This window comes from Xenopus laevis, chromosome 7L, assembly GCF_017654675.1.
Source record: "Xenopus laevis strain J_2021 chromosome 7L, Xenopus_laevis_v10.1, whole genome shotgun sequence".
Lineage (NCBI taxonomy): Eukaryota > Metazoa > Chordata > Amphibia > Anura > Pipidae > Xenopus > Xenopus laevis.
In genome coordinates this window covers 10,331,004-10,619,361 of record NC_054383.1, presented here as the reverse complement: position 1 = coordinate 10,619,361, position 288,358 = coordinate 10,331,004, and the positions used below count along the sequence as shown (strand labels likewise).

The window sequence follows — 288,358 nt, the reverse complement described above, 5'->3', positions numbered from 1 at the left end:
TCTCCACCTATTTTAAACTTATCTGGCCTTCAAGCTTACTCTTCAAACGCCACCTCCAATGGGTGACAACCTTACAATTTGGGAAACAATGATTTAGATACATACATTGCTAATGGAAAGAGTTTTTGACCTAAGCAGTAAATTGGGGTAAGACATTAACAACATTTTTAGATTTGGCTTTAACCTCCATCTTCAAAACTGTCTTGAAGAAGAACTGTTTGAATATTTTAATTGAAATCTGCTCTACTAAATGTCTTCTATACCACCCTCAGGTCCTCCCAGCACCTATTGGGGATGCTGACACTGTTATGTTCCTGGGAGTTAATAGCATGGTGTCCAGGGCACCATTGGAACCTTGTTAGCTATGTGATTTATTTGTGGGGCTCTGATGTACTTTGTTGGGGTGATAACATACTCTTTTGGCACTTCAGTAATTCCCTCTGGAAGACCTTGGGTCAATTTGGAGGCATTGTTGCCTATAAAATGCATGGATTAAAGTATGAAGGCAAGTAGGCGGAATCTCAAAGATATACCCCCCTTGTCTATACCACAGTGGTCCTCTGCTTATCCTGGAAAACATTGAGATGTGAATGATGCCCAAACAACTTGAACAAGTTAAATCATACCTCCCAACTGTCCCTTTTTCGGGGGGACAGTCCCTCTTTTGACAGCTCAACCTGCAGTCCCTCATTTGCACTGGAAAGTCTCGATTTTCTCTGCACTGAACAGCCAGAAAAAGAAACAAAGTTTCTCACTTAATTGGCTTTCAGCAGAGAGCACAGAACAACCAACAGGTGCAAATTAGATACTTTGTAACAATTCTGAGACACAAAAAAACAGTTTAGATAAGGAGAAATATTTTCAAACTTTCATAACCTGCCAAATTTTGTAAAATGAACGTGGTAATTACAGGGTGTGGCCACATAAAGGGGTGTGGTCAAAAAAATTGTCAATCTTTTTACTTACAAAATGTTGGGAGGTATGATAAATATCAAAGATAATGATTCTCTTCCCAACAATGTGCAAGAAACTTCTCTCATTTCAGACTACAAACTCTCTTTAATCATGGATATACTGTATTTTAGGAGAGGACATGAGCATTGTGATGCACTTTTGAAGACATTTATTCACAACTGGGGGACGGGGGTTATGTGCTGTAGTTTAGGGGGACCTTGGTGGTACAAATTCCAAGACAAGATGCCACCAGGGGAACATGCCTGTAACTGTCTATTTCTGCTTAGTGACAAGAACTGTGTTTAATAAATGAAGAAAAGAAAGAAAGGCCATCTCCCATAGACTCCATTGTAATCAAATAATCCTTATTTTCAAAAATGATTTCCTTTTTCTCTGTAATAATAAAACAGTAACTTGTACTTGATCCCAACTAAGATATAATTAATCCTTATTGGACTCCAAACTAGCCTATTGGGTTAAAGGGATACTGTCATGGGAAAAAACATTTTTTTCAAAATTAATCAGTTAATAGTGCTGCCCAGCAGAATTCTGCACTGCAATCCATTTTTCAAAAGAGCAAACAGATTTTTTTATATTCAATTTCGAAATCTGACATGGGGCTAGACATTTTGTCAATTTCCCAGCTGCCCCAAGTCATGTGACTTGTGCTCTGATAAACTTCAATCACTCTTTACTGCTGTACTGCAAGTTGGAGTGATATCACCCCTCCCTTTTCCCCCCCAGCAGCCAAACAAAAGAACAGTGGGAAGGAAACCAGATAACAGCTCCCTAACACAAGATAACAGCTGCCTGGTAGATCTAAGAACAACACTCAATAGTAAAATCCAGGTCCCACTGAGACACATTCAGTTACATTGAGAAGGAAAAACAGCAGCCTGCCAGAAAGCATTTCTCTCCTAAAGTGCAGGCACAAGTCACATGACCAGGGGCAGCTGGGAAATTGACAAAATGTCTAGCCCCATGTCAGATTTCAAAATTGAATATAAAAAATCTGTTTGCTCTTTTGAGAAATGGATTTCAGTGCAGAATTCTGCTGGAGTAGCACTATTAACTGATGTGTTTTGAAAAAAACATGTTTTCCGATGACAGGATCCCTTTAATGTTGACATGATTTTCTAGTATACGTAAAGTATGAAAATTAAAATTAAGGAAAGATACATTATCCAGAAAACTCCAGGTCCCGGGCATTCTGGATAATAGGTCCCATACCTGTATCATTAAAATTGCACTTGATACTCTAACACAACAAACTGAGTGATAATACCTCATTATATGCACTTCTCAATCATCCCACTGAATTAAATTCTCTTTACACAGGGCACTTTATTTAGGAAAGCTAATTAACCTCTGTATTTATGTTAATTGTGGACTCGTTCATTTTTTTTATGAAATCAATTTTATTATTCACGTTCCAGAGTAATGAATAAGTAGGATTTCGTATTAAGCAAGCCTGCAGTAGTAAAAGAGTGCAAAAACAAAAGGCGTTTCTTTTCGGTGAGAATATTGTAAGAAGAGAGGCTCTCAGTCCTTCCTTTAACAAGTCCCACTGACAATACAAATGTTTAATACATTGGACTAGACTGGGCCTGTCTGTATATCAATGGCACCCTGAGGCTCTAGGTTTAAGCCTCTACATGTCTCAGACGGCAACAGCTTGTTATGCACACGAGCCAACACTATACAGTAACGTCAGCAACTACATTCACCTTGGATGACTCCAACCCAAAGTTACATATCTATATAGAAAGCCAGCACCAGATTAGAACTTCATTAGTACTGTGCCAAGAGTAGTGATGGGCAAATTTATTCGCCAGGCATGGATTTGCGGCGAATTTCCGCAATTTCACCACCTGCAAATTTTTTTTGCAAAAATTTACCACTGAAAAAATTTGATGCAACAAAAAAATTATTTACTGCGCATAATAATTGACAAATGCATTTGGACAAAAAAGTTGCAAGTGTAAAAATTGTGGCACGCGTAAAAATCGTGGCACGTCAAAATTATATTGATGCCCATTGGCCTCAAATTTTTCGCTATTTTGCTACATTTTTCTGAGTTTCGCACATTTTTGGGCGGAACGGGACAGATTCTCCCATCACTAACCAAGAGCTTTTAGGTCAATGCTTTTAGGTCAATGCTTTTTTATAAAAAGAGATTGAAATGGGAAGGAACCTTGGTGGGCCCCGGGCCCCAAGTTGTGCCCATAGATGCCATTTAGCTCTATATGAATGAGAGGTGGGCTGGGGGATACAGGGAAATGACTGGGGCAGGGGTGGAGGTCCCCGAGTAGGCAACCCTAGTGGGCCCATGTCAATGCTGTTCCAGAATGTTCTTGAAATGACTGTTCCCTACAGCAAAAGGGTATATAGGCATATATAGATAGATAGATAGATAGATAGATAGATAGATAGATAGATAGATATATTTATAGATATATATATATTTATAGATATGTATAGGCAGGGTCGCCATCAGGGGGCACAGGGGGTGCTCATGTATTGGGCCCGGGCCTAAAGGGGGGCCTGGCTATGCTGCATTTTTCTAAATAGCCAGGCCCCCTTGACATTGCAGAAGCCGTGCCGTCTCTTCCGAAGTCCTTAAACGCAGAAGTCCCAAAGAGCCAAAGGTCCCGAACTGTCGAAGTCCGGAAGCCATGAAAAGACCCAAAGTCACGAAAAGAGCCAAACTTGACGTCCCGAAGCCACGAAAAGACCCGAAGTCACGAAAAGAGCCAAACTTGATGTCCCGAAGCTGCGAAAATACCCAAAGTCACGAAAAGAGCCAAACTTGAAATCCCAAAGCCGCAAAAAGACCCAAAGTCACGAAAAGAGCCAAACTTGACGTCCCGAAGCCACGAAAAGACCCGAAGTCACGAAAAGAGCCAAACTTGATGTCCCGAAGCTGCGAAAATACCCAAAGTCACGAAAAGAGCCGAACTTGAAATCCCAAAGCCGCAAAAAGACCCAAAGTCACGAAAAGAGCCGAACTTGGAAGTCCCGAAGCCACGAAAAGACCCGAAGTCACGAAAAGAGCCAAACTTGTCGTCCCAAAGCTGCGAAAATACCCAAAGTCACGAAAAGAGCTGAACTTGAAAGGAGACAAAGTCCTTCTACTGAACACCAATGTGTGTTTTTTTTATTTTTTTTAAACCCCTAATCACCAATGTATTATTTTAATACTTTATATGCCCATTCCACTAATGTTTTTTTTAAGAAAAATATTCTCTGTGGCCCCAAGGTTTTTTTTAACTTTTATGGTGAGCCCTGGTGCCAATGTTAAAAAAAAAAAAAAACTTGTATGGGGGGCCCTGGCGCCAAATGTTTTTTTTTTTTTTACTTGAAAAGTTTGTTGTACGGGCCCCGTGATTTCTAATGGCGGCCCTGTATATAGGTATATAGGCATGTCCCTATCTCTCCGTGGAAACTGTGGTTAAGAAATTATAGGGGTGTCCTATCTGCGACCTGAGAGTTTCAAGCTGAACCTCCCTGATCTTTACAATAAATGTAACTAACAATTGTCCCTTGGGGCCCAGAGTAAATATATTCTAGCTATCACATTGAGTATATATCCGGCATAAGGAGGTTTTGTAACCTCAATTAATTTTGGTATATTCTGATTTATATGAAACAAGCACCTTGAGCGAAATGTGCTGAGATTAATTAAAGAGAAGGCATTTTATACAGTCGGTGCTGGAGAGTCGGAACAGACAGATGCAGATTTTTTTCCAAGAGGTAAATGAATGAGCTTAATTTATCTTCTCATTTACCATAAAAGCACAGACATAAATCTGGGTTTATTCCAATTGAAACAATCACAATACATCGTTTCTAGTCAACCTGGAGGGGTTTGTGAAAGGCACTGACAAAAGTGACAAAATGATCCGACTTCTGATGCGTCTTCCGTCGGCTCCTTCTCAATCATCGTCACTAATATCAGCCAGGTTATATGAATGTTTCCCAATATTTTTCACGGGATCGGCAGATATAATTCATCTGGAAAGTCAGAGTCCTCGGAGGCATTTTCATTTGCAAATAAAATAAAGAAATGTCACTGTACTGAGATTTATTGATGAGAAAAGATACAATATAGACAGAGGAATCTGCAGGATTCAGAGTACAAAATAAATAGGAATGAAGATGGGGTGCAGGGTTTGAACTTACAATTAAATTGCTATGTGGCTGCACGGGTCACTTTGGGATCATCACTGCAGCTGTAATGACTGGACTGGAGAGTTACCTGCCTGATAACATGGAGTTGGTTGATGTCTCTGTCGCAGGTCTAGGGTTTTTCCCAACCATGGATTTGTGGAGTAATTCTGCAATTCGCCATTGAAATTATTTATTACAAAACTGCGGGAAAAATTTGCCATGACGAAAAAGTCACCTAGGCAAAAGACAAAAGTCGCCATAAGAAAAACACCAATTGACTTTAATGCAATTGGACAAAAAAGTCGCAATAAGAAAAAAAGCCCATTGATTTTAATGCATTAGGACAAAAAAAGTCGCAATAAGCCTTAAAATACTTCAGTTGACTTCAATGTATTTGGACAAAAAAGTCGCAGAGACTAAAGTCGCCATAAGAAAAACATCCCTTGACTTAAATGCAATTGGACAAAAAAGTCGCCATAAGAAAAAACACCCATTGATTTTAATGCATTGGGACAAAAAAAGTCGCCATAAGAAAAAACGGGCATTGACTTTAATGCATTTGGACAAAATAGTCGCCGAGACAAAAGTCGCTTTTAGAAAAACATCCATTGACTTTAATGCATTAGGACAAAAAAAGTTGCAATAAGAAAAAACGCCCGTTGACTTCAATGCATTTCAGTCAAGCGGGACAGATTCTCTCATCAATAATCAGATTTAGGTTTAGGGCAGGACTTGAGGATCTTTGGTTGGGTGCAGGTCGGTTAGTAATGGGTCAAATCTCAATATAAGCAAATGTTACTCCTACACTCATTTCTTCTGTTTTTTGTCACCTCCCCTGCCTTCTGGTGATGTTACTTTGGGGTTTATGGGGGGCACTAGTGATGCACGGATTGATCAAATTGTTCAACAGGTGTCAGTCCTAAACCCGCCGTAACCCAACTCAAGCCCACCATTATGAGTTATATCATAAAATCAATTATGACAATCACTTTCCACCATCAGAAGTGAGATTGGAACTGGTGGTGAATATGGCCCACCATCTGCCTGCAACACGCTGCGGGGGCAATCGATCCCAAACCTGTCCGACAGGTTCTACTATAGGCTCTGAACACTGGTTGCCGGTGGGTAGCAGGTCGGGTCGCGGATAAGACATTTAAAGGGGTGGTTCACCTTTAATTTAACTTTTAGAGTGTTATATATGAATGAAATATTCCTAGCAACTTTGCAATTGGTTTTGCTTTTTTTTATAGCTTTTGATTTATTTCCTTTCTCTTCTGCCTCTTTCCAGCTTTCAAATGGGGGGGGGGGTCACTGACCCCAGCAGCCAGAAACAAATGCTCTGTGAGACTACAATTTTATTATTACTTTTTATTAGGGATGCCCTGACTCGGTTTGAAATTCAGCCAGGATTCGACCTTTTTCATCACGACCGAACCAAATCAGAATCCTAATTTGGATGTGCAAATTAGGGATGGGAAGGGAAATCACATGACTATTCGTAGCAAAAACAAGGGGGTAAAAAAAATTCCCACTTTTTTCTTTCTCGCCCCTAATTTACATATGCAAATTGAGATTCTGATACAGTTCAGTATTCGCCCTAATCTTGCACGAAAAATTCGGTTGAATCCCAAAATGTGGATTCATTGCATCCCTACTTTTTTATTACTTATCTTTCTGTGTAGGCCCCCTTCTATTCTTATTCCCTCTCATTCAAACCACTGCCTGTCTGCTAGGGTAAATAAGACCGTAGCAACCAGATAGCTGCTGAAATAGCCGCTGAGCTGCAAATAAAAAGCGAAATAACTGAAAAACCATTAAAAAATAAAGAAGGAAGTCCTATTGCAAATTGTCTCAGAATATCAATGTCTACATCATACTAAAAGTTTATTTAAAGGTGAACTACCCCTTAAGGGTTTGATTGGGCAGAGGTTCCTAGCTGGTAAAAATGTGGTTTTTGGGTCCAGGTTGTGGTTGTGGGACGGGATCCTGTTTTCCAGAATTGGACCCATGCAGGACTCTACTCTGGAGTATATGGTAATTCATAATATCCAGTGCTCCACCAGTAATTATCTACATACATGACTAGGGCACCGGGATGTTTCTGAATTAAAAAGCTTCATCTCCATCTCACTAAAGGAGAATTAAAGGGATACTGTCATGGAAAAACATGTTTCTTCCAAAACACATCAGTTAATAGCGCTGCTCCAGCAGAATTCTGCACTGAAATCCATTTCTCAAAAGAGCAGATTTTTTAATATTCAATTTTGAAATCTGATATGGGGCTAGAAATATTGTCAGTTTCCCAGCTGCCCCTCGTCATGTGACTTGTGCCTGTACTTTAGGATGGAACTACTTTCTGTTATTTCTCCTACTTAATGTAACTGAATCAGTCTCAGTGGGACTTGGTTTTTACTATTGAGTGCTGTTCTCAGATCTTCCAGGCAGCTGCTATCTTGTGTTAAGGTAGCCATACACGGGCCGATAAAAGCTGCAGACAGACCGAGTCGGCAGCTTATTGGCCCGTGTATGGGATACCCCCCGACGGGCTTCCCCGAGTCGGCCAGATCTCGATCGGATGGGACTAAAAATCCCGTCGGATCGCGGCCGCATCTGTTCGTTGATGCGGTCCCGCGATCCGACCGCCGATTAGGCATTCTTAGGATCCGATCGTTGGGCCCTAGGGCCCACAATCGGATCAGCCCGATATTGCCCACCTCAAGGTGGGCATATCGGAGGGAGATCCGCTCGTTTGGCGACATCGCCAAACGAGCGGATCTCTCCATGTATGGCCACTTTAGGGAGCTGCTATCTCGTTACCTTCCCATTGTTCTGTTGTTAGGCTGCTGGGGGGGGGAAGGGAGGGGGTGATATCACCCCAACTTGCAGTACAGCAGTAAAGAAGTTTGTCAGAGCACAAGTCACATGACTAGGAGCAGCTGGGAAATTGACAATATGTCTAGCACCATATCAGATTTCAAAATTGAATATAACAAAATCTGTTTGCTCTTTTGAGAAATGGATTTCAGTGCAGAATTCTGCTGGAGCAGCACTATTAACTGATGGGTTTTGAAAAAAACATTTTTCCCATGACATATATGGCCATACACTCCTTTGTGCTGTGTCTTTATACTATAGATTCAGTCGAAGTGGAGAAGATAACTTTTTAGCCATAAATCTTACTCCCCTTCTAACAACTCCCCCGATGGGTATTTATGTAGCGAGCCTGAGACTGTACATGCATTTAGGTATTATTCAAAGTTTTACAGAGCACATGTGCAGTCAGCCCCTGCTCCAGTAGAGCTTACAATCTAATTACCCTATCTCTAACAATTTCACTCCAGGGTCAATTAGCCTCATTCCTGGTGAATTGCTTTATTATTAATTATGGTGTCATTTACCAATGGTGTAATAGAAACAACAAGAAGAGGATGCCTACGTGGGACATCTTGGAAACCACAGCCGCCCCGTCCCATTTATTTGGCTACAAATCGTCTAGAAAAGAACAGAACAAATTCGGAATGTTGGGAAGCGGAGACAGCCAAGCCTGATGCGCTAATTCCTTTACTCCTGGCAAAATCAATTTGTTGTGCTTTATAGAATGTTTCCAAGATGCAGTTACTTCATAAGAGGCTCTTGCTGGCAGCGGAAGTGTCTGAGCTCAGCAGCGAGGGTATTATCAGAAACAATATCTACTGCTGCTTCTGTTATAGGTCAGAACATTGGGCTGTGTCTGGACATGAGTGAAACACTAGCTAAGGAACGATTCCCACTAGCAGCAACTGGAGCCCTGCTTGAGGCATCGGCAGCCACACATTCTGATGAGCTTATTTGGGTTTATTTGGGCTCATTTGGGCCACAGGAACCTTCATGGCAGACATTTTTGGACTTGCTGGGCATGTTCTTTTGCCTTTTCCCTTGTGCATGTAAATTAGATTACAATGTTATATTTATTCAGTTGCAAATATTTTTTCAAAACTTTGTTGGCAAGAAGCAATAAGGATAAAATCAGCACAACCGCACCTTAAAAGATCATTTACTGAAATGTGGTCAATATTCTGGGATCAAATTGACACTAGCTCCAAATCACATACTTTGGACTTGCTACAATATAAAGGATAAGTAAACCTTAAAAATAAGTGAATGTAAAATTGATGAGGGGGCTATTCTAAGCACTTTTGCAATGTACATTCATTATTTATTTATTTTTAATTCCAAGATATTAAGGGATACATGAACTGTTACTATGAATTAATTATGTTACAACAGCGCCACCTGCTGGTCATTTTCCCACCAGTCTGACCACCAAGTAGTCAAGGAAGTTGTCAGGAGAAAGAAAAAGGCTGCTCTGATGTTCTTCTGCTTAGGGATACAATTAGAAACTTTTCTCAAATCTTTCCTAAGCAGAAGAACATCAGAGCAGCCTCTTTCTTTCTCCTGACAACTTCCTTGACTACTTGGTGGTCAGACTGGTAGGAAAATGACCAGCAGGTGGCGCTGTTGTAACAAAATTCATTCATATTAACAGTACATGTATCCCTTAATATCTTGGAATTAAAAATAAATACATAATGAATGTAAATGACAAAAGTGCTTAAAATAACACTCTCACCAATTTTACATTCACTTATTTTAAAGGTATACTTATCCTTTAAAGGATAAGTATACCTTTAAAATAAGTGAATGTAAAATTGGTGAGAGTGTTATTTTAAGCACTTTTGTGCATAAAGGTTCAATGAAAATGTCTTTGTATTCTTTATTTTTATTCATTTTATTACAACTGTACTATTTTAGAATTTTGTAATATTCGCTGAGTGTTACTTTAAGGATAGGTAGTTTAGTAGTTTGGTTGTATTATTGGTGTAACCCATGTGTCTTAATCTCTTGAACAATCAAGATGGCTCCATCTACTGTTTTATAACTGAATGAGCTTCACTGTTCAGCTTTTGTCAAAGTTTCTGCTTGTTTAACTTGGAAAAACAATAAAAATCATTTAAGACAAAAAAAAAATATATATTTTTTCAATGTTTTTTTCAGTTCAAGTTTGGGACAAAATAGTGTGATTAAATGTATTTTTCACAAGTGTAGGGGGAGAAGAACCAGGGAGGCCCAGACCGCGGGGTCAGCTTTTAGTAGGGTAAAATGTTAATTGTTTCATGCAAATGTGTAATTAATGGTTAATACAGGTATGTGCCACTAGGGGGAGCTAGAGGATAACTGCTGTTAGGGAAAGTCACCAGTGGGTGGAGAGTAGGAGGTTATAAAAGGGAAGGTTGCAGGCAGGGATTTTGGAGATGAGTCTTGGGAAGAGATGAACAGCCGGCTCTGTAGCAGTAGAGTCATCTCTCTGAAGAGCTACTGAGCCTAGACAGTGAGAGGGTGTAATAAACGACTGAACCTTTATCAATAATAAAACTTGTATTCATTAAAATAAATATATTAATACAAATATATAGGATCAATGATTAAACCTTTTGATATACTGCTTGTGAGCAATAATTTACACACACACAAGGAAAGGTAGAATTTAAAGCTTTGTATGATGGTAATTACAAGAATAGCCAGTTCAGCATCAATCAATCAGCACAATCGGGGAGCCCCACAATCTTTGGTTCATGACCCTCAGGTTCCCGACAATCAAGCGATGATACAAATCCTTCAACCCACTTATGGGTCCGAGGCGAACAGGCCCGGACTGGCAATCTGTGGGTTCTGCCAAAGGCCAGAGGGACTGCTATAAAGTCCCATAGAAAGTCAGTATTTAGTGGGCTGGTGGGGGGTGTTTGGGCCTCTATGTCGGCTGATTGGGCCTCTGTGTACCTGAAATGCCAGGGCCTATTTTAATTCTCAGTCCAGACCTGGAGGCGAAGCTACCGATGTAAAGTGAAGGTGTGCTTTATAATTAACAGCTAAAGAGACATTCAACCCAGAATGCTGAACTAGGCAATATAATTAGCTTAAGGAGGTCTTCAGCCCAAAATGCTGTCCAATGCAATTCTAAAATATCAGCAAGAACTTTATATCTCTTTCACCAAGACTCAGTTTGTTACTCAATCTGAGTCTTGTCTGTCTGCTGTCTGTTTATTCATTCTTAAAGATGTTTGCTGGGCAACAATGTCTATGTTTGCTATAGAAAGTTTGCCCAGCAATATAACTACATCAGGGACATTGGACTCAAATAACTATCCCAAAATCTGCTGAGTTATACTTACTTATAAATCATATATATATTGTAAATCATTAAATCAAATATTCACCATGCTACAGAGGGATAGTTTTAAACTGTTCACCCTAGGAAGTGTAAGATAGTTAGGTAACTAGCATGTGCAGCTGTGGCCCCTGCGAGGAGGTAGTGGGCATAGTGTGCCCAGCGGGAAACCAGCCAGCCAGGGCCTAAGAGGAGAGGCTTATCTGGATAGACATACCTCCCAACATTTAGGAAATAAAAAGAAGGACAAAAAAAGTTGCCTTGCTACGCACGGCCCCACCCCATAATTATCATGTTCATTTTACAAAATTTGGCAGGTTATGAAAATTTGTTGTTTTTTCAGTTATTACAGTTTTGTTCATGAGATAAATTGCCCTTTAAGCTGTGAGTCTAACGCTTCCCAAGCGACCTCCTTATCTAAATTGTTACAATTGCTTATTTGCTTGTCTCAAAATTGATACAGAAGTATCTTAACTGCACCTGTGGCTGTTTTGGGCTCTCTGCCAAAAGCCAATTCATTTAGAAACATTGTTTCTTTTTCTGGCTGTTCAGTGCAGAGAAAGTCGGGCCTTTTCAGTACAAACGCGGGACTGCAGGTTGAGCTGTCAAAAGCGGGACTGTCCCTCTGAAAATGGGACAGTTGGGAGGTATGGAATGGAGCCGGCCAGGACCCAAGAGGGGTGCCTGCGAGAGCGAGTCCCCCTTGGCAGCGTGTAGTTACAAGAAGAGTCAAAGGTGAAAAACCGGGGGGTAGAGCCCTGCTAATGAGCTACTGTTCTGTTGAAGGCCATGAACAATAAAGGAAGAAGTGTTTGACTACAATTCTCTGCAGCGTGTGTCTTTACTGGAGGTTTCCCCGACACTACAGGTCAGTGGTACATTGAGGTTAATACGGTGCAGAAGGTAGTTGCCCCGTTACATGCCTCCTCTATAGCAGTAAAAAAAACAAGGTGGGGAATAGGGGTGGGAGGCAGGGAATGGGAGGGTAGGAGGCGGGGAGTGGGAGGGTAGGAGGCGGGGAGTGGGATTGTAGGAGGCGGGGAATGGGAGGGTAGGAGGCGGGGAGTGGGAGGGTAGGAGGCGGGGAGTGGGATTGTAGGAGGCGGGGAATGGGAGGGTAGGAGGCGGGGAGTGGGAGGGTAGGAGGCGGGGAGTGGGATTGTAGGAGGCGGGGAATGGGAGGGTAGGAGGCAAGGAGTGGGTGGGAGGCAGGGAGTGGGTGGGTAGGGGGTTGAGTAGGGGTCTCTGTGTGATGGGCCCCTCTGAAGATTTAATTGAGGGCACACAGGTTATGTATGTCGCCCCCAGACTTCTGGAGCCCTATGCCTGGGCCTTTTTGGCCTGCCCACAAATCGAAGCCTGAAAGTTGTCAAATAAATATTCAGTTGCACTACACTAACAGTATCACCTGGGAGAGTTCCGATCTATTACTCCAGCATTTCTAACTCAACCTGTCGTCTTTATACTCCTAGAGTGATAGTATAACAGCATATCACCTACCACTATCTACACCTTATTCACTGGGCCCTGTTCCTCTTCACTTCAGTAATGGATAAATGCCAATTCTTTTACTGGGACCTAAATCCCAAGCTCTCCAGTAGGCATCCACCAATATATACATATATACTGCACTGTGGACTCTCCCTGATTAAACTGACCCACTCCAGCCATTATAGGCACTGCTGTGAGAATTGTGCACTTCCCCTTCTGCTCCACAAGTGCCACCTCTCTCTGCCAGTCCCACCACTGACTGCCTATCATACACTCATTTCCATCTCTGGTACAACCACAATCTCACCTCCTCTCCTCATTAATTTATTAAACCATCTTCCTAACCCCCTTACACCGCTCACATACACACTAGCTACTGTTTAACAACTTTCACTACATTATGACCCCCATGTTATGTGATATTCAAGGATTCAGGCAGGTGTTAGTGCTCAGTTCTGTTGCTGAACAGCTCTAAGCACTAACACTCCATAGAACCAAATACTATTTTACTGACCAAAGCAGTAGTATCTGTTCCTGTTTCACCACTTGGCTGGTGGTACAGGTATGAGACCTGTTATCCAGAATGCTCGGGACTTGGAGTTTTCCAGATAATGGATCTTTCTGTAATTTGGATCTTCATAACTTAAGTCTACTAAAAAATCATTAAAACATTAAATAAACCCAATAGGCTGGTTTTGCCTCCAAAAAGGATTAATTATTTCTTAGTTGGGATCAAGTACAAGCTACTGTTTTATTATTACAGAAAAAAGGGAAATAATTTTTAAAAATTTGGATAAAATGGAGTCTATGGGAGATGACCTTTCTGTAACTCGGAGCTTTCTGGATAATGGGTTTCTGGATAACGGATTCCACACTTGTACTATGTTATTATTACAGAGAAAAAGGAAAACAATTGGATCATTTGGATAAACTAGAGGCCTTTCCATAATTTTGAGCTTTTGGGACAATGGATCCCATACACATATATATTTCTTACTGAAGATTATGATTGTTCTTATTCTTTATTTTGTTTAACAACTCTACATACTTCCCCATATAACTTGGCAGAATAACAACCAGACACTGGGATAGAAGCAGAATTTTTTTTTCTATTTTCTTTTAAATTTCTTATTTTTTTCATTTTCTCTAAACAAAAGTATACAGAAACAAAAGGGGAAGGGAATATGGATAATATCTCAGGCACCATTTCACATTAAGCTCCATAGGTTATATCATTATTATTAACATGTATTTATATAGCGTTAACATATTACGTAGCACTGAAAAGTAAATGTGATTATACAACTAAATCACATGAATTCTATACATAGAACATATGGAGTTACATACATCAAAATCAATACAATCGGTACAAAAGGTGAGGAAGGCCCTATGCAAAAGAGCTTGCACTCTAAAGGGAAGGGAGTACTACATAAGGTGTGGGAGTGGGCAAGATTGAATTAAGTGGGTGAGAAATGTGGTATTGTATGTGGTGTTGCGTTTGGTAGTTAAGCAGAGTGAGGGGAGGCTTCTCGAAAGAAGTTCGTTTTAAGAGATTTCTTGAAAGCAGAAAAGTTTGGAGAAAGTCAGACAGACTGTGGGAGAGAATTCCAGAGGAGGGGCACAGCCCTTGCAAAGTCTTGAACGCGAGTGTGTGAGGAGGTAATGAGAGAAGAGTTGAGGAGCAGGTCAGTAGAGGAACGTAGTAAGCGAGTGGGTGAGTATATAGAGATGAATTCAGAGATGTAGGGTGGGGCAGAGTTATGAAGTGCTTTAAATGTCAGGGTCATTAATTTGAATTTGATTCTGAAAGGTAGCGGAAGCCGGTGCAGGGATTGACAGTATATCCTCTTAATACAATCATCATAGCATATATTGCTTGCATTATTACTAGTCTATTTTCTCATTATTCTCTACTCCTTTCTTTACCAATCAACTTATTCATTGTCTAATGATTCAATAAGTCTATACCAGTAAATGACACGTTAATTGTGGTATATATGTGTTTGTTAATTCCTCTAACTACAGTTAGGGATCCATAATTTTGAGCTTTCGGGACAATGGATCCCATACACATATTTATTTCTTACTAAAGATTATGATTGTTCTTATTGTTTAACAACTCTACCTACTTTCCCATATATCTTGGCAGAATAACAACCAGACGCTGGGATAGAAGCAGAACTTTTTTTTCAAGCGGCATCGGAACCGGATCATTCAGCCGAAGGGGACAGACAGTTTTATCATTCCGTGCAGTGCTGGAAAGTCTGGAAGCTTTCTATCTATTCTATTTTTTCTCCCCGTACAAATGATAAAATCTTATCACCACTTTTGCAGAAACTGCTGGAGAGAATCCTGAGACACTTTATTTTGATTTGGGCCTCTTAAAATGATAAAATATTCCGGATGCTGCCGTACCCGAACACAAACGCATATTTGTATCCCTTCCCACCTGTAGTCAGTTATAAATAATATATAACTCGTCCCCTTTGCTTTCAGCCAGTTCAGAAATGTACAGTGATGTTCTCAGGCTGTTGTAACATTATTCATATCATGTACAACAATTGCCTCCCATGCTATATAGCTGCAGGGACCCACAATGCTTTAATCATTTGTGCTGTTTGCTCACATTAGCAAGAAGAGTTGCTTAAAGGATAAGTAGAAGAAGAGTTGCTTAAAGGATAAGTAAACCTTAAAAATAAGTGAATGTAAAATTGATGAGGGGGCTATTATAGGAACTTTTGCAATGTACATTCATTATTTATTTGTTTTTTAATTCCAAGATATTAAGCGATACATGTACTGTTAATATGAATGGATTTTGTTACAACAGCGCCACCTGCTGGTCATTTTCCCACCAGTCTGACCAGCAAGTAGTCAAGGAAGTTGTCAGGAGAAAGAAAGAGGCTGCTCTGATGTTCTCCTGCTTAGGAAAGATTTGAGAAAGGTTTCTAATTATTTTCCTAAGCAGAAGAACATCAGAGCAGCCTCTTTCTTTCTCCTGACAACTTCCTTGACTACTTGGTGGTCAGACTGGTGGGAAAATGACCAGCAGGTGGCGCTGTTGTAACAAAAATCATTCATTTTAACAGTACAGGGCAGATGTATTAAGGGTAGAATAGCGAGGGTTAATTAACCCTCGATATTCGACTGGCGAATTAAAATCCTTCGACTTAGAATATCAAAGTCAAAGGATTTTGCGCAATTCGTTCGATTGAACGATCAAAGGAATAATCGTTCCGACGGATTTTAATCCATCAATCGAAGGATTATCCTTCGATCAGAAAAAAACTTGGAAAGCCTGTGGGGACCTTTCTGTAGCTTTTAGGTGGCGAACTAGGGGGTCGAAGTTTTTTCTTAAAGAGACAGTACTTAGACTATCGAATGGTTGAATAGTCGAACGGTTTTTAGTTCAAATCGTTCGATTCGAAGTCGAAGGTTGTAGTCGAAGGTCAAAGTAGCCAATTCGATGGTTGAAGTAGCCAAAAAAATTTTCCTCTATTCCTTCACTCGAACTTAGTGAATGGGCCCCTACATGTATCCTTTAATATCTTGGAATTAAATTCATTATTTGGCTATTTATTTGGCTATTTCCTATGATTCTATTCAGCTTTCAAAAAGGGGTCACTGACCCCAGCTAAACAACGGCTTCACATTTATTGTTCCTGCTACTTTTTATTACTCATCTTTCTATTCAGGCCTCTCCTATTCATATTCCAGTTTCCTATTCAAATCAATGCATGGTTGCTAGGGTAATTTGGACCCTAGCAACCGGATTGCTGAAACTGCAAACTGGAGAGCTGCTGACTACAAAGTCAAATAACTAAAAAAAAAGCCACAAAAAAATAAAAAATGAAAGCCAATTGCAAATTGTCTCAGAATATCACTCTCTACATCATACTAAAGGTTAATTTAAAGGTGAACGACCCCTTTAATATTATTATATTAAAATGAGCCCGTTAACCATTATTTCTGTTCCAGAGAAGCAGAACATGGGAATTAGTGAAGTTATTTGGCAGTGAGCGTGTGTATCTGTTCTTTGGTATTCTGGGCCACGTTCCCTGTGAGCTAAGTAACCAGCTAAGCAGGACTAAGGCATTTCTGACCTTTGGCTGGGCTCTGCCTTTCGCAGAAAACAGTACAGGCCACACACCAGTAAATTTTATTGCTGAGAAAAGCATTAAAAATAAAAAAAAATGAGGCATCCTTTAAATACAGTGCTCCATTGTTGCCTCACTCCGTGTCTCAAATTAAAAATCTGCCTGGGTTTGTCTTGCTGTGCTGGGTATGATAAATGCAGATTTGACCGGGGATTATCCAATCATTTGTTTTCCCCTTCTTTTGTGTCCTGCCTTTAAATTGGCAACATGTGAGCCAGAAGCTGCAAAGGGCAGAATGAGAAGGGCTAAAGTAACAGTGAGTTATTGATGGTGTGGCTGCCGGGATACGTTGCCAGGCAATAACAATACAACAGAAAAGCCTCTAATACATTTAACAAAGGCTTATTTATCAAGCGCCGTTTCTTGAATCATCAGAATTCAGCTCGTCGTTCCATTATATCAGCCTGAGCCGCACCAATAAGTCATTGTGACTTGGGCAAAATGTTCCGATCCGCCCCAGGCTTGTATCATGTGCAATGTTCCGTGAAGGAAAAACACCTTTATAAGAGCTGGAAGGAAGACAAAGAAGGAAGGGATAGTGCATAGTGTACAGATATTATTATTATTATTATTATATAGTAGGGATGTAATGTTACATTGGGTCTAATCACATCATTGGCGCACAAAAATGTTCTTGTTCTGGGCTTGAAAGGATAAATAACTTTAAAAATAAGCAAATGTAAAATTGATGACGGTGCTATTCATCTACATTCATTATTTTTTTTTCTTTTCATTCCAAGATATTAAAGGATACACGTGCTGTTAATATGAATGAATTTTGTGACAACAGCGCCACCTGCTGGTCAGTTTCCCTGGATAATCTCCAAGTGATTATGGCTGGTTCCTAATGCTGGCTACATAAATAAGAACCACTTATATGCCACCACCAGGCCCTACCTACAATCTAAGGACCCCAGAAGCCCTTTCTTGCTAACAATGCTTCCCTGCCTAGCTGGTAAAAACTTGATAGCTACTAGAGATCAAGAAAATGTCAGGCTGGCCCACCAGGATACCAGAAAAACTCCCAGTTGGCCCATGTAACACTGAGACCTCCTGCTCACTCAACATTATGGTACTGCATGCCTCTAACATGGCCATTCCCTTGTGCAAGCAATGCGAATATAGACGGTAAGAAGAGTTGGAAAAATAGTTTGGCCAGTGTCAGGGCCTAACGGCTCTAGTTGGTTGGAGTCGGGACCAAGGAGGAAGTTGTATGCAGCAAAGACCAAAATGGGTTAAGAAAGTTTGTTGTCGTTTCCAGGCAAAAGATCAGGGCAGGCAGAAAGCAGCGAAGTCAGAGTCAGGGCAGGCAGCCATGAACCGATGGATCAAGGCAAAATAGGAGCACCCAGGACCTTTAACAAGGCAGACCTATATTTGGGCATTGAACCTAGATCTTTGGCTTCCAATTGTATTGAATTTTTGTGCTGAAACACAGGTCAATTGTCTGGAGCACTGGGAGCATTCCATTACGGATCATTCCACTCCACGTACAACAGCAGTGCCAGGTGCGTGACGTCATCACTCCGGGAACGCCGCAAAATTCGAAAATAAATAGACTACCAGGTCACGGGTTCAATGTCCAATTATAGGACATTATTACCCCTTGACAGCAATGATGTCACTATGCACTTTGCAGCCATGGGCACCACCATCTTGGATCCGAATCACAACACTCCACCAAGGAGCACTCCTGACAGAGAGTGGGTCTGTGGTCCCAGACTTCCTGGTGGGTCCTTGGAGTCCCATTTGCATAGGTGCTGTTCAGGGTCGGACTGGAGGGGTCAGGGCCCAGCGGGGCTGCCACATCAGGGCCCCCGCACACCACCAAGGGGAAGAGCTCAGGCTCTGTTAAGCGTGTCTGGACGGGACACAATGTCCCGATTTATTACTATAGAATTGTGATGCTGGTGCTGTTAATGCCTTTGTATTTTGGGTTTAGGCAAACAATTGCCACCAGGGCTGAGCAGGATCCCTATGAATGGCCAATGCACGTATTTCAATCTAATAATAATAATATGTGATTTATAACTATAACTCATGGAATGAAAGTGTGGACCTTTTATACTGCAAATACCAAGGATTTGCCCACAGTATTATAATAAGAGTATTCTATATATTTTTCTATCCAAATCAATAAGACGTAGCATTAATGGAAAGGCAGTAAAAGAAGCCTAAGAGCAGCGTGCAGCAAGATGAGGAATTTCTCTTCATTTGAGAGAGTGGATGCGCTCAGCAGAGCTTCTGGTACATGATCATCTCCAGGTTCCCATCAGGTGGTTTGGCAGAGAATGTGCCCGGAATGCTAATGACGGGATGTACAAAGCCAGGAACGACGTGCAGCAGAATATACTGGTGCATAGCGTAATATCCCTGCCTTATCACATGCTTCCAGATGCAGGCTGCATTTAGAGAGAAGGAGGTGCGGAGCCCATAGGCTAGGGTCCTCAGACTGACATTGTTGTTGAACTGCAATTCCCAGCACCTCCTTCCTGAGCTAAAAGGATGTTGCACTTGAACAAAGCTGGACAGCTTCAGCTTGGATATCCCTGATGGAACTAATGAAATACCTCTGATATTATTAATACTAATTACTAAGGGTTCTATTCTATTTAAAGGAGAACTCAGCACCTGGCGTGCAAAGTCGGCCTGCATTGTGTAAGTTGCTACAGGCCTCTGTCCTCCTTTTTGTAACTTAGGGACCTGTGTCTTGCCCCTTGCACTGCCTGTGTTACTCATCATTCTATCCAAGATGGGCAGACACATAGAGGTCCCCTTTCTGCCCCCTAACTTGCATGTCATTCAGATGCCCAATTTAGGGAGTGTCAGAAGGAACACTCTTCTCAACAGCCCAGAGCACAGTGAGCATGTGCAGTGCCACTGACACCTAAAAGATGGTCAGACAAGATCCAAGATGGCGAGCTACTATAGACCTGTTTGAAGGCCTGAATCTTTACTGCTATAGGGCTACTGGACCTCTGGACTGGATCATTAAGTTCAGTATATAAAATACAGCATTTCTAGCTATAATGGTTTTTTAGAATTTTAGTACATCTTTAACGGCCCTGCTGAGAGGCGGGAACCTACAAGTGGCCTGATCCAGAAAAGAAAGAGGTTGCTTAGAGCACTGGGCTGTATTCTTTTCTACAGAGTTTTTAGTCCTATCCCTACCACTCTCTGCCTTCAATGTTGTCAACGACCCCTACTGTCTGACCCTGCTGCTCTTCTTTAAAAGGGTTATTCACCTTTAAGTTAAATTTTTGTATGACGTAAAGAGTGATATTCAGAGATTATTTGCAATTTTTTTGATTTTTTATTGTTTGTGGTTTTTGAGTTATTTGGCTTTTAATTCAGCGACTCTCCAGTTTGCAATTTCAGCAATCTGCTTTGCTAGTGTCCAAATTCCCCTAGCAACCATGCATTAATTTGAATAAGAGACTGGAATATGAAGAGGAGAGGCCCGGATAGAAAGATGAGTAATAAAAAGTAGCAATAACAATACATTTGTAGCCTTACAGAGCATTTGTTTTTTAGATGGGGTCAGTGACCCCCATTTGAAAGCTGGAAAGAGTTAGATAAAGGCAAATAACCGAAAAACTGTAAAATGTAAAACATGAAGACCAATTGAAAAGTTGCTTAGAACTGGCCATTCTTTAACATATTAAAAGTTACCTCAAAGGTGACCCACCCCTTTAATATTGTTCAATGAGCCAATCACAATACTCCCTTCCTTTCTGCTGCTTCTTGGATTAACCCCATTGTTAATTATCGCCACAGCTTATTTTAAAAGGGCCAAGCATGAATTTCCACCACGCTGTTATTTCATCACTATCTGCCATCCAAATAAAACTTCTGTGTAATTAAATTATTGATCTACTGGCTACTTTATTAATTCGATTATGTTGTTGGACATCAAGTACGAGTTTGGAAAGAATTTAAAGTTATAAGATATAGGGGGTTATTTATGAAAATCCGAAAATTTCTTTGAATTTTCTGAAAATGACTCCAACCAAGTCCACACAGATTTTTTTCCCCTTATTTATCAATACATTTTCCTGAAAATTTCAAAATCCGAATACCGTGACTTTTTCGATTTGACACCCGAATACCACGACTTTTTCGGATTTGGTGCCCGCAACTTTTACAGAAACCGAGCGCAGATCAGGATATCAATGGGACATCTTGGTACATGAACTAGGCAGGTCTAAGTTGAAGTACTTTTTTATTCAGACATCCTTGTGGTTTCATCAATCCGAAAAAAAATTCTGCGAAAGAATTATGTTTTTCCCCTTTAAAAGGCCAATGAGAAAAAAATCCGACTTTAATAAATAACTAGTGATGGGCGAATTTCACCCGATTTGCTTCACCAAAAAATTAGCAAATTTCCAGCAAATGGCCAAAAATTTGCCAAACTTGAAAGTTGACACCCACGTCAATTTTAACGCCAGTGCTAAAGACAATGGGCGTCAAAATCGTGTTGACGCGCGGCAGTTTTGACAAGAGCAACTTTTCCAATGCGCGTGGAAAATTTTTTAATGCAGTGAATTTTCGCGGGAGTTTCACGAATTTATACGCCGGTGGCAAAACACGGAAATTCACGCCTGCCGAATTGTATTTGCCCATCAGTAGAAATAACCCCCAATAATGTGCGCCCTCCAATTCTTTGGGTGAGTGAGAAGGTTTCCAGTTGTAGTTTGACCGCCATTTATTTCAATTTTTCCGAACTGGGTGGGGGCCATTGTCAACCCTTTAACCTGATTTTATCTTTATTCCTACAGATATTGCCGCGCTCAGCATTTTCCTATGCAATATGTTTTTTTTCCCCACTGAACAGAAAGTTATTTATTGTCTGATTTGCGTGGAGCTGTCTGCGGCTGAATGGATGTCAGGCCTGGAACATTAGCATTGTGATGGTGATGGATCAATACCAGCTTAGCCTGGATTAATGTTTAAATAAATGTCGATTTCGTCCCATCTGCATTTGTCGGCAGGTGCTGGAGTCAAGTTTTACTTTTATTAACAGGAGAAATTTTCCTTATGCATTTTTCAGCGGGATGTGCCATGAGTTCTAGCCGTACAATTTGTTAGTTAATAATCCAAACAATCCGTATCCCGGAATGAATCGCCCTTCAGCTCTTCTGCAGCGTCAGCTTAACATGACTTTGTGCTCCGGAGGAATTCTGAGCAGCTGGGATTTGTTTGCACCCACTAAGCACCCTGATAAAACTCCCTGCAGCCGCCTACCTTCCCGCACAAAGGTGGGAAAACTGGAAATTACAGGGAAAAAAATTGATTATATTTTTTTATTTATAACATAATAAATTGGAAATATGTAGTGCAAGAACCAAAGTTGGTCAATAAAAAATTTGGGGAGTTAAGTCGTTAAGCACCTGTAAACCCTCCTGCACTTCCACTTGGTTGTCAATGCATCTCTCCTGCTGTTGTTGATGGTGCTGAAATGTACCTATTGATATTAGGGAACCCTGGATCTGCCATCACCCTAAACCTGCCATTGTAGCTCCTGGATTCACACAGCAGGTTGCGTCAATAGATGCACCAGACTTGTGCCCGATGCATCTGATGCAAATGCCAGTTTGAATGCAGAAGTGATGCAACCACAACCCATGAGCTACAGCCACTGTGGACCTGGAGGTCTAGTAGGACCAAAAATAGGGGTAGACAGAAGAGGCGCACGTTCCTAGGTTGCAATGGTGGTGGGGGTGCTTGGCACATATCTCTTTTTTCTTCTACCTCTAGTCTGGGCCCTTGTCCCATAAACGCCCGAATGTCGCCTGTCTTCAACGTGGCCTCTTGCACATACGTCTTCGCACACACACGTTCATACATGTATGCTGGGGGCAAGGAGACTTAGTGCACGACTGAGCTCCAGTGATCCTACAGTAGGTTCCACCAGAACATTATTTTCAATGTGCACCTAGAAAGTTATATAACCCCCAATCTGAAAATACTAGAATGCAACGTTCTCCCAGTTTGTGTCAAAACATAAGCACAAAGGCATTCATTTTTACACCATATATTGGGCACAATAAAATGTGGAACACAAAAGCAATTACACTGGAATTAAACCTCCATCAAGCCTACATCGTGGGTAAAAACCAGGGCAAATTGTTACCATGTTTCGCTTGCTTCCATGTTTTCCACCCCAAAAAGTGACCTAATGCTATACATTTATATATAATCAGCGGCGAATTTTAAATTGATGCACCCCTAGGCTGATCATATTCTGCAGTCATATTCTTACCCACACTAGAACCACTTCGAATATGTGCCCAACTCTTAGTCCCCTCAACTCATGCATGCACCACCAGGGCTGGATTTACATAGCAGGTGCTCCTAGGCCCACTGCTGTTTGTTGCCCCTGTCCCTCCCCTTTATTCGCACAAATTTTTATCATTGGGACTAGAGCAATGGGGATTGGCGCACAGGGAATTTAAAAAACTATTGTATCTCCTGCGGATCTCCAGTGTTTCTGAACCAATGTGGGTTCATGCCGCCCCCTAAAATTCTGGCACCCTAGGCCCGGGCCTTGGTGGCCTTTCCACAAATCCGGGCCTTTGCACCTCATTGGCCTCTACCTAAACAAACAGGAGCCACACCGGGATAGGAAATTCAAATTCTGGCTCAATCCCTGTTGCAGCTTTCTATCAATATGGCAAGTGTGTGGCATGCTGCCCCTAAAACTTTGCTGCCCCAAGCCCAGGCCTCTGTGGCCTTCCCACAAATACAGGCCTCTACGTTCTCCATTGTAAAGCCTTCAGTTGGCAGCCTCCCCAAACAAAAATGCCCCCCTCTTCCCCTATTCAAGGCTAGAAGTGCCAGTTTAACTTGCACAAGACAGTTGGCTTATCCACATAGAGACAAAACTAGGTCATAATTAAAAGTCGGGCATTGGAATGGATAATATTGGTATCCATACACCCTAAAAGTGCTCAAGTATGGTAACAAAGTAGCTCATGCACTTTGATGGGTGAAGTGTCCCTGTAGGCATCGTGCAAATGCAAGGTCTAGAAAAAGTCAACGTTGACCCGTTTGTACCTACAAAATATTTATACACCCCCTAAAGCAGTGGTTCCCAAACTGTGGGGCCTGCCCACCCTTGGATACCATTGGGCACTAGCAGAGGAGTGATCTTTTAGGGTGAAATTTAGGGATAATGCTTATCTCCTTCTCTAGATACACCCCAGAACGCCCAGCAAGAAGATAATTTAGGATAAGATTTTACATATGAGCCCTTATTTGCTCTACTAAGTATTCTTGAAACTCTTGGATGCACCAATGTTTTCCTTTATCTGTAACTTTATTATGCGGAAGAGCGGATCTGAGCTCTTGGTCCTACCAGAAAAGCTCGAAACTCTGTTTCCCATATTTCTTCCTTAACACTCCGGGTACTGACCAAAATATCTCCCAATGTGGAGGTCAATGAATTCTGCTTCACAGCACAACTTCAACTGATACATTTATTCAGACTTGATGGCTTTGGAATCCAGATCCAAGATGCACATTTGCATGGCAAATAGGATTTCATGCAATCAATTGGCCTATGAAGAGCACATTATTCTTTCAGTCTGTAATTATAAAGATATTGTGGTGTGATGAGCTTGATGATTGGTGTCCCCAATAATAACCCCCCTTTGCCCCTAACGCACCCCATATGTTCATTCACAGCCGGCAAAGTAAATATAGAAATAATTATTCCATGTATAATATTTTTATTAGAAATGTGCCTAATGCAGAAGAAAAATTTGAAGTAAGAAAACATATCAGTCCCCACGTTACAAGATTTATGGTGTGAATTTAAGGATTTTTTCCAACCTTTTTTTTTTCTTTGCCTGAAGCTTTTTCACACAGTCATTGATTTAAATCTGTTTTTCCCCTTATTTCAGTTGCCCAAGGGTTTAAATTGATAGGTTTATTCATTCACCAACAGTTTTTAAGATCGGCCATTTATTATCTGTGACTTTTCCCACTAGGAGTTTAGGAGCAGCCGAGATGTGCATAAAAGACAATGAATGCTCTTTGCTTTCTAGAGTAATTGTTTCTATAAACCAGTGGTTCCCCTCTCAGTCTCTGAGAAGGGAGTGTGGCTTTGGGATAGCAGGTATAGTAGGGAGAGATGGTGTCTATAGTAACAGTGGATAATAGTCTCTGGGAAGGGAGTGTGACTGTGGGATAGCAGGTATAGTAGGGAGAGATGTGTCTATAGTAACAGTGGGATAATAGTCTCTGGGAAGGGAGTGTGACTGTGGGATAGCAGGTATAGTAGGGAGAGATGGTGTCTATAGTAACAGTGGATAATAGTCTCTGGGAAGGGAGTGTGACTGTGGGATAGCAGGTATAGTAGGGAGAGATGGTGTCTATAGTAACAGTGGATAATAGTCTCTGGGAAGGGAGTGTGACTGTGGGATAGCAGGTATAGTAGGGAGAGATGGTGTCTATAGTAACAGTGGATAATAGTCTCTGGGAAGGGAGTGTGACTGTGGGATAGCAGGTATAGTAGGGAGAGATGGTGCCTATAGTAACAGTGGATAATAGTCTCTAGGAAGGGAGTGTGACTGTGGGATAGCAGGTATAGTAGGGAGAGATGGTGTCTATAGTAACAGTGGATAATAGTCTCTGGGAAGGGAGTGTGACTGTGGGATAGCAGGTATAGTAGGGAGAGATGGTGCCTATAGTAACAGTGGATAATAGTCTCTGGGAAGGGGTGTGACTGTGTGATAGCAGGTATAGTAGGGAGAGATGGTGCCTATAGTAACAGTGGATAATAGTCTCTGGGAAGGGAGTGTGACTGTGGGATAGCAGGTATAGTAGGGAGAGATGGTGCCTATAGTAACAGTGGATAATAGTCTCTGGGAAGGGAGTGTGACTGTGGGATAGCAGGTATAGTAGGGAGAGATGGTGCCTATAGTAACAGTGGATAATAGTCTCTGGGAAGGGAGTGTGACTGTGGGATAGCAGGTATAGTAGGGAGAGATGGTGTCTATAGTAACAGTGGATAATAGTCTCTGGGAAGGGAGTGTGACTGTGGGATAGCAGGTATAGTAGGGAGAGATGGTGTCTATAGTAACAGTGGATAATAGTCTCTGGGAAGGGAGTGTGACTGTGGGATAGCAGGTATAGTAGGGAGAGATGGTGCCTATAGTAACAGTGGGATAATAGTCTCTGGGAAGGGAGTGTGACTGTGGGATAGCAGGTCTGGTAGGGAGAGATGGTGCCTATAGTAACAGTGAATAATAGTCTCTGGGAAGGGAGTGTGACTGTGGGATAGCAGGTATAGTAGGGACAGATGGTGTCTATAGTAACATTGGGATACTAGTCTCTGGGAAGGGAGTGTGGCTGTGGGTTTTCAGATAAAATGCTAAACATTACTAAAAAACTGCTGTATTTTGGAAAACAACACTGAAACTTTGCATTTGTCCAAAAATAAACCACAAATTGCAATTCTTTTGTACACAATTTGACTCTGGTGTTATTCGATAAGCTTTATTGTGATTATCGTGTGCATTTCATTTCTCATCCCTAGTAAGTCCACTTGGTTATTTTTAATGTTACAAGCCATTCATATTAGCGAGGCCTCATTCAGAATAAGTGAACAAAGGGCTCCATTTGGAGAGAGAGAGATGGCACGGTATGTAGTTAAAGAAAAACAGACTATTTAGCAGCCTCGCTCGGTTAATGGTTCTGTATCATGTGAAGGCTTCTGATCTGGGCAGACGCAGGGCTTCTATTCAATGTGCAGCTGCAATCATATCGCTCATATTTCAATCCATCAAAAAAATGTCTGCAAATATTTCTGCACGGTACTTACGTCATACTGAATAAAGTGGAAGTATTATTAGCACATACTTGCAAATGGATAATGGAAACTTTATTTCATTAGCTAGGTAGCAGTCTGTTGCCTGAGGCTCTCAAGTAGTTGTTGGTAATATATCAAGGATATTTAGAAGTTTAGCATAAAAAAACCCTTTAGCAAATGCTCAGGCCAGTCTGCTCATCTGCTCCATCTACAGTGACTGGTGAGGTGGGGGCATGGTTATGACTTAACAGGACCTTGGCCATTTCTAATTAAACTTGGGATTGGGTTTACTCAACTGAGTTATGAAAGACCTTCATCTGACTCAATACTTTATAGGCCACGTTGATGTATCTGCTTGCTCCACGTCATCGATCATGAGATGGAAGATTCTGGGCATGTGCAATTACACTTGGAGGTAGATGCAAAAGAGAAGTTGATAAAATGTTTATATTTTTAGTTGTATCCAGAGTTTGACATCCTGGCAGCCTAGCCAGTAAAACACATGCCAAGGCTGGGGCCAGTATTACAAATTTTAAGACAATGTAGTTGCCAGTAAATTTGTAATACCCTTAACAAAACTCCTTGGCCTGCCCCCAATCCGCTGGAAACTTCACTGTTCCCCTTCATTTGGCCATCGCTGCTATGTGGCTCCACCCCCTTTTCATCACGGGCCTGCCCATTTTGTTCACACCCTCAACACTGGCAGGTAGAAAATTTATGAAAAGGTGGTAACTCTAGTTGCATCTGACTCCATCGACAACACTTGCTTCCATCACTCATCCACCCAAAGTCCCAGAAATGAAGGCCAATCATCGCAGTAGGAACTTGAGGCCAAAGTCATGCAGAATATGATTCTAATTAGATTAGAATCTAATAAGATTTCTTCACCTCTCATTGGCCAATGGGCTGGAAATTTAATGGGGTACAGACCACATTTGTTTTGATTTATTTCCTAGGGTGGAAAAGCTGATGAGAACCAAACAGGGTGAAAAGTCTCAACAAAACATCTGGCAAGGGCAAACAACCCAAAAAGAAGAGGCAGATTACATTATTTGTCCAGGAACACCAATTGTGATCCAGCTGGACATATCTAAGACCACATAGTCTCCCCAGATCTCAACATAACTTCAGGAGGAGAGGAGCCCTCGTCCTGCTATCGTTCCAACCCCCAGATTGGGAATCAGTGGTCTAATGTAGGGGGCTGATTTATGAAATCTTTATCTTTTAATTAAAATTAATGTATAATTGTTTTGGGAGAGGTGTAGAATGTTGACAATTAAATAAAATGCATCCATACAACTACATGGCAGGAGTTGGAATTGTGAAACAGCTAAAAAGAATTACTGTTCCTAGGGTGAGAGTTTAATGTTCCATAAACCTAGATCCAAGAATCAGCAACAAATCCTAAGCCACACTGTGCTCGAAACAGGCTGCATGGGGATACGGTGTATTTTATGGATATAGTGAAGCCATGAATCTCTATAGACGGCAGCACCAGATTTAATTCTACTCAAGCCACTTAGTGACCCCTGTCAATTTCAATATTTTGTTTAAACAAATGAATATTCAACTTTAAATTGCCAGTAGAAGTGATGGAGCTGGGAAGTTCCAGGTCTCTAGAGTAAATGACATTAAGAGTAAGAGCAATAGCCATGGTAACTTCAAGCAGGTGGCCACCTGTGTTTTATTCATACCAGGGTTTTTACTATATAAAATGCTAATTCTTACTCCTGCACAGGTTCAAGATGAAAACATTTTTTTATGTCAACAGCACAATTTGTTTGGCTCAACTGCGCCCCAGGATGCAGGTTTCTCGGGAAACACTGGAACTACCAACTGGTTTGGAGGTGAATGCAGCTCTAGAGTTCCCACTGAAATCTGTGTCAAAGGGTGTAATGTAATTTGGAACAGGTACCTAAAGCAAGAACCTATAATAAATAGAGTCTTTTGTGCAACTGAATGAGGGGAAATTTGCAGATATGCAACTGTGGTGCAGTAGAGTAAACCCTTGTGTATCTAATGGATAGTAATGCTTCTTGCCTTCTCAACCAAACCCTACATATCCAATCAAGAGTCATGCTTCTTGCCTTCTCAACCAAACCCTACATATCCAATCAAGAGTCATGTTTCGTGCCTTTTGACATATCCAATAAAGAGTCATGCTCCTGCCTTCTGGCCCCAAAGTCTATGGAGAGTCATGCCGCCTGTTTTCAGACACCAAATCTATGTATCCAACAACAAGTCATGCTGCCTTCGGCATTTTGGCTATGTCTCATTCTGCCCCAGAAGAAGATCTGCATCTTGCATGTTCCTAGGGTACTTTGTTTACTTGTTGGAATCTGAGTTTCTCTTGTCACTTATGCTTCTGTGACTTGATAACAAAGCATACTATTGTCTACATCTTGGCTCCAAGGTTGAGGGCAAAAAGAGCTCATCTACCTTTATGTCCTTTTGTGATTGATTATGCAGTCAGATGCCTATGCCCAACAGTCTCAGACTATACAAGAAGCATATTAAGTAATGTCTTAAAAAGTCTCAAAGTTTGCACCAGGTCTAGTAACCCATAGTAACCAATAAGTAGGTAGCCATAACAGACACCTGATGATTGGTTGATATTGCTTACTAGACCTGTTGAAAACTTCATGACTTTAGGAAATTAGATTCATTTCATAACTAAACGTTTTGGAGCCATCCAAAAAAGGTTAATAGAAACGGCTCAGTCAAAGTGACACTGGCAAACTTTCCAAAAGGCAAAAATTAATTCTAAGATCTAGATCTTTTTTATCATAAGATCCCTTCTAGCCTTCCATGGCGCAGTCCATTGACTTAATTCAAGGATACAGGGCAATATGAGATGTGCCAGAACATTTTCCCTTCTAATCACATTTGCAGGTAACAAGTCGCCTCTGGTCAACTGAGTCACCAACGTACCTGTTTCCACAGCAACTCATTTGTGAAATCAAAGTTTCATCTGAGAAATATTAAGTTATTCAAAGGAGCGTCTTGTGAGAATCTGGCTTGACCTCTTTTAGAACATATGATGGATATAATTAAATACAAATTTGACTGAAACAGATGGGGCAAGTATAAAGGAGCACAAAAGTCTTAAAAACGATATGCCTAGAAATAACATATGTTACATACCAGACTTACTTTACTGGCTCAGAGGTTCTGCAGCCCTATAACTGCAATCAGGGCAGCCATCAGGGGGGGACAGGGGGGAGAGTTGTAGGGGGCCCGAGGGTAAGGGGGGCCCGGTCACGTCGCACTTTCTTGATTAGCCGGGCCCCCCTGCTTTCTGAGAGCTGTTGACTTCGGGAAGGCAGGGCGGGAGCACAAGGGTAGGAATCTTCTGTCCATTACTTCCCCTTATTGGTCACTGAGTTTAAGTCCCGGTTGAGCTGCTCAGGGATTGTATAGCTGAGGTTTGAACTTCTCCTCCAGCTCATCCAATCACCATGCAGCTTTACCAGGACTTTAAATTCTGTGACCAATAAGGGAAGAAACTGCTGTCACTGGAAGAAGATGCAGCCACCTGTGCTCCCCTCCTCCCTTCTGTAGTTGGCAGCTCACTGACAGCAGGTGGGCCACACTAATGAAGTAAGTGTAACATGGCAGGGCCCCCCTAAAGGTAACCCTTTGTGGTCCCTGTTGTGTGGTGGGGCCCTGGGCACCAAATGTTTTTTAAACTTCTGGGGGTGCAAGTTTTTTTACATGGACGTTTAAGGGGGGCCCTGGCCACCAATTTTCTTATAACATGGGGGGGCCTAGCCACCAATTTTTTTTAATGGGGGGCCCTGACCACAAATGTTTTTTCTAATGGGGGGCCCTGACCATCAATATTTTTTTATTAACATGTGGGAACCATAGCCACCAATGTTTGTTTTTTTTAAGTGTGTGGTGGGGGTGGACCTGTGGGGTGGAGAGGGTGGACCTGTAGGTGGGGCTTGCAGTGGGCACAGCCCAGGGGGCCCAGGAAATTTTTTCGTATGGGGCCCTGCGATTTCTGATGGCGGCCCTGACTGCAATTACCCAAGTCTTCAAAATATAAATGAAAATAATATGAAGAACTACTGGGGGGCATCTTTGGAGGCACAGGTCTTCAATGCTAAAGGGCTGTGGTGGCCTTGGGGTGGTACAGATGTCTTTTATTCTCCTCAAAATTAAGCACTGGTTATAGCCATCATCAGCCTGGTGTACTTTGGGCCCACCAAGGAATAGGACCTCAAGGGCCTGCCATGATTTCTGTTCCTGCAGCCATTGCCTTAGGTCTGGGACTCAGAGATGGATTCCACTGGAATTTTTCCTGCTGCCCCAGTTGGCCAGTCCAATGCTAGGTATAGTTTGTAGTGATGCCACTACTTGGAGAGACTGAAGTGCACAACCATCATCGATATGCAAGGAGAAGGGACACCTCACTATTGCAACTGCTATACACGGGGCTTGTGGGGGCCAGAGCAGACCGTTCTTATCAGTTTAGAATTACTGGATCCTATCAAATTATACTTTTTAACTTCCAAACAGATGAGCATTAGGGTTCTTTCAGACGATGAAGCCAAGGTGATTAACCATCTCCACTTGAGGTGCAGCAATTCATTTTTGTAGACGTCTAGTCAATTAATTCTTATCACTTTTTTAATATTTTAAATTGCTTCGGCTATGGAAGTGGTTTGGGAAAATTATTCCCAGAATCTATTGAAAAAAATCTACAACCAAAAGCTTATTTCACAAAAGTCCAATCAAAGAAACTGTTAAGGCTCTAACCTGTTTCTTGGGCTGTAGTTGCTTTTCTACCAGACAAGATCCCATAACCTTCTGCAGAGAGATGACGCTGAGGGGAAACCATGCTGGGGGGTAAAACAGATTGCATAGCCATGGGTATTGGCCCCTGACCGGGAATACATGTCCCGATGTTAGTCTGAATGGACCGTACTGCTCAACCATATCTAGACATTTATGGTCAAGATGAATTGGAGGACTCTAACATTCCTTGGAGTTAGACAGAATGTTTCCCTTCCCTCCTGATAAAGACAATGAAGTGTGTAACAGGAAGGTCATTGTACAGGTATGGGACCTGTTATCCAAAATGCTCAGGAACTCAGGTTTTCCGATAAGGGATCTTTCTGTAATTTGGATCTTCAGACTGTACCTTAACTCTACTAGAAAATCATATGATCATTAAATAAACTCAAAAAACTGGTTCTTGGGCCCATATACCCAACCATAGGGTCCAGATGGACACCCTTGCTTTTAGAGAGAGGCTGTTGAACTTTAATACAGGTATGGGATCTGTTATCCAGAATTCTCGGATCTCAATGCCTTAGGTCTACTACTACTGGTTTTGCTTCCAATAAGGATTAATTACATCTCAGTTGGGATCAAGTACAAGCTACTGTTTTATTATTACAGAGAAAAGGGAAATAATTTTTTAAAATTTGGATTATTTGATTATAACGGAGTCTATGGGAGACGGCCTTTCAGTAATTCTGAGCTTTCTGGTTGGTTTCCGGATAACGGATCCCATCCCTGTATATGGTTTGCCCTTTCCTCTATCAAAATAAAATTCAAAGTTGGTACATAGAGCGGCCTTGGAGTTGGCTATTTGTACAGGTATGGGATCTGTTTTCCAGAAACCATTATCCAGAAAGCTCTGAATTTCAGAAAGGCTGTGTACCATACGATTTCCTTTTTCTCTGTAATAATAAATCAGTACCTTGTACTTGATTCCAACTAAGATATAATTATACAGGTATGGAACCTGCTATCCAGAATGCTCGGGACCTGGGGTTTTCCAGATAATGGATCTTTCCATAGTTTGGATCTTCATACCTTAAATCCACTAGAATATAATATAAACATTAAATAAACCCAATAGGCTGTTTTTTCTTCCAATAAGGATTAATTATATTTTAGTTGGCATCAAGTACAAGCTACTGTTTTATTGTTATTTGATTATAATGGGAGACGGCCTTTTTTTAAAAAAAAAATTGGATTATTTGATTATAATGGAGTCTATGGGAGATGACCTTTCTGTATAATGGGTTTCCTTATAAAGGATTCCATACCAACCCAAAACCAGCCTATTGGGTTTATTTAATGTTTAAATGATTCTTTAACAGGCAGAAGGTATAACGATTATGGAAAGATCCATTATCCAGAAAACCCCAGGTCCCAAGCATTCTGCCTTACAGGTCCCATACTTGTACCATTGTATAGGAGCTCCAGGCAACGGAACAGGGCACTGCAATATAAAAGGTAGACCATCGCATCGTTATTTCATATTAGAAAGGGAACCCAATGCGTTTTGACCCCATAAACACGGGTTTTTGTCAAGGGCAAATGCAAATAATAGACAAAGACTACTGAATATGGGATTGAAACGCGTTGGGTTGCATTTTTTGATTTGAAATCAAGATTTGATAACTGATTGGTTTATAGTATGGGGGCTTTCAGGTACCCCCCTCGTAGTGAGAACCCTTTTTCTAACCAATATGATACTCTTGAATAACTTAGGGAGAATCATAGAAGTTAATATTCCTTTAAAAGTAATGAGGAGGCCGAAACCCTGTTATGGGCTTGGAAACCCTAAATTGAGCACTGCTGCTCCAGCCAACGCCATTGTCTCTATTGCCAATATTTCCCTTTCATGTGACAGTTGGCAAAGAGAATTTGGCGATTTTATAATTTTTACAGATTGGCAGGTAAATTGTATTGGGTCTTAATGATATTCTTTTGGGCTGAGCATTAAACCAGTGCAAAATATCCCTCCCTGCGTTGCTTGCCCTTTAATACCGGGGACACGCTTCACGAACCCTGGGCTTCTGAGCCAATGAAATTTAAGGTCAGATAAACCCAGCGATATGAATTTAACCTCTGATGCGTTATGTACGTCAGCAGTTCCCTAATAAAAATACATTGCTGGCTCCAGTGCTGCCTATCAGGTATATATTTTATATAACATTGCAATAACATTGTATTCCAATGGATTGTGATGGTATATCCCGCCTGCATCTGTCAAGTGCTGCTGGGAGTTGTAGTCCAACATTTGGATGAGAATATTACTATTATATCAGCTATATAGGGGCATCCACTCGTTTATTCCCATCGACATTAGGAAGGAATGTCAGTATAATAATTAATCGTATGCATTTTTTTATATATATAATTCAATGCAGAAGGAGAATATTTTAACCCCGGAGGCGGAGGGTTAAAAAAAATTCTATTTGTTCCAGCCAGGAAAAAATGATGCAGTAAAATAGGCTTTGGCAGCCGCAAGTGTGACATTGTTTTGCTATATCATCATGGAGAGATAGGTTACTAGATACTTGGGTGTGTGCAGTACAAGAGCTCCACCTAGTGGGCAGTTGTTAGAATAGACACAGATTAGACATTTTGCATTTCGATATGGCCTTTAAATAGAGGGGCTGTAAATGAAATTGTTCTATAATGATTTTGCACAGGATGCATTATTTGCTTCTCATGCAGAGAGAATCATAGCTGAACAATTCTAAAAATCCATTTGGGTAGACCAGAGATTATTGACATAGGGCTAGAGCTAGGGGGTTATTTATCAAGGTCCGAATTTATTTAAGTATTTCTAAGTTAGAAATTCGAGCTACTCAGATTGCCTGAATGGACCTTATTTATGAAGGAAAAGGCCCGAAAAAATAGGGTCGAGCAAACTTCGGACCTTTCCCAAAAAAATCTGTTCGGGGTTTAGCACAAAAACTAAGATTTTTGCTGAGTTTTTTGAGCAGAAACCACAAACTCATTGGATATAGGTACGGACATCAGCACAGACACTGGGACCTTTCCCATTGACTTATACAGGACCTTGAGAGCTTTTAGATGCCGGGGTTTCGGATTCGGGGGTTTTTAGACCATCAAAAAATTCATCGGTTTTTTTATTTATCAAGGTCCGAATTTAATTAAGTATTTCTAAGTTAGAAATCCGAGCTACTCAGATTGCCTGAATGGACCTTATTTATGAAGGAAGAGGCCCGAAAAAATAGGGTCGAGCAAACTTCGGACCTTTCCCAAAAAAATCTGTTCGGGGTTTTGCACAAAAACAACGATTTTTTCGGGGGTTTTTTGAGCAGAAACCACAAACTCATTGGATATAGGTACGGACATCAGCACAGACACTGGGACCTTTCCCATTGACTTATACAGGACCTTGAGAGCTTTTAGATGCCGGGTTTCGGATTTGGAGTTGTTTTTTTTCTCAGAAAAAAATTATTCAAGGTTCGGATATTCAGACTTTGATAAATAACCCCCCTTATGTGGGTTGTTTTATTCAGCAGCAGCCATGATCCAATCAATTATAATTATTGAACCTTATCAGGGGCCCAGGGTTAGGGTTGGGGAGAATTACATTAGTATGCAGAATACCTGCTCAGTATATATCTACTGGTTTCGGGTCAGGTATGAATGGGGTAGGGCCCCATACAATATCCAATGAGTCCCCAACCAAGTTGGCACCATTAGAGGCACCTGTAATACCCGAATGGATGGGGTTCTGGGGCCAAAGACAAAAATCTAAAGTGAGCAGGTTAATATGTTTCTTCAACCCTTCTGTGTAATCATGAAACAAACATGGTCAATGCTGTATACAGGCAGTGTGGGACTAGAAGGGCAGCGGCCCACCAGAAAATCTTAGACTGTAAGCTCACTCTCCAAAATAAGAGAAACATAGGACTCAATTTGGAGACATTCCAGTAGACTCACTCAGGTGCTCAAGCCCCAGACCATAATCTAGAGGAGAATACCATAGGCCTGTCATTAAAGTGGATCTGTCAGCCAGACATAACTAGATGGATAATAAAAGTCCTTTTCAAATTAAACAATTCATTTTTTATGAAAGCATTCATAGCTGTTGTAAACTCATTTAAAAATCTCAGCTGTCAATCAAATATTGCTGCCCCTCCTCTATGCCTTAGGCAATTACATTCACTTTCCATTCAGCACTTCCTACATGTCACTGCTCTCCCCACATTCCCCAGTTCTCTTAATAATTTAATTGTGTAGCCAGGACATGGGGATGGACATCAGGTCCCCCATTCTGGTGCACAAACAAGATTCTGAGATGATACAAGGCTTGTATTAAAAATGGCTGCTGCCTGCTTGTTATAATTATGAATTCCAAGACTGAAGGAAACAAGATTCAAATAATTTATACAGTGTAAGTAAAGTTCATTTTGCTTGACTAATGTGATAAAATAGGATTTGGAAAAAAAAATTTTGGGTGACGGGTCCCCTTTAATTGCCCTAGAAAGGCATAAAACGAGTAAGGCTTTTTTGCAGATGTAAAAGTAAAAGAATATTTTTAGCAGCAATCCCTTGATGTGATCCAGTGTTCGGCCAACCCAACTCTGCCTGATGTTTGACATAGTGTAAGACACACTGGGAGATCCCTGGTTCTCCTTACCGCCCGGCACTTCTCTCCCGGCATCTCCAGGCACAGGCGGACCTTGGTGCTGACTTCAATAGGGAATTGATGCTGGTGTAATAATGATGCTTGTAACTCAATGCCGAACGTCATGACGTCATCTCTCTGCGCAAAATTTTAAATCTTTAAAAAGGGAACTCTCCATCTTGACAATGCCAATGCTGGCTTCTGTTTTCAGATCCTGCCGAAGAATTATTCTATTTTTTTGAACTCCTGGTTTTTGACTCCTGCCTGACTTTCAGCTTTGATTCTGCCTCCTGTCTTGACCCTTTCGCCTGATCTTCGACTACGTTTTTGTCTAATCCTTGCCGGTACCTCGTTTTCGGGACTTGTTACTATTTTGCACTACTCCTTGTAGGTTCCACAGCTGAAAGTCCCAGGACCCCAAAAGGGCATCGGCGAACCCCGGAATCCACATGGGTGCCCTGTGCATCTGAGTATACCCACGGCTTTTAAAGGTTCTAACTGACTAGTACGTTACGCATAGGTTCGCTCTTTCAAACTATTTATCCTCCTCTCCTTATTCCTATTCCTCTTTATTTCCCTGGTCTTTACACATTATAATCTGTTTTTCCATCTATTTAGCCTCTTTGTTCCCATAAATGACCATGAAATATGCTGCACAGTTAGAAGCAATTCTAAGCAACTTTTCAATTGTTCTTCATTTTTTTTATAGTGTTTTTATTATTTGCCTATTTCTTCAGACTCTTTCCAGGTTTCAAACGCGGGTCACTGACCCCATCTAAAAAACAAATGCTCTGTAAAGGCTACAAATTTATTGTGATTACTCATCTTTCTATTCGGCCCCTCTCCTATTCATATCCCAGTCTCTTATTCAAATCAATGCACGGCTGCTAGGGGAATTTGGACCCTAGCAACCAGATTGCTGGAATTCCAAACTTTAGAGCTGCTGAATAAAAAGCGAAATAACTCAAAAACCACAAATAATAAAAAATGAAACCCTATTGCAAATTGTCTCAGAATATCCCTCTCTTCATCATAATACAAGTTCATTCAAAGGCAAACAGCCCCTTTAATAGAACTTATCGTTAACCATTACTTCTGTTCTGTTCCACAGTAGCATTGAAATTCGTGAAAAAAAAGGCAAATAGGCTGCATACAAAAACACTTTTCTGGTTAATTTTGTGAATGCAAAGTGTCACATCTATAGGCGCCAGGGGAAGCTGCAAAGTGCAAGTATTATGTTTCATTTTTCAAAAGATTTTGCACTTGCTCCATGATCAGTGGCGGAACTAGATGTTACTGGGCCCCATAACAACTTCAAGTTTGGGACCAATTCTACCCAGATATATTGAAGTTGCCCATTAATCAGGGTCTTACTGAGCCCCCCTCCTATTTCTCCTGTAGTTACACCCCTGCCCATGATGGTAAATGAGCCCTATGTCTTTATTAATTGGTAAATTCTAATAAACACCATTAATAGCACATTCCTCTCTTCAGACTTTACCATGGTGTGCTTGTTATTTCGCTGTACTTTGCTAATGAATGTAAAATAATAAATCACGCAGCGACGAGTAGGATTAATCAAGGGAGCGAGGGCTGCGTTGCGCTCCCGATGACAAGTAAGATTAATTAAAGTCATTATAAGCCTTTCCAGCGCCGCTAGCTTCTGTACGGATTTAGTCAAATAAATTAGCCATATTTTACAATAACAACTCTAAAAGGCAAATTGATTGGGGGAAAGGCGTGTTAACGGTGTGAGAATCCTGATGTTCCTGGCGGCATTAATCTGTTTTAGTAGGGGAAATGTCTTAAATATTGTTATTTATCCTTTCCGGGATCCGTTACTGGAAACCCATTATCCAGAAAGCTCAGAAATACAGGAAGGTCGTCTCCCATAGAATTTCCTTTTCTGTGTAATAATAAAACAGTAGCTTGTACTTGATCCCAACTAAGATATAATTAATCCTTATTGGAGGCAGAACCAGCCTATTGGGTTTATTTAATGTTTACATGATTTTCTAGTAGACTTAAGGTATGAAGATCAAAATCACGAAAAAATCCGTTATCCAGAAAACCCCAGATCCTGAGTATTCTGGATAACAGGTCCCATACCTGTACTTGATCCCAACTAAGATATAATTAATCTTTATTGGAGGCAAAACCAGCCTATTGGGTTTATTTCATGTTTATATGATTTTCTAGTAGATTCAAGGTATGGAGATCCAAATTACAAAAAGATCCCTTATTTGCAAAGCATTCTGGATAACAGATCCTATACCTGTATTTTGATGCTTTATAAACACATACTCAATGCGCCATTAATATTGCCGTGATTTTTTACCCACAATGCAGTATTTTCCCATTATTCCATTGTAGAGCAGCTGCACTTGCAAGTGCCCCCCCCCAAAGTGATAAGAATACATAAATTAAGGAAAAGACGGAAAAAAAACCACCAATATCCACGTATATGGACAGTGCATCCCCCCAAATCCACTGATCTTTAACTCATGGGTTAGGACCCAAAAGTAGGTCCTGGAGCTGTTTTCATGAACACACTTTAATAGAATTTAATGTTTTCCTACTATGGGAAATAGTAATTCAATTTTCTAGGGGTTGGGGGGCAAACTGGGGGTCATTTATCAACACTGAGCAAATTTGCCCTTGGGCAGTAATCCATGGCAACCAATTAAATTGTTGCATTCATTGTACTACTTGCAGCTGGCTTTATAAAGCTAATCAGTGATTGGTTGCTATTAGTGATGGGCGAATTTATTCTGCAAGAGTAATTTCTATGCTGTCGACAATTAAACGGATGCCCATTGTCTTTAATGTGCATCAAATGTCACAGGTGTCGGAATTGTTTCACAATTTTTTTTGAATGTTTTGCGAATTTCGTGGCGAATCGAAACAGGACAAATTCACCCATCACTAGTTGCTATGGGTAATTGCCGATTGGCAAATTTGCCCAGAGTTGATAAATGAGGCCCACTGACTCCCAAACTTAATTTGATTCAGTTGAGAAATTGGTTATGAAACCAAGACCAAGATTTTGTCTGTAGGCGCCCCAAGGCCAACACCACCCGTGTGTGCGCACCCACTCTCCCACCCCCCTCAGGATCAGTTGCAGAGGGGTCAGAACTGCAGAGAACTGCGCTCCTAGACCCCAGAGTTCCCCACATGTGGCTGGGCAGCTTGTGCCCCTTTATCTGTGCCGCCCGAGGCCCAGGCCTCTATGAAACTTTGTCCAACAAGAAGGAGACTTGTGAGAAAAGCCAAAAGGATCTACAGATTTTTCTGCTGAGTTAGATGTAACGTTGCCCCCCCCCCAAAGCTGCAGTTGGGCCCATGAGGTATAGGGGGCCCCAGGAGGTATAGGGGGCTCGTTAGGCCCTAATTAATGAGCAATTTCATCATATATTGTTAAAACAGAACAACCTCTGTACATACCTCCCGACTATCCCGGATGTCCCAAGTTTCTCTTTGATCTCCTACATCAGCGCAAGCATTTCATTTCACTAACGTTCGTTTCTGCCTAACGAAACTTCATTAGTAGACTTAGGGGCAAATTTACTTATGGTCGAATATTGAGGGTTAATTAACCCTCGATATTCGACTGTCGAAGGTAAATCCTCGACTTCGAATATCGAAGTCGAAAGGATTTACCGCAATTCTTTCGATCGAACGATCGAAGGAAAAATCGTTCGATCAAACAATTAAATCCTTCGAATCGTTCGATTTTTCGTCGACCAAAAAAAGATTGCAAAGCCTATGGGGACTTTGGTAGGTTTTAGGTGGCGAACTAGGGGGTCGAAGTTTTTTTTTAAAGAGACAGTACGTTGACTATCGAATGGTCGAATAGTCGAACGATTTTTAGTTCGAATCGTTCGATTCGAAGTCGAAGTTGAAGGTCGAAGTAGCCAAAAAAAACATTCGAAATTCGAAGTTTTTTTTATTCTATTCCTTCACTCGAGCTAAGTAAATGGGCCCCTTACACTTAGGTCTATTTAAATAGGGCGGGTACATATAGGTCATATATACGTCTTTATTAGAGATGTTGGTGTAAATGCTTGAAGTGGCCACTTATTATTACACATGTCCAAGGAAGCAAAAGACAAAAGAGATCCTCTAATGTCCTAGACATGAGCCCACCCTAATACAAATGTAGCAAGTAGTGATGGGCGAATTTGTCCCGTTTTGCTTTGCCGAAAAACTTGTGATTTTCCAGCGAAATTGGTGAAACGGTGAAAAATTTTCGAAACTCAAATTTTGACTCCCGCGTCAATTTTGATGCTGTCGTTGAAGTCAATGGGATTCCAAATAATGTTGACGCGTGACGGTTTTGATGCAAACTAATTTTCCAAATTTTTTTTGACCCTGCCAAAATTTCCACGCCAGTTTAGAGAATTTATTCGCCCATCACTAGTGGCATGCCCCTCAAATGGTTAAAAAAAATGATCAAACACAAAAAAAACAAAAAATTTTAATAGTCAAAAATTTTAAACACAATCCCACTTTAAAATATGAAAAAACACCAGCGTTTTTTAAATTTTTTTTATGATTTTCGGGCATGCAGGATATGATGTCAGTGACATAAGATTGAGAAGGATGTAACTTCATCTTATCAGTTTGCCAGGTCTAAGCTGGCGAAGGAAAGAGGTAACATTCGGTAAAATTCGCACGAGTAACGAAAATTCCCCTGGTGATAGGGAGTGAAACCTTGTTATCGATGGTCTCTTTCGCTAGCGAATTATAATCTACACCTGTTAGTAAATTGGCAATGTCCCTGCGGATGGCATTTCTGGCGAATTTTCGCGACAGGCGGCCACTTCGCCCTTTAGTAAATCTGCCCCATTAATTTCAATGCATTTTGGCCAATTTTCGCCTTTTCACGAATTTTCTGCGAAGCGAAACAGGTCAGATTCGCCCATCACTTTCAAAGTCAATGGGTGTCAGAATAATGTTGACACGTGACAGTTTTGATGCAAGCAACTAAGTCTACATTTTTTTGATGCCGGCGAATTTTTGCTGCAGTTTCGTGAATTTTTTACCGGTGGCAAGTAAGATTAATTAAAGTCATTATAAGCCTTTCCAGCGCCGCTAGCTTCTGTACGGATTTAGTCAAATAAATTAGCCATATTTTACAATAACAACTCTAAAAGGCAAATTGATTGGGGGAAAGGCGTGTTAACGGTGTGAGAATCCTGATGTTCCTGGCGGCATTAATCTGTTTTAGTAGGGGAAATGTCTTAAATATTATTATTTATATTATTAGTACAGGAACGGGATCCGTTACTGGAAACCCATTATCCAGAAAGCTCTGAAATACATGAAGGTCGTCTCCCATAGTCTTTCCTTTTCTGTGTAATAATAAAACAGTCGCTTGTACTTGATCCCAACTAAGATATAATTAATCCTTATTGGAGGCAAAACCAGCCTATTGGGTTTATTTAAAATTTTCTGCAAAGCGAAACAGGTCAGATTCGCCCATCACTTTCAAAGTCAATGGGTTGCAGAATAATGTTGACACGTGACAGTTTTGATGCGAGCAACTAAGTCTACATTTTTTTGATGCCGGTGAATTTTTGCTGCAGTTTCGTGAATTTTTCACCGGTGGCGTAACTTGGAAATTCGCCACAAATTCGTGCCTGCCGAATTTATTCGACCACCACTACCCATGGAGGCTGCAGTCCCACTGGGGAAAAAATATTTAATTGTGGGCAAAAGAAGAATTTTAATTTACATCAGAAACTGCACTTGGACTCACAAATGGGCCCTTAGATTTCCCCAGTCCAATGTGGGGCCCTTGGAAGGTTGGTATAACCTTTACATCAACTTATCATTCCTGTACTCATGATGTAATGCTGAAGTTGGCCTTTAAATACCCGACCTCTGCAAATATTTGTCGAGTTCTCCCAGTTCAGCAGTCTGAGAACTCCCCGTGCTTAAACAAACAGTTAATCATCGTTATATGCCTATAAAATGAATGGCTCTATAGCAAGACACCAAACCACATTGCTAAAGCCAAACATACAAGGATTATGGATTGGTAAAGGGGAAACAAAAGTCTCTGAGTGTTTTCATCCCTTTATAGTTCACGGCTCATGGATCCGGATTAAAGTTAAATAAAACGTATATATGAAAACATTCTGGAGATGCCACAAGCTCGTGACCTGGCTCTGGACTTCAAAGCTCTTCCACTGGAAACCATAATAGAACCGTATCAAAAAAATAACATTGTGTGTGAATGTAACAATTGATCTGCCCGGCTCCATTATTAAAAATCGAATTTGGTGATAGAAAAACACAAATTCCCTTGGATTAACCACGACGACCATAAAGCGTTGGGTTTTGGTTAACCAGGAAAAAGGAGTCGACCCTTTTCTCTCACCTCATTCTAGAGCCTGATCCAAACCCACATTTCGCTCTTTGCTTTGCACATTCCCTGTGTAGAATTTATATCCATTAGCCTCATAGTAAATTGTGTTTAATGGGGAACTGTCGTTCTGATTGTGGCGTATGTGTGTCGTGCATTAAGAAAACGACTTCCAGTTATTGATTTCTTCTCTGTCTGACAATATCCCCAGGACATACAGTACAATGAAACAATTGACATTGCTCGGTAATAACGAAATCACTAATAGTAATAATAATCTGTTTTATCTGTCGCCATATATTCTGTATATATAGGTAGTGTGACGTGGCCATGGCAGCTTCACAATCACAAACTTTTGTTTGGTTTTTTTTTTCAACCAGAATAATTTGTCGGTGGTTGAATCAGTCGTCTCATATATATATTTCTGTTTTGGATTTTTCAGTGGCATTTATTGCTTTATTTTCTTCTTACGGGAAATGGCGAGTCTGAATTCAGATGCTTTCGGCATTTTCCTAATTAGCTACCGAGGAAACATCTGCCATTTTGAGCGCAATCAGTGTAACAATTTAATGTCTGCAACGTGAGTCCAAGAGGGGCCTCAGATATTGTTGCCTGTTACTCAAATGATGGCAAATGTGCCAGTCTCTCCTCAACTGAAACAAATGCCCAAGTCAAGTTCTCAAGGCAATCAATACAGGTATTGGATCCGCTATCCGGAAACCCGTTATCCAGAATGCTTCTCAACAGCCAATCAGAGCCCACTGAGCATGTGAGTGTCACAGACACTTTCCAAGATGGTGACCCCCTGTGACAAGTTTGAAGTCCTGGATCATTGCTGCTATTGACAAGCTCAAACTTTAGCCTCGTGCAATAAGTTCACCATATTCTTTTTTTAGGGTTTAGTTCTCCTTAAAGTCACACAAACCCAGCAGGATTCTACTGGTTTCCAGGAATGACCACCAAGGCCTCCAACAATCATATTAATAAGGTCCCGCTGTGACCTTCCGCCCAACCCCAATGAAATAACATGTGCAAATATACTTCGAGTAAAGAAGACAACAGCTTTATTAACTATTAAATTAATATACAAAACCTTGCCCATTATTAAAGGAACTAATTAAATCCCCAACTTCCAGGAGCCTTGAGTGGGGAACTAGAAGTACAGGTATGGGACCTGTTATCCAGAATGCTCGGGACCTGGGGTTTTCCGGATAACGCATCTTTCCGTAATTTGGGTCTTCATGCCTTAAGTCTACTAGAAAATCATGTAAACATGAAATAAACCCAATAGGCTGGTTTTGCTTCCAATAAGGATTAATTATATCTTAGTTGGGATCAAGTACAAGCTACTGTTTTATTATTACAGAGAAAAAGGACATTTTTAAAAATTTGGATTATTTGGATAAAATGGAGTCTATAGGAGACAGCCATTCCGTATATCGGGTTTCCGGATAAGGGATCCTATACCCGTATAAGCTACTGAGTGCCCATCACTAATAAACTTATAACAATGATGCTCCTCGTATATATAATACCTGGCTAATGATCTAAATTAGAACATCTTCCCACCAACTCAAAAAGAGCTGATATACATGGGTCACCTGCCATGTGATTATATTGTTCTGTACATTTAAATCTGAACAGGCAGTTTCTGTATCTGGCCTTTGCATGGCTTTGGTCACGTTGCCTTGGCAGCTGGGAAACATTCCAAAGCACGATTTTACATTTACCAAATAAAAAGATTCCAAATCTGCCAATGCCGCATTGTTTTTTCCCTATTCTTCGGGGCTTGCCTCCAAAACGTTATTGAACACATCTGGTCCGTGGTTTGCTTACTCTGCAGATAGAGAGCTCCAGGCAATCTAAAAACTTGACAAGAGATTTTTCTTTCATTTGGGTCTTGCAGTTCATCACATTCAGCTGTGACTTATGAAGCGAATGCAAAAATAACATTTGTGAACGCACAGAAGTGCCAAGCTCCTCTGAACCACACGTCAGAGACTCCTCTCCGAGTCAACCTCGTGCGGTGATGTTAGGGAAAATTAAATATAATAATATTTGGAGTTGTTCTTGTTCAAGATCCCTCTGATATAGGCTTGAATGGCACAAAGTAACTGCCATATTTGCATTATTTGGAAAAACGGATTTAGCGGTCCCAGTCAGCACATATAACTGGGTTTAAAAGAAAAGATAGCTATTCGTATTTATTTATATAATGCCACCACATTTACTGAGGCTGTTCATCATTCACATTAATCCCTGCCCCAGAGGAGCTTACAGTCCAAAGCCCTGCTCATGTAACACACTATGTGGAGTATCAATATGTCTGCTTGTATCGGGACTGTGAAAGGAAACCCACACAAGCCCCAATTTACACAACTATAGAATCACATTCTCATTGGCAAACAGTCCATTACCAGTTGCGTCCAGCAGATCAGTGGGAAAAGGTTCAACCTTAGAGCAATGGCCAGGTCTTTTATATGTGGAGGAGCCACATTTTTATACATTTATTAGTTTTTGCCCAAGTATGTCGCTGCTTGTTATTTCTTTTGGGTAGAGTGGAAAGTCACAGTGGGACCTTAATTAAATTGTTGGAGGCCTTGGTGGTCATTCCTGAAAACCAGTAGAATCCTGTTGGGTTTGTGTGACTTAATGGGAGGGACAGCAAGTTAGAATAGAACTTATGACCAATAGCTGCAAGAGAGCAGTAGACCAACTACTATCAACTAATATCCAAATACAAACCAAAGTAAGTCTAATAAGGTCATTGAAAACTTAACTGTTGGTGTTGTATGGGCCTACCCAAAGACACACAGGTTGGGTGGGTTTTATGTAGGATAAATGAAGGCCTCTCATTCCCCAAAAGTCTCCTTTGCTTTTGGAACAATGTGGTCTCCAAGTAGACCCCCTCAAAAAAAGTTTCTGCTAAAAAGTCTCCTTTGCTTTTGGAGAAATGTGGTCTCCTAGTAGACCCTCTCCAAAAAAAAAAAGTTTCTGCTGAAAAGTCTCCTTTGCTTTTGGAGAAATGCGGTCTCCAAGTAGACCCTCCCCCCCCCTTTAAATAAAGTCTCCACCAAAAAGTTTCCTTTGCTTTTGGAAAACTGTCTCCAAGTAGCCCCCTCTAACAAAAAGTCTACACCAAAAAATCTCCTTTGCTTTTGGAAAAATAGTATCTCTCCATAGACCTTCCTCAAATACAATACCTAATTTCTGCGTCAAAACAGCCTTCTTGTTTTCCTTGGTTTTCTAAATGAAGCCTTGTAGGTTTCAGTCTTTGCACGAAGAGGACAGGTTTCCCATCAGGACTACAACTTCCTGATACGTACAGGAGGCCACCTATTGTACATAAAACCTGATCTTGATATTGGATTATTATTGTTCTTATTGCATATATCTTTATTGTCTGTATCAACATTATTTGCTACTGTTGCTGTAACTTATCGATATAATTCTAAGTTTTATGTAAATAATATTACTAATTTCACTATAATACACCTTTCTTTTTGAAATGTTTAAAAATTATCTTTGAAAAATCCAATAAAAACTATTGAAACAGTAAATAAAACCTGATCCCAGCTTAATTAAGTGGTAATGTCTGGTACTGAGCCAAGATGCCATGCACTCATCCTATTCTGCTGTCTGCATCAACTTTAACATAAATAATGTGTGTCAACCTACAGTCAAGCTCATGTAACATGTAGGGAGATCTAAAACATATGACATTCTGTTCAAGACTACATCTAGTTTTGGACATTTCTCCATCTACTGGATGTTTATAATGAGCAAATAGCACCCTAGCTAAAACCCTGTATAACCCCAGACTCCTTTGTAACAAAGACTCATTTTTCATGGAAACAGTTGACAGGTCTTCACCTACTCTCTAAATACTTTGTGCCTACAAAAATGCCCAACTGATCCTGGTAACTCAAACAGTTTGTAACTGATAGTTTTTTTATTTATTTTTTTCCACAAATTCTTTGCTCGGTTTATTTTTCCACTAACATTTAATCTACAGAAAAGGGTTCTGCATATTTACATTAGCGTTTTGAAGCTGAAGATCAAACGTGCACTACCTTGCCCACAGCCGTGCAAACACTCCATCATTGAATTAAGCACAGCCGGTGTGCCAAGCCGTATTGGTTTTATTGGGTTTCAGATTTCAGGAAAGGAGTTGGAAACTATGTTTTTTTGGCACAAAGATTAAAATGAAAAGGGATTGGTTTCATGCAGCACCTTTAATGCGAACAATATCCAAATGGAGGTCCTGTTCCATGACAACACACAGAAGCAACATAAGTAATGGAAGGAAATGTGTGAAAATTTATTGGACTGTTTATTTATCCGACTGTCACAAGGTTTCCTTCATGTCTAAAGTAAATGGAAAGTCTTAAAGGATATTCTGCTGGACAAGTGAATGGAAATTTATGAATCCTACTTGGGTCCTGAGACAATTCCTCAAGGTTCCAATCCATTGTTATTTGAGAAACTCAACAATTTCAAACAATACTAGAAATTTTAAATGCTGTGGAAACACTAAAAGCAGGTAAACTCATGAAAGTAAAAAAAATAAACTTGCCCTCTGTAGACATTAGAAAGGTAAGCAGAAGAACAATAACAATTAATGAAATAAAGATGAGGCAGAAGATGTAAAGTGAAGATGGGAATGAATTATGAGTTGTTAAAAGAGTGGAGCTCAGGTGAAGACAACTGGAGGGTAAGTATAATTACCAAAGGAAAGGACGATAATGCCAGAAATGGAAAAGTCAAGGAAGGATGATAAAGGTTAAATCAAGACAAAGGATAGGTGCTTCTATGAGAAGTACAATGTCTATACTACACTCAGTCTGCAGAAAGCATCCAATACAGTTGGATTTACTATATCCAGTAGCCTGCTCTTTGTAGACTCTTCCAGGACAGGTTAAATAATATGGGTTAAATATAAGGTAAAGTGAGGAAAAGAAGTTCTGATGCAAATGGGAGGGGTTGGGTGTATATTGAATAAAAAACAAGGCTGGTGCACGGGAGGCAACATCCCGAGGGTGAAGGTATGGATGTTAAAGAGAACTTAGGTAGAACATTCAGGAGATTACATCAGTCTACCATTGACATAACTAGAAATCTCAGGGCATCTGTGTTATACACCAGTCAGGTCAGCAACTTGCTCTGTTTTCCATGTAATTAATTTATCAATCTCTGTCTTTGGGTTGAACCCTCCACTATTTGTCCTCCACCATGAATTAAGCAGGAGGCTAGACCTGTCACCTTGGGTAAGTGTACTGCTAAGCACTTCTGACCAGAGGTGTATGAGGACGGAGGATGGATGGATTTTGTAGCCAAACCAAGTAAGTCAGGGTACGAGACAAAACGTAGCCAAATCATGCCAAGAACAGGGCCGGCAGAAATATTGACAGAAAACCAGGCAAGGAAAAAAATAAGCAATCAGGATCCATGCAATCCAAATATTGGAGATTAGACAGTCGTGGTGCTCCCAGTAACACACTAGGGGGCTGATTCACTAAGGGTCGAATATCGAGGGTTAATTAACCCTCGATATTCGACTGGGAATTGAAATTCTTCGACTTCGAATATCGAAGTCGAAGGATTTATTGCAGATAGTACGATCGAACGATCGAAGGATTATTCCTTCGATCGAACGATAAAATCCTTCAAATCGAACGAATCGAAGGATTTAAATCCAACGATCGAAGGAATATCCTTCGATCAAAAAAAGTTAGGCAAGCCTATGGGGACCTTCCCCATAGGCTAACATTGATTTCGGTAGCTTTTAGATGGCTAACTAGGGGGTCGAAGTTTTTTTTAAAGAGACAGTACTTCGACTATCGAATGGTCGAATAGTCGAACGATTTTTACTTCAAATCCTTCGATAGTCGAAGGTCGAAGTAGCCCATTCGATGGTCGAAGTAGCCCAAGAAAAACTTCGAAATTCAAAGTTTTTTAACTTCGAATCCTTTACTCGAAATTAGTGAATCGAGCCCTAGATGTGGAAACTGTAAACAGTTCAATACATTCATTAGTGACTGAGTACTAGAAGGCTTCAGGGTGGACTTCATCGATGTACAGTATGTGTTGAAAATGTTTAACAAATTACCCAAAAAAGTGTTGGTCCTTCAGAACTGCAAATACTGTAATGTTCAGTGGTGGAATCTGCTGTTGTATGTCTGAAAATGTAATTCTTTATCAGTATGAAATTGAAAGTGTGCCGGTGTGAGCTGAAAGCATACAGTATAAATATGGCAATGAGGAATGCAATATGCCAAACACTATATATAAATTACAATCCTGAACTGAAAGCACATAGCTCAGTAGATAACAACCACCTTCATTTTCATTCTAAGTTTCCGCATCTGTTTGATCATCCTTATCTATTCTAAGATACAGCAGCTGTGGCTCAAGTTGCAAAAAAGTTAGGGAGTTTTCCTTCCACTTCATTGACACCTGAAATGTGACAGCAGAAAATAACCATTTGGTCCAACTAATCCAATAAATCTGTAATTGTCACTTTACTATGGAGATAGAGACAAATCCCTTTATGCAGATGGTCAATTTTAAAAACCAGACATTTCCAGGGACAAAAGAGATTAAAAACCAGGGGCTGTGCCTAGGAATTAGAGAAGATTTGGCTGCCATGGAAAAGCTGCAACTTTCTGCCTTATTTTGTAGCCAAACTATTTTGAAATAGGTTTTGTTTTTACTGGAGGGTTAAAGAATAATTTCAGGAGCGTGTGCAGGAATCTCCCCGTGGACTCCATCTTTTATTTTTCCAGGTGTGGCACAGTCTCTGCAAAGTCACGTTTGCTGGATTTTGCTTCACGGGGCCCTCACGGAGCAGCAATAGAAATTACAGCCCCTTGTACACGCTGCAACTTCTGCCCGAACATTTATTTGACTGGACACGAGGAAGTTGAAAGAGTCACAAATGGAAAATGTGATCTTTATTGATTGTGCCACATGCAATTGGCTTGACAGGCTCTGGCTAAAGTGCTTCGTAGTTTAAGGGTTTCTGGGTCAAACATTATGTCATAGAACGTATGGCAGAAAGCAATTATATGAGTTTATTTATTTATTTTTTTTAAAAAAAGACAATTTTGTGTTTCAGCTTATCGTCCATTCCTCTGGCTTCAGGTTATGCTCTGTTGTGCTTATGGGCAAGAAATTGACTATTACATAATGTATAAGCGGTTTTTTATTTGATGCTATAGAACTGGCTGAAATGATTAACTTCATCTAGTTGTAATGACTAATGAGACAATTCTGTGTAAGATGCAAGTTACGTGCAGAAAGCATGGCAGCTAATCCTTGATTTGACTTGAGGGCTAGTTTACAAAAGAAATAAACTCTGCTTCTGTGTGACCTTTAGTATGCTTTTCCAGGCGTGTTTTTCTGGAGTATGAGCACATACATAGATTGCTTTTTGCTCAGGATGTATATGTGTAACTGATTTTGAAGTGCAGGGAAAGGGACTTAAAGGGATCCTGTCATCGGAAAACATGTTTTTTTTTCAAAACACATCAGTTAATAGTGCTACTCCAGCAGAATTCTACACTGAAATCCATTTCTCAAAAGAGCAAACAGATTTTTTTATATTCAATTTTGAAATCTGACATGGGGCTAGACATTTTGTCAATTTCCCAGCTGCCCCTGGTCATGTGACTTGTGCCTGCACTTTAGGAGAGAAATGCTTTCTGGCAGGCTGCTGTTTTTCCTTCTCAATGTAACTGAATGTGTCTCAGTGGGACATGGGTTTTTACTATTGAGTGCTGTTCTTAGATCTACCAGGCAGCTGTTATCTTGTGTTAGGGAGCTGCTATCTGGTTACCTTCCCATTGTTCTTTTGTTTGGCTGCTGGGGGGGGGGGAAGGGAGGGGGTGATATCACTGCAACTTGCAGTACAGCAGTAAAGAGTGATTGAAGTTTATCAGAGCACAAGTCACATGACTTGGGGCAGCTGGGAAATTGACAATATGTCTAGCCCCATGTCAGATTTCAAAATTGAATATAAAAAAATCGGTTTGCTCTTTGGAGAAATGGATTACATTGCAGAATTCTGCTGGAGCAGCACTATTAACTGATTCATTTTTAATTTTTTTTTTCCCATGACAGTATCCCTTTAACCTCCAACTACTAGCCCACCGATATGTCAATGTTGCAATTAATCAAAACAATATAAAGTTAAAAGGAAATATGTATTCACCACCATAGTGAATAAATATTGCCTTTTAACTTTATCTTTATATTGTTGTTTTGTTTTGATTAATTGCAACATTGACATATGGGTGGGCTAGTAGTTGGAGGTTAAGTCCTTTTCTCTGTACGTATTCACATTTAATTTGTTTGTGGACACTGAAAATTTACATTGGCCGCCGATTTAACAATTCTGCATGAATCAAATTGGTATTGTTAATGATTTTGAAGTGGTACATGCAAGTGATCTAAGGTGATAGTGACTAATAGTGAGAGCCTGAAGATAATGTATGAAAACAGGGAGAGGGGTCTTTTGCTGTCCTAGATACACCTAAAGCCAGTGTAAAGGGATGTTTGGGTGAGGTTTCAGGTTGACTATACATTTGATGTCCTAGATGTTCTTCAAACTATGCTGAATGACTGACACCCTACTATTTTCCTATATCTGTACACATTTCATGAATGGCCAAAGGTTGGACCTTCAAGTAGGACTAAAACAAGAGCAGAGAAAGATATGGGGGATTGGCCCATAGCTCCTGCCAAGGCTGTAGAGGTTATACTGCATGATGTGAAGTAGGGTGTTCTGAGCATTTATAAAGCTATTGCAGGTGCCATCCCCAAAGAGAACAGAAGCAGAACAGACAGACGAGAGAATTAGGGAGAGTGGTCATTTGCTGTCCTAGATACACTTAAAGATCCAATGTAAAGGGACATTTGAGTGAGATTTGAGGTGACTGGGTATTTGATGTCCTAGATGTTCTTCAAACTATGGCCGACTGACTGATATATCCTCTCTACACATTTCATGAATAGCCAAAGGTTGGACCTTCAAGTGGGGCTAAAATGTATAGCAAGAGATAAGAGAGATGTGTATTGGGGGTTGTCCTATAGCTTCTGCCAAGACTGTAGATACTTGTCCTGCAGGACTTGAAGTAAGGTCTTTATTTATAAATCTATTACAGATGCAAACCTGGGATCATTCCTGTATAATGAAATCTAGCTCACTTGGCATGTACATAGATTGAGTATGTTTGTTTTAATACAGGTATTGATGGAGCAGGACTTACTAAACAGAGAAAAATATAAATAGGCTGTTGGCGTCTAGGGAACAAGCAAGTTGACAGCAGCTGGTGATTTGAAATTTTTAGTTTTCGCTATTCTTAAGAAGAACAATAATTTTGCAATCTGATCCTGCCCATGAACTGGTAGAAACAACATTGATATGTTCCTTTCCAAGGAGCCAACCAAGGCACTTGTGTGGTCTCAGTGAATTGTATGAAAAATATAAAATTGCCCATAAACATTGTGAGGTTAATTCTTTGGAAAGGGTTTCCTAAAATGATTGGTCTGTGGTAACACCAAAGCATTAGAAAAGGGTGTTTCTGAGTAATTCATATCATTTCTCCTCCATGCTAATTGGTGATCATTTCAGCCTGTCGAGGAATTGGTTGAACTTGGTATGACTGGTGAGCAAGCAGATTTTTGTTTTGAGTACAGTTCTTTAATTGTTCAAGGTCTCAAAATTTGGGAACTCCTGAACTGCTCAGTCAGTCATTCTTGTATTAGACCACAAGAAAAACGATTAGAACTCTTACGAGCGATCAACATGTTTCTCTAGCCATGTATATTAGTTATAGTCTGTTCCATCCCTTTGAAAATTTTTTAGAACTTTTAAAAATGGGTAAAAAAAAAAAACAACAACTTTTGTATAAAACAGATGAACCAAGAAAAGGCAACCCACTCCCTTAACATAGGCGTAATATAATATCAAACTTTCCTGACTTGCCTGTGTCTCGGTTTTCTTGGAATTTGTCCCCTTGAAAATTATTGTTTTATATGTATCAGAGAGGCTCATCTCTACTTTGCTTTTTCTAAGTTCCTTATACCCATACCCTGAATGAATCAATCTGTGGCCGGTAAATCACATTATTCGTGAATCAAACCATCAAACCTGCACTGACCTTTAGTAACACATTATTATATGTAAAATTGCCATGACCTTGGGTCTCTACTAGCCTATATACTTATGGTTTTTAAATACTCAGGTCAAGGAGTCTGTTATAAGACCCTTACAATGCAAGCCAATGGACTGGTATGGTTACCCTCTACAAAATACTAGCCCCACACTCAAAAAGCCCCTTTGCCTACTGGCAGAGAAGTGTCTCCAGGGTCTAGAGGGCGTTTTGAGTGTGTCTTTTTGAGTGAGTCTTCAAATGGTCTAACCCTTAAAATGAATCAAACTCAATGATCATGAATTCATATGCTAACGATAGTACAAATATTAATAAGAATTTGTAAATTGCATTGGTACACAGTATTAAAAAATTAAAAATGCTCTTCCTCTGCAAATTACCAACTTTGGTCTGACCGCAGTTATTATAGCTGTAGAGTCCAAGTGTTTTATGTACAGTCAATCAATTATACACTAAGGGGCAGATTTATCAATGGTTGAATTGAAAATTAGATTTTCGATTTTTTTTTTTGCATTATTTTATGGCCCAAACTGTCAAATTTCACTAGGGTATTGTTCAAATTCGATTAGAGTTTTTAAAAAAATTCGAATTATATTTTTGAGATTTATCATACTCTGGCCTTTTAAGAATATTCACCACCTAAAACCTGCCAAATTGTTGTTTAAGTCAATGGGGATCAATTTGGAGTTGTTTGAAGCCTTCCTGACAGTCAAGTCAATTAAAGAGAATTCAATTCGAATTTTTGGGCCGATCCTATTCACCCGAGTTTAAAAAATTCAATTTTTTTAAATAAATTTCAATTGGTCGAAATTTCGAGTTCATGGAAGTTTCTAAAAAAATTCTAAATTCAACCTTTGATAAATGTGCCTCCCCAAGTGTGTGGGGGGGGCCTCCTTAATTGTAAAGGATTGGGGGGATATTGTGCACAACAGACTTTGCAACTCTAGGCAGTGTCAGTCATCATTAAAAAAAAAAAAAAGTAGTGTTGCTCTGGCATTTTAAGGGTTAACATGGAAACATTTGGTTTTGGGTCTACAAAGAGTAACTTAGACACTTCCACAGCTCCTGATTGCAGAGCGACTGAATTGGTACAAGAAATGAAACAAACTAAGAAGAAAGCATATTTTAGACGGGTTGCCACTATTTTGCTGGCCCTGGAAACCATTGGTGTGACATTAGCCTTAGAGTTAAAAGGAATGGCTAGTGATGTCACTCTGATGCCGCCAGGTCTTAACAGAGAGAGGAGCAAAGCTAACGGTTCTGGACGAGTAAAGGGGCACGATCGTCTCACCAGGATACTGGAAGGAAGAACACCACCAGGAACAGGCAGGCCGGGCCAGCACAAGCAGAAAGAATGGTCAGACAGGCCGGAATCAGGATTGGAGAATGTAGAATAGTCAGTCAGGATTGGAGGTCAGAATAGTCACAGACAGGCAGGATCAGGATTGGAGAGGTCAGAAGAGTCAAACAGGCAGACAAGGGTCAAAACACAGTAGATCAATAGGAATCAGAAGTTATAAAGAACCCAGGAACAAGGCAAATTGAACCTAACAACGGGCAACTTGCTGAAAACTGAATTCCCCTTTTATACTGTTTGAATTTCGCGCCAATGCGCGCTGGCGTCATCACGCCAGTGTCTTTAAGAAACAGATGTGCGCGCGCCATAAGGTGCCCCGGAACTAGGAAGGGAGCGGTGCAGCAGCGGGGGCGTCGCCAGGGACGTGGCGTGGACCCTGATGCCCACTAGACCACCAGGTAACTTCCTTACAATTATATTGGCTGTTTAAAACCTACTAGTAAAGGATGTGGCCTTAACGGACCAACTTTTTAAATTTGAACTTTCGGCAAACAGAAAAAAAGAGACGTCACAAAGTGGGGGTTATATAAATTTATTTTCTTCAACATAACAAAATGATTAGTTAAAAAAATCCATTTTAATGGTCTCAACCCACAATTAAAAAAGTAAAAAAAAAAAGTCATTATCACCCCCCCACTGAAATAACAATCTGTATCTGTTCTACATTTACAGATAACTTGTCTCTCTCAAGGCACAAAATAAAATGCAACAAACATTGGGATTGAACGTGTATTTGGTGCAGAATGCAGCACTGACGGACAACACTCTGGTCTAGGTTGCCATAAATGAGATTAAAACAAAGACAGAAGGATTCTGGAGTACCTATATGTTGATGTGCATTGGTGTGTGTGTGTGTGTGTATAAAGCCCTTTAACAGTTATAATTACACGAACGTTTGGGGAATTTCTTAAACTAGAATCAAACAAAATTCAGAAATCGAAAAATTCAAACGACTTAAAGGGGAAGAACAAAAAACGCTGGAATATATCAACTTAGCAATACCCACGTGAGCTGTATTAAATGCAGTACTGATCCAAAAAAAAAACAAAAACAGTTGTCGTGGTATAAAACGCTTCCTGTTACTTTACACCACGCTTTTATAGAAAAAAAGGAAGTGGTTCACCAAAAGTAGTGTTTAAAGACCCCAAACCACCACCCTCTGAAACAGTGCCTTAAAAATGAATAACATATTAAATGCTGCATTGCTTATGCCCATAACATTTTTAGTTGCAGCAAAAGAAGAAGAAAAAATTCTCTCTAAAATATATAATTTTTTTTCCAAAAATTCCCTTATTTGAGTGTGCAAATACTTGTGCAGCAAGTTTACCTTGAAATAAAATCTTATTGTGACTTTCCCACCCAACCCCAGTCTCCCACACCAAGTTTTCTCCGCGTGCCTATGCACAGGTCTTCGTGCGGCCAGTCTGATTTAGAAAATTTACAGTACAAAAAAAATTTTTTTTTCCGGAAATAAAAACCTGGAATGTTTCCATAGTAAACAGTCAAAAAAAAAAAAAAGTGAGGTGTCGCTTGCGGTATCGGCAGGTCGCCGATACCGCAAGCGACACCTCACTTTTTTTTTTTTTGCTTTTGCTTTCAAGACCTCAGTATCATTAAAACATATTTTCACAGTATAAAAAATAACCGATAATTGAAATGGACGTAGTAGACTATTCTCCATCAAAATACGTTTGATAATACATCTTTGGTTACAGAAAGAATTGCTTTCCCAATCGGCAGACCTGAAGGTAAACTGGCTTACGTGAATCCAACAAATGTGATGGTCCTTTCAAAAACGTCTCATTGCAGATTTCGGCGGCTGCTAATAAATATATATATATATATATATATATATATATATATATATATATATACATATATATATCTGTTGGTTTGAAGGGGGAAAGGAATAGATAAAAAAAACTTTTGCTTAAATAAAGGAAATGTAAATGACATTGTAATCATCGACTTCTTCATTTGATTTGATGTGCCAGCAGTGAAAAAAATAAAAATAAAACAAGTTTGATTGAACGTCTACACTGGTCCTTTCGTCTGTTACAGTGAATTTGTTTCATTGTAAGCGTTGATAGTAGGGATGCACCGAAACCACTATTTTGGATTTGGCCGAACCCCAGAATCGGTTCGGCCAGGCAGAAGGATTCGGGCAAATCCTGCTGAAAAAGGCCGAATCCTGGCGGAATCCCGAGCCGAATCCTAGATTCGGTGCATTCCTAGTTGATAAGAATCTTAAATAAAAAAGGAGGGGGCGGGACTTATCTACCAGTGATAAGGTTCGAACCGGATTCCCTGCGTTCCGCCATTAATATCTGCAAAATAAACCGTAACGTCTCTATACACAGATGACATAACTGCAACTACTGTAAAAAAAAAAAAAAAGCACAAGTCTATGGTTTTCGATTAGTGACAAGGAAAGGTGTTACATGTAGGGATGCACCGAATTCAGGATTCGGTTCGGGATTTAGCCTTTTTCAGCAGGATTCGGATTAGGCCGAATCCTTCTGCCCAGGCCAAACTGAGTCCTAATTTGCATATGCAAATTAAGGACGGGAGGAAAATCATGTGACTTTTTGTCACAAAACAAGGAAGTATTTTTTCCCCTTCCCACCCCTAATTTGCATATGCAAATTAGGGTTCTGTATTTGCCAGAATCTTCGGCTGAATCCAAAATAGTGGGACCGTCCGTTGCATCCCTAGTTACATGGCAATAAGAGAAAAGTACATTTACCATGGGAGACAAAAAATAAAAACTGGGAGTATGTAAAGTGCAGACGCATCATGATTATTTTGAATACTAGAATAAATCCTTCACAATAAAACCATTAATTCATGCCCTCTGTAATTTGAGAGATTCATCCTTCATTCAATAAGGTAAAAATTTCAGTGCATACATTATAGTTATACATAAAATCATTATTTTTTTTTTTTTGTCTGTTTTGCTATTGCAATTCGGTCCAGTCTACAAAGGCATACAAAACATATTCCGCATTGGAAACGTTCGGAAAAGTTTTTCTTTTGGCACACGTGTGGGGCACGATGCTTTGGTCCTCGGTACCGTGGCTTTAAAGTGCTGATGGTACATAATAAAACAAAATATGAAATGACGCCTTTCCACAGGTCAGCCATGGTCGTCTCTGTGGTTATCACCTAAAAAGTGATCCTGCCCGGGTGCTACCAGCGCCCACTGACGCTCGCAATGTCTGTGTGATATTGCCTCGGGAGTCTTCCGCTGGCCCCGCCCTCTAGAAATGAGGAGCGTATATTGGTGGGTTCAAATAACTTCCTTCGATTTTTATTCAGTTCTGCAAAAAATTAAAAAAAAAGCCATTTAAAAATTTAAAATAAAAAACTTTTAATTTATAAATAAAAGGTATTTAAGATAATTTTCCCCCCATGCTTCAGCCACAGGTTATCTCAAGTCTGATTCTGACCTTAAAAAGTCTATGAAAACAATCTGCCTCAACGTATTGTCATTTATCAGCAAAGGGGAAACAGAGCAACTTTTGCAGCACTGCCGTTTTCCAAGGATTTCAGCAAAATGTAATGGCAGAAGTAAATATTAATGCTCCACCTAGTGGCAGATTGCAGAATCCATAAAACAAAAGAAATGAACAATGGCAAAAGTTTGGCCAGGAGCAGTAACCCATAACAACCAATCAGCAGGTAGCATTTACTGGTAACTAGGGATGGGCGAATTTGACTCGTTTCACCGAAAATTCACCGCCGGTGAAAATCCGCTGAAATGCATTAAAGTCTATGGTCGTCGATTTTTGACGCGCCTCATTTTTATTCTCCCATTGAAGTCTATTGGCATCATTTCGCGGCAAAACTTAGTGAAAAAATTTGTGCCTTTTTTTACATATGGGGGAAAGACTAAGGAATGCCAAATTGTTTTGGTCCTGTTGATAGCAATGCAAAGCAGTAATAATTAGGGATGTACGGAATACACCATTTTAGGATTCGGTCAAATCCCGAATCCTTTGTGAAAGATAAGTCAGAATACTGAACCAAACCCTAATTTGCATATGTAAATTAGGAAAATGAGGGGAAGAGAGAACTGCTTGCTGCGCACACAGTTAAAAAATTCCTTGTTTGTGTGATTTTTTGGATTTGGTTCGGTCAACCACTTGGATTCAGCCGAATCCTGCTGAAAGACCAAATCTTAGCCGAATCCTGAACCGAATCCTGGGTTCTGTGCATCCTATTTTATAGCAACCTTAAGTTCTAAACACTTGGAAAATGACCAATTCCAAAATCCCATCAAACAATCCTAAAAGCTACAGGGATGGATCTGTGACCAAATGTAAAAACTGTTCCAAGGGCAGTGAGTTTCAGTAAACCAACATTGGTCACAGAGTGAACGCTCTGCTAGTCAGAATCTCAGCCGTAAGGCAGTACAAGACTGCTGCTTACAATGAGTTCTGTACAAGACTCATGACCATTAGAAACAAATATCCTCTTATGTTCTGCCCCATTCAAGAACATTGATAATAATGTACCTTTAGTATATTTTCTTCTACAATACCAGGAAAAATTTGCCTAAATCCCTTTTGATAATTGCTCCTTATTGGTCCCACTAATTGTACCCATGCGTCCGTGTGTTCTACAGCACATTACCTGAGATGGCCAGCAACATTTTCCTTCGAGCACCAAAAGTCGTAATGCCAAGTTCCTTTAAATCCTGATCGGTTAATGTGAGGAACGTCTGAAGGTCAATCTAGAAACACACAAGAAAATCTTATAATCCTGCAGAGACCGTTGCCTAAAATAATCACCTGTCTACAGAGCCATCTTTCAGGGTCTGGGGGAAACAAGACTTTATACACACCTACCTTATATTTAATAATGGAGCTCCTCAAACTATAGCCAATCAGCCAATGCTGGCAAAACATAACCTAACACAAAGTAGGTCTGTCCAACCTATGACCCTTCAGCTGATGGCAAAACCAGACCTTGAGAAGCTCCATTAACAAAGTAGGTCTGTCCAACCTATGACCATTCAGCTGTTGGCAAAACCAGACCTTGAGAAGCTCCATTGACAAAGTAGGTCTTTCCAAACTATGACCCTTTAGCTGTTGGAAAAAACAGACCTTGAGAAGCTCCATTAACAAAGTAGGTCTTTCCAAATAGGCAATTTCAGCTGTTGAAGAAACCCTTCTTGAGCAGAAGATCTCTGCAAGCTGGACATCATCAACATCATCATACTGGCACTATTTTAACCTACATACCTTATAGCGGCTTTTTAACCCTCCACCCTTTCTACATACAACTGCTGCTTTATCTAGGCACTACTGATTACATCTTTGAAAAACGTCACCTATTCTACAGCTTATGGCGGTAAAAGTTAAAACTTTATGAGGGAAAAAAAAGAGATGCTGTCTGGCCTATTTATGAAACGAAAATTATCAAGTTTTGGCATCGATATCTACACGGCAATACCTCATTTATCAATCAAGCCAGGTGGAAATTCCATTGTCCAAGGACTACACTGACCTTATATAGGTTCCATAGCTTGATTGGATCAGACTAACTGGGTCCACTACATAGAGGCCAAAGATGCACTGAACTGGAGACCTAAACCAAGATCTATGACATAACCAATGAATCACCCCTTCTTTCTATGCTTCGTTCAAAAATACAGAAATGTATAACACGGTGAATTATATTTTCCAGTTTAAAATTAATGTCACTGCCAATTGATGCTTGGTTTTTTCCAACATTCCAAGGTTTTCACTTCATCGTCATAAAGATTTCATAGGCAATTAACATGTTATAGCACGTGGATTGCATTAAGTTAAATACAAACACTGGTATAAGTAAAGACAGAAGGGAACCCAGATAATAAATACTGAATGATCATTAGGTTATTTACACAGCTTATAGTAGTCAGGGGAGAAACGTATGTTGTCACATCGGCCAGCCCAATCTTAAATAATCCAGATTTGAAGCTCACTGACCTCTTGCTGCTGGAATATATCGGTGTACTTCCCCAGGCCCAGTTTGCTGAAGAGTTCAGGAAGATCAGAACCTTTGAATGAACTGTTTAGGTTACATCCATTGCTTCCAGTTAGTGAGGAAATGCAGTCCATGTAATTACTGCTGCTTAGATAGTGTTCTGCTGTAGAGTTATTATGGAAAAGAAAACACAAAAAATGGTGATGATGTAGGTAAGATATGAGCTAAAGAACGTCAACGTCGGGCAGGGAGTGGCAAATGGGAACAGGAGCTGCCCAACACATTTTCAGAGACAGTTTAAATTATGTGATCATAATGATCTCATTTTCATCGCTTATACAATTCCTGCCACAACCGGCATAATTCCGCCCCTCTGGGATGCGGTCTACAAAGCTCAACCACCAAAATGGAGTCATCTTTTCTGCCTATTTTTTTTTACATAAAGAACTCATTATATATGGAAAGAGAGGCTCTGTTGGAAGTAAATTAGTCGTTAAAATGTAAATATTCGTGTTGCCACTGAGCTTTCATGAGGACGTCTCTGGCGCAGCATCAAACAGACGAATGAAATCAAGGGATCACACAACGCTGGCTTTAATGAACGTACACTTGTGAGCAATAAACTTATTAGCAGTTTCAGATGTATATTTTAAAATTAAAGGCAAATTAAATGATCTCAAACTTCGAGTGAAGGATTCGAAGTAAAAAAACTTTGAATTTCGAAGTGTTTTTTGGGCTACTTCGACCATCGAATGGGCTACTTTGAATCGAAGGATTCAAACTAAAAATCGTTCAACTATTCGATAGTTGAAGTACTGTCTCTTTAAGAAAAAACTTCGACCTCCTAATTCGCCATCTAAAAGCTATCGAAGTGAATGTTAGCCTATGGGGAAGGTCCCCATAGGCTTTCCTAAGTTTTTTTGGTTGAAGGATAATCCTTTGATCGTTGGATTAAAAATCCTTCGAATAGTTCGATTCGAAGGATTTAATCGTTCGATCATTCGATCAAACTATCTGCGCTAAAATCCCAGTCGAATATCGAGGGTTAATTAACCCTCGATATTCGACCCTTGGTGAATCGGCCCCTAAGTCTCACACTAACCTACCCACTGTATTTAGTTTTAAATATCTGCATTAAGTTTGATCATGATCTTCTCTTGGCTTTCACTCATTGACCAACCCTTAGCTTGTTGAGCATTCAGCATTTGTGCACCCATCACATTTCCATCAATGGTTATTAATAAACTGAAATGTATAGTAGTGATTGTCATAGTATATAGACAGGGATGTGTTTATGGAGGTCACCATAATAAAAGCATCTAAACCATCACCACATCTTCCCAGGCCTGGTGCCTTAGGGTTATCCTAGATTCTGCCCTGTCCTTCACTCCTCATATCTAGTCACTTATTAAATAATGGAACAAATGCAAAATACAATCATTTATCACCCAATATGCCTCAAAAACTCTTATTCACTCTCTCATCATATCACGTCTAGACTACTGTAACTCTATATTAATTGGCCTTCCCCTCCAGAGACTGTCACCTCTCCAGTCCATAATGAACACTGCCGCCAGGCTTATACACCTCAGCAACTGCTCCTCCTCTGCCATGTCACTCTGGCAATCCCTACACTGGTTTCCACTACCTGTCAGAATAAAATTCAAACTAATGACCCTGACATTCAAAACAATTCATAATTCTGCCCCATCTCTGAACTCATCTCTAGATACTTACCCAACCACTTACTCTACTGACCTGCTCCTCAACTCTTCTCTCGTTCTCACCTCACACTCCCATTTAAGACTTTGCAAGGTTTGCAGCCCTCCTCTGTAAATTCTCTCCCACGGTCTGTCTGACTTTTTACTCAACCCTTCTGCTTTCAAAAGATCTCTTAAAACGCACTTACTTATTTAGTGAAGCCTACACTCTACACATTTGACAGCGCTGTGCAATATGTTGGCACTCTAAAAATACATGTTAATAATGATAATAATAATGGACGTCGTTATGTCCTTAACACCTAGTACACTGATGGGAGTAAACAGCCCTCCACTCCAATGGCTCTCAATAACAGCTCTACTAAACATAAACCACCTATAGATGGGAGGCAACAGGACAGAATGGGAGAGGCTGGGAATGAATGACAGAAGGAAACATGTGAATAAGATAGGACTAATAAGGATTAAATAAGAAACCTCTCATTAAATGATGGAGTGCCAATACCTTATATAACCAATAATAAAGAGGTCAGGAAAGCAATCATCTACAAAATGGAATGAATTACTTTTACAATATATTGCCGTTCTGCAATCGCCACGTGAAAAAACACCATTGTTTAAACAGCTTCTAAGCTCTGCCAGCACTTTTGATCAGGTACATCAATGCGCTCTAAATGCTGTCTAATGAGGACGGATTGGGAAATCTATTGTGTATTTAATACTTGTTCCCTGAAAGGCTCTTCCAAAGACAACACGATTCTTTCTGTATAGTGAAACCCTTAAAAACACGTGCGTACCAGATTTGTTTTGCTTTCGCTTGGGACTCCCTATGGAGGACGAGTAGTCGTTATGAGACGAGTCAATCCCATTCCTCTCCCTCCAGTTATCGGAGTCACTGCCGTTTCCCAGCTGCTCCCGGCTGTTGGACCGTGAAAGAGACATGGGGGAGTTCTGAAATTAAGATACGAAAAACAAAATGAAGCCTTGTGCTCGTAAAAAATGGTTTCTCCTTGGAGATTATTTTGTTTCAACACTGTAGAGATAACCAATACCCTAGGTCAGTTATTTGTTATATCTACTGATTGAATTAACGAAGACATTAAAAAATGTTTTAAAAAAAACCATTGGGGGCCATGAAAATTGTTCTGAGGTTACTTTCCTCCTAGTAATAAAGATGGACAGACCTTTTTTTTTCTTGGAATATGTCAAGAAAGAGACATTAAGTAATACAAAAACAGCCTTTGTCCAGTTTTATTAAAACCAGAGGCCAAGTGCCGTTCTCCGATGTGTTTGGTCACTCTGAGTAGAGAGTTGAAATTCTACAAATGTAGATGATTAGAAACAAAAACTCTCTCAGAAAACCACCGTGGGCGCAGAAGTTTCATAACTGCAGCCTTAACGCCAATAATCTCCTTCAAGCCTACTATTTATACAGGAAATCCTGGAGATCATCAAGATCATAGGACTGATAGGGATACTTACATAGGGCAGTCTCAACAGGAAAAAAACCTAATTTGGAATGTCAGTCAAAGTGGCATATGGTTAATTACACTAGACTATACAGCCCATCCAAAAACATATCAGGTTATAGAAATATTAATACTGAATATCATATAACCCAGTCATTTAAAATGATTAGAAATAAAAACATATTACAAGTTCCTTTAAAGACATTCTGCTGTCCTGCATTTTTATTTTGAATCATATTACAGGTATGGGATCAGTTATCCGGAAACCCGTAATACAGAAAACTCAGAATTAAGTAATGGCTCCCATAGACTCCATTTTATGCAAATATTTAAAAACAATTTCCTTTTTCTGTGTAATAATAAAACAGTAACTTGTACTTGATCCCAACTAAGATATAATTAATCCTTATTGGAGGCAAAACCAGCCTATTGGGTGTTATTAATGTTTAAATTATTTATAAGTAGACTTAAGGTATTGAGATCCAAATTAAAGAATAATTCCTTCTCCAGAAACCAGTTATCCAGAAAGCTCTGAATTACGGAAAGGCCATCTCCCACAGACTGCATTTTATCCAAAATTTTTAAAAATTATTTTCTTTTCTCTGTAATAATAAAACAGTAGCTTGTACTTGATCAGCACACTACATGTAACAAGAACCACAGCACGGGTGTGGTTCATCTTTGAGTTAACCTTTAGTATGTAGTGATGGGCGAATAAATTCGCCTGGCACAAATTTGCAGCAAATTTCCGTTTTTCACAATTTTTTTGTTAAAATGTCCGATTTTCACGATTTTTTTTGTGAAATTATTCAAATTTCTCGATTTTTTTGTGAAAACCTTTATATTTCACGATTTGAGTGAAAACCTTCATATTTCATGATTTTTGAGTGAAAACTTCCAAATATCACGATTTTTTGTGAAAACCTTCAAATTTCATGATTTTTTTGTGAAAACCTTCAAATTTCAAGATTTTTTGTGAAAACCTTCAAATTTCAAGATTATTTTTAGTGAAATCCTTCAAATTTCACGATTTTTGATTGAAAACCTTCATATATCACGTTTTTTGAGTGAAAACTTCCAAATATCAAGATTTTTCATGAAAATGGCTGAATTTCACAATTTTTTCGTGAACTTTCCAAATTCACGATTTTTCCCGAATTGTGTGGGAAATTCGCAAATTTTTATGCGAATCGAAGCGGGAGAAGTTCGCCCATCACTATTAGTATGTTATAGAATGGTTAATTCTAAGCAATCTCTGAATTGGCCTTCATTTTTTCTTTTTTGTAGTTTTTAGATTATTCGCCTTCTTCTTCTAACTCTTTCCAGCTTTCAAATGTGGGGGTCACTGACCCCATCTGAAAAACAAGCTAATAAACCGCAAATAATAAAATGAAAATCAACTGCAAATTGTCTCAGAATATCAACTCTGTACATCATACTAAAAGTTAATTTAAAGGTGAATAACCCATTAAATAAAAGCTGTGCACAAATGGCTACTAGGACTATATTCAGAAAAACATGGGATTTCTGCTTCCCATAATAGTCCATGGAAAATGCTTTGTGGAGCAATCCCATGTGCAATAAATTCTGCAAATGTCATGAGCAAGTTCGCCTTTAAAATAAGGAATCCAGGGCATTACATATATTCTGAAGAATGTTTCCATAGAAGAAGCATGAAGCACGCAGGCTCAATCATCAGGTTATGGTGGCCACTATCCTGTATTAGTGAAATAGGCTTCTGGAACCAAGCCGTAATCATTGGACCTGATTTAATGTTCCTCTTGATCTCACAGGAATTGCAAACAATTACATTATGGAATTCCTGCAATGTTCTATTTAGCATCTAACTGTTCTCATATGAGCTCTTCCCAGAACGTTAAGAAATTAATAAAACCACAAATAAAGTCTATTTAATGCACAAGATGCTTCTCGTATTGAGAGGGATGCTCTATCATTATCCTGATTAGATGAATAGCCTCCAGCTACTGCACACACAGGCACCGGAATATGGGGTGGAGAGCACAATTACACAACAGGTGCAGAAGCAGACAACACTGATCCTTTTTGTACCCCATGGGGCACTGTAGTACTTAGAAATGATGTGCTGTCTCCACACTCAGATACATGCCTGTGCCAGAAGTGGTATCTCCTGAAGTGGTGGAGATTTCTTTGCATACAGTGGGTATATAATACAGCTATGGGACCGGTTATCCAGAATGCTCGGGACCTGGGGTTTTCCGGATAAAGGATCTTAATTTGGATCTTTATACCTTAAGTCTACTAGAAAATCATGTAAACATTAAATACACTCAATAAATGCTGGTTTAGCTTCCAATAAGGATTAATTATATCTTAGTTGGGATCAAGTACAAGGTACTGTTTTATTATTACAGAGAAAAAGGAAATCATTTTTAAAAAATATCGATTAATTTATTATAATGGAGTCTATGGGAGACGGCCTTTCTGTAATCGAACTATCTGGATAACGGGTTTCCAGATAACAGGTCCCATACCTGTACAGTGGGTGTATAATACAGTGGGTAAATAAAACAGGGGGTGCATAAAACAGGGGGTGCATAAAACAGGGGGTGCATAAAACAGGGGGTGCATAAAACAGGGGGTGCATAAAACAGGGGGTGCATAAAACAGGGGGTGCATAAAACAGGGGTGCATAAAACTGCGGGTGCATAAAACTGCGGGTGCATAAAACTGCGGGTGCATAAAACTGCGGGTGCATAAAACTGCGGGTGCATAAAACTGCGGGTGCATAAAACTGCGGGTGCATAAAACTGCGGGTGCATAAAACTGCGGGTGCATAAAACTGCGGGTGCATAAAACTGCGGGTGCATAAAACTGCGGGTGCATAAAACTGCGGGTGCATAAAACTGCGGGTGCATAAAACTGCGGGTGCATAAAACTGCGGGTGCATAAAACTGCGGGTGCATAAAACAGCGGGTGTATAATACAGTGGGTATATACAGTGCAGGTGCAATGTGCATTCAGGTCTGTCAAAGCAGTTCCTGAGGAGCATGGGCTGTTAGCGGAGTCATAGTCAATAAAATACTAGCTGATTTTGGGCATTTATATGAAAATTAATTGGTGGAAGAACATCAGACAGTGAGCTCATATGTCAAGTCTGGAACCATTGCAATGGAAAATGCATTTATTAAGCAATATAATGATTTAATGAGCGGCGTCACTGAAGCCCGGGTTCACAAATGCATTAGCTGTGCTACCCCCAAATTAAAATTTTGATACCTCGTATGTCGTACTCATGGTTGGCTTGTACGGTACATGGTTGGCCCGTCTCAGTTCCTTAATGGTTTCGGCTGGCATGGATTTGGAGAAGCCGAGCCCACTCCACGTGTTTGTTGGCGTCCTCACTTCTGTCACCACAGGCTTTTTTAACATGGCTGAATACAAGAAAATATTGGGTAAAACATTGGAATGGTAAATAAATATAGGTCTATATATAAGTGTATGTATATAGTATAAGATATGTGGTTAAAAAGACTTCACCAGTAGACTGGTGCATATAAAACTCCAGGGAAGATGTGCAGCAAGCATGGCTGTATTTGTATACCGGCTCAGGAAAATGTGGATAATGGGGCCCTGGCTCTATTGAATGTTTTCAGCTGCACAGTTAAAGGTAGTTAGGTAATTAGGCTGCAGTTAGAAAGAGGTGTGGGACTAGACCTCAATGCTAACCCCTGGAGACCTCTTTGAGCTGGAGGAGGGCGAGGGCCCATGGACTTCTCCATGTGTGAAAGGAAAGAGGTGTGTTTGTGTGTGTGTAGCTGGGAAAGAGACTTTGATTCCCACTAAGCTGAAGTGTTGGAGATAGCTCCAAAGGACTGGAGAGAGGAAGAGAGAACCCACTCCCAAGAGACCGTGTGTGTCTAACAGAGGATTCTGGGATATATATTTACCCTTTGTTGCCAACAGCTTCTTCTGTTCATAGTCATAGGCCTACAAAAAATAGTGATTTAAAAATTTGATTAGTCTGTGTTGCCACATTCCTCTGAAAGGAGCACACATCGATTGCATGATAATGTTGGTTTAGGCAAAAGGCGGATCCTTGAGCAGGGTTCAAGCCACTGAATCGGGCAGCATAGCCTAGAGGACAGTTAAGATGGCTGTACATGCCCAAATTGTATTGGCAGTCTGGCTGATTTCAACCACATTGCCTGATCAACTAGACTTGCAAGTTAGGTTGGGGGGGGCAGTTTTGATTTTGGAACACAGATGATCTGAGACTTTTGAGAAATAAGTGAAGCTACAGTTCTAGAGTAGAGTATAGTGAAGTTCTAATCATTCAGGCTGTTGGTCCAAACTAATGAAAAAGTGGAAGGTACAGTAGTGAAGCACATCTATGGCCACTTGTAGGATATCCGACCATTCATACTGACTGTGGAACGATTGTTCAGTATAGTCAGCCAATGAATGGGCTCCTTTAGGTTGAGAACTGGGGCAACAGGCGGCTAATTGTGTTGGATACACCTGGAATTGTCATAGGTTGACTTTTATAACAATCTGTATGTACCTATAATTTTGTTATAAGATAAGGGGAAGGGGTGTGTGGTGAACTAATGTTGGCCCAAATGGTGGTTAGAATCCCAACATCTTGTTTAAGAAATAAAATAACCACAGTTCCTTTAAGGCTCTGTTAGAATGTATAGCATTTCAGTTAATAAGTAAATCCTTCTAATGTGATAATTCTCAACAATAACCTACTGTAGAATGATTATAAACGAACGCTCATTAAAACAAGCTTAATGTTTTAACACGGCAACTGGCTCAGACCTGCCCAAGAAATTAAAAATGGCCGTAATAGCTAGGCAGCAATTAACCAATAATGGCAACGGAAATGTAATAAAATATGTCAATATATTATATAAACTGTATAAAGAACATATGGAGCGAACGCTATATGAAATAAGTGAGTTTCAAATAAGCAAATAAAGGATTGCTGGACCTATATATGTTTTTATAATAGAGTGTGGATGCATTGACCCTTTATAGCTAACAAGAAACCCACTTATTTCATTTCTCCCTCTCCATATGTTCTTGATGGCTCCATCTACTTATAGATCACTATTTAAGAGACTTAATATAATAAAAAAAAGAAAAGAAACCTCATATGTTTCCTTAGCCATAAAACAAGCAACCCAAGCCTACACCCTAGATCAAATTTACCATACATCATAAAGCATTTGCAAACATTCATTGATTGAAGTTACTGGTGAAGTGTATTTCTCAGATGGAACAAGAACCCAGCAGAGATATAAGTATAAACATGGTGACTCCCTTCAATCTGTTTATTTGGTCCATTAGCTTAAAGGTATTGTTCACCTTTGAGTTAATGGTTAGTATGATGTAGAGAGTGATATTCTGAGACAATTTGCAGTTGGTTTTCATTTTTTATTATTTGTGGTTTTGCAGTTATTTGAGTATTTATTCAGCAGCTCTTCAATTTGCATTTTAAGCAATCTAGCAGCTAGGGGCCAAAGTACCCTAGCAACCATGCATTCATTTGAATAAGAGGCTGGAATATGAATAGGAGATGACCTTATTATATAGATGAGAAGTATTTGTAAAAATGTGTAGCCTTACAGAGCATTTGTTTTTTAGATGGGGTCAGTGATGTCCATTTGAAAGCTGGAAAGAGTCAGAAGAAAAAGGCAAATAATTCTAAAACTATAAAAAATTATGAAAACAAACTGAAAAGTTGCTTAGTATTGGCCATTCTATATTATAACTAGGGATGCACCGAATCCACTATTTTGGATTCGGCCGAACCCCTGAATCCTTCACGAAGGATTCAGCCGAATACCGAACCGAATCCTAATTTGCATATGCAAATTAGGGGTGGCAAGGGGAAAACATTTTTACTTCCTTGTTTTGTGACAAAAAAAGTGCATCCCTAATTATAACATACTAAAAGTTAACTTAAAGGAGTTGTTCACCTTTGAGTTAACTATTATTAACTATGATGTAGAGAGTGATATTCTGAGACAATTCAGAATTGTTTTTCATTTTTTATTATTTGTGTTTCTTTAGTTATTAGGGATGCACCGAATCCAGAATTTCCGTTCGGGATTTGGCCTTTTTTAGCAGGATTCGGCCGAATCCTTCTGCCTGGCTGAACCGAATCCAAACCCTAATTTATATGCAAATTAGAGGTGGGGAGGGAAAAAACAAGGAAGTAAAAAATGGTTTCCCCCTTCCCACCCCTAATTTGCATATGCAAATTAGGATTTGGATTGGTATCCGGCCAGTGGATTTGGTGCATCCCTAATAGTTATTTAGCTTTTTATTCAGTTTGCAATCTCAGCAATCTGGTTGCTAGGGTACAAATGACCCTAGCAACCATGCATTGATTTGAATACGAGACTGAAATATGAATAGGAGAGGCCTGAATAGAAAGATGATAAAAAGTAGCAATAACAAAACATTTGCAGCCTTACAGAGCATTTGTTTTTTAGATGGGGTCAGTGACCCCCATTTGAAAGCTGGAGAGAGTTAGAAGAAGAAGGCAAATAATCCAAAATCCTACAAAGGAAAAAATTAAGACCAATTGAAAAATTGCTAAGAATTGGCCATTCTATAACATAATAAAAGTTAACTTAAAGGTTAACCAAAAGCTGGTGGGGGAAAAGAACATCATAGCGGGCAAGTAGTAACCCTAAAACATCCACGATTTCCATATAGATGTATAAAATTAAGTCATGTTCTCTAAAAATGAAGAGGTTGGAGGAGCGTTAAAAAAGCTTTAGCTGTTGTCGCCGTTATTTTTTCTGTTCCTCATTAGCATAACTATTTAAAATGAAAATCTGAGCTGGTAATATGCTTAACATTTCCCATTAGTGTTTCTTTTTAGCACCAGAGATTCACTTGTGACGTCAACAGTAACCAGAAGTGACACCACAATGTAGTATATTGCACTAGGTAGGACAAGGATTTTTAGAGCAAATAAGGGGGTTGGAGGGTTCAATCCTGCAACGTAGCCGGGTACCCAGATGGATTACCCTCGGACTACCTGCACAGGCAATCAGAAATTTATGCCCAAAACCCGACCATCTTGCGGGTAACCTACCTAATGAGAGAATTTTGATTTGATTTCAGTCCTGAAGATTTACCTGCATATTGCCATACGCCGACTGTGAAGTAAACCGCGCCATCTCGCAATTATGTTGGGCAGCAGCTCTTTCTGCAGCCCGTTCACTTCCAGGGGCCTTTTTATCAGTCATGGGACCTTCTGTAGGACTCATTTCTGAATCTGAAAGCAATCTTTCTGCAGTACTAGAATCAGAAAGAGAGTATTACTTCATCTATCCAAACATTTATTTCTGAAGCCAACAAATTGGAAATACGACTTACTGTAAGTGAGAGTTTTTCGTGCCATGTAACAGTTTGACAGTTTGCCTTGTTGGACATGGAGCTTTGGTGGAGTTAAGCATCTGCTTGAGATCCTTGGTGTTGGCCGAGTGAGACGGACTTCTGGGCATGCCCACTTCCACAAAGGCATCATTGCAACCTGCCAACACATTGAAACAATGAAAAAACAAGTCCATAAAAACGGAGGAACCATGAACAGGAAACGTCATTTTTATCTTACGAAGGGCTTTCAAAAGGATGTAATTAGGAAAGAGCAAAATATATTCACTTATTCAGTGAGTTTCTAGAGTTGAACATTTTTTCTCCACTTAAAGGAGAATTCAAACCCAAAGTTAAAAAAAAAAACCCCTACCCCCACTACCCTACATAGATCCCCCTTCCTCCCCCCCCCAGCATAAGTGTTACCCCTGGGGAAATGCCCCTAACATTTTACTTACAGAATCAGGCATCGAGGTTCACAGGCACCATCTTCAGCCGCTTCGGTAATCTTCAGAATGAGACCAGCGCTTCGGCAATTTTCTTGAGTTTCGGAGCATGCGCAGTTGTCGCAAAACAGAAAATTGCTCTATCTGCGCATGTGCCGCCACGCCACTCTCATTCCGAAGAGAAAAAGATGGCGCCCGTGAACTCCGATGCCTGAATCTGCACCGAGGGGTAAGTAAACCGTTAGGGGCATTTACCTGGGGGTAACACTTAGGCTGGCAGGAGGAGGGAGGGGGGTCTCTGTAGGGTAGGGCTTTTAAACTTTAGGGTTGAATTCTCCTTTAAGAACCATGTTGGCATGACATCATAATGATTACCATAGTCATGCCATCATGTTTATGGCACCAGCAACCTGGCACGATCCATGAGTAGAAAAAAACACCAGCCTTGACTGAACACCGAACTAGAAAAACTATTTGACCAAAATCTGAAACTTCATGATCTGAATTGTCCTTAATTACATTTTTCAATTTTCTACCTTTAGAGAGGATTTAACTGGATTTCCGTTTTGTTAACATTTGACCTAAATGATGGCTTTGATGCAACCCTAATTATTTTACAGAGATGAAATAAAGCAAACCGTCAGATACAATGGTTTTTTTGAAACAATCACCCACTGACAATCAAGAATTGCACAGCCAATTCCTGCCGTTTTTTTTTTTTTTTTTGAACGGTTAGAGCCAAGCAAGTTTCTTAAAAAAACAGCAATTCAAATTAAAGATAAATATGTACAGTATATGAGGATTCTTTGGACGAACCCGAGAGGTCAGAGTGAGGTGGGCTTAAAAAGTAAACCACTGCTGTACACTAAATACAGCCTTCAAAAGCCTTAAAACATAAGATAATTATAAGTTTTGAGAAGAGGCATAAAGCTTGATAGACCATCACCACAACATATTGGAACATTGGGCTTTTGAGGGGAGAATAATCAGAAACAACTATAGAGATTAGAGCGAGCTGCGCAAAAACAAGTCAAACATTTACCAATGTGCCATAATAGAACAAAAAAACGTCGAACCATATGTTTTTCGCCCTCGCTTAAGGAACTATGGGCGGTCATACAAATGACTCCTTCATGTCCATATAGCCAACCATACATCCAGAACCACTGGTTTAACAGCACATATACAGACTTTGGAGGGTGTATTATTACTAATGGTCCTCCTATAAGGACGTCAACCAACTAATTAAAAAAACCCTGCATGAAGTACAAATATTTATTGTACAACTTCTGAAATACCTAAACAGAAAATGAGAAAGGTGAAGTAAAAAAAAAAAAAAAAAGCAGAAGAGATGGTTCAAAAGTCGTTGTAAAAGGGCTTCTACTAAACTATAACCACCAGGTCACCTTCTGAATCTGTTTTGGAATTCACTTCTTCAGCCGAGCTGTGGTTATTTGACTGCCTTGATGCCTCAGCAAGGTTTGTGTTTAACACCTTGTCTCCTAGAGATGAAGAAGATATTGTTCCATATTTCATATTTGTTGGCTGCAAACAAAGAAAAAAAAAGAAAATTTAAGTTAATTGACAGTTTCTAATCACATTCTTACTCAGACGTTCAACAGAACATGAGGGAACCAAATAAACCGATATGTTCCAAGGCAACATTAGTTATATTACAAATGACCAGGATCTACTGAAAAACTCTTAGAAGACTTTAGTGTTGACATTACCCTTTATCACACTGGATCTTACCTTTACATGACCATTCAACACTGATGTAACCTTCTTGCATTCAGAGTGTAAGCCATTCATGTGGACATCGACAGGCGTCAGCCCGGGAGGTGGAGATGGAGTGTTCTGACCATAGTTTGGAACCCCAGAAAGCAAGAAGTTGGTTAACGTTGCTTGTGCAGCAGATGGGATCATTAAATGGGGTATTGCTGGGAAGCCTGTACGAAAAAAAAAATGTGAAAGTAGACATATTGTTATGTGTTCGTCACCTGAGATGTTAAGCTAAAACCACAATTTTCCTTTGGAAGCAAAACATCTCCAAACTGTCAGCTTGGCCTCTCTGCATGAGAACAAATGAAAGGGATGGAGCTTCAGACCAGAATAAAATTAAACTACAATTAAAGGATGAGAATGTATTTTCTGATGTGGATACTCCAGGAACTATACAAGTATGAGACTTTGAGTTTAGACATTTCATACAATATTTCATATACCCGTAGCAGACCTTGACACCTGCTGTTTTTGTGCCCTGGAATCTTGGAGTGGTACCATTCATTTTATCTGAGCTATTAAGTTCTGAGTGATGTCAATCTATAATTAAACAAGCATTTGCACTGTTAATAAAAACTTCTGGGAGCAATTTTCCATTATCGAGACAAAATACTTTAAAAAAAAAAAAAAATTCTAGTATGAATTAGAATGATAAGTGATAATTATGCCTAAAACCACACAAGATTGTCAAAACTTAAAAATACATAATTTCAGGAATCTGAAGGGAATAAAACGGGTGCATTTTTGGGAAAATATTATTTTTTCATTTCAGCTTCTGTTCTTCATGAAGCGTTAACTGAAGATGGTTGAAAAGAAAAATATACTCTTCCCCCGAGCAATGTTATGTTCTGGTAATACATTACCAATTAGCTCTTCAATATTAACGTTTTGTGTTACAAATACCAGTATAATTTAAGCTCCGCTCCCCAAGCCATGCCAGATATTGTAGACATAGACATCACAAGGGGAATTTAATACATGCATGCTCAGAAACAGCACAAATGGAACATTTTTAAAAGGAAAACTAGACATGTTTTGCCCATCACTGTTCCAGGGGAGATAGTAGCACTGCACTACAGGATTAAGACCCTTAGTCTAGAAATAATCCTCTAGAGCAGGGGTCCCCAAACTTTTTACCTGTGAGCCATATTCTAATGTAAAAAGAGTTGAGGCGTAACACAAGTATAAAAAATGTCCCCGGAAATGCCAAATAAGTGCCGTGATTAGCTATTTACTAGCCCCTATGTGGACTGGCAGCCTATAGGAGAATTTGTTTGGCAATACAGCTGTTTTTTTATGAAACAAAACCTTGCCTCCAACTCAAATTCAAAAATAAGCACCAGGTTTGAAGCCACTGGGAGCAACATCAAAGGAGTTCGTGAGCAACATGTTGCTCAGAAGCCACTGGTTGGGGATCACTGCTCTAGAGGGAGTTATGTTATGTCATTGTACAAAGGGCAATGTACCTGTTGCGTTTGATGTATTGGCTAACGAAGTTGCCCATAACGTTGGGCTAGGAGCAGCAGAGCTTGGACTATGCAGAGGGCTCACAGAGCTGTTCAGGGCATTCAGCAGAGAATTCTGAGCGGTAGTGGAATTAACTGAAAGGGTGTTGGGACCCAAGAGACCTGTATAAAGAAGAAAAGAAGATTGTCTATTATCTTAGGAAATTACAGTATGCTTTGGTTAGATTAAATATTCAGACTTGTTGCAACAGTGGCTTATATTTCAACTCTTTAACAAACTGGAGCTCCTTCGCCAACATGGGGCAAATTCCAATAAAAGCCAATATGAGATTTGCTTTCATTATTCAACATTCTGCAAACTGATCAAAGCTAACTGCTTACTAGTTGTTATAGTTACTGCAATAGGGAAGATTTGCCCAAGGTTAGTAAATGAGCCACGCACTACACTCATGCCAACTTTAGACTGAGATGCATCGCCATGGAATTCTAAGGCCAACTGATGGTTTTCTTAAACTAAAATATCTGATGAAAATTCTTATTACCTAATCCAGAGAGACCTAGGCCTGCTGCCAAAATATCCAACCCATGGCAATTCATTGGAATCGGACAGGATATCGTAGACTGGTTTGTAATGGTTACTCCGCTGCTATCGAGTCCGAGAAGGCATTTTCTTGCTTCGTACATGTTTAAGGCATTTCGCTCGACGCTTTTTACGATCACAGACTGTGAAAGTAAATAAATAAATGTAATAATCAACATTTGGTTTAATCTGTACAATGATCCAAAAGTGTCTTTTTGATTAGAGAACAGTAAATGTGACTATTCATGGAAAGATGTTCTCATGTAGCCAAAACAATGGTGGGTCAAACTGGGTGGATTCAATTACTTGCCTCCTAGGCCAATGAACATATCATACAGTGATTCCTGTTGATATCCAGCTAATTACCCAATCACATATCAGATAGGAACAGGCAGGGTATCATTTTGGTCAACAGTGCTCAAGATATATGTCCCATATATGTTTAGCTTTTGACATGAAGCCTTATTGTATTCATGTTGAGGTTAAAAGGGAAAACGGGCAGCAGAAGGCCCATAGGAAGAAATTATTTTTATTAAAATACATTTAATTCCATGTCAACACTACAGGTTTTAACAATAAGAACATAACAAATCCATTCGTTGAGTATTTCTAGCCATTGTACTCTTGGGTCAGTAGGACTTGGCTGATTATCTACTTCAGCTATAATATAGAGGTATTATGTATCCAGAAACTATGGTGATGCAACACTTGTGTTAAGCAGAAGACATCATCATACAAATACATTGAATGGAATTATCATAAAGCAGAATAATGACAAACCACCAAAAAAAATATATATAGAATTTATGCATGAACAATCGTCCGTAATTTCCCAGTGCTGCACACACTCACTTTACTTGGCTGCTTAGGTTTGGGTTTAATGCTGATGAAAACATCCAATTGTTCCATGAGCTGAGTGATGCACTGTGGCTCTACTTCAATCTCTTCCTTCATGTCAAACATCAACACAAGAGGAAGGCATCCCTGTATGAAAACATTGGGTAAAATCTTTTTTAAAAATATGAAAAGAACAGAAAAAAAAGAGCAGTAAAAACCTTAAAGGCTATAGGATATTGAAATAGTATTAATGGTTTTTGTAATCTACCTTTTTAAACAATAACAAAAAACAACTGAAAATGTATGTTTTAATGTCTAACAATTCATTATTTTAAAAATGGTGTAAACAGCAGTAAAAAAACTCATAAAACAGTTCATCTGAAGTGAAATGTGAGGCCCCCTTGCTTGACAACAACTGAAGAACCCAATGTTGCTGATCTCTCTTCATTCTTCAGCCATTACTTCTGTCTGCTAGTATAATTGCATCCATTACAATGCTTCAGACTCAATCAAATGTCAACAACATCCCCCTGAGATTTAGCCGCACTTAAGGCCCCCATACACGGCCCGATAAAAGCTGCCGACAGATCGAGTTGGCAGCTTAATGGCCCAAGTGTGGGGGTATCTGGTGGGCTTCCCCGATCTCGATCAGGCAGGTTAAAAAATCCCATCAGCTCACGGCCGCATCTGTGCGTCTAGGTGGTCCCGCAACCAGACCGCCCTTATCCCAGCCCGATATCACCCACTTCGCCAAACGAGCGGATCTCTACGTCTATGACCACCTTTAGGAACTTTCTTTAATGACAAGACCTCACTCTAGCTTTGTTCATGACTCTAGAACACCAAAGTTTCAACTTCAAAGTTGCATGCATAAATAAGGCTGGAATCTCTCGAAAAGTCTTATCTGTATTATCCAGGCAGCAACATTAGACACTTACAATGAGAAACTAAAACAGGAGAAAGTTGTGAGTTCTCTCCAAAAGTAAAGACCAAAATTATGATAAAAAAATCTAATTATTTATTAGGACAGATGACCGCCACTTACCATGAGATACTGCCTAGCAAGACAAACAGACTCAATGGTGCCTTGGAGGTAGACAGTAGATTTCTTTAGGGGGTTATTAGGATCTGGGAAGTGAATCTGAGCACCTGTTCTTTGCATGATGTGCTTAATGTTGCAACCATTGCGTCCCATCATGAAGAGGTGATGTTGAGCAGCAATATCCAGTTGAGTGCTGACTGGGATGGCAGAAGCCAGGCTGCCAGCAAGATGTTCAAGCAGCATTGCTGTGCCCTCCTACAAGAAAATATAAAATAAAATTGAAGCCGTTTCTTTGGATAATTGAGAAGTTTCTAATTTATATTTCCACAACCAATTAAATTGTGTGGAAGCTCTTGATGGAAGAAAGAAAGAAATTGCATCTCAATTTTGGCTGAAGCTTCAGAATGGACAACCAGCCTGAAACGAAGAAAACTTTTTCATAATTCAAGCAATGTCTTTCTTCGTATGTAGTCTATAAAGAGACTATGAAAATGTATTCATTGATGAAAGTGATTTCTACAGTTTGTTTTGCTATGATGGTTAAAAATGCAGATGGAAGAACTAAATAGTCTACGGCACTTGTATAGAAGTTGAATTCCGAATAAGGACTCAATTGGGCTGTGGGATTTTGTTATAAGAACATGAGCGGTTTTCAGCCATGGAATGTATACAAGATAGAAACCCAAAGTGAATAAAGGAACATTGTTCCATTTCTCATAACTGTAACCTCCGTAGCATAGAGCCCGTCAGGAAATACCTGAACAGAGACGTTTTTTTTAACATTCCACAAAAAATGACTTCTGATTTGAAAGTTATGACATATTATGACATTCATTTACTCCAGATTGCGACTAACTAGACATCATTATATCAATCATTTATAAAGTGCAGACGCATTCCGCAGCAATTTCCTGCTAATGGTATAAAAATTTTCCTGTACATGCAAACTAATCATAAACCGTGGTAAGGTCCTGGTTAAAGTCCTACAATCTATTCACGAACAGAACCCCTTACAAATACATTTTGGAAGCTTTCCGATCCTTCTCAGTCCCTTCTTCAGGAATGTTTGAAAGAGGAACATTAAGGGGGTTATTTATCAAAATCATTTTTCTGATATTTTATTTATAAAAAAAAAAAAAGTCAGACCAAACTAGAATCCACAATTTGACCTTATTTATTATTAAAAAAGCTTTTTCTCTCGATTGATAAAATCGAGAGAAAACCCAAATCAGAGTCTTTTTCCTGTATCGTACAATTTTTCTGGCTTTTTACCGAAAAGTCCAAATTTTACGGATTTTGCCCGAAATAGTCAGACTTTCAGCTAATTCCAGTGAAGGCCACAGAAACTTTCAAATAGGATAGAGACCTCTCCCATGACATATATACAATCTCGGGAGGTCTGAGATGGTGGATTTTAGGATTCAGACTTATTGCATCCTCGGGGTATAATTAATCTCGAAAACCCGAGTTTTTTTCTCCACTAAAAATTTGAATATAGTTAAAAAAACTCACATTTTTCAAGTCTTTGGCATTCAGACTTTAATAAATAACCCCCTTACCCCCATATGTAATAAAAAGCACTAACTTTGCCCAGGAGCAGTAACCCATAGCAACCAATAAGATGTTTGATTTTAAACAGGTGACCAGTAAATACTCCCTGCCGATTGGTTGCTATGCGTTACTGTTCCTGGGCAAACTTAGTGCCTTTGATTACATAACCTCCTTACTGTTTCTTTAAATATAGAAGAACTATATGCATGGCATGAATTAATTATACTACAAAAGACATTGGGATTGCCTATGGTAAGCATGAAACGCGTTAGGCTCCATGAGGGGTTGTTTTGATGTTTTAATATGATGGAATAAAAAACAATGTTTTTTTTTTGGGGAATTACAAAAGACATTACTTCATTATATCGAAGTCTATATTATAAAAAAATTGCATTTTTTTTTTTTAACAAAGGGACCGAACTAAAGAAAATTCCATCTCAAACAATTTCTTTCAGAATGAGCTATTCCACAGGTGGAAAATGGATTCTGGCCGTGACTGGAACATACCCCGAGCCAATGAATGGGAAGAAGATTTAGATGAAATCTTTAATGTTCAGTTTTCCATTAATTGTTGTGAATAAATTACCTTCACAGCACTGGTGTTATTCTGGGAACCTCTCACTATAACAGTAGCACCGTACACACGTGAGCGTTGCTTGAAAGAAACCGTTATATTGTACGTCTGGGATATTTGCTGAATGGTGGGAGAGTTGGGGTCTGGTATTGGTTGCAGAATCCCGGCTATAGGCAGCTCGAACATCAGTACTAAAGGCAGCAGCTCCTGCACAAAAATAATATAGCAAGGACATAAAGATCCAAAATGCAATTGTATCATGAATATTTTTGCAAGATATTGATTCTGGAATAAAAAAGCAATACTGTTCCTTCTCACTATAAAAGGCACAGTGGACCAATAACAACTGCTTAATAAACCAGGTATTAGGGTTGTCACCTGTCCGGTTTTAATAGAGTCAGTTTTTCGCATGGGCTGTCTGTCCGCCTGCTAGGAATTCAGAAGTCTAAAGAACTAGGGATGCACCGAATCCAGGATTCGGTTTGGGATTTGGCCTTTTTAAGCAGGATTTGGATTCAGCCAAGTCCTTCTGCCCGGCCGAACCAAATCCGAATTTTCATATGCAAATCGCGTAAAAAATGTTTTCCCCTTCCCACCCCTAATTTGCATATACAAATTAGGGTTCGGATTCGGTTCGGTGAAGGATTCTGGGGTTCGGCCGAATCCAAAATAGTGGATTCGGTGCATCCCTATAAAATACGGACAGGCCTCTTAAAGCAACAGTAACCGAAAGTGAATCAAATAAATTAATATACAAAGTTCTGTTGCTCTGCACTGGTAAAACTGGTGTGTTTGCTTCAGAAACACTACTAGCCATGGGGGCAGCCATTCAAGCACAGGATACACAGTAGATAACAGATAAGTACTACTATAGTTTATATAAACAAGCTGCTGTGTAGCCATGGGGGCAGCCATTCAAGCACAAGATACACAGTAGATAACAGATAAGTACTACTATAGTTTATATAAACAAGTTGCTGTGTAGCCATGGGGACAGCCATTCAAGCACAGGATACACAGTAGATAACAGATAAGTACTACTATAGTTTATATAAACAAGTTGCTGTGTAGCCATGGGGACAGCTATTCAGCCAGGATACACAGCAGATGACCGATAAAACACCATTGTATTGGACAGGGCTTTTTTATGTGCTATGTAACCTGTGCCTTTTCTCTTCCCCCCCCCCCCCAGCTTGAAAGGCTGCCCCCATGGCTACACAGCAGCGTATTCATATAAACTATAGTAGTCTTTCTAAAGCAAACACACAGCTTTAACCAGTGCATGCTAACAGTTTTTATGTTAATATAAAATGCGTTAATTTTTTGGTGTTACTGTTCCTTTAACAGATTCACGCGGCAGCCAGCCAATTTGCCGACTGTCACATAATAGACCTGCCCTCTGATATCACAAGCCTGCCACCAATGCCGTCAGCTCCACATTACTTGCCCAGCCCCCTGTCTGGACCCTAAACTATGAAAAGGTGGCAACCCTACTTGGCAATACGGAGCACGACAGGAATACAAAATTACACGTTTTATTTTTAAATAAGGGAAAAACTAAGATAATTTATTTGCAATCAGAATGTAATATACAGTTATCACATTGCAAGTTTTCATATTTAAGGCCTGCTTAAAGCTGGTGAAGAATTACCTTTTGAATAAAAAGCTTTATTACATACACTGCATTTTCAATTTTCTACTGTCGAATGATGTTGCTAAATACTTTTGGGGTTGGCAAAAGCTACACAGGTATGGGATCTGTTATCTGGAAACCTGTTATCCAGCTCCCAATTCCGGGAATGCCATCTCCAATAGACTCCATTTTAATCAAATAATTCAAAATGTTTAAAAATGATTTCCTTTTTCTCTGTAATAATAAAACAGTCGCTTGTACTTGATCCCAACTAAGATACAATGAATCCTTATTGGAAGCAAAACCAGCCTATTGGGTTCAATCAATGTTTTAATGATTTTCTAGTAGACTTATGGTATGGGGATACAAATTACAGAAAGACCCCTTATTCGGAAAACCCCAGGTCCAGAGTATTTTAGATAACAGTTCCCTTACCTGTATTAAATGCTCATAAAGGAAGCATTTTTGGCACTGGGAATATTTTTCCTTTAACTCCCCCCTTTTATTCCACCAAACAACCTCTTGTACCCTGTCCTGATTTTTTTAGGATGCAGATAGGGCGTCTTTTGCCTCTTTTTAACCCAAATCTTATGCAAACAGTCTCTTAAGTACAGCCTCTTACCAATCATGTATTTAAACGTTCAACAAGCCATCAAGAGCAAAAGATAAATAACAGTGGTGGACGCAGGGAGGTGGATTAGGCCAAACTCAGCATTCAGAAGAGCATCAAACGCTAATGAGCTACAAAACCACGGCTTCTCGAACAGCCTCCTAAAATATGTCACTAAAATATCCAAACCATTTGAAAGTTGCTAAATAATGGGTTTTCAGAATAACACAATGGTATGCAAGGCAGCCAAAGAAATCAAAATTCCGACAAGCGGCTACCAAGGATGGAAAAAAAGAGAGACGACCAGCTTTTAAATCAAACCATCAATGGGAATATTTGGGGAGAGTATAATGAATATTTTTTGAGGATTCCAAAGGTTATGTTTTTGAAAGTAAATTGACTTGAGTCTAATGTGGCTAATCAGGATAGCCGTATAAAAAGGAGATTAAATCTGTGTACATTTGCTTTCCCGGGAACATGATTACACAACCAACTCATTCGCATTAAAGGAGAACTAAAGCTTAACTAAAGAAGTAGGTAGAAATGTTGTACATTATGTTTTGTGCTTCTGTACCAGCCCAAGGCAACCACAGCCCTTTAGGGCAAGGCCAGACATGGCGTTTTTACGTTGCGTTTTTAAAAAAGAACAGCCAGGCGTAAATATGCCACTGAAACCACATTTGACCGTCAACATGCGTTTTTCAACACGTAGGATTCTTTTCCCACCATGCACTTCTCATTGTTCTCATTGAGAATTTGGACGCCGTATTTAAAATACGCTGCGTATTTACGCGAAGTGTGGTTTCAAACGTGCAGATCCCATAGAGTCTATTGATTTGGTAGTTTCTTGACGTATTGGCGTTTCTGCTAAAAACCGCCAATACTGGCGTCCTGTGGCGGATTTCAGCTTGCAAGCGCCCTGTGTGAATTGCCATAGTGCGTTTTCCATTCGTTTCAGTGGTAGTGCAGTTTATGTGTATTTTCGCCTGGCTGTTCTTTTTTTAAAACGCAACGTAAAAACAACACGTCTGGCCTTGCCCTTAGCAGCAAAGATCTGTGTCTCTAAAGATGCCCCAGTAGCTCCCCATCTTCTTTTCTGCTGATTCACTGCACATGCTCTGTGCTGCTGTCACTTACTGAGCTTAGGGACTCACTCACAATATACAGTACACATAGAATAGAAATGTCACAATATAAGGCTGATTAGTAATTAATACACATAATTACTACATGGCAGCACAGAAACCAGTGCAATTAGCATAAGAATTTAATAATCAGCAAACCTGTAGCATCAGCTTATATTACAGCCAGGGAAGCTCATTTTCTGCTGGATAATTAGTGACGAGCCCTAAGCTTAGCTTCTCAACAGCCAATCAGAGCCCACTGAGCATGTGAGTGTCACAGACACTTTCCAAGATGGTGACCCCCTGTGACAAGTTTGAAGTCCTGGATCATTGCTGCTATTGACAAGCTGAAACTTTAGCCTCGTGCAATAAGTTCACTATATAAAATATGGCATTTTTAGCCACATTCATTTTTAGGGTTTAGTTCTCCTTTAAAGAATTTGAGACACTTTTAGATAACACTGACTGTAAATATTGGACACAAAGTTTTCTCATCATCTTCATCATCATTTATTTTTACAGTGCCAGAAAGCAAAACAGCACTTTGCAATAATTAAACACGGTTTGAACTTGAGCCCAGTGGAAATTTCACATCTTTGGTTTGTTATGGAATTAAGTTTTTTTCCCCCCTGTTGTTTATCTGGGACTTGGTTTTCAATGTGTTGCACAGATGAGTACAGGAATAACAATCTGAAAGAGCAGGACCTACAACGTCAATAAACTTTAATATATGAAGGAATTTGTTTGTAAGCCAAGCGTCGGTTTTACACCAGTTCTAGATATCCAACTGATCTACCGCTCCCGGCATTCTCTATCATCTCTCTGCTTTCATAACCAGCAGTGCAGGGAGTTATCAAAGACGGACAAGTTACTGCTTTCAACATTAACAACATCTGCAAAGAACTTCCGAATTGAAGAATAATGTAATAAATGTACATTGTTAAAGGGATACTGTCATGGGAAAAATTTTTTTTTTCAAAATGAATCAGTTAATAGTGCTGCTCCAGCAGAATTCTGCACTGAAATCCATTTCTCAAAAGAGCAAACAGATTTTTTTATATTCAATTTTGAAATCTGACATGGGGCTAGACATATTATCAATTTCCCAGCTGCCCCATGTCATGTCACTTGTGCTCTGATAAACTTCAATCAACATTTACTGCTTTACTGCAAATTGGAGTGATATCACCCCCCTCCCTTCCCCCCCCCCCCCGGCAGCCAAACAAATGAACAAAAGGGAAGGTAACCAGATAACAGATAAAGGGATACTGTCATGGGGAAAAACATTTTTTTCAAAATGAATCAGTTAATAGTGCTGCTCCAGCAGAATTCTGCACTGAAATCCATTTCTCAAAAAAGCAAACAGATTTTTTATATTAAATTTTGAAATCTGACATGGGGCTAGACATATTGTCAATTTCCCAGCTGCCCCAAGTCATGTGACTTGTGCTCTGATAAACTTCAGTCACTCTTTACTGCTGTACTGCAAGTTGGAGTGATATCACCCCCCCTCCCTTTTCCCCCCCAGCAGCCAAACAAAAGAACAATGGGAAGGTAACCAGATAGCAGCTCCCTAACACAAGATAACAGCTACCTGGTAGATCTAAGAACAACACTCAATAGTAAAAACCCATGTCCCACTGAGACACATTCAGTTACATTGAGAAGGAAAAACAGCAGCCTGCCAGAAAGCATTTCTCTCCTAAAGTGCAGGCACAAGTCACATGACCAGGGGCAGCTGGGAAATTGACAAAATGTCTAGCCCCATGTCAGATTTCAAAAATGAATATAAAAAAAAAAATCTGTTTGCTCTTTTGAGAAATGGATTTCAGTGCAGAATTCTGCTGGAGCAGCACTATTAACTGATTCATTTTGAAAAAATGTTTTTTTCCCATGACAGTATCCCTTTAAGTTGATGAGAATGAAACTTGCTTTCATTGTGCAAAACATTACATTTGGGTTTGCAACCCCTTTAATAATCAGGATTTATTATGGGTAGGGATGCACCGAATCAACTATTTTGGATTCGGCCGAACCCCCGAATCCTTCGCGAAAGATTCGACCGATTACCAAACCAAATTCGAATCCTAATTTGCATATGCAAATGAAAAGTCAGAATATGACTCCTGCTGAAAAAGGCCGAAACCTGGATTCGGTGCATCCCTAATTATGGAATAATTCAAGCTGGAAAGGGGCTAGGCATTTCCTTAGACAAGAGGTGCCTTTACGGGGTATGATCAATAGGTACAACGCCATACAAGGTCATTAAATGTGTCTACCAAGCAATTCATCAGGAAGGATCAACCCTATGCACCAAGAAACTCCAAAGTTGCAACAACGTAAAATGGATTATGTGTTGGGACATTGGACCTTTTTTTTCCGCTACATTTGCCTACTATCAAAAGGCAAGTCGGCCCTCCCATATAATATCTTCCACATACACAACTAGAATTTCAACATATTGGCTTTCCCAAATTTGTGCTACAGAAATATCTTGAAATACTTGCCCTTATTCGGACTCTTGCAGACTCCACACCAGCTGGTTGCCCTGCAATCGACACCTGCAAGAAATGGAGTGTTATAAATGGGCATGAACATGAAGCAAAACCCCCTGGTTTATTTTAATTGAAAGACTAAAGGCCAGATTTAACAAGGGTTGAAGTGAAATCGAGGAATTTTTAAAAGTTAAAAAATTCGAAGTCATTTTTGGATGCATCGACCATAGAATAGGCTACTACGACTTCGACCTTCAATTCGAAGAAAAATCAGACCATTCGATAATCGAAGTACTGTCTCTTTAAAAAAAAAAACTTCGACTTCAATACTCTGCCAACTTAAACCTGCCGAAGTGCTATGTCAGCCTATGGGGACCTTCCAGAGCATATTTCAAAATTTTTTGTATTCGAAGGTAAATCGTACGATAGAATTGTTTCAATAGTACGATTCGAAGTACGATCCTACGACGATTGGGATACAATCGTACGATGCAAAAGATCCTATGAATTCAACTTCGAATTTCGTAGAATTCAATTCGGTGGTCGAATTTCGAAATATTTTCCACTTCGAAATTCGACCCTTGATAAATCTGCCCCCAAAGGAAAAGCTCAAGACCTGGGCATTTGACTAGTGTGCTAAAAATAGGAGAAATGTATACAACTCCTTTTGAATGGTATAAGAATTATTAAAGAGCAACAGACCATGTGTTGAATAAAGTCCCAGAAACCTTTGAAAGACTGGAGGACTACAAATCTGGACATCAGTAGAATAATTAGTACATAGTACAAAGGTCAGCTCTGAGCAGGTCTACTGGTTAGTTATAGAACTTCTGTCTGCTTTAAAGGAAAACCAGACAGATAATGGCCTAATAGCTAGCACGTTCTCATTAAACAAAATACATGAAAACCTGTTAAAATGTTTTAGCTCTCGGACTTGGAATGTAATAAACTGCTATGTGGTTCTTGGGGAATAATAACCCCATCAGCAAAGAAGTCGTTTTGAAATCAAAGTGGAAAATAAATAGCCAGAATTAGGGTTAAAAAAATAAAAATAATAAAACTGATTCCTTAGAGTGAATGCTTTATGGTAGCTGAGGTCAGTGATCCCCAATAACCAGAGTGAATTTTCAGAGGTATTTTGGAAAAACCCAGAACAGGAAGGATAATAACAAAAAACTAAACAAAATAAATATTCAGGCATTGAATAAGACTGAACGTTGTTTAGAATAGGTCCATATACCACACATCAAACGTTAACGTGAAGATGAACCGAGTACTGATAGTCTTCTCTATCATCCACAAATTTACTGGAATGAAAAGAGCTTTGGGGTGCAGTGAAGCCACTTAACATTGCGTTGTTACAGCCAAAACTAATCATGTAAAAATTTAAGGTGTATTTGGAGACCAAATTATCTGAAAGTATACAAATTTTATTTTACTTTAAAAAAGATTTTTCATTTAAAACCAGGCCGCCAGGAACCCAATAAATAATAAATACATAAAAACAAAAATGATTTAGGTAGGTGGTCACTTAAAATCACAATAATAGAAATTTTTCAAAATCTCCTCGGTTGGATTGGATGATTCCCCCAGTCTGCAAAAACAATTATGTAGAGCAAAATTGGTGTGAGTTACAGTTCTCCATTTGCATTATAGAAAAGGTGGCAACTCACACCTACTATTCAGTCCCTTTGGGTGAAGGGTACTTCAATTAAATATCCATTTTTGCTCTTTACATTATCTCTATCTCCTCCTCTCTTCAAAGTGGGAACCCCATCAACGGCCATAAATTCAAGATCTTTTAGGTTCCCCCCATGGACATATATAACTATATTTCTGATGAATTTTCCCCAAAATAGTGAAGCTACTGGGATCCTGTGAATCGTGAAATTGGGGGGACGCCCCATTTTAACCCTTTTTTGTAAACTTCTCTACATATATCTCCATATAATAAGCCTGATAGCCCATTTGGGAAAATTACCTTAAAGGGATACTGTCATGGGAAAAAAATTTTTTTCAAAATGAATCAGTTAATAGTGCTGCTCCAGCAGAATTCTGCACTGAAATCCATTTCTCAAAAGAGCAAACAGATTTTTTTATACTCAGTTTTGAAATCTGACATGGGGCTAGACATTTTGTCAATTTCCCAGATGCCCCCAGTCATGTGACTTGTGCCTGCACTTCAGGAGAGAAATGCTTTCTGGCAGGCTGCTGTTTTTCCTTTTCAATGTAACTGAATGTGTCTCAGTGGGACATGGGTTTTTACTATTGAGTGTTGTTCTTAGATCTACCAGGCAGCTGTTATCTTGTGTTAGGGAGCTGTTATCTGGTTACCTTCCCATTGTTCTTTTGTTTGGCTGCTGGGGGGGAAAAGGGAGGGGGCGATATCACTCCAACTTGCAGTACAGCAGTAAAGAGTGATTGAAGTTTATCAGAGCACAAGTCACATGACTGGGGGCAGCTGGGAAATTGACAATATGTCTAGCCCCATGTCAGATTTCAAAATTGAATATAAAAAAATCTGTTTGCTCTTTTGAGAAATGGATTTCAGTGCAGAATTCTTCTGGAGCAGCACTATTAACCGATTCATTTTGAAAAAAAAATTTTTTCCCATGACAGTATCCCTTTAACTTGATTACCAAATTGGAGAACTATAACTCACTTTCAAGTTGGAGAACTGTAACTCAACAGCAATTTTGCTCTATATAATTGTTGTTGCAAGACAACCAATGCAACCTATTATTGTGATTTTAAGTGACCACCTACCTAAATAATTTTTGAAAAATCTTTTTATGTATTTATATTGTTATATGTTGGGTTCCTGGCCGGCCAGGTTTTAAATGAAAAATATTTTTTAAAGTAAAATAAAATTTGTATACTTTCAGATAATTTGGTCTCCAAATACACCTTTAATTAAATTGATGTACTGGGTTGTTATCCTCAAAAGTACATTGGTGATTTAGGGTGTGTTACAGACAATTAAAGAGACTTAATGGCACACTACCTTAATCAAAAAATAATGATTTAGTTGAGTCTGGTCAAATGATATGGGCATACCTGGTTGCTTTTCTCTGCTTGGTTATTCCTGTTGGAGTCTGGGAAATGGATGTGGCAACCTGTCTCTTCCATCACCTTCTTGATGTTGTTGCCACCTTTCCCAATGACGTGCGAATGCTCCGTGTGTGACACATCCATCTTCAATGTCACCCGGTTACTCTACAGTATTGCAAATAAAAAATACATGAAAAAAATGTCAAGAAATAAATAATTATCAATAAGGGAAAAATGACTTTAATTAGGGATACTGAGCTTTGTTTTACTTAATGATGTCATCAGTTAATGCTTTATGAGGTCACTTCTGTCAATTAAACTGAATTGAAACTTGCATATTATTTATTATAACGATATAACAAATCCACTCGGAATGTCACAACCTGTATAATTTGACCTTTAAGTCCTTGCACTTTATATAAGGTCAAGAAACTCAGGATTTCTAATAAGGGGTATATTATTCTAACATATGGTAGATACATATGTTGCTGATGCTTAACTGACAGTTTAGTAGCATATCATGGCTTCTTTCCCAGAATTGCTTGCAGCTTTTCATATAACTTAGTTCTGGCCATTATGGACTGCCCTTATTTCTAAGCACAAACACATACAGTTTTTCTATCATCCCACACTGACCTACAACTCGAACAATTCTTAATTAAAACCAGAGATTTTTGTGGTTAAAGGAATTCTCACACTATCAGAATGCACAGTTACTGTTATACATCTGTCATCTCCAAAGATCACATTCATTCAAAGGGCCAAATATTTGGGATTCTTCTTCCTGTGTGCAGGGGGTGACTGGGTCAGTCTACATGAGCCTGTGTAGGGGGGTGTCTCACCTTGTCTGAGAATGTACCCTTCCCAGCTAATCTTGTTTGCGTGAAATAACTGGGACAAGTGCATCCTCACACCTTTAAATTGATTGCAACAGTCATCTGGAAATTACATGAACTTGAAAATACTTTTTATGCCCTATGTGAACAGACCTTTATCTAACTTGCTTGTAAACCTCAATGCCGTGGACTGGTTCCATTGCAGGAGCTAGAATTATTTTGAAGACCCACTGGCTTATTTGGTCAACAGGCAAGACAACCCATATGTGGCTTCCCTGTTAATCTTTTTATTTGAGGGGAACAAAAGGTTTGAATAAATGTAATTTTAGAAAATATTTATGTTGTTACACTAAAGTAATTGCTAATACTGTGTTTGGTGAGGTACCTGTCCACTTGCCCAGTAAATCTCCCCAAAAGGGCAGAGACACACAGTCAGATTCAGAGGGGTAAATTTAACAAAGAGTGAAGTTCCGCCACTAGAGTGAAATTCCGCAGCACTCAATTCATTTCTATAAGATTTTGAAAGGCATATTTATCAATGGGTGAAAGTGAAAGTTCACCCTTTGATAAATACGCCACTATAAAGTGGCAGAATTTCACTCTAGTGGCGGAACTTCACTATTAACTTCACTCTTTGATAAATATACCCCAGAGAGATTAAGTCGCCCGGCGACAAATTTCCACTTCCAGGGGGCAACTAATCTCCCCAAACTGCCTTCCCGCTAGCTAGAATGTAAATTGCCGGCGGGATGGCACTCGCAGCGCTTTGTTTTCCGAAGTTGTCTCACAAGGAAACTTCGGGTGACTTCGGAAGACGAATCGCTCTGAGTGCTATCCCCCTGTTGATTCTAGCCAGTGGGAAGGCAGTTTGGGGAGATTAGTCGCCCCGAAGAAGAGGAGATTTGTCGATGGGCGACTAATCTGCCAGAATATGACCGTATGTCTCTGCCCTAAAGGGTTATAGTGGATTATTCCAGGCATCTAAGCTATACTGCCACCAATATGTGGCCTTTGACTAAATGTTGCAGTTTATGTTCCAATTAGAAACTGTGGTTTAAATAAATACTACAGTCATGGTTTAAATTCCAGTGGGCTAATTAGGATTTACTCTGTCTGAAAAATCTGATGACTCTTACTGCCTCTTTGAAATTCTTGCTAGATTGCTTCCAGAGGACCTAAAACAAATTTATTATTAGGGAAATCACTTATTGTCGTTTAAAGTAGCCCAGGGCAATAAAGCATCAGTGCACTTGGCCAGGAAGAGGGCCTACTTGATTTATCTTGAACAAATCATGGACTGCTCAGAAGAATAAGAAAGCAAATGCCACCACTAGGGAAATACATCAATATGAACGGTTCCATAAGTAGGATTTTCTATAGAATAGGCTTGATTTATAAAAGAGTATTCGATAATATGCTACTAGGAGTAGCTTCTCCTAGATGTGTTTTCACTGATTTAGTTACAGTATGAGTGAACTTTTATTATGAAGGCATGAGGCACGTTGAGTCACTTTGAATACAGTTTATGAGCATCTCAATGCAACTTCGTTAATCTGCTTTATTACAACAGCAGTTTGCCAAAGGTCTGCCATATCATTCCACCAAACATCTGACATCATGGGGCAAATTTACTAAAGGGCGAAGTGGCTAACGCTAGCGAAAATTCGCCAGTGTGCCGTCATTTTGCCACTTCGCCGATTTACTAACGGGTGGACCTACTCTAGAGCTACTTTGCACCCTTACAACAGGCGAGGTTGCACTCTGGCGAAGGGACGTAACTACGCCAATTCACTAAATTCCGGATTTTTGTAAACGTTACCTCTTGCTCCAGACTTTACTTCGCCACCTCAGAACAGGCAAAGTGCAATTGAGTAGATAGGACTTGCTTAAAAAAATTTTCTAAGTCCCAAAAAACGCTGGCGTCTTACTTTTTTTAAGGGTGATAGGCTGAAAAAGATCGTAAATTTTTTTGGGTGTACCCTACTTCCCCCCCACATTTCCTAACAGTGGGCACATGTATAGGGCAAAATAATAACTATTTTATTTTATGAAAGTTTCCCAGGCTTGTGTAGTGTAATGTCTTTGCTGCTGCATATATACGGCCATTGTACTTTAACTACACGCCATATGCAAATTTGCGATCGATAGTTTAAGTTCGCGCAGCCCTGGTGAATCTACGCCTGGCGAAGTGCGGCGAAGCCAAAGCTGGCACAACTACGAAAGTAAGTAAATTTGCCCCCATATGTAAAGCCCCTTTCTGTCCTCTTTTTATCGTCACTGTAACATTAAAATGTCTATGAAGGTTTTCATGCATCCAGGTCATGGTATATCTAATAGAAGTAAATCTAGAGCAACTGGAGTTGCTGATTAATCATTGAAGACGTTTCATTACTCCTCTGAAGAAGTTGCTCAGATGAGTAGTAAAATGGTTAATCAGCATGTCCAGTTGCTCTAGATTTACTTCTACTCGATGTACCATTAAAACTTTGCTCTCAGTTACCGATTCTCTAGTGGACCCAAATACATGAAGAACCGTGGCACGTGGGGACAGTTTTAGACCTCCTTAAGACTTATACGAAACCTTGGGAAATTTTTTATCTGAAATAGCAAAAAGACACTCAAAAGCCAACAGACCTTTGTGTCCAGCACTGACATGATCCTTTCCTTCGCTTCTTTCACATTTTCTTTCTTGCCAGAGACTTTAATGTGTGGATCTGCAGAGAGGAAAACAAAGCAAAAGATTTTGGACTGGATTTTGCAAGTAGCATCAAGAACTTTTTGAGTAGCACTATCACAATGTTTTACCTATACTAGAATTAGCCTTGGAGTGCTGCCACAACATACATCATATTTTTCAGATTTTAGAGGCAAACTTCCAATGGGGTTGGAGCACCACAAAGAGAGGCTGTAAATTCCAAAATAACATTTTGCATATTGAAGCAAAGTGTAATTCTAAGCAACTGCAAAACACATTCAATTTTAGTGATTTTCACGTTATTGGGAAATGTAATTGAAAGCAGTCTCTGTCTGTCTTTTGACGTCTATTGCACTGTTGATTCGGACTACATGTAACATTAAAACAGTGTTGCAGTCATCAGTTTTCGCTCAGCCTCCAGACAAGACATTTAGTCTTACAATGCCTTGAATGTCCTGTGATGCAGAGACCTATCAATAAAGATAATGACAGAAGAGCCTGTAAATGAAGAGAAGAACAAAAGTGTGCAGGGCACTTAAGGGAGCCGAAGGCTGCTGCTTTTATGCAATAGTATATGAACTGCATCATCATTAGTGATGGGCGAATTTCTTTGCCAGGCGTGAATCCGCGCGATTCGCGGCTGGCAAATAAATTCACGATACCACAGCAAAAATTCGCCTGTGTCCAAAAAACGGGCACCGGTGTCCAAAAAACGGACGCCGGCGTAAAAAACGAGACGCCGTTTTGCGAATTTCGCTGGAAATTCACAACCGAAAAATTACGGACACCAGCGTCCAAAAAAACGGACGCTGGCACCGTTTTGCAAATTTTTCGCAGTTTCGCTGGAAATTTGCAAATTTTTCGGTGAAGCGAAACGCCCCAAATTCGTCCGTCACTAATCATCATCAGACAAGATCTCACATTAAACCTGATCTCTAGCCTCATTAGGAAACACTTTCTAGAGCAATGATCCCGACCAGGTTTTGGTTTCATTAGAATAGGTGTACTGCCAAACAGAGCCTCCTGTTAGCCGACAGTGCACATAGGGGCTACCAAATGGGCAATCACAGCAGCACCCAGGAACAATTTTCATGCTTGCGTTGTTCCACAACCCTTTTCCATCTGAATGTTGCTCACGGGTAAAAAAGGTTTGGGACCCTGTTCTAATGGAAGCCTTTCAACAATGTTCCTAGGCCTCCAAAAATCCATACCTTTTGTACTTGCTCCCTTCCCGTTTGTCTGCCTTTCCTCATAGATTTTAAGCGCTTCACTACAAGGATATTATTCCAACCGTATATTGACATTTCTAGCACTAATGAACAGAATATCTCGCTTACTCAATTTCCCATGTTTGTGTTTTGCGTAGACTCTGTACACTTGTGGTGCTAAATAAATACATATAACTAAAGGCATCAACATGTGATGACATTATCCCTTTAACATCCCCTGTAGGTGTTTGGCTATTACAGTATTTAATATCACTCATCAGAAGAGACCAGCATGATTCATATGACCACACAAGCAGAGTGTCACAGCCGGCACCCGATACCAGAACAAATGCCTATGCACCCTGGTCTCGGCTCGGCTTCACCAGTAGTGTGACCACCGTTGGGCTTCGGGAGGAGCCCTCAGCTTACTTGGGTGCCACCTGGACTTAACGAGGGGTGCAAGGCGAGATGTTCTGGCTGGCGAAGGGGCACGGCTGTTAGCAGAGTCTTTTGGGCCGAAGGTCACGGTACAAATGGAGCAGGCAAGAGAATCGTCAGACAGGCAAGGTCGAGGCAGGCAGATATCAAGAATCGTCAGGCAGGCTAGGGTCAAACCGGGTTGTCAAAAGCAGGAAGAGTTGTCGTAGGCAGGCAGGGTCAGGATGCAGAATAGTCAGGAACAGGCTGGGTCAAACACGGGTAATCAAACAGACTAGATTCAGAACAGATCAAACGCACAAGGCTCAGGAACCACTAGAAACAAGTTCTATCACGGGCACTGGCTGGGAGTATGAATGGGCCTTAAATACATTCAAATTTCGCGCCAAAACGTGCGCCAATGCGTGCTGGCGTAATCGCGCCTGTACCTTTAAGAGGCGCGCAGGCGCGCGCCCTAGAGATCAAGATGGTGCTGGATCCGGCGCCACAGAACCACGCGGCGGGCTTCCCCACCGCACAGGTAATATTATTACACAAAGTTAAGAGTAATCTCGTACAAAGCTACATTATGTTCCAACGGCCATCCGAATTCATCTATTAATGTTTGTAAAAGAAAAAAAGTACTTAATATCATGGTAGTATCCCTTTTCGGATTTTTTCTTTTCTACCATTCACTATGGGAGAATGCAATCAATTCCCAAAGTTTGCCCAGGTATAGTCATCTATACCAACTGTTGAGATCTATCATATCAGATGACCAGTAGATGCTACTTGCTTACTCGTGATGCATAGAGGTCACAGGTGACGTGAGAAGTGGGGCAGTCTCTTGAACACTCTCCCACCATGTAGGGGTTAAGTTACGTACAGCCCAGGTGTGGAGGGCAAAGGTAACTCCAACCAGAAGCGGTGGACCTTTTTTTTTTGGTTGAGCCAAGGGTTTGGAGCTAGCCTGCTTATCACTACTGCCAACTAGATGCTAAAGGTGATTACACCTGTAGTTTTGCACTTTTAAATGATCCCATCCAAAGTATAAAAAATGGGGGTCTTCTGTCCTCCTGTCTCACGTGGCTCAGTTGTCTACTCCTCAAGATACAGGGCACACAGCCTCATTTGTTTGCCACTTCTAAAGCAATTAAATGCTGAGTGACAGTATAAACACGCCTGCTTATGCAGAAACAGCAGGGCAGGCGGGAATGTAAACCACAAAAGATACTATTTAGAATGTTTTCTCACAAAAGAGGAAGAAAGGAAAGTGTATGAAGAATGAGAAATGAACCGTCGATGTGATTTCCAGTCATGCCTAGAAAAATAAATAGGCGCAACGAATGTAAATCACCCACAGGTGGTCTGCCCTGTTGTTTCAGCTGAAGATTAATACGTGCCGAGTTTTATTGGGAAGTTTCCCGTTTGTAATTGGGGGAGCAGACCGTACGATCCAAGATAGAACTCATTCAGATGGGAACTTTTTGACAAGAGTAACAGATAACAAAAACAACAATATAATTCATCTTCAATATGAAGAGCAAATATTATATGACTATATCCATGCAGTACATATTTAATGTCCCATTTGCAACCTGTATAGAGGGACTTGTCTGGTTAAGACATTTTTTACAAAGCAATATTAGAATTCTTTCTCAAATATAAATCCTTCCAACCATATAAGTCTAGATTTTCCCAGAAGTTAATAAAGAGAATTATCCAGACATTCAGATGGTTTGTATTTATGCAAAATTGAGTTTAATTTCTAAATGATACCACACCCTAAATAAATTGTCTTTTCTGTACCAGAAAAGACTAAAGTCGGATGAAAAGGTAACTCCATCAGGAAATCTGTAAGTTCACTGCCAGGAGACATACTTCATAAAAAATTGGAATTTGGTGGACATAGAGTTACTGATTTATTCAATTCTATAGCAGTTGGTCTCTTTTTGGTGAGGCTAGGCCCTAAATCTTTACGATTCTCTGCCAATGAGTCAATTCATTCATTTTCAACCCTACATATAATGTTAGGAAGTCCGGACATGACAGTTTGGTCAATATTTACAACTCAAATCTTTTTGAATCCCCTATAGAATGACAATGATGGGAAAAAGAAAGATCTATTGATCAGATCCAAAAAAAACAAGGTTATTTTTCTTTTTAATGTTAATTTAGCAAACTTTTTTCTCCAAAATAGTTTGTGACTCCCTTATTTTGATTGCCTGCTCTACTAGCTCTTTTGATTGGCTCCCTAAGCTGAAGGGCTCAGGGCTGTGCACCTAAGTCCTCCTTTAATTATGGTGAGTTAATAATATCTCCTTTTGGATCAAATGCTTTATTGTCTATTAAAATTTGGGGTGAATGTCTATTTGCTCTCCAGGATACACCTTAAAACTGAGCTTGAAGGTCAGTTAAGGTGAGATGTGTGGTGTAGACGGATTTGCTGTTATAGATCTTCTTGAAACTACTGCTAATTAACAAATGTTTCCCTATATCTTTAACCTTGACATGTGCGAAGGGGGAGAATGACCAAAGGTTGGACCTCCAAGGGAGACTTGACAAATTTGACAACCAGAGGTCAAGTGGTGTATGAAGACCAACAATGGAGACTCACGGATGGACACTTACCATAAACAATGTTAAAACATTAACAGGGGCATATATCTACATCCTTTGAGAGCTAAAAACCATTATATTAATAAACCTTTTTTTTCTCCATTCAGTTGGCCCATGACATAAAGAACTTTAATTGCTTTGTACAGTTATACACTTTAGCTTGTATAAATAATTGTGTAGGTCCATTATGTCATTTGCCAAAAAAAAATGATTAACAAGCTTCAAACCATAAAAGAAAAAAAATGCTGAAATAATCAACTATACCAAGGTGGGACACAGTAGGACTTGTTTATATTCCGAGAAAGAAAAAAAATTGGTTTTAAATTCCGACTCCCGATATACAGATCTAAACTATAACATTTCCTTAAAAATCCTAATAGGCCTGGATGGAGACTTCTTTCGAATTCTGCTAATGAAAAACAGAAGCAAAACTTGCAAATGGCAAAGGCTTTAAATATAAATTATTCATAAAGACTTGGAAGGCAGGTTTAAGAAACCCTCATCGTGCAACAAACGGGTGGAAGGAATCGAGAGCAGTAACTTTCAGGAACTTGAAATCAAGGACAATTTATTTTGTCATGAGTTCGATGTAAATTTATATGAACACTATCGCCAAGGAAAACTTACAGGGGAATGAATAAAGACAAAAGGGATGTTTCTTAAGTAGGAAAAAAGTTTCAAAAACCATGCACAGCAAATCATTTAGGAGAAATATACAGAGACTTACAGGCTTTAGTTTGTTATTTTTGTAAGGCAATTTATGAAGCCTACTCAGCAAGGTCCTAAATCATTATAGAAAATAATACAGAGAACATGCACTTGTTTCTGAGAACTGGAGATAAAAATCAGACTTACGAGAACAGATTTGTACATATAAGGTGGAGCAAGACCTAATTTGGCATGGTGGAAAAATAAAGAGAAAATTTTTACAATTAATTTAAGGTTTATCATTCATTTATTTTTTAGATATGACAATTGACCGGTATGGCTCTTTGTTCTGGGCAAAGCAATAATGCACCCGCACCAGTGAGGGATATTTTATAAGTGTGTCACGGCCGGCACCCAATACCAGAACAAGTGCCAAGCACCCTGGTCTCGGCTCGGCTTCACCAGTAGTGTGACCACCGGGAGGAGCCCTCAGCTTACTTGGGTGCCACCTGGACTTAACGAGGGGTACAAGACGAGATGTTCTGGCTGGCTAAGGGGCACGGCTGGAAGCAGAGTCTTTTGGGCCGAAGCAGTACAAGAGGATTAGGCAAGCGGATGGTCAGACAGGCTGGGTCGAGGCAGGCGGATATCAGAATCGTCAGGCAGGCAAGGGTCAAAACCGGGTAGTCAATCAAGGGGTTTAAGCAAGAGAGTTGTCGTAGGCAGGCAAGGGTCAGGATACAGATTGGAGAGTAGTCAGGAACAGGCAGGGTCAAACAGGGTTAATCAGATCAGAATTTTCAAGACAGACGTACAAGGCTCAGGAAAACCACTAGAACAAGTTCTATCACTGGCAATAACCAACAGACAGACTGGGCTTTAAATAATATTTGAATTTCGCGCCTTTGCACGCTGACGTCATACGTCAGCGCCTTTAAATAACCAGGAGGCGCGCCGCGCGCCCTAGAGAGGAGCCGGCGCCAGCGAAAACACGGCGCGGCTAGAGGGAAGAGCGGTGCGGCAGACGACCCCACCGCACAGGTATTCTTACAAAGTGATTGTTGATAAAGCTAAGCAAGATGTCCATATCCAACAATTTTGTCACATAAAGGCAGCGTTTACGGAAGTAAAAATAAAGTAGGGGTACACTGAATGCATCATTTTTGGATTTTACAAAATAACAGATGCTTCTCAAAAGATTTGTACAAAAAACGAACACATAGCAAGATCGAACTTTGGGTATTCAACTTTCTAAAATGGTCAACATAAAAAAAGTCACATTCTGTCATCCAGAGCTGTAAAGTAACATATTTGGAATGAGTGTAGCTGGAATCCCCCATTTGGTACACCCCTAATGTATACATGACTGAAAAGGACACATTAACAGTTTCAATAACATTTGGGTCTATACTTCACCTCAAATATTTTACCAATTTCTAAAAAGTCTAAAAGTTTAAATTTTTTTTCAATCTTAGGGGGTTGTTTACTAAAATCCAAATGTATCTCATTATTTAAATAAAAAAACCACGACCAAACTCCCATACCCCATTTTACCTTATTTATTATTTAAAAAGCTTTATTTAATAGGTTTGAGTAACAACCTGATAAAATCCCAAATAGTACGATTTTTCCCCCTTAAATTGCTCAATTTACTTTGGCTCTTTCACAAAAAGAACAAACTGTTCAGATTTTTGCCCGAAAAGTTTGGATTTTTAGGCCAATTCCAGCGCAGACCACAGAAACTTAGTACATATATATGGACCTCTGCATTGACTTATACACAACCTCTGCAGGTCTGAGATGGTGGATTTTCGGATTCAGGCTTTTTTTTTTTGCAGCATCGGGCTTAAAATAAATAAAATAAAACCTGAAAAATTAAAATTTTGCCCCAAAAAGCCCAACCAGATAAACTGAGTTTAGTAAATAACCCCCTCACTGTGTGCGGGGGTTTTTTTTCTTTTTTTTTTTACTGTCTTTGCATTATTTCTGAAGATTTTTTTTTTCAAAATTTTCATTCATTAAAACCTATGACCAAAGTCCCCCACCAAAAAAATCATAAAAATCCCAAAAGCTTATTTCACAAAGGGTAAAATTTCATTCAAACGACTGTCTATGGGAAAGTCGTGCTCAGAGGAAAAACAGTTTGAGCATTTTTCTACAGGAAATTGCCACCAGCAAATTAAAATGCTAAGGAGAATTGAAAAGGGGAACCAAACTATTTTTCACCTTGGTAAAATGTTGGTCTTTTTCATTCTATATGGTCTTTTTTTTAAAGCATGAGGTTGTGGTTAGGGTGTGGGTACATCACTCACAGTTGCTCTGCTTTCCTTAACGTTGAGGCACTCTCCATTATCCTCTCTACTGGAATTTGGATGTTGGTAAATTCACCAGATGATAGTCTCTGATTATAATTTCGGTATGTGTTTCATTTAATAAGGAAGATTTCTTCATGCACAAATGCTAACTAAGAGGCAGATTCAATTTAGCTAATGTCATTTTCACTCCGCTTTATTTAGTGCATCTCATTCCAACCTTCTGCTTGTTAAAGGACATTTTTGAAAGAAAACTATTTGGAAAATTAACAAATGACAAAGGAATTTTGAAAATGCCAACTGCAGATCAAGAATTATCCTGTTACATATTAAACTACCAAAATAACCTATGGCATTATAGAGATTGTCTTGAGCAGCGACAAAGAAGCCTTTGCTTGGATCTTTCCACTTTGACGTTTTACGTTTTGAAGTTGACCCCTGGCATGTAATGGTTTTATCAGGAGCAGGAACTATGATGAGTCTTCATAATAAACTCGGACGATATATGGTATAAACCTCTATAGTTTGGAAACAAATATAAAAAAAAAAAAAAGGTTTAGATATGCCTTCATTTTTACAGATCCATTTTTTTTAACCTTTCCTTTTAAACATCATAATCCCTTAAAAAAAACAGTCTCATAACAGTTTGATGGAATAACTAAACAGAATGAACATTTCAGCAACAGCCTCGCTACAAATCTCAGTGGAGGTTAAGCTGAGCTTAAAGTTCCTTCTAAATGATGTTGTGACCGACACACACCAGCTCAGGACAGACAGATATGGCAGCACAATCGGCTGAGAAAAACTCATCAGTTTACACAGAAAAGTCCCAGACATTGAAATAGGAGGTGTTTTACAAATGAGCCCAAGATGCACTTAGAAAGCAAGTTTGTGTTGTATCTTCTAACCCCAATAAGCTGGAGCACAGGAAACCACCTTTCTCCAGTTTGTAAAATAGGGAAGGAGGTACCAAAGAATGAGGTCCTTCCTGATACAAAGCACATGGCAGTCCGGCAAACTGCTTCCCATTGAGCCACAGTTTTATCTAGACTATCTAGAGAAGAAAATAGGTGGTGGCCTTCAAATCTTCCTCTGAACTGAATTTCAAGCTGGAGTTCCAGGAGCAACTAGGAGAACAGATAAACATTCTCAATGAATCTTACTATAAATTGCCATCAGACTGGGTCGCTCCACCTATAGCCAAATCCTCATAATATGGGAGCCATTGGTTTGCTGCTGTTTGATATAGTGATGTGTTTCTCCCACTCTCATCCCTACCAGAAACAAGGGTCACTTGATACATATGCTTGACTATAAAGAGTCTTGCTCGGTCAATCCCAACAATGCTACATACACAAATGTGTGAAGCCACCTAAGTAAAAAGCACCCAAAAGACCATGATAACTGTAGATAGTGTCTTCTAAAGGTACAATCCTAAGAAAACCACACAGAATATTTTTCATGAGCTTAATTACCTTGAGTGCCACCGTTGGACTTATTTGTACTAAATTATACATGGGGTGTTAACGAGAAACCTGCAAACTAACCTGAAACATATGGCACAGCTACTTATTTGCCAACACCTACCTCTTGGACTACATGTATGGGACCTGTCAGGATTTGGGTGTTTCCAGGAGTCTTTCTGTAATTTGGATCTTCATATTTTAAGTATGAAGTACATGACAAAAACCCCTATAGGCTGATTTTGCTTTCAAAAAGGATTAATGATATCTTAGTTGGGATCAAGTACAAGCTACTGTTTTATTATTACAGAGAAAAAGCAAATATATTTTAACATTTTGAATAATTTGAATACAATGTCATCTATGGAAGATGGCATTCCTGTAATTCAGAGTTTTGTGGATAATAAGTCCCATATCTGTACTATAAAAAAAACAACTATGAGCAATGTAGAATGTGACATAAAACACAAGAATTAAATGTAATCAATGTAGTAACAAGCAGGTAAGACTATAAAGATTAATATCACTAACTTAATGCTTGTTCATTCCAAAGTGGAATTAAGTGGGCATTAATCAAAAAGGTACAAAACTAATACATTTTGTTGTTTTACTACTTTGTCAAGTGAAAAGGCTCACATAGTAAAAGCTGGAATGTTGATCTGTGCTGAGCAGTATCCTCCAGGCTTATGTCCTCTGGGTAATTAAGACTGATTGCTTTTCAGCATTATAAAATTAATATTCTATATTCCATATTCCAATTGGAATTTTTGGCCCAGATTTCCTGGAAACAAAAACACTATTTGTCATAGCATTTGCTAGGTTCACTAGCGCTAGAATAATCACACCTATATTTCAGAATATAATGCAATGTTCTCTAATACAAGTTCTATGGAATGTGTAGCATCTACTGGAGATGTTAAGAATAGTCCTGGCAAGTTCATAACTCAAAAAGGCAAAATAAATTGCCGGCTTAATTCTAGACTTGAACACATATGCATTCCACTACCAATGGATATTCTAATAAATATCATCTAAATAAATGGACCCCAAAATGCAGATTGTGAGTAACCAGGATATACAGTAAGAAACTGGTGAGCAGCAAACAGCTAGATCACTATACCAGGTGTTATTTAAACTTTCAGTAGATAAATTACAAAACTGTTGGTTCTGCAAAAACGGTCGGTTTGTCGGTTCTGCAAAAACGGTCGGTTTGTCGGTTCTGCAAAAACGGTCGGTTCTGCAAAAACGGTCGGTTTGTCGGTTCTGCAAAAACGGTCGGTTTGTCGGTTCTGCAAAAACGGTCGGTTTGTCGGTTCTGCAAAAACGGTCGGTTTGTCGGTTCTGCAAAAACGGTCGGTTTGTCGGTTCTGCAAAACGGTCGGTTTGTCGGTTCTGCAAAACGGTCGGTTTGTCGGTTCTGCAAAACGGTCGGTTTGTCGGTTCTGCAAAACGGTCGGTTTGTCGGTTCTGCAAAACAATCGGTTTGTCGGTTCTGCAAAACAATCGGTTCTGCAAAACTGTCAGTAGATAAAACAATCGGTTTGTCGGTTCTGCAAAACAATCGGTTCTGCAAAACTGTCTGTTCTGCAAAACTGTCTGTTCTGCAAAACTGTCTGTTCTGCAAAACTGTCTGTTCTGCAAAACTGTCTGTTCTGCAAAACTGTCTGTTCTGCAAAACTGTCTGTTCTGCAAAACTGTCTGTTCTGCAAAACTGTCTGTTCTGCAAAACTGTCTGTTCTGCAAAACTGTCTGTTCTGCAAAACTGTCTGTTCTGCAAAACTGTCTGTTCTGCAAAACTGTCTGTTCTGCAAAACTGTCTGTTCTGCAAAACTGTCTGTTCTGCAAAACTGTCTGTTCTGCAAAACTGTCTGTTCTGCAAAACTGTCTGTTCTGCAAAACTGTCTGTTCTGCAAAACTGTCGGCAATTGCACAAATAAGATTTGCCCTTTGTTAGTTTGTTGTCACTTCCCATTTAGAGTGTAAGCCTTTAAGGTCAGAAGCCTCATATCCCACATGTTTTAGTGAATGCACAAATGAACATTATTCAACATTTTTTTTATCTGTTCTTTGTTGAGTATACATAATTAAACTTAAACCTGCAGGGTTTTTTGTTCCACAAACCACTAATTAGATTTGCAGTGTTTATTAATGCAATCACGGGTAAAGCCATTTTCCCAGGAAACAAGAGAAAATCTTCTTGGAAGTTAAAGGAATTACCAAAATGAACATTTATCCCAAGATTGAAGGGATTTTGTCTAAGAAAATAAGGTCTTGGATTTTCATATTTAGTCTATGTTAAATTAAGTTCGACGTGGCATGATACATTCCAAAACAGGAAGCACAAGAACTCCACTGAACAGAGTCCTGGTATGCAGTTAAACCTCTCTCAATAAACAGGTAAGTTGTTTGAACTGTTTGACTTAAAGGCCACTTCCATGTTTATGTCACATGACTGGTGCACCCAAAATGGCATTGTTTTCCTTACTCCTAATAAATGATTCAGCATTAACAAGCAGAGCACCTTAGCGTCCATCTGGGCTGCCGGCCAGATTAGAGATAACACAGTATATTTTATTCTGCATATTTATATCCTCTTATCTAGTGCTCCCCTCCCTGACTTACCGAAAAACAGAGAACACGCGTCACTGTTGGGCGAGCGCCAGAACTGTTCTATGATCCCGACTTATTTAAGATTCAACTTGACTATTTCTTCTCAGCAGCAACACTATTTTTTAAATTGCAACGAATACTTAATAAATATCCTCAAGAACTTGTTGCGATGTTCCATCACTGATAGGGATTTTAATCTCATGACTGTTGATTGCCAAAAACCTTAATTGCATAAACTTGATAAGAGTTTGTCTTTTTATAAGAAGTTTGTGCTCTCTCCTTTCCAATCCATAATTGCAGTTGCCAGTCTCACAAGTTGGCCACCCACGAATGAAATACAGCCAAAGAACACAGTCTCACAAGTGGTGCCTGAAAACCTCAAAAATAGACCATAAATATTGCTGTAAAACATCCTAGACCGAATGTCTATAGTAAGACATGGTGTTTTTTGAAGCCACATCATTTGTCAAAGGTTCTAGCAAGGGTTATATATGGGAAATGCCACCAGTGCCTTTCCCTGAGAATCGTCACGGCCATGTGGACCTTACCTAATTATATCATGCAGATACACAAAGATACTTCAATTGCATTAAAGTAAAAATATATATTTATTGGTTAATTTAAGACTTTTAGGTCCAACATTTGGTAAGGTTCCTCCTTGGCTCCTTACAGGGCTAAAGAGATATGAAAACTTTGTAGTATCGATCACTCCACCATAGTTCCAAGACTATCTAGGACACCAAATATGGGTTCACCCAAAAGTTCACCTTCAACGTAATTTTATTTGGTCTTCGGGAAGAACCTATGGGGGAAAATAAACGTATTACCCAAATATCACTTTAATTGTATTTCAGAGTAGTACTCCTATCCTCTGCTCCATCAAGCCACAACTTGGTCATCATGTTTGGGATAATATTCCCTTTATTAATAGTCAACCTGCTCTGGATTTTCTCTAGCCGATTTGCGTTCCTTTACCAACATGTTTCAGGACACACCATTCTTCTGTGTTGCTATGTCCTACATAAATAAAAAGAATTTATGGATTTCTTATGTTACACTGTGAAACATCCAAATCACACAACCGCCATCCCAAGGAGATTTCCGTGGTGGTTTCTTTATTTTGTGTTTCTTTTCAGTAACCCTTCCATTTGTTGTGGAATGGATATGAAAGAAAAACTCATCTGGTGGCATGTCTGCGTCAACTTCAAATCCATCAATGTGTGTAGTCAGCCTACTTGCTACTTTGCCTCAAGGACCCTTTTAATGCTAAAATATTTGTGTGTTTATTTGGCACCATACAAATATGCTTTTGTCGCCTCAAAACATTCTGTCCTAAAGGCTCACAGCACAAAAACTCACGTCAAATCCCAGAGATATCACATTGCCGTTTCCCAACACAACGACATGGTTTAACCACAGCTAGACTGTTTAGAAAAGCAAACTTGCAGTGTGCTGACCACAAGCATTTAAACCACCCACGCAGCTCTCTTTATAATCATGTACGGAAATTAAAAGGCTAGTTATGGAAAAGGGGTGACAAACCGGTCACTACTGTTTTGGCCAGTCTCAGCCCTATGAATATAACATAGTAGTCCATTTCATATACACTACCACAGTTCGTCGTAGCTTGGACTTAGGGAAAGACCCTATTGGTCGCTCCAGTACACACATTCTAAAATTCTGTTCTAAACAGGAATTCCTACAGCAGAAGGGAAGAATATTTGTCAAGTTCAGATCTAGGCTGCGACCCTGGAGGCCAGAAAATCAAAATAAAGGCAGGAAAATAAACTGATGTTACAACATGCCTTATTGAACTGTTCTCTCTCCCTTTAGCTGTTAACGCAACTGTCAAGGGCCAACACAATTCAGTGCACTCATTCCATTTCCCTCATCGTTTGCAGCTAAATGTGTAAACTTTGTCACTTGTATAAAAAGAACATATCTGGCCTTTGTGCTCCAAGTGTTTTTGTTGTTCACACATATATGTAAAAAAGGGAGAGAAAGAGTGACCCACAACACTCTCCTCGGGTCCTAACTGTGAGCTCCTGTTTAGTTAGAACACAAAGAGTGGAAATCCACTGAAGTGGCACCTTGTCTAGAAAAATGGCATCTTTTAATTAACACAAGAGTACTTGAGGTCACCCATTAGAAATCCCACCTTTCTGCCCAGTTCCTAACACGATAGACAATGCTCCTAAGGTGTTCAACAGACGTGTCTCTGCACAAACTCAACTGTGGAAATTTAATAAGCTACAGGTTCTTCATAAAGTGCATGACTTATACATTTACCCGATTCATCTCATATAATATTCTGTAGAACAGAGTCAGGGGTTGTTAGGTGAACCTCTTAAATACAAGTATGGGATCCGTTATAGAGAAACTCATTATCCAGAAAGTTCCAAATTATGGAAAGCCCGTCTCCCATAGACAAATCAACTGGACTTGCTGTGTTGATTTGACTTACGTCTACAGATATACCATGACCTGGATGAATGAGAACTTTCATAAACATATGTCTCCCATAAACAGTATTTTATCCAAATAATCCAACATTTTAAAATTGATAACCTTTTTTTCTGTAGTAATAAAACAGTACATTGTACTTGATCCAAACTAAAATATAATCAATCCTTATTGGAAGCAAAACCAGCCTATTGGGTTTATTTAATGTTTACATGATTTTCTAGTAGACTTAAGGCAGTGATCCCCAACCAGCTTTGATTGGAACATGTTGCTCTCCAACTGTTTGGATGTTGCTCCAATTGGCCTCAAAACAGTACTTATTTTTGAATTACTGATTTGGAGGCAAGTTTTTGTTGCATAAAAACACATTCTTCCAAACAGAGCCTCTCAGAGCCTGTAGATTGACAGACCACATTGGGGCTACCAAATGGCCAATCACAGCACTTATTTGGCACCCCAAGAACATTTTTTATGCTAGTGTTGCTCCCTAACTCTTAACAACTGATTATTTCACATGGGTTCAACCCTGACTTATGGTATAAAGTTCATTATCCGTAAAAAACAAAGTGTTTTAGGTAACTAAACCCATACTTGTATATCAAAATTCAACAAACAAAAACACTAAATTCAATGCCTGACAATTGACTTTGAAAGGAATCTTCTTCATCTGCGGAGATGGAAGATTCAGACAATATAAAGGGGGCATTAGTAATTCTGCTTTCTGGTGTGACTTTAGCCTACCTCCATCAGAGGAAGAGCTTAATTCTGCTTCAGGATTCCATTCAGGACCAGTTTAATATTTGACGAGCCCCGGAATTGTTTTTTGTAGGCAGCAGAATGTGAAACATACAGTTAGTTGTGTGATGACTTCAACAGAAATATTCATGCAACCTCAAACTAAAGATTTAGGGCAGAATTATGGTGCTTTATGTTTTGGATTTCTGTCCCAGCCCAAGGCAACCCCAGCCCTTTAGCACTAAAGATCTGTGTTTCCAAAGATATCCCAGCATCTTCAAAGATCCTCCTGTAGAACTGGTTAAAGAACTAGGACATGCCTTGGAGTTAAGTTCATTTGCATCACGCATAGTCTCCTGAGTTGGTCATTGTTAAATAACAGTTTGGGGCCCATAAATAGGTCATCATGATCCACTTTAACACAGTTAAAGTTTGAAAATAAATGTGGTTTCCCCCAGAATACTTTGTTCATGTCCTGCATCATTGCAGTTGCAGAAAACCAATCCTCGGATGTAAAAACTTAGAATGTGGGTGCACCACTACCACATTAAAAAAAAAAATCATGGTGTCCACAGTTTGTTTTAACAGGGGCCCCAATGAGTGATGACAGCAATCCCGATGTATTTTGGTGGGTATACACAAGAGGCTTAAGCCAAAGCTGAATATATCAGGAGAGAACTCCTTATGACACAAAATCACTACAACCACATAATATCATCCAGCGCAATTATATGATTTACGCTCAACGTAGTAAGTCTTCAAAGCACTTTGCAGTCAACGACGTTGGTCTTGATGTTCCATTCAGGCTGGCGAAATGCAGCTTCCTGATGTGCAAGGATTAGATTTACTTTCCTGCTGACATAACCTGTTTAGCTTGGAATCGCCAGATGGATTCATATACATGCAGCCATTGTAATGTGTGATGCATCTGCTTTCCATTAGGCTCCAGAAGTTATGTGCGTGGGTGCGATTGTCTCATTCCAAACATTTATTTACTTTTTTTTTTCTCCAGGATCTGTTGTTCTGAGCAGCTGTGATAAGGCTAATTTTTTTTTTATCCTTTCTTTTGCCAAAATTCTAGTGTGCAGTCTAACTATGATAGAAAAAAACTTTCTATTTACATATATTTTTCAAAGAGCACTTGGGAAGCATTACGAAAGGCCCTCAACCATTCTGGAACACCATTTACCCAATAATGACGGTTAACAATGCAGATGAGATGACTGGCATACAGTAAGCATAACATGCACACATCATAGAGTACAGCAGGATTATTAAATGGTCTTCTTTGGGAACTCAACTTGCTACCAGAAGCAATTATTCACCATGCGAGTCCATTTATGATTCAAACCCATCAGCTAAAAAGTTCTGATTTGGAGTCTAAGCTACAATTAAAACTAGAAATGACACGGCAGAATCACGGGATGTAATAAACATGTGAAAAAATTGATATGCCGAATTTATTCGGCCGCCAAACAAATTATATCTAAAGCATGGAAAACGCCTACTCTTGATATACTTTGTTAAATCCAGAATAGATGGTTACATGGTGACGGAGAAGCTTACCATGATGGCTAGTGATGAGATCGATACTTTCCATGGGATCTGGGACCCGTGGCTCCGATATAGAGGACTTACTGTATGACACTGGCCCTGACGTCCTTTCTAGAAAGAACAGCCCTTAACCTTAATACCACCTTACATATACCATGCCTGCATTATGAATACCACCATGGATGTTACTACTCTGAGATAGTTTGCTGTAAGAGTTGAGATACTATCTTGTTTCTTTTCTTTTTCTTCCTTGCCTTTTTCTTTTTTTTCTACCTTTACTGTCCCTTGTTTTCCTTCCTCCTTCCATGACACAGGAAGTTCCTCAAGGCAACCGTTCTATTACGGCAATGTTGAATCGATATGCTGACTTTGTAAAGTACATCTGTTTATATTGCATTTTGTTGGAAATTGTCATACTGCCAACTGTCAATATTTTTTCTTGCTGCTTTTTTGCTTTCTGTATATTCTTGAAAATTGAATAAAGACTATTTTAAAAAAAACAACAAAAAACCTAGAAATGACACCTCTTTCTGTCCCCCCGTCTTTGTGGTCGCAAAAATCTCATTAAATTTGAGATGTCTATATTTTTAACTAAGTTGGCCACACGAGTCACAAGTCCAATACAGATACATGCCTGCATGAAAGTAAAATTGTCAGAACCATCTTCATATCTTTATTGAACAAAATTTTACTCCAGACAGATGCAATCAAGTCACACTGAGCCTTTTCTCCAGCTGACGGCCATACCTGGGCGGCAAAACTGTTCAGCCCACAGACCAGCTGGTTCTTTTATAAAGAATTATTTTAAGGGTCAATATTGTAATATCGGGCCTGACGTTGACCTGTGTTTTTCTATACATAAACATGGAAAAAGTCAGGAATTCAACCAGAGTATCGCAAGTTGAGTACCTTAGATAAATCCCTCCCTTACAAAGCATTGTTTTTTAGTCCTTCTATTAGGACTTCTAAAACTGAAAGATAAACATAAATATGCTTACATACTATGAGTACTAGAGTACTATCATTTGTTCAATGTAAGCAATTTTCAAGAAAATGCCAAAACTTATCGCTAACCATAAGTAAACTATACCCACTCCGGCATTGAACCAACCAGCTTTCCCCACTAAATTTCATCTGAGGTGGTGCTGAGGTGTTCTCCGCACTAACCAAATTTCTGTTTAAAAAAATGGAAATTTGGCTCTTAAATTTATCGCAAGAGGCTTTTTGGTAACTGCCTGCTCCCTGCCACTTGAGACAAGGATCTCACCAAGAAGCAGCCCTGGTTCTGCCCCAACCACAACTCCCTTCTTCAGTTGTATCTGAAAACTATGGGTGCAACTTCTGCGCTTTTTCCCCTTCTACAGCAGCACCTAAAAACTTTGGGTGCAACTTCTGTGCTTTTCAGTGGCAAGTAAGCAAAGGATTTAGGTAACTGGGCTGTTATTGCAGGAGAATCAGGGTGACTCATGAAAATTCTAGGTTAGTCTGGAAACCGGGCTCCTAACTGCCGGCACTGGTATTAGGCTGCAACATTCATGCAAAGCAAATTATATCAATTCATTTTTTCCTTACATTAAACTTCCTATTAGTTACACTGAAATCAAGTAATAGCATTAGATCTTCTGCAGGGTGGTGTCATCTTACCAGCCAATCATTTTCAAAAACCATAGCTAGTCCTTGAAAATAAAATACATAAACAGAAATCATTATGTCAATATGAAAAGGAACAGCAACAAAAAAGCTCGAGTTAATGCCCCTTCTGATGCAACAAAGCTGTACCTTGCTGCAACTCCCTTTTGCTTTAGTCTCTAGTTTGGACTCGTTTACAAAAATGAGAATCAGAATCAGTTTTAAAATAAAAATCCTGCAAGTCTAAAGCTTAAAAATGGGAATTTAAGGGTGAACCCCCAAAAATCCTATTTTTCAATGTCAGCTAGACTTGTATGAAGCATTCCTAGTTGATCTCATAAAAGTAACTGCTACCTTTAAATAATCCGCTCCGCAATCAGTACAGTTAAGTGATAGACTTATGTAAACCACACATTCTTGTTTTGCGCTGCTGAAACAACTGAATAAGCTTTCAAGAAGGAAGAATTGCAATTATTCATATGAAATGGCTAATTCAAGCCGTCTGTGTATATGTTGGCAGCCGTTACTTGACTCTATGCATGGTTTTACAGACGTAGCCAGTTTGCTGTACCTCTCACCTCTGCTGGAATACGGAGGGATTACTGGTGATATTCCGAGCTATACTATATTGAGCGTTATCTGGGGAGCCATGAATCTGAATACATCTGTAAAAATACAGCTACAGTTGCATCGTTTGGATGATGGGAACGGCAGAGATGAAACTGTCAGCTCTTACCATTGAAGGGGAAAGTTACGGGGAGCAAATGTTCTCTCTCTCTTCGTGAGTGGTGATAATTTGCGGAAAAACAAAAGCAGAACATAGAACCTATAATATATAGGGACACTGTCTCAGCAGTAGATTCTAAGTAAAAAGTGAACGGAATTAAATCATATTTTGAATAGACTGCCTATGAATATTTTTCATTATCTATTTGGGCCAAATTAAATACATTTATAAAAAGATCTACTGGTTTGCACTATGTGGCCAGCATGAGAGAGAAGAGAGCATCTCTGACTGATATCTGAACTGAATGCCAATTAAAAACTCATAATTTGAGATTTATAAGTAGGTTTGGACTGGATACCAGGGGAATCTTCTGATGAGCCTCCACTGTAACAAATCCCACTAGCTCTCTTATCTCTACCATCAAGATAATTAACATAGATCTAGTTAATCACACTTGGTGCATGGTGGGGTCCCTAGATGTCAGGTTCTCTAGTGGTTCCCACCATAGCAATGTAGCCAGGAGGGCAAAATTAAGAATGGCACACACACATGGAACTTCCTGGCTATCCAAGAAAGTTCTCAAAGGTTGGCTATGACTCCGTAACTCTGCCCCATGCTATTTTGAAATGAGTCTGTTTCATGTATTCCCAAGAATGGGCTCATGAATGTTGGAAGTGCTTGTGATTACAGCAACATAACCTGATTAAGTCCTGCATTATAAAATGAACCAAAAAAATGAACAGACTGTGTAAAGCCCAGTAACAACGCACACAGTGAATGGAAAAACATAAATACGGGTAACTCCCTTAGATCAGAAACAGATACTCTACATTTGTGCTGTAAAATCCTAGATTTTCAATGGGGAACATTGCAACTCTGATGTAATAATAGCCAGGAAGAAAAGGCACTCGGTGTACATCAGCCTAGAGTAATCTAGCCCTAAGCCAAAACTGCCTATATCCCCAAGAGCAGTGATCCCCAAACAGTGGATCACAAGCAACCTGTTACTCACCAACCCCTTGGATGTTGCTCCCAGCGGCCTCTAAGCAGGTGATTATTTTTTAATTGCATAAAAACAAGGTATACTGCCAACTAGATTGGCTATATAAATACATGTTAATAATAAATAATAACTAGAGCCTCCTGCAGGCTGATAGTTCACATAGGGACTACCAATAGTCAATCACAGCCCATAACTGGCACCCCCAGGAATTTTTTGCATACTTATGTTGCTCCTCAACTTTTCTCCCATTTGAATGTGGCTCACTACTAAAAAAGGTTGGGGATCCCTGCCCTAGAGCAACTTAGTACTGGGATCTTGTATAACCCCTGAGCACAACTTTAGACAGGTTTAACCACACACATACACTATTAGGATATCAATGAGACAGATTTAGGTCCTTTAATACCCCTGGGGGAAGAATATCATCATATATGTTACAAGAATCTTCCATATAGGACATTAGATGACAAGGGTCATTGTAGGTTCCTACTTAAATGTAGGACTAACTCTAGAAGGAAGACCCCCATAATAAATTACTTCTGATTCATACTGAAAGGGAAGCAACAGAATAAAACAGAGGATAAATGGAAGGACTCTATTACAAGCATTTACTTTTAAATAAAAAGCAAATCCACTTATTTCAAATGCCAAGAAACCAATGCAAAAATTTTGTTTTCATGCTTAACTGAACATCCTTTAGACCAGGGGTCCCCAACCTTTTTTTTTTACCCGTGAGCCCCATTCAAATGTCAAATACTTGGGGAGCAACACAAGCATGAAAGAGTCTCTTGGGGTGCCAAAAAAGGGCTGTGATTGGCTATTTGGTAGCCCCTGTGTGGACGGGCAGCCTACAAGAGGCTTTACTTGGCACAATACTTCATTTTTATGCAATGAAAATAAAAAATAAGCACCTGCTTTAAGGACACTGAAAGCAACATGTTGCTCTTGAGCTACTGGTTGGGGATCACTGCTTTAGACATTGTATAACACTTTTCGTACCAAGAACATTAAGTGTACCCTTCAGAATGTAATTGGTTCTTTCTATGTTTCCTTTTCAAAGTCAAATACAGTCATAGCTACGTCTAAGGACAGCAAAAGCAAATAACAAACACCTGTTACACGCAGAGGTGCTTGATCATACTATTGATTCCATCAATAAGGACATCCCAGACAAGGCACCCCTTATGGTCAATATCATGATATAGTCGCTGGGGTCATCAATGTGCTAGCTGAAGAGAATGCAACTCTTCTATAAATTACCCAGATTCTAGCAAAATAGTTTGGGGCAAGGCTTTAGGCAGAGCTAACTTTTAAATATTAATGTTATAGTTGACCAGACAGAAATGATGGTGGCCTTAAATCCAAAACCGCTATCCTAGTTTAGGTCATAACATGGAGACCCTTACTTGGTAAAACTTAATAGTAAACGCTTATAAACCCCCCACCCTCCACGTATAATATATATCTTAATCTACGGAGGATGAAGCGTTCTTCTAAAAAAGTCATTAACTGGTCACTTGGGGGCACATCTTATTGTACTGAAGTGGTATGTACGGAGCAGAGTTAAGGGTAGAACATGGTGATATACCTTTTCATTCATAAAAATAATAAATACCAGGTTCCTAATTAAAGGCTGCTTAAAGGATTACTACCAGTTCCAACATTATAGCAGCAGGGGAAATACTGGGGTTGTGTATTGAAGTACACCAAAAAAAGTTGGGGTCATGAGCTTAGTATACACATGGCAGGGTGAGTTACATTTTTTTTAACATTCTAAAAAGGCATGAAAATTCTATGAAATAAATATGAAATAATAAATATTTATGAATGTTACAAAACATGTTCAGCGCCTGCTTTAGCTCCCCTTTAATACGGACTGATACGGGCTGCTAATTTATTAACCAAAAATAAACAGAAAACGACGCCCGGGCAGTCTGTGCACGATTAGCGAAAATTAATTTGGTGCTCAGGCTTGAAAAGAAGGCAGCGCAGACACCAGCAGGAATTTTTGCCTCATCGTTAATCCTCTTACATAGTATATTTATCCCGCTTGTACTGTTGCCACGGCAATCACCATATTAAAAAGAAAAAAAAGAAAAAAAAAACCCTGTAAAGTAAAATGCCAAGAATGTGAAAGCCCTTGCTGTGTAATAACAAAGTCAGAAGAACAATTTATATCTTGGGAACCAAAGACGGAGTGGTTTTATATGACTCAGCTGACAAAAGAACACAAGCCCAATAAACTTACAGCCCAGAATGCCTTTAGTCTTCACAATCAAGGTTGTATGTGACTGCTTAAAAGGTCGCTATGGTGATAATGATGCTTTCTTTAGGAATGCAAATGATGGTCCATGCAGATAAGGCCTCAGTCATGAAGTTTGGATGGTGTTTTCACAGCTGCTAATTTCTTTTCTTTACCTTTAAGTGGCACTTTAGAAGTGGCTTTTAATGTGATTAAACACAACGCACAAATGTATGGAACAATGCATTCAAATGTAATTTGCTTTATTTTGAGCAGATAAAGGTCGTACAGTCTTGAGAACCTGCCCATTTAAATCAACTACTTCAAGCACTTTCTATTTAAACTGTTGCAATGGAGGAGTGTTTTAGATGAGAGCATTCATGCTCTAGTATGGCACCAACCAGTAAAGCTGGCCATAGACATGCGGATTTCATCATACAAATCTCTGTTTCATACGATTTTCAGGTCGATCGTTAGTCCGATATTAAAGGGATACTGTCATGGGAAAATTTCCAAAATGAATCAGTTAATAGTGCTGCTCCAGCAGAATTCTGCACTGAAATCTGTTTCTCAAAAGAGCAAACAGATTTTTTTATATTCAATTTTGAAATTTGACATGGGGCTAGACATATTGTTAATTTCCCAGCTGCCCCAAGTCATGTGACTTGTGCTCTGATAAACTTCAATCACTCTTTACTGCTGTACTGCAAGTTGGAGTGATATCACCCCCCTCCCTTTCCCCCCCCAGCAGAAAAACAAAAGAACAATGGGAAGGTAACCAGATAACAGCTCCCTAACACAAGATAACAGCTGCCTGGTAGATCTAAGAACAACACTCAATAGTAAAAACCCATGTCCCACTGAGACACATTCAGTTACATTGAGAAGGAAAAACAGCAGCCTGCCAGAAAGCATTTCTCTCCTAAAGTGCAGGCACAAGTCACATGACCAGGGGCAGCTGGGAAATTGACAATATGTCTAACCCAATGTCAGATTTCAAAATTGAATTTAAAAAAATCTGTTTGCTCTTTTGAGAAATGGATTTCAGTGCAGAATTCTGCTGGAGTAGCACTATTAACTGATGCGTTTTGAAAAAAACGTGTTTTCCCATGACAGGATCCCTTTAAGGTAAATCTGCATGTCTATGGCCAGCTGAAGAGCCACTATTGCAAGCAGTAGCCCTGAGAACCACCATTACCCCCTAAGATACTGTCAAATTCAACATAGACAACATGCTCAAAAAAGAGCAATGGAAGAGGGGATCCAGCTGGCTAGATTGTTAGCCATGATCTTACCCAATTTCATATGGATCAGCCCAATTTGGTCCAGTACTTGTGTAGCCAAAGTGCATCCTAACATTTGGCCCCAGGGAAATGATCGAACCTTAATAGAGGCCAACATAGACTTGTCAGTAGAGAATAGAATCAACAGCCTGGTGCTTTCTATTAGTGATGGGCGAATTCATTCGCCAGGCATGAATTCACGGTGAATTTCTGTGTTTCACAGTCGGCGAATAAATTCACGAATTTGCAGCAAAAATTTTTTCGTTAGTTGCGCAAATTTCGTGGCGAAACGGAACAAATTCGCCCATCACTACATTCTATCCCACAAGATAGATCTGTGGTCAATTTCCAGCCAGGTATCTGTCTGGCAGGTCCCCATACATGGACCAATAAACTGCAGATTCAGAGAGAGATTCAGCAACTTATATCAACCTATTTACAGCCAGTTTTATTATTACTACAGAAAAAGCTAATTTTTTTTTAACAAAAAAATTGAATTATTTGGATAGAATGGAGTCTATGTGAGACATCTTTCCCGTAATTCAAAGCTTTCTGGATAACAAATCCCATTCCTGTATATAGGGGCAGATTTACATAGGGTCGAATATCGAGGGTTAATAAACCCTCGATATTCGACCATCGAAGTTAAATCCTTCAACTTCGAATATCGAAGTCGGAGGATTAAGAGCAAATAGTTTTTTAATCCATCGATCAAACGATTTTTCTTCAACCTAAAAAACATTAAAAAGCCTATGGGGACCTTCCCCATAGGCCAATAAGATGAAAACTCCAGCACACGAATGCTTAAGGGTTCAAAACCCGTGTTTATTGTCAATGCCAAACAGGAAACAACGATTCGGGGGCGTACCCCTTCGTCAGGTCATTGGTTGGAGGTGCCGTCCTCCTTTAACCCCAAGCACCGGTGAGGATTCTGAGAGACCAGGTGTGCTACTGCTCCTATTTGCTTGACCTTCCCCATAGGCTAACATTGCACTTCGGTGGGTTTTAGGTGGCGAAGTAGGGGGTCGAAGTTTTTTTTAAAGAGACAGTATTCGACTATCGAATGGTCGAATAGTCGAACGATTTTTAGTTCGAATCGTTCGATTCGAAGTCGTAGTCGAAGGTCGAAGTAGCCAATTCGATGGTCGAAGTAGCCAAAAAAATCATTCGAAATTCGAAGTATTTTTTATACTATTCCTTCACTCGAGCTAAGTAAATGGGGCCCATAATGTTACGATTAAACTGCAAGGAAACCTTTTTAGAGCTTATAAAGAGTGGAAGCTAGTTCTAGAATAGAATTCAATAATATATATATTTTATTACACCTCTTTGCATACTTCTCTAATTATTTGTCCAGTTTGGCATTGAATCTATCAAACCACACAAAATAAAACTACAAACTGTCTTTGTATATAATCTTGTATCAGACTAGATGTTCCAACTGTCCCTTTATAGTACAGTTTCGTGATGAAGTGTTTCAATTCGGTTCTGGCTCTAGAACGTTACAGGCCGATCAGCTCGTAGTAAAAATTGAAGCTTTTATTGGATTTACTTAACCGAGACTTTGAAATGAAATGATAAAAGACCCTGACAAAGATACATCACTGAGAATATGAAATTAGAAGTAAATGTGCCAGGAAGCCGTGTATCTGATGATAAATCCCAAGAGGAAGTAAAGGCTGAAGGACACTGTGATTTCTGAAAGTAAGAGCTGGATGTAAAATCAGTGAACAGATTAAAACAAAAAGATGAATTGCACATAGGCTGTCTGTTTTCCAGCGAAACTCCAGGCAGGATTATGCATTCATATGAAATGGAAAACTACCAGCGAGCACTCGACTAAATACTCTTAAATGAATCTAATCTTCACATGAGTGCAGAGCTATCAGGCTCAATCAGCTATGAAGACCTCCTTATGGAAATCTGCCCGGCTAGTCCTGAAAAATAAACTGATAAATATCCTCTCCATGTCAAGTTTAATTAACGTTGCAAATGATTAGAGATCTCGTTATAATGGACGAATTGTAAATCACTCTCATTGAGAAAGACAAAGAATGCAGTTCTACCAGGCTCAGGTTCTCCCAAAATTTCAAATTTTCCAGTCTCAAAATTAAAACTAAATTTTGAAATCTTAAGTGTATTCAAAATTGCCACATAAAATGTGCTTAAAACTCACATTATCCACACACAGAGGAAAATCTGAAAATAGAGTTCCATTACTACGGAGATTTGTAAAGTTATAGTAAGGGTCAATGGGGACCTTGGGGGGATATTTTTTTTATGTTTTAAATTTGTGTTGCTCTAGATTCTGGAACTTACTATGGACATTACTATGAAGGAACAATACTTAAGGCCCCCATACACGGCCGATAAAAGCTGACGACAGTCTGAGTTGGCAGCTTATTGGCCCGTGTGTGAGGCCATCCCAACGAGCGTCCCGATCGATATCTGGTCGAAAGTCGGTCAAATTCCGACTTTCTCCCCAAAATGTGGGCATTTTGGGGAGAGATCCGCTCATTTGGCGACATCGACAAATGATTGTATCTTCCAGTGTATGGCCACGACTGGGTAAAAATATCTGATACAGATGTAGTCGAGCTCTAGGCTAAGGTTTTACCAATATTTGCAATTCATTTTTTTTACGAATTGTATAAAAACTGGTCTTTTTATATTTCTCTAAAATTCTAAATATCAGGAAGGTGTAAAAACCACAAAAAAAACTCTAATACTCTCTCAAATTAATCAAGTTTTCAAGTGAAACCCACCAAAAACAAATCACAAAGGCTAATAAACATCTTCAAATGGTTCAAGGTATCTCTTCCATACAACGGTATTTACAGACTGGAGCTATTTCCAGCTTTGGGGTGTAATATATCTCAAAAAAACACTTTTTTTTTAACCTGAGTTTTGACCAAAAAAAAATAAAAAATTACCCTTGAAAACTCAAAAATCAGCTCAACTTTGATACATAACCCCCTTGGAGTTTTTTTGGATATTTTTACGCTAGTAAAAACTTGGATATTCATATTTTTTTCAGCTTGTTTTTCATTCGTATCTTTTACATTCGTATCGATTAAATAACTTGGCATTTGTGGTTTTAGAAAAATAGAGTTTCGACCTTTGATAAATGGGCCTGTGTAGTGGTGCAAATATGGGCCTTTGCAAGGGGAAATACTCAGTGTTTTATCTCATTTTATACTGGTTTCCTTTGTGGTAGGGTAACAAAGGTCTAGCCAAATATACATACAGATAATTATTAATAATAAATAAATAAAAAATAATAAATATCGGATACCAATTGAAAGGTGGCTTAGAACTGGCCATTCTAGAACATATTAAAAGTCAATGTTAAGATGAACCACCCCTTTAAAGTCACTTTAAAAACTGCCACCTAGAGAGCCAATTGTGTCATTTGGTCTGGGTTTCTGAGACGCAGAAAACACTTTTAGCTGGCTAAGATATATACCATTTGGGTTTGGGTTTGAGGAAAAAAGCACATGAAAATAATGTTCATCTGAATGAGTCTTTCCAGTGGCGTAACTACCAGGGGAGCAGGGGGTGCAATTGGGCCAGGGCCCGCACCCCTGCAGGGCCCCCCGGCAGTCAAGCGCCCACTGCAGCGGCGCACGGAAGAGGGTGGGGGGCGGGGCCCGGCTGCACGGCCCGCCCCCACCTAGTTCCGTCGTAGTCTTTCCTCTGCACCAGGCCGGTGAGTGAGATCTTGGAGTGCCAGGCCACTTCTGACATTGTAATTGGATTATAACACATAAGGAGGTTGTGAGAAACCTTCAAGCCACAGATAAATGGGCTAAAACTACAAGTTGGGTCAATAACACCTTTATTGAATTTGGGAAAACAAAGAATATACATTTATCCTTCCATTAGACAAATCCGTTGGTTGATATTAACAGCTGCTCACTCAACATCTTGATTGGGAAATGACACTGTTCCACCACTGAAAGCCCCAGTCCAGAAGAAAAGCTGTGACTGAATGTGTTACACACACACCACATCTGGAAGGAATTAAGTATAATCTCTGTTTGTAGCTTAGCTTTCTGCACCATGGAAAGCTCAAACAGGACCTTCTCTCAGTCGAAGAGAATTACCTTAAAGGAACCGTAACAACAAAAAATTAAAGCGTTTTAAAGTGATTATCATATAATATACTGTTAGCATGCACTGGTAAAAGAGGCATGTTTGCTTCAGAAAGACAACTATAGTTTATATAAACAAGCTGCTGTGTAGCCATGGGGGCAGCCATTCAAGCACAGGATACACAGTAGATAACAGACAAGTACTACTATAGTTTATATAAACAAGCTGCTGTGTAGCCATGGGGGCAGCCATTCAAGCACAGGATACACAGTAGATAACAGATAAGTACTACTATAGTTTTTATAAACAAGCTGCTGTGTATATTTTTATATATATATATATATATATATATATATATATATATATATATATATATATATATATATATATATATATATACACATACACATACACACACACACACACAAAGTAGTTCACTTTTACAAGTGAAGAACAGCAGTACATTATATTTATTACTTGGATACATTTTTGTTTTTTGGTGTTACTGTTCCTTTAATGAACTCTGCAGTGGCAAGGATATAAAATAACAAATACATTTCTGCCCATACTGCAATTCGTGAAGTCTGCAATCCTGTTGCCACTTTAATATGTCAAGGGAAAGGAAATGGACACGCCACTGCCGTACCTTCTGGGCGCTTTAAATTAAACTGCTCTGGAAACATGGCAAGCGTTTCTAGAGCGTCAACCAAAAATAGCTGGACTCCTCTTCAGAAGCAAAGCTGCCAGGTTTAAACCAGTTCATGGCCAATTGTTGGGGAAAATAAACACTGCTTAGAAAATTAAAGTTGAAAACCAAGTTATTTTGTAGTGTAGGTGCCTAGAACCGGAATATTTAATCTGTTACTAAAGAGAAGGCAGTCATAATGTCCCATTGTGGTTTACTTTCCCAGCATGGAAGGTAGAAGATTCAGAATCCCTTGTGCTACAAAAGAATGGATCAAGGGTTGCCCAAATTTAGTTACCAATCAACGGATACCATTAACAGGTCTGGCGAAGTCAGAATAATGAAAAAGGGCATCTGATTAGTGGTTGTGGGTTACAAGCACCCGACTAATAATGGCAAAATAATTGTGTATATTTTCATTCCAACCTCAAATCCCTCTATTTCACATTATTTCCACCCATTAGCATTATCTTCCAGTCAGGCAGCTGCATAGGAAGCAAAGAACTTCCCAAAACATTCGAGCTGCGGCTTGAACTTCTGCTAAACTCTAGGAAACGAAAGGAGACGATTACGCTAATATAAATCAAAGACTGGGCTTGAAACCTGTATTTAGCTGTTAAAATAGCACTGGATGAACTATAGCTGCATTTTAAAAACCATGTTTTTTGATTTATCCTGTGCATCTTGACAAACTGCCATATCGGTACTTATCCTAGAGATTCATTCTTCCCGTTTCCTCCAGATTCACGGTTACTGGAGAGAAGTAGATGGGCTCTAGAGGGCCCAACTAGGGTTTGTTTTAGGATAGAGAGAGAAAGAGCAATCGCTATGGGGTTTTTTTCAGCTGCAAATACATAGATAAAGGACATAATATTGTAAATATAATTTTAAAGCTGGGGTTTGGCCCTAATGTAATGTATGTTATCTCTTCTCAGATGGGGCCCAAGGTGTCTTCATTGATGGTGACCCCTCTTTTCTAACTTCAGCCCTGCCTTGGAGCAGTGTCTGAATTAAATTAATAGGTCCCTTCTATTGACTTACTTATAGCCTGATGAATTACCAGGTAGTGTTTTATTATTACAGATTAAAGGGGTTGTTCAACTTTAAATTAACTTTTAGCATGATAGAGAGAGAGGGATATTCTGAGACAATTTGCAATTGGTTTTCATTTTTTATTTTTTGAGTTATTTAGCTTTTTATTCAGCAGCTCTCCAGTTTGCAGTTTCAGCAATCTGGTTGCTAGGGTCCAAATTACCCTATACAACCATTCACTGATTTAAATAAGAGACTGGAATATTAATAGGAGAGGCCTGAATAGAAAGAGGAGTAGTTAAAAGTAACAATAACAATACATTTGTAGCCTTACAGAGCATTTGTTTTTAGATGGGGACAGTGACCCCTATTTAAAAGATGGAAAAAGTCAGACGACAACAGCAAATAACTATAAAAAGGAAGAAATAAAGGCCAAGTTGCTTAGAATTAGCCATTCTCTAACATACTAAAAGTTAACTTAAAGGTTAACTACCCCTTTAAGAATTATTTGTTAAAATAGGACAATATGCATACAGTTTTGCTGGTAACCTATTGCAGTAATGGAAGACAGGGTATTAAGAATGGTATGGCAAAAAGAGCTACCCTTATCTCTATAAAAACAAAATCAAAATGTATAATGTAATTAGGACTAATATTCAGTGTGATATCATAAGCAACAGATGTCATAGAATAATTCTCCCTAGACCTTAATGTCCCTAGTGGTCATTAGCAGATGGTGCAGGTTTGCAGTAAGGCTACAAGATGTACAAGCAATTCAATGGAAACCCATCTATATAACTGCAAACAAAAGACAAGACAAGTTGCTCCCCAACCCCTTGGATATTTCTTCCACTGGCCTCAAAGCAGGTGATTTATTTTTGAATTCCTGGCTTGGAGGCGAGCTTTGGTTGTATAAAAACCATGAGTACTGCCAAACAGAGTCTCCTGTAGTCTGCCAGTCCACAAAGGGGCCACCAAATAGCCAATCACAGCCCTTATTTGGCAGGCACCCCAGGAACGTTTTGCATGCCTGTGTTGCTGACCAAATCTTTTTATTTTTGAATGTGGCTCACGGGTAAAAAAGGCTGGGGACCCCTGGTATAAAGGGTAAGCTACAATAGCCAATATAAAAAAAAAAAAGACAATTTTAAATTAATTTGCTAAGCAGGAAGCCTCCAAGCACCATAACATAACCTACAGGTATAACAGGTCCTCTGGTTTCCTCCTCCCCCTGGTCCTCTGGTTTCCTCCTCCCCCTTGTTCCCCTGGTCCTATGGTTTCCTCCTCCCCCTGTTCCCCTGGTTTCCCCCTCCCCCTGGTCCCCTGGTTTCCCCCTCCCCCTGGTCCCCTGGTTTCCCCCTCCCCCTGGTCCCCTGGTTTCCCCCTCCCCCTGGTCCCCTGGTTTCCCCCTCCCCCTGGTCCCTGGTTTCCCCCTCCCCCTGGTCCCCTGGTTTCCTCCTCCCCCTGGTCCCCTGGTTTCCTCCGACACTACAAATGTCGGAGGAAACCATACAGACAGGTTAATTGGTTTTTGATAATTTCCCATAGTGTGTGTAAATGTGATAGGAACCTTAGATTGTAAGCTGCACTGGGGCAGGGACTGATGGGAATTATGTGAAATCTCCACTATGTTGGCGATAAATAAAGGATAATAACAATGTAATGCACCGAACAAAACAAACCATGGAAAACGATAGATTCCCATAGCACTGTGCAAACTGGAAATTACAATCTGAGTAGCCAATAAAGACATATTTTCTAAAACAACTGCTGCCAATATTGGAATAATTAGAAGGCGGGCCCAACTTTTAGAGAGTCTCTGTACAAGAACATCTCTTCCCCTCTTAGAACAATGGTTCTTTTCCAAACCACAGCAGGATCTGATTTCTAATGAACCATCTATGGGTTTTGGAAACACAGAACTTCCACATGTATAATATCCAGATGACGGGAATTATTAACAAATTCACGATCAGCTAAATCTTTGCTTTATGGAGCTCACGCGCTCAAGAAAAAAATAAATTAACCATGCCAATAGCAGCCGCGGGGTCAAATTCTTTACCTTTGTTTGGTTGTCAAAAGGGATTACTGCAGTTATCATCCTGATGCTTTGCAGTCACGTTTACTGGAACATATAATAGCAAAGGACACTTACTAAAATATTTAGGTTTTCATGAAACTGTTTGGTTTTGGCACACTTTGCCTTTGCTATACCTTAGAAGTCAAATGCCTGTGGTTCTATAATACATTTATGGGTCCAATAAACCTCAATTATTTTTTGGGTCAAGGTTTTTAGGGGGAAAACTCACATTTTTAGAGATTTATCATACCCCATAGCCGATAAAAATCAGAATCTGAAAATACTTCATCTCAAACCTGTTAAGGTCATGTAGAAGTCAATGGCAGATGTTCCTGAAGTTGTTTCTTCACATCGTAATCTGCTCTGGATAATTCGATAAAGTCTGGGTCTTTGTCTGATAATCCGAAAAAGTCTTGTTTTCATAGTGAAAATGTGATAAAATAGAGTTTTTGGAGCATCGACCAAGACAACCATATGATACGAATCAATGCTTTATTTTTTCACAACAAAAATATTAATAAAGGAGTTCAATTTGTGGAATGGAGTTTGTTCAACTTAGTTTTCATTAAAAATTTAATTCCTGTTTTAGTAAATAAGCCCCATAGTGTTGTGTTCAGCAACTCTAAGTACCCAACATTTTTCTACTTTTTATTTCTTCTTTGAAATTGCTTTTTATCTGGAGTTTAACATTTACTAAACAACTGCTTACAAAGATAGAGCATGACAACCAGTAATCAGGTTATTACATGACCAATAGGTTAATGAAACCTAATAATTAGGTGGCATTAGGTACAAAACGCATATTTAAAACAATACAACTCTGTTCTAAGACAACTACATATAGAGCTGGGCACCAATTGAGCAGAAATTGTTGCACAAGCTCCCGTCTAGATCAAGGGTATCTCAGATATACTTGTAGCACATTCAAAGTTCCGTATGGCACCGTAATGTTTTGATTACCATCATCGGATCAAAGGTCCAGAATGTTTAGCGGCACTTCCAAATGGTGAAGAAAATACAAATATAATGAAAATAAACAGATACAGTGTGCAACTCTATCAAGAAGAAGAATGGGTTGTGAGCAAAAAGGTTCTTATACTAATACAGGTATGGGATCAGTTATCCAGAAAGCTCTGAATTATGGAAAAAATGTCTCCCATAGACTCCATTTTATCCAAATTTTTTAAAACGATTTCCTTTTTTCTGTAATAAAACAGTAGCTTGTACTTGATCCCAACTAAGATATAATTAATCCTTATTGGTAGCAAAACCAGCCTATTTGGTTTATTTAAAGTTTACATGATTTTCTAGTAGATTTAAGGTATGAAGATCTGTGTGTGTGTTGAAAAGGCCACATGCAACTTACAACTAGAGAACCACAGGCTAAATGGTAAATATGGGGAGACGTCACCAAGTTATTGTAAATGCAAGAAAAGCATTGGTTGAATCCATCCTTCCTTTGGTCTTTCAATGAGCGTGAACTCCTTTCTAAAATGAATTTTCTCCATTGATCCCATATTTATAGGTAACCACACAAATTACAGAAAATTAAGGTTATGGGAGGCAAAGCTTTTATGGATTTGGTCCTAAACGAAAGTGTTGGGGTAGAAGTTTCTCCTGCCTAATAAATTTGACCTGAAAGAACATGGTATTCTTACTGGGCATTGAAACCAATGTTGTTAAACTGTTTTGAACTACCCAAATGGAACATTGTTAAAATATGTATCATATAACCTGTTAAAACCACACACAGTGAAGATCGTACAATAAACAGATTTAGTCATTACCCCTAGTATTATGGCATTGTTTTATCCCTGTTGTGAGCTAGCGGCTGGTTATTACTCACAAAGCCGATTCCATATTACAAAGAAAATAACTTTTGGGACCTCGAGAGCCCAGAGTAGCAGAAACAGTTCATCAAACTCCTGGCCAATAGGAGCAAGAAGGTTTCCAACAAGCCCAATTCCTCCTGCATGAGGTCTGCTAATCCACTTGCCTAATACTGCTCCTCTGAGATGTATATAGCATGGAAAAAGAATGGTAAAGCAACTTTTTTTTGTTTTAAAGGAAATGCTAGGTAGGTCTGGTTGGTGCCAACACTTGGGTTCACAGCTCATAATTCTGATGCAGAACTTGGGAAGAAGCTTGGTATGTTATACAGAGCTTACAAGAATACTTAATGAAAAAAAGCACTAAAACAAGAAAATGAGAGAGTAGGTGAAATTTCAAAGCAACGGACTTGGAAAACATCAAGACGGACATTTTTGATTTTCTACAAATTGCAATGCTTAGCACTCCACGAACGCCATGGGGAAAAATAAACATTTGGTTCAGATTCTAGTGGCAGATAATTTTTTGCACACATGACACTTTCACCGCCTTACCAACAAACACAACATTCCTTAGGGAAGGTATTTAATAGCTCTAATAAATATCGACATGATTAAATATGGACGTCGCCGTCTTAAATGTGTGGCTTGTTCCCACAATAATATGTAAGCACACACCTTGTGAAAACTTCATGACCTTAAAAATCAGTTTCTGAGGTGCGGAACCACATCATTCCAAAGGAGCTCCATTCACTGTAATGTTTGTAAAGATCCTTTAACAGGAGCAGCTGCCACTTATCAGAGTTCACAGTTTTACTCATATGAGAGAGTTCCGATATTCAATGTTAAGTTATCTAGAGAGATCTCTTGCTATCATTTGGGCCACTTACCAACAAAGTGTTCCAACTAATGGTAGAACAGGCACAAGACCAACAAAGATGAAATATCCAACAAGTATACTTGTTAACCCCAGTCCATATTATCAACAGCAAAAAAAAATGCATATATTACCTTTAAATTGTATTTTATTTCATTCAAAGCCAGGTGGCCCACAACAGCAGGTCTACAGGGTTCTGGGTATGGAAACAATGAAGGAAACATCTTGTCTCAGTATCTACACACTATATAGGGAGACTCAAAGATATCACAATACTACAGTATTGGAAGTGAAGTTAAGTTTATTATCAAAACAAGGAAACCAACTGAGCAAACTAGAGGGACAACAAACAGGCAGCCAATCACCAAGTCTGGAAGTAAGATCTAGTTTCATGCACTGAAGACCACATCACCATCAGAAACATGAAGATAGCTTTACACAACGAAGTATTCCAACAGTCATCATCAGAGGTAAACATTGCACTTATGTTACTTTCATATTCATGGCTAAGTCAGGTGCTCCAAATAGATATTCTCAGGAACTAAGGTACCCGAACATTAACTAGCAACAACACAAACTATTAAAGACTACTAGGGGCATTGCACATATTTCAGTCAAAGGAAAACTGAACTGAATTGCTATGTATAAATGTTATGAAATAACATTTGTGTGGGCAAAGCAAGCTGTATTTTTATTTCTGAAACTCTTGAAGAGCTGGGGGTTCCGGGTTTGCTTCTAACTAAGAAATTATCTGCAAGCAGTTAGTATGCTTTTTCTGTGTTGCATAGTTTTGCTCTGGGTACACCTGCTTCCTTTCAAACGACAAAAACGTACCGACAGGTACAGACATCCCCACTCATTCCCGACTCCACTGATGCTCGCACCCTCCCCAACCTCTCCTACTGCTCGAACCTTTTCCTGCTGCTCCTTCCCTCACAACAACCTGCTTTCCCCAACACCACTGCTACTTTGCTCACTATTCCCCCTACTCCCACCCCCCCAAAACCTCATCCACCACCACCCAAACCTACCCCCACTAATTCTCCCCTAGCACGAACCTGCTTTCCCCAATGGCCCTGCTACTTTGCACACTCTTCCCCCATCGGTTCTGCAACTTTATGGACTCTTGATGCAGTCAACATGCTGCCCCCAAGATTGTGCCACCCAAAGCCTGGGCCTTTGTGAACTGCCCATAGTTCCAGGCTTGGGGACCTTTGACTGTAAGCTCCACTGGTTCAGGGACTGATGGGAATGATGTAATAGCTCTGTTAAAGTACTATAGTATATGTAATTGAAAAAAAACCTTCACAGAAGCTAAGGAAGAGGAAAATAATTAAACATTATTAGTAACACTTATTTTTTAACAGTATATGTTTTCCTTTTACTTTTTAAATAAAACTCACAGCTATTATTTTTCCGGTTTGGCTTACATTAGCACCTGCTATGAATTCAAAGGTCGTTAAAAAAAAAGGAAAAAGCATTTACAAAAAAAAATAAATAAAAAATCCTGACCGGAACAAACATTTAATAGAAGAGCAAGCTGCCGAGTGGTGAGCGTGGGTGCGCTGGAGTCTTGTGAAGAGCCTACACTGATGTAACGCTCCTGGGATTCTATGCACAAGTTATGAGGTGTCAGTGCAAAGAGAATTTGAGCAGAACTGGCAGACACCAGAGCAATCCCGAAAAGGTATTATGTAAACTGTTCTCCACATTGTAAAGTGTGAAGGCCCACAGAGCCCTGCTGTAAAGTTGCAACTGGCTCTGAATCGTTTGAAACAATAAATTATTAAGCCAAACAATTGCGTTTCCGAATACCGTTGGAATAAAACACAGTTTGGCAAATTGGCTGCGTTATTAAGGAGAAATATGCAGAATAATTACGTGCGTAAAAACTAATTGCTCCACTCTGTCAATGATGATGATTTCTTGCCTTCGCTGTTACAATGCAGTTTTCTCCATTAAGCCATCGAAGAAATATTCTGTTACATGCACAGGCTGTTGACGTTACTAGATAGCCAAGAAAATGGGGCACATTTACCATTAACAGCAAACAGAGTATGTTGAATTCATTCGAAATGTAAGCAACAGATGTTTGGAAAGAACATATGTTGGAAGGATTTGAGAGAGTTATTCAAAGGGCAATGATTATCATACGTTGATGGATGTTCATTAATGCAATTCTTGATTTGGCAGAATTGTTCTTGAATTACAACAGACTTCATGAATATCAAGTAAGCCTTAATAAATCATGTAAACTACAATATCCAAGGCTACACAGGTCATTCATTTGCCACACTGGATATCACGAAGAGTTTTTGTGGTTCGCTCAATGGTTCAGGACGAACTCTGCTATCTGCCCAGCCCCATCTGCGACCTTACTATGCCCCACTTCCGCCTACATCACTTCTGCTTTGCCCCACTCCCTGAATGATGTCAGAGATGGGCAGTTCAAGTGCAGGTCTACAAATACAGACAGCTTTCCAGGACATGTTGGGAGCAGGTGGCTTATGGTCTACTGCAAAAGAAAGCAATAGAGCCACTCAAAGGTAAAATGTTAAACATGCCCATAATCCATAATTGATTCTATATATCAATGTCCATACACACAAATATATGTAGCATCGCCTGACCACGCTGATATTTAAGACCACTTGTTTCACATGCTACTTAAACTGTTGTGCTTGTTTTGAGGCAAACATTTTAGAATTAGAATTTTTTGACAAACAGTGTGCTCCTAGGAGATTTTTTCAAAAAAAAAAATAAAAAGATCGGGAGCACTCAAAGACACACTGGCTGCCTTACCTCTAGTTCTAGTCCTGAAAATAAAAGTGATAAGCCCCTACTTCAATGGTTCCCAAACTTGGGGGAAGTTGAATTGAGGCATAAGGTGGCAAGTCTGAAGAATTGGGGGGGAAGTGAATTTCATCTCCTACATACACCTAAAAGTTCAGAGACGAGATTTGGGTGAATGTCCATAATATTCTTCCTATATCTTGACTTCATAATATAAGTGTGGTCGTGACCAAAGGTTTTATCTTCAAAACAGGGTTGGGGGAGAGCATCTGGCCAAAGGTTGGAACTTCAAGATGAACATCAAGAGAAAAAGCTTAAAAAAAAAAAAAGAAGCCCACAAGGTAATGGTTGGTCAAGGATGAAATTATGTCTATATTAAATAGTACTTTCAGATTGTACACCTTAAGGAATGAGGACCTCTTTACTTCCTTTATCAACGAGTATTTGAATGCAATTTGTATTTTTGAGGTATACTCTCTCAAAAAAATGCCGGAACCTTATAATAATAGTAACTTGACCATCCAAAGAGCCACTGTACGTAACAAAACACTACTTCCTGAACCAATTTAACTGAAAAGTGTCACATTTTATCATTTTCATAGAATATCCTAGACATTGAGTGAGTTTTTAAAGCTTGCTCTTTGGCATACAAACAGGTAAATGATCAGTTTGCGCTCATTTCTGATTTCAGAACTGAAAATTTCCCTAATAAAAGTGAGGATTCAATTTGAGAGAAACACCATGAAGAATAACATTTTTCTCTAGAAGAGAGACAGAAGGGAATTTAATTTACGAAGGTACCTGGGCGAGACATGACCAGCCTACGACTCTTGGTCATAGAAAGACAACAGCAGGGATGAAAGATGCAGAGGGGTGATGGAAGCTTTGTTTATCTATCACTGGTTTCCCTTGGGAAAGTCTGGTGTAATTCTGATACATAAAGTACAATAAATCGCATGACTGCACCACAAGTATGGAATGATAAACTTGGCTTCATCTGTAAAAATAATAAAAAATACCTTTCTTAGACTTTGCCCCAATCTTCAGCTTGGACGGCCAAGCGATCTGTGTGTTTGTCTCTTCCATAATCTGTAAAGAAGAACAAGCGTTGTTAGTTATGGAATAGTTCCCTCATGAGTAGAACTCAACACTCTGACCACTACAGCTTGGCCTGACCTCTGATAACAGTCTACCAGCTTAATATGATACACGTCGTCCAACTCACCCGTTGACAGGGATTTGCGAAGAGTAAAATTAAACTTCCAAGGGGGAAAAACCCAACATCTTTAATTTGAATAGTTGATGAGAACACAAAACATGGGGATTGTGAGGATTTATGGGGCCTCAACGTTGCATTATTTTAAGTTTGGTTTGGGTCAGAGTAGTTCATTCCAGGTCAGTCTGACAAGTCGATTGGCTTCAGCCAAACCTCAGTTGGGTTTATTATATGCATTGTTGCCAATGTCACAAAAGAAACGGCCAAGCTATATTTCTGAATATTGCTAAATAATAAGCTATACCATGTATAAAAAATGTATCTTTATATTTTTTTTCTGTGTAATATATGTAGAAAATTTTTCGGCTGGCTGTGTCATGACAAACCACCACGCCTTTCCCCTCTATACATTATGTGGTTAACCAGAAGCAAAAAATGTTACAGGAGGTGGGATATGGCTCCACCTTCTGCCATAGACTCCTTCAGGTCTCCTCCTGACCTCAAAGGAAAAATGCTCCCCCTCCCCTTGAACTCATTCAGTTGGGCTTATGTAGAAAAGATCAATAAACACTTAATATATAGATATACACATACAAATCATTTTATGCAACTACACCCCTTTTTCCATTGGGATATGATGGATTCTAGGACTAGAAGATCTCTGGAAAGCAGAGGGACATCAAGTCCCAGAATCCTTCACATCACAATGGAACAAGGTGTGCGAGGGTTTGCATAACACAGTGAGCCTAAGGGGGGCAGGGATATGTTCATTGTGAGCACAAACAGGCTCCCTTTCAATTTATGGAATGAGGCATTCCGGTGTTAAAAACATACTTGGATGTTTATGCGTTTTTATTTAACATAAGCTCAGTGGCGTAACTAGTTGTTACTGGGCCCCATAACAAATTCAATTTAGGGCCCCAAAATATTTATAAGTTGGCCTATTTTACCAAGATATATTAAAATTGCTAATTAATTAGGGTCTCACTGGGCCCCCTACACTCCTGGGCCCCCCTGCAACCGCAGGGTCTGCTTCCTCTATAGTTACGCCCCTGCATAAGCTCAACTGAATGAGTTGTCTGGGCTTTTATAGAAATGTATATTTTTAAGATTTCAGGAGGTTTCAATTTGCTCTAAGTTATCACTGCATATTGCATTAAAAGGATACTGTCATGGGGAAAAAAAATTCAAAATGAATCAGTTAATAGTGCTGATCCAGCAGAATTCTGCACTGAAACCCATTTCTCAAAAGAGCAAACAGATTTTTTTTATATTCAATTTTGAAATCTGACATGGGGCTAGACATATTGTCAATTTCCCTGCTGCCCCTGGTCATGTGACTTGTGCTCTGATAAACTTCAGTCACTCTTTACTGCAAGTTGGAGTGATAGCACCCCCTCCCTCCCCCCCCCCAGCAGCCAAACAAAAGAACAATGGTAACGTAACAAGATAACAGCTGCCTGGTAGATCTAAGAACACCACTCAATAGTAAAAACCAATGTCCCACTGAGACACATTCCTTTACATTGAGAAGGAAAAACAGCAGCCTGCCAGAAAGCATTTCTCTCCTAAAGTACAGGCACAAGTCACATGACCAGGGGCAGCTGGGAAATTGACAAAATGTCTAGCCCCGTGTCAGATTTCAAAATTGAATATAAAAAAAATCTGTTTGCTCTTTTGAGAAATGGATTTCAGTGCAGAATTCTGCTGGAGGAGCACTATTAACTGATGCGTTTTGAAAAAAACATGTTTTCCGATGACAGGATCCCTTTAAGTGTCCCTTTAAGTATAAAACATAATGAGAAGAGCAAGATTCTGCAGAAGGTGCTTAGATGTAACAGGGTTACAGGGAGAGAGAAGCACTGATAACATCCATCAGCAAGTACTAATGAGCCAAGCTGAGGCCAAAATACATTTTTTGTTGGGAGTTCATGCTTTTATCAGGAATCATACAGTGATAAAAAAAAATATATTCTTTTACTTAGATAAAGCCAAAACTCCATTTGTTTCACCCGTCAGAACATTGCACAATAACTTCTTAACACAGATGAGGTCAAATTACTGTTGCTCAGTATCATCTCAAATAATCTCTAAGACTCATACAATAATACATGAAGCCTGGGGGAGTGTGTCCGGACTAATAAATCATAAGATTGAAAATTACCAATGCACCTGCCTCCCCAATTGGAAGTCCACAACTTTTTACATGCCTAGTACTATAAAATCCTTCAAATATGCAACGATGTTATTTTAATATAATTGCAGCTCCTTTCCTTACTGTAAGTGGAGCCTTACTGATTTCAACCTTAAAGGAAAACTATATCCGCAAAATGAATACATAAGCAACAGATACTTTATATCAAATTAAGCAGCATATTAAAGAATCTTATCAAACTGGAATATATATTTAAGTAAATTGCCCTTTTACATCACTTGCCTTGAACCACCATTTTGTGATGGTCTCTGTGCTGCCTCAGAGATCACCTGACCAGAAATACTGCAGCTCTAACTGTAACAGGAAGAAGTGTGGAAGCAAAAGACACAACTGTCTGTTAATTGGCTCATGTGACCTAACATGTATGGTTTGTTTGGTATGTTTGTGTGCACCGTGAATCATATGTTCCCAGGGGGTGGCCGTTATTTTTTAAAATGGCAATTTTCTATTTATGATTACCCAATGGCACCTACTACTAAAAAAATATATTATTATGAAAATGGTTTATTTACATAAAACCGGGTTTTACATATGAGCGGTTTTCTGCAATATATTTTTATAGAGACCTACATTATTCAGGGGGTATAGTTTTCCTTTAAAGGAGAAGTCAACCCCTACGTGCAAAAATCCCTCCCCTCCCTCTCCTGTGTAGGCCCCCCTCCCTCCGGGTCTAACTGCCCCCGGGCAAATGCCCCTTACTTGTTATTTACCCTTCGCGCAGGCCCTCTCCTGCTGAGTTCACAGCAGCCATCTTCTCCCGAGCGCTCTTCTTCCTGGATTCAGCTGTGTTTTCTGGCGCATGCGCAATTGGAGTCATTTGCCAGTACGGAGCTGCTGCACATGCGCCCAAAGTCACAAAGTTTCCAATTTCTTTTTTCGGAAACATTGTGACTTTCGGCGCATGCGTAGTAGATCCGAACCGGCAAATGCTGTCTACTGGGGTAGGTAGGGGGGCCTTAACAGGGGAGGAATTTTAGCACATAGGGGTTGACTTCTCCTTTAAGGGTAGAGGCACACAATGCTATTTTGGGGAGATTAGTTGCCCAGCGACAAATTGCCTCTTCTTTGGGCGACTAATCTCCTTGCAATGCCTTCCCGCCGGCTAGACTGTAAGTTGCCGGCCGGCACTCTGAGTGCTTCTTTTTCCGAATTCACCTCACAAGGAAACTTCAGGCGACTTCATAAAAACGAAGCGCTCAGAGTGCCATCCCACCGGCGATTTAGATTCTAGCCGGTGGGAAGGCAGTTAAACTAAATCTCCCCATGAGTCTCTGCCCCTAAGGAGCATATTCCCCTTTTGCAACGAATAGGGTTTGTAGTAATCACTCATTTTCCCTATTATTTTAATCACAAAAAAGTACTTTTTTGTTATTTCTTGAGTTACACAGAAAAAGCGGCGAAATTGAAGCTACTCCATGTTTGGTTCTTGCGAGGTTAATAATGAGATGACCGTTGCACAAATAAACAGAGAACTATTACGCAGAGGGATTATCAAATGATCTACCTCGCAAGGAACAAACATGGAGTACCTTCAACTTCCCTGTTTGTTTTGTTCAGTCCAAGAAATAACAAAAACCATAGAAATTTGAGATAAAAACATTAGGTACGTAAAAACTACTGTCTGGAGACAGTGGGGCAAATTTCATAAAATTCGATATTTTCAGAAAAAAAAGTGATCTTACATGTGTTCACAGTCCCAGAATATTGTCAACCAACAAGAAGATACTGTGGAGCGTTTTCCCTTTTACACGACATGGTAATGCCAACTCAACCCATTAGCGCCAGACACATTGGGGCTCATTTACCAACACTGGGCACATTTGCCCATGGGCAGTTACCTATAGCAACCAATCAGTGATTAGCTTTTTGAAGCCAACTGTAAGTAGAACAATGAATGCAGCAATTTGATTGGTTGTCATGGGTTACTGCCCATGGGCAAATTTGCCCAGTGTTGATAAATGACCCCCAAAATTGAATCCACATCCTCATGGTTGTTCATTACTTATGTAATTAATCAACTTTGAATATCCCTTAATTTTCCTGAATAGTACTTGTATAAAGCCTATCATTTCAACATGGCCATTTTGTCCCATTCTAGCCAGTCTTGGTTCCTAGGATTTGGCCATGTTACACATTTTAACAGGATTTTTGCACAACTGTGAAGATAAACATTACCAAAAAAGCGGATTTTCCCTGCTGCCCTCTCACTTTAATTCTGGATAAAAATAGGTTAGCCTGATGGTCAAATCTAAAATTTCTATAAAGATTCTCTTAGGGCGATCCCTAAATCTTTATGGCTAAACCAGCAAGCAGGGAGCGATTAAACAAGCCTCATACAAACACACACCAGGGCTGTACCAATAAACACAAGGCAGTTATGGGCAATTCATTTAGTTGTCATTTAATAAAGCAAAATAATATTTGCAACGGCAGCTCTTTCTCAAATAGAAAACACGTGTTCTTCATCCAGACGGGAATGTAGCGAAGAACAAAAGCACCGCAGAGTGACACTTATGGGTAACAAATACTTTCACCAGCGGGTACAGGTACCAAGTCGTCTCTTTAATTAATGGCACTACTCACCAAACCCTTGGATGTTGCAGGTGCTTATTTTTGAATTCCAGGCTTGGAGGCAAGTACTGCCAAACAAAGCCTCCTGTAGGCTGCCAGTCCACATAAAGGTGGCCATAGACTCAAAGATCCGCTCGTTTGGCGACATCGCCAAACGAGCGGATCTTTCCCCGATATGCCATTAACAGCATGGCTATATCAGGGGTAATTCGAACGATCGAATTATGATGCGCCAAGGGGCTCCGACGGGTCGGTTGGGTAAAAATCAAAAGTTACCGATCGATATCGTGACCAGATATCGTGACCAGATATCGATCAGGAAGACCCGTGGGAAGCCCCCATACACGGGCAGATAAGCTGTCAAATTGGTCCAAACGACCGATATCGGCAGCATTATCTGCCCGTGTATGGCCACCTTAAGGGTTACCAAATATCCAATCACAGCCCTTATTTGCATGCTTGTGCTGCTCCCCAACTCTCTTTATATCTGAATGTGGCTCACAGGTACACAAACGTTGGGGGATGCCTGCCTTAAACCCCTTGGAATGGAGAGAACCATGAGCAGAGGTCCCTTTAACACCCCAACAAAAATCTCTGCCGGTGCTAAAGATGGGTGTTCTATAAATATTATTATTTCTAATAAGGTGGTGATGGATCCAAAAAGAAAAAAAAATTCTTAATTTGTACTTTTTGGAAAAGGCAAGTTTTTCCTCTCTCTTTGCTTTTCAACATGTCCCAATTCCCAGGCACATCACAGTTTTAATGAATGACCACCCGTATGTTGAGTCAAACATAACGCCAGCACTGCTTTTTTTAAAGAATGACCTTCTGATATACAGACTGCCGGTGGATCCAGCCAAGATCGGAATCTGTCTGTAAACATAGCCAGGGCGGGCAACTGCAGAGCCTCCAGATGTTGGAGAACTACAACTCCCAGCATCCTACCCAAAGCCAAATTCTCATCTAAAACAGTACCTCCAACACTGCATTCCAGATGTTAAACCAAGTGCGAGGGGGGGGGAAAGATGTTTTAGAAAAATGAATCCCTGACTTCTCCTCCAGATAATGAATTGTTTGCAGTATTTATCCACGCTTAGCAACAACTGGCATTCCTGGAAGGGCACTCACGTGGTTCAGAGATCTGCCAGCGTGCCAATGTGTTTCTCATTGAGCGCGTTACTTTCATGCGAAGAAATCACGTGGGATGATAGAGTCGAATGTTTATTTTCTAGAGTTAAGTACATCATTTCACAGCGGTTATTGTACCAGAAAAATATACACAGACATCTGTCCATGTACTGAGATGTTGTTTCAATTCAGCGCTTTAGCGTTCAGCATTAACAATGATAAAGCCCATTTAAATGCTAAATCATTGGTTCTCCCCAGAATGAAGCAATGTAGTTATTGCACTGGGTGTAGTACAAAGGGGATGATTCGCCTTTAAGTTAACTTTAAGTATGTTATAGAATGGCCTAAACTAAGCAACTTTTCAGTTGGTCTTCATTAGTTATAGTTTGTTCAAATTATTTGCCTTTTTCTTCTGACTCTTTCCTGCTTTCAAATAGGGGGTCACTGACCCCATTTAAAAGACAAATGCTCTATAAGACTACAAATGTACTGTTATTGCTACTAGGGATGCACCGAATCCCCGGTGAAAGATTCGGCCGAATACCGAACCAAATCCGAATTTACATATGCTAAATAGGGTAGGGAAAGGAAAAAGTGGAAAAAATTCTTCTTTTGTGACGTACTAATTTACATATGCAAATAAGGATTCGGATTCGGTTCGGTCAGCCACAAGGATTCAGGCAAAGCCGAATCCTGCTGAAAAAGACCGAATTCCGGCCGAATCTCGAACCGAATCCTGGATTTGGTGCATCTCTAATTGCTACATTTTATTATCTTTCTATTCAGGCCTCTCCTATTTATAATCCAGTCTCTTATTCAAATCAGTGCCTGGTCGCTAAGGTAATTTGGAAATTGCAAACTGCAGAGCTGCTGAATAAAAAGATAAACAATACAAAAACCCCAAATAATAGAAAATGGAAAATGATTGCAGATTGTCTCAGAATATCACTCTCTACATCATACTAAATCTTAAAGGGGAACAACCCCTAGAAATGGAAATTAAAGGGCCACTAAAGCCTATAACAAACAGATTATTTTAATTCCTTAGGGCACATGCTTTTCTGAGGCAGAGAGCTGCTTTAAAATTGTGCGCAATACATATCATTTCTTCTCATTCCAAGAGAACAACATCTGGGCGAGCCAGACAATATTCATAAGTAAAGCACTGTGCCCCTGGTATTTAAAAAAAAATCAAAGGAAATGAGCACAAAGTGACAGCCAAATCTTCCATTCACGTGTCCCAAGCAATGATGCGCTGCTTATAATCGAATCTACCAGACTAAATACTCGCCTGGCACAGACAATGCCATCTGCACGGTTGGTGACACCATCAAACAGATGTGACTGCCGGTACTTCATTACTTTTCTCGGTTTAATTGGACAATGAACGAACTGCACTCTTTCAGCCAATACCTCTGGACTTGGAGAGGAACTTCAATCAAAACATATTTCTACGTAATGCATCTGGTGGTTTTAATTCCCTAAAATAGAAATAATGATCCTTTGGTTTGCTTCTTTTTGAAACACGTGATCAGTCACAGGGGTTTCCCATAAATGTTTGTCCCAGGGCTGCCATCCGTAATCATGGAACCCCATACTACTATAGTAGCGTGGCCCTCTGCACAGGGGGGTCCAATAAAAACCATGTCTGTATATCCAAGCCCATACCCTGCCCATGTCATGCCCCTTTGTAACAAAATCCCATCCAGAACCAATAACACGCTCTCTACTCTTGAATCATACCTGAACATCTCTTTGGACCTATGACTTGAGCACTAATGATGTTCAGGTTGACCCGAAACCCATGGCGACCCTCAGGTTGACTACTGGTTGGGTTCAGCTTGAAATTTGGCCAACCATTGCAGGTTAAGGTAGGATGCGGGTCAGACTGGGGAAGTACACTCTTCCACTGCTCCTGAAGATTCCGTGTCTTGGAACCAGAGGCTTGCACGCAGCAAGATGACGTGGGTATAGGTTGGGTGCAGGTTCTACAGTGGGAACATTTTGCAGGTAAAGGTTGGGTGTAAATTAAGTTTAAGTGGGGATTACGTTTTTCCTGAGCTGCACATCACTATTAAGCAACCGCTATAATCCCATGATGATGGCTCTAGTTTGTCCAATGTGATGTTCAGGGATTTGGGGAGTTACAGAGGATCCAGAGAGGAAAGTGAGCCCTTGGGTGGTGCAATGGCTTACATTTCTGCACCAGTGAACAGGTGTTCTAGGTTCAACACCAAAAGGGCACCAACTCCCTCTACATGTCCTGCTTGGAGGTACCACTAACAAATCCCTTCCGGAATCTATGGAACGCTTATTGTGATTGGCAGTTTCTACAGTTCTCTGCCAACCCTGAAATGTTTAATAGCCATAGATCTAACCACATTCCACATATGCAGCCTTGGACTTCAAAACAAGCTAATCAGACAACAGCATGCACATCATTGGTCCTTTGAAACTCAAAAAAGGCAGAAACAATTTCACAGTAGGGCTGACCATGACCTAAATCATCCCTAAATGCTGGAATTTACTCCACCCCTATGGTCGTAATTGGATAGACCAGTTTAATTGCTTCATAACAGGCAAGTACCAGCTGTAGACCCCACATACATGCTTTATAGGGATACATTCTTGGATTTGGCTGAATCCAAACCCCAACTGCCATATTTCCAAAAGTCATGGACCAGAGAAAGAACAAACAAGGAATTAGAAGCCTGGCAGGGAGTGGCACAATTATGTTTTAAGGGTTCTATAGGGATTTCAATTAGGGCCTGAAAACATAAATGTAAATGAACAGGAAAAGAAATCCAAAAAATGGATTTCACAAGCTTTCCTGACAGTCACTTCCCCTTTCTTTAAATACACACTTTTCCGAAAACAAATGCTAAAAGGTTTGACATTCCCTTCATATTTTTGAAGTGTTACTATACATTTTTTTTCCCTTAAATGATTAACCGCTCTCTAATACTGTAACTATGAATCACTGCTCGACCAGACATGATTGAATATTCACCTAAATCTAAATCAGATGTTAATTCCAGCAAACACAAGAAAATGAAAATGTTTAACAAAATTGAGAGAGATGTGTAAATCGTCAACAGTAAATGATAACACTTCAAATGACTGTTGCTTATTTTTTGTCAAAACAAAGGACAGAGAACAACAAAATAACCTTTCAGATGGTGTCTTATTCTGCTGCATAGTAAATTCTCTACATAAGTTCTATGTCATGGTATAGCCTCAAGGCTTCCTTTCATGGTGGTAAGGTCCTGCTTTTTCTGTAGCACTGGCTCAGTGGATGCTAGATTTTGACCTTCAACAATTAAATTGTGGTACGTTGGGTAACAACTTGCTATGCAACAGCCTAAGTCCATCCCCAGAGACTATTGTCCCAAATCTAATACAGGCACAATCTCTCCCTACTATACCTGCTATCCCACAGTCACACTCCCTTCCCAGAGACTATTATCCACTGTTACTATAGACACCATCTCTCCCTACTATACCTGCTATCCCACAGTCACACTCCCTTCCCAGAGACTATTATCCACTGTTACTATAGGCACCATCTCTCCCTACTATACCTGCTATCCCACAGTCACACTCCCTTCCCAGAGACTATTATCCACTGTTACTATAGACACCATCTCTCCCTACTATACCTGCTATCCCACAGTCACACTCCCTTCCCAGAGACTATTATCCACTGTTACTATAGACACCATCTCTCCCTACTATACCTGCTATCCCACAGTCACACTCCCTTCCCAGAGACTATTATCCCACTGTTACTATAGACACCATAGTTACATAGTTACATAGTTAAATTGGGTTGAAAAAAGACAAAGTCCATCAAGTTCAACCCCTCCAAATAAAAACCCAGCATCCATACACACACCCCTCCCTACTTTTAATTAAAATTCTATATACCCATACCTATACTAACTATAGAGTTTAGTATCACAATAGCCTTTGATATTATGTCTGTCCAAAAAATCACCCAAGCCATTCTTAAAGGCATTAACTGAATCAGCCATCACAACATCACCCGGCAGTGCATTCCACAACCTCACTGTCCTCACTGTGAAGAACCCCCTACGTTGCTTCAAATGAAAGTTCTTTTCTTCTAGTCTAAAGGGGAGGCCTCTGGTACGGTGATCCACTTTATGGGTAAAAAGATCCCCTGCTATTTGTCTATAATGTCCTCTAATGTACTTGTAAAGTGTAATCATGTCCCCTCACATGCGCCTTTTTTCCAGAGAAAACAACCCCAACCTTGACAGTCTACCCTCATAATTTAAGTCTTCCGTCCCTCTAACCAATTTAGTTGCACTTAGTCTCTGCACTCTCTCCAGCTCATTTATATCCCTCTTAAGGACTGGAGTCCAAAACTGCCCCCATACTCCAGATGAGGCCTTACCAGGGACCTATAAAGAGGCAGAATTATGTTTTCATCCCTTGAGTTAATGCCCTTTTTTATGCAAGACAGAACTTTATTTGCTTTAGTAGCCACAGAATGACACTGCCCAGAATTAGACAACGTGTTATCTACAAAGACCCCTAGATCCTTTTCATTTAAGGAAACTCCCAACACACTGCCATTTAGTATATAACTTGCATTTATATTATTTTTGCCAAAGTGCATAACCTTGCATTTATCAACATTGAACCTCATTTTCCAGTTTGCTGCCCAGTTTTCCAGTTTAGACAAATCACTGTGCAAAGTGGCAGCATCCTGCATGGAACCTATAGTTCTGCACAATTTAGTATCATCTGCAAAAATAGAAACAGTACTTTCAATGCCCACCTCCAGGTCATTAATAAACAAGTTGAAAAGCAAGGGACCTAGTACAGAGCCCTGCGGTACTCCACTAACAACACTGGTCCAATTAGAAAATGTTCCATTTACCACCACTCTTTGTAGTCTATCTTTTAGCCAGTTCTCTATCCAGGTACAAATACTATGTTCCAGGCCAACATTCCTTAATTTAACCAGTAACCTTTTGTGTGGCACTGTATCAAATGCTTTAGCAAAGTCTAAGTAAATCACATCCACTGCCATCCCAGAATCGAGGTCTCTACTTACATTCTCGTAAAAGGAAATTAAGTTAGTCTGGCAAGATCTATTACGCATAAAACCATGCTGGCACAAACTCATAGTATTATGATTTGCTATGAAGTCCAGTATCTTATCCTTTATTAACCCTTCGAAAAGCTTTCCTAATACTGACGTCAGACTAACTGGCCTATAGTTTTGAGACTGAGAACGGGATCCTTTTTTGAATAGAGGCACCACATTAGCAATTCTCCAGTCTCTCGGCACTATGCCAGATCTCAATGAATCCTGAAAAATTAAGTAAAGAGGTTTGGCAATCACAGAGCTAAGCTCGCTAATTACCCTGGATGAATACCATCTGGCCCTGGACCTTTGTTAATCTTAACATGTTCAAGTCTCTTTTGAATTTCTTCATGTGTGAACCATGCATCATTAGTTGTATTACTAGAATTGGGAGTGTTAAGAAGGAAACCTTCACTTACTGGTTCTTCATTTGTGTAGACAGATGAAAAATACGAGTTCAGAATCTGCGCTTTTATTTTGTTTTCATCAACCAGCTGACCCCCCTCTGATAGTAAGGGTCCCACCCCTTCCTGCTTCATTTTTTTACTATTGACATATTTAAAAAATAATTTTGGATTTTTTTTACTGCTTGCTGCAATATCCTTTTCTATAGCAATTTTAGCTTGCCTTATAGCTTCTTTGCATGATTTATTGGCCTCCTTGTACCTTATAAATGTTGCGGCTGTACCAGCTAACTTGAAAGCCTTAAAAGCACGTCTTTTCTTACCCACCTCAACACCAACGCTTCTATTGAACCAAAAAGGTTTTTCTTTGCAACGACGTTCCTTGCTTACAAGTGGAATATACTGACAAGTATATTTATTAAGCAGCATTTTAAAGACTTCCCATTTATATTCTGTGTTTAACCCTGTGAAAAGCATTTCCCACTTAATATGTTGCAGAGATGCCCTTATACTGTCAAAGATTGCACGTCTGAAATTTAGTGTTTTAGTTACTCCCTTATAGAATTGCTTCTGCAACAGAATCTCAAAGGAGACCATGTTATGATCACTATTCCCTAAATGCTCCCCCACACAAATGTTAGAGATGAGTTCAGTATTGTTAGTTATTACAAGGTCCAAAAGACCATCTCTCCCTACTATCTCATCCCTACTATACCTGCTATCCCACAGTCGCACTCCCTTCCCAGAGACTATTATCCACTGTTACTATAGGCACCATCTCTCCCTACTATACCTACTATCCCACAGTCACACTCCCTTCCCAGAGACTATTATCCCACTGTTACTATAGACACCATCTCTCCCTACTATACCTGCTATCCCACAGTCACACTCCCTTCCCAGAGACTATTATCCACTGTTACTATAGACTCCATCTCTCCCTACTATACCTGCTATCCCACAGTCACACTCCCTTCCCAGAGACTATTATCCCACTGTTACTATAGACACCATCTCTCCCTACTATACCTGCTATCCCACAGTCACACTCCCTTCCCAGAGACTATTATCCCACTGTTACTATAGACACCATCTCTCCCTACTATACCTGCTATCCACAGTCACACTCCCTTCCCAGAGACTATTATCCCACTGTTACTATAGACACCATCTCTCCCTACTATACCTGCTATCCCACAGTCACACTCCCTCCCAGAGACTATTATCCCACTGTTACTATAGACACCATCTCTCCCTACTATACCTGCTATCCCACAGTCACACTCCCTTCCCAGAGACTATTATCCCACTGTTACTATAGACACCATCTCTCCCTACTATACCTGCTATCCCACAGTCACACTCCCTTCCCAGAGACTATTATCCCACTGTTACTATAGACACCATCTCTCCCTATTATACCTGCTATCCCACAGTCACACTCCCTTCCCAGAGACTATTATCCCACTGTTACTATAGACACCATCTCTCCCTACTATACCTGCTATCCCACAGTCACACTCCCTTCCCAGAGACTATTATCCACCGTTGCTATAGGCACCATCTCTCCCTACTATACCTGCTATCCCACAGTCACACTCCCTTCCCAGAGACTATTATCCCACTGTTACTATAGGCACCATCTCTCCCTACTATACCTGCTATCCCACAGTCACACTCCCTTCTCAGAGACTATTATCCACTGTTACTATAGACACCATCTCTCCCTACTATACCTGCTATCCCACAGTCACACTCCCTTCCCAGAGACTATTATCCCACTGTTACTATAGACACCATCTCTCCCTACTATACCTGCTATCCCATAGTCACACTCCCTTCCCATAAACTATAATCCCCACTACTATGGCAATCTATGGGATACTGGAAACTGTAGTTCAATAGAAAGCATAAGCAAAAATACAATGCTACCAAGGTTCAAAATGGTCGGGAAAAATAATTGAACTGCAAAAATTTGGAGTGTCTTATGTGGTCCATGAATTTTCCCTGCCAAATGTGAGTCATGAAACAACATGAATATTCTCAGTAATGAATACAGCTTTTCTAAAAGAATAAGAATTTGATTAAAAACTCCGGGAGATTGGGTGGAAACAGAACAGAGAGATCCCCATCCTTTCATGACACAGATCAAAATAAGTCTAGGCAGGAAACAGAGTACGAGTCACTGTGAAAATCAAACTGACTTGCTGCGGCTCCCGTGGGCTTCAAACGCAAAAACATGAATATTTCCAACCTGAATTTATTCTGCAATTCTCTTATACTGGAAAGTCCCTGGGTTTTGCCCGTTTTACAGAGCGGATACATTTTCACCCATTAATAATGTAAATGAATCGGTTGCTGTTGTGCAGATTTTAATGGACAGCTAGATCTATATTTTTTTTATTCTCTCCATAGAAAATATTAAAAGAAGTATGTGTATTTATTTTCCTTTTTGTCCCCAGACTTCTACACTCGCTCAGCTTGAAATGTCACTTGTCTCAGCAGCCACTGTCTGTGTACATGACTAGTGTAAAGTTTCCTTACTGCCTCCCATAGACCTCCCAATGTGTTACAAATTACAATCCCATTAGAAGAAACCAGAAAGGAGAAAAACAGAAGATATTAAAGATATTTTCTTACTCAACAAAGTGGAATAGTTTACATGATTTTCTGTGCAGAGTATTTATATAAATATCTTGGCCATACAGATACGTTGAGAGTTTCTTGTATCTTTATTGAATAAGGTTAGAAGCCATTGTGGAGGCCCTGTAATGTTAACTTAGTGTGGGAAGAATAGCACCTATAGGGTAGATCTTTGCCTGACCAGAGAAGGGAAGATCTTTGTCTGCCTCACATATGGTGGAAAGCTGTCCATACATATGGAGATCTCACCAAATTAGTGGATCTCTCCCCGATATGCCCACATTTAGGTGGGCAATATTGGATTGGTCTGATCTGGATTGATTGATCTTAAGGCCCAACGATTGGATCAAAACGAGGAGAAAATGGGCAGTCGGACCGAGAACCGCATCAACCAACTGATGCGGCCCTCAATCCGATGGGATTTTTAAACTTGCCCCAACGACATCTATCCAACTTTCAGCCAGATATTGATTGGGGAAGCCTGTCGGAGGGCCCCCATATACTGGGCCATCTGTTGGCAGCTTATATCTGCCCATGTATGGGAGCCTGAACAAATGAGTGACCCACTTTGTTCTGCCACTGGGTCACCACATAGGGGGTGAGTGAATGCTCAAAAATAAAAGACCTCAACCATGGCCTGATTGCATCCAAGCCTACAAATATCTGACTGGATGAAATTGGCGGCCAATACCTGCTTGTCTATGGGCACCTTTGTTGTTCTCAGAATGATTATTTCTGTACTTTGAAGAAGAATAAAGACTGGGCATTCTGCTTTAAAAATCAAGAAAAAGAATCTACAGGTCTTTTAACAGCCACAGATACAAAGTAAAATGGCTAGAAGTGGAAAATGGAAAACCAGTAAGTGAAGATCTAGAAACGATACATTACAGCCCAAGAGAATACCCATGAGCTTGCGATACGCTTCCAGTGCCTGTAAAAGGGAAAGGCTTCCTTTACTTCTGTTACAAAGACGAATAAACAGAACATGGAAAATCTGTCACATTCCAAAATCATCAATCCTTGCTCCGAAAATTACACTCAGATATTCCAAAACGATGTGATCTGCCTTTTGAACATAATACGGTTGAGCCCAAAGAAAAAAAAAAATCCCACTTTCAACTGGATTCGTTTTCATCAGCCACTTGTTCTAAAGTAAATGAAAAACATTTGAATGGCTGGACGGTTTTCCGTAACCAATAGCCAATCCTCTCCCGGCACGGATCCCATTAAGCGATTTAAAAACGAACCGCAGCCAAGGACCACAATCCTGGAAGGTTTTGCGATGGAATGGCTGGATAGTTCATGAACTGCGCTTGCTATACATTCGAGCTGATGAGCAAAAAAAAATGCACAAAATATATTAATTGCTTTTGACAGCTCCACTATATTCAAACTGGACACCTGTAGGTATCATATTAAATTATATGGATTTTGTTAAAGTCCTCTAAGGGAGACAGAATGGGTTGAATGCATCATGCTTTTAATTGTATCCTAATTGCACATTTGCCTGGTAACTCAAGATTTGTGCTCCAATTAGTTGAATGCTTCCGTCTCTAAGGGATGGTAATAGGTATTGCATCAACTGATCTTTAAGTCACCCCATAATCATGCCAATTAAACTAAAATAACATATAGATTTCACCTATTCAAGTTAAATTAGCTTAGCCTGAATTCTTTTAATACTAGGCCCCAGCTGTAGCTGGAATACAACTCTCACCATTTTAAACAAAAAATCATAGTCTAAAGCATGTTGGGAGATGTAGACCACCAACATCTGGAGACTTCTTCATACAGGTATGGGACTTAGGAAAGCTTAGGACCTGGGGATTTCCAGATAACAGATCTTCATACCTTAGGTCTACTTGAAAATCACGTAAACTTAAAACAAACCCAATAACGAACCCAATTACAATAAGGATTAATTATATCTTAGTTGGGATCAAGTACAAGGTTCTGTTTTATTATTACAGAGAAAAAGGAAGTCATTTTTTAAAAAGTTGGAGTCTATAGGAGATGGCCTTCCCGTAATGTGGCGTTTTCCGGCTTCTGGATCACATACATGTACATTTGCTCATTGTTAATAAACATAGGTCAGTCCATAAATTGTTTAATATTCTTATTTCTAATCTATCACTATGGTACTAGGTTTAAACTTAGCTTATTAGTTTTCTTAGCTCACCAGTTTTATTAGAACAACCCAACAATAAGTCAGATGGAGGCTTCACTTCACATCATGGAGTAAAGTATTGGGGGACATGGACAGCTGGTCAGGCCCTAGATTCTTTTTATAACCTTTACAAAGAGGTACCAAATATCTGACATCATATGCATCCATTCCCAAAAGTCGCCCTTTGAGTGACAGTTTTGGTCTCACCGTGTCAGTAATCATATTCTCTTAATTTTCAGTTCTTCTGTGCAACGATTCTCCTGCTGGTTTTGCAAGGAGGAAGTTTACATAAGAAACCTTAAAAAAAACCCTTATAAAAAATAACTTTTTCCCCAAGCAGAGAATTCAAGAAAATCTTAAACACAACTTAAATAATGTTGAAGAATTGCTTTTCTATATTTAACATGACTGTCATTGTTCTGGTTCTACAGATGTAAAGCTAAAGACATCAGAGTGATATATTTTATGGCTAATGGAAATAGGGATGTTTCCAGATTATGTTTATGGGTGCAGAGTAAGGACTTCCTATTTCATCTGCAAGAACTTGGAATTTCCATCATCATCACCATAAATCACAGTTATAGTTCTGATGTAAATACAGGCACATCTGTTAAAGCCACAATCAACGCCTGAAACATTTTAACTGGTATCATGTCCTGATGTGGAACAATCGCTAGTGCTTCTGTTGCTACAGGAAGAAGGTATGGAATGTGCATCTACAGGTGTCCCCAAGTCATCTCTCCTGGCATCTAAGGAATGTACATTGGGAGGACTGGGAATTTTATTTCACAATCAATCATTTGACTATCTCACTAGTTGAGATGTTTGAAGTAGGAAAAATTCATAATAAAGGTTTCTTCTGCACATGCATGGATTGTAACCCTATGGTGATCATTAAAAATATCACATGGACAACCTTTGCATGTTACTGTACAGTACACAACTCTACCATCTATGCTTTGCTCTTAACTGCTACCCATGCATTAGAGCAGTGATCCCCAACCAGTGGCTCATGAGCAAAGAAGGTGCTTATTTTTGAATTTCAGGCTTGGAGGCAAGTTTTGGTTGATTTAAAACCAGGTGTACTGCCAAAGAGAGTCTTCTGTATGCTGTTAGTCCACATAGGGGCTATTAAATGGAGGATCACAGTACTTATTTTGCATGGTCCAGGAATAGTGATGGGAGAATTTATTCACCAGGCACGAATTTGCAGCGAATTCCCGCGATTCGCTGCCGGCTAACAAATTTGCGAAACCGCAGCGAAAATTTGCCAGCCGTTTCGCGAAATTCGCAAATTTTCCCCCAAAACACCCCAAATTCACCAATCACTACACAGGAACATTTTTCATGCTTGTGTTGCTCCCCAACTCTTTTTACACTTGAATGTAGCTCACAGGTAAAAAAAAAGCTTGGAGACTTCTGCATTAGAGTCTGGTGCACCAGTCCATGAACTTTATATAGGTAAAGTAGGCATTATCTAGTAAAAACAAGTGGGCCTTCGATCTCCTAACATTCATTATAGGAAAGAATTAATGCATTTGTCTTAGCCTTCATACAATCAATACAAGTTTTTCAAAACAAGTTCATAATTTCCTTCCCAATAAGCTCAAGCGTTGAGGGAACAAGTACCTATAAAGGGCTTAGTTCTACAAGCAAAACACCCATTTAGCCAGTGACAGGTCAGAGACGGATCCTCTGTATGAGGGGCCTTGCAGCAGTGATCAAACAGCTTTTTTAGTTGCAACATCTTGGCAAAACTGCATCTAAGTCGATAACACTGATTTAAGACTTTTACAAATTGATTCCACAGTGGTGACCACTTTTTACCTAAGCATGAGGAAATTGTGTGAACTTTTGTGAGCCAATCACATTTTTTTGTGAAAGAAATACATTCACTTAATCCAGTGCATTTGGAGTAAGAAAAACGCCCATCAACTTCGATGGATTTGGCACAAGAAAAAATGTTGAATTAATGCATTTGGCGCAAGAGAAAATACAAGAATAAACGTCCATTGACTTTAATGGCGCACAACCCCCCCCCCCCCCCAAAAAAAAAGATGCCCATTGACTCCAATGCATTTGGTGAAATTCCACTATTTTTTAGTGATTTTGCAAGTTTTTCAGTGAATTGAAATGAGAAGTTTCACTCATCACGATTTGTAATACATTTTTACTGCATTGTAAAGGGGGGATGGTTATCCAGAATTCTCAGGACCTGGGATTTTCCAGACAAGGGTTCCTCCATAATTTGGATCTCCATGCATTGTCTATTTAAAACATTCTTTAAACATTAAATAAACCTAACAGGCTGACTTTGCTTCCAATAAGGATTAATTTTATATTAGTTGGGATGAAGTACAAGCTACTGTTTTATTATTACAGAGAAAAAGGAAATCATTTTTAAAAATTAGAATCATTTGATTATAATGGAGTCTACTTGAGATGGCCTTCCCGTAATTTGGAACTTTATTGATAATGCGTTTTGGAATAAATCCCATTCCTGTATTTCAAAAGACTGACAGGGATCAATAAGATGTCAAAATGGTCACATTAGAAGGCAATGTTAGTGTATGGCCAGAAAACTGAAGTCATAGAAGGAAACCCACATATAGAGGAGTACACACAAACTTCATGTAGACATTGGTCTGATGGAGACTCAACTCAAGACCCCAATGCAGCCAGGCAGGAACGTTAACCACTGTGGGTCACTGTTGATTTAAAATGTGTTGGCCCAAAACTTGATCCAAGAATTCCTTATATTGAAGCTTTCCAATTTGCCTCCATATTAGCTGGAACCACGTCCCACAAATGGATGAAAATCCCAGCCAACTCATCTAAAAGAACTATTCGAGTTTAACAAGCTTGGAGTTTCAGCCATGAGGTTGTCAAATTAAATGTGTTGTAATATTTTCCATCAATTTAAATCCAAAAACAGACCACACTTGCCTTTCTGGCTCCTATCTACCAATGTGAACGGCGCTAATGAACCACAATTCCTACTATCCTTAGAGGTTACTTGATCGAGAATCAGATTCACACTATATTGAAGAGCACTAGATTACTAGTGCTACAGCAGCAGCAAGAGAAGCTCTGAAGAAAAGGAAAATTTATGTTTTTCACACTTTTTTCCAGTCTAAAGGCTCACATACAAGGGGCGATAAAAGTTGACGACAGACAGAGTCGGCAGCTTATTGGCCCTTGTGTGGGGGCCTCCGACTGGCTTTCCCGATCGATATGTGGCCGAAAGTCGGGCAGCTCGATATCGCCCACCTCAATGTCTTAATGTAGTCATATTGGGGAGAGATCCAGTCGTTTGGCCATATCGCCAAACGAGGGGATCTCTACGTCTATGGCCACCTTTAGACCCTATTTTAGATACAAAGGGTCAGACCTTGATTTATCAGTCATTCAGTTATGGCCTTAAGGCAGCAAATAATTATTGCGCTCCCCAACCTAATGAGCCTTTTAGGCAGGCTTGCACGAGATTATCTAGGAGGCCAAAAATTGCATCAAAAGTTTTAATTTGTGGGGATGCAGCCTCCTCCACCATATCTTCATTTGTTACAAGGCCAAAGACGGTTGTGAATGTAGAAGGTCAAAAAGTAATTTCCCCTAAATTTCACCCTAACTGGTTTTAAGGCTGAGCCCATCAGTCACTGCTTCAGGTCCTGTGGGTTGGGGCAACACTACAGTTTCAGAACTGCTTTTCTAAACTGATCATTAGACCCAACCAAGAAAAAAGCTGTTGGCTCAGATACGGGCAAATGGTTTCTGCTGCAGCCACCTTGTCTGCCATGTGTCTACAAAAGCATTAAATGTTCTTGTTTATGGGGTTACATGCACGGTTAATAATCACTCACGGCCATAATGAAACGCTTTGTGGAGGGAGACCTCAAACAATCCACAGTAAAGTTATTTTGTTATTTTCTGCACTGGAACGAAGAACCTCCAGTAAGCTGCACGGTTCCAGTATGTACATTGGATGGTTCAGCACAATGAAACTGAAGGATTGCTGGCCACAAGAACAAGATGCGGTAAAATACATGTAAACAATGTCAGCCAAGTGCCATCATATGGAATTTGTTCACTATTTTTAAAATACTGAGCCCTGTTCTATTTGGAAATCTGCACCATTACTACGGTTTTCAAAGTAAGAAATATCTTACTCAACCACAAATTACTCAATTGGTACAGGTCTGGGATCCGTTTTCCGGAAACCCATTATCCAGAATTCTCCAGGAATTACAGGAAGGCCATCTCCCATAGACTTCTTTTTAATCAAATAATCCAAATTTTTAAAAATGATTTACTTTTTCTGTAAAATAATAAAACAGTAGCTTGTACTTGATCCCAACCAAGATATAATTAATCCTTATTGGAAGCAAAACCAGCCGATTGGGTTTATTTAATTTTTTTTTTTTTTTTTTTTTTTTAAAACAATTCTTTATTTTCATTAAACCATAAGAATTGCATAGAAAGTTACAGACATATCCTTGTGTACAAAAGATATACCATACGCGTTGAACAAATGTAAAAGAAGGATACAATGTCAGCAAGTAAAGAAAGAAAAAACAAGTAAAGAAAGAAAAAACAAGTAAAGAAAGAAAAAACAAGTAAAGAAAGAAAAAACAAGTAAAGAAAGAAAAACCGGCTTGGTGTTGTCATTCCAATAGATTCAATTTAAATGCCTTGCGTTGATCAGAATCAGACATAGATATAGACATTTATTTATTTATTCTTTCCCCATTACCATTTACAAGTAACCTCCAAAATATAACTAGGTGAGATGAGTTAAGCCTTCAGGGGGGGGATTTACATCTGGTTCTGCGTCCACCCACAAATCCCATATTTTGTTAATTTTTCCCGGGCATCCCCGTCTCATATAAGTGAGCTTGTAGAGAGCTATGGATTTATCAATTAATTGTTCCCAAACTTTTTGTGCCGGGCCAACCTGCGATTTCCACCTCATTGCAACAGCCTTTTTTGCATACATACAAAGTATTGACACCAGAGTCCTCTGAGCTCGTACAGGGACCACGTCCTCTAGTTGGTTAAGCAGTAATACCTTAGGGTCTTTTGGTAAAGGAATATCAGTTTTCCCGTGAATCTGATGTATAATTGCTTCCCAGAACTTTCGTATGGAAGGGCAGTTCCATACCATGTGAAAGAAGCCTGCAGGTGAAAAAGCGCACCTAGGGCATACCGGGCTAACATTTGAGTGCATTTTATGCAGTCTCTGGGGCGTAAGGTATGTCCGGTGTACGTAGTTTAATTGTGTCATTTTATCTTTAGCACTTACTATCCCCTCATAAAGCATATCCAAGGTCTCATCCCAATTTTCAGTTGTTAAGTCAGGGATATCCTGTTGCCATTTGCTGCATACCTTATTTAAAGTGGAGTTACACTGTTGAATCAGTTTCTTATAGAAGTGCGATAAAGGTTTGGCCAACTCTTTATTGTGCACTACTTGTTCTAAGCTATTCGGGGTGGGGTCTATACAGTGAGTCAGGAATTGAGAATTAAAAGCATGCCTCAATTGTAAAAATCTAAATAGGAATTTGTTTGGGAGAGTGAATTTCTCTTTCAGCTCCTGGAAAGTCAACAATTTGCCTCCAGCTACAATATCCACAATGTATTTTATGTTATATTGTGCCCAGTGTTGTGGATCCGGGACTTGCTTAAGATGCATTAGTTGAGGATTACACCACAAGGGGGTATACTCCGAGCAGTGATGTTCTGCCTCTGGATAAAATTGTAGGGCTGTTTTCCACACTTTAATCGTAGTCTTCATCAATGGGGTGATCTTAGCGGAATAGGTTGTACCCCTATATAAAATATTTTTAAGTTCTTCGTATGAGCCTAGGACCTGTGCTTCCAGGGATATTGCTGCATTTGATTTGGGTGAAGTGGCCCATTGTCTTACCACTGCCAATTGTGCCGCCATGTAATATAGATAGGGGTTTGGGTTTATTTAATGTTTACCTGATTTTCTTGTAGCCTAGTCAGCAATTTTCCATTTTGTTTAACAGGAATTTCAGTTCTTTCGAATACAGACAGCAAAGTTATATTCTCTACAATAGCAATTCTTCAAATCCCCCATCTCTTGCTGATGGTAAGTGCAGGGGAGAAGTAGACGGGCAGCTGTCAATGCTGGTGGGCTCTACTGTAGAAGAGTTCACATACTTTCTTATTTACACAGGAAAGTTATCAAATACATAACAGTTAGCATATTTTATATCTGACATTTGGGACAGCTGGCCGCAGACATTGTGTTCTCTGGGGGGCCCTTGAAGAAACAGACAAACGTTGCAATAGTTTTTCTATTGTAAACGAGATGTTTGCCATGGATCTTCAATATGGGTCTATGAAGCTACTGAAGATCACTCACTATCAACATAACCGAGCAACCACCACCAGTATTATATGCTTGAGCTTATAATATGAGCTGGAGCTCCAATAAAGCTGTCCTTTTTAAAAGCTACAGATGTCCAAATTGAAATCATGCACCATATATTATGAATAATTGCCCACGTGATAAGGATGGTTTCCAAAGATGGAATAGACCTCCTATAAAGGAAGCAAACTTGAGATCTCAGCATAGCTAAAAGGTCGGGATGTCAAAACGTTATGACATTTTAATAGTTACTTTCTTGACCATTGTTTCATCACATTATACTGAGCTGGGAGAAGCCTGCTGAAAACTGCAATAAACCCTCAGGTCAAACACCCATCCAAAAGCATGAAGGCGTATAATTTAGAACAGGACGACTCCAAAGCTGAAAGCAACATTCACAACTTGCGCTTCTTAAAGAACTTAAAGAAATAGGTTGGCGCTATGTAAATACGTTATTATTAATAATGATAATAACAACAACACGCAGGCAAAGAGAAGGAGCAGCTACAAGAGAAGTTGGCAGATCAACAGAATCCATGGCTTCCTTAAAGGAGAAGGAAAGTCGTCTTGCACTTGGGGGTGCCAAATGTTAGGCACCCCCAAGTGATTGTATTGACTTACCTGAAATGCCGGTGCTCCTATCGAGAGAGAGAGAGAGAGAGAGAGAGCAGAATGCCCAGGAAAATTATATATATATATATATATATATATATATATATATATATATATATATATATATATATATATATATATATATATATATATATATATATATATATATATATATATATATATATATATATATATATATATATATATATATATATATGTATATATATATATATATATATATATATATGTATATATATGGCCCTGCCACCAGGCAGTTTTCACCTGGACAGACCTTCCAAAAACCAGGCTATTTGGGTCAAACCCAGACAGTGTCAACCCTATGCAAAAGGTGTTTGTACAAAACAGTCAAGGGAGGGTTAAAACTACTATTAACAGAGGGTTTTTCTTATTTACATAAGTACTTTGAAATATATCACAGAAAAAAAAAGGAATGTAAAATTATAGGGTCTGAATACTTTCATGTAAAGCCGCACATCCCCGTTAATACTTCCAGAACCATTAGAACGTTCCCAGGTAACGCAATGAGCAAATATCTAGCCGGACAGGCATTTTTGAAAAAACAAAATATTAAATCACAGCTACACGCCAAGGAGCTTTGCTTATACTACTAGCGGCGTGTGCTTCATCAAGTTCTGAATCTGACACGGAAATAAGGTGAACAAGAAAAAAAGCAGCCTATGCTTAAGTGTAAAGAGATCAGTATAGAAATATACAGAAGTGCCGCAGGAGAGATCTGCATTTCTTCAAACACGCGCAAAATGCGTGCTCTAATAAAAGCGTACTTTATGTTTTGCATCAGCTGCTATAGAAACACTAACTATGAGACTTTGATGCACCACAGGCATCATGGAGATATATGGAAACCTGCAAGCACCTTGTCAGCCAATAGGATTCTAGAGAATCCAATCAAGTTACAGAAAAAAGGGCAAGGTAAACCTCTTTACTTTTGTTAGGCAGATGATGGAGCCATCTTGGAGGTTCCTCCTGGCTGCTGCTACCTTGCTTGGTCTCCTAAATGAACCCTATTTCTTGTAAGAGGATTTTCAAACTGAAAACAGGTTTTTGGGAGTAGATTAGAAGATGAGACTTTAGCCACCCATGACCTACAAACCAACCAGCATGTTATAACTGACTAAGGGTTATAGACATAGGGGTCTCCTAAAAAAATTCAGTGTTGGCAAACAGGAGAAGTGAAGAAGCAGCTAAATAGAAAATAAATATATAAGTGCTCCATTAGAGCATCACAAGCAAAATCTATGGGGTTATTTTTTAAAGTCCCAATGCCAAAAACTCGAAAAATTCTAGTTTTTTTTTTTTTTTAATAGAGAACCCCCCCCCCCCGAGGATAGCAAAAGTCTGAATCCGAAAATCCGGCAATTCTAACCTGCTGAGGTTGTATAGAAGTCAACGAGAGAAGTCCCAAAGATATCAAGATCTGCGCTGGGTTTCGTGCAATAATCCGAAGACTGTGGTTTTCGGGCAAAAATCCGTAAAGTCTGAATTTTTATATGATTTTCACAATTTTTTGAGTTTGTATCAATGTATTGATAAATAAGGGGAAAAAACCCGTGTGGATTTGGTCGATGTATATTTCAGAAAATGAGATAAAATCGGATTTTGATAAATAACCCCCTATGTGTTAAAAGATCTAAATCTCTGTGAGCCATCAAATTATATACAAGGAAAGGTTCCTCTATGACTCTCTATTTATGATTTAAAAAAAAAAAATTATATATATAATTAAGTGGGCTCATCAGTAACTAGTAACTTCCAAATACACAAAATCTAAGGGGTTTTTTTTGTTATAAATATTCATAATTATAATGTAGTTTCAGGCTTTTGGGTCGCTACTTTTACATGTGGAAAAAGAAGGAGCAATCCAACTTTGGGGGATTGGCTTATGCACCACAGATTTTTTAATAGCATCCTGATACTTCCCATTTTATAGAAGTCCTGCCAGCGCGTTACATCTAAACGCAACATCAAGACTAATACTGGGAAAAAAGAAATATATTTTCCCCTCTATTTGAGACTGTTAATTGCGTTTAGGAGAAATGATGGCATATTTTATATTTATATTTTTTCAAATTCGTTATTTATTCGGATTCCGCAACTGATTCGGTAGGGGGAGGGGATGTTCAAGAAGTTTAAAAAGTGGAAAATGCTATGATTTCTAAGATGGCTGCATCTTCTATTTTCCCTTAAACAAAAGAATGAAGCCTTAGTTTGGGCCACTGACATGTCACCCCACGATTAATCTCCTCTGGCTGCTTTCCCGCCAGCAATAATGTAAATCACCGGTGGGAAAACAAAAACCGCTTAGGCTTTTCACGGTCAACGAAGGTTCCATGTTGTTCTGGGTCATATGATGGGGGGGGGACAGTGTCAGTCTTGGGTACATGGGGCCTTCATTGCCTGCCTCCTCAACCTCCCGGTGTCAGACTGACCCAGTCCAACTTTGTTGGGAGGGGGGGTACAAATTTACTTTTTTGTTGGTGTGATTACCCCAAATTGCTTCCTGTGCATAACCAGATCATTTAATAGTATGTAACAAAAAGTTGAAATTTAATAAGCTATTGGGGATGCACGTGTAGCTTTAAACTAGTTAACATCATCGGGCGAGGTATTTTCGAATGAAAAAAAAATTCAAATTTCGGGCTATTTTTTGTGTACTTCGACTAGGGAATTTGATTTGAAAAAAATTTGAATATCGAAATTTATCATGTACTGTCGCTTTAAAAATTCAACTTCTTTTTATGGTTCGAAAAGGCCTGCAAGGAGACAATTTGCTTTATATAAACCTAGGCCTAGTTTCTTTCTTTATACAAGAAATACTGTATCTTTAACTATGTTATGTTAAAATGCCGTATATGTTATTAAGCATTTAAGTAAACAAGGCTACAGTATGTACATTATATATATATTGACTTTTATGCAAAGTCTGTGTTGTAAAATTTAAAAATTGCCCAATAAAAAACATTGAAATTAAAAATTCAACTTCGACCATTCGCCATCTAAAACTTGCTGAATTGCTGTTTTAGCCTATGGGGGACCTCCTAGAACCTATCTGAAGTCAATTGGTGGACTGTGAAAAATCAAAGTCTTTTTGGGGGAAAAACTTCTAATCGAATTCGATCGAATGCGATATTCCTTCGATTCAAATTCAGGCGAATACAGACCTATTAGATCGAAAACTGACCTATTCAACCAAAAAAAAAAAAAATTTGACTTAATTTCGGTTGGTCTATTTGAATTCGAATTTCCTACGTTTTTTCAATTCAAAATTTGACCCTTGATAAATATGCCCCCTATATGTAATCTTTTTTAATCTGTCTCACTAGAAGCCCTGATGGACAATTTGTAGCCCTCTAGATGTTCTGGAACTACAGGTATGGAATCCGTTAGCCAGAAACCCATTATCCAGAACGCTCCAAATTACAGAAAGGCCGTCTCCCATAGACTCTATTTTATCCAAATAATCCACATTTTCCATTATTTCCTTTTTTACTGTAATACTAAAACAGTCGCTTGTACTTAATCCCAACTAGAATATAATAAATCCTTATTGGAAGCAAAATCAGTGTATTCAGGGGTTTTTTATGAATTAATAGTAGACTTATCTAAATTACAGAAAGATCCCTTACCCAGAAAACCCCAGGTCCTCATTAATAATTTTATCTCAGATATAAAAGAAATTGGGCTCAGGCAAAGTAAAACTCTTCTATACCTCCACAGGTGGTGGGGCAAGGTGTCTTCTCGGATATATTTAGGTTTTTTAAAAACATGAAACCACTAGACAATCACCTGAAATCTTCAAAGCATTTTTATTTCAGGTATAAATGTCTATATCGCAGACGTCAAACACCACTTTCACATCCCACAAAAATAAGAAGTGCAACATGTCAGTGCCGGAGAATTCCCATAAAGTTCTATTCAGAGAAGAATTGTTTCATTTGATTGATCCTGTTATTAATGCGAGAGGAACAAAGCTAATCCTTTATTAATAAAAAGAAAAACCCTCATGTTTGGAAAAAGTTCTTAACCAGCCCCCTGATGGCCATTACAAGTACTGCTCAGATTCCATTCAAAACAATATGAGAAACACATGTCCGTTCTTCGGTAAAACTTGCAAATAAAAGAGGATTCCAACAAAAACACAACGAGAATATGATGAGTCAGACTGGCCAGTTAGAGGAAATGGAATAAGACTTGAATGCCAGCGAGAAGGTCTATAAGGAGCAGGCCATTGTGACTCCAAGAGCAGAGCGCTCAGCATTAAATATCTTAGTGGATAAATCTCAGCTGTAAAATACACAAATAATTTTTTCAGAATTTATTAGGTTTTATATTCTGTTTTACCGCAAACTGTTCATCATTTACATGGCTCCCTGCCGCAGTGGCGCTCCAATCTGAAGAGCCAAACAACCTGCGTATATTATATTGAACTATCGGAGGAAACTGACAGAAGAACATACAAACTCAGTAAAGATAATGCCCCTGCTGAAACTCAACCCAAGCTGAACCCAGGGACCCTGCAATGTGTCACTGTGCTGAGCATTGTGGATACTCAGTGTTCTTATAGAACATATTTCTTATATAATGTGCTCATAGTTACAGGGTTGAAAGAACACCAAAGCGCATCAAGTTCAACCCCTCCAAATGAAACTCAGGGGCCGATTCACTAACTTCGAGTGAAGGATTCGAAGTTAAAAAACTTAGAATTTCGAAGTTTTTTTTGGGCTACTTCGACCATCAAATTGGCTACTTCGACCTTCGACTTCGAATCGAAGGATTCGAAGTAAAAATCGTTCGACTATTTCACCATTCGATAGTCGAAGTATTGTCTCTTTTAAAAAAACTTCGACCCCCTACTTCGGCAGCTAAAAGCTACCGAAGTCAATGTTAGCCTATGGGGAAGGTCCCCATAGGCTTTCCTAAGTTTTTTTGATCGAAGGATATTCCTTCGATCGTTGGATTAAAATCCTTCGAATCGTTCGATTCGAAGGATTTAATCGTTCGATTCGAAGGAATAATCCTTCGAACGTACGATCGCAGTATTTGCGCTAAATCCTTCGACTTCGATATTCGAAGGATTTTAATTCCTAGTCGAATATCGAGGGTTAATTAACCCTCGATATTCGACCCTTAGTGAATCAGCCCCTCAGTGTCCATACATCCACACACTGACACATCGACCTCTACATACACTCACATAAATTCTATATACCCATACCTATACTAACTATAGAGTTTAGTATCACAATAGCCTTTGATATTATGTCTGTCCAAGAAATCATCCAAGTCCCTCTTATAGTCATTAACTGAATCAGCATCACAACATCACCCGGCAGTGCATTCCCCAACCTCACTGTCCTGACTGTGAAGAACCCCCTACGTTGCTTCAAATGAAAGTTCTTTTCTTCTAGTCTAAAGGGGAGGCCTCTGGTACGGTGATCCACTTTATGGGTAAAAAGGTCCCCTGCTATTTGTCTATAATGTCCTCTAATGTACTTGTAAAGTCTAATCATGTCCCTCGCAAGCAGAAAAAACAACCTCAACTTTGACAGTCTTCCCTCATAATTTAAGTCTTCCCTCCCTCTAAACAGTTTAGTTGCACTTAGTCTCTGCACTCTCTCCAGCTCATTTAAAGGGGAAGGAAACCTAGTTGGCGCAAACCCCCCAACCCCCCTCCCGTTTGTTGCCCACCCACGCTCTTCCCCCCTGGCCTACCCGTCCCGCTGGGCAAATGCCCCTAACTTGTTACTTACCCTTCTGCGCAAGTCCAGTCCACGGAGTTCACCGACGACATCTTCTTCCTGCTTTGACCAGCGCATGCGCAGTAGGATCATGTTGCCGGTACGATCTACTGCGTATGCGCGTGACTTTTGGCGCATGCGCAGTAGATCGGTACCGGTGAAATGATCCTACTGCGCATGCGCCAAAACGCCGTTCACAGCAGGAAGAAGATCGCGTGGAAGAAGATGTCGTCGGTGAACTCCCTGGACTGGACCTGTGCAGAAGGGTAAGTAACAAGTTAGGGGCATTCGCCCAGCGGGACGGGTAGGCCAGGGGGGAGGATGGGCAACAAACGGGAGGGGGGTGGGGGGTTTGCGCCGACTAGGTTTCCTTCCCCTTTAAGGACTGGAGCCCAAAATTGCACTGTATACTCCAGATGAGGCCTTAGCAGTTCGAGGGCCGAATTAAATTCAAATCATACAGTGAAATCTATGGAGCCTTTGAGCACATTGGGGGCCATAAAAATCCCCCGAAGGACCACATCTGACACACAGGCCTTTATTTGGGACAGCCCTACTCTGTGTAAAGCTAGCAACCTGTAGATACATATTTATAAAACGAGACAACCCCATGTTGTCCAATTCTTTTTTATTACGATTCTATTAGAGAGTAAAGGTATTAAACATGCTCAGATTTTGTCTGGCAAATTGTAACCATTCTGCTACAATGTTTGATGTATACACAGGTACTGGGGGAGTTTAGATAAATCATTGATCCTCGGTGATCACAGCTAGCTGGTCCAAATGGAAAGTTAACCTGACAATGACGCTACTTTACAGACTGATACAAGATTTGCAAACTAGGTGGTGCTTGGTGCCCTGGTTTCACCAGTCTTCTCTTTGGATGCTCTTGCTTAGGCCCTGGACCCAAGTAAATGGAATGCCGCTACCCACTAAGAACTCAAGGGATAAAATAATGGCTGATCAATCCGGAAACCCCAAGGTTGGCAAGTGAATAGACCCATTTACAAAGTTTCCCTTTCATAGATGACTCTTGGTGGGTCTACAGAAGGCAAATAAAAGAAGTGGAAAAAAAAGTGAAAGAGCAGGAAAACTAATCCCATATTTGAAAAAACGTATGCAATATACGCCAGTTATCAACTCAAGCACAAATCCTACAGATATATGACTAAAGGTGGCCATACACGGGCAGATTAATGCTGCTGACATTGGTCCTTTAGACTGATTTGGAAGATTATTTGCCAGTGTATGGGGCGTTCCAACTGTCGGCCAGATATCAATCGGCAGGTTTGAATTTAACTGCCATTGAGGACAGCATTGGATAGTTGATGCGGTTCTAAAACGGTCAGCACCCATTGCCATCATTATAATAGATTGTTTGTCCCTAGCGCCGACCATTCGGATTAACCCGATATCGCCCTGCCATTGGTGGGCATAATGTGGAAAGATCCGCTCGTTGGGCGACCTGGCCAAACAATCGGATCTTATAGTGTATGGTCACCTTAAGAATGGATAACAGAGTAAAATACTATACTGGGCAAGTTCCTCCTTGTGTTACAGGCAGAACATTAAGAAAATATAATACTAGGAGATATAAAGATATAATACTGGGAAAGGTACGACAGGAAAGTCTACAAACCAGCATCACATTGCCAAATAAAATATTGATAGTATGTGAGAATAAAATACTGATAGTATATTCCAAATGTTTAATAAAGGCAGGCAAGTATTAGTGAGCAAATACCATTGCTATAGATGATTATAAATTTGACCACACATTTGACGTCAAGCAACATCTTACCTTCTGAAAGAAATCTTCCCCACTTTTTCCTTTTCCTTCAGCAGCAGCTGGAAATAAAACAATATGATTGTTTAGTAAAGAGAAAGGGTGGCCTGTAAATAGCAGAAAAATAATTCTTGCATCTTAACATTTTTGGGAAGCAGCTACACAGGAATAATGTACCCCATTCAATGGGAGAAACCTCGGTACATTCACTATTAAAGGGATTGTTGACCTTTAAATGAACTTTTAAGGATGATATAGAAAGTGATATTCTAAGACATTTAGCGGTTGGTTTTCATTTTTTATTATTTGTGATTTTTTTTTAAATTATTTAGCAGCTCTCAAGTTTGCCAGTTCAAAAATCTGTTTGCTAGGGTCCAAATTACCCTATTGATCGGAATAAGAGACTGGAATATGAATAGGAGACACCGGAATCCCGGCGGGATGGCACTAGGAGTTATTCGTGATCCGAAGTCGCCCGAAGTTTCCTTGTCAGGTAACTTCGGGCGACTTCGGAAAACGAATTTACATTCTAGCCGGCGGGAGGCAGTTTGGGGAGATTAGTCGCCCCGAAGAAAAGGAGATTTGTCGCCGGGCGACTAATCTCCCCGAATCTACCTGTGTGCCCTGACCCTTACAGAGCATTTGTTTTTAGATGGAGTCAGTGACCCCAATTTGAAAGCTGGAAAGCTTCAGAAGAAGACAACAAAAAGAAAAAATGTAGGCCAATTAAAAAATTGTTTAAAATTATCCATTCTAGAATATGTTAAATGTTAACTTAAACCTCCCCTTCAACAATAAGGTATGAATGACAATTCAATGCAGTTACCAGAGGACAAATCTGTACACTCGTATACTTACTAATTATATGGCTTACTTTTCACAAATAGTGTTCACAATATAATACACCTGGATAACTGGCTATAAGCCTAATAGGCAATTTTGTATTTATTAATGAGTTTATACATGTCTAGCACTGCAAAAGTAAAATCCAGTTTAAGAAAATGTATAAATCCTCCTGCTATAGGGTCTCCTCACAAGATACTGGGATAACAACCAGTGTTTCCAAATTCCTGTTGTTTGGAATGTCGTCTACGTGTTTTACACTTCCACATAAAACCCATTTTGACACATTGTCAGATTCGGGGAGATTAGTCGCCCGCTTTAAATCAACTGCAATATTGGGGTTCCTGAATTCAGAATAGCAGATAAACACACACACACAGAAGTTGCTTTTATTGAACAAAAACCACCTCGGATGCCTTTTATCTCCTAAAAGAATAAGCAAACAAGTCTAAAGATCATAATGACCTGCAAAGTTGCTTGGAAAAAGCCAAAAACCTGTGCGAGTTCACAGTAACAAATGCCATTCCAACGGCATGAAAAGTGGAGGCAGATTAATTGCTAAATGTAGTGATAAAGAAATAGCTGGAGTTGGCTCCTGATATCTTAATCACCAGTCATGTCCGATGTGAAGTCTGGAGTTGCGCAATCATTTTGGCTACAACCATGACCAAGCAGAAGCTGCTATCATTGCTAACAAACATCTTTAAATGGAAGTATAATAGGGATGCACCAAATCCACTATTTTCGGATTCGGGCTGAATAAAGAACTAAATCCGAACCCTACTTTGCATATATAAATTAGGGGGGGGGAAAGAGGGTAAGAGAACCACACTGTTCTTTTTTGTGTGACGAAAAATCCCCAATTTTTTTTGGCCAAATCCTAATCCTGCAGAAAAAGGCAGAATCTTCGCCAAATCCCGAACTGAATCCTGGATTTGGTGCATCATTCAAATAGAATACAATTTTATTAAATATTTAGATATAATACAATAAGACAATGGATTTTGTGTCTGCTGATAACCCCGCTTCCCATGGCCAATGTTACAAAAGGCAGAGAACCATGAAGCACTTACAAGGTTCGTTCTTTATCTACATCAGTTCATAGAGAAGTAGAATTTTCCATCAAACCGACTATGCACACACTCTATGGTTGGGGCACTTTTGCTTCATAAATAAATAGGAGTCTTTTATATAGACTTCAGCCCCATTATGCAGAAAGCACCTAGGACCATATTAAGGGTGAATACTGCAAAGGTTTTCAGGGTATTTCAGTTCTCTTTGGGCTCCTACCTCTGATAAGGGTCTCTATTCGCTTATACAAGAACAAGAGTGTGTAAACCCATCACCCTTTCTGTGATTTACAGCCTTCAAATAAGTTGACAAAATAGCTCTTACAAAGACTTCAAAGTCATGTGCACCCACAAATAGGCAATGTAAAAAGGACTGTGCAGGTCGGGTTTTCCCTGACCCAGACCCAATCTCCCTCAATCTGTGCCCGAACACTTTCCCCCTTTCTTTTATAGACCTGTGCTGCCCCGCTGAGGACGTCACAAAAGGCGCGCATCTTTAAGACCGGCAGCGTGACCTGCAAATAGGGGGAGCGAGGTCGGCCTGAACGCGCCCAGGTATCGGTCTGGCCCGCACATCACTACTTCTCTGCCTGTCCAAATAAGCCTATACCTGCCAGTGGCTGACAGAATGCAATGCAGAGAAATAGGCACAAGTTACCCCATTACACAAAAGATAAACTACTAGAGCCACGATTCCCAACCAGTAGCTTGTGAGATACATGTTGCTCACCAACCCCTTAGATGTTGCTCCCAGTGGCCTCAAAGCAGGTGCTTATTTTTTAATTCCAGGCTTGGAGGCAAGTTTTGGTTGACTAAAAACCAGGTGTACTGCCAAACAGAGTCTCCTGTAGGCTGACCGTCCACATATGGGTAACCAAATAGCCATAGCTCCTCCCAGAAACTTTTTTTCATGCTTGTGTTGCTTCCCATCTCTTTTTAAATTTGAATGTGACTCACAGGTTAAAAAAAAGTTGGAGACCCCATATTAGAGCAACAGACACCCTTCTTTAGAAGCATTCATCGTGCAATCTTGGCAGTGTCCAAGTCCAATTCCAGGCAAGGTCATATGGAGCTTTATTGTGATAAGGAGTCGAAGACCTTTTTTATTTTTTATAAGGGAGCACAATGGGCTTTTCAGTGCCAAAAATGTGCTAGAAAAGACATCTTTAAAAGTGGTCTCAAACCTTCCAATCATTAGGAGAAAGAACTACTTTCAGAAGAACACAACAGAATGTTCCTTGAAGATCTAAAGCACTGCGTATCTTGTTGGCGCTATTTAAATAAATGATGATGATGAAAATGATGATGATAATCTAGCGGATAGATAATAAAGGCAGCACTCTACTCATACTTTACTACCTGCTGTTGACCAGGACTTGCAAGTTCTCCCCCTTTTGTAGCCACAGCAAAGTGCACTCTCCTGAAGGCATCACAGGCTTTCCTTCACTTTATTCTTCGTTGTTTGTAGAGTGCCAATTTGCAATTTAGTTTGAAATATCAATTCTTCTAATTAGATACTATTGGCTTAGAAAAGGAGCAATGCCTCACTAATAGATCCCAGATTGGAGGAAATATTTGTATAGAAAAAGTCATTGCTGGCATACTTTGCTCTTGAAATAGTCTTGAAGTTTTTATAGTCACAAGCATTAACACCATATTGGAGCTACCAGCAGTTTAGAGAATACCCCCCTCCCCAGTGTGTAACTGATTCACTTCTGATACCATGGCAACGGGGCCCCGCACTGTTTTGTTTAGACGGAGCCAATCAGTGCTGAAAATGATTTATGATCACTCACAGGAAAATGTAAGAGTGTGCACATTAAACATGATTTCAAACATGTGTTGGATTTCTTTACTCTACCGAGCTTCACGGTGAAGGGGAAAATGTACATAGGGTTTCTAAGGCTTCAAAGGCAAAGCATAATATTATAAGCATTACATTTTTTTGGGGGGTGTCGGGGGGACAGAGCAAACACTTAGTACAAAATTAAATTGGATGAGATTTTTCCCCTATTTAACAAAATTAATGGGCTCTTTAAGAAAATTCAGGAAAAAAAATTCCAGTTGAAATAGATTGTCGCATTCCAGTTCATGATTCGGAAATTCAAACTTGGGGTGGCAGTGGTGGGAACAAACATTACAGAAGTTGGATTTATAGCACCCCATCATTTTAACAGCAGATTCCCTTTAGGTCTAGTGTTAACAAATAGCCTGAAAAGACACACGGGGAGACCTTCAGCCCCTAAAAATGCTCTTTGTGGCCTTTTAAGGTCAGTTGTTTCCTATTCAAGTCAATGGTAGGAGTCACAGGTGACCATGTTATGTTCAGTTAGTTGAAGAGGACCCTGTGTATAACTGAAAGGGTAATACAGGTGTGGGATCAGTTATCCAGAATCCCATTATCCAGAAAACTCCAAATTATTGAATGGTTGACTGCGTTTTATCCAAATAATCCAAATCTTTAAAAAATGATTTTCTTTTTCTCTGTAAAAATAAAACAGTAGCTTGTACTTGATCCCAACTAAGATATAATTAATCCTTATTGGAAGCAAAACCAGCCTATTGGGTTTATTTAATATTTACATGATTTTCTGGTAGAATTTAGGTACAAAGATCCAAATTATGGAAAGATCCATTAACCGGTAAACCCCAAATCCCAAACACTCTGGATAACAGGTCCTTTATTCCCAATTTCCCAAACCTGAACATATTCTTATTCCATCAGAGAAGCATCAAGTATTGGTACTGGATCGGTTAACTGGAAACCAATTATTCAGAACGCACCAAATTATGGAAAGGTGGTCTCTCAGACTCCATTTTATCCAAATAATACAAATTTTTAAAAATGATTTCCTTTTTCTCTGTAATAATAAAACAGTAACTTGTACTTGATCCCAACTAAGATATAATTAATCCTTATTGGAGGCAAAACCGGCCTATTGGGTTTATTTAATGTTTAAATAATTTTTTAGTAGCCTTAAGGTATAGAGATCGAAATTATGGAAAGATCCATTATCTGGCAAAACCCAGGTCCCATGAATTCTGGATAACAGGTCATATACCTGTAATAGCAACTGTTCCCATTTAAAGTGATTCCAACAGACTTTGAAGGGGGTCAATTTCTAGTGTTTTGTCATGTTCCGTATTATCTTTGGATGTGGGGTATTTGTAATTGCCCCCATTGTCTTTGAAGGAAGGCAATTTCTAGCATTTTTTTCTTTGCCCTTTGTCTTTAAACTGGGACCATTTTTAGAACGAAAGCCTAGAATACCCCAGTAAATGCACTTTGGGCAGATATATTTGGCCTCTTCTCTCCTTTAGACAAAACTCATTTAAATTTTGAACTAAATGCAATTTTCTAGCAATTTTCCCTTCAGTGGGCTGCCATATACGTTTTCAGCTTGAGCCATTACAAATCATATCGAATTACAGACATGCCGTCCAATAATAACAGCCACTGCATGAAACAGGTGTTAACCATTAATCCACCCACAAGACCAGGTTCTGGCGCAAATTTTTGCGTGGTATCAAATATTACGAATAATTCTCATGATAATAAAAAAAAATAATAAAGCTCATTGGTCCAGTTCTCTGTGCAACTTTCAGTAAACTCTGAAAACCAATGTCGGGTTTAAATGCACAAAAGGAGTTTTTGGGAATGTACTCGGCACAAGTGATCGATTCAAAGTGCAGAATCAAGCCTAAGTTCTAGAATTGGTTCAGACACTTCATGCAATTCAAGGGCCCTCAAGAGCCATGACTGCCTTAATCAACTGGCCCAGGGCCACCTTTGACGAGGTTACCTATTAGCTGAATAGTTGTATGTTTAGAAATGTTACTTAAGGATATAGAGCAGTCTTAATGGGTGGCTCTCCTTTAAAGGATGAGTAAACCTTTAAAATAAGAGAATGTAAAATTGACGAGGGGGCTAAGCACTTTCGTCATTTAAATTCATTATTTATTTTCTTTTTATTCCAAGATATTAAGGGATACATGTACTGTTAATATGAATGAATTTTGTTACAACAGCGCCACCTGCTGGTCATTTTTCCACCAGTCTGACCACCAAGTAGTCAAGGAAGTTGTCAGGAGAAAGAAAGAGGCTGCTCTTAAGGGATACAATTATAAACCTTTCTCAAATCTTTCCTAAGCAGAAGAACATCAGAGCAGCCTCTTTCTTTCTCCTGACAACTCCCTTGACTACTTGGTGGTCAGACTGGTGGGAAATGACCAGCAGGTGGTGCTGTTATAACAAAATTCATTCATATTAACAGTACATGTATCCTTTAATATCTTGGAATAAAACAAATATAAATAATGAATGTAAATTACAAAAGTGCTTAGAATAGCACTCTCGTTAATTTTACATTCACTTATTGTAAAGTTTTACATTTAAAATTTTACAGAAAGGCTTACAGTCCATCCTTGCCGGAGAAAAGATGATGCCCACTATAAACAGGAATCTGTGACCTGTCTGAGGCTAATTTGATGAAAAACACCCTGGCATGGGATCTTTGCAGATTAGGGATACCTTGTGGCCTCTGGGGACCATTTGTGCCTTCCTATTCATCCTATGACTTGTCTGTATAGAGAGATCCCATAAAACTATGGCAGCATAGGTATTCCCCTGTACTAAGCACAATTCAGCAGGAACAGCCCCTAAGTTTGCTCATCGTCTGTACAGAGAGATCCTATAAAACTATGGCAGCATAGGTATTCCCCTGTACTAAACACAATTCAGCAGGAACAGTCCCTAAGTTTGCTCATCGTCTGTACAGAGAGATCCTATAAAACTATGGCAGCATAGGTATTCCCTGTACTAAGCACAATTCAGCAGCAGTTAAAGCACAGTCACTTTGTAGGAACCCAAAATTAATTTAGTATTTCCATGAATTGTATTTGCACTTTTACAGATAAGTAGGAGCTGCCATAATGATGAAACCGCCCTCCACCATACACAAAGGGCTCCCTTACAGTGATCCAGCCAGTTCCAAGAGTCGAGTTGCTATGAGTATTCACAGACAAAATGAACAGCTGTGCTATAGAACAAAAAAAATTGAACATATCAAAGATATCAGAAAATGTACTAACAGACACACATTTGGCTGTTTTTTTTGTAATTCTTTCGTTTAGTATTTCTTAAAAAAAAAAAAAGAGGAAATACATTTGAAGTTGAGCAGGTATCTGTTTGTCGAACTTCTGAATTTTTAACATGTCTTTAAAGTGAAGGCTGCCCGGAGCCAAAGAAAACAGAATTCTGCTGCTTAAAGAAAGATTGTAAAGGAACTTTAACATTCTGACCATCAATCATTAAGCATTAAATCCCTGCAACAAGAAGAGTGCCAGACACAGAAACAGTGTGGGTGTATGGCCTGTGTCCCATACGGAGAGGCGTTGCTTTGCAGTTCCCAAAAGGCTGCGAAACTTCCTCCTTGTGAGACAGATCTGGGGTTATGCCCTAACCCTGAAACCCCACAAGCATCCAATACGCCATTTGTCTGCAGAATTTTCATATCACTGGGTCAATAAAAAGCAGGTTACCTATTGGCTACCTATTTATTTCTGTATAGTCTCCAGAGCAGTTGCATTGCCTTTTTCTGGATTTAATCAGACATTCAGATAAAAGTCAGATAAAAGTGCTCCAAGTTTTACAGCAATACCCAATGCCCACGTTGAATACTTGAGTTCATCCCAGGGTCTCAGTCCATAGCCCAAAACCCTGTTTGATGCCCAGAGTCAAGGGTGTAGAGAGGTGCCCACCTACCAACACGACTGTCCTGTATAACCTTAGCTTCTAGGCAGGGTCGGACTGGGGGGCCCGGGGCCCACCGGGACTGCTGTCCAGGGGCCCCCCTCCGGCCCCCGCAGCCCTACAAAAATGCATCTGCCCAGCAACACCGCCGCTCGGCGCATGCGCAACAGCGCCGTTCGGCGCGCATGCGCAACAGCGTCGCCGGAAAAAAAAAATTTTTCCCGTGATTGGAAATATTTAGAGACGGGTTCTGGCCCGGCGGGGGCCCACGAGGGTCGGGGCCCACCGGGTTTTTTCCCAGTTTCCCGCCGGGCCAGTCCGACACTGCTTCTAGGTGTTCCAATAAAACTAAATAATTAGTAATTCCTTAAAGGGAGTGGTTCACAATTAAGTTAACTTTTAGTATGTTATAGAATGGCTAATTCTAAGTAACTTTTGAATTGGTCTTCATTGATTTTTTTTTTTTTTTTTTTACAGTTTTTGAATTATTTGCCTTTGCTTCTAACGGTTTCCAGCTTTCAAATGAGGGTCACTGACCCCATCTAAAAAGCAAATGCTCTGCAAGACTACAAATTTATTGTTATTGCCACTTTTTTTTTTTCTCTTCAGTTCCTCTCCTACGCCAGACTCTTATTCATGGTTGCTAGAGTCATTTGGACCCTAGCAACCAGATTGCTGAAATTGCAAACTGGAGAGCAACTGAATAAAAAGATAAAACCTTTAAGGGCAGAGAAAGATAAGAAGATTCGGGGAGATTTAGTCGCTCTGCAACAAATCGCCTATTCTTCGGACAACTAATCTCACGGAACTGCTGGCTAGAATCTAAATCGCCGGCGGGATGGCACTCAGAGCGCTTTGTTTTTCTAAGTTGCCTCACGAGAAAACTTCAATCAACTTCGAAAAACTAAGCTATCCGATTGCCATCCCGTCGGCGATTTACATTCTTGCCGGAAGGAGGCGGTTCGGGGAGATTACTCGCCCCGTAGAAGAGGAGGTTTGTTGCCAGGCGACTAATCTCCCCTGAGTCTGAGCGTGTGCCCTGACCCTTAGTATGATGTAGAGAGTGATATTTTGAGACAATTTGCAATTGGTTTTCATTTTTTACCATTTGTGGTTTTTGAGCTATTTTTCGTTTTTTATTCGGCAGCTCTCCAGTTTATAATGTCAGCAATCTTTTTACTATGCTCCAAATTCCCCTAGCAACCATGCATGGATTTGAACGAGAGACTGGAATATGAATAGGAGAGGGACTGAACAGAAAGAGGAGTTATAAAAAGTAGAAGACTTTAGTAGCCTTACAGAGCATTTGTTTTTCAGATGGGGTAAGTGACCCCCATTTGAAGCTGGAAAGAATCAGAATCTAATAGACTGTTATAAAGTTTGCCTTTGGATTCTTTATAGAGGTGGCCTACAGACCCCACCAGTGTAGAACACTCCTACATTCTGAAAAATATCTGATCCACCAATTAAGTCCTTCCACTCCCATCTTGGCAAACCAATTATATATGGAACTCGTCAGGAACCTTAAGGTTTGCTTTCAATGGGACAAAGAGCCCAAGCCAAGTCATACCATAGAAAACAAACCCAAACCGTTACAACACTGCACAATATGTTGGCGCTCTATAAATACATAACAATACTACTAATATTCTACCTCCACCCAACGTTACCAATGGCATTGTGCATTCAGTAAGGTAGTGCACTACCGGTAAACTGCCAGGTAAATCCCATTTATTCCAAAATAATCCCACTCTCTCAACGTGCTGACTGTTTGGAACTCAGTTTGGCTCATTTATCAAAACTGGGCAAATTTGTCAATCGTCAGTTACCTATAGCAACCAATCAGTGATTAGCTTTTTAAAGCCAGCTACTAAAATATCAGACGCTTCTAAAACCAATATGCAACGGGAACAGAAAGCCGAAAGAGTTCAGCTGCAGATGTTAAATCTTGACAATAAATGAACATGGGTGGCAAAAGCCAATCCTAGACTGAAAAACCACAGGGCTCAGCAAACTAATGGTTCAATCAGAATTATAGGTTATAGTAATTTAACAACAAATTCGAATTCACCAGCATTTCAACACTTAATAACCTCATCCAAAATACACAGCAGCCCTCACAACATTTAAAAAGAGGGTTTAATATCCACTGGAGCCAAAGATAACAAACATATGGGGGTTTGTACGCCTTCTCAAAATCATGAACCAACATTCTCAAAAGCTAAATCACATCATGGGAAATACTCCATTAAGGTGCATTTACCAGCGGCGTTGTTGTTTCGCGAGCCTCGGCTTTTAATTAATAGCAATAGGAGACTTGATTATTTATAAATTGTTAGGCACCTTGGTTAATGCCTTTATGGTAAATCTATAAATTGACTGCAATTACTAGAAATTAAGCTACTTGTTAAAATAATTGAATATATTTGTCCTGATTGCATTGGCTTGTCGATTGTCGAGAAAAGACAGGAGAAAAAGAATTACACAGGTCAAATCTCAAGACATAAGAACGACATTGATCTTCCTTATACGTATCATAGGATGGACATATAAATATAATGTACAGTATGGACTAATGATGATGTGTATAAAGTCTACATTTACCCAATGATTGCTCAAAGAATGAACACAGAAGGTTCTACAGCTGTTGCGCAGATTCTGGTGGCGCGGAGGAAGGCTGAACTAGTATTCGCTTTTTACCACAAATACAACACAATATGTTCCAAAAGTAACAGAGATCGTGGTGTTTATTACACCGTAGACGGACATTAAAGTAATCTTATTATGCAAATTCTAGCCCTTCCAAAGATGCCAACTTTCCTGGTCTCAAGTAGTTTCTGCACTGGATCCAAAAAAGCTCAGTTCCAAAAAAAAAAAAAAAATTGGTATATAGAGGACTTCTTTATTCACTGAACTAAACCTGACTAAGGTAGTTATTGAACTTTCCAGTACAGGTATGGGATCTGTTATCCAGAATGCTCAGGACCTGGGGTTTTCCGAATAATGGATCTTTCTGTAATTTAGATCTTCATACCTTAAATCTACTCGAAAATCATGTAAACATTAAATAAACCCAATAGGCTGGTTTTGCTTCCAATTATTAATTATATCTTAGTTGGGATCAAGTGTACAAGCTACAGATTATTATTACAGAGAAAAAGGAAATCATTTTTAAAATTGTGGATTATTTGATTATAATGAAGTCTATGGGAGACAGCCTTTCCATAATATGAAGCTTTCAGGATAACTGGTTACCAAATAATGGATCCCCTACCTGTATTGGCACCACGTGAGGAAAGCAGCGACAATAAGGAGGTTCTCCACCTCACCTATTCATCATGAGTCACATAGCTCTGCTTTTAATTGGTTGAATAGTAACATTTAAAGAGCAAGGGTGCGCCAATGCCAATGTAGTGTGCTGCAGGCATTTATGCTGAGTACTAACTAGACATGCATCATGAGGCTGGAATTTGAAGGATAAGATGGATACATTTCACTGCTATTACAATACAACCTCCATATTCTGAGGAACCATAAGCTTGTAGAGGTGTTCAAACAGTCCAAGTAAGTTTTCAAATATAGTTATAAGTTAGTAAAAAGGAAAAAAGGACTAGGGAGTCAAATATAAATAGCCCCAGTTGAAGGCCGAACTACAGTTTTATGCCAAAAATATTGACACCTCAAGGAAAAAAAAGAATTTCATTAGGACATAGAGAGTTTAACACGTTTCTTTCCTAATGGGGTACTTACTAATAGACTTGAAGCCTCTCTCTATGTCCTAATAGAACAATTTCCCCATACTGGCCAATTCTTCTGCCTTTGAGGAGCAAGCAGGTTCTACTCCTCTAGTTGAGCCAGAAGGAAAAGCTGAAAGAGGGCAAGGACAGTGATCCCCAATGAGTAAGGACTTGGGGTCCAATATAAATTGCCCCAATTGAAGAGTAAACTGCAATTATCTGCCAAAATATGGATAACCAAAGATAACCCAAGAAAAAGTGTCCGCGTGGCCTCAAAGCAGGTGCTTATTTCTGAATTCCTGGCTTGGAGGCAAGTTTTGGTTGATTTAAAGCCAGGTGTACTGCCAAACAGAGAGTCTTCTGATGGCTGCCAGTCGACACATAGGGGCCACCAAATAGCCCTTAACTCTCACCATCCAGGAACATTTTTCATGCTTGTGTTGCTCCCCAACTCTTTTAACATCTGAATGCCATGGATGGGTAAAAAAGTTATGACATCACTATGTGCCAAAAATTCAGCTCTTGCCTGGGTGCTGTCACATATATCATAGATAGTTGTTCCATCTCTCTCTCTCTAAACCCTTTGTCGTTATCCTATACTGAACACCTAGAGAAAAAGAAGCCCTGCCAATAAATAAGCTACATGTTTCCTTTAACAAAAGCAACCCAGACTTAAAAAGGTCATATTGCTTTAAAATCCTATAACACACAAGTTCAAGAGTTTAAGATGCTTAAAATTACAAACTTGTGAATCATTACAACAAACAGGAGGCAAAACAAGTCAGAATTGTGCCGACTAAAACCTCTACAGCCCATATGCAATTTCATGGTTACCGAGTGTCACCCGGATAAAACAACACGCCTAAAAGTATTTGACTGGATAGAAATCAGCAAAATCAGCAGTTATTCCTCGTATTTGCTTTTTTTGGTGAAATGAACGTATTTTATTTCCCCCGGAGCAGCTTCAAACATCTGGAAGTAGTCAGACCTTGTGTTCTGCAGCCATTCACCTTTCCTCGCAGATGTCCAGAAGAATCCCGTGTACTATTTTCCGAAGGATATTTTCTTCTCTGGCATCGAAACAGATAGTATCTAAAAATAGGGAATTCGCTCGGCGCGGTTACAATCACTTCCTGGACAGTGAAATAATATTTCAAATTCCGGTTAGCGTTTTCTCTTTTATTTAAAGGGGGAGGGGGGGAAAAAAGTTTCTTCCTTTGTTTTCATCCCAATTCTTTATGATCATCCTTAGTTGTGATATATCCCGGTAGCATTGTGTTGGAGGAATACTGATTTCTAACACTGCTTTTGACTTTTTCATCTATTGCCAAGGACATCAAGACTAGATCAGTAAATAAATTCAATCCATTGCAGCTGGATGCTCAATGGATTATCCAATAACATGTTTCTCTGCTCATTTATGGTCCTTTTATAAGCTTTACTTTATCAATTTTAGAGTTGAATGATGATGTTGAATGATGCCCTGAAACCTGATGACATCATCACATACATTTCATCATAGCAGTAATGCTAATAATTCCATTGTCCAAAAATCCAGTAACTCCAGTGATAACAGGTCATGTGCCCAAATGGGGCCCAGCGCAAAATCAAGTTCAAATTTATTGCCCTGCAGCTCTGAGATCCTGAATCCCTCAAGTGAACCATCTTCAAGGAGCTTACAAGTTCTTCCATTGCCTACATGGATTTTATCCAACACTCAAGAAGCTTTTGCCCAAGATACTTGGGACCTGTTATCCAGAATGCTCAGGACCTGAGGTCTGTTGGATAACTGATCTTTCTGTAATTTGGATCTTCATACCTTAAGTCTACTAGAAAATCATGTAAACATTAAATAAAAAAAATAGGCTGGTTTTGCTTCCAATAAGGATTAAATTATATCTTCGTTTGCATCAAGTAGTGCTTTAGTATTTACAGAGGGAAATAATTAAGAATTTGGATTATTTGGTTAAAATGGAGTCTATAAGAGTTCTGTAGATAACAGGTTTGCAGATAATCGATCCCACACCTGTATGTGTATTCCAGGTAAGGACAGTAAATTGTACGGTACACTTGGGTAATGGCTGATGATAAGTAGGGATGCACCAAATCCACTATTTTGGATTTGGCCGAACCCCCGAATCGTTCAGAAAAGATTTGGACGAATACCGAACCGAATCCGAACCCTAATTTGCATATGCAAATTAGGGGTGGAAAGGGGAAACATTTTTTACTTCCTTGTTTTGTGACAAAAAGTCACACGATTTCCCTCCCCACCCCTAATTTGCATATGCAAATCAGGATTCGGTTCGGCCACACAGAAGGATTGGCCGAATCTGAATCCGGCTTACAAAGGCCGAATCCTCACCGAATCCTGAACCAAATCCTGGATTCGGTGCATCCCTAATGATAAGCAATCCTTTAAAGGGGTGGTTCACCTTTAAGTTAACTTTTAGTAATTTAATTTTAAGCAACTTTTTAATAAACCTTTGTTTTATCCTTTTTTATAGTTTTTGAAGCATTTGCCTTCATCTCCTGACTCTTTCCAGCTTTCAAATGGGGGTCTTTGACTCAATATAAAAAACAAATGCTCTGTAAGGCTACAAATTTATTATTATTATTGCCATGTTTTATTACTCATCTTTCTATTCATACTCCAGTCTCCTATTCATAGCAAAGCATTGTTGCTAAGGTAATTTGGACCCTAGCAACCAGCTGCTAACATTGCAAACTGGAGAGCTGCTGAATAAAAAGCTAAACCCCTTTAGAGAGCCGATATTTGAGTGTTACATATAGGATACAAATGCAGTCTTTATTTGCAGTCTTTATTCCAACCTATTTCCTCTAACTACAGAATATTTAGTTCCAGCCATCGCTTTGTTTGCCCTAAGAAATACAGAGCGTGTCTAGAAGTCAGTTTAGTTAGGCAAATGCTTCGCCATATTCAGAAAACATCACAGTTTTACAACAATGCAATATTCATCTGTTATGAAACCAAAGCATAACTTATAATTCCATTACAGAAATATCCTCCTTTAGATACAAGTGATAACCATGTGGATATGAAATCATTGTTTAAATAATGGGAACAAAGAGCACAAGAAGAGCGCAGAACTTGCACACGACTTTAAAAGAATTATTTTCTCAGCTGCTCACTTTAACACATAACCTTTCCAAATCGGTCTATAATTTTTACTTCTCAGCGGCCCAGAGATTTGCAAACAGTATTGCAAGTTCTGTCATCATCCCAGGCAAGAAAAATAGGAATATGCATAACAAGAGTACATTACAGATTACAGTTTACTCAGTACCAGGCCTTTTAACGCATCACTCTTTCCCAGATAACTTGTGCAACAGCAACTGAGTGTAGGAAAGCTCATAAAGGGATAGCAGATATAGTAGGGAGAGATGGTGCCTATAGTAACAGTGGATAATAGTCTCTGGGAAGGGAGTGTGACTGTGGGATAGCAGGTATAGTAGGGAGAGATGGTGCCTATAGTAACAGTGGATAATAGTCTCTGGGAAGGGAGTGTGACTGTGGGATAGCAGGTATAGTAGGGAGAGATGGTGCCTATAGTAACAGTGGATAATAGTCTCTGGGAAGGGAGTGTGACTGTGGGATAGCAGGTATAGTAGGGAGAGATGGTGTCTATAGTAACAGTGGATAATAGTCTCTGGGAAGGGAGTGTGACTGTGGGATAGCAGGTATAGTAGGGAGAGATGGTGCCTATAGTAACAGTGGATAATAGTCTCTGGGAAGGGAGTGTAATGTGGGATAGCAGGTATAGTAGGGAGAGATGGTGTCTATAGTAACAGTGGATAATAGTCTCTAGGAAGGGAGTGTGACTGTGGGATAGCAGGTATAGTAGGGAGAGATGGTGTCTATAGTAACAGTGGATAATAGTCTCTGGGAAGGGAGTGTGACTGTGGGATAGCAGGTATAGTAGGGAGAGATGGTGCCTATAGTAACAGTGGATAATAGTCTCTGGGAAGGGAGTGTGACTGTGGGATAGCAGGTATAGTAGGGAGAGATGGTGCCTATAGTAACAGTGGGATAATAGTCTCTGGGAAGGGAGTGTGACTGTGGGATAGCAGGTATAGTAGGGAGAGATGGTGTCTATAGTAACAGTGGGATAATAGTCTCTGGGAAGGGAGTGTGACTGTGGGATAGCAGGTATAGTAGGGAGAGATGGTGCTTATAGTAGTAATGGGGATAATAGTCTCTGGGAAGGTGATAAATACTACAACATGAATATTTTAATAATTGCTCTTCTGTTCAGATCAATAGATAGATAGTTTCAGTGTTGCATCGTGGCAATTAAGGATAAAAATTAAATAACTCGTTATTTTATTATATAGCTTTTTAAAATATGTTCTAAACAACACTTTTTGTATAATTGTAGTTTGAGAAAAATGATATGGTTTAAAAACAGATGTTTCCACTATGAAGATTTCAAACATCCCAACTGCGAGACACTGAAAACATTAGTTGTTTTTAGTCAACAAGCAGCCATTTATATACTGGGCTATAATACTCAATTCCATTATTATTAAATAATAAGATATCACAGTTATTGTGTAAATAAATAAGCATAAGAGATTTGCCCAATGCTTCTTAAGGACCTGCCTTATGTTCAATAAATTCACCATAGTTGGAGATGGAGCACTGCAATGCTCAGTTACTCTACATAGGTGGCTAGTTCTGCTAAATCCCCCTTCATTTTGGTTCCACCATTTGGACTTCAAATGTACAAACATTTTTGTTTGAGCCTAAATGGCCTTCATGCAAAGTTTCTAGGAGTGCAAATGAGAATTATTCCAAGTCTAACCATACTGTAACTAGTCCCATTCCCCACAAGCTAGGTCACACGGGCCCCCTTGGCTCCATCATTTGAAACCCCTCTGTCCGTATTTGTCTAAAGGTGGCCATACCTTTAAAAGATGCCGACAGACCGAGTTGGCAGCTTATTGGCCCGTGTATGGGGCCCCCTAACGGGCTTCCCCGATCGAGATCTGACCGACTTCCGATAAAAGCTGCCGACAGACCGAGTCGGCAGCTTATTGGCCCATGTATGGGGAACCCAGACGGGCTTCCATGATCGAGATCTGACCGAAAATCGGCAGATCTCGATCAGATGGGACTAAAAATCCCGTCGGATCGCGGCCACATCTGTTCGTTGATGCGGTCCCGCGATCCGACCGCCCGTTACAATTTGTTAGGATCCAATCGCTGGGCCCTAGGGCCCACGATTGGATCAGCCGATATTGCCCACCTCAAGGTGGGCATATCGGGGAGAGATCCGCTCGTTTGGCGACATCTCTGTGTATGGCCACCTTTAGTGAAATTAACTTTACATACCAACATTCTACTCCCACTGTTCTTTAACTCACATGAGAGTAGCAGAAAGCACTTTTACATTTGGCAGTTCCCTGTACACTGAACCCTCCTGATTTCACTGAAGTATTATAGGCAAGCAAATGTATTCATGGCTACAATGCAAAAACACATCTGTTCATAGACTGCCCAGACTTTCATTCACTAAATTGGAAACAGAGGCTGAAACCCCTACCATCAACCAACCAACTCAACGCCTGTCCGCAGCCGCTTGCAAGCGAAAAAAAGTGTTATTTCTCGAGATTCTTTACGACAACCCAACTTATTTCCCTTAAAAATCTATCACAGTGGGTAGAGATCTAAGTCGTATATGTGCATTTTGTGATTTCCAGAAAGTTCTCTGCTCGTACATTAAAAGGAGTTTGAGTGAATTGAGATTTATTCTAATCCAAATCATTTCAAACCCTAGATACAGATTAAAATTGGTTTATACAATCAACGTTATTTAATGGAAAACCATTACCCCGTGTTTAGATCATTTTCAATTAAATTTATATAATTTGAGTTGGGATACAGATCAGGCAAAAACAAGTTGGAAGCATTTAGTGACTTGTTAAATGGTTGAATAATGAACATTCCATCGTTCTTAGCGGCTATTGGTTGGTTCCAGCCCAGACCACAGACCACATTGATCCTGGTTATGTCCAGACAAAATAAAAAATCACATTACAATAAAAACTTACACACTTTTCGTATGTTCTAGAATGCCCCATTCCTAGCAACTTTGCAATTGGATTCCATTATTTGTTTTTTTATAGTCGTATTATTTGTCTTACTCTTATGCCTCTTTCCAGCTTACAAATGGGGGTCACTGACCCCGGCAGCCAAAAAACGATTGCTCTGTGAGGCTACAATTTTATTATTTATTATTACTAGTGATGGGAGAATCTGACCAGTTTTGTGAGAATTCTGCTGGAGCAGCACTATTTGAACACTTTTTTTTCCCATGACAGTATCCCTTTAATGTAAAGGTGAACTGTCCCTTTAAATGGCTCTAACAAAACCTTTGGTTGCAGTTTTTATTACAATATAGTAGGCGCAACCAAAGGCCTCTTAGATCCATTTAAAGGGACAGTTCACCTTTAAATTAACTAGGGTCATATTCATGAGAATGGAAGGCAAGATCCCAAGGTTCTGCAGTTCACTCCCTTTGCCGGTATATGACCTGTTCTCCCTCAGATCGACCAAAATGCAAACAACCTTTTCTTCAATTGAAGATATACCAGCGCTAAAAGCTCAGGGTAGACACAAGAAGGAAATGCAAACACAATATAGTGTAGTAGTTTTTAGATCGAATGAAATATATATAACCCCTTGTGCGGTAGTTAAACGATGTGGTTTTGGGGTCTTCCACCAAGGGGTTAAAAGACCATTTTCCGTGCTTTTGATAAATAATGTGGCCACCTCCTGTGTGGGGCAGTGGGTACTTACAGACGTTTATAATTATCACCAGCATGTAATAAAATCCCTTGTCCTATTCTTGGTGAGTATATGGGGCAGTGGGTACTTACAGACGTTTAAAATTAACATCAGCATGTAATAAAATCCTTTATCCCAGTCTTGGTAAGCTCCAGGTTTCTAAAAAAGCATATGCTAAAATCGTGTAAAAACTTCTTTAATAGATTAAAAAGATAAAAACATAGATTGCACTCACATGTGTGTGCTTAATATAAGCATAAAAAGCAGTTTGCATTAGGGTTTCTCAAGTCCTGCGGTCCATTAAGGTGTTACGATTTGCCTGGCGTTTGTTGGTAAGACACGCTGATCCTGGTCCCCCTCTGATGACGTCATCAGAGGGGGACCAGGATCAGAAACCCTAATGCAAACTGCTTTTTATGCTTATATCAAGCACACACATGTGAGTGCAATCTATGTTTTTATCTTTTTAATCTATTAAAGAAGTTTTTACACGATTTTAGCATATGCTTTTTTAGAAACCTGGAGCTTACCAAGACTGGGATAAAGGATTTTATTACATGCTGATGTTAATTTTAAACGTCTGTAAGTACCCACTGCCCCATATACTCACCAAGAATAGGACAAGGGATTTTATTACATGCTGGTGATATTTATAAACGTCTGTAAGTACCCACTGCCCCACACAGGAGGTGGCTACATTATCTATAAAAAGCACGGAAAATGGTCTTTTAACCCCTTGGTGGAAGACCCCAAAACCACATCGTTTAACTACCGCACAAGGGGTTATATATATTTCATTCGATCTAAAAACTACTACACTATATTGTGTTTGCATTTCCTTCTTGTGTCTACCCTGAGCTTTTAGCGCTGGTATATCTTCAATTGAAGAAAAGGTTGTTTGCATATTCATGAGAAGCAAATTAAAGGCAATGGATGCTCAAAAATATGCTTAGGCTTAGTTTCTTAGGCTATAAACAATTTGTGGATGGACATCCCTTTCATACACATAGACTACAGTGCTATAACCCTCTATAAGTTGACTAAAAACTTTCTAAATTAAGCAATCCGGACAGGACATTGAAGTGAATGACATGGCAATCAGCCAATAGCTGATTGCCATGTCATCAGCTATTGGCTGATTGCCATGTCATCAGTCCCGCTCCTGACGTCAGCCACCAGCCCACCTCGCCACCTGCCCTGCCCCTAAACATCATCAGCCCGCCACCTATGTCAAGGACCAGCTCCCAACTCGTTTTTGCCAAAAAAAAAAAAAAAAAAAGTGGCAACCCTAATGGATTGGCTGGAAGCTACTCTTAAAGGGCATGTAAAGTCTAAAATAGAATAAGGCTAGAAATGCTGTATTTTGTATACTAAACATAAACATGTATTTACTGCACCACAAGCCTTATCAAACAAATGATTTATGCTTTCAAAGTTGGCTACAGGGGGTCACCATCTTGTAACTTTGTTAAACTAGACCAAGACTGTGCACATGCTCAGTGTGGTCTGGGCTGCTTAGGGATTGTCATAAACAAAGCTGCTCGAGTTCTGCATGGCTGGGAAGTAAGGCGGGGGCTCCCCCTGCTGTTCATAAGTATGATTGTTTCCCTGCTCAGCAGTTAGGGACCATCTGACAATTCCTATCCACAGCAGTAAATGAAGCGAGAAGTTCACTGCATACAGTCAGGTTTCTTATAAAATTGGTACACATTTTTTAATTAAAGTATATCGGAGATAGGTTTCTTTTTCATTAAAGAAAGTGAAAATGGGATTTTATTTTTTTGCCTTTACATGCCCTTTAATAGGGAGTGCAGAGTCACAACCTTCTTTGCCACCTGGACAAAAATATATACAAACACTATTCCTTATTAGACAACAAGAAATCTCCTTTGTATTTCAATTCACTACTTGGTATATATCCAAGGAACTAGCAGGGAGAACCCCCTTAACGGGAACTTAAACATATGGAAACAACTATTAATGCCCTGATAGTCTTCCATTTTCCATAATCTTGGGTGGAACTGGGTGAGGCTTCAGGGGAGAAAAAAAAGTGTAACTTGTTTAAAGTTCACCTTCAAGATAACTTTTAGTATGTTATAGAATGGCCAATTCTATAACATAGCGATATTTCAATTGGTCTTCGTTATTTTTTATTTATTTTTTTTTTAATTACTTTTATTTTTCTTCTGCCTCTTTCCTGCTAAAACAAATGCTCTGTAAGGCTACAAATGTATTGGCATTTTTTATTAATGAACTTTCTATTCAGGCCTCCCCTATTCATATTCCAGTCTCTTTTTCAAATCAATGCATGGTTGCTAGGGTAATTGGGACCCTAGCAACCAGATAGCTAAAATTACAAACTGGAGAGCAGCTGAATAAATAGCCCAAAAAACTCAAAAACCACAAATAATGAAAAATTAAAACCAATGGCAATTTATCTCAGGATATCACTCTCTACATCATACTAACATTTAATTTAAACAACCCCTTTAATGTACATGATGATTAATTTTTGTTCTAGATCACTGGGGTGTAGGCCTACCTAAAAAAGTAAGATGCCACTAGTCAAGTGCTTTTTTTTGCAGATCATAGAAATAAAAACACTGCTTATAATCATATATTTTATTACATCACTTATGGCTTTTGTTGTTTAATTAATTTTAATCGCGCTTGAAAATTTCCTAAACTGTGTGTTCTAAGAATATATTTCTATGTTTATTCTTGGATTTCATGTACCATAATACAAATGTGTTTTTTTCATTATATCTTTGGCCTTGTTTAGCACACGGTTTCTGTTCATTTTCTAAAAGAAATCATAAATAACATCCTGACAGCTCCTAATCTAGTCTGGCAATTAATTTGAGACCCAAACTCCGGATCGACCAACAATAATGAACAAGAGGACAATGACATCTCCTCGCCGGCCAATAACCATTGAGCTCAGGCTTCTCCTGCGCTGAAACTTGGAAACGCTCGCCTCTCCCAGAACTGATTTGGAAAGAACAAGGATGAAAAATAAGCCTTGTTCAAATATTTTCTTAAACTTTTATATTCTTTACAGGGCACGGCGCAATTAATCAACTTTAATCACGCGGCGTCCTGCAGCAAATTCCTTGTTAAGTGAATGATTCCTGACAATGTATCCTCTTAAGACACTTGGAAAGCAACCTACAGCCAAACCCATGCAGGCTTTATTACTATTTCAACTAGAATATCCAAGTTTCCGCCATACAGTGGGAGCGATTTTTTTAAAGGGGGGGGGGGGAGAGAAAAGTATTGTGGCACAATTTAAGTCCAAAACCATTTCGCAATCTGACTTTATAACCGGATAACATACTTTCCAAACATCTCAGACCTAATACGTAGTAAACGAAAACCAGCTGTACAGATACATAAATGTCGGCTCCAGCCGCTGTTCCAGAATGTTCCATACATGTGTTCCAGCTCCTCTGTAAAACGATTCTTGAGGCTTTGAAGAGCCATAGTCATGACTGTAGGGTTTTAGCAGTCAGATTCCTTACTGCTGGTAAATGGTTATATAGGAAAATATCCAAGTTATATGCACGGTGTATTCAATTTCCCTGATATTGCTGATTAAGTATGAGGTCACAGAATTATTTATGCACATTACTTATCTGAATACCTTCATTTATATATGAGCTGGAGGTGGTCTTCACTTATGCATTATGCATAATTTGCACCGATGATAAAAGGATCAATGGGATAAACTGGGATCAGTTTATAATACCAGAGGTCTGAGTGTAATCACAGTTGTATATTGCAGTGACCTCCAATCAGAGGCTTGTGAGCAACATGTTACTCACCAACCCCTTGGATGCTGCTTAAAGAAGGAGCTTATTTTTGAATTCCAGGCTTGGAGGCGAGTTTTGGTTGTATAAAAACCAGTCATACTGCCAAACTGAGCCTCCTGTAGGCTGCCAGTCCACATGGAGCTAAAAAATAGTCAACCACAGCTCTTATTTGGCACCCCCAGGAACTTTTCATGCTTGCGTCACTCCCCAACTCTCTTTAAAGTTGAATGTGGCTCATGGGTAAAAAAAAAAAAGGTTGGGGACCCCTGGTCTATTGCATTGAACTCTGTTGGTAAATGGATGTCCAATCAGCAGTCATGAAATTCTCAGAACCAAAACTTCAGAAGCATCCACATGCCTCCAACAGCAGATTCTAAGGCAAATCTGATACATGCTCTTGTAGGCCCCTTCTTCCTTTACTATTTTTCAAGCAAAGCTTAGCCAGGAGAACAACCTCTTCTCCTTCAGTACCAATGAATGAATGAATGAATGTGTCGTGCACATTAACAAATTTGAATTAAGTTGGGCTCCAAATGATGACACCAAAGGCAAATACTACTGTCTGGAAGGTATCGCCATGTTAAATTACATGGTTTCGCTATGTTGAAAGCAGAATGTAGCCAGAATCCATTCTTTGTCCAGCCATATTAGTCAAAATGCAAAAAAATTGGGGTTGTGGGTGCATTCCAAGGCTAGAATGGAAATGCTACTGATTTGGCCAATTAATCAATTCACATTCAAGCCTTTTTATACTATGACCGGAGGTAAACAAGTTAGGGACCACCGTATGGGGTTTTCTTTGACGTGGTATGGTGGCTTATCAACTTTATGGTCATAACTTTGTAACTAAAAAAAAAATGTATCCACATTAAAAAAGCGAGCAGAGTGGGTCAACTGACGCATTTTGGGAGTTTCCGTTTCCGCCCTTAATCATCCCCATCAGAGTGATTCGTTTTCCGAAGTTCCCCAAAGTTGCCTCACGAGGAAATGTCGGGAGACTTCATAAAACGAAGCAATCAGAGTGCCATTCCGCCGTCGATTTAGATTCTAGACGGCGGAAGGCATTGCGGGGACATTAGTTGCCCGAAGAAGAGGCAATTTGTTGCTGGGTAACTAATCTCCCCGAATCTCCACGTGTGTCTCTGCCCTAAAAACACCAAAAAAAAAATGCCTTGTCCTCAGCATTTCAATGCGTCTGTAGTGCCAATGATGTTAGTGGACAGATTCCATGATCCAATGGGTGAAAGGCCTTGTTTTCTGGTTTCTAAATCTCAACTACACTTCTCTATTTCTTCCTTTGTATTTTTGACTTTTTTTATTTCCTTTAAAGACCTTTTTACTAGATCTTTTGCTTTCATGAAGAGAAAACAATCTGGATACCAAGCTTATAAAAGTTTATACAGGGCTTACTACAGGACTAGAGAGACTAATGCACAACCTGTTGTATATTAAAAGGATATTAGAAGTCACAGAGGAGATCCAATACCACATATAAAGGCAGGAGGCTCACGGCCGAATGCTGTTAAACCAGTCATGGAACTCCAATGTGCCTTAAAATTTTTTTTATACTTTAAAACAGCTGGAACATTATTTCTGCTAATACTTTACTTTAAATAAGTCATGTGACCTCAATTGCATCACTAAGCACCAGTGGTAGCTTATGACATCACTAAGCAGCAAATAATTATATCTACCAACATTTCTGGTGGAAGTGTAGTTGACTGCTGGAATGAGGACCATTGCCAGGGACGAAGGACTTTCAGAAAGAACAAGTGGCACACGGACAACCCCTGGAAACCTCCTAGCTTGCCATTTAAAAACACAAGTTAAGAAGTTCCTGGGTCTAAAAGGGGCAGGAGAGCCTTGAATGAGGCAGCAGTAAATTAGCCCTATTTTCAGTTGCGAAAATGTCAAAAAAAGTTGATACTTCCAGCTGCAATAGCACCTTACAGGTTTCATCTAATAAGCATCAACATCATCATCATCATCATCATAGCAACAAAAAAATCTTAATTTAAAGGATGGAGTTCATGCAAGCAGTGGGATCACTTGCAATTTAATGTTGTTCACATACACACACAAAAACTGATAGATAATATTAGGGGATACGATTATAAGAGGGGTAAAGCTTCTATTAGGGGATACGATTATAAGAGGGGTAAAGCTTCAGGTCTAGCATCCCATAGCAATCATTCATCAGGTAATATTCACTTGTCTCCACATTGAAAGTAAATATTTAACTGGTTTCTTGAGTTAGCAGACCTGGTGTATTGGGTTATTACGCAACAGTCACTCCACAGTAAACCCATGCATTATTTTAAAATGTATTTGTGCATTCAAATACAAAATGAATTATAGGTGTCCTCAAGAAGCTATGGGAAATCAACTGGTTTGCTCTAGGTCAGTGATCCCCAACCAGCAGCTCATGAGCAACATGTTGCTCACCAACCCCTTGGATGTTGCTCCCAGTGGCCACAAAGCAGGAGCTTATTTTTGAATTCCAGGCTTGTGGACAAGTTTTGGTTGCATAAAAACTAGGTGTACTGCCAAACAGAGCCTCCTATAGGCTGCCAGTCCACACAGTGGCTACCAAATAGCCAATCATAGCCCTTATTTGACACCCCAGGAACTTTTTGCATGCCTGTGTTGCTCCCCAACTCTTTATTTTTGAATGTGGCTCACGCATAAAAAAAAAAAAAGGTTGGGACCCCTGCTCTAGGTCATGTAGAAAATATGGTCCCATCATGCAAACCTTAAATTTACAGAAAATGAATCTAGTGAGCAATGGCTGCAGTAAGTCAACTGGAACATTTTCATTTTGGATAACGTCTCTACAGCTATACACGTAGCAGATAATATAAATACGCTACGATGTATGTATTCCATGTTACCATATGCCACATCTATTAAGTCCTTAGGATAGGAGGTCCAGCATGTGGATGCATTGACTGAGCTCTAGTATCAACTTCCAGGGGTCTGGGTTTGAATAAATTTACAAAAGCACATGGAAGCACCATTAAGTGATCACAACACAAGCAAGACAACACAAGACCATGTATGACTTAAAAGTGTGTTCCAGCATTACCATCATCCCACGCTGGAAACCGTGCTAATGAAATTCTTACTTTATAAGATGACAACTTCTTTTACTTTAAGCAAAGCAAACCAACCTACTAATTCTATCTTCCCAGCTAGCTCTTTCCCAACATTTCTAATCTCTGACATTCAGGCCCCTGAAATTTAAAATATATCACAAACCAGAATCTCTCCTAGACTCCAGGAAAAAAAAAAAAGACTATGTGCGTCGGCTCAATTGGTTTGGACACCAGTAAACTGAAAAGCAGGGAAGTCGGTGTTGATTGCATGGTCTGCCCCCCCAATGAGCGTAGGCAGGTAATTCTATCTTCTTGTGCCTCAGACAGTGAAAATTAGATTATACACTGTACAAGGACTTCTTTTTCTTTGTGAATACCATAATAATTTTAATATAACCAAAGCAAAAGGTAGAAGAGCAACTTTTTTTTTTGCAAAATTTTTTGTGGTCCCCGCAAAAAGGTTTAAGTCACATCAGCGGGAGATATCTACTGAAGATTATTGCTGAACTGATTTGTTCTTGGAGAAACCCACGGAGGCCAGTCTACAGAGGCAGCTCTAATCCAATGTTTACTATAAGATAGACATTGGAAAGCAAGAGCACAAATGTTGTGTTGACAGGCAATCAAGGTATCTGGATCTTTACTGCTAAAGGGCTGTGGGCCATCCCATGACTTAGGAGTTAGAACAGTATTCCCCAACCAGTAGCTTGCGAGTAACATGTTGCTCATCATTCCCTTGAATGTTGCTCTCAGTGGCCTCAAAGCAGGTGCTTATTTTTGAATTCAAAGCTTGGAGGCAAGTTTTAATTGCATACAGAACTAAGTATACTGCCAAGTAGAGCCTCCTGTTGGCTGCCAGTCCACAAAGGGGCAACAAAATCTAGCACTAGCCAATCACAGCCCCTTTTCATGCCTGTGTTGGTCCCCAACTATTTTTACATTTGAATCTGGCTCAAGGGTAAAAAAGGTTTGGGACCCCTAAATTAGAACAACCCTGAATGCTTGGATCCCAACACAAGTTTGGGATATGGGCATCTGGTCTACTAGATCATTCATTGTGGCCCTTTCTGCTGGTTTCTCCCTGGTTAAAATATAGTTATAGTTTGAAGAATGAACACAGCAACTGGCCGCTGGGAACCGGGAGGAAAACCTCGTAAGTCGTAACATAATTGCTTACATTGCAAGAAGACTCAAAGTCATTGGCTTCACCCCAAAGGGATCGCAGTGCAGTCACTGTTCGAGTTAATCCAGCACTGGCCAGTGGCCAGCAATGGTCTGTGACATTTAAGTATTCCCCAAGAGACAGACACATCACTCTTGGAGGTTTCAGTCTGCAGCATTTCCCAGCAAGAGTTTTAACACTGCAGGAAAGACTCCTGTTTGGCCCAAGCCCTACTCCTGACCAGAACAAACTACATTAGATACAGCTGATATGAATCCAAAGACCAGCAGTTGAAAAACAGTAGAGCAGAAAAAAAGCAGATCTTGCATATCAGGCAATCAGTGTTGCAATTAAACAGGAACAGAGTTTCCCACCATAAATTATTTGTACAAGGCATGAAGCGTCTTTAGCTAAAGCCAAGAGGTTGCACATTGTTTTGTTGCATAGCGAGCTGCAACTGAAGCATTTAACAAGAAGAAAAGGAGGTGGAGGCAGTATTCAGAAGACTACTCTACATTATACTGTATATATAAAGAAGGGTCCAGAAAGAGACAAGTTTGCTTAGACATATAGAGGGGAGTTAAGCTGGCCATAGACGCAAAGATCTGATCGTACGAATCGAGGATTCGTACGATATTCAGACCGTGTGTGGAGAGTCCCGTCATTTTTCGTCCGGCGGAGATCGGTCGTTTGGTCGATCGGACAGGTTAGAAAATTTCTGTCGGCTGCAGATAATATCTCTGCGTGTATTGCCGATCGTACGATTTTCAGTGGGAGACTGTCACTAGCTTTGGTTGGACATAGATATCGTACGATTGCTGTCAGGGGCAGAACATTGGGTGATCTGTTCTTATTTGATCGGAATGGTAAAGACTTTGATCTGAATGGTTAGTGGAGGGTCGGGAGATGGGAAAGTCCGATCGTACGATGATTTGTACGATCGGATCTTTGCATCTATGGCCAGCTTAAAGGAAACCTTCAAAATGTCAGTAGATAAGGGGACTGGTGAAGATGACAAGGGAAGTCAATTCAAATCATTTTTTAAATTTTATCTTGCATGGCTTTTCTTGTCCATAGTTCAAGAAACTCCCAGGGACAGTTCACAAGGGTGCAATTTATGGCAAATATAGTAGCTCAATAATATCAACTACAGCAGCAGCAGCAAGATTAATGCAGAGAAAACCATTAGTGGTTGCCCCTAAAAGGTCCGTTAATCTTAAAATACTGAGGTAATGTCTGGTGACAATGGATATAGGTGTGCCATAGTAAGCAGCTCCCAGCCTCCCACGCACAAGGGCCCTTCTTAAAGGAGAACTAAAGCATTAGCTAGAAATGTTGTACATTATGTTTTCAGCTTTTGTACCAGCCCAAGGCAACCACAGCCCTTTAGCAGTAAAGATCTGTGTCTCCAAAGATGCCCCAGTAGCTCCCCATCTTCTTTTCTGCTGATTCATTGCACATGCTCTGTGCTGCTGTCACTTACTGAGCTTAGGGACCCACTCACAATATACAGTACACATAGAATAGAAATGTCACAATATAAGGCTGATTAGTAATTAATACACATAATTACTACATGGCAGCACAGAAACCAGTGCAATTAGCATCAGAATTTAATAATCACCAAACATGTAGCATCAGCTTATATTACAGGGGAAGCTCATTTTCTGCTGGATAATTAGTGACGAGCCCTAAGCTTAGCTTCTCAACAGCCAATCAGAGCCCACTGAGCATATGAGTGTCACAGACACTTTCCAAGATGGTGACCCCCTGTGACAAGTTTGAAGTCCTGGATCATTGCTGCTATTGGGATGCTGAAGCTTTAGGCTGGTGCAATTAGTGCATGTTTAGGGCTTTGATCTCCTTTAAGCATTGAAAACAAAAAGTAAACTGTATAACATATCCCTTGAAATCAAAGTTCAACTGGTGTCCGACTGCTACTACTAAACTACAACTCCCGTCAACAACCATTGGCTTTCTACCTCCGTAAAATTATTCTGCTGGACTTAATTTCCAAAAGAACATTAAAATAATAAGAAAGGAAGATATACACCTACAGTCAACTTTTCTGTTCCAAAACATACATCTTTCACATTCAACAATTTTCTCTATTTTTTTTTTTTTTTTTTGACCATTTTCATTCGATCAGAGCTCCGGAAAAGAAAAATCTTACATGTGCACATTCACGTCTTGTTTTATCAAGCCCCAAAGAATTCAGAATCTTGCCCAGTGCAGCATTTTGTGCTCACAGAAACCTTTGATTGAAAACAGATTTTTTTTCCCCCCCCTCTCCGTTACTACATTAACAAACAAATCACAGAGCGGCGCACTCGGGTACAATAACGCAGCAATTTTCATTAGGGGAAAATATACGCAGAGGATTTTACAGTGGGCTTGCACTTGTGTTTTATGAATGCGGTACAAGAATTAAATTGCAAGTAAATCCACGCAATGATGTTTTAGGCTTGATTTTAGTCTGATTTACTAAATACATGTATATATCAAACACATATGCACATTATAGACTTAGTTGAAGCTTTTTATTGCTCTTTAAAAGAGAATTATGTCAAGGTATATATCAGTCTAAATATCAAATTAGTCTAACAAGTGTATATGGAAACCCACCTGGGGAGACTGAAGCCATCACCCAGAACTGGAGGCAATAAATGCATATGACCCACAAACTTTATTTAAAAAGTGAAATTGTATGTACCAGATGATAAAGTTGGGCCATTTTATAGTTGAGAATGTATCACCCTACTGTAATATATATATAAGGGCATTATAAGTCATCAAGGAGTTCCATGACCATAAAAATTAACAAGGCTGATGGCCAAGGGCTTTTATAACATTCATGGAACTCCAAACTTGCAAGCATCCCTTACAAGAGCCCTGAATAAAGTTCAAATGATATAGTGAATAAAGTACCCCCTCTTGTAAAATATAAGGATATTATAAGTTACTGAGGAGTTTCATGACCATATAAAAACATGAGGTCGAAGGCCGAGTGTTTTTATACAGGTCATGGAACTCCGAGGTAACTTCTAATATCCTCATATTTTACAACTGGGGGTACTTTATTATAATACACAAATTTCAATGAGTCATGTGACAGAAATGACATCAGAACTCACTGTTTATAACTGATGACATCAGAACTCACCGTTTATAAGGATATAATTTACAAGATATTCATAGCTTTTGTGTATTATATCCTTATTACAGTGTCGAATAGGGGAATTGGGGGCCCACTGAGGCTGTGACTCCAAGGGCCCCTCTTGCACCAACAGGGGTCTCCCTGCTCCCACCACCCCCAACACATGCTCGTTGCGTCACATCACACTGAGGAGACGGCCAGTAAGGGGAGCTGACCTGGACCGACAGGGTACAAGTCAGTGACATCCAAAGGCACACAGGTCTACAGGAATTCTTCCCTTGCGGAAAGAATTCCTGTAGACCTGTGTGCCTTTGGATGTCACTGACTTGTATCCTGTCGTGAGGTTGCCGAGCCTCTACCATCGTGCACCAGGCGTCTCTTAATTTCCTATAGGGTGTGCGGGGTCCTACACTGCTGTTTACCTGGACCGACAGGGCCCACCGGGTTTTAGCCCGGTGTCCTGCAAGTCCAGTCCAACCCTCATGCATTTATATGGTCTAATAATATCCTTACATTTTACAATGTATAGAACTCCCTACACAACACAAGAGCCATGAATATCCTGTAAATTATATCCTTATAAACGGTGCTTAGTGAGGTCATCGGTTATAATCAGAGCTTAGTGATGTCATTTCTGTCACATGACTCACTGTTATAATAAAGTACCCCCGTTGCAAAATATGAGGATATTAGGCTTTTGGCCTTGTGCTTTTATATGGTCATGGAACTCCTCTGCAACTTATAATATCCATATATTTTACAATAGGGGGTACTTCATTCACCATATGGTATGTAGGGAATAATGCACCCCCTATTGGAAATTTAAGTATATCATTCATAGGATACTCACTCATGTTTAACATACATAAATACAGAATGCTCAGGACCTGGGAGTTTTCAGATAATGGGATCTTTCCGAAATTTAGATCTGCATACTTAGAGGGTTTTGTAATAAAGGTACTAGGTTTGTCCAGGAGCAGTAACCCATTGCAACCAATGAGCAGGAAGCATTTACTGATTATCTGTCTAAAAGCAAACATCTCATAGGTTGCTATTAGTTACTGCCCTTGGGCAAATATAGCGTCCTTTATTGGGGGAAAATGTCAACTAAACCATAATTTTAACATTAAAGACATCCAATTACATTGTTTTGTCTCCTATAAAGATTAATTATATCTTGGTTAGGATGGAGTACAAGGTAACGTTTTATTATTACAAAATGGAAAACATCTCTAAAAATTAAAATGATTTGCTTTAAATGGGGTCTATGGGAGATGGCCTTCCAGTAATTCGGAGCTTTCTGGATAATGGGTCCTATCCTTGTGTCTTTAGATGTGTTTTGACATATAACTTGTGTTTGCTTTGACCAAGATCACTGAAGGGTACCACTATGAGCAGCACCTATAGAAGCACTGGCAGACAATGAGTGTTGTATGTGATAAAGTTTGCTCCATCTATAGAGGCCTACAAGAGGTTGGTTGTGTTAATTGCACGTTGCAAAAATTCTCACACAGATTGAGTCCAGTCCTGATGAGATTGGCTACACACGGATTCCAAGATGACTTACAAATGTGACGACAGGAAGGGCTTACTCGCTTAATAAAATATTGATACTTCTTAATATACGCACTAATCAACTAAATGCATTCAGCGCAGTGTTACAAATTACAATCACTCCCGGCATACTCCTTAAAGTCGGAGCAAGACACTCTATAAATAAATCCCAACGCCTAGCCCTGCAGAGATTATTAACTTTATTATTCTTTAAGCAAGTATTTAAAACGTCCAAACATCCGAGGGTTTAACAAATCTCCATTTGGCAAAGTGATACATGTCTGTGTTCTTTCGCCGAGAGCCAAGGCTTGTCCTTTTGCACTTGAGGAACAGCAGCTTTTCTGGTAAAACCTGACAACGTAGAGCTTTTGAAGGTTAGCAAAATAAAAAATACGAGATTATGGTTTGTGCATCGGAGTTGTAGGGGGCGCTAAATGCACTTAGATACAAGGAACATCTTAGAGACCCGATTCGAAAAGGGGCAAATAAGTACAGGTATGGGATCTGTTATCTGTAAACCAGTTATCAGAAAGCTCTGAATTACTGAACTCGATTTTATCCAAATAATTTCGATTTTTAAAGAGGATTACCTTTTTCTGTGTAATAATAAAACAGTAGCTTGTACTTGATCCCAACGAAGATATAATTAATCCTTATTGGAAGCAAAACCAGCCTATTGGGTTTATTTAATGTTTACATGACTTTACAGTGTGAAGACCCACAATTACGGAAAGACCCCAGGTCCACAATATTCTGGATAACAGGTCCCATACCTGTATAAGCAAAATACATGCCTTCAAATCTTTAACATATTTTTTTTGGCAAAGGACATTCACTCTCACAACTTAGATTTTGGCTCTGCAAGGGTGCTCATATACCCTGCACCCAGCACTGATTGGTCCTAAGTGAAGGATCAAGGTCAATAGGCAGAATGAGAGGACTGCCACAAAAAACAATACAGCAAAGCACTTACCAGTATGCTAGATAACTTTGAAAACAGTGAAAGGACCCTAGGGGGCACATTTACTAAGCTCGAGTGAAGGATTCGAATGAAAAAAACGTCGAATTTCGAAGTTGGGTACTTCGACCATCGAATGGGCTACTACGACCTTCGACTTCGATTCGAACGATTAGAAGTAAAAAACGTTCGACTATTCGATAGTCGAAGTACTGTCTCTATAAAAAAAAAAACTTCAACTACATACTTCGGCAGTTTAAACCTACCGAGGTACAATGTTAGCCTATGGGGACCTTCCCCATCACTTTTCGAAGCTTTTTTTGATCGAAGAAAAATCCTTTGATCGATCGATTAAAATCCTTCAAACGATGAAATCCTTCGAATCGAACAATTTGATCGAACAATTTTTACTTCGATCGATTGATCGTAGGATTTGCGCAAAATCCTTCAAATTCGATATTCGAATTCGAAGGATTTTACTTCGTGGGTCGAATTAGAGGGTTTATTAACCCTCGATATTCGACCCTTAGTAAATGTGCCCCTAAAATTTAAGGGCAGACACGCGGTCAGATTTGGGGAGATTAGACGCCTGGCGACAAATATTCTCTTCTTCGGGGATGACTTATCTCCTCAAACTGCCTTTTCCCTGCCTTCCCGCCGGCTAGAATGAAAATCTCCGGCGGGATGGCACTCGGCGCAATTCGTTTTCCGAAGACGCCCGAAGTTGCCTCACGAGGAAACTTTGGGCGACTTCGGAAAATGAAGCCTTCCGAGTGCCATCCTACTGGTGATTTTCATTAGTCGCCCTGAAGAAGATTTGTCACCGGACGACTAATCTCCCCGAATCTGCCCCCTTGTCTCTGCCCTAAAGACATAATTGACAGGCAAAATGCAGTTGAGTCTTATCAAGCTACTGGCTAGAAAACATAACCAATTTAAAAGAACATAATCTCAAGGGTTTTTCAGTCTATCATACACCTCACTTGCTGCAAAGCTGTAAATGTACTTTCCCCATGCCTTGCCAGCACATGCACATTAATAAAAGTGAAGGGCTGCCATATTGTTTTGGTCACGTACCATTTTAGTTGCAAGCCAGTTTGAAAATTGCAATGAACAAAAGATATCTGGTTATGAGACTGGAATATGAATAGGAAAGGCATGAATAGAAAGAGGAGTAATAAAAAGTAGCAATAACAATAAAATACATGAATATGCCTTACAGAGCATTTGTTTTTTGGATGGGGTAAGTGAACCCCATTTAAAAGCTGGAAAAAAGGTCAGAAGAAAAAGACAAATAATTAAAAAACGATATAAAAATAAATAAAGGCCTATTGAAAAGCTGATTAGAATTAGCCATTCTATAACATACTAAAAGTTAAAAGCTATAAATGATTACGGTTATGATATTCTACTGCACCTCTAAATTTTGGTTATTTCAGACAAACGAATTAAAATCAGCCCCAAAACGATCAACACTATTTAAAATTGAGACTTTAATCGATTTATTGCTCACCACTTGGCCTAAGTTTGATTCCAACTAATTTTTTAGCAGCAAATTGATACAACAAAGGCCCTTTAATCAAAAGACGGTCATACTTTATACTGCAGAGAACAAGCACAGGGGGGTATTTTGAGCCGAGCTACTGAATTGTGATTATACTAGGAGTTAATGGCATCTGTTATCACTGAGCATATGTGTAAGTCCTATTAGGAGAAACCGATAATTAAAAAAAAAAAAAAAAAAAAAAAAGCTATTTTATTGCATCTAAGTTTCCTTTGTCACATCAAAATAGCCTAGGCTATGGGCAAGGGAAGTCGATTCCATTTCCGTACCCCCCGGATAACAGCCACCTGTGCAAAGTTTGCTAATACGGCAACACGGTCTTCGTATCTGGTCGGAAATGAACTCGACTGATATTCTGAAAATGCAAATATTTTATAAAGAGAGTGAACATATGGAGCAACAGATGCTTATAACACATGATGGTACAATATATTAATTTAGAGGCCTATCTGGTGTCTCTGCATAGAAAGAATCACTGACAGTAGCAGTAAGGGTGCCAGTTAATAGCCAAGCACCCAACCACCCTGAAAGTGTTTTACAGCTGCCATATAACTGCTTCATCTCCATGTTAAATAAAGAGAAAAACTCACATTGGGAAAAATACTTCCTTTATTCAAAGTGATTATGACAAATGAAGCATTAACCTACATACATGTGGATATATTAGTTAATAAATATCCGATTCTGCACACACAGAGCCAGATACAATACGGCTTCCGTCGCAACTAAAACAGCTATTTGCCTTTTTAGAAAATGCCATTTTGCTGGAACACACAACATACATAGTATATTTTCCACTGCATCTTTTGAAACTGCCAAAATGTGGTTAAACAAGGCAATCGTTTTTATGCAACCAAAATTTTCAAAAGATGTTTCAGAGATGATGCCTTTGAGACCCTGTGACCCTAGACCTGTAAATATCTATCTTTCCCATTTCATGGTCACTATTCTGTGCCTACTAAATGCCGTGCACATAAATTCCCATGATCCTAACATAACCATACAAGGTCATAAGTTTGTAGGTCTCTGTAGGCTACAATTTGGGTTCTCCATATTCTCCCATGATCATATCCAAGATCACACATAGCTTTATGGTACTTTATTGGGTTCAGTGGTTATTTGTAATCTCCTAGTTCTGAAGGGGATATCGTACATCTCCCCATGATGGTATAAATGTACTACCTACTGTAAATTATAATGATATTAGAAGTCACCAAGAAGGTTTATGACTATATCAATATTATACAGTGGGTACTATAACCAATTTTCTGCAAGTCACCTGATGATACCCAATAAGATCACTAGGTACCCTGTACAAGAATTTATTTTACAGGATATTAATGAATCTTGAGCAGTGATCCCCAACCAGCAACATGTTGCTCACCAACCCCTTGGATGTTGCTCCCAGTGGCCTCAAAGCAGGTGCTTATTTTTGAATTCCAGGCTTGGAGGCAAGTTTTGGTTATATAAAACCAAGTGCACTGCCAAACAGAACCTCCTGTAGGCTGCAAGTCAACATAGGGGCTGCCGAATAGACAATCACAGCCCTTATTTGGCATCCCCAAGGACTCTTCTCATGCTTAAATTGCTAACCAACATTTTTTTTACATTTGAAAATTGCTCAAGGATAGAAAAGGTTGGGTGACCTCTGATCTTGAGTGCTATAAGAATATAATGCAAGTTATAGTATACCCCAAACAACCAGTAATTCCTGCCAAACAAACTGACTGGCAAACATCCCAGTAGTGTTAGGGTTTGAGTCAAGTATACCCAAGTTGCAGTTAATCAGAAAAACAGCACATACCAGTATGGTCTAGCATCCAAAATGCAATGAGGGGTATTGCCAACTGATGCTGACAGCTAAAGGGCTCCTAAATGGAAATTCCAGATGTATAATAGAAGACCATGATCTCCAACCTGTGTTTAATGAGCAAACTGTTGCTCACCAAACCATTGGATGTAGCTTAAGTGGCTCCAAAGCAGCTGCTTATTTTTGAATTTCTGACATCACCAGGTTTTGGTTGCATGAAAACCAGGTTTACGGCCAAACAGAGACTCCTGAAGGCTGTCAATACACAAATGGCCAACCATCCTTTATTTTGAACCACCAAGGAATTTTTCATGCATGTGTTGCTCCCCAACTCTTTTTACATTTGAATGTAGCTCACAGGTAAAAAAAAAATATAAAAATGTTGGGGACACCTGGTATAAGAGGTCAACATATATGAATTGTATGAAAATATGATGTTTCAAACCAACAGGAGCCTAAACTTTAACACAGGCATTACAAATAATAAAGCTCTACCTCGAATGCACAATAATATCTTAGTTCTCTTTATGAAACCACTAAGATGACTTCTAAGTAATACTACTTGTGTCACACAACTAATGGAAACTTCTATATTATAATAATTTACCCCCTGTTTTAATACATGAAAATATCAGAAGACACTTGGGAGTTCTACAGCCTGTATATATAAAGCACTTTCCAGTGGTCTCAAGCTCTTATATCTTCAGGGGACTCTTTAGTAACTTCTACTATCCCACTATGTTACATTGTCCAACAGAGAGTACGTTACTGCCTAGATTATTTACAGCAGGGTGTTCATTATCACGCACACATTGATATTTATTATACACAGGCTGAAGACTGTAAATGCTTATATGGCTGCAGGCAAACGTGAAATGAGTCAGTTTCACAGCTAATTGTTACCAGCACATTGGAAGTGAGGCATAAAATACAGCGATTTCCTGCAAAATAAATTCTGTCGCTTTTACTACAATGATACACCAAGAGCACATGTGCGGGCTTGAGAAATAGATAAACATACATGCTAACTGTGGCGCATCTGGTGGAATCTAGATCTAAAGGCCTTTAGAACCTTCTGCATTTGACAACTGCTGTATCCCTTATATCACCAATATAGTAGCAGGACAGAACTATTCATTGGGCAGGATATCGAGGTTGGAAGAAGCTGGAGCAGATTTCGTGGTGTGTGTACACTTGAATTAGCGTGGCCTACTGTAGAGCAAACTTCTCTATATTTTAAAAGTCCTCGTGGAGACCTTCTTATAAGCTGAGAAGACTCCAGACCAACTAGTGGACTTCAGAGCCACTTGGCTCATAATAGGTTACCTGCCTGGTAAACCAGGATATGTAGAAATTTCACACAAGTGAAGCCATGAGGCATTATCAACTGACTAGGAATATTTAAAAAAAATGTGTGAATAAAATTATTCCTTGATGAATGAATCCTATTTTGGAGGTTTGGAGTGTCCACATTGAAGCAGGAGTTGTGTGTTTATTCTTTCAATTTATTTGATTTAAATTAGCTTTGCAATAATAGAGTATGGTATATTCTGTATATTAGTGTTACACATATAACAATCACACAGAGAAATATACGTTGCATGAGATCTATGGATTCTCTTTGTATTACGAGAAGAAAAAAAATATAGCAAGAAAAACTATACTTTTTGATTTAAAAAGATACAATTCAGCATTTCCCCACCCTGCTGATAATTCGAAACGCCGTACTCCTTCCTGGAATTGCATTCCATCAGCCTCCCCCCCCCCTCCACATACTGGTTCCCCACAACACCCCCTCCTGTCCAGACTTCCAGGTTAGGAAGCTACCCCTTCAAGACAGGAATGGTGATTAATTTATGTCCTCCTACAGTGTTACAAGAATGACTGATCCAGGATCCTGCACAAACTGGGTCCACACAAACCTTGAGGATGTGGGTAGTAATAGTGTGGAAAGTTCAGTGTTGCCCAGTAAGATCTAACTGCCAGCATGGACTGTGCAGCAGAACCTATGGAAGCAACAGGGTAACAGCACTGTGTATGAGTCTGTCCTTAGAAGGCAAGGTAACACTAAGGCGTCCCCAACCTTTTTTACCCGTGAGCCACTTATAAAATGTCAAGAGTTGGGGGAGCAACACTGGAATAAAAAAAGTCTTGAGGATGCCAAAGAAGGGCTGTGATTGGCTATTTGGTAGCCCCTATATGGCCTGGCAGCCTAAGGGAGGCTCTATTTGGCAGTACAGCTGGTTTTTGCGTGACCAAAACTTGCCTCCGTGCCTGGAATTCAAAAATAAGCACCTGCTTTAAGGCCACTGAGAGCAACATTCAAGGGTTAGCTGGTGAGCAACATGTTGCTCAAAAGCCACAGGTTGGGGATCACTGCACTAAGGAATAACAATGCTGCTTAACCTTTATCCTCCCACCAACCCCCACCTGCCTGTTTTACCCTACTTTATATTATATAGATATATGCATATAAGCACACAAGGCAATTTGGCAACGTATGAGCTCCAGCAACAGTAGCAAACACCATAGATCCAGCAAGGCCAGGAAGTAAATTTGTTTCTTTATGAAGACCTTCGTGTAAGGACAGAATATTAATACAGATTTCAGCTTGTTCAAACTTGTCTGCAAGTTACAAATATCCCTTTCCAGCTAAAGCCATTGCTGATTTTGTTCATATATGGATAAAGCATATACACATCCCGTACAACCAAAGTCATAACCTTGTACTGTAGTTGGCGGCAGAAGACGACTAATAGGCTCATCCAGTATCTCCACCTACAGTGAAAACGATTATAGCGATATTAAAACATTCCGATCAAAGATAGGAATCACAATTAGCCACCAGATAATTGAATCAAGTACCGTTTCCATTTGTTCTGCCCTTCTCCAGCTCAAGGTTACTGATAATAATGAAGATCCCAGTCACTTTTTAGGATGCACATAATTCCTATATATAGAAATAAAAGTGCCAATAAGAATTGAATATGGCCAATGCTGACCTCCTTCCACTAGAAGGATCCTTAGTTCAATTAGAAGATTGACATAAATAAGCCTGTAACCCTGGGGAAAATTGTTTTTGTTGACATTAAGTAACCCTTTGGGTTGTGCTCTACAACCAACCACTCAACTTGCCCCAAGCACGATCCAATAATCAACCCAAAGACTGAAAATATAGAACAGCCTAATTGGAAAGGTTACTGATTTAACAACCTGTCCAAAAAGGCCTAGCTTTAATACTTAAAATCAGACACAGGTAAAATTATAGCTGCTGTATATAAATAGGTGTACATTTATATATTTGTATAATTATTTAGCATTACTTGAATCCACACTAATATAATTTTTTGTTAATAGATTGGCAGAACAGACTGAGGCTAAAGGCAGTCCAATATATACTATTATATAATACAGGTATGCTCGGGGACTGGTGTTTTCCAGATAACAGATCTTTTTGTAATTTAAGTCTACCAGAAAATTATCTAAACATTAAATAAAACCCAATAGGCAGGATTTGCCTACACAAAGGATTCATTATATCTTAGTTGGGATTAAGTACAAGGTAACATATTATTATGGAGAAAAAGGAAATTACTATTTGGATAAAATGGAGATGGTCTTTCCACGATTATGAGCTTCCTGGATAACAGGTTTCCGGATAACAGATCCCATACAATAAAGAAATGCAGTCACTAATGACAGTTTAGGACGCAAGTCTAGTTCCCTTATAGAAAATCACGTTCTATTTTCTCCTAAATCCTAAACATTACCAGGGCAATTAGCTAATCTCTTTCTTCTGCACTTGCCCCGCATGCTTCATGTTTATTTGGTCGTTTCAAGACACAAAAATTGGCTTTTCCCCCACCTGCTGTGTTTCCCCCTTCTATGGCCCATGTAAGAAAGTGCACATTTCAGGAATTTTTGTGGTGCAAGAGAAAAGTTCTGTCTGACCAGGAAAGCAATTTGCACATTGGGTTTCAGACAGAGAAGTTTCCTTAATGAATAATAGAAGGCTGAGCTCTAATCTCACATCTTTGCTGGAATCAAAAGAAAATAAACAAGCTTTTAAGTTTCGATGCTGAACTAGTGCGGGGCCAGCTGAGACGCACACACTCCAAAGTGGCATACTTTCCACTGCAGGAACGGATTACAATATAACCAGCTGGAATGTGCAAACCAGCAATATTTAACCTGTGTGTTAGGAGCCAAACCATGATAGCACAGCAGTCTTCGCTCGGCGCTGAAACTCAAGGAAGTGTGATTATATACAATCATTGTGCAAGTATAAAAACCCAGGCTTTTAGTAAAGGTACGGCCTTAGAAACCCAACGCAGATATTTATTTCCAGGGGCTTTGTTGACTTAGCACTTTGTAAGTTTACAGGGCGAGTGCAAGAGATAAATGAAGCTTTTTAAAGTTGGAGGAGTCCAAGTGTGAGTGATGGACATACAAGCACAGATTTTACTATTTCATCAGCCGTTGCTGTTTTTTGAGGATTACTCATGCAACACAGAGGAATGCCATCATGCTTACATAGTAACATACAGTAAAACATTTTTGAGGTCTTCAATAGCAAACCATTACTCATGGAGAACATAAAACATCTCCATTCGGTTAAATTGCGCCACTAGGGGGCCACGAAAATAAACCTTCATTCCAAAACGGTAGGGATGGTACAATACGTATTAATACCAACTTGCTAGAATGAAATTCCATTCTTGTAACGAATCACTGAGTATACAACTTCCTTCCCAGATATATCTACTGGATAATTTGTTCCCAGAGAGACTATTGAAAACCTTTTAATGAAATTTATACAATCTATCCCCCCCCCCTTTGCTTCTCCTTTGATGTGGACACAACATAGACCCAAAAAACGGAGATCATCTATACCCTTGGTGGGTCTTCCCTGGCACTCACTGGTTCCACTGTTCTGAAGCCACTAATTGAACTGCATTTTCAAATAAAAGCAATCAATACAGCTTTTGAAAAATGCATAATTTTAGTTGGATTCTCTTTTATTAACAGAGGCAGTATTGACATTGGAGATCTGTCATCAACAACCTCAGGCTCAAGGTAGCATCATAAGCACCAAGCCACGCCTACAGCTCACCATGCCAAATGCTGGCACATGGAGTTGCAGATTGGCAAATTACACTATACACAACTGAATGAAGGTTGTTGGCCAAAAATTGAACGAAGGTCAGAAATTCAGCTAATGGCTAATTGGGCAGCTCACCCATGGGACCAATGATTGGACCATTTCAGCCAAGTTTAGTTCAATCAACGTGATGAGAAGCATGTATTTTGCATGCTTCCTCAGATGACATTAACCAAGGGAAGTAGATCTCTCCCACAGCAGTAGAAAAGAGATCAATCAAATCAAAAAATTCTGCATGTTGACCTGTGTTCCCATGGGCACTGCTCACTGTGTAAAACAAGACTGCATGGTGAGCATAGAATACCACACAGCCAAGCACTGCATAGCAAACACACAGTCATCATGTTTACCAACCAGGTTATAAATAACAGAGTATAAATCCATAGGGATCATGAAGGGCCCCTAGACTTGCCTTGAAGAACAGTATACACTACTAGACACATAACTTGTCCATCCTGAGTATTTCAGGTCCAAAAGATTCCATAAATAAGCTGAAGGGTATCATTGGGTCATATCAGCTATAGAACTGCCTTGGTTGACAACATTGCTTCTAGCAAGATGGATATTAACTTAAATGGCATGTTCAGTAATGGTTTGTTGACTTTAGATTTAACATTGTAAAATTATTAGACGGAACGGCCAAGTGCCATGCCCTGAACCCGGCAATGTTTTAACAAAGCGAGCCAATGAGTGAATTTTGAGGAAAAAAAAGGATTGCAAAGTAAAATAAAGCCGACCACAAAACACTCCATATAACTGGTATGTTGGACCTGAAAGCTTCTCATGGTCCAACAATATTCTCAAGAAAAAGTTTGAGTGAAAAAGGCCAGAAGGTAAGGTACGGATTTAAGCAAAATGCCTTTTGTGGACTGCAGGACACTTCTTTGGGCAGTAAGGGAAGGGCACATTCCACAATTTACATTAATTTTTCTAAGGGGGGTTAAACCCCTTTAATACCATAGTGTTCCCGTAATTTTTAATATTTTGCACTTATAACGAGTGAGACTAACTAAAACTGCCAATAGTAACCTTCCAGCAGACAAAAACAAATTTGTTCTTCTGTTTAAGGGAACTTTCTATGAAGAATAGATTGAAGAAGAGATTCTGTGTGATAGTACATCCGTACACTATTAACTTTGCACTTTTTCCCTAATCCATTAAATTTCAAAGTGTCACAGTCACACGCTCTACCCCACCAAACAAATGGCTCTATACTCATGTTGACCCTTGGTCACTAGCCCATGTCTTGACCTTCTGATCATAGATATGATCTCTGTTATAAAAAAAGACCTCTCCAAAACATTTTGGCTGAATATTAGAATGACACCATTAGTAAGTGTACCACCGCTAATATCTTAAACAAATCAACTTAAACAACAAAGGCCAATTCAGACTATTCCTATACCTTGTACAAATCACAAAGATATTTAATCATAAAGAATTTGTATTCCGCAGATGAGGAACAGCACAACAACACAAGAGGATGTGTAGATTCTCTATTAAATAGACAAAAACACAACTAATGAGATCCTCCTTTCCTAGTAAGGTGTTTTTAGCCTTTTTGGGCAACACACAGTAGGGAAATAAGGTAAAGTTCAATTACATGTCCAGCAAGCAGTACTACAGAATGAGAACTGGCTGCTATCAAGATTTTGGAATGTTAATAACCTTTGATGGTTACAATCTGCTCTTTCAGGCGCAGGCAGCTTGTAGTACTAACCTATTACTCACCAGTGTATATAAATCGTCAAAAACATTTCACTCTGCTCCTCTGCGAGTTTATACAGTTACACCACGCTCCGGTCCTCAGAGACTTGGCCGTTAGAAATTAAAGGGAGACCATCTATTTTCCTGTATTACTAACAAAACACTGCTTCACTTTATATTTTAGATTAAAAAGGCCTTGGATAAGAATTTTACCCGACAATGAGGAACACATAAGTACAACATTCGTTTTCAGAAAAGTGCCCCTATTTAAAAGACAATTGGTCATATCCATGAATATTCCAAAACTTTAATGGTTTTGCATGTACAGCGGACCATGAAATTGGACATGGTCCAGCTGGCCAACCACACAGATGGCCCAACAATATAGATTCTTTCTTTCAGCCAATGGTCCAAACAGAAGTTTGGAAGTAGTAGTAGGAGTAGAACACCTAATCCTTTTATATAAACACTAATAATTTAGGGAGCTCACTAACATTATGATGCAGAGAGAGTTGGGGAGCAATACAAGCCTGAAAAATGTTCCAGAGTGGTACAAAATAAGTGCTATGATTGGCTATTGGTAGTCTCTATGTGGATTGGCAGCCTACAGGAGGCTCTGTTTGGGAGTACACCTAGTTTTATGCAACCAAAACTTGCCTGGAATTCAAAAATAATCATATGCTTTGAGGCCACTGGGAGTAATGGCCAAGGGGTTGCGGACTACTGCTCTAGAGGATCGTTGATTTCATCATATAGGGATACAGTGATTTTAAAATAAATAAATAAATAACCGAATAGGGTTACATGAACAATATATGCAAGCTCAGGTTCTGCCCATGCCCAACTAATGCAACAATGTAATGTTTTATGGATGAGGACATGACCCTGGCATTCCAACTGTAAAACATGGGAGGTCCTCAAGGCTCAGATCTGGTTGGGTCGATGTAGGAGTCAAACTTCATGCCTGGGAATCCCCTTTCTTCTCAAGTGGCCTTATATGAATGGATATCCAAGCAGGAAGATTGAATCATACATCTACCCAACCAAATTGTGGCCTTGAGGGCCTCCCATGTTTTACAATCTGAATGCCAGGGTCATGTCCTGGTCCACAAAACAAACAGTGAAGCATTTCCCTCTCCTAGGAATTATTTTATCCCTGTAAGAAACAGTAAACAAAGCTCCACGTTGCCTCTGATTATTCAGGAAATGAGAACGGCAATAGAAAATACTACGTTCTGTAAATATAATCCATCCTATAACATAAACACAAAGGATATTACATAAACCCTCTTAGTCTGATTTAAGACTCTACTTTTCTGCTGGGGAGGAAGGGTCTTTGCATTTGCCAGTATTTTGTCTGGATACAGGAGCTCGGTCTTCGTTATCTGCATTCGCCTGCCATAGACACTTTAAGTTCAGATTCAGACCTTATGAAGTCTATGGAGGCAAGGTATTCTACTTTATCAAGCAGGCTTTAAATTTCAAAACGAAGAGCCACCATAATGCTTTTAGGCTTCTTTAAGGATTCTATCATACATCAAGAGAAACACATTTCTATAAAAACCTGGAACATATCATTATCACTTTAAAGAAACTCAATTGTAAATATACAGTAATAGCCAAAAATGAAGAATGCATTTTTGCCATTCGTGAAATTCATGAACAGATGAACCAAAAATCCAGATTTAAAAATGTTATGCCCAGCTGATCATTGCCACGACAAATTCTACCCAATCACACCCTACAACCCAACCCAAACCTTGCTAGCCTTTATAGCGATTATCTATGGAAAGGTTTTTGAGTTTTTTTTTTTTTTGAGATTTTTATTCAGCAGCTCTCCAGTTTGCAATGTCAGCAATCTGGTTGCTAGGGTTCAAATTAACATAGCAACCAAGCATTGATTTGAATAAGAGACTGGAATATGAATAGGAGAGGCCTAAATAAAAAGATGAGTAATAAGAAGTAGCAATAATAATACATTTATAGCCTTACAGTGCATTTGTTTATTTAGATGGGGTCAGTGACCCCCTATTTGAAAGCGGGAAAGAGTCAGAAGGAGAAGGCAAATAATAGACTATAAAAAAAATGAAGAGTAATTGAAGAATTGGCCATTCTATAACATACAAACGTTAATTTAAAGGTGAACCGCCTCTTTAAAATAATGCTGTGAATTTGACCTGTTAATGATTGCAAACCCCACGCAGCCTGGTACATTGCATTACTTTGTAGAGAGCACGTGTGGAATGTCATTACCAAACTAGAATTAAAATAAAGTTGCAAGTTCCTAGTAGAGAAGGTGTGACGTAGCTTTTTCTCTAAATGGAAATTTAAGCATACTCAGGCCGCATATTTGATTCCAGCTCTGCACATTTCCAATGTCATTCTGAGCCAGCAATAGTAAATTCCTCAACATATTTGAGGTATATTTTATTTTTTTTATTTTTTTTCGTTTAAATACACTAGGACCCAGCGGCCTAGGAGCACCTTGGCCTGGAATCCGGGCCTGGGTAGGAAGATATATCTAGGTAGAATTGGGTAGAATCAAACATATATTCATCTGACTATTTTGCCTTATACATTATGGGAGATTTATTGACTTCCGTTGACCAATACTCTGAGATTGTCGGAGATTGACATCTCGGCATCCAACACAGAGAAGAGAATGTAGATGATTTAAGGATTGCAATACATCCTATAAAAAGCACTGTGACAATCAAGCCACGTACATTTCCGCTCTCCAACAGAATGCTCAAGAGCAGGCAAAAATGGCCACCGAGATGTCTCATCCGAATGACGAGTATTGAGTCCTCCACTATAAACTAGTGCTTGCATGGGCAAAGGGGCAACAACTTCTTTTTATATTACAGACAAAGGACTTTAGTCTGTGCCCATCAACTCTTTAATACAACAAATCAAAGAGAAAATGGAATTCTGCAATGACACCATGTGTACAATACGTTGATATGCACCAAAAATATGTTTACTGGGAAAAAAAACCATGGAAGAGGAACAGTGTTCCCAACAGCTTAAGTGCAGAATATGAGCATCTATTTTTCAACTGCTCACAGTATATGAATTCCACAGACACTGCTTTGGCTTGGATTCAGCTATAGTATTTTACAGTCTTTCATAATCCCCCATTCCACTGCAATATGTCATAACAGATTTAACCCCCTTGCTGCCAAGCAAGTCTAGGAAGTACAGCAGCTTTCTGGATCCCAAGAGAGATATTAGAAATATAAATTCTGGCATCACCGTTCATAGCCAACAGCCAACAGGCCAATACCCAGTCTAATTCCAGAAACACATTCCATAAAGCGTTTTGTGATACAGCTTCACCTCCCACTTACTCTTTAAAGATAATCACTTCCAAACTGCGTTGTCCAAAGCACCCAATCACCGTTTTTAGCTGTGGGAGACTCTTATAAAAAGTTGTATTTGTTAACAAAACCTCTCTTGGCGAACGAAAAACTTCTCCAGAGATGATAAAAGTAAATCCCCAGATAATCGTTTTTTTTCCTACTTTGTTAATTTCCACATTTTGGGACGGAGCCACTTTGGACACAGGATATAAAAAGATAAGAATTACGTAACCCTGTTTACGTAACCCAACACTGTTGAGACTCAGATTTGCGGGCGCTGACGCAAACACGTAGGCACGGTAGAGACTTCATTGGACATTTTGGTCGGTAATATACTTTATGTTCCAAAGAGGCGGGCTATTTTGGGAGAAGGGAGTACACCATTGAACTACCAGTTCGTCTCGGCTAAACATGGCGATTGCCCATTCGCATGAGTAAATTTGGATTATATGGGCTGGGGGTGAAGTCCAAATTTTGTGTATATATGTTCATTAATTTGTTGGTGGACACCCTAGCCCATCTGGCCCTATACTAATTATCATTATTGTGTATTGGTATTTATACCTCGCTTGGGTTTTTTATGTCATTAATTACATAACCGTTGCTGTCAACGTTAGCTAACAAGCATACTAAACTCCAAAAATCTAAACAGGTTTAGATTCCATGTAGCCTAGATTAAAGAGATAGTAAATAAGTATAAAAGGTCTACAGATGTTGGACAAAATAATGTGAAGACCCTATGTTGCTTGTGTCGCTCTAGAGCAGTGATCCCCAACCAGTAGCTCGTGAGCAACATGTTACTCTCCAACCCCTTGGCTGTTGCTCGCAGGGTCCTCAAAGCAGGTGCTTATTTTTGAATTCCAAGCTTGAAAGCAAGTTTTAATTGCAAAAAAGTATAGTGCTAAGTAGAGCCTCTTGTAGGTTTCCAGTCCACACAGGGGCTACCAAAAAGCCAATCACAGCCCTTATTTGGCACCCCAAGGGACTTTTTCATGTTTGTGTTGCTCCCAAACTCTGTTTAGATTTAAATGTGGCTCACAAGTTAAAAAGGTTGGGGACCCCTGCTCTAGAGCTTGGAAAATGAGATCATTGCTTTTGTCACAATGTACACACACACAAATCTATTCATGTGTTGTATCTGTAAACAGAAAAATAACATATTGGTTTGCACTCTAAGGAGGACAGATCATCAATCCTCATCTAATACGGGGGTTTGTGATTCAACGAATACATTGTTTGTTATAGCTTAAGGAATGGTGTCCAGGGTTAGGACAATATCCATGGTGAGAAGACTATCTGCTGGGTCAGAATTCTATCCCATGTTTTTGAATGGGCATCACATATGTATAAATCTGTGGAGTTTCAGACTCGGATACTTTTAAATTCATTTTGGATGGGGGTCCCCTTAGTTCACCCAAAGAGGCAGAATAAACAAAAAAACAGCAACTTTTCCCACCTTTAACAGTGTTATTTAGTGGCTGAAGTCTTTCACAAAATCATGTATTCTAAAGAGATTAATTTTTTACAAGTAAAGAATCACAGATCACAAATGACAGCTTTATACAATAATGCCCACCATAACTTGCATTAATGAGAATATACCGGTAAGCAAATGAGATTGATGGCGGCCTTTACAAGAAAACATTGGTGCATCAGTCATTCAGCAACAGGAATATCTAGGGACCTCAATAAGTTTTAACACAAAGCCCACTTACTTCAAACAGGGCTTCAATGAGCATTTAGGAGAATATGTAGGTATTCTCCCGAAATCTCACCCAAAGTGACCTCCAAACTATGCTTCCAGTAGTATCTAGGAGAACAGAAAGGCATCCTCCCTAGATCTCACCCAAACTGACCTTCAGACTGGGCTTCCAGGAGAATCAAGGAGAGCAGATAGGTATTCTCCCAAAATCTCTCCCAAACTGACCTTCAGACTGGGCTTCCGGGAGTATATAGGAGAGCAAAGAGGTATTCACCCCAAATCTCACCCAAAGTGACCTTCAAACTGAGCTTCCAGGAGTATCTAGGAGAGCAAATAAGTATTCACTCCCAAACTTACCCAAAATAGCCGAGCCAAGCTTTGCCTGCTAAAGTTCAGTGTGTTCCTCTGACGGTGACCAGATAAAAGTGCAGTTAAGCAAACCACAGTGAAAAAACATCAACCCTATCTGTAGATCTGTAGACAAGTGAGTATCTACTACTGACAGTGCTAAGAGGCTACTTATAAATAAAATCTCTGCTGAACCAAAAAATTATGCGTAATATAGACAGAAGTAATTTATGAACAAGTTATAATTATTTTAGGCTTGAATGAGGCAGTGTACCTCGATAAATTTTTTTGTTTACTTTCAGGCAAAACAAAGTCTTCTTATCTTAAGATGGGTTTCCTAAGCCTTTATTTCAGGGGACTCAGATTTTGTTTGAATTGGGAACACCTTCCTGCCACAAGGGTGAATCACATGAAATGTACGTGGACCCCATCACTATCATGTTTTCAGCTATAGGTAAAGACATATGCTTTGTCTAAGAGCAACCACCACTAGCAACCAAAGATCTAGAAGAGCTGGAGAAGGCCTTTTTCAGCCTTCCAGATGTTTGAGCTCCAGTTACCATAAGCTTCACACGCCAGCAAAGACTGGATGGTTTTTGGGTGATAACTATAAACAATGGCAGATCTGTAAAAGTCAAATAAGCTTCTACCTTCTCTCAAGTACTGGAAAACCAAAAAAAAGAGTACACAGAGTGAAGAACAAAGATGGAGCTGAATTTTGCTTAAATCAGGATTCATTATGCTGGCTACCAGTAAAACCATTCAATCTAACAGGGATGTAATGAAAAGTATAAATTCTACAAGTGAGAAATTCTATTATGTGAAAATCTGCAGGGAATTCGCCTACTCTGTATAAAAGGTTCAGGTGTTGTGCAAGAGTAACCATAGAAAGTTGCCTGTGTGGGCAGTAATAGCAGTTATTACTTCTAATATGTTATAGTTGTATATATAAATGAGTACAAATTGCATGCATGTGTAAGATCAATAGGCGCCCCATCAGTAACACCAGCCTAGTGTTTTATTACCATGGAAACATTGCACCATTTGAGTCCAGTTGTAATAATACCATAGAATAAGTTTTCCAGTAAAAACTGACACACTTATCATTTGGCCAATAAATTAATTACTGCTTAAACAAAAATGATTTTCCCCAAGGAAAAATGGCCAAGAAAAACTCTCTGACAACAGGTAATTACTTTTTGAAGAGAAAATTGAAAGCAGGTGCCATAAGTATCTCATATAAATAAAATTCTCAGGGCTTTTTCTGAACCACTTTTTCTCGGAAAAGTCACAAATGACAACCTTGAATCAATATACAATATTGTCCTCCAAAACTTCCATTTATAAGAAAAGAAGCATAGGAGAGAAATGGTGGACCCTACAGGAAAACATTGATGTATCAGTCATTCAGCTACATTACCAGGAATATCTATGAATACGTTTTAACCCTAAACTCATGCTAACAGACTTACGAACAGGGCTTCCAGTTGTATCTAGGAGAGTACATAGGTATTCCCCCAAATCTCACCCAAAGTGACCTTCAGACTGGGCTTCTAAGGAGTATCTACGAGAGCAGATAACCCAAACTGACCTTCAGGGAGTATCTAGGAGAGCAAATAATGATTCTCCCCAAATCTCACACAAACTGACATTCCAAATGAGCTTCAAGGAGTATCTAAGAGAGCAGATAGGTATTCTCCCCATATCTCACCCAAACTGACCTTCAGACTGGGCTTCTAGGTATATTTGGAGACCAGATAGTTATTCTCCCCAAGTCCCACCCAAACTGACCTTCAGACTGGGCTTCAGGGAGTATCTAAGAAAGCAGATAGGTATCCTCCCCATATCTCACCCAAACTGACCTTCAGACTCGGTTTCTAGGCATATTTGGAAAGCAGATAGTTATTCTCCAGACTTCAGACTGGGCTTTCAAGTGTTTCTATGAGAGCAGATAAGTATTCTCCCCAAATTTCACCCAAGCTACCCTTCAGACTCAGCCAGCATCAGACTGTGGCACTAGTGGCCCACAAGTTCCAGAGCCCTCTTTCCAACGTCCGCACTCCAGGAGAGCATAGAAGTTTTCTACCAAAACCTAACCAAACTGGCTAATAGGCTCAGACCCCCTGCCATCACTCCAAGCCTCTCAAAGAGAACCAGCCTCACAGCTTGGGAACCACTGCTTGTATTCACAGGGGTAAATCAATCCCTGTAAGACTTTGAAACCACAAGTATGTTTTTACTGGAAGCAGATAGAATAAAGCCGTCTGGTAGATACAGGTTTCAGAACAGAAAAATGTCTGTTGAGTTATGAGATACTATAAGAACAGTGTATAAAATACTAAAATGCCATTGGATCATTTTACTCGCAGGTGATATTGGAGGAGAAGAAAAATAAATATTTTTGAGTGATAGCTCATTGGATATTTCCAGAAATGGTTTTGGATTTCAGTCTTATTTTTATCATGGTTATTATGCCCAATGTATTTTAAAAATGGAAAAAAAATCAATTTATTTATTTAGAGTTGAACATCTCCTCAAAAGTCTAGACTCTCCCCGAGTAATATCAATCTGTCTGAGGCCTGGAGGAGATTAAAATCAGATGCAATCTGCTTGTTACAAGAGAGAGGCTTGATGATGCTTTCCAAAGTCCATTGCAGTCAAGTTCTCCATATTCAACAAAACTTTACATTAAGTGAAGTCAAGTAAAATTATAGTGAATCAGGAATCGGCCTTTGTTAGGCAAAGCTTTATTTCCACAGGCTACCGGGGGTCAACATGAATGTTATAGACTGCAGCATGGTTTAAACTCACTTCAGCTTCCATATTGAATTATCTAAGGTAGAATTATCATTCTGTGCGTTGCAATTAAACATGTTCTCTTCTGTTCAAATAGACGTTGAACAGAGGTTCAAAAAGTCTATCGAAATCCATACGCAATCCATTAGCCCATACTAAGGTGCAAGCAGAGCACATTCATGACCGTGGGTTTTGAGTTTCCCCAGCCAACCCCCTCAATGTTCAAGCCTAAACCCCAACAAAAAAAACTGATCAATTTGCTCCTTTACACAAGCAAATTGGTTGGCAATTAAGTCAAATTTAACAAAAACTAAGGCCCATAATACACAAGAATAGCAATGCAAATGAAGGTGCAACTTTTGTCTAGTAACCAATGGCAACCAATCTGATTTGCTGTCTCAAACTGTTGAACCTTAAATGCTACCTCTGCTGGTAGGTGGCTATGGGTTACAAGACCAGTATCAAACTTTGAACTTTTTATTACTTCCATTTACACCCTTTACTGTCTACTTTTAACAATGGGGTATGGGTAAAAACACCACTGTGGTTGCTTTTGTTAAAATTTTAAACGGAAAGGCTCTTGCACCCAGGGCAAATGCCGTTTCCGATCTTGAGGTTGATGTTGGGTTTACAGCCTGGGGAAACAACACCCAAAGAGGGCTTGATAAGTAAAAATTCATAAGCTCAAAAAATATTTCCAGTTTAACAGAGGGTAGGATGATGGAAACCAACAGACACTCATCACTTAAAGGAGATTGTTCACTGCAATCCGATTTCAACATGGCTTTCTGACATTATACAAATACATTCTGGAGCCATTTCCAGTATCCCCAAGGCATCTCAACTGAACCAACAGCAGGTAACATGATTGATGATCTTTCCCCTAACATTTTCTCAAAAAGGTACAGAACAGAGGAAAAAAGGGTAGGGATATTGTCCAAATAAACTCTGATTATGGGATGGGAGAACACAAAAAGGCAACACAATGGACCATATGAAGACCATCTCCTTTCTCCAAGGGAAAAAGGGAACAGAAAAGGACATCACTGGGGCAACAAGGTGGCATTTAACTTTTACCCCATCCAGTGTAAAAAATGCAAGCAAGAGTATGTGGACTCTACCTACAGTATCGATGTAGAGCAGGCACTCAAAGAGGAGTCTTCCAAACAGATGTATAAAATCCCACTAGCCTGTACCTACTGACGCATGTAACATTGCAGAATGGGCACAGATAGAACGCAAAACAGAGAGTAGTCCCTTGGGTATGTTGGGCTTTCAGACTTGTATCGATTGTTAAAAGAAGATCTAGGGCAGAAAATATGTCGACCACAAATCTCATTATAAGGAGAAGGAAAGGCTAAAAACTAAGTGAGCTTTATCATAAAGGTCTATATAAATACACCAGTAATCCCTCAAAGTAATGCTGCTCTGAGCATGCTCAGTTTGCTCCTCTTCCCCCCCCCTCTCTGCTGTAATCTGAGCCCAGAGCTATGAGTGAGCAGGGAGAGACTCCGGCAGGAAGTGATGTCACAGAAAGCTAATATGGCAGCTTCTATCCGAAACAGACAGTGTCTAGAGCTCAGGTATGGAAAAACATTCTGAAAAATAAAAATGTTGTTCTAGCTTGCACTATTGCGGCTAATCTATTTGCAATAAAATGCCTCTGTAGCTTTCCTTCTACTTTAACCATCAAGATGGGTTTCCCAGAGACTCTTTAATTGCAAAAAGGGATTCTCCCTCAAATTTCAGCCTTATTGGCCTTCAGACTGGGCCCCTCAACAATCTGGGAACCACTGATCTATAGTAAAGTTGATAAATGGGGGTCTCGGATGTCAGCAATGGCAGTTGGACCAGTCCCTGGATCAGCTTTGCGCTATGAGTATAGGTATGGAATCTGTTATCCGGAAACGTCTAGATAACAGGAAGGCCATCACCCATACACATCATTTTAATCAAATAATTAAAAATTTTAGAAAATTATTTCCTTTTTCTCTGTAATAATAAAACAGTAACTTGTACTTGATCCCAACTAAGATAAAATTAATCCTCATTGGTGGTAAAACAGTCCTAAAGGGTTTATTCAATACTTAAATGATTTTCTAGTAGAAAGAGTATGGAGATCTAAATTACAGAAAGATCCCTTATCCGGAAAACCTCAGGCCCCGTGCATTCTGGATAATAGATCCCATACCTGTATTACCAAAAGCCTCTCACATGCTAAACAAAAATATATAATCGGATAGCACACATTTAAATAGAAAAGCACCAAATGTATAAGACAATTAACAGTTCCTGTAGAATTTCCAGTGCATTAAAATACATTTACATTTAAATAACCAGACCTTTTCTAAAATGACAAAACCCTGATGGATAACGGCAATAAGACCAGCCCATCAGAAACAAATTCTAGATTTCAGGGACTGTGCCGTAGGGTGCCGGACAAGTAAAAATACTAACCTGTTAAAGATTAACCTGCCCCCAGCAGGTCGGCTCATTAAATGCAAATTCCGATGCCTTTAATCACCAGGCAGGGACATACAGATTTAGGGAACATTACACAGATGGTTTGGAGATTTGCACAAAATATACGAGAGATCGACGATACGGCTGATAAGAAGAAATTCATTTTACAGTCTGTGACCAGCGTTGGACTTAAGTCGGATTGTGATTTGTGATTTAACTTTCACTGGTTGGGTTGGTTGTATAGCTTTGATCTATACAGGTATGGGATCCATTATCTGGAAACTCATCCAGAAAGCTCTGAATTAGGGAAGGGCCATCTCCCACAGATTAAATTTTAATCAAAATAATTCATTTTAAAAATTGGAAGCAAAGCAATTGTATTGGTTGATTAAATGATGTTTAAATTACTTTTTAGTAGACTTAGGTATGGAAAACCAAAACGAAGGAAAGATTGTTATCCGGAATACTCCAGGTCCCGAGCATTCTGAATAACAGGTCCCATACCTTTATATAGTTTGTACCCCAGACAGCAAACAGCTGATGGTTGGCTAGGCATGCTGGGAACTGTAATTCAGCAGCAGCCAATAGTTTTATAGTATTCAGACACCCTAAAGCTGGTCGTAGGAATGAATATTTCCTCAATTTGGCCAACCACACACTTAAAGGAGAAGGAAAGGCTTCGTACACTTGGGGGTGTCAAAATGTTAGGCACCCCCAAGTGATTGTATTGACTTACCCGAAAACAGGGGCGTAACTATAGAGGAAGCAGACCCTGCGGCCGCAGGGGGGCCCTGGAGGTATAGGGGCCCCATGAGGCCCTAATTCATATACAATTTCAATAAATATTGGAGAAACAAGTCAACCTCTAAACATTTTGGGGGCCTGAAAAATAATTTGCTGTGGGGCCCAGTAATATCTAGTTACGCCACTGCCCGAAACCCCGGGCCGGTGCTTCTATCAGCAGAAAACTGCACCAGCCCTGGGTTAAACCAGTGAGCACTACGGAGCGATCATCTTCCGTCTTCCTCTTTCTTCAAATTTCCCGGGACAGATGCATGCGCAGTAGAATGAAATTCTGACTTTTTAGTTAAAGTTCGGCTTTTCGTTCTACTGCATGTGAAGCCGCGCGAAGGAAAGAAGAAGACGGAAGAGGAACGATCCGTCGTGCTCACTGGTATAACCCCGGGCCGGTGGAGTTTTCTGCTGATAGGAGCACCGGCCCGGGGTTTCAGGTAAGTCAATACAATCACTTGGAGTGCCTAACATTTGTCACCCCCAAGTGTACGAAGCCTTTCCTTCTCCTTTAAGGTGGCCATAGATGCACAGATAATATTGTACAAAATGAATTTTCATACGATATTCAGTGCGTGAATGGTGGGAAAAAAGCTGACCAATATCGACAGAAGACTCTGATATTGGTCGGCTTCTCGATCGGGCTGGACAGAAAATTTTGATCGCGTGCCTTTGAAGGGACCTAAACATCTGCCATTGTTAGTGCTGAATCGTCAGATACAGGTAGAATTCTATTGTTTCTATCTGTATATCTGACCATTCAGCTCTACACCTGTGTATTGAAACAAACGGTCTTTCTTAGAAACATCTTTTTCAAGAAAGATCGTAATTGTTAAGTCTATGGCCACTTTAAAAGTCAAATCTCTAGGCCAACGATTGGATTGTACTGTAGTACCATGGGCACGCCTGGACTGGCAATCTGTGGATTCTGGCAAATGCCAGAGGGGCTGCTATAAGTTCCCGTAGACGGTCACTATTTATTGGGCTAGTGGGGGGCTGCTGGGACCTCTGTGTACTTTGATTCCCAGTCTGGACCTGACCATGGGCACCAATTGTCCAATGGTATTTTTGAATCTTTCAGAAAATTTCTGCACACAAACCAATAAACAGTCAGCCCATATATAACCGGCTTATGAAGCTAAGAAGCTCCACTTACAGTGGACATACCAATATCCCATCCTTGTTAGAAAGTTATAAAAGCAAAAGGAGGGCTATGGGGCTTAGCCAGCACTAAAATTGTTAGTATCCCCTCCTGAAGAGCTACTGGGAGTTGGGGTGATCCAAGACTGGAGGACAGCAGATAAGACATTCCTGCGGCAAACCTGAGGGTGCCGAGTTACCAAGAGCCAAGAATCCAGCAGCAGAAATCATGGGGCGGCTTATACAACAGCTTGCACACTGTACCAATAGCCCAGCTCAAACACAGCTGCGCAGACCTAACAAACTATAAAAATAGGCATTTCTAAGATTCTTTTCATTAAAACAAGCAATGGGGATAAACGCCAGGGAACGCATTGCTGGGCTCGGTTCTCTAAAGAACAAGGCACTAAACAAGGGGTTTTATTTAGAAACAAGGAAAATGGTCCTTGCACCAAGAAATAAGAAAAAAAAAGGGGGGGGGAAGATATTTAAAAAAAAAAAAAAAAAAAAAGGAATTTGGGCTTCAATAACAAAACTGTTAATCCTGGGCAGTAAATAGAGGAGGGGGAAGAGTAGAGACTGCACACTGTGCATTAACATAACACTCAAACCACTGGCTGAAGGTCATTATATCGTTGGCAGTAGGTGTTTCACTTCATTAGCATCTGCCATTAACCCAGTGAAAGTTCTTTAGGAGGATAATGTGAAAAACCTTTTGCCTAAAGCTACATTCAAGTCTGACAGGAGCCCTTCCCTTCTATAGTTTACCCAACGGAGGAAATCTCTCAGGCCGTCAAACAAGAGTATCGAGGGTGCAGCTTTCCACTGATTAATGCAACTCTTTTTGGGGTCAGCACATGGAAACCTAAAGATGGAGATGCAATGGCTACCCACTCAACCAGTGCTGACCAAGACGGCAGCTTATTGTGGGCAAAATGAGGGTTTTATCAACAGATACCTGGTTGGGAGCTCAGTCAGCTATTAATAAGGCAGGTCTCAACAAAATATCCATCAAGCATGGACAGCATCAGGCCTTGAATTCTACTCCAAATTCTGCTCCAAATATTATCCAATTACTGCATCAAGGACCAAGCAATACCATTGTTGGGGGTGTTGTAGGTACTCTGAAAGAAACCACAGGCCTCAAAAAAATATAGTAAAAAATATCCATTTGTTTACATTTAAAAAGTGAACATTTCCCACAGGGCCCCCCGCGTTTTGTGCCCTTAAAGCACTTAGCCCAGGACCAAGTGCCTTAAGGGAACAAAATGTGTAGGGCCTGTGGGAAATGTTCACGTTTTAAATGTAAACAAATGGATATTTTTTACTATATTTTTGAGGCCGGTGGTTTCTTTCAGAGTACATACAAACCCACCCTCCCCCAACAACGGTATTGCTATCGGTTTATTCCACCTCCCAAGCAAAGTCTGGGGCTGTGCACCAGGACCACTACTATACTTTGGGAAGTGTATTCACATCAGTTATTTGTGGCACCCTTCCTATTTGTGATTTCTATCATGGACCAATCCCAATCTGGCCCAACAACTCACAAAACAAGCAGATCTTGGGCAGAAAACATCTGAACATATATTCGGCTTGTGCTTCTAGTGTCCATGAGTACCATGAATGGTCATTGCTCATCAACAATCTGCTCCTTCAGCCTTAAGATGACCCAGCAACTATACTGGGGTTATATTTACAGGCCTGTGACCTGTCCAAAAGAGTCGGAATCAGTTCCAGTGGGATGCCAGAAGCGGAGCAAAGGGTATGGTAGCTCCTTAATAAACACCATGTATGTGGACTTTAGCGTTCTGTGAAAACACAGGGAAATGATCTGCCATGTCCCATCTGCTCTACATCTAGGGCAGGGGTGTCCAACCTGCGGCCCGAGGGCTGCATGCGGCCCAGGATGGATATGAATGTGGCCCAGCTTGAACTTCCGCCAGTCCAGGAAACGTTATGTTGCAATGTGACGCACAGAGAGCGTATGTACACGGTTGCTATTTGTGTGCATCTGTGCTATAAACTTTACATGGGGAGTGCAACGTATGGCTTCCTAGAGCAGGAAAAGCAGTTAACAAGTGAGTGTTCGGTTACTTACAAAGGCAGGTAAGCATTCTTCAGCGGCATTGCCCGCTATGCTAGGGATATATGCAGCGCCTACATTTGTGAGCAACTTTTTCAAGAATGAACACACTAAGGGGGTTATTTACTAAACTCCAAATGCAAAAATCATCAAAAATGTGATTTTTTTTTTTTTTAATAAAATCGGACTTTCCGGAATTTATTAAACCCAGATGATGGAAAAATCAGAATCTGAAAATCCGGCATCTCAGACCTGTCGAGGTTGCATATAAGTCAATAGGAGAAGTCCCAATGATTTTTTAAAGTGCGCTGGGTTTCGTGCAATATCCCAAAGTTTTCGGGTGAAAAATCCATAAAATTCGTGCCAATCGGATGAAAAAATCAAAAATTTGTGAAAATCTGATAAAATATCCGGAAAAAATCATGAAAATCATATTTTTTCCCGCAAAGCAAATGTTCGGGGAAATGTACCGTAATCATTTTTAAGCGGAAAAAACCCGAGTGGGTTTGATCGGAGTTTGTAACAGAAAATACTGAGATAAATTCGGACTTTGATAAATAATAGCCTAAGAGTAAAATTAGAACCAAATTATCTGTTGAGCACCTTGCGAATTCACTGAGAATTGCAACTAATTCCATTCAACCAGATATTGATACATTCGTTTCTCAAACACAATGTCAAAAAACCCATTAGGTTGATGATCGCCTCTTTTCTTTTACAAATAAATCAAAAGTTAGTGTTTGTGTGTATTTCAAGCGTGGCCCCAGAACATTTTTCTTCTTCCAATGTGGCCCAGGGAAGCCAAAAGTTTGGACACCCCTGACCTAGGGGATAATGTAATAAAATCTTAAAGTTCCCTACTGCTCTAGTATCCCATAGCAACCAATTATTAGGGAGCATTTCCTAGTCAGGCCCTAAACAACAATAATTATATGGTTGCTATGGGTTACAAGACCTGTTGGAAACTTCCCATTATTTTGAGAAAGGAGCTTGCAGTTGTATTTAAATTGCACAAATTCAGCTACGGTTTTTCTACACACACACACACTAACTAATGCGGGACTTTCCCGGTCACTGTGACTCAGCTCCATGTTCCAGACAATCTGTTTTTGTTTTGTTTTTTTTGATTTTTTAAAGGCAAAATAGACCCAAGAGGAAAAAAAAAAATACGCTAGTGGTAAGAACAATGTAAATAAGCCAGATATAAGAACATATAAACATTGTCTTGGCACGTTATTCGCTTCCATGTCTCCGAACTCTTGGCCCAGGCAAAGAATGCTGTTTGCTGTTTAGCAATGAAAAGTTAATGTTTCCAGTTTCAGAAACGTTTAATGAACAAACCCCAACACCACAAACACACTGTGTTCTCAGTTTCGACTCAACTCTCAGTGGCAACGGAGTCCCCCTTTCCAAATCCACGGGCACAGGGATATGTTATACACCTCCCTCCCATAATAAGCGCTGGTCACCGGGTTCCCAGTAAAAAGGACACTGTAAACATTTCATGACCTGTAAATGGGTGTCGGAATGACGGAGCTGCCAGTTGCAACCCGAACAGCTGTTTATGGCCTTAGATTCCTTCACAGGGACAATACAATGCTCAGCGCCCCCCTAATACAAAGAAAAGGGTCTCCTTTATCATCAGGAGAGGGTCCATAGAAAACCAATGAAAAGACCTTTGTGTAATTGACAAGGGAAAGCCATTATATTGCTGAGGGCTGAAAAGGAACCTCCAGCGTCACTAAGGTCACAGGGATTCACACAGATCATTGCAAGGCCTTATTTATAGAGGACAGGATCAGTTTAGAGAGAAAGGAAAAGCTGTAACACCCACCCGCGTCTAAATGTAACCGTCTCGCATAACTTGCCTGCGAATGCCAGATCTTAATTACTATCTTTAAGCAGAATGAAGGGAAACATTTCCTACGCGGCGTCCAAATGGTTAGCGGAGCGTTTCGTTACAGTAAATACAGTGTTGCAGTCGAGAAAGGTTTCTGTCATTGTGTTTGCCACGTTTTCTTCTTTTCAGCCCTAGGGTGCCGTGGAACCCAACCGTATCTCCATGGCCATCAATAAACCTCCCCAGTTTGGTTTTAATGTAACTGATGGTTTAAATTTAGCTGTAAACAGGGTCATACTGGCCTTACAGAATTCTCCAGCCCTAACAGCAACAGCCAAGGACCATTCCCATCAGCCCTTTTCTTATTTCCACCATAGGACTAACTATTTCTTTCAACACAGTCTACATCTAATAATTGTAAGAGTGGGCCCTCAATTAACATTTATCTGGTGGGCCCTGGTAGGCCCAATCTGACACTGGCTGTCTATTTCACCCTTGAATAAGGGTTCCCTCCTTTACCCAACAAAACGGAAGATCAGACATGGACGGTTTCCCTTCCTGGCCTCCTACAAATCCCAGTTATTCCAACCATGAAAACTAGTAGCATTCTGCATACTCTACTTTGTCAGATTCATAATCATCTCAGTAGGCTTCTCCGAGACAGATTATAGGCGACCTTTGGACAAACCGCCTGATGCAGTAGAGCGTTTCACCAGATTAAGGAATTAGAATACCCAGGCTTCCTCTGATTGGCTCCTGGCAAATGCAGCCATGAGCAGACAAACCAGTTAATGGCATTCTGGCCCAACGTCTTAATTGCCTCATCATACAAGGGTCTACTAGGGATATCATTGCCAAAAATGTAAGCTTGTACAACAAGTTTACAAGTTAATTTGCCCTACAATTTACCTACAATTGCAATCAAACATAATCTTAGCAACAGCATTCCTTTTAAAAGATCACAATATCATATGCTATGAACATTCGCTTGGCTTCCCATGCAACAAACCAAAGCTTGGAGACTTATATTTACTAAGACGATACCTCTAAAGAGGGTTTACCTAAAAGTGTATCTGTTGTGACTTCCTTTTAGGAAGGACTAACATGCAGCCCTCCTGCTGTTCTTGGCCTGTGATTGTTGTTTAACAGTAGGGTGGAGGTGGGACACCACTCTAGAAGATACTGTTCCTTGCCATACAGATATAAAGCAAAGGCAAGAGCAAACCCACATGTATCCCATGTTTCCATACAATTCTGAAGGTTACAGCAAATAAAAGCACTGGTGTGCCAGCTCCTATTTAACGTTGCCCATGTCTGTCAGCTGTAGTAGAATTCATGGGCTCACACAAAGCATCTCAGTGGCTACAAATGGAACTGTGTGCACATAGTTCTGCTCACAGGCCCAACACCTTGACAACTGCTGTGTGCTTCCTTCCTCCCACAAAGAATGCAGAATGTGCCATTAATTCCTTTATTGTCAGAGCAGCCTGGATGCCACTGTTTGGCCAATAAGAGCCAAGACACAAGCAGCCAGAGCTCAAATGAATGTCTATAGCCAACACGTCTTACCTTCGGCCTTGCGCTCTCCTAAAGACTGGGATGCATAAGGAGAGATACAGAGAAAAAGAAGTTTATTAGTCAGAGGGAAAGAAACACAAAGAAAATGAAGTTTATTCGAGGAAGTCAGAAAGAAAGAAATAAGAGAATCAGAATTCCCTTTCTGTGCTTTATGTCTTGTCAAATAGGTCACTGTATGTGGAATTTACTTTAAAATATAGAATTACAGTAGGTTACAGATATATAGAAACATTGGTGTAACAGTCACCCTGCTTTAGTTCTAGGGGTACCCAGGGCACAAATAAACACTCACCCCAAATCTGCCCCTAAATGGCCTTCAGACTAGGCCCCCTTCGCTCATAACAAGGTTACAGATATATAGAAACATTGGGGTAACAGATATATATAAAAAATTGGGGGTAACAGTCACCCTGCTATAGTTTCAGGGGTACCCAGGGCACAAATAAACACTCACCCCAAATCTCCCCCTAACTGGCCTTCAGACTGGGCCCCCTTCGCTCATAACAAGGTTACAGATATATAGAAACATTGGGGTAACAGTCACCCTGCTATAGTTCCAGGGGTACCAAGGGCACAAATAAGCACTCACCCCAAATCTCCCCCTAACTGACCTTCAGACTGGGCCCCCTTAGCTCATAACAAGGTTACAGATATATATATAGAAACATTGGAGAAACAGATATATATAAAAAAATTGGGGGTAACAGTCACCCTGCTATAGTTCCAGGGGTACCCAGGGCACAAATAAGCACTCACCCCAAATCTCCCCCTAACTGACCTTCAGACTGGGCCCCCTTAGCTCATAACAAGGTTACAGATATATAGAAACATTGGTGTAACAGTCACCCTGCTATAGTTCCAGGGGTACCCAGGGCACAAATAAACACTCGCCCCAAATCTCCCCCTAATTGGCCTTCAGGCTGGGCCTCCTTAGCGAATACATTTAAAGCGATACCAACGTAAATAAAGTGATAATGACAAGTGTCAGAATTTACAGTAATTCGTCAGTATCAGTTTAAGAGGGCTCCTGTCTTAAAACTCCCCCAGACACCCACCCCCCTTCCTTTTCTACTTCGGTTGGGCTCCAACACCTCTCCAGTCATGGCCCCTGTAGCAGTGACTCAGGGGGCAGAGAAAAGGGCTGATTTTGGGGCACGGAAATAAACATTGCTGAAGAGGTATAGAGTGGGCCGACATGGGGAAGTTCAGGTGCAAGGGAAGGTGTTAGTTTAATATATTCAATTAGTGCAAAATGTGTTTCTTAAAGTGATACTGAGGACACAGACGTGGGACATTATCAACCAGACAGTGATGTGATTTTCTTTATAAAAACAGGATTTTTCAGCCAATTCCATTTAGGAATAAAGTGCTTCCAAATGCCTTTTTTTTTCCTCCTGTCCATCCAAAATCCATATCAATAGCGCAGGAATTCAGGGCAAGATGGCGCTGTGTGATTTTTAAATATTTACATACAGGTAAAACATGAGAGCAGCGAGAGAACAAACGGTTGGCCGACAGTATAGTATAAATAGTATAATAGCGCCCCCATGATTTCCCTGACAAGACTCATTTCTAAATAAGGGAAACAAATGGCAAAATGTAAAAGTGTGGTTCACCTTTAAGTTGACTTTAACTTTTCAATTGGCCTTATTTTTTCTTTTTAAGTTTAGAATTACTTGCCTTCTTCTGACTCTTGCCCAGCTTTTTCAAATGGGGGTCACTGACCCTGCCTAAAAAACAAATGCTCTGTAAGGCTACAAATTCATGGTTATTGCTACTTTTTTATTACTCATCTTTCCATTCAGGCCTCTTCTATTCATATCCCAGTCTCTTATTCAAATCAGTGCATGGTTGCCAAGGTAATTTGTTGAACCCTAGTAACCAGACTGCTACTTTTGTAAACTGGAAATCAGTTGAATAAAAAGCTAAATAGCACAAAAACCACAAATAATACTAAAAATTCATTTAAAAGTGAACAACCCTTTAACCATATTCCCCTGAAATAGCCCCATTCCCTATAATAGTAAAAATTCAGAGCTGGGCAGTGGTGTTGGAGTTCTGACTGTCATGTTTCCTTGAGCAGCATTCAGGGCACTTTCCACTAAATAGCATTAAGTGCGGTGACAGGCAGGCAGCCCCCAAACAAGAGGCCGGGGGGGGGGGTGGAGAGGGGCTGCAATACAGGAAGCCATTCAGTTTGGGATAACTTCCTCTCCAGACTCTCAGCAACATTATTCATCCCTTTCCCTTCCCTCAAATCACACACTGGAGGCAGCAGGGATGAATCACAACTAAACATTCATTTTACAAGTCTCCCCCCCCAGCGGTTGTGGCTCCGGACAATAAAACAAGGACACCCAAATCAGGAGTAAACAATGAAAACCCTGTGATTCCCACTCTGGGCTGGGGGAGAAGCAAGCAACCAATGAGCTTGCCTGTGCACATCACACTCAAAATACATTGTCAATTTAACTTCCCCTTTAATTTCTTACTTGCGCTCCCAGATTCTTCCAACACCTGCTTTTCCGTTGAGAAAGACGAGAACACATCCCACGAATAGTTAACTCAAAGGTGAACAACCCCTAATCTGCTCTAAACTCACTAGGGAGTAGGGTTGTCACCTTTTCTAGAAAAAAAATGCCGGCCTTCCTATATATTTATCTTTTTTCCCTATTCATAACATTGGGATCAGCCATCATTTTTACAGGCCAGGTGGCAACAATGGTAGGGAGCTCCAGGCCACAATTCATTATGTCTCAGCCCCCCATTCTGGCCTTCTATACCTCAATCCCTTCCCAGAGACACAGCAGGACAACCCTTTGGGAATTACCCTTTGTCCACCTATGACTCCAGAGAGAACTGAAATTAGGGATGCACCGAATCCACTATTTTGGATTCGGCCAAACCCCAGAATCCTTCATGAAAGATTCGACTGAATACTAAACCAAATCCTAATTTGCATATGCAAATTAGGGGTGGTAAGTAGGGATTGCCGAATTTGACCCGTTTCATTTCTCCAAAAATTTGCTGTCGCCGACGCCTATTAAAGTCTATGGGTGTCAAAAAAATTGTCGTGTGGCGAAATTTTTTTGACGTGTGTCTTTTTTTTTTTTGACGCACAACCCCATACAAGTCTATGGGCGACATTTTTGCGGCAAAAAAAATCACCCATCCCTAGTGGTAAGGGGAAAACATTACTTCCTTGTTTTGTGACAAAAAGTTATTTCCCTAATTTGCATATGCAAATTAGGATTCGGTTTGACCTGACAGAAGGATTCCTGAATCCTGGCCGAATCCCTGAACCGAATCCTGGACCCAGTGCATCCCTAACTGAAATTCCCCTCGCTGCAGAACGGCTGCTTCAGAAGTATTCTTGCACTTAAAGGGTTAACGACACAAGGTTGATACATACGGGTTCGCATGGAAATACAGTTGTGATTTTTTTTTTTTTTGGTTACAGTGTAACATCTGCTTTTCCTTACTGCGCATAAGAGCGGGGCCCAGTCCGGAATGTTATTGTTTAAAAAGCTTTATAATGAATCAGCCCCGTGCAGGGTTAAAAATAAAATCCAAACCTTTAAATAACTAAACCCCCCACCCCCAACCTAAAAGGCAGAAAATCTTGGTTCGTTCACCTAATATTATGGATAAAATAATGTCAATTAACGTTCAGGGTGTTGTTTACACTGGGACAAGCGCCCCCTGCTCTAGAGGAATGGTCTTTCTCTGCTCCTAATCTCTGGAATCCTACGGGAAAAGTCAACTTCCTTGTAAACACAACTCCATGCTCTTCTGCTCACAAGAGTCTGGTTCATTGCCGAGCACCCAGGCTGACAGCACCACCCACAGAGACAGTTTAAACTTCCCCCTTTTGATGCTGGGAGTTGCAGTACCGCAACAGCTGGAAGGTCAAATGATGATCTGTCTATTCAGCGACAGTACTGGTAAACTACAAATTACTATGGACTAATAAATAAGAGGATGTTCACCTTTAAATGAACTTTTAGTATGATGTAGAGAGGGATATTCTGAGACAATTTACAATTGGTTTTCATTTTTTATTGGTTTTTGAGTTATTTAGCTTTTTATTCAGCAGCTCTCCAGTTTGCAATTTCAGCCGTCTGGTTGCTAGAGTCTAAATTACCCTAGCCACCATGCATTGTTTTGAATAAGAGACTGGAATATGAATAGGAAAGGACTGAATAGAAAGATGAGTACTAAAAAGTAACAATAACAATACATTTGTAGCCTTACAGAGCATTTGTTTTTTAGATGGGGTCAGTGACCCCCATTTGAAAGCTGGAAAGAGCCAGAAGAAGGCGGCATATAATTAAAAAACTAAAAAAATGTATTTATTTTTGAAAGCTTTCTCCTAGCCAAAAACCAGTCTATTGTTGCATGCACCACCTGGTTACTAGGGCTGGCAGGGCCCTAGCAACCAGATAAGAGTTTCCAGAGGCAGGAGCTGAGGAATGTTATAGAGGGAATCTAAGACCAACTGCAAACTGGCTACAAAACAGTTTTAATAATGTGAATGGCACATTGGGAGCAAACGTTGTGATTATATGAAAACTTCTGGTGCATCTGTGCGATTCCCATGGGAAGTGACGGGGCATTATTCTATATAATATTCTATATAATAAGTCAATGGAACAATTTCCTGATTGGTCAGTATGGATGACATCTCTGGGCACCCATGTTAATTACATCATGTTTTGCAGAGGTAAAGTGCAACCTGTTATTTAACTACATCTCCCAGCATCCCCTGAGAGACTTCATCTCCCAGCATCCCCATAGAGACTACATATCCCAGCAACCCCACAGAGACTACATTTCCCAGCAACCCCACAGAGACTACATATCCCAGCAACCCCACAGAGACTACATATCCCAGCAACCCCACAGAGACTACATATCCCAGCAACCCCACAGAGACTACATATCCCAGCAACCCCACAGAGACTACATATCCCAGCATCCCCTGAGAGACTTCCGGTAGGACATCTGTTAACACAAGTTGATGACGTTGCCTTGGCATCTCTGCCACAGACTTCTTTTTGCCAAACATGAGAGAAGGTGGAAGACAAACCCCAAGACCCCCCCCAAAAACACAACTTATATCTAGTTACACAGTCCCCCAATAAAGCAGCAGAGTCTCAGTCCAACATTAGGAGCCCACAAAGTGTGAGGGAGGCAATGCAGCTCCTGAGAATACAGGCTAAACTGGGAGTTCCATGTATGTAGATAGTGTAGATAGTGTGCCTTGTGTAGGGCAATAAGTTTAGTTGGGTGCCTTCCTATCCAGGGTGCAGTGTTAGGTAGGGTGCCACTGCAGGGCTAGGATTGTGTCAGATAAGGTGCAACTATAAAGCTGGATACTGTGCCAGGTAAGGTGCAATTCTATAATTAATACGGACACAGGTAAGGTGCAATTCTATAATAAACCAATGTCACAGGTAAGGTGCAATTCTAGAATAAACCAATGTCACAGGTAAGGTGCAATTCTAGAATAAACCAATGTCACAGGTAAGGTGCAATTCTAGAATAAACCAATGACACAGGTAAGGTGCAATTCTAGAATAAACCAATGTCACAGGTAAGGTGCAATTCTAGAATAAACCAATGTCACAGGTAAGGTGCAATTCTAGAATAAACCAATGTCACAGGTAAGGTGCAATTCTAGAATAAACCAATGTCACAGGTAAGGTGCAATTCTACAATAAAACTGACACAGGTGAGGTGCAATTCTATAATGAATACTGACACAGGTAAGGTGCTAATCTGAGAGGGATACTGTCACAGGTAAGAGTCTGTGCTGAAGCTTGAGATGTATCAGGCAACATTAGGATGAATACAGTGGCAGATAGGGTGCTATTCTATAATGAATAGGGTGCTATTATAAGATGGGTACAGTGGCAGGTAGGTGCTACAATTGAATGAAAACAGTATCAAATAAGGTACAATGTTAGGACTAACACTTGGCTGGGTGGGGTGAGATGCCAGTGTGATATATATTTGGAGGATTATTATTGCACTAAATAAGGAAACATTCTGATGTGCCAGGGTGTGCGGATAGAAGCGGATAGAATGGTGGGTGCTACACTGGGGGGCTGCTGGTTGATACCTTGCCTGGTACAGTGCCAAGCTAAACGGCATCAAGTAATGAGAATGTGCTGGGTGAGATGTGAATGGGATATACTTGCAGGTGTAGTGCACCAATACTGAGCCAGCTGTGTAGTAAACAAGGTGTAAGGAATGTGTAGGACACAACCCAGGGAGAGGGGCCATAGTAGAAAGGAGCAAGTGGATAATAAGGTGCTACAGACCAGGCAGTGGGTGCCACTGAGTAGGGTGCTATACCAGATAAGACACTAGGGTACTTGGGTGCCACACAAATTTCCCCAGACGTTGTACATGCCGGGGGCTAGGGGGTCGTTTTCTGTAAATCAAAAAATATTTCCAAAGTTTAGTGGGGTGAAGGGGCTGCAATAATGAATTTGTTATTTTAGTTCCATCAGTGAAGCTGTTTGACCATATAACTTGCTATGGCACCTCGCTGGGCACTTGGGGGGGCTACGCTGGCTGGGCACTTGCGGGGCTACGCTGGCTGGGCACTTGGGGGCTACGCTGGCTGGGCACTTGGGGGGCTACGCTGGCTGGGCACTTGGGGGCTACGCTGGCTGGGCACTTGGGGGGCTACGCTGGCTGGGCACTTGGGGGGCTACGCTGGCTGGGCACTTGGGGGCTACGCTGGCTGGGCACTTGGGGGCTACGCTGGCTGGGCACTTGGGGGGCTACGCTGGCTGGGCACTTGGGGGGCTACGCTGGCTGGGCACTTGGGGGGCTACGCTGGCTGGGCACTTGGGGGCTACGCTGGCTGGGCACTTGGGGGGCTACGCTGGCTGGGCACTTGGGGGCTACGCTGGCTGGGCACTTGGGGGGCTACGCTGGCTGGGCACTTGGGGGCTACGCTGGCTGGGCACTTGGGGGGAGCTACGCTGGCTGGGCACTTGGGGGGAGCTACGCTGGCTGGGCACTTGGGGGGAGCTACGCTGGCTGGGCACTTGGGGGGCTACACTATGGAGGTGCTCAGACTAACTAGGGAGGCAGTTATGTGACACAGGACAGTGTGTTGGAAAGTTGTTACAAGTAATCAGGTGTTGTGTGTGTTTAGTTTGGCTGTTACATATATATATATCATATATTGATGTTACACAGGGAGGAAGGCTGGACAGTCAGACTAAGTGGATCGCAGAGAGAGAACGTGCGATAAAGTCGCTGTGAGTCGGGGAAGACGCGGAGCCCATTAGTTGGGGGCTCGGGATGGAGCAGTATTGGGGGACTTGGCTGATTGGGACACGGGATAAGTGATAAGTGGATGGAGCGGAGGGAGATGGAGGGAGAGGTCCCGTTATGTGAGTTGAGGGTCGGGCAGAGACAGAGGAATGAGGGAGTTGGTGAGACCGAGTGTCGGGAGGAGAAGTCGGGGAACTGATCAGTAGAAGCGGCGGGGGGAATAGACTCACCCTGTAACATTGTCTCGAGCTTCTTCCGATCCACGCGGAACCTTTCTTCTCTCCACTCAGGATCGTGGGGGGCGGCGGAGCCGGGAGAATCATCCTCTGAGCCCGGGAGTGGGGAGTCAGCGCTGCGCTCGCTGTTGGATCCCGGGTCGGACTGGTTCATGTATCCGCCGCACTGAGCTGCCATTGTGCTACTGCCGCCGCTAACTGCGCCCAACTCAGCGCCCGGGGCGCAAACTCTCATTCACCGGAGTCTGGAGAGAAGCTCAAGTCTCAGCCGCCGAGTCACTCAGCGAAACCCAGCGCCGCCCTCGCTCACAACTCTGATCCGACTGACTGAGCTCCTCTCTGGCTGCTCCACTCTGGCAATAGCGCCTGACGTCACGCTGCTGGAGGCGGAGCTCTAGTTGTGCGCCTGAGTCAGCGCCGCGCTACTGATTGGTGGGAGGAGAGAGAGAGCCGGGCGCAGCTGCAGAACTTCTTGGGGTGTCAATCATCATTATTCCTGTGTCTTACTGGATCCCTATTGGTTGTACAGAAAGTCATTCCCTAAATCATCAACTTTACCGAAAAACGACTTTTTCTTAAAATATTCTCAGCAACTTCCCTGTTCCCATTTATTAAACTTATTCACTGTCCTACACAAATGGAATTTAGTGTCTTTATCTGCCCTTTATTTATATTCCCAGCTCAGTGCTGAGATTGGGGAGGGAAACACAGGGAGGCCAACCCTTCACTTCTTTATTTCTGTGAAATGACATCCCATCAGTGGGTGTGCAAAAGTTTTGAATCCCGGAACTTTCTTTTGCTCCTCTCCACTTCTGCGTGCAAATAAAATATAGTTAAATATAAGGGTGCGCTGAATCCAGGATTCAGTTTGGGGTTCGACCTTTTTCAGCAGGATTCGGATTCAGTTGAATCCTTCTGCCCGGCCGAAGCGAATCCAAATCCTAATTTGCATATGCAAATTAGGGGCGGGGAGGGAAATCACGTGTCAGAAAACAAGGAAGTAAAAAATATTTTCTCCTTCCGAACCCTAATTTGCTTATGAAAATTAGGATTCTGATTCAGTTCGGTATTCGGCCGAATCTTTCGCAAAGGATTCGGGGGTTTGGCTGAATCCAAAATAGTGGATTCGGTGCATCCCTAGTTAAGTATATAGAAGATAAAAAGAGAGAAAAGATTGCTGGGAGAGAAATAGAGAAGAGATAGAGAAGGTGGAGGCATCACAGAGGGTTATAGAAAAAAAGGAGAGAAGAAAACATTTAAAAATTTTTTTTAAAAAATTCGTTAGTATACAACGAAAAAAAAACCACAAAGACAAATTAAGTCTTTATTAAGAAATTACTTACCGAAACTTCTCTTCAGAAAAGACGATCCGGCACTTAGCGATTTCAAAGTTTAATTTGTCTTGGTGGGTTTTTTTCATTGTATACTAACAAATTTTTTTTTTTTTAAATTTGATGTTACTGGTTCTTTAAGGAATAGTGAGAGAAGATATAAATGAAATAATCTTGGGTAATACAGAATAGGATGGGGTTGTTATGACACAATACACAGGTAAGCAGCTGTGCAGAAGCTGAATTGTCAGCCAAGAAAAGTCATAGGCACAATTTTAGTTTTGGGGTCCCTGCAGGTCACATAATAAATCTATACACACTGGGCAGTAAACTGTGTATTAGAAGGAAATACCAAAAAGGAAGTAGGAAAATGGCTTTGCTTTAAAGTGGGTGAAACCAGAAAGTATTGGTGTGTGATAAAACTGAACCCAGCTTGGGCATTCTCAATATGGTGGACTGGCCTTTTAAGGATGATTTGGCGCCAAAATTCAAATCTGGCGCCCCTCTGTGACATCATGACACTCGGCCACAGCGAGAGTCACCGGAAGTGCGCGCCTGCGGCACCGACAGTCTAGAAGAGACATGCCGGGAGGTAAGAGACTGCAGCAAACTCCCGGCACGTCTTACAGATACACCTGGAGGTACCGCCCAGTGCTGGGCCATAGCCATATGGGAACCTGACCAGTCTCTGAGCAATGGGGGTTGAAGGCCCAAAATCAAGACTGTATTTAGGTCCAATGCTGCCCTGGACCCTGAGCATTGGACCTAAATATGCCCCCTACGCCATGCGTGTGATGTCACTTCCGCAAACCAGCCCGGCCCCCGGAAATCTGTGGAAGAGGGTGGGCGATTTTATTTTTTTTTTTCATTTCGAAAAATAGATTCATAGGCACCCAGGGGCCACCTCCCAAAACCTGCCGCCCTAGTCACAGGCCCTCGGATGCCTTAAGGCCCCCCCATACACGGGCCGGTAAAAGCAGACCGAGTCAGCAGCTTATTGGCCCGTGTGTGGGGCCATCCGACGGGCTTCCCCGATCGATATCTGCCCGAAAGTTGCCACATCTCGATTGGGCAGGTTAAAAAATCCAGTCCGATCGCGGCCGCATCTGTGCGTGTATGTGGTCCCATGATCCGACCGCCCAGATCAGATTCATTATAATCCGATCGGATCTGCCCAATATCACCAAACGAGCAGATCACTACGTCTGTGCCCATCTTTAATATAAATACGGCCCTGGCCAAAATAAGAGGTAAGAACAAGCCTCTTCTGTCCACCCTTAGTTCTGAACTGGGCCCACCTCTCCTCCTCCACATCACAGATATCTGTAAAAGCTGTTACAGCAGGTGAAGAAGTCTCAGCCATAGCAGGTGAATAATAACAGTAGCGTTTGCTCACACCGCATGCACTCTTTATAGTGACACTTTCAGCACCAATATGTCACTGTTAAGCTAAAAGATCCCCCATCATTAGTAATAATAACAACTCCCAATTTCCTCCTTCAGCATCACCTGCACCTTACACTGTACTGTAGCTTTAAGGCCTTGTGCCCTGTGGGATGCATTCTGGGTAATAGAACTCATTCCCCCACCAGAACATAAAGCAAATTATATGAGTTATTCCTTCTCTGCAGATTTTATAACTCACTCTGTAAGTACCTTGGGAGACCTGTAACTAATTATTTATATTAGGGGGTCCTAAAATACATCTGTGTTCTGTCTTATCTGTTTAGGCACCACCTCTCCCTACTCCCTTCCCAGAGACTATTATCCACTGTTACTATAGGCACCATCTCTCCCTACTATACCTGCTATCCCACAGTCACACTCCCTTCCCAGAAACTATTATCCACTGTTACTATAGGCACCATCTCTCCCTACTATACCTGCTATCCCACAGTCACACTCCCTTCCCAGAGACTATTATCCACTGTTACTATAGGCACCATCTCTCCCTACTATACCTGCTATCCCACAGTCACACTCCCTTCCCAGAGACTATTATCCACTGTTACTATAGGCATCATCTCTCCCTACTATACCTGCTATCCCACAGTCACACTCCCTTCCCAGAGACTATTATCCACTGTTACTATAGGCACCATCTCTCCCTACTATACCTGCTATCCCACAGTCACACTCCCTTCCCAGAGACTATTATCCACTGTTACTATAGGCACCATCTCTCCCTACTATACCTGCTATCCCAAAGCCACACTCCCTTCCCAGAGACTATTATCCACTGTTACTATAGACACCATCTCTCCCTACTATACCTGCTATCCCACAGTCACACTCCCTTCCCAGAGACTATTATCCACTGTTACTATAGGCACCATCTCTCCCTACTATACCTGCTATCCCACAGTCACAGTCCCTTCCCAGAGATTATTATCCACTGTTACTATAGACACCATCTCTCCCTACTATACCTGCTATCCCACAGTCACACTCCCTTCCCAGAGACTATTATCCACTGTTACTATAGGCACCATCTCTCCCTACTATACCTGCTATCCCACAGTCACACTCCCTTCCCAGAGACTATTATCCCACTGTTACTATAGGCACATCTCTCCCTACTATACCTGCTATCCCACAGTCACACTCCCTTCCCAGAGACTATTATCCCACTGTTACTATAGGCACCATCTCTCCCTACTATACCTGCTATCCCACAGCCACACTCCCTTCCCAGAGACTATTATCCACTGTTACTATAGGCACCATCTCTCCCTACTATACCTGCTATCCCACAGTCACACTCCCTTCCCAGAGACTATTATCCCACTGTTACTATAGGCACCATCTCTCCCTACTATACCTGCTATCCCACAGTCACACTCCCTTCCCAGAGACTATTATCCACTGTTACTATAGGCACCATCTCTCCCTACTATACCTGCTATCCCACAGTCACAGTCCCTTCCCAGAGATTATTATCCACTGTTACTATAGACACCATCTCTCCCTACTATACCTGCTATCCCACAGTCACACTCCCTTCCCAGAGACTATTATCCACTGTTACTATAGGCACCATCTCTCCCTACTATACCTGCTATCCCACAGTCACACTCCCTTCCCAGAGACTATTATCCCACTGTTACTATAGGCACATCTCTCCCTACTATACCTGCTATCCCACAGTCACACTCCCTTCCCAGAGACTATTATCCCACTGTTACTATAGGCACCATCTCTCCCTACTATACCTGCTATCCCACAGCCACACTCCCTTCCCAGAGACTATTATCCACTGTTACTATAGGCACCATCTCTCCCTACTATACCTGCTATCCCACAGTCACACTCCCTTCCCAGAGACTATTATCCCACTGTTACTATAGGCACCATCTCTCCCTACTATACCTGCTATCCCACAGTCACACTCCCTTCCCAGAGACTATTATCCACTGTTACTATAGGCACCATCTCTCCCTACTATACCTGCTATCCCACAGTCACAGTCCCTTCCCAGAGATTATTATCCACTGTTACTATAGACACCATCTCTCCCTACTATACCTGCTATCCCACAGTCACACTCCCTTCCCAGAGACTATTATCCACTGTTACTATAGGCACCATCTCTCCCTACTATACCTGCTATCCCACAGTCACACTCCCTTCCAGAGACTATTATCCCACTGTTACTATAGGCACATCTCTCCCTACTATACCTGCTATCCCACAGTCACACTCCCTTCCCAGAGACTATTATCCCACTGTTACTATAGGCACCATCTCTCCCTACTATACCTGCTATCCCACAGCCACACTCCCTTCCCAGAGACTATTATCCACTGTTACTATAGGCACCATCTCTCCCTACTATACCTGCTATCCCACAGTCACACTCCCTTCCCAGAGACTATTATCCCACTGTTACTATAGGCACCATCTCTCCCTACTATACCTGCTATCCCACAGCTAAGCCAAATAGTCATCACATTGTTTGTACACTGTAATATATAGTGAATAAAGTACCCCCTCTTGTAAAATATAAGGATATTATAAGTTACCGAGAAGTTTCATGACCATATAAAAACACGAGGCCGAAGGTCATGGAACTCCGAGGTAACTTCTAATATCCTCATATTTTGCAACTGGGGGTACTTTATTTATTATAATACACAAGTTTTAGTGAGTCATGTGACAGAAATGACATCAGAACTCACCGTTTATAACTGATGACATCAGAACTCACCGTTTATAAGGATATAATTTACAAGATATTCATGGCTTTTGTGTATTATATAGTGAATAAAGTACCCCCTTTTGTAAAATATAAGGATATTATAAGTTACCGAGGAGTTTCATGACCATATAAAAACACGAGGCCGAAGGCCATGGAACTCCGAGGTAACTTCTAATATCCTCATATTTTACAACTGGGGGTACTTTATTTGTTATAATACACAAATTTCAATGAGTCATGTGACAGAAATGACATCAGAACTCACCGTTTATAACTGATGACATCAGAACTCACCGTTTATAAGGATATCATTTACAGGATATTCATGGCTTTTGTGTATTATATATAAATATGTATTGATTGTTATGAAGACTTGGGAGGCTCAGGCTGTTTTGTTTATGGGATTGGACTCCACAAGCCCCCAACTGCCACACAGCATTTTACACTGGAACCTGGAAAGCAGCAGAAGAGGGAGGTTAATCACTCAAATACTGTTTATAACCGTTTAAAAAAGAAAACATGACAACCAATTGAAAGTTGCTAAAAATAAGACATTCTATAACATGCTAAAATTTAAAGGTGAACTAAACCCCAAGCAGTAATTTTGTTTTCTAGGAAGTGTTGCCAAAGCCTCAAAATGAACTGACTCGGGGGTGTCAGCACCTTGTTTAGCTCTGGGGATGAGACTGTTTGCACAGTTGCCCGGCCGATACCTGTCAGCCCCCAACTCAGGAAGTAACTGCCCCCAGAACCTGAGGGAAGGAGATGGTGAATGTTTAATATCCGTTGAGGTGTCGGGGCAATAAACATGACAAAAACTTCATTAGCTCCAGTTTCTGCCACGAGTTTCTGGTAATGAGACTTGAACTGTGAGATTCCTTAAACTGACGATTTTTTTAGGATAGTCCTGTCCAAAGCTCTAACATGCAGAGCACTAACTCCTCTCTGTCAGTGTTTGTATGTGTCTGTATACCCGGAGTATTCTTGCTGCTTTATAAATGCTTATTATTATTATTATTACAGATATGGGACCAATTATCCAGAATGCTTGGAACCTGTGTTTTCTGTCTAACGGATCTTTCTGTAATCTGGGTCGTCATACCTTTAAGGGGTTGTACACCTTTAAATGAACCTTTAGTATGATTGTAGAGAGTGATTTTATGATACATTGTACAATTGGTTTTCATTTTTTCTATATTCATAGTTTTTGAGTTATTTAGCCATATATCATAAGCTCTCCAGTTTGCAATTTCGGTAATCTGGTTACTAGAGTCCAAATTCCCCTAGCAACCATGCATTGATTTGAATAAGAGGCTGGAATATAAATAGGAGAGGCCTGAATAGAAAGATGAGTAATAAAAAGTAGCAATAACAATACATTTGTAGCCTTACAGAGCATTTTTTTTAGATGGGGTCAGTGACCCCCCATTTGAAAGCTGGAAAAAGTCAGAAGAAGAAGTAAAATAATTCAACAACTATAGAAAAGAAAAAAACGAAGGACAACTGAAAAGTTGCTTAGAATTAGCTACTCCACATCATACTAAGTTAATTTAAAGATGAACCACCCCTTTAAGTCTACTAGAAAATCATTTAAACAGGAAATAAATGTTTCTAAACATCTTAGTTGGGATCAAGGTAATGTTTTATTATTACAGAGAAAAAGGAAATCATTTTTTAAAATTTTAATTGTTTTGATAGAATCGAGACTATGGGAGATGACCTTCCTGTAATTCAGAGCTTTCTGGACAACAGATTTCCGGATAACAGATCCCATGCGTGCATTATTATATTAACAGCAATAATAATTATAATAATAATACACTTGTAGTGAGCCCGACCCCGACCTCATGTCACAGTGTAAAACTCACTATTCAGTGATCGCTGACTGTCAGCTTTGCATTCGCCTGCCGTCCCTATGCGAGTTATTAGTTATTATCGCCCCCTACTGTTCACAGAAGGAACTATAATACAAACGACACACAAGATTATTCGCTCAGTTTAGTTGCAAATCTGACTGTGTGTCTGCCCATAGGGTAATTTGCTCAAATTGCAGAGCTGATGAATAAAAAGCTAAATAACTCAGAAAACACAAATAATAAAAAATGAAAACCAAATTGTCTCAGATTATCACTCTCATACTCGTCATACTACAAGTTAACTTAAAGGTGAACAACCTCTTTAATGTTCACATGATTTTCTAGTAGACTTAAAGGAGAATTCAACCTCCCATATAATAAAACCTACTACCCCCTACCCTACATAGTCCCCCTCCCTCCTCCCGCCTGCACAGGTGATAACTCCATTAATTGCCCCATATCCAGTAATTACCCCTCGTTACAGAGTAAGCTCAGCGGAGCTCACGGGCACCATCTTCCCTGCTTTGATGATCTTCGGAAAGTAAGTGCCGTATCGACGCATGCGCAGTTGAAGCAATATTCCTGTTGTGATGAAAGCTACGGAAACAGACGAAGATCTGGAAGAAGACCCGAAGATCGGTGAAGATGGTGCCTGTGAGCTCTGCTGCGCTTACTCTGCAACGAGGGGTAATTACTGGATATGGGGAAGCTAATGGAGTTATCACCTGTGCAGGCGGGAGGGGGACTATGTAGGGTAGGGGGTACTGGGTTTTATTTTATAGGGGGTGGAATTCTCCTTTAAGGTTTGAAGATCCAAATTACGGAAAGATCCTACCTGGAAAGCCTCAGCATTCTGGGTAACAAATCCAGGGCTGCCATCAGGGGGCACAGGGGGAACAAGTGTACCAGGCCCGGGCCTGAAGGGGGGCCCGGCAGTCCTGCACTTTTCGAAAGAGCAGGCCTTTTCGACTTTTCCGAACAGCCGAAATGCGGAAGTGCCGAAAAGTCGAAATCCTGAAGCAGCGAAAAGACCCGAAGCTGCGAAAGGAGGCGAAGTCCTGAAGCCACGAGTTCAATTCTACTGAACACCAATTTGTGTTTTTTTATTTTTTTAAGCCCCTGGCCACCAATGTATTATTTTAATACTCGATAGGCCCCTGCCACCAATGTTTTTTTAAACAATATTCTCTGGGGCCCCGATTTTTTTTTAACTTGTAAGCGGGGCCCTGGCGCCAATGTTTTTTTTAACTTGTAGGGGGACCACCAATTTCCTTTTAAAAAAAAACTTTTATGGGGGGCCCTGGCACCGCAGTTTTTTTTAAAACTAATAAGGGGGCCCTGACCATCAATTTCTTTTTATAACTTGTGTGTGGGGGGTTACCTTTTTTAGCGCTGATGTTTGTGTGGAGTGGGCGGGATCTGGGTTGGGGCTTGGGGGCCTGGGTGGGTGGGTGGGGCTTGGGGGCCTGGGTGGGTGGGGCTTGGGGGCCAGGGTGGGTGGGGCCGGGGCCCCAAAATTTTGTTGCACCGTGATTTCTAATGGCGGCCCTGACAATCCCATACCTGTAGAAGAGATGCAAAGGAAACCTTTCCTGTTCCATACTGGACCCATACACAAGGCAAACAATGGTTTCTTATCCACAGAGAAGTTCTGTACAACTTGACCACCATCCATTGGACTCATCCTTGGGTTTATTTAATCTTAAACTATATTTTATCAGAATAAAGGTATGGTTATCCAAATGACATTTACCTGGAAAACGCCTGGCAGCATTCCAGATAATAGATCCCAGGCATTTAATTCCAAAATGACCTTGAGTGGGGTTGGATAACTTGGATTTGATGCTCAGACACTAAACAAAGCTTCTAATGGGTGTGAGATGTTCCTTCATGGGATGATATATATATATATATATATATATATATATATATATATATATATATATATATATATATATATATATATATATATATATTCATACTTTACACTGTAGTGTTCTGTGCTCTTGTGGCACAACATTTATCAGGTGTGTACACGTCAGCAGGGATCAATGTTACGGGTTCAGTGAACAGAATCTGATCCGACAGCTGCCTGGATACTATGTGTCCTGTTGGTGCCGACTAACCATTAGTTTGGCCATCCAAGCATCCCACAATCCATCACTGTCATTGGTTACCAAGGTTGTGCGACCCAAAACTCTACTTTCAAGTGGGTCTTGTTTGTTTTCAATAACAAAATCTGACATGTGAATTTGCACAATAATAAATGTGTGTGTGGGGGAGGGGGGGAGGGGGTATATGTAGCATTACTAGAATTCCATTATTTAAGTAGAACGTATTCCATTGTGGCTCATATCTGTATCCCAGAATGTGTGTTCTTATGATTGGATAGTTCCTTGCTCTTAGGGATTGTTTTAGAGAAGGAGACAGGAGGTTTATATTCCTGACAATGAGAGGAGACATGGGGTAAGTTGGGGTATTTCCAGTATTTCAACTGTTGCTTTAGGGCAGTAGCACGAGGGACCATTTTGAAATTTTCACCCTGCAGTGATAAGTAGATTCCTACCCAACCCGGCAATTGAACCCCTGAGGCTAGCCATTCCCATTATGCTAATGACCACACCCCCACATCTTGCTGGCTTCTGGCTTAACCTTCTGTAACCTTCTAGCCCCCCTAACAAGATGCCCATGTGTATAACTATTCCTTTTATCCTTAACAACTCCACCACCTCACCCTTCCAAGAATAATCTTAATAAAAGGGAAGGTGGGTGGAAACTGTCCTCTTGGACAACTTTGCCAGGACAACTGAAGGCCACAAGACTGCTCAAGAGCTCCCCCAACCTCTACTTTCCAGAATAAAGAATAACTGGCCCACTCCATGGAAAAAGTTGGCAGTTGTGGGAGATCTGATCCTACAGGAGAACTAGAGGCGAGGACCTTGATGTGGCCACCAGACTGCTCAAGAGCTCCCTCCAACCTCTACTTTACAGAATAAAGAATAACTGGCCCACTCCATGGAAACAGTTGGCAGCTGCGGAAGATCTGATCCTAGAGGAAAACTGAAGGCCAGGACCTTGATGTGGCCACCAGACTGCTCAAGAGCTCCCCCAACCTCGACATCCCAAAATAAAGAATAACTGTCTCACACCATGGAAACAGTTGACAGCTGTGGAAGATCTGATCCTACAGGACAACTGAAAGCCAGGACTGTGATGTGGCCACCAGACTGCTCAAGAGTTCCCCTAGCCTTTACTGTGCAGAATACAGAATAACGGGCCCACTCCAGCTGTCTAAGATCTGATCCTACCGGAGATCTGGAGGCCAGGACTTTGATATGTCCACCAGACTGCTCAAGAGCTCATCCAGTCTCTACTATGGAAAATAAAGAATAACTGTCCCACTCTATGGAAACAGTAAGACAGCGGTGGAAGATCTGATCCAACAAGACAATTGGAGGCCAGAACATTGATGTGGCCACCAGACTGCTCAAGAGCTCCCCCCAACATCTACTAGTCAGAATAAAAAATAACTGACCCACTCCATGGAAATTCTTGGAAAGCTGTGGAAGATCTGATCCTACAGAGCTGATTATAGGGACTATAACACAGAACAGATGGAAGCTGTAGAACGGACTGTGAGGGTACCGTGTGCTTGGGCTCGTCCCTCCGGGACACGCAATAGGAAAATATTGAAAAACACCGTGCATTTATTTCATACCGATACAGGTGGAAACAATGCTGTTTTCCTCTCTGTTATCCATGTGCGAGTCTCTCTCTCTCTGAAAATTTGCTTTTCTCTAATGAGATCAGTCTGATTTGCATGTGGTCATGGAACAAAAGGCTCAGAGGAATTACACCAGGCACTGGCTCTTCTCAAAGCCTTCAGCTTCCTGAGACATGAGCGTATTATCCCTACAGAACACTGGGCAGGCCGGGAAATGGACCAACACGCCACACACATCCACTGAAAATAGACTCGTAAAACTCAGCTTTATAACATGTGCTAAATGACATGTGTTTTCCACTTGCGCTACGCTTTACGGCCATGGGAATCTGAGCTGAATTTCCCTGGAATTAAATCCAGTTTCAAGTTATACATCCATTTTGTTGTATATTTTATGTATTTTTACATTGAAGGATACTTCATTTGGGAGATGCTGACAGACTGAATATCCCTGGGTTAAAAAGATATGATAAAGATAATTGCCCCAGTCAGTCTGTCCCTAGTCCCAAAAAAAATGTTTTCCTCCAGAATTTCAGCATGATTTTGGTTGCCCACTAAATAACATGTGCAGGAACTTGAGGGCTATTTGCCAAGATTTTGATTTGCTAGCAATCAACATAAAGTGGCCCTTGCTGTCCAACAGAAGAGACCACCCAATCTCCTCCTAAAGCTGACATAAGCCAAGGTTTAAACAAACAGAAAGCAGAGCAGATACCAAAAATGATGGTGCCCTTTTTGCGAGGCCTTGAGTGATTCTTCCCACAGTCGCTGTCCCCACTTCCCCTCAGAACAAACCCACTCGCACCTACCAGAGCAATAGAATTTTACATTTTTTTTCACTCATGTAAACAACGGCCTCTTCCAAGAATTTCCATGGCTCGCTATGGAGTCGGGGGAATCTGTTCATTTATTTCCTCCAATCCCAAAGTTTCAGATTACCAGCAAAATGTAGCAGAGCTGCCCAATTACTCCTGATAAGTTCCAGTCAAGAACAATTTTGGGCCATCACCGAGAGCCTTGCCTGAAACAACAAGAATCCCTGACAAATTAGAGTGCAAAGAAAGTCTGCAGAGCGTTACGCATCCAGAGAATGCTGTCCCACTGTGCTGAATGTGGTCACTGCGGGAAATAAGTGTTTCAGGCACTCAACCAAGATAGAACTTCAGCCACGATAAACTAACCCACACGCCAATGAATAGCATGGCCATGGTAGTCTAACCAGCCACAATTGGTCTCAACATCCTTACTATACTAAATTATATCCGTAACATGGGGCCAAGTCCTACACACCAGATCTGGCCTAGCCATTCCAATTATGCCAAACTTCACCATGACCCACCCAAAGCCCACCCAGTCCCCAGCCTTTTGTGACCCACAAACACTCTTTTTTCCTCAGTAGGCCCACACTGCAATGGCGTCTTTGATTGCAGTACCCCTCTGATGGTGGACTGGCCTTCATATGTTTATATATAAGATACTGGCATTCCAAAGAACTGCAAATAAAATGGGCAGGAGGGTGGGGGAAACAGGGTTGATCTTGGCCCCTATGCAGCCTGAGACGGCCTTTCCGATGCTGCTCCTTTTCAGTGTCAGAGGTTGGCAAGAAGGGGCCCCATCGCTAATGCAGAGACCACAGTTGCTTAGATTTCCATTTTGCCACCCCTTAAAACCCACTGCCTAAGGCAAGAATATCAACTTGATTTATGGCAGCAGCTCCCCTGGGGGCAGGGCCGGCCTTAGGCCAATTGGGCCCCGCACCTCTGGGGGGCCCCGCACCACAGGGCAGCACAGATAATATTTCCCTCAGCACATGATGCTGCCTGGCCTGCCCCCAACTTTGAGAGTCCAGCCCATCCCCAAATCCATAGGTCTAGCCTGCCCCCAACTCTCATAGGCCCAGCTTTCCTCCAACCTTGATAGGCCCTGCCTGCCCCCAATCCAACCAAGCCTGCTCCCAAGCTGAATCGGCCCAGCCCCAAACTAATTGGCCCAGTCCACTCTCCTATTTCCTCCCTCTCTCTCTTACCCTGTGTGCCCCTATTATGTTACCTTGTCTGCCCCTTTCCTTTCTATTTTGTGCCTGTATGCCCTTATTTTCCTAAATACTTGGTGTGTCAGTAGCCAGCAACACTTTGTCTAGGGGCCCCGCCAACATGGTCCCAATTGGGCCCCACATTTGATAGGACCAGCCCTGCCTGGGGGACACATGGGCATCTGGTCATGGTTTCTGCTCTTAAACTGACTGTGTCTTTGATTGGATGGTCTAATGCAGTGATCCCCAACCAGTGGCTTTTGAGCAACATGTTACTCACCAACCCCTTGGATGTTGCTCCCAGTGACCTCAAAGCAGGAGCTTATTTTTCAATTCCAGGCTTGGAGGCAAGTTTTAGTTGCATAAAAAACAGGTGTACTGCCAAACAGAGCCTCCATTAGACCACAGCCCATAAAGGACCTACTAAATAGCCAATCATAGTCCTTTTTGGCAACCCAAGGAACTTTTTTAATGCTTGTGTTGCTCCCTAACTCTTTTTCAATTGAATGTGGCTCATGAGTTAAAAATAAGGTTGGGGACTCCCAAGTCAGTTCCATCTACTTTTTTTTTTCTGTAGGTAAATAGACCTAATTGATCATGTTAATACATATTTATTATAAATTATCAGCATAACTTATTCTGTTGGAGGATCAGACCAATACAAAGCTGTCTTGCTATTAGAAGGTAGAAGCCCCATGTACCCACCAGGGCCAGATTTATACATAGGGTGCCCCAAGGCTGAGACCATTCATTGTCCCCTTTTCCCTTTCCTGCCTCCCCCACTTTATTCTCCATTAGGGATAACCCTAGCTAGGTTGTCTATTAATTGGTCATAAAACTTGTGTTTCCCATCTGGCACCAGAAACCTCATACGTCCACAGAAGATCTAGAGAAGTTCCACCTTGTTATATAACCCTCCTTCATCCTTATTGTGGATTAAAGTTTAATTTCCCTTTCTAGTCTACTTGTCCTTGTTTTCCTCCTAACTTGGAACCAAAATATCTGACAACAGAACCCTATTTAGGAGTCAGGAGATTTGTTAACTGACAAACCACAGGATCTTTAATCCAGAAGAGCAACAACATTGAAACTCTAATGTTTATTCAATGATTTCGGCCAATCTCTCAGGCTCCTCATTCGTTAGGCTTAAATATCCTAAACACTGGGAGAAAAAAGGATTTGTTTGTGATTTTTGTTTTTTGAAATGGGGGGGGGAGAGCAATTTTTTCCCCCTTGTTTATTTATGGCAGAAAATTCTTGTGTGAGATCTTCCATGTTGTGTGCCATTCCAACGGGATTAGGTCACTGTTCTGGTTCCACAATGTACCTTTTTCTGCAGCTGCATATTTATTCTAGTTCTGACTAAAACACTGGCTGGTTACATAATCACTTTGTCTGAAAAGAATTACACAAGCAAACATTCAGGCAATTAATAGCACTGGGTGCTAACTAAAGGCTTATTATAGCTCAGACACTGCTTCTGTATAATACATATATATTTGTGTTTCATTATTAAGCATAAGTGATGTCCAACATAACCCCAACACAAACAACTCTCCTCATCTCTACATTCCTTCCCATATTCAAATGATTCTGACCCCTCGCAGCTTTGTTTGGGGGAACTGAATCAGCCTGGAGAATCAGGGAGAATATTTTTTGGAGGAAATAAATTAACAATTTCCCATCTTGGAGGTCCGTTAGAGCAAAGTTTGGGGTGAGCAGTTCTTTAATGCCTTAGATCAGGGGTCCCTAACTTTGTTTGTATCCATGAGCAACATTCAAATGTAAAAATAGTTGGATAGCAACATAAGCATGCTAAAAGCTCCTGGGGATTCCAAATAAGGGCTATAATTGGCTATTGGTAGCCCGTATGTGGACTAGCAGCCTACAGGAGGGTCTATTTGGCAGTACATCTGTTTTTTATGTAACCAAAACTTGCATCCAAGCCAAGAATTCAGAAATAAGCACCTGTCATGAGTAGTGGTTGGCGAAAATCTTTAAAAGGCTTGGGTTATAATAAATAATGATGCCATGTGTAGACGTTGGTGAAAATCTTTAGAAGGCTTGGGTTATAATAAATAATGATGTCATAAATAGTGATGGGCGAATCTGACCTTTTTTGCTTCACCAAAAAAACGTGAAACGGCGAAAATTCGCAAAAATGCATTGAAGTCTATGGCTGACAAATGAGTGCAACAAATTTCTTACGCAATCCTGGGGATTCCAAATAAGGGCTGTAATTGGCTATTGGTAGCCCGTATGTGGACTAGCAGCCTACAGGAGGGTCTATTTGGCAGTACATCTGTTTTTTATGTAACCAAAACGTGCCTCCAAGCCAAGAATTCAGAAATAAGCACCTGTCATGAGTAGTGGTTGGCGAAAATCTTTAGAAGGCTTGGGTTGTAATAAAATGATGATGCCATGTGTAGACGTTGGTGAAAATCTTTAGAAGGCTTGGGTTATAATAAATAATGATGCCATGTGTAGACGTTGGTGAAAATCTTTAGAAGGCTTGGGGTTATAATGAAATCATGATGTCATAAATAGTGATGGGCGAATCGGACCCTTTTTGCTTCACCAAAAAATCGCGAAAATTCACCAAAATGCCTAGAAGATTATGGGTGACAAATGAGTGCAACAAATTTCTTACGCGCAACAATTTTTTTTCACCCATTAGAGTCTACGGGCGTCATTTCTGCAGCGAAACTTAGCGAGAAATTTCACTCATCACTAGTCATAAATGAAGTTTTGGAAGACACGGGAAAATAGAATAAAATATAAGGGGAGCACTAGGCCCCTGGATCTCCCTGAATCTCTCAATGTTTCTGTTTCCAACACAAAAGCCCTGGCCTGTGATTTTTCTAGAAATAAATAACTATCGAATTCTTTTCTGGGTATAAGAAGGTTCTAGACTCCCACTGCAGTTTCAGTATCAAGAGACGCCCAAAACAGGAAACGTTTGTTATTTTCAAAGCCAGATTTGTACCTGCTACACAGCACTGCGCCAGACTCACTGGGCGAAAATGTTCCTGCTGAATCTCACCAAGCGAAGTCACATGTTAAATATGATGCAGCGCAACTGCCAACAAACGCAGCTGCCAGCGCTCCCCGTTATATATCAAAGTCTCTTCATAGGTTACGATCAGTGTAATTCTCTCAACCGCCTCCATATAAAAGTCGGACATTTCTTCATTGGGAAAAGAAATCAGACATTAGCAAAATTAGGGGAAACTTGGAAACCTTCGAAAATGTTGGCTCAGGAGACGTATCCTTTCTTAATTGTATTGATGTTCTTAGAAAATGACATTTAAAAAGAAAAAAAAAAATCCTGCATTTTGCCAAAGTGAACCTGTCGTAAATGAGAAATATTGGCCATCTGGGTTTTATTAGCGAGTGGCATGTTTGTCTTATTCCCCAGCACTCGCCCTACTGCTACATTTCTTATTAAAACTTCTTTAGATGGTTTAAGCCACAATGGGTTACTCAGAAACTCTTTTAATATATACAAGACAAATAATGAAATATTTAAAAGAGATCTGCTGTGGGGAAGTGAACAGCCCCCTTCTAGAGTCTATAGAGTATAAATCATGTATTATAAAGTATAATGCACCCCCTACTGTAAATGATAAGGATATTAGAAGTCACTGAGGGGTTGTTCTGTGACCATATAAAGGCACAAGGCTGCAGGCTGAGTTATACAGGGAACTCTGAGTACCACTCATATATTATAAGGGATAATGTACCCCCTACTGTAAATGATAAGGATATTAGAAGTCATTGAGGGGTTGTTCTGGGACCATATAAAGACACAAGGCTGCAGGCTGAGTTATACAGGGAACTCTGAGTATCACTCATGTATTATAAGGGATAATGTACCCCCTACTGTAATTGATAAGGATATTAGAAGTCACTGAGGGGTTCTGTGACCATATAAAGGCACAAGGCTGCAGGCTGAGTTATACAGGGAACTCTGAGTATCACTCATGTATTATAAGGGATAATGTACCCCCTACTGTAAATGATAAGGATATTGGAAGTCACTGAGGGGTTGTTCTGTGACCATATAAAGGCACAAGGCTGCAGGCTGAGTTATATAGGGAACTCTGAGTATCACTCATGTATTATAAGGGATAATGTACCCCCCCCACTGTAAATGATAAGGATATTAGAAGTCACTGAGGGGTTGTTCTGTGACCATATAAAGGCACAAGGCTGCAGGCTGACTTATACAGGGAACTCTGAGTATCACTCATGTATTATAAGGGATAATGTACCCCCTACTGTAAATGATAAGGATATTAGAAGTCACTGAGGGGTTCTGTGACCATATAAAGGCACATGGTTTGTTCGAAACTTAACTTTTGATGACCATAAAAATTTTTTAAAAAGTCACCATTCTCATTTAATTCTGAGCACAAATATATATCAATGTCAGTAGAAAGTCCCCTATGGACATGTGTTTAATCTCCAGTCTTTTATAGTTTCTATTAACAAAGCCTGGACTGAGATAAGAAAAACAGATGAACTCAATGAAACAGAGACTGTAAGTAACTATATTCTTAATGCATATAATATAAATATGATATTGAATGACGTTTAGATGGTCCCTAGTAGGATGGAGGCCAAGAGCACTGTTTTCGGAGTCAAAACTACGGGTAGCTGCGTCTGTGTCACTTACGTGTTATTGCTACAAATTTCCCTCCGCCAGTTGTATGTTAAATCAATAGAACAAGAGTTCACTGGTTAAAAATACACTGGAAACTTGGAAATTGTTCAATAAAGTACAATTGGTCTTATATTTGACTCCAGAGGCTTCGTGTCCTGCCATGAAGATAAGCAGAGGCTGGTGCCAAAAATGGCTCAATTCAGAGAGCTACAATTATTTGGAAAGAACACGGGGGATAAATATTAGGAGTGGGGGGTAGTGGAAATTGTTGGGTTTCAGCTTTATGGAGACAGAAGTTGCTTTCATGTAAAACACCATTAGGAGATCAATCAAAGCGTTCGTACACCTTGCGGGGAGTTATGATATATAAACCGGCTCCTGCTGATTTCCTTGATATCATGGAGACCAGAAAAGAACAAAAATATGAGACTTAATTCTTTAAAGGATAAGTACATCTTAAAAATAAGTGAATGTAAAATGGATGAGGGGACTATTCTAAGCACCTTTGCAATGTACATTCAATATTATAATTCTTTTTTAATTCCAAGATATTAAGGGATACATGTACTGTTAATATGAATGAATTTTGTTACAACAGCGCCACCCGCTGGTCATTTTTCGACCAGTCTGACCACCAAGTAGTCAAGGAAGTTGTCAGGAGAAAAAAGAGGCTGCTCTGATGTTCTTCTACTTAGGAATAAAATTATAAACCTTTCTCACATCTTTCCTAAGCAGAAGAACATCAGAGCAGCCTCTTTCTTTCTCCTGACAACTTCCTTGACTACTTGGTGGTCAGACTGGTGGGAAACTGACCAGCAGGTGGCGCTGTTGTAACAAAATTCATTCATATTAACAGTACATGTATCCTTTAATATCTTGGGATGAAAAATAAATAAAAATTGAATGTACATTGCAAAAATGTTTAGAATAGCCCCCTCATCAATTTTACATTCAATTATTTTTAAGGTTTACTTATCCTTTAAAGCGGGACTGCTATGCCTATGTTGAAGAAAGTGTGCTGAGCCTGTTTATTTTTGTTGGTAATAAAAAAACAGCCAAGTTGCCCAGAACTGTTTAAGGTGCATTTGTGTACTAAAACAGTGTAGTGCTTATATAGCCATCGGGGCAGCCATTCAAGAACAGTACACATCAGCTTGGTTATATAAACTATAGTAGTACTTATCCGTTATCTACTGTGTATCCTGTGCTTGAATGGCTGCCCCCATGGCTACACAGCAGCTTGTTTATATAAACTATAGTAGTACTTATCTGTTATCTACTGTGTATCCTGTGCTTGAATGACTGCCCCCATGGCTACACAGCAGCTTGTTTATATAAACTATAGTAGTACTTATCTGTTATCTACTGTGTATCCTGTGCTTGAATGGCTGCCCCCATGGCTACACAGCAGCTTGTTTATATAAACTATAGTAGTACTTATCTGTTATCTACTGTGTATCCTGTGCTTGAATGACTGCCCCCATGGCTACACAGCAGCTTGTTTATATAAACTATAGTAGTACTTATCTGTTATCTACTGTGTATCCTGTGCTTGAATGGCTGCCCCCATGGCTACACAGCAGCTTGTTTATATAAACTATAGTAGTACTTATCTGTTATCTACTGTGTATCCTGTGCTTGAATGGCTGCCCCCATGGCTACACAGCAGCTTGTTTATATAAACTATAGTAGTGTTTCTGAAGCAAACACACCAGTTTTACCAGTGCAGGGCAACAGTACATTATATTTTCATTATTATTCTTTATTTTTTGTGGAGTTACAGTTCCTTTAATCTTAAAAGCACATCTTTAGCTGTATTTTTGCAAATTATAATACAAAACACCATTAAAAACTATATGCACAATAACCCACGGCGTAAGGTTTTAATTACATCCATCTCTGCTTTGTCTCAGCCGTGTCTGCCAATGTCCAAACATTAAAGTGTATTTACTTGACATCCATTACAATACATAGATTTGTTTAATATAAGGCAGTTTAGGAGAACTTGTAAGCAAACTTTTATAGGTCACGTCCCAGAACTCTAATTTCTGCATTGTTATTGGACGATTTTTCGATTGTAAAAACAAATCACAGGGTCATTTTAACAAATAATTGACGAACATCAAATTACACCTCGTAAAGTCCTTTATTGGATATTGCCTGCCAGTATCGGAATGGTTTAACTCAAGCGCATGGAAGAATAGGAATGGACAGGAGGCCGTAGCTGCGATATATTCGAACAATACAAAGAATTTTCTTTGTATGGATTTCAATAAAAATTCTTGCTTGGATACGTTTCTACTGAAGGGCTGGGGACAGTGTTGGATGCCCACCACTTAAAAAAATTAAAAATAGCCCAATGGTAGTGATGGGCGAATTTGGGGCGTTTTGCTTTGACGCAAAATTAGCGAATTTCCAGCAAAATTCGCGAAACGGAGAAAAATGTGCGAAACGGCGTCCATTTTTTTTTACACTGACGTGCGTTTTTTTGATGCCGGCGCAAAAGAATTTTTTTTTTACGCTGGCGAATTTTCGCGGCGGTTTCACAAATTTATTCACCAGCGGCGAATCGTGGGATTTCGCCACAAATTTGTGTCTGGCGAATAAATTTACCCATCACTACCCAATGGTAAAAGATTTTAGGCAGAGTCACACAATGCAATTCGGGGAGATTAGTCGCCCCCGGCGACAAATCTCTTCTTCGGGCGACTAATCTCCCCGAACTGCCTCCCCTGCCTTCCCACCGGCTAGAATGTAAATCGCCATTGGGATGGCACTTGGAACTCTTCGTTTTCTGAAGAAACTTCGGATGACTTCGGAAAACGAAGCGATCCGAGTGTCATCCCACCAGCGATTTATATTCTAACTGGCGGGAAGGCAGGGGAGGCAGTTCGGGGAGATTAGTCGCCCGAAGAAGAGGAGATTTGTTGCCGGGGGCGACTAATCTCCCCAAATCGCAGCGCGTGTCTCTGACCTTAGAGAAAGTAAACCAGATGAAATACAGGACAACCTGATTAAACCTACAAAAAAATGTTGGGGTGGAAGATTTACTAAGGGATTTAATTCCTTTAAAAAATCTGAAATAAACTGAATTAAACTTTTGTTTTTCCCACAAACATAAATACAGTATTTCATATTTTGAAACCAAATGGCAAAAAAACAAAAAAAAATTCCAGGTGAAACTGCATCGAAATTTCTTGAAACAAAATTATTTAACTTTTTTATAAACAATTATGGGGAAAAATGGAGATTTTTTATTTTTGCAATCAAAATAAATTATTAATTGCCAATAAAATAAATAAATGTGTCTTTCCTGGCTTTATTTGTAGGGATCAGCTTGTCCTTTAATTTACCTGGTTGGCATTCTGTAAATTGTTTTCATTTCTGGCATATTTAAAAAAAACAAAACAAAATGAATTTGTGTTAAGTCATGGGAAAAAAATAAAATGCATCAAAATCCCATTCTTTGATTCTTTTTTTTAGAAATACAACTGTTTGAAAAAAACTTGAAAAATAAAATAGGTTGAATGTAAAAAATATACCTCCCACTGACTCATACACAAGCAAACATTTTCATTCACTTTTTTTTTCAAATTGAAAATTTGCTCTGATTTTCTTGAATTGTGAAAAAAGTGATCTCCAATTCTAATAAATTTCTTTTGAAGACCGGCACAAACCACAAACTACACATACGGTTAAGGTTGTTACAAACATTTATTCTTTACCATTAGGAAAATACAGGTATGGGATTCGTTATCCAGAAACCCGTTATCAAGGAATCTCTAAATTAAGGGAAGATTGTCTCCCATAGACTCCATTTTGATCAAATAATTAAAATTTTCAAAATTGATTTCCTTTTCTAATAAATTATAATACAGTACCTTGTACTTGATCCCAACTTAGATACAATTATGGGAGTCAAAGTCATCTTGGGTTTATATAATGATTAAATTAACTTAGTATATTTACGGCATGGTGATCTAAATGAAAGATCCCATATCCAGAAAACCCCACTGTGGTTTCACCATTAATAAGGATTTCCTCACCAAAATCTTCAGAATAAAGAGGTCATGAGTAGTGATGGGTGAATAATTTTAGGGGGAGGGTATTGTAAGTAATGTATCAGTGTTTGCAGATGACACAAAACTATCAGCCCAATTAATTCCATCCAGGATGTGGCACTTGCAACAGGATCTTGACAAACTGGCAATCTGGGCAGCTAAGTGGCAAATGAGATTCAATGTTGATAAATATAAAGTCCTGCACCTGGGATGTAAAAATATCCACTTATACCCTTAATGGGACTGCACTGGGCAAATCCATTATGGAAAAGGACCTTGGAGTCCTTGTAGATGATAAACTTGACTGTAGCAAGCAATGCCAGTCAGCAGCATCAAGGGCAAATAAGGTCTTGAGCTGTATTAAAAGGGGCAGAGAGTCAAGGGAGGAGGGGGTCATTCTTCCACTGTATAGAGCACTGGTAAGGCCCCATCTAGAATATGCCGTACAGTTTTGGTCTCCATCACTCAAACAGGACACTATTGTATTAGAGAGGGTACAGAGAAGGGCAACTAAGCTGGTAAAGGGAAAATCTTAGCTATGAGGAAAGACTGGCCAAATTGGGGATGTTCACGCTGGAGAAGAGGCGCTTAAGGGGTGATATGATGACTATGTATAAATATATAAGGGGATCATATAATAATCTCTCTAATGATTTATTTACCAGTAGGTCTTTCCAGCTGACACAAGGTCACCCATTCCCATTAGAAGAAAAGAGGTTCCGCCTAAATATTTGGAAGGGGTTTGTTACAGTGAGAGCTGTGAAGATGTGGAATTGTCTCCCTGAATCAGTGGTACAGGCTGATACATTAGATAGCTTTAAGAAGGGGTTGGATGGCTTTTTAGCAAGTAAGGGAATACAGGGTTATGGGTAATAGATCATAGTCCAAGTTGATCCAGGGACTAGTCTGATTGCCATTTTGGAGTCAGGAAGGAATTTTTCCCTGGAGTCAGGAAGGAATTTTTAGTTAATATATATTAAAAAAAAAGGTTGAACTCGATGGACATGTCTTTTTTCAACCTTACTTACTATGTTACTTACTATGTTACCAGGTGAGAATTTGCGCGAATTTCCATGTTTCGGCACCGGCGAATAAATTTGTTTATAATGCAGTACTTAATGGGATGTTGTGGTTATAATGGAGTTCTTAATGGGATGTTATGAGGGTTGGAAGGGGCAATTTCTGTCTGAAAAAGGACATATCTGATCAAGGTAATCTTCTATAAAGATGACCTTACAAGCAGCTTTGATTTCCAACCACAACCTTCATCAAAGCTGGCTATACCACCTCCTGATGATGTTGCACACTCCATAGTTGGAAGCTTCTTTGAAAACAGTCGTTGAGTGCACTGACCAATTACTGGGGGTAGGCATGGCTAACCTTGAGTTTGGAAGGGAGAGCTTCCGAGAAACTTGGCCTCATAACTCATATAGATGATTGAGAAGGATTGGCTCCATAATATTACCCAATGGAATCTCATGCATTCAAATGCCTTTGGAGACCCTCATCTCTAAAGTGCTTTTTCCGACAGCTCAATGGATACATAGATCAGTCTCGGGAGGTGGCACCAAAGATTTGATCCATACGTTAATTGGGGCATATAAAGCTATGATGAAACCTTACATTGAGTAAGCTCTGCAGGCATTGGTTATCAGTCAATGAGATGCCTGGGAAAAGCATTTATAATATATTATAATTTGGATATGTCAAAAAACATTCCCTTTACTGTATAACAACCACAATAATACAAAGACACACGCTACCACCAATGAATCAAGGCCCCTGTTTGTCTGAGGTTAAAGAGTCTCCAAACAACATAATTTCCTCATTGAGAATAGGTTATTGTAAGAGACATACGAGCTACAAATCTGTTTAGGCTCAACAAAAAGTGCACCCTTGGCAAACGTTGCTTAAATAATATATACAGAGAAGGAGACCAAGAGTAACAGACCATCCCTATAGATTTTGCCTTTAATAAAATCTCTCCACAGTAAGGGTTGTAAAATTCTGGAATTCTCTGCCAGAGGAGAATTTGTTGGCAGAAACTTTAAATACCTCAAAAAAAAAAAAAAAAAAACCACTTGGAAATCATTTTTGGATAAAGCTGTATATTCTGAGATGCAGGAAGCAACTCACATTTGAGCTCAATGTTGCACTCGGGAGAAATTCTCCGTTTAACAGTCAGGCGTGATCGTTCCCTCTCTCGAGGCAAACGGGTGAAAGGTTCAAGTATGTTTTCACACTTGGTCAAAGATGTTGATGGTCGTACCTTGTATATCTCAATTGAAGTAGCATGTCATAATGCTATATCATATTTGTACATATTGCTACACATCTAAAGACCTAAAAAAACATTCTCCTGCTTCTACATCTTGTTTCCCAGGGCTGATTTAGAAGTTCCTTGTAGAGGAGCTCTGAGCTTCCAGGGAGACACGTATGAGCTTGATTGGGTGCTATCTTATATTCCATCCCTCAACTTTTCATTAGGGAACTTGAGACAAATCTGCTAAGAAAATTAAAATTGAATTACAGGGAAATATCATGAATACGAATTCTCAACTTCATACCAAAGTCCTCCTGAACAATAGGATGAACATGGAGTTTGTGTGGAGCATCACATGCACCTGGGAACTACCTACTCTGTATCTTTCTTCCATTCCAAGGTCCAAAGTTTAATGAACCAAAACTAGATAACTGTGCAAAACCTACCAGGACCTTCCAAACAGTGGAGCTCCACAAAATCATATGTTCAGTAGAAGAAAAATGGGCAAGCAAGGCCTGCAGGAGAAAGAGAAGAAGGTCCTCCATGGGTCTAGTTGTTAGAACACTGGACCTACAGACATGTATTGAATAACTATTGAATGATCACAGTAGGATGGTTAGATGGTCACACTAGTTACTTTGTCGGTCAACTTCTGCCCTTCAAGTCAGAAGGAGAGTTTTATATTAATGTCTATGGGACTGTTGCCATTCATGGCCAGTGATGGAGAAAGTTTACCATCATCATATTATTTCCGATCTGTTGTGTTCATTTAATGTTTGGGGCCTTCATGAGGAATCTAGAAGCAGAAGATAAAAAGTCCTAAGTGTTATAAGGACTGGAAGAGTTAAACCATTAACTGCTCCATCCAAAATCTCATTGGCTATGACTCTAGTCAAGAGATTTCTCTCCACGGGTTGCAGGATTACAACCCCCTATATCCCATTACCAGCTTAATTAACACGGGGAGGCTGGTTAGTTGCAGTTGCGCTTAAGATGGAGAATTCATAAAATAGCCCTTTTTTCACATTCGGGTTCTGAGCCAGGATTTTGTTCTGTGTCTTGATATTCTGCCTTCATCCCATCCATAATGGGTATGATAAATCTGTGCTAACATTTTTACAAGCGGAATTGATCTGGGATCCAACTAAAACTCTACAGGAACGACGTGCTTGGATTCTTTTCCAGTCCACATTTCTACTCTGACCCCACTGTAATAAGTTTCCCCCCCAAGTCTTACCCTTGAATTAAACTCCACTAGATCAACCACCTGCCTGTGCTTGTATATAGGCAAATAGGTACATAATAAGGGTTATTTACAAATGCACCTGCAAGTGTGGTCATGCTAAAATGGCAAAGAAAATGCTGCATTGTATGTAAGAAACCATAGTCCATCATTCGCCTCTGTATATGAGCCCTTACAATTTCCTAGGGATGAAGCCAAGATTTGCTTTTACATTTTGCTGAACCCCAGAACTTTTTCCCATGATCACAATTCAATCCAGCTTGGGATACATTTTATGACAATTTAATAAATTTTTCAACTTACACCTGATGATTTAAAATTTTAGAATAATTCGACCGTTCACCATTTTACCTTTATCACCTATTCTCATAAAATCTCCAGGGACTGGAGACAATAAAACATTATCCCTCTTGCTCTGCTCACCTGTCTTCCCCTGTAGGTCACTGGCTTATCTCGGCGGCTCCAACGCCAGCTCAAAGAGAAAAGTGTGAAGACAGCGGGTTGCAGGCTAAACATACTGAACATTCCATCTGATAAAGTCAGTAAATAGCATTCCTACCCGATACATGCAATACAAATAACCCCCTGCTATTGGGATTTCATTACTGGGCTTTAATCATCTTTCTTCAAGTCTTTGGCTCCAGTGATGGATCATGAGCCGCCCGGGTGCCAAACACTTTCTGGGCAGAGGGACTGCAGTGATTTGGAACAAATGAAATATTTCCCACTCTCCTTGCATTTCTGGTATCTCCATTATCTCTTTGTCCAAACTGGTTTAAGGTGGAACTGTATAAATTTGATCACAACTTGCAATATATCTATAACTGTCTGTCATCTATCTATGTATCTATCTAACTGTCATCTATCCGTCATCTATCTATAAAGCTGTCATCTATCCATTTGTCATCTATCATCTAACTTTAATCTATCATCTATTTCACTGTTATCTATCAACTGTCATCTATATATCGTCATCTATGTATCTGTCATCTATCCATCATCTATCTATCCGTCTATCATCTATAAACTGTCATCTATCTATCTGTATATTTATTGTTTCTATCCCTACATATCTACCAGTTCCTTGAATCTCAGGAAAGTCCCTAATTGAACCCCAATTATCTGGATGTCTGATTTTTCACCCCAGTGCTAATGGAAGGGCTTTCTGGTCCGTTTCCCTGAATTCCTCTGCTCACTAATGAATGTCAATGGCAAATGCTATAGAAATCTCTTACCTTCTCAGCCAGCTCCCATGATGTCAGACATTACAAGGCAGAGCACTCTGTACAAACAAGATCCCGCTGTGAACTGAAATCTTGGCCTTTCCAAACTATTCGTATAGTCATTCCTGGCTCGCTGGGTGCCAAATGGGAAAATGTTTGTATAAGCCAGCCATAAACATTAAGCTAAACATGTAAATATAATTTCTCCCTGTCTTTCATATCTGTCACTGGACAAGAGAGGAGAAAATACACAGAGCAATGTTATACAGATATGGGATCTGTTATCCAGAAATTGGCAGATTTTTGCCTGACTTGGCCACCCATGTTCTGGGCCTAATAGGCTGAGACAATTAATTGCTCCACAGGTCAAGGTTTGGCTCATAACGCAGGTCCATGGGGAGAAGGCCGTGCTAAAACATCAATGTTCTTCTTCATCTAATGGGATTGTCTAACCTGTCGGATAGATATTTGGCAAAATGAAGTTCAGGCAGGCTGCCGGGGAGGCCCCATACATGGCCAAATGCTAATGGAGGGGCCCAGTAAGCAGCTTTTATTGGCCCATTTTTGGGTTCCTAGCAGGTTCCAGTTGTGCACTTACTGTATCAGATAAACTAAATGAGCATAAGACGTCAAAGCAGGGTGCTGGGAAATTTCTACCTACCTATCTACAGATTCGGAAATCATCAGGACAGCCAATGGGCACCACAGAAGGACATTCTAGACTAGAGAATGGAAAAACAAGGCAGGTCCATCAGACACAATAGACCTTGAGCCAATGAGAGACTCCTGCCTGGTTCTGGGGCATTAGTAGAAGTGGGATTGTTAAGCTGCTCCTGAAGCCCTGAGCCCAGGCTAATTCCAGACAGGTTGTTGCATACTTGGCAATGGCTGGGAAAGGTGACCTTTATAATTCATTTGAATTGAGGGGATATAAAATAACTCACTGCCTTTTGGTATCAGTTGTTATATATTTGGCTTGTGTCTCGGTAATTGCTAACTGCAGGGTTGTTGACTGTCAGATTAATCCTTAAACTTTCCGCCTGCTTAAAATTCTGACCTTTCACCCTCCTGTAAAACATTGTTTCTCTGTGTGCTTATTGGCCCCCAAACTGCTCACATCTCTAGGTTCCTCATTACTCCCAGCGAAGCCAACGAGATACTGGCTGCAAAGTCTTCCATCTGGATCCATGTGTCCTGCCTTATAGAGCCAAGAATTATTAGCGGGGACCAAGCACTGTCATTGGGGTTTGACAGTCGGGTAGATCCATGGCAGACAGATTGATAAATATAGATGAGTGAATCTGTCCCAAATTTTTCAATAATTCTTTTTAGTAAAAATTTGTGAAATACATTGATGTCAATTGGCTTTTTTTTTCCAGCAGATTCTTTTTCACACCAGAAAAATATCCTTATCTAGCCAAAAATGTCACCCATCACTAGATATAGCTGTATCAATGGCTCCATCTAGTGGTTCACTTTCTGTAGGTTTACCGACTTGTGTTGTGTTTGGGGGTGATTTATTAAAGTCCGAATGCCAAAAGCTTAAAAAATTTGAGTTTTCTTTTCAGTTTGAAATCCAAATTTTTAGTGGAAAAAAACCAAGAAATTTTTGAGATTCGTTATACCTCGAGGATAGAAAAAGTCTGAATCCGAAAATCCGGCATCTCAGACCTACCGACGTTGTATATAAGTCAATGGGAGAGGTCCCTGTCCTATTTGGAAGTTTCTGTGGTCAGCGCTGGAATCAGCCCGAAAATCCGCTATTTCGGATTTTTTGGGCAAAAGTGTTTCTCCCCAATCCGATAAAATCATGATTTTTTTTGTTTTTTTTAGAATAAATAAGGACCAGTCGTGGATTCTAGTTTGGTTGAACTTTTTTAATTAAAATAATCAGAAAAATTTGGATTTTGAAAAATAAGCCCATTGGTCTCGCATTCATAACAAGGTTACAGGTATCAGAAGATACAGATATATCTAGGCCAGCAGTTTTTCTTCCCAAATGCGTCTATCTTGAAGGCACAGCAGAAGCCCCTTTCCAGGTGGTACAGCCCAAGGCAAAGCCTCTCTTCATGATGCACAGGACAAGGCAGATACCACTCTCCAGGGGGGCATAAGGCAAGTCAGGGCTGCTGGTACAGAGGACAAAATTAGGGGGTGCCAGACATGTACCTCCTCTAGATTTGGCCCTGCGAGTATCTTAGCTGCCTGGGAACTGTCATGCGCCATTTGCCTCCTTGTGTTTCTTCCAGTTTTGTTGTGTTACAGGATTCAGTTCAGTATTCTGCCTTTTTCTGTAGTACAGGTATGGGACCTGTTATCCAGAATCATCGGGACCTGGGGTTTTCCGGATATCGGATCTTTCATAATTTGGGTCGTCATGCCTTAAAGGGATACTGTCATGACTGGGGGCAGCTGGGAAATTGACAAAATGTCTAGCCCCATGTCAGATTTTAAAATTGAATATAAAAAAATCTGTTTGCTCTTTTGAGAAATGGATTTCAGAGCAGAATTCTGCTGGAGCAGCACTATTAACTGATTCATTTTGAAAAAAAAATATTTTCCCATGACAGTATCCCTTTAAGTCTACTAGAAATTCATTTAAACATTAAATAAACCCAAGAGGCTGGTTTTGCCTCCAATAAGGATTAATTATATCTTAGTTGGGATCAAGTACAAGCTACTGTTTTATTATTACACAGATATAGGAAATAATTTTTAAAAATTTGTATTATTTGGATAAAATGGAGTCTATGGGAGTCCGTAATTCTGAGCTTTCTGGATATCGGGTTTCCGGATAAGGGATCCTATACCTGTATTTGGATATAGCCGAAATCTTGTGCCTGGCCGAACCGAATCCTTAAAATCAATTTTGTCACAAAACAGGGAAGTAAAAAAAAAATTATCCGGGTCCGGCTCTCTTTTTCCTGTCCTGAACCTAATTTGCAAATTAGGATTCGGTTTGGTATTCGGTCAAATCTTTCACCAAGGATTCTGTTTTTTTTTTTGCTGAATCCCAATACAGTGGATTTGGTGCATCCCTAAATTTCATTGGGATTTTTTCCATTTTTCCCTTATTCAAGGCTCTGTGCATCTGTTTCTCTGCCATTATATAAAGCAGAAGTCTATGGGCAGCATCAGGCCCGGATTTGTGGAAAGGCAACCAAGGCCCGGGCCTAGGGCGGCAGGATTTAAGGGGGGCGGCATGCTGCCCAACCACACCCACATTGAATCAAAAACACTGGGGATGCGCTGGAGAAACAATCATTTTTTAAATTTCCCATGCGCCAATCCCCATTGCTCCTGTCCCCCTGGAGGGGCGATGAACAGCCATGAGCCATTGTAAATCCGGCCCTGGGCAGCATATCAGCAGCGATCAGCACACAGACAGTAGAAGGGCTGATATGATCAAATTCTCCATTTATAGATCAAATTTTCCTGGTTTATTTCTCTTCGGTCCGGCCGGGCGGCCCAGCTGTCGAAATCAAGAGATTTATCAGCTTGGGTGTCCCGAGTGCTTTGATATCAGATACGCCGCAGTTTGAAACACTCGTATTGCAAAATGTTTTTTTATCTTGAAACCCAGACGGCGCTGAAACGCCGCGTATATGAAGCTTCAGAGGTGAGAAATTCCACAGAACTTCCTGAAAGGGATGGAATGTTTGGAATAATAAAGAGAATCTAATGGTTGTGCATCAATATGAATTCCTTGGAATCTGTTCCCGGGGGCTGGAGCCTCTCGCTCCCCTCACTGCTCAGGTTTGAACTCAGAATCTGTTCTGCTGTATCTGCCCCAGTGGGTGAAAGTCATATCATCCATCATGGCTGCCTATCAACATTCTCCTCTTTGGATACATACGGCAGATTTATTATTATTTTTTTTTTTAAAAAAAGTGACTTTTCTGACTCTCACTTTCAAAAAATGTCCGCGAACATTGCTCGACTTATTTATTGACTTTCGCTCAAGTTTTCTTGAACACAATAAAGATTCCAAACAAATTTGCAGATACACAAAATGAATGTGCACTTAGGTGATTATTAAAGAAACACTTTCTAGCGGAGTGCGTTTATAGCAAATGGCCATAGTTCACGCAATGCTGACGCAAACTGCCCAAGTGTTTTATTGGCGCGATCAAGGACGATGCATTACCCAAGTTTCGGCCGCCTCATGCCCCCCTTGTCAATGTATCAGTCTCTGTTGCCAACACCAAGTGGAAGAAATTTTAATGTAATTCTAATCTCTCACCAAGGATTATCAATGAAATTCTGTATTTCACCAGCTGCAAATTTTTCCGTGAAACTGAGGCACAAATTTGACTGATGCATTTGGTCGCCATAAAAATAAACGTCCATTAACTTTAATGGATTTGGACAAAAAAGTCGCCATAAGAAAAAACGCCCTTTAATGGATTTGGAAAAAAAGTCGCCATAAAAATAAACGGCCATTAACTTTAATGGATTTGGACAAAAAAGTCGCCATAAGAAAAAACGCCCATTAATGGATTTGGACAAACAAGTCGCCATAAAAATAAACGGCCATTAACTTTAATGGATTTGGAAAAAAAGTCGCCATAAAAATAAACATCCATTAACTTTAATGGATTTGGACAAAAAAGTCGCCATAAGAAAAAACGCCCATTAATGGATTTGGACAAACAAGTCGCCATAAAAATAAACGGTCATTAACTTTAATGGTTTTGGAAAAAAAGTCACATAAAAATAAACATCCATTAACTTTAATGCATTTGGACAAAAAAGTCACCATAAGAAAAAACATCCATTAACTTAATGCATTTGGACAAAAAAAGTTGCCATAAGAAAAAACGTTCATTAACAATGCATTTGAAGAAAAGAGTCGCCATAAGAAAAAAAGCCCATTAACTTTAATGCATTTGGCGCAAGAAAAATTGTCCTGAGCATAAAAATGTTGATGCCCATTGGCTTCAATGCATTTGCAATTTACAAGTTTTTCAGCGAAGCAGTACAGATTCACTCATCACAGTAACAGTATCTAGTAAATATGTCTAAATTGCTTCGTGTAACAGAAATGAATCTCTATTTTTGAAGTTTTCAAGAATTCTCAACCGCACGGAGAGCAGAAAAATTTCAGTTGAAAGACACTTCGATGTCCCCATTGCCGTCCCCATCAATATGATTTTAGTTTAAGTCATGAAAGCGCCGGGGCGGGAAAAACACTGAAAAATACCCAAAGTGGATCTGCATGTGAAAAGTGTTTTCCTCCAGACTGAGCATCTCAATCTGTAATAAATCAGCCGTATCGATAATCATGGCCGTAGTTTCAGTCCCCTCTTGGTTTTCATCTACTCCCAGCAGCAAGCGAGTGCAACCAATGGTTATTAGCGTTATCAAGGGCCCCGCTCATGAATTAATGGCAGATTTATCAAATTTCAGTAATTCACTTTTTTTTTTTTTTTTGAGTAATGTGGCATAAAGTTTGCTGGATTTTTATTTTCTCATTCTCACGTATTTATCATTTTGTCACTAGGATTTCCCATGAAAATTTTTCTTGCCTGTCGACTATCCCTAAAATACAAGAAAGAGGGGTATCGGGCACTCGGAAAAACTCCACAAATGCTGCCCAATATAAAGTTAAAACTTACGGATGCACCGAATCCAGGATTCGGGATTCGGCCAGGATTGAGGCTTTTTCAGAAGGATTCGGTAAAATCGAATTTGCATATGCAAATTAGGTGAGGGAAATCGCATAAAAAATAAGGAAGTAAAAAATATGCAATGCAAATATGCAAATTAGGAATCAGTATTTGGCTGAATCTTTCGAGAAGGATTCGGGGATTCGTCCGAATCCAAAATAGTGGATTCTGTGCATCCCTATAAAAAATACAATATTTATTATAGACTCATCTAAAAAGGAACAGTATCTCCATTGGCCTTACGCATTTTGTGCCTCCCTTAGTCATGGGCTAAGCCACATGGGAGGCTAGAACGGTCGAAAATAGTCACCAAATGTTACATACGAAACGGCAAAGATAATGAAGAATTTTTAAGGAACCACGATAGAAAGATTCGTTTGAGATGGAAATTTTTCATTTTTTTTTTTAAGTTGTCAATTGTTAGCTGATTTATAAAAAATACAAGAATCACGAAAAGCGGATGGCATAAAACGTGCAAAAAAAAAAAAGCCTCGATTACACGAAAATCCCATTCTGTCAGTAGCTGAATTTGTTTTTATCTGAGAAATCTTGAACATTTGAGTTTGAAGACGATGGTATGTTAAAGGATAAGTAAACCTTAAAAATAAGTGAATGTAAAATTGATGAGGGGGCTATTCTAAGCACTTTTGCATTATACATTCATTTTTTTTTAATTTTTAATTCCAAGATATTAAAGGATACATGTACTGTTAATATGAATGAATTTTGTTACAACATCGCCACCTGCTGGTCAGTTTCCCACCAGTCTGACCAGCAAGTAGTCAAGGAAGTTGTCAGGAGAAAGAAAGAGGCTGCTCTGATGTTCTTCTGCTTAGGAAAGATTTGAGAAAGGTTTCTAATTGTATTCCTAAGCAGAAGAACATCAGAGCAGCCTCTTTCTTTCTCCTGAATCTCCGCACATGCTCAGTGGGCTCTGATTGGCTGTTGAGAAGCTAAGCTTAGGGCTCGTCACTAATTATCCAGCAGAAAATGAGCTTCCCTGGCTGTAATATAAGCTGATGCTACAGGTTTGCTGATTATTAAATTCTGATGCTAATTGCACTGGTTTCTGTGCTGCCATGTAGTAATTATGTGTATTAATTACTAATCAGCCTTATATTGTGACATTTCTATTCTATGTGTACTGTATATTGTGAGTGGGTCCCTAAGCTCAGTAAGTGACAGCAGCACAGAGCATGTGCAGTGAATCAGCAGAAAAGAAGATGGGGAGCTACTGGGGCATCTTTGGAGACACAGATCTTTACTGCTAAAGGGCTGTGGTTGCTTTGGGCTGGTACAGAAGCACAAAATATAATGTACAACATTTCTAGCTACTTCTTTAGTTGGGCTTTAGTTCTCGTTTAAACTAAACAGAAACCGTTTTCTTAAATAACCATAGCAGTGGCTTATCTCACCCCAGCAGCAATAAACATACACCCATAGGCTGGCGGAACATTTACATTTGTAAATAAACTGCCCTAAAACTACAGAACCCAAGAGACATTAGAGCCAAAGTTTTGACCCCTGGTTTTAGCAAGTTGGGGTTACGTCCCCTTTACCAGGGCCTTTCATACATGTAGGATTCGGAGTTCGTTTATTTTGATACTGCCAAGGTATATAAAAAAAATGGTTTTGTATTTTTTTTTTTTTTTACTTTTTTACGGCATTTTGGTACATTACAAAAAAGAAAAAAAAATAGAACATTTGTAATAATAATTTAAATAGCAGTGCTGGAAATGGAGGGATTTGCACAATTACTCACAGATGTAAAGAACACAAAAAACTACGGCAAAAGCGAATTGAAGGGTTAACTTCTCAAAGCAACTGCCACTGAAATGTTGTATTAGACTAACATAAAATAGTAAATAACAGCAGGAATATTTTTTTTTTTTTGTGACCCAACAGCCAAATCGGCACTTATTGGCTTAAATGTGGCACCAGAGCTGTCGTTAAAGGATAAATAAACCTTAAAAATAAGTGAATGTAAAATTAATGAGGGTAATATTCAAAGCACTTTTGCAATGTACATTCATTATTTATTTTTTTTCATCCCAAGATATTAAAGGATACATGTGCTGTTAATATGAATGAATTTTGCAGCGCCACCTGCTGGTCATTTTCCCACCAGTCTGACCACCAAGTAGTCAAGGAAGTTGTCAGGAGAAAGAAAGAGGCTGCTCTGATGTTCTTCTGCTTAGGAAAAAAATTAGAAATCTTTCTCAAATCTTTCCTAAGCAGAAGAACATCAGAGCAGCCTCTTTCTTTCTCCTGACAACTTCCTTGACTACTTGGTGGTCAGACTGGTGGGAAACTGACCAGCAGATGGCGCTGTTGTAACAAAATTCATTTATATTAACAGTACATGTATCCTTTAATATCTTGGAATGAAGAAAAATCAATGTTACATTGTCACTGATTTTTTAAGGTTTACTTATCCTTTAACTAATGGGCACATACAGAGGATAGTTATGTCTATCAATCAAGAGGCCATAAAGCAGTAAATAGGCTGTTTAATACAAAAAAAAATATATATATTCCTGGATTTATTCTTCATGTTGTTTGGGGTTACTGGCACCGCTGAAGCCTTCCTTGTGGCTGGATCCAGTCAGTCCTTTCTTAGCCGTGTTTGTTTTAGAAGAAGCTCTCGTTGCCCTGGGCTTCTTGAACCTTTTCCTCTGATTCAGTCGGATAAGATCCCCGCGGCCAATTTCGATCATTTGTTCTTCCCAGGATTTCATTTCATTCTCGTATCGGATCTTGTCATCCTGAGCAAGGTGGTTGTACGTCTGCAAGATGCGAGTCTCCATGTCAGTGTGTATGTGCAATAAATAGATTTTTGTACTTACCGTTAAATCCTTTTCTCTTGTCCTACATTGGGGGACACAGGCACCATGGGGATGAAGATCCTGTTGCTTGGAGAAAGGACACTAAAAGGTTAAAGTGGCTCCTCCTCCTCCTGCTCTGGGCTTCATCCCCGCCTACCTCCTCAATCCTCAGTTTTCTAACCGAAGAAGAGATGACGAGCCCTACCAATTGCCCATGTGAAGAGAAGGAGCTCCTCCCCAATGCAAGCTAAGCCTGGTATGAACCACCTGCTGTTTGAAATTGTTGGTATTTGAACAACAAAAATTATATAAGATATTACTTGATCAATATTAACATGAACTAATACAGGGAGGGAAGGCCTGTGTCCCCCAATGTAGGACAAGAGAAAAGGATTTAACGGTAAGTACAAAAATCTATTTTTCTCTTGCCTAGATTGGGGGACACAGGCACCATGGGGACGTCCCAAAGCTACCCATGAGGGCGGGACTTTTTACCCCCAGTGTTCAGGGAATAACCACCTGCAACACTTTCCTGCCGAAGCTCGCTTAGGCTGAGGCGAATGTATGCACCTTGTAGAATTTGGAAAAGGTGTGTGTGGATGACCACACTGCAGCCCTACAGACCTGTTCTGCTGAAGCCTGGAGAGGAATCACCCAAGAAGTGCTGAGTGAAGAAGTAGAATGAGCTGAACCCGGAAGGGTGTGGCCTTACCTCGTACCTCATAGGCCTTCAAAATTGTTGACCTAATCCATCTTGCATTGGTGGCCTTAGATGCCTTAAGGCTTTTCCGTGGTCCTTCTGGTAAGACAAAGAGGTTGTCTAGCTTCCTTCTACTCTTGGTAGCCCTGGTGTATGTTCTGAGAGAACGAACCACATCTACGTATGTAACTGTTCCAAATTTGTCTTTTGTTCAGGACAAAATGAAGAAACCACCAGGTCCTGGTTAAGATGGAACTCCTTAGGAAGAAATCCACGGTAGGTCTCAACACCGCCTTGTCCTTGTAAAAAATCAAAAATGGTGGACGACAAGATAGAGCTGCTAGTTCTGAAACTAGTCTAGCCAAAGTGATGGCTAATAGAAAACTACCTGAAGAGTCAGCAGAGTTAATGGAATTGAGCCAATGGCTCGAACGGTTGCTCCTGCAATACAGAAGGTACCATATTGAGATCCCAGGGAGGGATTGTATGACGGTATGGCGGTATGATCCTCAATGCTCCCTGTAGGAAGGTCTTGATGTTGGGCAGCATTGCAAGCTGCTGCTGCTGAAAAAGGATAGATAAGGCTGATACCTGAACATTCAGTGAGCTGAGTGCCAGCCCTTATTTCTAAACCCTCCTGAAGGAATAACAATAGGCTACTTTCGTCCCAGGACTGTGGGTCTTTGGCTTTAGATTTACACCAGGATATGAATGTCCTCCATACCCTGTGGTAGATGCGTGCGAAGACGGGCTTTCTGGCCCTTAGTAAGGTCGGTATGGCCTTTTTTGGAACTCCTGATCTGGCTAGGATTATGGCTTCAAGTGTCATGCCGTTAAATCCAGCCATGGTGAACTCAGGTGGAGGATCAGTCCCTGAGATAACAGATCCATTCTGTCTGGAAGGTGGAATGGTGCGTCCACTGGTGAACTTATGAGCTCTTCGAACCAAGTGTGGTGTGGCCAGTAGGGTGCCACTACAACTGTTTCTACCCTTCTTGATTACCCTTGGCAGAAGTGCCAGTGGTGGGAAGACATATGCTAGGTGAAACTGCCACGGAACCACCAGTGTGTCCATGCTAGGGCCAGAGGGTCATTGCTTCTTGTGAAGAACCTCGTAAGCTTGTTGTTGTACCTGGATGCCATTAAGTCTACTTCCGGAGTGCCCCACCTTGCCAGAATCAGTTGAAAAAACCTCTGGGTGTAGGCTCCACTCTCCCTGATCTAAGGTCTCTCGGCTCTCACTCCAGGGATATGAACTGCGGAGATAGCTGGTACCGTGTTTTACACCCACAGAAGAATTTGCTGTGCCTCTGCGAGGGCAGCTTGACTCCTTGTGCCTCCTTGGTGGTTGATGTAAGCCAACGCTGTCACATTGCCTGACTGTATTCTTACAGGTAGATCTTGAAGTCTGCCTGACCATTGGAGCAATGACAGGTAGATTGCTCTTAATTCCAGGATGTTGATGGGGAGTAGTTCTTTCTGTGACCAACGTCCCTGTATGGTTAGGTCTCCCAATACTTCTCCCCAACCTTATAGACTGGCAACTGTTGTGATGACTGTCCACTGGTGATTGGGGAAGGGTTTTCCTGACGGAAGTGTTGTTGGTCAAAGCCACCAACTGATAGAGGTTCAAACTAGATCTGATAGGGGAATCCTGCAGTTTAGGTTCGCTCAGTTCCTCCTCTGGTGTTGGAGTAAGGCTCTGCATGGCTCTGGTGTGGAGCTGCGCATATGGAATCGCAGGATGACACTATAGTCCCTAGCACTCTCATGGCAACCTTAAAGGTACCTGATCCATTTTCTGCAGAGATGGCAGGAGCCCCTGCATGGAGGTGATCTTGGATTGGGGAAGGAAGGCTCTTCCCAATGAAGAATTTAGATCAAGCCCTAAATATTCTGTACTCTGGGAAGGTATGAATCCAGAAATTTGGAAGTTTATCTGCCAACCTAACAGCATTAGTGTCTGGAGATGAGTTGTGGCCAGTGCCATGGAACGGGCCTTTACCAGTTGGTCGTCCAGGTATGGTACGACACTCACTCCCTGCAGTCGCAGGTCCTCTAGAGCCGCAGCCATGACCTTTGTAAATAGCCTTTGCGCGGAGGATAGTCTGAAGGGGAGTGCCAGGGATTGCCAATGTTCTAATGCCACTGAAAAGTGAAGGACCCAGTGGTGGTTGGGATGTATGGGGACATGCAGGTATGCATCTTTGATGTCGATCACCGCCCTGAAATCCTCTGTGTCCAGGGACATTAGGACTGACTGGATGGATTCCATCTTGAAGTGGTGCTTCTTTACATGGTCCTTTAGTGCCTTTAGGTCTAGCACCAGGTGAAAAGATCCATCCTTTTTGGGTACTATAAACAGTTTAAGTAGAAACCGAAGCCCCTTTTACCTTTGAGGGACCGCCATTGCTACCGCGGAGGCAGTCAGGGCGTGTGGAACCCCATGGAAAGCCGAGTGCCTGGGTTCTGTGGTAGGGAGCCTTGAGATGGAAAATCACCTCGGAGGTAGCTGAGCGAATTCTATGAGATAGAAATGATCTGTAGGACCCAGGGTTCCAGTACTCTATGCCGTCACACCTCCCGAAAGTGACTTAAGCGTCCGCCAAAGGGTTTAGCTTTCAGGGGTGGGCACCTCCTCATGCGGAGGCTGGTTTGTCCCGTGCGGGCTTAGGTGCTGCTCTGCTTCCTGACCAAGAAGTGCTCTGCCTTGACTGGAATCTGGGGCGGGTCGGAGCTTGTTGCTTTTCATGTTGGGACCTCTGGCTCTGTAGCTTGAGAATTTTCCTTCTCTGTTCAGCACCAAAAAGTTTTTTTTTTTCGAGAATGGGAGACCAAGCAGAGACCACTTCAAGGTAAGATCTGTTGACCAGTTTTTTAGCCAAAGGAAACGTCTGGCTGCAATGAATTATGCCGAAGCCCATGTGACGAGCTTAGCCGCGTCCAGGACTGCTACGCAAATTTATATATTTGTGTCCGCTATCGGAGCTAGAAAGAGGTTGGGCCACCTGTTCCACCCAAACTTCCATTGACCTGGATACCCATGGGGTGGCAATAATAGGTCGGAGAGTTCTGCCTGCTGCTGTAAAAATCGACTTGCAGAAACCCTCAAGACGTTTGTCGATAGGATCGTTAAAGGAAGCCGCATCGGCTACTGGAATGGTGGTGGTCTTTGACAATTTAGAGACGGGTGGGTCCACTGCTGGGGGTGAAGACCAAGGTCTGTAAAGTAAAAGGATAAGTTTGAGTAAAGCGATGGAAAATTGGACTCTATGGTCTGGCGTTTTCCATTGTGCTTAAACAATGTCGCCCAGCTGTTCATAGGCTGGAAAGACACAGGAAGACTTCTTTTGCCTCTTGAAAATGTTATTGGTTTGCTAAAGGTGGGGTGTGCCTGAATCAGGCTCTCGACCTCTCATTGTGATCTAGGGGTATCCTGATCCTATTCATCTGCGGATAGGATCTGTCCCTCTTCCCAATGCCTCTTCCTGTTCATCAGGCAAAACAGGTGGGGAAAGGGGAGGTCGCTTTGTGACCGACTGCTGAGTGACCGGTCTGTGAGGCTCTGTAGATAGGTGCTGTAGGACCTTATCTAGAGTCTCTGGAATTCTGGCTAGGTTTTGTAGACCCGCTAGAGATAGAGCGCACACCATTCAGAATCCAAGCTCTTTTGATTAGCCGTAGCTGTCGCAGAGCTGGCTGGTAGGGCTGTGTGGGATTGTAATTGTGCAGTGACTGCTGCAGTCTTACAGGCTTCACATATTGGCTCAGCCAAAACACTAGCAAATTTAGGTCTGCAAGTAGCCCATGCCAAATACTAAATTGCATTGGTGGTACATGCAGTTGCCTGCTTGGGAAGGGACTGGTCATCTGCCCTGCCCGTCATGGCTATACTATGTAGTGCAACCCAGTAAGTAAGATATTGGGGAATATTAGGAGAGCCCAGAGGAGTGAACCACTTCTCCCTTAGAGTGCAATCTGTGGAGACAGAGGGAAGTAGTGAAAAACCCCACAGTAGGTCCTATAGAGAGAGGGAAGTGTTAATCCCCTAGAGAAAAAGTAAGGGAAGCGTAACTACCTATTCACCAAGGTAGGAAGGAATGGTGCCTTGTTCTTCTCTGTGAGAGACAGTGAGGCTGGAAACGCTCAGTACTGGAGAGAGAGATGCGGATCCAAAATGGCCGCCAGAGAGGTTTCCCGGGCTTTGGTAAAGTACCTTAGTAAGATTGCGCCCGTGAGGCGCCTGTGCAGCGACTCGTCCACAATGAAATAGACGCAGCGCCAAATGGTGGCGCGAAAGATCGATGGGAATGGCACTGAGTTACCAATGCGGGGACTACTTTTAGTGCTGTTGTCCCATTATGATCTACATATATAAAAGCATTGTTAGAATTCTGTTCCATGGAAAATATTACTTAATATTGATTCATGAGAAAATGTATATTGTAACCTTAACATAAATATCAAATAAAAAGCATGAAACAGGAGGGTGATTTAGACAAACTGTGTGTTGACAGTGTCTTTATATCTACTGATGACCAGCTAAAGGTCTACTGGTAGATCCCATCTACCTTTTGGACATCCCTGGCCTAGGGAAATCTTTGTCAGAGAATAGCAGTGAAAGTGAAACTAAATGCCTAGGAAAATCTGTGTGAGAGAATAGCAGTGAAAGTGAAACTAAATGGCTTTCTGCAGAGCTGACAGGCAGCATGTAATGGGGGGAGGGAGGAGGGAATTGACTTACCTCCTCGTGCCAGCCAGGAATGCTCAATAAAAGATATACCCTCCGTCGTGGCTACTGGTGCAGCCTCCGGAGAGCGGGAACCAGTGCCCAGGGTAGTGTGGGGGGGAGCTCCCCAGCCTGCAGCCTCCGTAGAGCGGGAAGGCTATAGAGCATCTTCAGATCAGAAGTCCTTGGCTGGAGGGGTTCTGGAAGAGAAACACTGACCCCTAGTAGTGGCATGATACTGAATAAATCTGTACCATTGCTCCCAGCCACGAAGTGTCCATCCTCCTTCTGAGGACACTAAAGAAAACTGAGGATTGAGGAGGTAGGCGGGGATGAAGCCCAGAGCAGGAGGAGGAGGAGCCACTTTAACCTTTTAGTGTCCTTTCTCCAAGCAACAGGATCTTCATCCCCATGGTGCCTGTGTCCCCCAATCTAGGCAAGAGAAATTAGAATTACCCTGGTTCTATAATGAGCTCTTCTGTCTCTTTTCAGTCTTTTAATTGAGGGGGTCACTGACCCCGGCAGCCAAAAAGTATTTATCTGTAAGGCTAGAATTGTATGGTTACTTTTAATTTCTTCTCTTTCTATTAAAGGGGTCGTTCACCTTAAAATAAACTATTAGTATGATATAGAGAGTGATATTCTGAGACAATTTGCAATTGGTTTTCATTTTTTATTATTTGTGGTTTTTGAGTTATTTATATTTTTATTCAGCAGCTCTTCAGTTTGCAATGTAAGCAGTCTGGTTGCTAGGGTCCAAATTACCCTAGCAACCATGCATTGATTTGATTAAGAGACTGGAATATGAATAGGAGAGCCCTGAATAGAAGGATCAGTAATAAAAAGTAATTGGTTTTCATTTTTTTTATTTGTGTTTTTTTTAATTTATTTAGCTTTTTATAAAGAAGCTCTGCAGTTTGCAATTTTAGCAATTGGGTTTCTAGGGTCAAAATTACCCTAGCAACCATGCATTCATTTAAATAAGAGACTGGAATATGAATAGGACTGAATAGAAAGTAGGGATGCACCGAATCTTTTGGATTCGGCCGAACCCCTGAATCCTTTGCGAAAGATCAACCTAATACCGAACATAATCCGATCCTAATTTGCATATGCAAATTAGGGGTGGGAAGGGGGAAACATTTTTTATTTCCTTGCTTGTGACAAAAAGTCACGCGATTTCCCTCCCTGCCCCTAGTTTGCATATGCAGATTAGGAGTCGGTTCGGCCGGGCAGAAGGATTCGACCAAATCCAAATCCTGCTGAAAAAGGCCGAACCCTGAACCAAATCCTGGATTCTGTGAATCCCTAATAGAAACAGGAGTTATAAGAAGTAGAAATAATACTTTGTAGCCTTACAGAGCATTTTTTTTTTAGACAGGGTCAGTGACCCCCACTTGAAAGCTGGAAGAGTCAAAGGAAAATAATTATTATTATTATTAAAGGTGAACCTCCCCATTAAGGCCCAGTGCAATTCGTCTACCAGACCCTCATTCTAACCACTACCTGGTTGCTAGGGTAAATTGGGCCCTGACAACCAAATAGCTGTGAATTTCCAAACACACACTTCTGTTGCTGGGCTTTCAACAAGTTATGGGGCTGCATCTGTGGTGACCCTTGATACTATAGTAGAGAATATAAAGGTACTTGAGTATGTTTAATAGAGGTAACCAGATACCTGCTTTTGTGTATTGTGTAGCCTCTCCCATTCATCCCGCAGACTCTTCATCTTTGTCTAAAAGGAAAGACAGGAGTGTCACTGATTATATATAGAAAACATTGGTCAGCAATGGTATACTTCAATGACCGGTAGGGATGCACCGAATCCAGAATTCACTTCAGGATTCGGCCTTTTTCAGCAGGATTCTGGTTTGGCCGAATCCTTCTGCCCGACTGAACTGAATTCTAATTTGTATATGCAAATTAGGGGCGGGGAGGGAAATCGCGTGACTTTTTGTCACAAACAAGGAAGAGTAAAATATGTTTCCCCTTCCCATCTGTAATTTGCAAATGCAAATTAGGATTAGGCCGAATCTTTCGCAAAGGATTCGGGGGTTTGTCGAATCCAAAATAGTGGATTCGGTGCATCCCTAATGACTAGTGATGAGCAAATAAATTCGCTAGGTACAAATTTGCGGCGAATTTCCACGTTACACCGCCGGCTAATAAATTTTGCGACTGCGGAGAAAATTCTCCTGCAAAAACTTTGGGCTTCGCACGAATTTTGCGGGAAAAATCGAGAATTTTTCAGTGAAACGGGACAAATCTGCCCATCACTATTAATGACTAGTAAAGCAGACTTTCCCTTTCATTTTATATACTTTGTATAACCACCCCTCAGGCTAGAGTCCTGGAGCGGGTCGGGTACCCATGGATTATCCGCAAAAACCTGCGGTACCCTGTGGGTTGCCGGTAGAAGTTTCGGGAGTGGGTATAGACGCAGGTAGGTGGTTCTCTGGGTTTGCGGGTCTTCTCAATAGCGAGTTTTACTTCTTTTTCTGATCACTACTACTTCCAATGATGCCACTTCCGGTTTACAATGTCAGCACTTCCTGTTTCTTGATGGTCAGCGGATTGGGTTGTGGATAAGGTACTTGTTGGTCGAGTAGCGGGTCTAATCGGGTAAGTATGCGGTTCGGGTTTGGGGTTAACAAATTGGTTCCCCGCAGGGCTCTACCTCAGGCATCATACAGGAGAAGGAGAGAGAATGAGAAGCATCACTTTTCTTTTGCAGCAGATAAATCACTCACCTGACTGGAGGTGCCTTTAGCATCCTGAAAGTGCTCAGACATAAATATATTGAATGGAGAGCGGGGTCTTTTGGGTCGTCCCAACGCTGTCAGCTCCTGTTTGGGGGGGGGGATGGGGAAGAACAACGGTAAGTAGGGAGGAGCTTGTGTTATATCAGCAACAGAATGAACTTGTGTCTAAATCAGGTAAAAGAAAGGCTCAGACTGGACTGCTTGGAGCACAGAGATATCCTGGTAGGCCCCAGTCACTATATACAGTGTCCATTCACTGTAGCACTTTACTGCAACGTCTCACTCTCACCGGCCCACCACCCTCAGCCCCTGTAAATAGGAACAGCCCATAGCAGGAAGGAATTTTGCACCTTTTTAAAAGCACACTCCTTACCCTTTTTTTCCTTACGCTCTTCCTTTTTGCAAGTCTCTGCCTCCTTTGCTCCCTGTGTAACTCCAGTTGCACTGGACTCAGCGCTTCTCTGTACTGTTTCACCTCCTCTCTGTACTTCTTCAGGTCGGCCTTTGCTACGGCTTCATATGGCTACGGCAAGCAGAGCAGGTCAGATTTATATGAAGAAAAAAATAACCTACAGGCCTTACTGGGGCATGAACAAAGCTGCTTATCCCTTTCCTACAGATCACATTGCCTTTGTGCCTGGTTTATTCAGCCAAAACCTTTAATCCGGGAAAGCAGCATAGAACCCAGTGCTACCCATTCAGTCCCATAGAGGCTGAGGACATGGGATGTATTTAGCAGCAAACAGGTAAGAAAATCAACCTGTCGACCTTGCTGTGCCTCATAAATGGAATGTTGTTTATTATAGGGGTTGTTCACCTTTAAATTAACTTTTAGTATGTGACAATTTGCAATTGGTTTTCATTTTTTATTATTTGTGGATTTTTTTTAGTAATTTAGCTTTTTATTTAGCAGCTCTCCAGTTTGCAGTTTCAGCAATCTTGTAGCTAGGGCCCTAATTACCCTAGCAACCATGCACTGATTTGAATAAGAGACTGGAATATGAATAGGAGAGGCCTGAATAGAAAGACGAGTAATAAAAAATAGCAATCATTAATTTGTAGCCTTACAGAACATTTGCTATTGAGATGGGGGTCTTCTTGCCTAGAAGATGTATTAGAGCTCATTCTATTAAAATCACCAGATATCATGTCTCTCTACATGCAGTTAGATTTGTTAGATTTTGTTTGTACTGGAACCAGTTATTTGAGTGAGCTCTAATACATCTGCTAGGAAAGGAGCCCCCCCTATAAGATATATTGGATCTAACTGTCAATGAATATCCGACACCCAACTGCTGCATGAAGAGAGAATGAAGAGAAACAGATGCTGAGAGAGGAATAGTGAAGATAAACTTGATTATTTCAGAAATGATGCAGAATGTTTAATTGATTGTATTTACAAGTTTCTTATTTCAGTATGATGAAGCTTATATATAAAATTTTCATTTCCACAATAGTGCCCCTTTTACTTGAAGGTGAAGCACCCCTTTAACCAGTCTGTGTCACAATAAACTCTCTATGATTGGTTTTACCTCTTTTTCGGTGGATGCGAGGCCTTTCCACTCCAGAGCAATTATCTTTGTCAGGTCCATCATTTTGGCTTCTGCAGAATGATACAGTTCAGCACACATCAGACACAGTTACAGTTGTTTATACATTCACTGCTTCTCTGCTCCAAACGCGGGGTTGTTCACCTTCCAAACTTTTTTACAGTTTAGTTTTCAGATTGTTCACCAGAAATAAAGACTTTTTTCAATTACTTACCATTTTCTATTTTTTACCATTTTTCCAAAATCTAAATTTAAAGTTGAATGTCTCTGGTGTTTGAGTCTGGCAGCTCGGTAATTCAGGTGCAGATTCTGAACTGTTACAATTTTGCAACATTGAGTTGATACGTTTCTCAGCAGCATCTCTGGAGTATTAATAACTATTATATCAAGTCTAACAGCTGCCTGTAATGAAACCCAGAGATTCTGCTCAGCAGGGACAAAGATAAGAAATGTATCAACTAAATGTATCAATTTAGAACAGTTTACAGGGTCGGTGACCCCCCCATTCCCAGAGCTGCCTTAGAAGGCAAAAAATGTCACTTTACACTTCAATATTAGAAAAATAGTAGAATAATAGAAAGTAATTGGAAAAAGTCTTTCTGGTGAGCAATCTGAAACCAACTGAACTGAAAAAAGCGTTGAAAGTAGTGATGTGCAGGTAACCGCGGGTTTACTCGGGAGTGGGGCAGGTTCGGGCCGACCTTATTACCCCTTTTCGGGTCGGGGACTGGTGTGGGTTGAGCTCTTCTGACTGCTCTCCCTGCCCGTGACCTTACAAATGACGGCTTCCGACTTTTTATAGACATTTTATTGATGCGCCTCCCCTTTTGTGATGTCATCAGTGGGGCGGAAAAAGGAACCCGGAAGTTGGGCTCGGTCGGAGTGACGGCGGGTCGCGAAAAACCCGACCCGCACATTACCAGTTGGAAGGTAAACAACCTTTAGCGTATCCAGTGTATCCCTTCTCCCTGGAATAGGCCTGTCATTCCCTCAATTCTAATTCTTCTATCTTAGGAATGTGTTGCTTTTCCTTTAATAAAATGGTTATCTCCCTGCAGACCCAAATAATAAGGGCTAGTCCTGCATGGAACCAATTTCTTAAGCCCAAACCCGACCCGTGACCCGCATACTTAAACGCTTGGACCCACTACCGACCCGCAAGTACCTTATCCGCAACCCGACCCACTGACCATCAAGAAACAGGAAGTGCTGTCATTGTAAACCGGAAGTGACATCATTAGAAGTTGGCGTGATTGGAAAAATGGAGTAAAACTCGCTATTGAGAAGACCCGTGACCTGGAAACCCGGAGAACCGCGACCCACGTCTATAACTGCTCCCGAAACTTCTACCTGTACCTGACCCTCTGCAGGACTCTAGACTGTGATATTTCCTATTCCTTGTGTAGTCAGCAAATGAAGGTCATGTCAGACTCACCGGGATACTGTTTGTGGAGTTTGGGTCGCTGCTCCACAGAATAACGTAGATATCCTGACAGCGGCCGCTTCGGGTAGTCACTGGGAGCGGCGCCTTTTGAGAAGCATCTGAGTGGGGAGCACTGGAACCCGAAGATTCCACTGGAAACATTGGTGCATCTAGGATTAATATAGAAGAGTCAGGTATGAAGCAATTCCCAATGAAGTGATTCACAGCTATAAACACGAGGAGCAGGAAAATAACAAGAGAAGCCGCAGTGTAGAGACCAACAAGTCCATAGGGTTTTATGGGACAGAACCAGGACCAGAATAAGAATTGCTTAGAATGAAGTCTCCATTTATTCCCTGACATCTACTCTATTCCTTTGCCAGGAACATTCCCTGTATATAAAGATCAGTCGGCCGAGCCATTAGGAAACCCTGGTACTAATATCTATCAACCTGCAGAGACGAGATTTACAGATTCAGCAGCCCAATTGCACCAGCGCAGTCACCAATAAACAACCAATCCACTATTTGTTTAGAACAGCCTTCTACATACTGGGAAATGAAAGCAGAGACCTGATTGGTCGGTTTGGGGAAAGTGTAAACATTAGGCACAAATCTGATTGCACAGACAAGCTTAATAATTAATTAACATGACATATCCCTAATTAACAGTCTGTGCCCGCGGGTGGGGGGAAAAGGGGCAAGAAATGGCCAGGAGGTCTCTACATTGGGCAAATATGTAACCATGGCAACCAATCTGATTTGTTTTACCTGTAGCTGGTTTAAAAAAAAAAAAAAAAGAGTTATAGGGGTTGTTCACCTTTGAGATAACTGTTAATATGATATAGAGAGGGATATTCTGAGACAATTTGCAATTGGTTTTCATTTTTATTATTTGTGGTTTTTGAGTTATTTAGCTTTTTATTCAGCAGCTCTTCAGTTTGCAATTTCAGCAATCTGGTTGCTAGGGTCGACATTACCCTAGAAACCATGCACTGATTTGAATAAGCGACTGGAATATGAATAGGAGAGGCCTGAATAGAAAGATGAGTAATAAAAAGTAGCAATAACAATACATTTGTAGCCTTACAGAGCATTTGTTTTTAGATGGGGCCAGCGACCCTCATTTGAAAGCTGGAAAGAGTCAGAAGAAAAAGGCAAACAAGTATAACGAAAACCAATTGAGAAGTTGCTTAGAATTGGCCGTTTTATAACATAATAAAAGTTACCTAAAAGGTGAACCACCCTTTAATGACTAATTGGTTGCTATGGGTAACTGCCCAGTGTTGCTTAAAGGGGTTATTATTATTTTTTTTTTGTGGTTTTCAGGTTATTTACATTTTTTTCAGCAGTTTGCAGTTTCAGCAATCTGGTTGCTAGGGTCCAAATTCCCCTAGCAACCATGCACTGATTTGAATAAGAGACTGGAATAGGAACAGGAGAGGCCTGAATAGAAAGAGAAGTAATAAAAAGTAGCAACAATACATTTGTAGCCTTAAAGAGCATTTGTTTTTTAGACAGGTTCAGTGACCCCCATTTGAAAGCTGGAAAGAGTCAGAACTCACAAAACCTCTAAAGAGTTCATCATGAAGGCCAATTTAAAAGCTGCTTAGAATTAGCCATTCTATAACCTACTAAAAGTTAACTTTAACGAGCCCCCAGCTATTTGTTATCCTCACAGGGTTTGCTACAGGAATACTGGCAGTTCAGAGCTGTCAGGCAAAGACTTGCAACCCGCAGCCTTCAGCTTTTAAGGATACCATCCAGCAGACTAGAGAGAATGCTGGGAAATGTAGTAGAGGAAGGGCGAGGTCCCCCGGGCTGGCACCTTATGGTTTGGCTGCAGTTAATCCCGGTCAAGGACCTGAGCAGCCCCCCAACTCCACGGGACATCAAGGACATCATGACCAATGGGAGCGAGGAGAGAACACGATCCTTCTGTCCCGCTCTCGCAACAAGCGCTAGCACTTCCGGTCTGACGCATGCCGGGAGGAGACGTCACTTCCGCTGGTCTATTTGCCTCAAAGCGAACACAGGGACACAAACGGTGTCATTTTATCAAATCGATGATTTCAATCTTCCGCCATCGGCTGTATCCGCTCAGTTTTCGATGTTCGGACTGTTTTGTGCGAAACTTATTTTAGAAGGATGCGGTCGAGAGTGAAAGTGCGGCTTTGTCCACTGGGTGTCGCTGTTCCACTTATGCGATGAGTCTGTAAGTCTGTCATAGAACGTGCGGCTTCTGCTGGACACAAGCGACACCCAGCGGCGGCTCAGTGGGTCATGCTGGTATTTTAGGAGGATAATTGTAAAGAACAAAAAATAGTGAGAACAGCGCAGGGTCCGGGTCCGGGTATTTCAAATAGAAGGAAGCCCAAACCAGTCTAATAAATAGTGACTTTCTGTGACTTCTTACAGCAACCTCTCTGGTATTTGCCAGAATCCGCGTATTTCCAGTACGGACCTGGATTCTGAAACAATTACACTCTTACAAGTAAAACACGGTGCTTGGTGATGTAGGACACGTACGTAAATATTACGCACACTTGTGGAACGTTAGTACTTACACGCTGTTTCCGGAAGGACTGGTTTCAGCACTGCGCGCAGTTAATGAGAAGCACGTGCTTCCTGGACTCCCGTTGCGCATGCGTTATGTAAAACAGGAAGATGGTGGCTACCAGGAGAGGCACGCGCGTTGGGCCGGAGGAAATCAAGGAAACGGGAGCAGATATGGGGGGACAAGCAGAGGTGAGTACCGAGACTGGCAGCGCTGAACTGAATCCCCACAGCTTAATGTGGAGCTGGAGTTTCCTTCAGGCTTTGGTTGATATAAAGTTTTTAGGAGCAGCTTCCAATCTCCCCATGCTGCACTGCAGTGACGTCTAATCTGCCTGGGAGAGGGGATGCTGGGAGTTGTAGTCCAGCAATAGCTGCAGTGTCCCAAGTCATCTTTGCATGATATAAAACAGTGATGTCCAACCTGTTGGGGAGGGGGATGCTGGGAGTTGTAGTTTACCAGCAGCTGCAGTGTAGTGTCCCAGGTCAGCTGTCCATACTACAGAACAGTAATGTCCAACCTGGAGGTGAGGGGATGCTGGGAGGTGTAGTCCAGCAATAGCTGCAGTGTCTCAGGTCTGTTTTCCTTGTTACAGAACACTGATGTCTGGGAGTTGTAGTCCAACTTGTTTTCCATGCTATTGAACACTGATCTCCAACCTGCAGGGAGATGCTGGGAGTGTATTGATGTACAACTTGCAACAGCTGGAGGTTGGACACCCCTAATTCAGACTAGAGAACATTTTAATACAGTTCTGTAAAATCTGCACTCGGATTAACCCCTTACTGGCCAGTCCACTCACACACACACACACACACGATCTTACTGTGACCTGGGGTGGGAAGACAAGAGGCCAGTAAGTGAAGTAGTGACAAAGTAACAGAATCACGGCTTTTGTTTATAAACATTTGTCTCTGTCATCAGAACTTACCCTGGAATTGTTTCCATTTACTGTACTTTCCTCTGTATCCAACATCAAAAAACACTCTTTGCATTCATCTCCTGAGTGAATTTCCCATATCTATCCATCCATTTATCAGCTGTCTGTCTATCTATCTATCTGATATATATCACTATCTATCTATTAGGGATGCACCAAATCCAGGATTCGGCCAAGATTCAGCCTTTTTCAGCAGGATTCAGCCAAACCAAATCCTAATTTGCATATTATGTACGGGAAGGGAAATCACGTGACTTTTTGTCACAAGAGAAGTAAAAAATTTTATAGTTTGGTATTCAGCCGAATATTTTGCGAAGGATTCAGGGGTTTGGCCAAATCCAAAACAGTCTCTATAGTATAGTAATAGTATCTATCTATCTATCTATCTATCTATCTATCTATCTATCTATCTATCTATCTATCTATTCTCTATTTATCTATCTATCTATCTATCTTTTATCATCTATCTATCTATTCTCTATCTATCTATTCTCTATCTATCTATCTCTGTAAATCTGTATCTATCTATCATCTCTCTCTATAATCTAATTAGCTAACTCACTCTTTCTCTGTCAATATTTATCTATCTATTCTCTATCTACTTAATATAGTGACATAAATTGAGAAAAGTATGTAATGCAGGAATGTACCTCTGCTGCGAAACACCCTATGTCTCTCGGCCGTGGGGGTGCCCAAACTATGTGGGGTGCAGAGGGACCAAAATTTAAATGTTTCACACAAATGTTTTCATGGGCAAAAAGAAGTCACCCAGAACAATGCATACAATCTCTGAAATCAAATCAAACCACTCGAATCACATTTTAATAAGCTGTGTGAGTTCTTGTGTGACACTTGATTGGCAGCCTGGAGAGGCAGAAGGGCCAACATGACTGTGAGGATCTCGGCCTGGGGGCTTTGGGGCAATTGTGCTTGAGGGCCTGCTTATTGCCTGTGGCTTGAAAAGCCCCCCCCCCCACACCAGAATTGCTACAGCACATTCAATCTGTTATCTGTGGCACTAAAGAGCCTTTTATCCAATGAACTCAAATTCTACATTCTGTGGCACCTTTAAAATGTTCTGTAGTCTGAAGAAAGGAATTTCCATCTGTGGCCCATCAGCTATTATTGGACTACAACTTCCAATATCCCCTCCTGTGTTATCACCAGAAGTGTATTATAGGTATGGGACCTATTTTCCAGAATGATCGGGACCTGGGGTTATCTTGGTAAAGGATCTTTCCGTAATTTGGATCTTCTTGCGTAAACTCTACTAGAAAATCACGTAAACATTAAATAAACCCAGCAGAATGGTTAGTAAGGGTGAATTATATCTTAGCTGGGATCAAGTAAAATGTACGGTTTAATTATTATAGAGGAAAAGGAAATCATTTTTCAAATTTTGGATCTTGGAGTCTATGGGAGACTGTAATTTGGAGCTTTCTGGATAATGTGTTTCCGGATAACGGATCTCATAAGCAGAATATATGGCATTGACTCTTAACTGTCAGAGGATACTGATATTTGGAGCTGCGGTTTGCTTATTCTATATAAATGTTATGCGTGTTTATATAGGAGCCTTGTTTGAGCCTTTATTATTATTATTATTAAATTCTCATGTTTCTGTTTGTTGCCAGAATGCTGCTGATGTAGACGCTTCGACAACTCCAGCCGACACACAAAGCCAAGCGATAAAGGGACCTCCGTCGGAAGAGCAATCTGGAATAATAAATGAAGACTCTGATGTCTCCAAGGCACCCAAGTCCACCTCCCAGACAGTCACAAGAAGCAGACGCCGAAGCGGCCAATCAGACGGAGAGGTTTCAGAAGCCGATTCGACTTCCTCTAGCCATTCCTTAAGAATGACCCGAAGCAGGCAATCCCTTACCCGCCCAACTGACTCTTCCAGGACACTGAGACTTCGCAGATCCGTTGTGGTGACCGATCCAATTCTGGAACTGAAAGAAGATGCAGAATTATCTGAAGCCGAATCCAACTGTTCTTCCGTTTCCGCTAGAGACACAAGGAGACGAAGTACAAGAGCAAAGACTTCAGGAAGTCAGATGTCGGTTTTAGCATCCGGAACAGTCTCCGAGGTCATTGAAATATCTGATTCGGAATCCAATTGTTCCTCTGCTTCGGGGGTAATAAGCAGGCGCACTAGATCGGCAAAGATCCAGGCAAAGCTGGTAAAATGCCCACCGCCGCCACCTTCCAAAATCGAGGAGGTATCAGACGCAGAGTCGTGCTCTTCTGGCATTTCAGAAAATCCAGTAGCCAGACGTGTAAGACAGAGAACGAGATCCACAACTCAACAGGGAGACAAAGGCTTGAGCCCTGAAACTGCCACCAAGAATAGTCTGAAACCAGAAACTCCAAAAAAACCGATTCCGGAAAGAATTGCTTCCGAAGGTGAACAAAACCTGTTTTCCCCTCGTAGGAGTTTAAGAACTAGACACATCAGCGAACAAGAACACGTAAATACTTCTAAGGATATGAACAGAAGTGCCTCCTCAACCAAACGTGAAGTCCTCTCAACGCCCATTAAGGATAGTCAAGAACCTTTGGACTTGCCCAAAATAAACCAGCACTCTGCCAACTTATCAAATGAGGTGATAGATCTTGAGCAGATGCCAGCAGAGACCAGCATCACCAACATGGATTCTAAGAACCGATCATATGAATCGATAGATCTTGAACAGGATCCAGAAGAACCAAGTCAAATCAGCAAGGAGGCAGAAGACCGGTCAGTAGAGATTATAGATCTAGAGGAGGAGGAGTCAGCAGAGCCCAGTAAGGAGACAGCCAATATAAGTAAAGAACCGATAGATCTAGAACAGGAGGCTCTAGACTCAAGTAACAACAGCAAGGAATTAAGCAGCCCTGTAGTGTCTGATCCGGTTGATATACACAGTCAGATTCTGGAAGGGACAAGCCATAAGCTTGACGGGAAGAGTTCAAGTAAGGGGTTTGGGAGCAATGACAATCTTTCAAGTCATCCCAATATAAGTTTATATCTGGATAGCGATGAGAGTGAAGGTTCTCAACACAGTGATGATGCAGAGGAGTCTACCGATGACGAAGAAATGGAAGAGGAGGCAGAGAACGCGATAGGTTCCAGGAAAAGCAAAGAACAACCATCAGCGGACGCCCTCGGCGATGGACTTTTTGTTATTGACACTGTTCCTGGATTAGACCCCATTAAAACCTACTATGTGGATCACAAGAAAGATACTGCGAAGAGCATAAATGAGGAGAGTGAAGAAGAGGAGGAGTCAGACGAGGACTTTATCGATGAAGATGAGGAAGAGGAAGAAGATGATGAAAACGATCTGTTAAATAGACCCAATCCTGCTCTGTAAGTGTTTTTTGTCTTGGTGGGGTAGTGATGGTCGCGTAAAACCCGACCCGGATCTGCCCTTCCACAACCTACGCCTGCCCGCATCCGGGTTCAATTTTATAGACCTGCCCTGCCGATGACATCACAAAAGGGGTGGGGCAAGCAGGCATGTGGCTATAAAGCCGGCATTTGAAGGTGGTGGAGGAGTGTGAGCTCGGCCCGACATCACTGGGGGGGCATACAAAAACTTTTTTTTGTTTTTCCCCATTATAACCGTAGTCCAGTTGTTATTGTTAAAGACAGTGAGGCTCGTTTATAAACCAAATATAAAGCAGTGAATGTTTAAACCAGGGGCAGCAATTAGTAAGCTCCCACCTTTAAAGGGCACCTATCTCTAAATTTGTGTTAATTATGCATTTGCCCCAACATGGCTACTTACACTAGGCGTGAGTATAAGATCCTATTGTACATAGTATTGGCTCTTAGCCCATAGCTCTAGAATTTTTGCAACAGGTGCCCTTTAAGGAATTCGAATCATTGTAGTCTATTTAAAGGAGCCGTGTGCCTCTTGTTTAACCAAGTCCAATGAAGAAAATCTGTGTTTTTTCCTTATTTCTTGAGCTAAACAGGACAAATAGAAAAACTGAAAGTTTCAGGTTCCAACTTCCTGGTTCTTGCGACCAGTTGTGCGAGGAGGAGAAGTTTATTAGATGAGAGGCCTCATAGCAGACGCTTCCCTGTGATTCAGCTCGGGAGACTAAGAAAGAAAAGGCGACAGAAGCTTCTTCCTATAATCTCTTTAACGGTTTCTCTTTTCTTTCTGCTCAGGAAACTCTCAAGCAGCATTAAAACGGGACTGAACATCAAGGACCTGGGGGGTTTATGCATCAGCTTCGATGGGGAGAAGCCCAACCCAGGGCCGAGCCTGCTAAAGAAAATGAAGAAGGACCACTCTAAGCTAGACGAGGTAGTCTCATTTTTATTTTGGGGGGATGTATGAATGAACTAGACACATTTTTTTAAATCCCATATTAAAGGATAAGTAAACCTTAAAAATAAGTGGATATAAAATTGATGCTGGTGCTGTTCTAAGCACTTTTGCAATTTACATTCATTGTTCTTTTTTTTTTCTTCATTCCAAGATATTAAAGGATACATGTACTGTTAATATGAATGAATTTTGTTACAACAGCGCCACCTGCTGGTCATTTTCCCACCAGTCTGACCACCAAGTAGTCAAGGAAGTTGTCAGGAGAAAAAAGCGGCTGCTCTGATGTTCTTCTGCTTAGGAATAAAATAGAAACATTTCTCAAACCTTTCCTTATTTGCTGACTTTCATACTGTTACAGCAATGTTTTAGAACTGTATAATCTGTATATGAAAGGGGGGGGTCATCCAGATCAAATGTTAGGACCCCCCAATACATTTCAAAACTTGTACCCTGAACAAGGTCTTTCGTAGTGGGAATCGGTTATATTTTACATGCTTTGCTTCCTGAATGGTTTTCATTGAAATGTATAGAAGGTATAATGTACCCCCTCTTGTAACATATAAGGATATGAAGTGTTTCATGACCATATAAGCCTTTATATGGCCGAGTGAAGGTCATGCAACTTCGAGGTGACTTCTTTCCTCATATTTCACAACAAGGGGTAAGTCATGATAATACACAAGTTTCAGTAAGTCGTGGCAGAAGTTACATCACTAAGCACCTTTTATAATCGATGACATCACTAAGCACTGTTTATAAGCATATCATTTAAAGGACATTCATGGCTGTTGGCCAGCCCAAAACAAGAGGTTTAGGCCAGCAAACACACATCATTTGCTGATCCATTTTCCACTCAACTCTGAGTTGTTGTCGTTATTTATGTATTTGCACCGACTTAAACGTAACCCTCTTTGGTGACATCGGGGGTGTTTGCCGTTTTTTTGTTGCCCTACATATAACTAATACCTCTCTTTTTTTTTCTCTCTTATATATTTGTTCCTTTAGATCATGAAAAAGAGCGTCATTACCCCTGACATAGAAAAGAAGGAAAGCATCAAGCCATACAAAGAGTCTATCAATAAGCTGAAGCAACAGCGCAAGGTAAGTGCTAAAACTAGAGTGAGCCTCATAAAGAGAGAGTAGTACAAAGCTTTGCATAATTAACCGCTCTGTTGTTCTTGTATATTTTGGAAGCATTATTATATTAATGGAGATACATCACTCGTAGTGATTCAGTGTGTGAGGTTAAATCAGCAGCAAGTTCCCGTGTACTTAATTCTCTGCCGGGTTCTACCATTACAGGAGGAGAGGGAGAAGACGACAGGACTCGGCTGGTTTGACATGAAAGCCCCGGAAATGACGGAGGAACTGAAAAATGATCTGAAGGCTTTAAAAATGAGAGCCGCCATGAATCCCAAGCGGTTTTACAAGAAGAACGACAGAGATGGTTTCCCCAAATACTTCCAGGTAAACGCCCCACCCCGAGCAGAACATTATTATATAAGGTTATTTGTTATTGTCATGGCTACTGACCTGTAAAATGGATCATTACACGTAACGCGCAGTTATATCATCGTGTAGCACAATTCTGTGGTTTTTTTTTGGTTTTTTTTTTTACTATTAATACTTGGATATAGTCGAATCGTAAGCTGGCCAACGTAGCTTAAATATATTGCAATATATGGACAAACAATCCCTGTTTTTTGTTTAAAGGGTAAGGCATCTTTCAGTAGCAGTATGCACAAAATGTCTCTGTCTTAAATATATTGATAATGGGTTGAGTGCAGAGGACTCTTGTATTTGTCTTGTGTGTATATGTGTGTGTATATGTGTATATATATCATTTAAAATGTGTGTTTCGGGTTTATTTCCTAGGTTGGCACTGTAGTGGACAGCCCATTAGACTTCTACCATTCCAGGATCCCTAAGAAGGAGAGGAAGAGAACACTAGTGGATGAGCTTCTGGCAGACTCGGAGTTTAGGAGGTAAGAGTCCATACTAGCACAGGCCTTTATAAAGGAGTTGTTTAATTTAAAGGGATCCTATTTCAAAATGAATCAGTTAATAGTGCTGCTCCAGCAGAATTCTGCACTGAAATCCATTTCTCAAAAGAGCAAACAGATTTTTTTATATTCAATTTTGAAATCTGACATGGGGCTAGACATATTGGCAGTTTCCCAGCTGCCCCCAGTCATGTGACTTGTGCTCTGATAAACTTCAATCACTCTTTACTGCTGTACTGCAAGTTGGAGTGACATCACCCCCTCCCTTTCCCCCCAGCAGCCAAACAAAAGAACAATGGGAAGGTAACCAGATAACAGCTCAAACAAAAGATAACAGCTGCCTGATAGATCTAAGAACAGCATTCAATAGTAAAATCCAGGTCCCACTGAGACACATTCAGTTACATTGTGCAGGCACATGACCAGGGGCAGTTGGGAATTTGACAAAATGTCTAGCCCCATGTCAGATTTCAAAATTGAATATAAAAAAATCTGTTTGCTCTTTTGAGAAATGGATTCCAGTGCAGAATTCTGCTGGAGCAGCACAATTAACTGATTCATTTTGAAAAAATGTTTTTTTCCTATGACCGTATCCCTTTAAAGGTGAACCACTCCTTTAAGCCTGTAGCATCTATCTGTGATCTAGGATTTATATTTATTAATTATACCTATGGTGTCTCCCGAGGTGATGCTTAAAGGGGTTGTTCACCTTTGTAACAAAATGACAAATCTAACAGTTCACATGAATAGAACAAACTTTTCCATAGAAATAGTTAACAGAAAAAGTACAGTTCAAGAGATATTCACCTCAGAAGTGTCCCTGTACTAATCCTTCAGTTCCACACAGACCCTGTGCTGGGAGGGGGTCACTGACCCCCAAAAACACTACAGTGTTCACTTCCTCTTCCTTATATGACATCACACATTGTACTGGCAGCTAACTTAACTCCTATTGGCTATGTCTGCTGTCAATCTGCCACTGCTTCCTGTGCTGGGGAATTTGAGCAGCATTCAGGTACTGAAGAGAAACTGTTACAAGTTTGTGAGAGTGAGGGGGAGTGTGGGCTTGTGCTGCAGAGACTTCAACTGTGCAGATGGGGGGGATCGAGGTGCTTGGGACCTGGAGTTTTACAGATAATGGATCTTTCCATAATTTGGGTCTTCATACCTTAAGTCTACTAGAAAATCATATAAACATGAAATAAACCCAATAGGCTGGTTTTGCTTCCAATAAGGATTAATTATATCTTAGTTGGGATCAAGTACAAGCGACTGTTTCATTATTACAGAGAAAAAAGAAATCATTTTTAAAATGGATACTATGGGAGATGACACTTGTACTTTCCAGAAATATATTATTGGGGGGGGGGGCATGTATTATTTTGTGTATTTACCTCATAAAAAAATCATTATTCAGCAGTGACTTCCGGGACTATTTGTATGAGCTTGAGGCTTTCCAAATGAGTTGAATTTTTGTGCATAAAGTAAAATATTTTTCTGGTATAGATCCCTATATCATGAAAAATTTAACTTTTTAATTTTTTGGTATTTAGAGCTCTAAATCTTGTTCCAGAAGTGAAACACTTAAAAAAGGTATCGTTTTCCTAGGTAAATTACAAGCAAGTCAGTGCTGGTTTTTGTTGCAATTTTGTAAATAACTGACATTATGCTTAATGCCAAAGGTATTAAAAGATAAAAATATAGAAAAGCCAGTATTTATTCCCAGAAAAGGTTGCACCCCTTTGGCACTCCATTCAGTTTTAGTCTAGGCAGAAGGAGAGTGACAGAATTGGGAGAACAATGTTGCTCCTTCCTTCTCTGCAGTATTTGTCTGCATGGCTGTGTGATTGTTTGTTACAAGGCAGGTTTGTTTATATGCTGCGTCTGTTAACCTCTGCCATTACAATTGAGTAATCAACCAATGACCATTCAAATTATGTGACCGGTTACAGTTCACAAGCACCCAATAAATTACTAGGAGGAGGGCAGTATCAACATCCAATAGGAAACAAGTAAGGGCAAAGCCTGGGCATGATGATGTCATCATATAGGAAGTTCTTGGTGTGTCAGGTTCAAAATAGGCCACTCCCATCACTTCAGAAAACTGGTCTGAGAGACAGGAGAAGGGCTGAGTTAATAGGTATAGAAATTAGCTTTTACAATGGCATTTTTACTTTTTGTTATGGAAAATGGTTTTTCTAACACATTGAGAGCATTGTTAGTGGTTTCATAAGATTTGTACATTGAAGGTGAACAACCCCTTTAAGGGGTGTCCAGACCAAAGGAACTGCCCTGAATTCCCTGTATATTGGGGGTCCTTTGGAGCAGAAATTAGAGGCATGAAAACCCCTCATTAAGCCATGATTATACAAGCGATGTTCCAGATAGTAACTATTTACATTTTGCTTTAAAGATACAATAAGAAGAAATACAGAGAGATCATGGCAGAAAAAGCCGCTATGGCTGAAGGCAAGAAGAAGCGGAAGAAGAAGACGTTCCGGAAATAACGGCAACATTTCAGTCGCTCTTGGCTCCTCCCTTATTTTTGGAGCGTAATAGGAAGCTGCTTTATAGTGGGAGGAGTTTGGCGAGATTGCCGCTCCCCTGTAGACTCAAAGGAAATCGGACGATTATGCGTTTATAAGACTCTCCAACTGTCATACGGGGATTCGTTCATAGAATAACACCACGCAGAAGTGTACATGGGAAGAGGCTAAATTTGGATTTCAGAAGCAATAGAAGCTATATGATGGCCACTAAATCACTTTGCCAATGTCATATACATTTTTACATATAAATATACTAGTGTGTACGAATTATATTAAGACTTTCCAAGCCACCGCCAGATCAAAGCAAAATAAATATTCATTGGAGTCTCTAAAGAGGTTTTTTTTTTTTTTTCCATTTATCCCTATAACTTTTAGTTTTTCTTAAATGGGTTGTTCCTTTAAATGAACTCTAAGGGGCAGATGTATGAAGGGTCGAATATCGAGGGTTAATTAACCCTCGATATTCGACTAGGAACTTAAATCGTTCGACTTCGAATATCGAAGTCGAACGATTTAGCGCAAATCCTGCGATCGAAGGATTATTCCTTCGAACGAACGATTAAATCCTTCGAATCGAACGATTCAAAGGATTTTAATCCAACGATCTAAGGAATATCCTTCGATCAAAAAATCTCAGGCAAGCCTATGGGGACCTTCCCCATAGGCTAACATTGACTTCGGTAGCTTTTAGCTGCCGAAGTAGGGGGTCGAAGTTTTTCTTAAAGAGACAGTACTTCGACTATCGAATGGTCGAATAGTCGAACGATTTTTAGTTCGAATCGTTCGAGTCAAAGTAGTAGTCGAAGGTCGAAGTAGCCCATTCGATGGTCGAAGTAGCCCAAAAAACACTTCGAAATTCGAAGTTTTTAAAATTCGAATCCTTCACTCGAGCTTCATGAATCGGCCCCTTAGTATTTTAGTATGATGTAGACAGGGATATTCTGAGACAATTTGCAATTGGTTTACATTCTTTATGATTCATGTTTTTTTCTTTTGTTATTTAGCTTGTTCTCCAGTTTGCAATTTCAGCAATCTGGTTGCTAGGGTGCAAATTACCATAGCGATTATGCACGGATTTGAATAAGAGACTAGAGTAGGACCTGAATAGAAAGATGAGTAATAAAAAGTAGCAATAACAATACATTTGTAGCCTTAGAGCATTTCTTTTTATAGATGGGGTCAGTGACCCCCCATTTGAAAGCTGGAAAGAGTCAGAAGGCAAATAATTTTAAAAATTATAAAAAAAAATAAAAAAATAATGAAGGCCAATTGAAAAGTTGATTAGAATTAGCCATTCTATATCATACTAAAAGTTAATTGAAAGGGATTGTTCACCTTCCAAATACTTCAGTTGAGTTGTTTTCAGATTGTTCACCAGAAATAGACTTTATTTTTTACCATGTTTCCAAAATCCAAAAGTTGAATGTTAGTGTCTCTGGTGTTTGAGTCTGGCAGCTCAGTAATTCAGGTGCAGACTCTGAACTGTTACAATTTTGCAACATTGAGTTGATCCATTTCTCAGCAGCATCTCTGGAGTATTAGCAACTATTGTATCAATTCTAACAGCTGCCTGTAATGAAACTCAGAGATTCTGCTCAGCAGGGACAAAGATAAGAAATGTATCAACTAAATGTATCAATTTAGAACAGTTCACAAGGTCTGACTATGAAGATTTTCATTCATCCAGGTCATGGTATTAGTGATGTGTGGGTCGAGACCCTAACTCGCCCGCTCTCTACCCGCACACGACCCGGGCCCGCTGCTCCCCTTTATTTATAAAGTGATGTCACAAAAGGGGCGGGGCAGGCGGAAGTCTATAGATTCTGGCGCCGGAAGCCGGCAGAACTAGGTCGCAGGCGGGGAGAGCAGGAGAAGAGCTCGAACTGCCCACGCATTTTATCCAAGGGTCGGCCCGAACCTGCCCGACCCCCGGATCGGCCCGCACATCACTACATGGTATATCTAGTATAGGTAAATCTAAAACTGTATCAGAAGAGTCTGTTCTTGAAACATTCCCCCCGTGAATTCTATTAGTGTGTCCTCAAGCTGCTGCCGGACTAGTCCATTTGCTTTCACGTTAATGTAGGCAGAGAACACAGTCCCAGAAGCCCATGGTAATGACACGGAGCTAAGGACGGCAGAATCCTCCGCTATTTAGAGACCACTTTGCATCAATTAAAGGGGATCTA

The 288,358-nt window shown here is 40.3% G+C and overlaps 3 protein-coding genes across 4 annotated transcripts; 1 reads left to right on the top strand and 2 right to left on the bottom strand.

Moving 5' to 3' along the window:
* Positions 1-56,955: 56,955 nt before the first annotated feature.
* Positions 56,956-227,946, bottom strand: bicc1.L (BicC family RNA binding protein 1 L homeolog). 2 transcript variants are annotated; one of them, XM_041568553.1, is made up of 21 exons: positions 227,533-227,946; positions 159,722-159,768; positions 128,697-128,766; positions 91,313-91,392; positions 87,849-88,007; positions 84,804-84,857; positions 78,942-79,136; positions 76,808-77,059; positions 75,778-75,909; positions 74,888-75,068; positions 74,346-74,507; positions 72,850-73,046; positions 72,504-72,642; positions 70,655-70,811; positions 70,414-70,576; positions 67,204-67,243; positions 66,533-66,687; positions 62,603-62,756; positions 60,087-60,244; positions 58,747-58,846; positions 56,956-57,431 (listed from the first exon to the last, which is right to left on the bottom strand). In XM_041568553.1, the coding sequence occupies exons 1-21, from the start codon at positions 227,771-227,773 to the stop codon at positions 57,301-57,303; spliced, it is 2,967 nt and encodes a 988-aa protein (XP_041424487.1). In that variant the 5' UTR covers positions 227,774-227,946; the 3' UTR covers positions 56,956-57,300.
* Positions 227,947-261,423: 33,477 nt separating this feature from the next.
* On the bottom strand, positions 261,424-275,918 carry tfam.L (transcription factor A, mitochondrial L homeolog). The gene is given in 8 exon segments (NM_001087637.1): positions 261,424-262,590; positions 269,737-269,793; positions 270,809-270,904; positions 271,194-271,343; positions 272,353-272,423; positions 273,806-273,963; positions 275,621-275,757; positions 275,759-275,918. Coding segments are annotated over 8 exon segments (930 nt in total). The 5' UTR covers positions 275,777-275,918; the 3' UTR covers positions 261,424-262,347.
* Positions 275,919-276,208: 290 nt separating this feature from the next.
* Positions 276,209-286,502, top strand: dnttip2.L (deoxynucleotidyltransferase, terminal, interacting protein 2 L homeolog). The gene is made up of 7 exons (XM_018225075.2): positions 276,209-276,540; positions 278,924-280,644; positions 281,455-281,593; positions 282,623-282,718; positions 282,920-283,084; positions 283,493-283,602; positions 286,034-286,502. Exons 1-7 carry the CDS (start codon positions 276,460-276,462, stop codon positions 286,125-286,127), a joined length of 2,406 nt encoding a protein of 801 aa, XP_018080564.1. The 5' UTR covers positions 276,209-276,459; the 3' UTR covers positions 286,128-286,502.
* Positions 286,503-288,358: the final 1,856 nt, after the last annotated feature.

Bases quoted from the DNA above. Each gene is read 5' to 3' on its own strand.
- bicc1.L (XM_041568553.1), bottom strand. From the start codon at position 227,773: ATGAGAGTTTGCGCCCCGGGCGCTGAGTTGGGCGCAGTTAGCGGCGGC. The intron at 75,069-75,777 runs GTGAGTGTGTGC...TTACTTTCACAG, and splicing joins AACCTAAGCAGCCAAGTAAA to TCTGTGATCGTAAAAAGCGT. The intron at 58,847-60,086 runs GTCAGTGAGCTT...GTGTGTTTCTAG, and splicing joins ATATATTCCAGCAGCAAGAG to ATTGACCTTCAGACGTTCCT.
- dnttip2.L (XM_018225075.2), top strand. From the start codon at position 276,460: ATGGTGGCTACCAGGAGAGGCACGCGCGTTGGGCCGGAGGAAATCAAG. The intron at 280,645-281,454 runs GTAAGTGTTTTT...CTTTCTGCTCAG, and splicing joins AATAGACCCAATCCTGCTCT to GAAACTCTCAAGCAGCATTA. The intron at 283,603-286,033 runs GTAAGAGTCCAT...TTTGCTTTAAAG, and splicing joins GCAGACTCGGAGTTTAGGAG to ATACAATAAGAAGAAATACA.